Here is a 280,318-nt window from a genome sequence, read left to right on the forward strand (position 1 = left end):
AAGTTTTTTAACCCAACCCGACCCAAACCACAAACAATCCGACCCCGACCGTTCTTGTAAATATTTAAGAATACAAAGAGGAAGAACACGAACACGAGCAATTAAAAAATGTGAACTAAAAAAAAGTCCACAAAAAATGATGATGACGACTCCAAAACCTGTGTAGTCTCTCCCTTTATATTGGACAACTCCCAACACTATCATCAACCCTTGTCTGCCTCTTTTCCTCCACCATTCTCCCCATTTTCCTCTCTCTCTCTTCTCTAAAAGGAAGATTCTCTCTCCATTTCTTCTCCACTAAATAAAGCTATCATTTTTCATCTCTTTCTCTCTCTACTTTTCTCTCTCATCGCCATGACAGGCCTGCAAAGAACCAGAAGCTGCAGCGCCGCCATTAAAACCACTACCAAAATCATCCCATCTTCCATCTCCGCCCACCACCTCAGATCCTCCTCCGATGCTGACAACTTTTCCGGCAAATTCCTCCTCCAGAAGAACTCTAGCCACCGCTGTCACCGCCAACACCTGGCGGCTTCCACCACCGGGAAATTCTCCTCCCTCCTTCACTCTCTTCTCAAGCTACTCTCAATTCCCACCTGCAAATGGCTCCCCATCCCCACCCACCTCTCCGTCAGCCCCTCTCTCGGCCGAAGAGTCACTGGAACTCTCTTCGGCCGCCGCCGTGGCCATGTCACCTTCGCCATCCAACTCGACCCCCGGTCCCAGCCAGTTTTGTTGCTCGAATTCGCCACGTCAACCTCGTCCCTCATCAAGGAAATGTCCTCCGGTCTCGTTCGCATCGCCCTCGAGTCCGATTCTCCGACCACCTACGACGGTATTACCACAATTCTAAAGATTTTAATACGTTTAACAATTGAAAACACTCGTGGTCTTTATTAAGATTAATTCGCATTTTTTTATAATTAAAATACATAAATAATTTTTTAAAAAATAAATATAATTATTAGATTTAACTTTACGATTAAATTAGTGATGATATTTCACCATTAATAGGTAATCGTCCCATTAGAAAGTTGTTGGAGGAGCCAAGGTGGACGATGTACTACAACGGGAGGAAGTGTGGACAGGCTATATCGCGCACGTGTGGAGAGTTTGAGTGGTACGTGCTGAATACTGTACAGAGCGTGTCAGTCGGCGCCGGAGTGATTCCGATGGTGGACGACGGTCGTAAAGGGAGCGGGTCGGAGGGCGAGTTGCTATACATGAGAGCAAAGTTTGAGCGAGTTGTAGGTAGCCGTGACTCGGAAGCTTTTTACATGATGAATCCAGATGGTAATGGAGGACCTGAACTCAGTATCTTTCTACTCCGAATATAAAAATTTCAATAAAATTTTTATTTTATTTATGACGACTCTTATTAATTATATAATTACTTTTTAATTTTTTTATTTATTAGTTCAATTTCCAAATTAAAGCTCCTTGAGAACCAAAATTTTCTTTGAATGATAGAAATTGAATTTGTAATTTTATTTTATTAAAATATATTTTGTTGTTATGTGATAATTTGTTGTGAATGAATTTTTGTTTTTACTTGACATTAATTAAAAAATAATGAGATTATATTAAAACTTAGCTGTCAATTTCAGCTATAATTGATTATTTATTTCAAATTGATAGGTTGAATAAAAATATTTCAATTACGTCCACTCAATACCAACTGAATATATATATATATATATATATATATATATATATATATATATATATATTTTATGTTACATAAATAATCTCATTAAATTTTCCATGGAATAAAATATAAATACATTTGACATAAAATTACTAAAAATAAAATAAATAAATAATTAATTAATTTTAAAATGTGGAAATTATTTTCGTTTAAGAATTTATGAGAACCTGACCAATCTGAACTACACAATTCAGACTCTAAATGTTGATTTTTTTCGATGAGGTTGAGTTGATTTTTTTTAAAACTAAAAATAGAGCTACATAGTTTGATTATTATGAAAATTAAGAATATTTGACATTTGTAATTGAAGTTAGTGTTGCTTGTGAATGTTTTTCTAAAAAATAATTCGACAACCTAACCCAACCCAACCCAATTTCGAGTTGCTTGAGTCACAATCAAGAAAAATTTGGGTTGAATTGCAGCTCTAGACCCGACCAACCCAATTGGGTTAGTCCTAAAGATTTTTGCAACTCAATCCATTTTAATGAATTATGTATTATGAACGTTTTGACCTTTGACCAATTTTTTTTTTTTTTTAATGATTTATGAGCACAAAATAATCAAGTGGAAATAAATAATTCATATGAAAAATAATTAGCTTAAAAAATAAAACTATGATTAAAAAAAAAAAAAGTTGGAGTAAGTTATTTGAAACTCTACCGACCAAAATAGAGAGGCTAAGAGTTTATATTTTATTTTAAAGAATATAATGTTAAATAATAGTTTTGTTGTTTAATGATTTTGATGTATCTATTTAGTTTTATATTTATATTTTTTTTAAAAAAATAAGTTTCTCAAATTTTAATTTTATATCTAACTAATTTATACTAAATTTTCGATTTTATACTTAAATTTTTTATAACATGGGTGACGAGTAATCTATTAAACAAAAAATTGAAAATTTAAGAACTTATTTTTTTTTAATTCAAAGACGTATAATATATACGATACAAAATTAAAAATTGAAGTACCTATTAGATATATTTTTAAAGTTTACGAATGTAATAAATATGAACGTGAAAGTTTGTAAGTAGCTAAAATGTCTCATATAATATTGAAGCTTAGATTTGGGTCGGTTTGCAGGTGGCAATTTTTTGGTTGGGTCAACTCGACCAACCCAAAAATAGGGTTAAAATTTAACCTAACCCTATGTAAGAGCTCACCGCTAGCTAATATTGTCTGTTTTAGCCCGTTATATATCGGTGTCAGCCTCACGATTTTGTTTTCACATCCTTATAAGGAATGTTTTGTTCCCCTCTAGCTAAAGTGGGATCTCACATTCGTCGCTTATTGGAAGCCTCACGTCCTCGCGGACACACTGGTCTGGTGTCTAGTCCTGATACCATTTGTAAAAGTTCAAGTCTAAGCCCACCCTAGCAAATATTGTCCACTTTGACCTGTTACGTATCGTCGTCAACCTCATGGTTTTAAAATGCCCACCCAAGCTCAGCGTCTTCACTGACATACTGCCTGGTATTTGGCTCTAGTACCATTTGTAACAATCCAAGCCCACCCCTATCAAATATTGTCTGCTTTGGCCCGTTACGTATCGCCATCAGTCTCACGATTTTAAAACACGTATGCTAGGGAGAGGTTTCCATACCCTTATAAGAAATGATTTGTTCCCCCTCCAAACGATGTTGGATCTTACACCCTACCCTATCCTACTTTTAAGATTATTATGAAAATTTAAGAATATTTGATTTTTGTAACCGATGTTAGTGATGCATTATGACTTATGATATTTAATATTTGAACTTGGTGTACTATGCATTGTAGATAAGTACTCGACATAATTCGACAAGGTCTATAGAAAACTCCAGACGTAGCCAAGCTGTGGATTTAGGGGCTAGACTCCCGGTGGAGCAAAGGAGACGGTTAGGATAACGAACTTGAAACGCGGAGACTTGGGGAGCAAGCAAGGACCTCAATTCTCATTAGGAGGTCGAACTAAGGACCTATGGAAGTCGGGGCTACCCCCTCCCCATGGCCAACGCAACAGTGTCCTAAGAAAGGAGTTTAGAGGCCTTATAGTAGCACAGACTTAAGAAAGAAAATCATAAGATTTAAGAGACTAAACTCAATCACCTATTTACCCCATAAAATCGGGGACAGGAAAGGAATTAGCAGCTTGGAAAGATTCAATAGAAACATTAATGAAAGTGAACTCCGGAACCTTTAGAAAAGAGAGATTCATGAGACTTAACTCCGGAACCAATCCTAATAGTCTTTACCGTGAAAGAAGAAAGCCGAAAGCAAGATGAACGAACTGAACTCCGGCTCCTTTTCTCCTTTATCTTTGATTCACTATCAATTGTAGATTTTGGATATGTATGGTGCTTTCTAAATTGAGTTTAATACTCGAGTCACTTAATAAAAATATCATCAAACCCAATACCCGTGAAAAGTGAATGTTCNTTTTTATCTCCTTGTCTACGAGCACCTATTAAACAATGTTAGCAGTACAAGATTTGTAATGCTCCATGTTCGGGATTCAAAATTCGAATTCAACATCTGATGACCAAGCATTCATGTCACATTACTTATTTCTTACTTTTAGGGTGTGGAAACCTCTTCCTTACCGACACGTTTTAAAACTGGGGCTGATGACGAAACGTGACGAACCAAAATAGACAATATTTGCTAGCGGTGGACTTGAACTGTTACAAATGATATCAAAGTCAGACACTGGACGTGTGTCAGCGAGAACACTTGACTCCCAGAAATGGTAAATAGTGAAATCTCACATCGATTGGGGAGGGAAACGATTAAAAACGAAGAACATTAGAATAAAATGAATGGTTGGAGAGCTACTTTTTGAACAACATTTCACCTAAAAGACCAACAAAGAAAAAAAGTGAATGGAATTAAATAAGATTAAGAGAGTAGCAAACAACAAAGCAGAAAATCTTCAACACATGCCCTACTTTGTCTCACAAGAATCATAAGTTTTGTTTAAAATATTGAGCTAATGGGAGTGGCAAAGTGGCTAAGTTTAGACAACCTAAAGCAAAACCCAAGATTTGCTTAAAGCTAACGGATATTTTTACGATTAGGAGTGTATATAGGTAGGGTCCGAGAAATCTTTGAGACTAACCTAAAATTTCGAGTTATTTTTTTTATTAAAAAAATCTTACTTATCTACGTAAAATATGTTACGTTAATAATTAAAATTTCATAAAATTTATATACCAAACATTCACAAGTCACAATACATCACTGACCTCTGTTATATACGTCAAACATTCTTGTAGAGCATGAAGCAAATCTATGAGAGCTTTTCCTTAAAGTGGATAATATCATACCATGTGATTTCTAACATGGTATCAAGGTCATGTCCTTAACTTAATCATGCCAATAGAATCCTTAAATGTCGAACAAAGAAGTTGTGGGCCTCGAAGGTGTTGTCAAAAGTGACTCAAGTGGGATTAAATGGTTGGGAGAAAGTGTAGTCAAAAGTGACTCAAGTGTCGAAAAAGGGGTGTACTTTGTTCGAGGGGAGGACGGTTGGGAGAAGGTGCAGTCAAAAGTGACTCAAGTGTCGAACAAAGAGTGTACAGATAGGTTCTATAGTCTATTTTGTTCGAGGGGAGGATTGTTGAGAATTGTTGGGAGAGAGTCCCACGTTGGTTAATTTAGGAAATGATCATGAGTTTATAAAGACATAATACTTGTCCATTGATTTGAGGCAGGTTGGGGAATGGGAAAGCAACTTAATTTCTAAGGATCCAAAATTGATACCTAAATTAACCATCAGGATGTTTAAATAGTGGTACTGTTACGGCAAAATGTAAAAATTAAGTATATTTTTATTAATTTAGTCCTACCCTTTATACTTTATTATTTTAGCCTTTCTTTAAAAATAAAAAATATAGATCATTCGAAAGGAAAAAGCCCAAAGTATAAATATTATCCAATATTATACAAGCCCAAAACCAAAGCGATCTCGGCCACGTAAAAAATGGCCCAAAATAGTCTAGAAGCCCACATTTTCATTTTCGGAAGCCCAGTTTCTCGTATGGGCCGAAACAAAAAGGCTCATGTTATAACTATTGCCCAAGCATAAAAGCGAAGCGCTTTGGGCCACGTAAAATGGCCCAAAATGGTCTAGAAGCCCACAATTTAATTTTCGGGAGCCCAGTTTCTCTAATGGGCCGAAACGAAAAAGCCCAATATAGAATATAACCCAAGCCCAAAACCGTAGGGCTGTGGGCAACGTAAAAATGGCCCAACATGATTTAGAAGCCCACATTTAATTTTCGGGAGCCCAGTTTCTCTAATGGGCCGAAACGAAAAAGCCCAATGTATAAATATTGCCCAAGCCCAAAACCGATGCGCTCTGGGCCACGTAAAATGGCTCAAAATGGTCTTGAAGCCCACAGTTTAATTTTCGGGAGCCCAGTTTCTATAATGGGCCGAAACGAAAAAGCCCAATATATAAATATTGCCCATGCCCAAAATAGATGCGCTCTGGGCCACGTAAAAATGGCTCAAAAGGGTCTAGAAGCCCACAGTTTAATTTTCGGGAGCCCAGTTTCTGTAATGGGCCGAAATGAAAAAGCCCAATATATAAATATTGCCCAAGCCCAAAATAGATGCGCGCTGGGCCACGTAAAATGGCCCAAAATGGTAGAGAAGCCCACTAGTTTAATTTTCGGGAGCCCAGTTTCTTTAATGGGCCGAAACGAAAAAGCCCAATATATAAATACTTCCCAAGCCCAAAACCGAAACGCTCTGGCCCACGTAAAAAATGGCCCAATTTGTCTAGAAGTCCACATTTTCATTTTCGGGAGCTCAGTTTCTCTAATGGGCCGAAACGAAAAGCCCAATGTGTAAATAATGCCCGAAACGAAAAGCCCAATGTGTAAATATTGCCCAAGCCCAAAACCGAATCGCCCTGGGCCACGTAAAAAATGGCCGAATTGTCTATAAGCCCATATTTTCATTTTTGGGAGCCTAGTTTTTCTAATGGGCCAAAAGAAAAAAGCCCAATGTATAAATATTGTCCAGGCCCGAAACCGTAGTGCTCTCGGCCGAGTAAAAAATGGCCACCTTAAACCCTAAACCTCCGTCTTCGTTGTTGGAGAGAGAGAGAGAATGAAAGGGATCACTGGAGTGGTGAAGAAGGCTTTAGGAGAGATGGAATTCACTTCGGCCGGTGGAGCCATCAATTGGTTCCCCGGCCACATGGCCGCAGCTACGCGTGCCATTCGCGACAGAGTCAAGCTCGCGGATATGGTGATCGAGGTCAGAGACTCCCGAATTCCCCTGTCCTCGGCCAACCAAGACCTTCAGTCTCATCTCTCTTCTAAACGCCGCATCATTGCCCTCAACAAGAAGGATTTGGCTAACCCTAATATCATGCATGTATGACACCATTTCATGATTCTCATTTTTATCTGTTAAATTTGGAAGTATTAACTCTGAGTTCATAAATGGATTGACAACGGACAATGATTTTCATATTTGTATGGTGCCTTTTCATTTATCTTTTATCTCGTTGTTGGTCTACAATAGAACTGTTTTCTTCACTACTAAGATCAATTTCAAACGCTATTTGTTCTATAAAATGAGCTCACTGTATCTCTGTTGGTCCTTTCTTAGAATTTACGGTTTAAATGTTCGTGTGTATCAAATTTCTAAGAGTTAGTTATTTGTCATGTTCTTTTTAGTCATTCATCGATCATTTTTCGTCCATAGTTTTCACATGTTCGTGTTGTTTTCATTACGATTTTAATTGTGCAGAAATGGACGCACTTTTTTGAGTCATGCAATCAAGATTGCATTCCAATTAACGCTCACAGCAAGAGCTCTGTTCGGAAGGTATTTTTATTTTCTACAGTATTGCGTTATTATTAATTTTCAGCTTGCAATTAATCTTGTGGTTCCAGCTACTGATTTCCTGTGGTATAGTGATTTGCTGAAACTATGGTCATTTGCTGAAATTATTGGTGGTATATTGATTTTCGTTGATATTAATTTCCTGTGGTATATTGAGTTTGACGAGGTTCTAGTGGGTGGTGTTGAAGACTGTTCATGTACCATTTGTTTATACTAAATTCAGATTTTTTTCTTCATTTGTTATGTTCTAATTCAAATTCAAAACTGAATGCTGATGTAACTTTTGACATATACTGGCAAGTAACTTTATTTTTATTTGTTTTAGTGCATTTCAATAGCTAATTTGTTTGATTTAGTGTATTTCGATTGCTTATTTATTTGGTTTTTCTGATAAAAAGATGTCTGTACTTTTGTTAATTGATGAAAAAGCTTCTCGAGCTTGTGGAATTTAAACTAAAGGAAGCGATTTCAAGGGAACCTACTCTTCTTGTGATGGTCATTGGTGTTCCAAATGTTGGGAAGTCGGCTTTAATTAATTCAATCCATCAAATAGCTTCTGAACGCTTTCCTGGTAAGGCTGTTTCTTGGAACATTATGCCAATTTCTCTTTATTCAGAAGGGTACAAATATGGATGCGTTTGGTTTAGAGGCCTTGTTTTTTGGACTTCTGTGGTTTCAATACTTTTTCATAGTGCAGGAGAAAATGAAGCGAGCTAATGTTGGTCCCTTGCCTGGGGTTACTCAAGATATTGCTGGCTTCAAGGTAGTTTTGATCAACCACATGTCTTCATATAATGATGAGTTCTTAACCATTTGCGCTTCTTCGATATGCAGATTGCTCATCAACCTAGCATATATGTTCTAGATACTCCAGGTGTTTTAGTTCCAAGTATTAAAGATGTGGAGACGGGGCTGAAACTGGCACTTGCAGGTTGTATTTCAGTTTGTAAGAACTGTTTTTGATTTGTCAGAAGCTTTTTGTACAGCTATAGTGCACTGGGATATAATATACTAGAATGATGCAAGGATGTAGAATATTGATTGTGCAATTGAGCCTTCTTAATTACTGTAAATTTGAGTCTAGCCTTCTTAATTACTGTAAATTTGAGTCTAGAGAATTTGATGAACATGGAGTTCCCATCCCCTACCAACTGAGCCCATCTCGCAAGTATAGCGGATCACACCCCCAATTGAGTTTAATTCATTAGAAATTATATGACTTAGTGTAACAGCCCAAGCTGCTAGCAGATATTGTCCTATTTGGGCTTTCCCTTCGGAATGCTTCGTTCCCCTCTCCAACCTATGTTTGGATCTCACACTTAGTTTCCTCTTCATTTTAATATTTCGCGATGACATAGACACTGACAGTATTGCTGCATCCACTTGTAAAGCTAACGCTGTAATTTTTTCACTTGGAAGCAGGATCTGTGAAGGATTCCGTGGTGGGTGAGGAGCGTATTGCTCAATATCTACTGGCAGTGTTGAATACTCGGGGGACTCCCTTCCATTGGAAACAATTGAATAACAGAAGAATGGAGGGTATTCAATATGAATCAGAGGAAATGCACAGATTTAGTCTTAATGACCTCCGACCAAAAAGGAGGCCTCCTCTTCCAAATAAATCTGATGTGGTATACGTCGAGGTAAGGAAAGGATTTCTTATTTGACTCTTATTTGACTCTTAAGAGTGTTTATGGCTTTCTATGTTCATTCTTCTCCATGAAAGCGGTGTATAAATCTAGAAGGATAACTGTGTTCTTTTTTTTCTCTGATTCATTTGACCAGGATCTTGTTACACAAGTTCAACGTGCACTCTATGCAACGTTGTCTGGATTTGATGGCAATGTAGAAGATGAGAATGACTTAGAAAGTCTCATCGAACTGCAGTTTGAAGCATTGCAGAAAGCAATGAAGATAGCTCACAAGGCAGCGGAAGGTCGTCTGAAAGTGTCAAAGAAACTACTTACTCTATTCAGGGCGGGTAAGCTTGGTCCATTCATCCTTGACGATGTCCCTCTCATAACTAATCATCATTAAGTTTTTTCTTACGAAAATAATGTTCCTCGTCTTCAGTTGAAGTGGCTTTATCGTAGTGATATGATATTATTTTTAGGGTAAAATGTAAATTTCATTTTCAAATTTTGTAACGTAGGTTGTGTAAATTAAAACCATGATCTGCGCAGGGTTTTATATTTTCTCATTTTGACGATGGAAATTAGTGATACGAATTACTCTGCATAATTTACATTTTCCCCCTTCTTTCATTGGTTCAACCAAAGGATCTTCCTTTGAGTTAACAACAAGCTGGGATTCCATTAGTTTAATAAACAGCGTGCATTAAGAAAAAGATGTGTTTTATTTTCAGTTCTCACAGTAATCATCAATAGACTTAAAACAAGAATGAATTGGCTGATGTATTATTGAAGGAATCGAACCTTATTCATCCAGAAACTACAACCAAGGAATTTGACGACGAACAATAGGAACCAACTTTTTTTTTTTTTTTTTTTTTTCCTTTTTCTCAGCTCTGTATCTAAAATATACAGTATAAATATAAATATGAATGTTACAGAACATGAAAAAAATTTAAGCATTTTTCCACTTGGCTATATCTTATTAGAACAAATGAAACAAAATTGAAGGCAGAAGATCAAGGGCAATAGCTTCAACACCTCATTTGTTTGACTCGATAAATTCTCTATACTCGCTCTTCATTTTGACTCCAGATATATTCCTACATAAGAATCAATAAATAGAATATTGGTGAGAAATACATCTGAAAATTATCCATGCTGTTATTGAAAGAATAAAGAACCCTGTTTTCAAATAATTTAAGGCTTGTTTGATAATGATTTTTTTTTATAAATTACACATGCCTCTTCATAATTTTTGTAGGTTGCATTTGGGTCCTAAATTTTCAAGCTCAACAAATATACCATTGAATTTTGCATTTCTTGGTCCTTCAATCCAATTTCCGGCTAGGTGACATGACATTAGGAAAAAAAAAATTAAAAAAAAAAAAAAAAAAAAAAATTTTTAAACACTTCCAAGTTGAAAGGTAATTCCAAACCAGTCCTAAAATCTTGAAGGGACAACAAATATGATTTGATGTGAGAGTCAGAAACGATGATGAGAAAGGAAATGTAAATCCACATGTAAAGATCATATCATTCAGTGGGTTTATTCATGCATCAAATATGATCTAAAATAAGATGCAAAACATACCTGACCATCTCCTTATTCTTGAAGAACTGCACGCATGGAGTACCCATAATCCCAGCTGCTTCTGCTATTTCTTGGTCTTCCTCAATATCAATTTCGACAAAATGGACACTTTCATCAAATTCATCAATCACCTGGAAGATAACATTAATGAAGGCTAATAAGCATCAATGATTGGTCAACATCATCAGAAAAATAAAAAAGATAACATGGAGTTTATCATCAAGCATGTCAAAGCAGATAATTCATGCGGACTGGATGGATTGACCCTACACTCAATCCAACGAATAACTTCACATTTTCTACCTTGCTAAGAAGTGGCTTCAGAGTCCTACATGGACCACACGTTGGAGCCGTATATAGTACACATATAAGCCTGGGGCTTTCATGGTATAGTTTCCGAAGCGCATACTGTAGAAACAGAAATGTAAAAGATAGTAAAATCTGAGTGAATAACAAAAAATATTTTGAAAGCCACAACCGTAGAAGAATAAAAAATTATGTAAAACATTGTAACATAATTACCGAAACAGACGAGAAAAATACATACCTGGCCTTTATGCTTTGTAAGGGAGATATCAAAACCCTCCTGAACATCCCTGTCTATTGGTTCCTTCTTAACCTCTTCAGTTTGGGGCTGGAAAAGCAAATACAAGAATGATCATGTTAGCATCAATGAACTACTTGTGATAAGGCTGCTCCACAAAACAACTTCCCCAATATGCATACGCGACTTTGTCACTTGTTACTCAAAGCTATGGTTGAAAATTGTGAAAACATCTGACGTTGGACTTTAATCAATCAAAAACAAATAAAAGTGCAGAAGTCTCTATTAACACAATTCAGTAATTCTTGCACCCAAAAAAAATCAGTAATTGGAATCTGTGACATATGCCAACTGTCTGAGAAGAAACCAGTCAACCAACCAACTTCAACAGGGTTTTGATACCTGGTGGAACTCAATAAGTAGATTCTTGCTCGCAAGATAGCGCTCAACCGATAAAGCAGCAATGCATCCAGATCCAGCAGCTGTGATAGCTTGCCTCCATTCATGATCCTTAGAAATTAAGAAGAAACAAAACCAAAAGATGATATAGGTCATATCAATCTCATGGTTTTCCAAGAAAAAAGATGGATGGAAATTGTATAATAAATTTGACTAGGGAACCGTCACAGATTCACACCTTGTGGACATGCTCAAGTTGACAACATAGTTCTTCAAAAAAATGTTAATCCTATTTAGTTGATTTTCAAACATCAAAGGCCGACGCTCACCACAATACATTAAGATGAAAAGATCCTGAAACTAATATGTTCCAAGAGCACGCAGTCTACTACCTGGATAAGTTATGGGTTGCCCTGGAAACATTAGAAAAGTGGCCACGATCATTTTTTACCAAAATTCCATGTCATTATTAGTCATATCGATTTAATTGCATAAATGATCATTAAAAAAAAAAAAAAATCAATAGTTAATGAAAGCAAAAGTTATAAGTGGATCTCAAAACTGAAAAGAATAAATTCTATTTAATTAAAGGTTAAATCAATTATTAAACTTGTATAGTTTCTTTTAATTTATCAATGAATAGTTTCATTTCTAGATCAAACAAAAATTAAACTTTTACTTTGAAGACAATTCTGATGCAAACAAGAGTCAAACGAACCAGCTCTTGTAAGCTATAGCAATAATCAACAATGCACTTTCAGGAGGAAAATACCTGCACATCTCCAGCTGCAAATACACCTTCCAGAGAAGTTTTTGCAGTACCATCCTCCACCAACACATACCCAGAGCTATCAAGCTCAACCTGGCCTTTCAATAAATGGCTGTTTGGTGAATGACCTATTCCATAAAATAAACCCTTTGCCTCCAGCACAGACTCTTCCCCAGTATCATCCTTTCGAACTAAAATGCCAGTCATTTGCCCTTTTGTATTGCTAACAATGTCCACAGCCTCCGTGTTAAAGTGCAAGGTAACATTTGGGCAGTTGAACACTCTGAAACATTCGCGATAATCAACCTGTTAAACAAACATTCAAGGGGTTGAAAACTCACATACAAATTGTTTATTTGTAAACCTAGAGATAGCTGGGAGTCAACATAAAAGGCTGTATATACCAAGTGTAAGGCAAGACTGCTATAAGGTCAATATATAAGGAAAGATGGGCCTGAAAAACCATGAAATTATTGTTAACAACTGTGAAGAGCAATGAAAAGTTACGTTCCAAAGACACTCAAAAAGTCACCCAGCCCACGAGTTTTCAAGTCTTCCATTATCCTCCAAAGGCTCTACACTATTGCTATATTGAAGTTTTGATTTTCTTCTTGCTTATCCAATTCACTTGATAAGCCGTAGGACTTCCCATAACAACAAGTCACCTATTCTAAGGTACATGATATATTGTTTCCATACGCCCTTGATAATTTAAAATGTAAAATTGATCAAACCGAATTTATCAAAAAAATGAACATAAAGAAGTAATAAAAGACCCAGTCAATACAAACCAGTTGAGCAAATAACAAGACACATCATTGTCCTCCGAATAAGTTATCACGTTTCTTAATTTTTAAAGCAACCACAAATATTTATTATAAGGATATAACATTATACCGGATACATAAGCCTGTTAGGATAATTCAAATTTCAACGTAAGCAGCCAATACAATCTACAAGCATAAAGTAGAAATAAGGGGGCCCAGGTTCCCTGATAGCTTCCACATGAAAATTTTGGTTTTTCTTTCCCAGAATCACATTATTGCATTTCTAAACATATAAAATAAAAAACGAGCGAGCAAAGGTTGAAAGATAAGAATTCCTTACCCTAAAAGTACATAGTATTTATAAGATATCAAACCAACTACTATAAAATAAAAGTGACTCTTTGCAAAATATTGAACTGACTAACATACCTATCCTGCATTGCTTTAGAAGCCCTAAGTTGATCCTTACGTACAAGTAAATGAACATGACGAGCATATTTAGTCAGGTATAAGGCTTCCTCTGTTGCTGTATCACCTCCTCCTACAACAGCAAGAACTTGACCCTTAAACAAGGGTGATGCGCCATCACAAATTGCGCAAGCACTAATTCCCCTACTCCAAAATTCATCTTCACGAGGTAACCTAAGTCGCTTTGCTGTTGCTCCTGTCGCATATATTACGCTATGGCACTTGACCTGAAATTTATAAGGAGAAAAGGCCAAAGAAAATTAGAAAGAAAAGAAGCGCCATGTACTTTTTAAACACCAAGACGGATGAATTGAATACCTTATAGGCATAAATACAAAATAATTAACGAAATGAATTGAAACAAGGAAAAATCTAAAGTCCAAATTATTCTTCAATTCTTAGATAAGTGATAACAAAAATAAAATATTAGGGAAAAGTAGTAGTACACAGATTTTTTTTTTTTTTTTTTTTTTTTTTNTGATACTAGATGAACATAAAGGTTCTTAAAGAGGAAGTCAAGAATTCATAGTTTCTCCATACATTTTGATAGAAAATAATTCATCACCTTGCGTTCACTACTTTGCACAGTAAAAGGTCTATTGTTTAAATCAATAGACTCCACGTCTTCTTGAAATAATTCAGCTCCCCACCGTTCCGCCTGCTTCCGCATCCTATCCAATTATAATATGAAGATTACAACCGAAACAATCTGCCCATCGATCCCTAACCAATGTCTCTTCCGTTGTGATAGAAAGCAAGAAAAACCAAAGAATTTCCCATACTTTATATTACTTTACCTATCCATCAGATCTGGACCAGTAATTCCATCAGGAAACCCAGGAAAATTTTCCACTTCTGTGGTAGTCATTAACTGTCCTCCCGGAACACCACCTGCTTGAAAACCCTCGAACACTACAGGCTTTAAATTTGCCCGAGCCGCATATATGGCTGCAGTAAATCCAGCAGGACCAGAACCTATAATTACTAGATTCTCGACTCCTGTTATAAAGAACACATGATCACTCTCATGATCTTATGCCAAGTACACCTCAAAATTCCAACTTCATACACACACATACAACAAACTTCATATCTAACATTTCCAATTAGAAACCGATTCTTTTCTATCTATTGAAGTAATAATCTCATGTAAAATGAATGAAGAAAAACCTTGCAACCAATACAATTTCAACCCAAAAAGTATATATAATTGCAATATCATATGATGGTTATTAAGTTTATATGCCAACAAAACAAATTATAACCACGATGTCTACGCTACAACTACGGCGAGGAAAGCTAAACCAAATGTTGGGATGAATAAAATAATATTGATATCAGTGAGTGTCAGAACCAGTTCGTGAGCACCTCTACTACAGACGCTAGGATGAATAAAATAATGGGCACTACTATGTCTGAAACAATTACTTGTTTCGGCTGGAAAGAACTTATCCAACTACTCAACAACAAAGTTACATACATCAGCCTACATATTTTCCTACAAACATGAGGATATATTGATCACTGAGGTGCAAAGGGAGAAATGTCTATTATCAGTTTGAAACCATGTCAAGAAAGACCAATGAGTCCACTTAAACAAAAAAAAAACATGCGCACTGATTATATATTCAAACATCAGGAAACTAGGAAATGTAAGTGTAGTAGAGTCACGTGGAAAATCGAAAAGTTATACATCAAAATTCGAGTAATAAAAGAACCTCTAACTTTAACTAATTTCTCTTCAAAATGATAGAAAATTTAGACAGATATTACAAGAATACAGTACTCGCAGAACATCCAAAAGATGAAATCACGCACTTACAAACACAGCCACGAGCAGAAATAAATAAATTGAGTGCCAGATGTTTCACAGGAAAGACCAATTATTAGGCTAATAAAAATATGCGCATTGATTATATATCCAAACATCAGGAAAGTAGAAAATCAAGTCACGCAGAAAAAGGAAACCACGGATTCCACATTGAAACACACAAAATCAAACTCAATAAATTAAATGCTTCCTATATCAATTCTCCTAAAAAAGGCGAAAAATCCAGATAAGCGTCACAGAGCTTTCCCGCGCCAAACGCATCCAATCCAAAGGACGAAAACACGCACTTACAAACACAGAACAAAAAATAACAAAATACATTAGCGGAGAAAAACAAAAATGGAAGTAACCTGGAGAAGGAGAGATGTCGTCATCGGAGGAGGCGCGAAGGCGAAGAAGAAGACGGCGAGGAGGAGTGCGAGAGGAGCGGAAAGCGAGGGAGCAGCGGCGGGAGGGGGAAGGAGAGAGGAGGAGGAGGAGGCGATGAGGCGGAAGGGCATTGGAGAGGGCGGGCATGGCGGAGAAATGGTGGGAGGAAACGGAGGAGCCGATTCCTATCTTGAGAGAGGCAGCCATTTGAGTTTGAGACCATACAAACCAGACACTCAAGAGTTAAAAGCGATACGGCCTACGGGAAAGCCGAAGAGAGCTTTCTCTTCAGCCTCCTATGTTTTTTTTCGTTGGAGAGTGTGACACACGCGCCCTACGTTTTATCCGAAACTTCCTCCCATAATTTACAATAAATTAGTATCAAAATTTAGGCTAAATTATTTATTAAAAAAAAACAATATTAAAATTTTATTAATCCCCTTATTAACTCTATTTAAAAAATACTCATAAAATTTTAAAAGTAGCATTAATAAAAAATCTATTTAAAAAATACTCATAAAAACAATATTATGTGTATATCAAGGATTGTCTGTCTATTGATATCTCATAGAATATCTATCTACTTTTTAATATTAATTTTATTGACATCAATAGATAATTAATAAAAATAATTAAATAGATAATAACAATAATTTTAATCTAAACTAACGTCACTAATTGTTTGATCTCTAATATAATAGGGTCAATTATACAAATTAATTTAAATTAACAACATTTATTCAATTAAATAAAAAAATAAGATGTGAAAAGAGGAAGGCATGAAAAAACCCGAATTTATTCCCTTTCTTCGCGAGTATACACAAAAGCATGGGAATGACTCGTTCTCATCCTCGAATTTTCAAACGAGAAATTATGAATAATTAAATATTTTCTCACACCTTTGTTTCTGTCTTCATGCACTCAACTAAATCCAAACAATCCTTGATATACACATAATCTTCTGCTTATCTAGCCAATATGGAACTTCAATGACATTTCCATCAAGTTTTCTCTCAAATAAAGTATGTCATCGAGCTCCCTCTCTATAGTCTTCTTCTTTGGAACATATCTATAGAGGAAAGGAAAGTCATTAATTGTGACTACCTTCTACCGGCTTTCATGGCTAGAGTTTGTTGTCAAAATCTATATGAGCATTTGTGAGATCCCACGTTGGTTGGAGAAGGAAACAAATCATTTCTTACAATGGTATGAAAATATTTCTCTAATAGACATGTTTTAAAACCGTGAGGCTAACAACGATACGTAGCGGGCTAAAGTTGTCAAAATTCATGTTCGACATCATTATCGAGTATTCAGTCAGTCCATGGGTTAAAATGTAGGTGTAAATACTTTTCAATATGTGAGCTGAATTTGGAGATTTCAAGCTACACGAGCAAAATAGGAGTATTCGAGGGCTTATATGATGATTTTGAAGATTAAAGAAACATATTTTGAAGGCTAACCATTGAAACGTACCTAAAGTGTTTAAATGCGAATGCTGCATCTAGAGATGTTCATTAACTTGGTCGGCCTAGTCTCGAATAGGGAGGAGATTCTCCGTTTAGATAAAGAATTGAAAACATTTTTTTTCTATTAGATAAATGGGATTGGAGACGAGATTGTTAGATTATATATCTCATATGCTGTGGTAATTAATTCGTGTAATTCGACAATTAGCCACCAAACACATTAGGTAATTATGTTGTGTTAATTATGTCGTCTCCGTCATTGTCCACCTCCTGCTGTTTCTTAGTTGGCGGCGAATCCAGTGGTGAGTAAAGTTTCTCCGGTTTCTTTTCCGGCAGCGAGTCCAGTAGTCAGTGTAGTTTCTCCGGGTTCTTCCCGGCCGTCTCCGCCGCCTTTCCGATGCTTCTCCGGTGGTTACTCTTATCGGGGCTACACCAGAACAATTCCGGCAAACCTTATCGTAGAAGGGACTCCGGTGGAGACACTGTCGATATTTCCATCGAGTAGTAGCCCACCGACGATGACTCCGGCAAGTGTAGCCGGCGGAGCGGCAGGGAAGTACAAGATCGGGCCGGAGGTTATTTTGAATGGGCTCTTGCCCGCCTGGGCCTTTTGAAATTGGTCCAAATGTTAGCTAAAATGATTGAAAATTCGACCCAAAAAATTTCAAATCAATCACGACCCAAAAAAGTATGGTTTTCTTTTTATTCAATATCATAAATATAATGGTTTGGGATATTGGAGGAGTGAGTCCACGTTCGCTAATTTAGAGAATGATTTTTATAAGTAAGGAATACTATCTCCATTGGTATAAGGCCTTTTGAGAGGCCCAAAATAAAGTCACTAGAACTTATGCTCAAAGTGGTCAATATCATACTATTATGCTTGAGGTATATAAAATTATATTATAGCAGGTCATTTAACGGGTCGATTTGTTTTATTGATTTTTGATATAGAAAGAGAGATATACTTTTACTAATAATAATTAACATATACTTTTTACTTTTATAATGATAATATTTCTTGGGGAACTAAGAGGATGCAAACAAGAAGACCTACCAATTCAATCAATCATGTGTCATTTGGTAGTAAAGGAAAAGATAATGAATCTCTTCATGGAACCATTGAATCATCATAAAAAACCAATTGAATCAAACATTGTGGTAAGTTAGAATCCGTTCAATGTTCAAATGATTTGAAAATTCGATAATTTAGATTATCCAATTCAATCCTGTCTTTAAGACTATTATGATGATTGAAAATAGATCCTTATAATAGATATTAGTGATGAATCAGTCAGAGGCTTGAGAGGCGGTGGTTTACCCTATGACAGATGTCAGCAGTTCGAGTCCGCTTATCTATAACTCGTGAACTTAGTCGATACAAAGCTATATGATAACACTCCATTTTTCTGATTAGGTAGTTCGATCTTGATGAGATCCTTTCATTTAGCAGCATCTTAGGCGTTGTTACTTGTAAATGTTTGATATTTAAATTTTATGAAATTTTAATTATTAATATAATAAGTAGATAAATATTATTTTTTTTAAATCATCGGCTACATTTTAATTACGAACCGAGTTGATTTAGAGTTTAAACAAAAAGTAACTTAAAGTTATTAAAAATGTGGACTAAATTAATAAAGTAACCTACTCTTTTAATTTTAATGACACGTTAAGCATTAAAGAACTAAGACTAAATTTATAAAAAAAAAAATTAGCAACCAAATTCATTAAAAAAAAAACAGAATCTAAAATTAGCTAAATTTTAAAAGCATTAATTAATTATATTATAAATGGTTAAATCAGTAAAAATGCTTTTAAATTTTATGTTTTATTTTAAAAATATAATTAAAATGTAAAAAATTTGAATGGTATTTGAAAAATTTTAAGGTGGTTTTGGAATAAAATATAAAATTTATATAAAGTAGCATAAGAATAAAGAAAATTAATAGGAAATAAATACAATTATTTATTAATAAAAAAATAGAAACTTCCGTGGGGAATCAAAACTCAAAGCTGAAGTTATTTACTCTCTCTCCTCCACGTTTTATAATCAAATTTGTTTTTATTATTTTAAAAAGTTAAATAATCAAAAAAAGAAAAAGGAAAAATAATTTAAAAATAATAATTAAAAAAAAATTGAAAGCGACAATAAATGGAAAAATGGAGCAGCATTCCACGAGAGACAGTCACTCTCTTGTGGAATAAATTAATAATTAAATCCTTACATTAAAAATCCCCAAAATTCCGATTCCAAATCCGCCATTGAAATGGGCCTCTTGCTCACCGGAAAATCCAAATCCACCGCCGTCGAGAATTGGGGAATGGGCCTTTTTCTCGTCTTCTTCTCTGAAGATTCCCCCTCCGCCATTGCCGACCACAATAAGCTCTTTCCATCTTCTTCTTCTTCTTCTTCTTCTTCAGGTCGTCGGAGTAATTACAATCTTCTCTCTAAAGCTCAGTCCACCATTTCCGTCTGTGCTCTGCTCGTCTTTGTTTCTCTTCTTCTCTTCACTCTCTCCACTTTCGAACCCGCCATTAAAATGAACCTCACACCTCCACGAAGGCTCCTCTCCCGGAAATCCACGCCGATTGAAATCCGTACGCCGTCGGTGAATTGCTGGAATTGGTTTCGCAAAATGTGGAAGCAGAAACCGGCCGTGGTGAATACGATGACCGGTTCTATGGCGGCGCTGCAACGTATGGGGACTCTGTATTTGCGAGGTACTCGCGCCATGGCGGACCTCACGGTTGTTCATGTACCGGAAGACGTCAGAGAAGACGACTTCCGCCTCTTTCTCCGACTGTTCCATCGGTCCGGTGTTACCGCTAAATCCGACTCCGTCTTCATCTTCGCCTCACTGGCGTTCTCGGAGAAATTCGGTCCGATTATTCGAGAGGAAAACGAATCGTTTCTGAAACTCCTTCACCGATCCAGGAATTCGAATATCACGGCGAGCCGGAGCGCGGTGGCGGGATTTGATGTGAATCAGTTTGTTAAGATCAAAGAGAAGAAAGAACCGGAGGAGCCGATTTGGGGAAAGAAAAGGAAACGGTTCACTAACGATTCTGGCGGCGGCGAGGACGAGTTGAAGCGGTTGAGTTACGGCTCGGTGGTGAGTTTCGACGCGGCGGAGATTGATCCAGAGAATTCGCTTTCCGGCTTCTCAGATCGCATTACAATGAGTCTACGGCGGTGGGCGTGTTATCCGATGCTACTTGGACGAGTCCGCCGGAATTTCAAGCATGTAATGCTCGTCGACGCCAAAAGCTCGGTTCTAATCGGCGATCCACTCGGCCGAATAAGGAACAAAGGAACCGAGTCGGTGATTCTTTTCACAAACAAACACACAAAAAAGAACTCAGAAAAATCGCACAATCTGGTGAATCCGGCCGTCGTGATCGGTGGAGCACGGGGAGTCCGGCGGCTGTCAAACGCTATGGTTGTGGAAATCGCCAGAGCTCTGATGCAGCACAAGAAAAACTCGGTGTCCGACTCGGCAGTACTGAGTCACCTCGTTAACAGTGAATTTTTGTTGAAGAATGTGAAGGTGATCATGGCGACTGAGTCGATTCCCGATGCGAGTTCGCTCGCCGGAGTTGACTCAGGCTCCGTCGGTTCGTTGTCGGTGCCGGAGAAGACGACAATTTTACAGAGGAGTAATCATGGTAATTTACGTGAAATTAATTCTGTTATTTTGAAGAAAATATGTTCGTCGGAAATTGATTCGTCTGTGTATAGCGATTGCTAGCAAATCAAATTCGAAAGCAAAAAAAAAAAAGAAAAAAAAAAAAAAAAAAAAAAAAAGAAAGTACAATTTAAAATGAGTGAGCTATAAAATTTTCTTTTTTTTCTTTTTATATATAAATTTTGTTCTTCTTGTAAATACTTTACATATTAGAATAAATATTATATTTTTTTCATTCTATATCATATCTAAAATTTAATTATTAAACATTAATTTCAATATTTTAAAATTTTATACCTATCTTATAACTTTAAATTATACAAAATTAATTAATTAATTTTTATTTATTAACTTCTCTTCTAGAACAAATTGTGACCATAGCTATAATTATTACCAATAAATACTCGTTTACAAATGGTTCATATTTACAATTATGTTAAAATTTTATTTTTATCTTGTAATTATATTTTTTTAAGTGTAATTGATTCTTTAATAAATAATTTATTTATGATTCAACGATAAATAATTTATTTATGATTCAACGATAAATAATTTATTTATGATTTAACCTAAATTAAGTGAATCCTAGTAGGAGGGTAGAACCTTTCCCGACTTTATAAATTCTATGATGAACTCTTACACCTTTCTATGATGAACTCTTACACCTCGGACTTTGTGATTCAATAAAATAATAGAAATGGTTAATAATTATTTGAATTAAATAATTAGTTAGGATAATTTAGGTCATAAATTCATATAAAAATTTACCATATTTGATAATTAGTGGTTAACTTTCTTACTAAATATGGTAACAATAATGAAAATTACCATGGTTGGCATATCGTGATTAACTTTCCTATTAAATTAAATGTTGTAATAATATTGAAATTTACCATGTTATGACAAATACCAATAACCATATAAAAATATAGCTTTTTAAATTTAAAATAAGGTTATTTTAATTTTAAAATGAGGCCAGAGTTAAAAGATTTCATATCATTTTGAGAACCCATTAATCTCGACTATCAAATCGGCCTAACCAACCTAAAATTTTGGATTGGTTAAATTTTTTTTTAATGAGAGTAGAATAATATTTTATTAGGTGGCATCTTTAATTATTTAAAAAATTAAGAAAAAAAAGAAAAGAAGAAAAGAAAAAGTGATTTGTTTTGAAGAGGGAATGTGAGGAAACCCATGTGGTTGCTTCCTCCTCTCCCATCTTCTCTTCTTTTTTAGTCAACCTTTTGTCTTAAATTATATATATATATATATACACGACGGATTAAGGTGGTCTATTTTCTCTGTACACCGGAAGTTAACTTACTTTAAATTTGTTTTGGCACCACCATTTCACAATATACATTGTCCGAGAAACCTAATATTCTAATTACCGTTTTATCTTATTGAAATGAACATTATGAAAGTTGAAGCTATTTTAACAGTTTTGTTAAAGTCTCCTTGCTCGACCTTACTTAATATCTCTAACTTGGACGTTACTCGAATATTTTATTTTCTATATTGTTCCAAAATTTGGAGTAGATATTAGAAAAAATAACACATAAACAATTACATTACGTTAAAAAAGGAATAACTTACTTCGTTTATCGTGTATCTTTGGAGAGCTCACATAAACAAATGAATAGAAAAAATAGCTTTTTTCACATCACATGTGATTTTAATGGTAGATTGAAGCTCAAGTAAACATTAAAATTTTAAAATTAAATTAATAAAAATATTCATAAATTTTGTATTTTATTTATAAAAGAATCTCGATTTTGATTAATACTTTTAAATTTATTTAAAAATTTAAATTGTCTTTCATTAAATCATTTTTTTTAAAATTTATTTTTACTAAAGAATTGAGACAAAAATAAATAAATTAAAACATAATTAACTCATAAACTATTAACACAAATCTAAGTCTGGTAATCTCATTCCTTTTACTTTTCACACAAAAAAAAAAAAATAATAATAAATAATTATTACAATTAAAAAAGGGTGAAAAAAGGAAAATAGTGAGTGAATTTAAAAAAGTAAAAAGTAAAAAAGGAGGGGGTTAAATGATGAATTAAAAATGAAATTCACTTCTTTTTACAGCGGAAAAGAAGAAAGGCCTTGCCAGCTATGTTTTTACTCTGCCCAACCAAATAAATTATAAAAAACTAAAAAAAAAAGTAATTAAAAAATTAAAAGAAATAAAAAAAAAAGTCATAAATTATAATAAATAACCATCGACTCGTAGTACAAAAACCGTGTCTGAATGCATCAGAATGGCTTAATGAAAGCTTTTATTTACTTTCAGCCATTCAAGGCTTCCTGCTTTCGCTTATTAATAACCCATTAATTTCTTTTAATCAAAAAGTACCATATTCCATTTACTTTTTATAAATTATATAAAATAAATTAATTAATTTAGTTTATTAGAGAAATCTATATCACCCGATAATTCGACTCACTCGAACTATCTAACCCAACTGAATTGGGTTAGAATTTTTCGATTTGGGTTTAATTGAATTTTAGAAAAATCGAAAATTCAATTCCATTTGTAAGTTTGACATTTTTTTTCATCCAATCGACCAAACTGAGAATAAGGTTACAATTCATCCTTACTCTTTAAAACATTAAGAATATTTAACGTTGTTTGGTCGGGTCAAAGATATATATTTAAAAAAATATATTTCTTTTAAATAATTTTTTAATTTTTCAAATTTCATAAGAAAAAATATAATATAATATTTAACTTAATCAACTTAAAAAAAAAATCAATATTTTAATTATAAGGGTAAAAGATTAAATTTGAATTAAATAAAAAATTTATTAAAGTATTAAAATAAATGAGTAAAAAAAAAGTGTATGTAGATGGGACAAGTGGTTAGGTGAATGCAATGAAGTCAAATAAATGACCATGTCATGATGTCACGTACATGAATTTGTACCATGTTTTAAATATGAAATAATATAGTTGGCAACAACTTTACCTATGATAAAATTTTATTTTATTTTCTATATATTTAATGATCACCAACACGAGCTTAGTTTCACAACTATATTAAGAAGAGAGTAGGTTGTGACTCTCACATAGAAAGACAAAGCAACAGTCCTTACGTGACACCCATTCATCCACGTGAGGGCCAAACAAGCAAGTGTCATGAGTGATCGAGGAGGATGGTGAATAATTCAATGTAAAATGTGCATTGAGGCCAAGATTAATGAATATGTTGCATTATTGGAGATATTACGCTTTTCATTATGGTTTACCATATGTATCATATTTGACCATTGATCATAGGCTAATATCGTGTATTCATTTATTACTCTCCCCATTTCGTTTGTAATCCATTTGATTATGTAAATAATTTTAGACAGAGAACTTTCACCATCGTTTATGTGTAGTTGTTTTAGCAAATATTCTCATCCTATAAGAGCCGATTCGATTTAGCAACCTCGATCATTTCTTCTCCATGGCTTCCAGATCCTCTTCTCATCTTCTTTCTTTCAAGACTCTAATTCATATGATCACCATTAAGCTTTCTTCTTCCAATTATCTTCTTTGGAAAAGTCAACTTCTCCCTCTCCTCGAGAGTCAAGACATGTTGGGTTACGTGGATGGAACTTTGGTCTCACCACCTTATTTTGAACCAGCAAGCTCCTCAACACTCACACCAAATATTTGGTGTGGAAAACAGTCGATCAACAACTTCTCTATCTTCAACTCTCCTCAACAAAGATGAGACATAACATTATCATGATACCGCACAGTTGAAAATATACGACCGTGACTTAGCTCAACTAGTTATAGTTTGCCATCAACCAATAAATTATAGGTCAAATCCCCTCAGAAATTATTCGAAGAACCCACCACAATGGGATAGAAAAATTTGCACGTTTGGATGTATGAGAGCGAAATTATGAAAGTACCTCACTTTTTATATCTGGATTATTAAGAACAGGTAAATCTTAATATCTATATCTAACCATTTTAAAGAGATAATCATATCAGTACGGTTTTATTAAATGATTTATGATACTGTATGTAACGAAACTAAAAAATTAACCATCTCTTGTCGGGTATGAAAAGTGCCTAAAAAAATGAAAGGCGCAGAGTTATTGATGGAGAAAACGAAAGAAGGCACCGACATCGAAAAATAATAGAGAAAATAAGAGAAATAAAAGAGAATATGAGATTTAGAGACAGAAAAGAAAGGGTCTCCCCCACAAATATTAGTTGGTTGAAAGAAGGCTTTCATAGCTGACTCTTTGCTGCAACTTGCATTCACATAAATATAAACCATCTCTCTCAAATTCTCTTTTCTAGTGGACCATATTACTTAGCTTCTTATATGCCATTACTAAATATTAATTCCGACTCATTTGTTACTATCTCTCTCGACCGTAAACAAAATCAACTGTATTTCCATTTTTTTTTGGTAGTCGGCCATTGTTTAAAGTTCGTTGACTTCGTAAATCAGGTGAAGGAGAAAGAACCAAACAAACACCGACATCTTCTGTTCTTGTATAAAATGCTGATTTTCAAGTTTAATTAGGTTTAGGTTTATGGCTGAGGGTTTCTCTTTATTACCTCGTAATAGTATAGAGATATGTTCATTTAACTCGTGGAATCGAAACTATATAGATACTCGTTTTGAGTATGGTGAAGAATCTACGTCTGAACAGAGCATGAGAAAACGAGCTGAGAGAAAAATTTTCCATTAACTAAATAAATACTAGGACGAGGACGGAGATTACTCTTTAATATCAAATATTTGTTGGGGGAGGTTAATCAAATGGTGATAATCGAGGCTGGCAAAGCTATTTTAACTCTAACACTTCGAACAATAACAATCACACAACAAAAAACGAGGCCGACCAGCTCCTCTATCTATTCGTGGATTAAGTTATTTTAGCTGCAAGATAGCTCAAATAAAAAGAAGTGAAAAATAGAATAATGAAAAACGAGACCAATAAGTTCATCGACCCAGTTGAGGAACTTGAGACTGATTAAAGAGTTTAACCAGAAGTGATGGATTCCATCTCGTTCACAGCTAAAGAGTGTTAAATTTGTCGAACGTTGAATTTTTTTAAAATTCACGATTAAAATTTAAACCATTGAAATTGAAATTGAATTTTTAAGTATTTTAAATAAATTAGCCATTTATTATAAAAATAATATTATAAGTTTGGTGACGATAAGCCTAAATGACACCTTTAAATAACTTAACTTACGACATTAAAAAAATAAAACTTTAGGGAAAAAATTAATATTAAAATATGAAAAGTAGAGCTATGGTTAATTAAATATAATACTTTGGTTTTTTTTTTAAGAGTATAATAATGAAATTACTATGTCACGCCTAAGGGAATAATGTCTTTAATTCACGCATGCAAAGGCACCTCTATTACTTTCTTATACCTAATTTCAACCATTTTAATAAATTTAAAATACTAATTTTATTTAAATTATGAGTTTGAATGACCCGTCTATTTATCTTAATTTTTATTTTTCGATAAATTAATAAAAATTTGATTTAATAGACATTGAGCCAGAGAACATAAACATGACTTGCTTAAGTGATTAGGTAACGTGTGGCTACGATCAAATTTCATATTTTTATTTATTTTATATTTGTGATAATTTTTACAATTATCGAGAACTAGTGGTCTTTCAAAAGTACGTTTATGTAGCTATTGAAACGGTCGGTCATATTTTGTAATGGTGAAAAATCTCACCTATTTGAAGTATTATTGCATTCAAACTATTATGTTTGTATACGTTCCTAACTGACACCTATGATATTTGTTAGACGTACACATATATCTAAATTTTGTTGATTGTGAGTTCTTCTCGTGTTTCTAATTAAATAATTTAAATTATTTGATTTAACTTTTGAGGAGTAATTTGTGCTATGTTTTAATGATTTGAAGTTTATTTTTCTTTTCGTTTTATATGACACAAGCATGTATATGATAACACGCTCGGTTGGATATTTGAAAATTTAGGGTCAAAATTGATGAAATTAAAAGCTTATAGTAAAACTGATACAATTTCCCGATTAGAAAGACAATTTTTTTTTTATATAGCAAATAATTTTGATTTTTTTTTTGTCAAAAAAAAAAAAAAAAAAAAAAAAATCTAAGAATATAGTGAATAAAATAGGATATTCATTTCTCTGTAATTGCATTTTGCCCCCTCAACTCTTAAATAATTTGCAAATGTTTAGGTAGACTTTTTGTTTGATTATCTTGGATTAGGTTCCAACAATCTTACAATAATTCATGATTAGATGAGGTTAAGTCATGGTCGGCTTTTGTTAAATATTTAAGAATAACTACACATATATATATATATATATATATATATATATATATATATATATATATATATATATATATATATATACACACACACGTATTTAGGAACATACGTGGATTGAATTTGTGAAATTTTTTGGTTTGAACACAAAATTTCAGATTAATTGAGTTGGTGACTTAAGCAACCGGAATAAAGTTCACAATCTAATCCACTCAGAAGTTTTTTTTTATAATTATTATTTAAAAATTACACATCTCCATAATTATTATAATATATATTTCATCGATAACTAAATCTCATAAAATTCAATATAAAACATTCCTAGGCCACAACACATCACTAACATCGAATACAAACATCAAATATTCGTAATTTTTATAATAATCTTAAAAACATGATAGGTTGGGTCGGATTGTATTCCTATTTTCGAGTTAGTCGAGTTGACCCGATAACAACAATGTCAACCACCGAATTAACCCAAATTTTTTAATTTTCCAACCATTTAATCTAATCCAGAAAAAAATCTAATCCAACTCAACTTTTTTATCTCGTAAATTTTAATATTGCTATTAAATAATTTTAGAATTTTAATATTGCTATTAAATAATTTTAGGAGAGAAGCATTTTAAATTTAGAGAGTAAGTCACTAATAAATATGGTTAATTTAATTTAACTAATAAAATATGATTTAAAAATAATCAAGGAACCAAGTTCATAATCAATGATTATAAATAAAATAATAATAACAATAGAAAAGAGACAAAAATTATAAATCATATCTTTAGTGGTTAAGTGTTCGGATAATTGTTTGTGGCTGACAGCCCCACTGATGACGACTAAATGAAAGCGACTGTAGTACTCTCTTCGGTCTAATTACAAAAATACCCTTTTATTTTTTTTCTAATAAAATAAAATAAGGTCACAAAATTTATCAATTAAAACATAATATTACAAAAAAAAAAGTTATTAATTCAAGATTGATGAAGTAGGGTGATTATAAAATAGGAAAATTAAGAAAATAATAATTTAAATATAATTGAAGAAAAAAAAAACAATTAATTATTGATGGATAGACATTGAGAGCATAGCAATGAAGCTTAGTCTACAAGAGGCAAGGGGCCTAAGAAAGGTACTCTTTTCTAAAAAAAGAATCATAAGCAAAAGGCTAATGGAGTAAAATTAGGTATTCTTATAAGTCAATTATGGCTAGCATTTCCCTACAATATGGTCACGTTACTTCTCGTTCCTAAAAATGAAAGACATCTCCACATACCCTTTTTCAGGAGGTCACTCAACATAAAATTGCATCAAAATACATTAGAAGATCACCCAACATAAAATTGCATCAAAATACATTGAAGTATTGAAAAGGAAGGTGCACCTTATTAATATAAATAGTAACTTTGAATTTTTTTTAAGCCTTTCTTAGTCATTCTATCCTTAAGATTGCTCTCATCCAAACGTGGTCTCGACTAATTCATGTACTCATCCCCATACCATCTGTAATGACCCACACCCCAGATTCAGAATCTCGGGCATGAGTCGTAGCAGTAAACATAGTGACCACCAAAATTTTCCATTTCAGTGTTCGAGATCCTTGTTCAAACCAAAATTATAGAGCCAACCAAATAGTCCACAGACCATTCTAAACTACCAACTTCTAGTAAACACACAAGATTAGCAGGCAAGTAACTTTTCTTCCAAATATTTTGAGTAAATCCATATACATTTGCATATACACCATTTCATTTCTTCTGCCAAACAAAAGATCTGAAAGCCCAAACAAACTCAAAAACAATACATAATTAATACGTACCAACAATAAAAGAATTGAACTGCCAGGCTTGTCTCAAAGGCAAGACACCACGCACTTGCAGGGAGGGAAACTATAACAATGGAGTAGTTCTTCAACGAACAAAAACAGAAAGGAAAACAAAAAAACACTCATCATCAGGCTGCATCACAATCAATACCAAAAATGCAAACCAGCCATGAAACCCAAACGAGCAACTGGAAGACACCACAAGCAGCAAACATTACTTGCCCAATAAATTAGCTTTCTAAAACAGATCAGCCTTCTTCTTCGCAATGTCTTGCTTCCATTTAGGCAGTTTATAGAACGCTTGCTTCGGCATGCCAAATATCGTCTCGAACTCTTCCTCGGAAAGATAGGCCTGAGAACATTGAATGAACCATTAACACCCATAATATATCAGGAAAGGTTTAGAGGGAAATCTCCATCACACCGACCTCTCTTCGTTTGAAGTCGATTCCCGTCACCGGATTCTCAGACTTAGATTTTAATTGATCATAACTGAATGTACTATGAACAGCAGTTTCAGCATAATCATCCTGAGAGGTTGAATCCCCCCCATTGTTTTCAAATGAAGGGGAAGAGTTCCCTGTGTCCTTGTCTTCGAAATTTTCATCGCCTCCTTTCCCTGCCAATAAAAGTCGAGGCAATGTACAGGTATGTTTCACAGCATCAAATACTAGAAGTACTATGATTTACAATGATATATGAATATTAGGAACTTTCCAGAATTACTTAACCACCTATCATATAAATTTGAACTAGAATTCAGATCAACTCAGCTATGAGTGTATAAATTTAAATGCAAAGAATTTAAACCTTCAATTAAAACACTGATATTTAGAAACTCCAGCGTGGCTCTCTTACCCGAGAATTGATCTTCTGATTGTGGACTGCGACCATGTGCAGTAGGAGAATCACCTGGCTTCTTTTCTGCAGTAAGAACAGAAGAAAGTGCAGCTACAGCAGCTGCCCTTTGCGACCCTCCTCCTTGACCTCTGCTGGACGGTCTTGTAGAAACATTTTTCGGGCCAGAGGATGAAGTAAATGCGGAGTTTAAAGCAGCTAAAGCTTCACTTCTTTGCCTTGGTCCATCGCCTGATGCGTTAGCTTTATCCTGCAACAGCAATATATACATCGATATCAAATGGAAAACGAGTGGCAAAACCATAATTGCCCAAAATAAAACAAAATTCACAGACAAAGTTGGGCGTTTACCTCTGCAGCATTGCCAATTCCAAACAACAGAGAAATCTTCTTCTGGAACGAGTTACCCTGAGCCTACATTTGGTGAAGATAATTTAAAGTTGGACTAAAATTCTCCAAACAATGCAAAGAAAAAGAAAAAAAAACCATAGATAATGAGATAAATTATCAATGTAAAGCACTAAAGTTGAAGCAAGTTATAGAATAGGGATCTTAAACATGGATAAGAAATGGCTCTTTCCCTTGTTAATCTTTAGAACCAAAAAGGTCATAATGAAAGTACAAAAATCTGTAGAGAACAACAAAAAAGCTCTCCTATCCTAAACAAAAGAGGAGAATATCGTCAGCAAACTGAAGGTGAGCCAAGTGAACCAAGTCCTTACCCACCTCAAGCCTTCAGTGACACTCTTATCCACTCCTGACGACACCAACCTATTGAGGACATCCATGACTAAGAGAAAAGGGAAAGACAGTAACGGAACACCTCGGCCTAATTAACACCGTAGCAAAAATCTTGCCTCTACGTATCCCGTTGACAAAAATAGAGAGATTTGCAAATTTGATAGAGTTCCACATCCAAGTTCTTCACTCGACCCTAAAACCCTTCTTCCCCAAAACTCTATCCATGAAGTTCAGATCCATATTATCATAGATTTTCTCAAAGTCAAATTTTCCTTTCTAGAATATACTTATTCACATTTCAATTTTCACTTCACAATATCAAGCCAGAGAATTTTTTTCCCCATGAAAAGTGTAGATGAAGAAAATAAAGTGGCAAGAGAACTGTAACCATGTTTGCAATCAAAGAAATTTTTTAACGAAATATAAGATGAATGGAGAAAAAGTATAATGACATAAAGAAAGGAAAATGCCACAAACTAGCACTTACTAAAGCTTTAGAATTATCCCACGATGAAAAGTATGTGGTGAAGAAGCTTGGTTCGTTCCCCTCAGTGACTTTGTATAGTGGTACTTTTGGAGACAAACCCTCCAGAGATGCAGCCAATTCTATGTAACTCTGCAAAAGCCGTTTATCAAATAACAATAGTAAAAGAGAATTTTGAGATATCCTAAAATAAAGAGTACCTGCCCAATTTCAAAGGCAGCTTGCTTTTCTTTGGTGTCAACCAACTGACCAACCCATACAAACACTTCGGCATGTGTATCAAGAATCAAGATATCCTCTGTCAAGAGATCATCTTGAGAAAAGTTGAAAATCTCCTCTACCTGAATAATATAAGGAATAATAATAACTATACAGGTTTAATAAAAGCATCCAAAATAATGAACAGAGAAGGTCCAAAACTCACCTGAAGTCTTCCTGAAATATCCAAGTAAGAGGATGGTCACAACGATTAGTCAAAGAAAATAGGTATCAATATTAAGAATAATTAGATAAGGTAGAGAAAAATATATTGCCATCAAGAGAGAAATTATTGATTCAGAATAAATGTACAGAGATGCCACCTTTATTTGATGAAATTGTGTATAGGTGAGGGTCTCTGACAACATCTGGAGCTGCTTTTTTGCTGGTATAATTTTGCTTTCCCCCAAGAGCAGACCAGAAAATATTACTTTCTGTTCCTTCTTTAGCATGTTTCAAAGGACCTCCCGGCTATATCATAAATAGGAAGGATATACTGCTGTTAGTAAATAGCCATGTGTACAGAACACATGTCTACAAGAATGCCTGTAAAGCATGGTTGTAAAAAAGAAACCTGTGAAATTCGTAGATAATCCCATTATATTTTAAATGTTAGTTTCAAAAAAGAAGTCATTCCATATTAGTCTGCATCTTTCACAAGTAAATATCCTTTAAAAACAAGCCTAACGAACCCTATAAACGTTACTCTCCATGCTCCTCACTTGACATGAAGTTAGTGTTGTGGTATATGTTCAACAAAAATCAGATATATTTGATACTAAGAAAGGTAAACGGCAATACTGTGGTGCAACCTTTAAGAATTCAGCAACTTTTGCAGCTGATTGCTGCAGTTCAAAGGCACATTGATTTCCATGCCAAGTAAACACAGAAGATCCAGTTTGCAGGAGAAAAGAATGGCTAGAGTCCAATGATGTTGCCACCTGATCAAGAACAAAGCTTATGAAATTGTTCCTGAAGTAACATGAAGGATGAGTTATAACTATAGAAGTAGAATCATTTATACCAATTAAGAATTGCATCCGATTCCAAATATATAAAAAATGGTTATGAAATTTCTACAATGACTAGATTTGTTCAAGTCAACACAGCTATACAAAGCAGAGTGGATAAAAAAGATTAGCGATCAATCTTCAAGATTTAGAGCTTATTTATTCAACCTAAAAGCCAAAGTACTGAGTGAAAGAGATGCAGAAGTTATTGATCTCAAATAAGGGCTTGATCACAAATAAGCCTAATGATTATAGGGATACTAAACTTCCAGAACGTTCAATGTAACAAAAATTCTAAGCCCAAAGAAACCGTCAGCGAGGTGTAAGCATGGTTGTGAATTCTTCTAAACGCCCCCATAAGGGTATGTGCTCCCGCATATCACTCCATGCATAAAGCTCCGGGAAAATAATGTTTAAGCATTTCTTAGAACAAGGAAATAACTTTGTGCGGATAAAATTTTCTAGAACCAAACAATAATTTATTGTCTGGTTCAATAAAAGAGTCCAATCTAAAAGGAGACGAGGTTGCACCCTTTTTTATGGCCAGAAACATTTTCCATATCTGAAAGTTGCTATAAGATACTTCCCATTTCCTCTTTCTCTACTGTGGTTGAATGGTATACATAGAAAGAAAATATGCATCAATCCAACTTATATAAGATAAAGGCATTCTACAAAAGATAATATCCATAAAATGTAGACAGCCACAAACAAACAGAAATGAAAGAGGTGTATTCTGCACATACAGCATCGACTTGCACTGCCATATTGTTGTGAATAGAAGTTCCAGAAATCTTGATGAGAGCAACACTTTCTGCACTATATGTTCCATCCACCAATTTTTTGTCTGCTATAAATTTCTTGTAACCAGCACTCAGACCACCCTATAGAAAGAGTACTCAGTTAAAAAGGAGAAGCGCCAGTTTTCATGCTAGAAACCATAACTCGCAAAGCATGATTTTGTTAATAAATATTTGCACAAGCTACAATACCTTAAGCACCACCATAGGCTGGAAAAGTGCAACAAACTGTGGTGGTTCTTTACCCTGAAAAATGCGAACCTGCACACATACCAATATAACGTGTCAAAGAATAATGATGATGACATAATCTTGATCTACTAATATAGAGTATAATACCCAAACTGGTTTCCCCTTAAGCGAGTTTGACATTGAACTTGCAAGCCGAGCAGCTGCCGCCTGGTCCTCCTGACATTGGACAATGTATGAGATAATGACAAGTATACAGCCCAACATATTTTTTGGTGGGGGCAAAGGAAACAAAAGCGTGACCAGAGTCTTATTCTTGTGGTAATGACCAACATAGTCTTATAGATTGGAGCCCATTTCTATATCTAAGGTTTGGACTCCTTTTGTGGGGCTGATTTTATATGCCCTGTATTTTCTTTCACTTTGCTCAATGAAAGCTCGGTTTTTTTGTTTTTGTTTTTGTTTTTTTTCTAACCACAAACTTGTTTGATTGCACTCCATCCAGAAATAATTATCTCAAATATTGTCATATTTTAAAGTGACTCCTAGGTAATCATTTTAGAATCACTGGTCAGAGAATCATCACACATTATTTCTTTTTATTTAAAAAAAAAAAAAAAAAAAAAAAAAAAAAAAAAAAAAAAAANTTATTACCAAAAGTTGCAAATTGAAGTTTTAAAAAAGACACTCATAGTCATCTTAAATCACTTAGGATGTTGAGCCAAACACACTCTAAATCAAATCCTTTAAGACCCTTCTTAAGAAATTATGATATCTATAAGAAAATAAAAACCACTTCATTTTTGTTCTAATGCCAATTATTATGAACTGCTATTCGAGTCGTGCCTAGCTCTGGCAACAGCAAAATATAATGAATTAGTCAACAGTCGTATAAGACATCCCTGAAAATGTATTGATCTATTTCTTGTCGTTTCAAATGTACAACTCCTAGTTGTGGAATTCCATTAAACACCCGAAGCAAGATGTTTTTAACTTACCTCGACGCTATCCTTTCCATACCAAGTACACAAAAGGTAATCTTCCTTCCTCTCTCCAGAATGGTAAGTGTAAAGAATAATATAACAGTCTCCACTATAAAATTTGCCAACGCCCTCTGAGGGCATTGGAGTCTTCGTGTTCTCATTGATGCACCATACCTGCAAAACGAACAATGTCCAATATCTTAGCACAAAACAAATATGTAGGTATCAAATTCATAAAGTTATCTTCAAAATTAACATAAAAAAATAATTTTTTGACTAAACCTCCATTTTTCCATCTCCCTCCAGCAACGGAGGTACTTCCTCATTTACTTGTGTACTTTTTGACATCCCCTTAATACCAACACCTTGTTGCTTCAATAAAGCTGGCAGAAATTTGAATATCAAAATGAATAAATTGAGCAGAAAGTACTTTAAGTCTACTTTTAAGTCACAGATGACACCTACCTGCTACCTTTCCTCTTCCTTCCTCAGCTCCGGAAGCAGCAGATCCTGCTGGCCAGGAACCAAAGTTGGATTTGAAAGAATGCGTTTCATAACCTTGAATAAGCCGCGTTATTTGTGTTGATTTTGGCCTATTTTGTTTAGCAAGGAATTCCTAGAAAAGTACAGGTAGGGACGAACAGATACATTTAGATCCAAATTTAGTGGAACATACTATCTTGGGTCCTACATTGCCACTCTATTACCTCAGCGACTTGAATGGCCGTTTTTCTTTCCTCCACTTGGGTTATCCGTCCAACCCAAACAAATACCTGAGAACCACAGTCCAGTAGATAGCATTTGTTGTTTTCTAACAATGATTTGGATAGTTCACCGTCAATGATCCCCACTTCGCCACCAGCTATGCTGCATGCATACAAAAAAAAAAAAAAAAAAAAAAAAAAAAAAAAAAAAAAANGTGTTTCTGAAGAAGGGAAAAAATAATCCTGTAGCATTGTGTGTCAAGCATCAAGGTTTCCAACATCATACCAATGAAAAAGCGAGTAAGACATCCTTAAATTAAATTGAACATTAATCTAGAAAAGCATATGAGATTCTCACAAAAACTGTTATAATTCAATATTGTTTTGTCTGGAAGAAAAATAGCAATATATTTAACAAGCTGGTCCTGTTAACTTAAGAAAAGCAAGACCACTTATTGTCAATATGAGTTTAACTCAGCAGTTATGGCTTCTTTACCTCCTCTAAGAATTTGTAGATTTGAATACCTATTTAAATTTCTCATTCGCATTTGGTGAGGGTGATAAATAGACAGATACCTATAAAGTTTAGCAGGCGTGGCTTCTGCAATCACGTCATCATCAGTGCTAACCTTCTTCCCAATAGGTGCAAAACCACCAAAGAGGACCCAGAACTCCCCTGAGTCTGACTCTGTATCTAACTTCCCATCATCTGAAGCAGCAAACAAAATTACACGATTAAGAAACTAGGAGTAACTAACAGCAACAAGTGAGGAACTTAAGGAAATTGATAGATTAATTAGCCATGTGAAGTACTAAATTCCTTTCTGCCAACTATTACTCCTTCGATTTTTTTTTTTTTTTTCTTAATTTCTCTGGTCACTCCTTTACTTTCAAAGAAGTTGTGTTTCTTATTAAGGGGGGAAAGGTAGGGGGACAGGTAGCAGAGTGAAAGACTAGAAGCATTTCTGCATACCCACTACCGCAACATCACAGACTCCATTGTGATACTTTTCCTTCAAAAATTGAACCACCTCCAAAGCCTTGGCTCTTTCTTGAATATTGGAATTAGCACCATTGAATTGATATATCTTTTTTTCAGTGTCTAGGATGAAGACATCATCATGATTGAGAGTAGACCGAGCAAAAGGAACCTGCATTATCAAAATGTAAATTTTGATCCTAGAAAAATCAAATTAAATGAATTCCATATATATGGGAGTTCACATGAAAAGAATCACGTGCCTGTTTCATTCTAACAACTCGTTTTCCTTTGCAGGTATATAACCGTGTTTCAAATTCTTCTTCCTCGACTTTTTTAAATCCAGATGCAACACCTCCTTCAAGTGGAAGGATACAAGGTTTGAAGTATGATAAAAATTTGTCAGATTCATGGCCTTGAAGCTCTCTATGCTGCACTGCACGTCCTCCAAGAGCTGCATCTAACTCTACGGACTTTATTGCAGCAGTCCCAGATTCGTCCTAGGTCAAAAGGTCCAGAAATTTAGGAATTAATCCTTTAAAAGAAAAAAAGAAATGAAAATGAAAAGCAAGGTCTCGCGGGGATTCAATTGTGGTCCCCTGAAAACACATTAACAAAGATTGAGTTATTTTATTTTTCAATGATAATAAAAACTTCATTCAAAGGGGGTCAAGGCACCCGCTGAGACCAAATGAGCATAAAAGTGGCGTCCAATACGGTATTCATGGAAAAAAGTTCATAACCATAGATCTTGAGCATTGCAACTGTCATTCTTTAAATTCTCACAAAATAAAAGAAAAATATCTTTTAATTTCTTTTAGATCCAGGCACTCGCAGAGGCCAAGTGAGCAGAAAAAGGGTGCCCAATTGGCATTCATGGAAAAATCATAATTACTAACTTTGAGTATTGCAACAGTGATTTCTAAAACTCTCAAAAAATTAAAGAAAATTTTGTATACAATTTTTAGATCCAAGCTCTAATGTTGTGGATGTTCCAATTTCCAACAAATATTGGTGAGTGACTCTCAAGGTTTCACCAGGGATTGTTAAAAAATTAATGTTAGTAAACAGTCTTTGATAGCCTAATTGAGCATGTAACATCTGCAGTACAGTAGCCATGATCTGAGAAAATTTCTATAAATCGAGGAGAGTCACTGAGGTTCGAAAGAGCAGGGTACAAGATAAGAAAGAACACCTGACTTGTATCCCTTCCAATCCAGAAATGTATGTCGAACAAGAAAGAGCCACTTTTGCTTTGTGTTGTCTGCAATAGGAAATATTTATCAAAATACAGTACATGAAAGAGACCATTTTCACAAAGTGATTGCACAAGCATTTTCTTCAAAGCCACCTCCCATTTATACAGTTTATCTGTTAGCTCTTGGCATGAGCGACTAATTCTTTCTCAAAGAAGAAAAAAGAATAAGACAACCAAAGAAGAAAAATAATCTAAGAACTTGGACTTCTATCTAGCAGCTTCAAACATCCCACAAAGCTTACATCAATTAAAACTTCAAAATGGGAAGCACTGCCACGGTTTATATAACCATAGTTATCTTTTTACTCATATGATAACGAAAAATAATCTAAGACGTTTCAAATAGACACTAGAGTAGTACTAATAATAGAAAGTTGAAAGCAACCTGCAAAACTATGTAGCTATCCCCCATATAGAATTTTCCAATATCTGACTTCGGCAATGGAACAGGCTGAAAATTCTCAATTCGCCAAATTTCAGTGCCACTAAAAGATGTTAAGCTCAACAAGTAAAATTAGAAACAGCATGTTCAATATTGACAAAAAAAAAAAANTATAAATAAAATAAAAATGAAAATGAACAACACGATTTTAATTTGTTAGATATACAGTGAATGTAAATTCTCTTATCCAAAAAAGGAAAAAAAGAAGAAAGGAGAAATAATGCTCAATGCTAGTAGAACAAAGGATACGCTCTCTGCCCTACTCCTTGAAAAGCAGGATCAAAAACTTTTGCTGGAACAGACATGTTTAGTTCCTTTCGTATAACTGGGTATCGTAAGGAAGTTTTAATGATAGGCTCTTAAAGGCCTTTATCTATCACCCAAGAATGCTACAAAACCCTGCATGAGAGAAAGTAGTCAGGGACTAGGGATAAATTTATAGCAAAAACTAAGAATTAGAACTTAATCAATGAATTGTAATTGAAATGACTGTAAAACCTGCATCATTTTACTTCCATCTTGGCAAATTATAAATTCTTTCATTCATTACTTGGATAATCTATAAATCAGATTTCACAACAGGGTACCTTTGGTCGTAACTAGGGAACAATAAAATAGAGAACGGGAAGTTACAAAAATCCAAATACAATTGCAATCTTTTAAGCATTCAAAACTTCAGAAAAGATAAAAATAAATAAATAAAACAGTTGATACATGGATGCCTCCCACAATTTGGCTGTGGAACACGGCAAAATACCATATTTCTGACTAGACAAAAAATAACTAAACAGAGCAAAGTTGCCCGTCAAACAAACGGAGAAAAAGTGCCATTTTCCTCTGCTAATATATTACACAGTAAAAAGATCCCTTGGATTTGAATAATCTTTTCCACAGTGCAGCGTGCAAATTTTTCTCCTTAGAATGCATGTATATAAGGCAACTGTACTGTACTGGACTGCAGCTGAATTATACTAATGTCATAGAGTCCACAGAAACATTCAAGTTACTCTGTGCCGCTGTTCACGAAACTTTTTTTCCATAAGAAAGATAATTGTTCGTTAAAGAAGTGAAAAGTTACAAAGAACTCGCTTCAGGAGTTGAATAATAACCCCAAAAATAAGACATAAGACCAATATTCTTTAAAAATATCATAAGCGAACAATACCTAATAAGCTAAGAAGCACATACACTTTAGTTTGACTAATGTGTCCAGATCCGACACTTGAACACTCCGACACTTGTTGGAATGTATCGGACACTTTCTGGCACAATAGACATATGTCAGATCCAAATTGTACAAAGTCGATATGGATCCCAACAATTTTTAGACACATATCAAACACTTGCGAAATAAATACATGATAGTATAGGTCAAAACTAATAAAATTTGAAGGTGAAATACAAAAAATTCTATTGTAACGCATTTTCGTGTGTGTCCTAGATTTTAAAAAAAGGTCGTGTCAACTTGTCTATGTCTTGTATCTAAATCCGTGCTTCTAAGCTAATAAGCTAAAATGGATGTCTACAAAAGCAACTAAAAGGATGCAGCGTATGCATGCTACACATCTATGGTCTCGTTAATTGACCACTACCCCATCTAATAAACTAATGCATCACTCTTCATCAGTGAAAATTGCAGTAGTTTAAAAAAAGTTGTGCAAGTGAAATTGGTGTCCTTTTCTCTATGTCACAGGCTAGAAAACTCAATTCAATCTCTCCAGGGTTAGGAATGCAACCAATGACCCACGTTGGCTAATCAAAGGGAATATCGTGGGAATATAAGTGAGGGACAAGATCTACATTTATGTAAGGGCTTTTAGGTGAATACAAAAGTAAGGCATGGCGGCTTAGCTTAAAGTGGATAATATCATACCATTTTGAAATGCGAAGAGGTCTAGTATCGGAAGTCCTATTAAATTATATCAAGTCACGCCCGAAACTTAATCGTATTTGTAGAATCCTCGAGCGTCAAAGGAAGAGGTGGTGAGGTCAATAACATAGTCAAGTGGAGATCTATGCAGTATGCTCTGGAAAAAAAAATGATCTCAATAAGAGATAGACGGGTCAATGACTATTCGAGGCTCGATGAAAACGCACCAGTCTCAAATGGGCAAGACATAGGGAATGGAATATCACGAGTAAATAAGTAGGGCGACAACATCTCCACTAGATGAAGTATTTTCAGCGAAACTAAAATCAAATTCATCTACTCATATGGACAATAACATACCGTAGTGAAAACATGTAACGGTCCTTTGTCCTAGCAACTGGCACCAGTCAACCCGAGACACGTCCCAAACTTAGTGGTGTCAATAAATCCTCCGGATTCAAATAGAATAATACGCCTCAAGAACACATTGCATGTGCTCTAAGAAGAATCAATATGTGCTCTGTGAAATCCCCACGTGAAGATCCATGGTTGATAGAGGAAGGTAAAAAAAAGCTTTCAAGTAGCCTCAAGAGCACAGTTCATGAATTTTCATTTATTTCAAAATTATAGATACCTTTACACAACCAACGACTCAAAATTGTATTACGTTCCATAAAAAGTAATAGATGCCTTCAAAAGGAGACAAACAGCGATATCCCAAACTGAAGAGGCCATCAAAACGCACACACACACAAACACACCAAATAGAAAGGGTGAAGGAAATAGAACTTTCAGATGTATTCCAAAAGCGCTCCAAACAAACATAAAGACCTCATCACAAGAACACATAAAACCAAAGCTCCAATCCGTTTCCAATTCGAAATGATTTCCAAAACAAGAAGAAACAATAATAATCATCATCAAAAACAAAGAAAAAAACAACAAGAAGAACAGTAAATCAACAGAAGAAGAGTACTAAATTAGGAAGAGATCCAAAACCGAATTGAAAATAATGGAGAAAAGGAAGGGGGAAATAAATTCATTCCAATACCTGAGATCTCTGAACTGTTTCAACTCCGGCGATGATGAGATAGAAGGGAAAGCCAAAAAGACAACAATAAAGGAAGAAAGTGAGTCAATTATTGCTAAATTGGTGCAAAGGAGTATCTCTCACCAGCTTTGTTCGAATCAGAGTTCAAATGAAATGAAAATTTAGAGAGGTGGTGAAGTACAGGGCGGGGAGGGGTATGAAGGAATTATGAAGAACAAGAAGAGGAAGGAGATGGATGACGATGATGAGAGAGAGAGAGAGAGTGGTAAGAGAGAGAAAGTGCAGAAAAAAATGGAAGAGACAATGGCTATTTAAGGCGAAGAAAGTGGTGACGATGTCACCTGCTGTGTTGCCTCTCTCTGCATCTTCTATGGAACGGAAAACTCGTAAAGATTAGTTTTTTTTTTTTTTTTTTTTCCCCCCACAAGTTTTTTTGTTTTTTTTATTGGTAGGGTTGACTTTTTTATTAGTACTTATTTAGTGAATTATGTTCCAATATATCAATAATAATTTTTTTTAATAAATACTTTTGATTTCTAATGGTCTTGAAAATAATAATTTAGTGTTTTAATTTTGATTTGTAGCTATTTAATTTTTTATTTTGGTCATTTTAACTTTTGTGAATAATGATTTAATCTTTACATTTTAATTTTATAATAATTTAAATTTTGTCATTGAACCTGAAAATTCGAACCGACTGAACCCGAATTATAAGGGTTTGATTAGATAAAATTTTAGGTTGAGAGAATTAGGCCCTTGCTCGGGTGACCTCTTAGAAATTTTCCTAAGATGCATGTGAGTGATGAAAAAGCAAGCTAAAAGGACCAACCCAAATTATAAGGGTTGGGTTAGATAAAATTTTAGGTTGAGAGAATTAGGCTCTTGCTCGGGTGACCTCTTAGAAATTTTTCTAAGATGCGAGTGAAGAAAAAGCAAGCTGAAAGGACTCGGACTAGTCTGTGGGGATGGCTTTCACTCCTAAGAAGCGAGGTGAGGATTCTCTAACTATTTACATTTGATTGGTTGTAACGCCTCATACTCAAGATTCAGAATCTCACTTTCAATTCTGTTAAGTCTTTCTTAATCATTCTATCGGACCTCTGATGGCTCCGACATACTCCTAATCCTTGCGACATGGTCAGGTTACCTACTCCTCGTTTCTTAAAAGTGAAAACTATCCCTACAAACTAACAGAGTTATTTCAGCATAATTTATCTTCACTCACATGCATCTAAGAAAACTTTTCAAGAGGTCACTCAACTTAAAATTGCTCCAAGCAAAACTCGCTTAGCCATGAAGTTCATACGAATGAACCACCACCAAAGAATGTGCAACTTGTTTATTTAGATAACGTCGTATCTTTAGTATCACTCTCATTTAGATGTGGTCTCTATTCATTCATGTACTCTTTCTTTATTCAAGTGTCACAAATTCGATTGAAACGTTAGATGTTTGAATTTTTTCGCTCGTTAAAACTATATTAAAAAAAAAAACTTAATTAATAAAAAATAAATGTCAATTAGATCATTTATGGTTAATTAATAATTTAGTGAATAAGTTGTTTCCAAAATAAAACTTGCATCAATAAGTTTATAATATTTACATTATTATAGGAGTTAAATTTCTTCCTATTATGATGCATTATTATAGAGTAATGTTTTGTTATAAGATGCATAATTATAGTGTGAGTTAATTTTAATAATAAACTATTATTATTACTATTATTACTATTATTGTTATTATGTTCATTAGTGTGAGTTCTTGTTGATGTGTCATTATCAAATGATTATTTATTCAATTGTTTATAGTTTTTAGATTGAAAATAACCAAAGAAATTATTGTAAATATATTGGAAGGAAAATAAAATAAGTTAAATTTTGGATTTTAATCTTCATTTATTAATAGAAAATTAAAATATATATAAAAACACGAGCTATAAAATTCATTAAAAACTTGTCGAAACATGTCTTACAATTTTGACCGTATAATTTAACGGTAGATTTAAAAATTTAGAAGAGTCAATCACATTAAATAATTTTCTATTCACTCAGTCGATTGAATTTTATAACACGTCATGCTGAGGATTCGGTCTCAAGAAGTATGTGAGTTAGGACATGTACTCATGTTTGCATGTGAAGTAATCGTCACTCTTAGAAGCATTTTATGAGATCTTGCATCGGTTTGAGATGGGAACGAAACATTTCTTATAAGGATGTGGAAACTTTTTTATAATAGAAGTGTTTTAAAACCGTGAGGCTAGCGACGATACGTAACGGGCTAAAGCGGACAATATCTGCTAGCGGTGAGTTTGAGCTGTTACAAAATGATATCAGAATCAGACACCCAATGGTATGCCAGGACACTGGCTCCGAACGGGATAGGTTGTGAGATCCCACATCGGATGGAGAGGGGAACGAAACATTTCTTATAAGAGTATGGAAACTTCTCCAAATGATGAGATCTCACATCAATTGAAAAGGAGAACCGTGAGACCGAAGCTGATTATTCAAATTCATAGCCCCACGTCTTCTAATATAAAATATCATTTAACTTTAAATAAATCAAATGAGCATAACTTTACTTTATCAAATAAAATATTGGCACCTTGATTTCCAAATTTGACTTATGATTATTTTATCTTATCAATCTAAATGTTATCAAAACTAGCCTATATTATAATAATCTACTTAAAATAAATAATTTTCGGTTAGTCCTTCGATGTTTAATAGGTCCCTATACGATAAAAGCGTCTAATCAATTTCTGATTTTTCAATTTTCTATAGGGATATTCATATGATTCGATAATCTAACGAATCTAGATTACTTAACCTAGTTATAAAGGTTAGGTTAGGTTGGGTTAGATTTTTTCGGGTTGGATTGAATTTTTGGAAAAACCGAAAAAAAAAATTCTGTTTGGTTGGCTGGTTGACATTTTTTTTTTTTTTCGAGACCCAAAAATAGGATTACAACGTGACCCAACCCTACCTTACATTAAAAAGATTATGAGTTTTAACGTTTGTACGGATGCCAGTGATGCCTTGTGATTTGTAAAGGTTTGATAACCGAATATGATCTGAATTGTTAGACATAAAATAAAAAGCCCATGGATATACTAAATATTTTAGAACTTTTGAAATCTATTAGACAACGACATTCCACTGCATCCCCTACGACATAGCCAGATTACTAAGAGTGAAGACCATCTTCGCATACCAACACGAGTCATTCTAGGATGATTTGTCTTCACTCATGCATTCTCGGATAATTTTCAGGAGGTCACCTAGCATAGAATTACTCCCCGTAAAACATACTAAATTCAATATTTTTTTTTTAACTAATTAAGAGTATTAAGCTCATTATCTCTAATATTTATGGTCATATTAGACCGTAAATATTCATATCATAATCAAAACCGATACTCTATTTGGCACTCGAACTGTTCGAGGAATATTTTTGTTTTCGATTTTACTCGAATCGTGTGTCGAATAAAGGAAAAAGGTTGAAGGGTAGGGTTGAGTGTTGATTGTTATATGTCAAAGCAAGGGTTGTTTTCTTCCTCATGGAGTTGGCCCCCATATGCTATCCAAGATTGACCACACCATTTTGTATGGGTTGGAAATCTTGTGTGTTTGGAAGCCTCAAGCAATTGCCCTTGTCCACTTCACAATTCTTAAATATCAACTTTTCTTAATGGTGGGACATATATCCCCTAAAGATAAGGTCATTCCAAAGATGTTTCGTTCAAAGATCAAATAGGTGTCGGATTCAGTTCATGTTACACGAATGTTGAGATTAAATAGGTGTCGGATTCGGTTCACTTATCGTTTTTTTTTATTTTATAATTTCTTCTTTTTTAAAAACAACATTTTTTAGATTCGTTTGCCATGAGATTCTTAGAATCAAGGCTGATTTAGGGTGTTTTGATAGAAAATTACATGAAATATGTCGGTTTGAGTAGGAATGGAGCTGTATTAACTAGTAAGACACTCTCCAAACCTAAGAAAATGAAGAACGGGAACGAGACGAAATATCACTCGCTTAGCGAGGTTTAATAGCTACTCAGCTCAAGTACGATCTCGCTAGCAGATATTGTCCTCTTTGGGCTTTCCCTTTCGGGCTTCCCCTCAAAGATTTAAAACGCATATGCTAGGGGAAAGTTTCCACACTCTTATAAAGGGTGGTTTGTTCTCCTCCCCAACCAATGGGGGACATCACAATCCACCCCCCTTTCGGGGCCCAGCGTCCTCGTTTGCACTCTTTCCTTCCTCCAATCAATGTGGGACCACCCCCAAATCCACCCTCCTTTCGGGCCAACGTTCTTACTGGCACACCGCCTCGTGTCTGATAGTGTTACTATAACACATGCGGAAGCAATTTTGGTTTTGGCATTTTTTTATGCTTCCATTTGATACAATTATTGTAATAAGCCTAAGGTATATGAGCTTTAATAAATGAATAAAAAATTGTTATTGAATAAAGTGAAGTGAACTTTATTGAAAATAGAATATATCTTTGTTTACAAACTATGAGTTTTAGGACATAAAACCCAACAGTGTCTACCCCCTCTTCGGGGAAGGGCATATATTGTTCTCTTTGAGCTTTCCCTCAAGGCTTTAAAATGTGTCTGCTAGGGGAAGGTTTCCACACCCTTATAAATGGTGGTTTGTTCTCCTCCCCAACCAATGTGGGACATCACACGTGCTCTACCTTGGGCCATCAACATCATACACTCTCCTGAGCTATACCTCGAAGAGTGATCTCTTGTGACGGAAAGGCTGGGAACTAGCCAGGAGTTATGTTTAGAAAAAAATAGAGTGTCTTTCTCCTTTACAATTCTAGAATAAAAGTCAAGACGAGATAAACGGTTTATGCCGGAAAGGTACGAAGTTGGACTTCTGAGACTCATCAAAACTCGAGACATGCCTAAAGTTGCTATGATGTTATGCATGCCTAAAATTGACCTTTTGAAACTAAGACCTTTTGTATGCATGTTAATCTGAGACGTAAATTGTCTGATATAGATGAGCTACGAGGTGACCGAGTCTTTACCATGAGAAGGATAGTAGTTTATGGCATTTGAGAGTGAAGACTATTCTCACAGACCAACACTAGTCCTTTTAGCATGTTTTATTCTCCTTCGAATACTTCCCAAGAAAATTTTCCTAGGAGGTCACCCAACATAAAATTGTTTCAAGTAAACTACGCTTAACGTTCCTATGATTGAGCTATCGAAAAGGAAGGAGCACATTATTGGAATTGACAGTGACTTTAATTCTTTTAAGTCTTTCTTAGTCATACTATCCTCATGATCGCTCTCATTCGACTGTGATCTCGGTTTATTCATGTATCCCTCATTTACTCGAGTACCACGTAAAGTATTGTTTTAATCAAACTACGCTTAACGTTTGTCACGTAAAGTATTGTTTTAATCACCCAATATAGAATTGTTTCAAGTAAACTACGCTTAACGTTCTTATGATTTAGCTACCAAAAAGAAAGGTGCACATTGTTGGAATAGACAGGGATTTTAATTCTTTTAAGTATTTCTTAATCATCCTATCCTCATAATCGCTGTTATTGTGATCTCTGTTTATTTATGTATCTCTCCTTTACTTAGTGTCAGGTAAAGTATTGTTTTAATCAAATCCTCACGGTATACAATTTTTACAATAAAACTCAAATTTTTTATTTTTGAAAATTGAAATGCCAGCTCAACATCATCTAGAAATTAAAATAATAATAATAATAATAATATTGAGTTAAATAAATATTATAATCACTTTATAATATGAAAGTTTGAGAGTAAAATTATAATGACTATTATAGTTGCATTTGTTTTTGTAATTTATCCTAAAAAGTATGGTGTTTCCCAATTCTTCGTATAATTAATTAATTTTTTTCTAACACATAATAAATAAAAAATAATAATAATCAATTATTTCTTTTTTTTTTTTCAAACTTTTCAAAAGAAAAAAAATATATATAAAATGAACCAGACAAATGAAAGAGAGTAAAAATTTGAAATAATTGAGAATCACCCGCCACAAAGTCGTTACTGATAGAATCAATGGCAGAGTTCCCTTGCTCTCTAGAACGCACAGTCGCTTCTGCTCTGCTCCTCCTCTCCACTTCGCCGCCTCCTCCGCCGTCTCCGCCTGTGTAAGATTTCGGATCTTATTCCATTTTCTGTTTTCTCTGTTAATTTGCTCTGTTCTGTTCTATTTGATCGTCCGTTTCTTTCACTTTTATCATTCTCTGTTTCTGTGTTTTGTTGACTCTCTGTAGATCGGTTTGTCAAGACGAGTGGTTGTCTGAGGAGGACACTATCGGAGAAAGTTTCTTGAGAGAGATAACGGTGCTTTATGACTATTCGAAGTCTTGCTCTTCGGTACTCACTAGATCAGATGAATCGTCCGAAACTCGAGCTGAGGAGCCGTTGTTGTTATCTACTCCGGCTTATCGCGACGATCTCAAGCTTCATGTAATTTTCTTTACTTCTCATCTGTTTTAGCTGATTTCTGCGTCTTTGAGTTTGTTCTTCTTGTATATTGTTTGATGTGGTACCTTAGGCTCTGTTTTCGTTTGCTCATTTTCTGTTGTGTGTTATCCTGTGTTTTGGTTGAAGTAAAAGAAATATTGATTTGGATTGGCGTTTATGATTTTTTTTTTTTATTATTTATTTGAATTAGTTTCTGGATGAGCTCAATACGATCGGGAAATCTTCTGCTGGTATCTGAATTTAGTTCGTGTTCGATAGTGCTTGGCTTATCGTACGCTTTATTATCGATGCTTGGCTATCCAATCATTGTTGTTGTTTCTTCTTCGATATCAACGTCAATTTGATCCGAATGTTAGAATTTCACTTCCTCCAGACTACTTACCTATCTGTCAAATGAATTTCAACCGGTTTAATTTCAATTAGATGCATTCCAAGTCTTAATACTTCGATCGAAGAAGCGTTTAATTGCTAATTAATTTGATAATTTTGAATATGAAACTCTGAAGTCTAACAACTTCCCCACAGGTCGTGAGAAAGAGTCGTTCGAAGCTAATACGGATATCCGAGAACCGGAATCTCACTTCGACAGACGACGTTACCCTGTCTTCAGGCTCCGTGTCCTCGGAGTCGTCTTGTTTGTCAAGCAGCTCAAGCGTGGTCACAAGCGCTCCAATCCATCGCCTGGTTACCAGAGCAGAGAAGAAGTTAGAAATGATTCGTCACGTATGGAGGAAAAGGCACGTCGCAACGGCTCATATGCGCCGGCGGGCCGAAGCCATTTTGAGTTACCTCTCTGGTGGCTGTTCCTCTGAGGTGAAGATACGCCAAGTGCTTGGCGACAGCCCTGACACAAGCAAGGCTCTCAGAATGTAATTCATTCTTCTCTCTCTCACATCTCACCACGTTGGCTGTAAAGTCTATGATCCCACCGTATGCTTTTAACCAGAGCTTCCAATTCACACATTCACTGTACACGGTCGGATCATCTATGCCCTCGGATTACTTTCACCTTTGATGATAATTTATAACATCACTGTTGGGAATGAACTCTATTCTTTCTTATGTGAGTTCAAATATTAGGCAACACGTAGATCCAAAATTTCAAGCTTATGGATTGATTAGGATCAATTTTATATTCATGAAATTGTTTGTTCTCTGATTCCCCTTCCTTGGCAGCCTGTTGAAACTGGAAGAGATCAAGAGATCCGGAACGGGTGGGCGCCAAGATCCCTATATTTACACGGTACTAGACACTCTCAACTCCCAGCTTCCTCTCTACTTGATGTCTTCAAAGCAAGCAAGTCCAACAAAACACATTAATTTTTACAGCTTTACTTGGGAAAATTGAACATGTCTTTTTTTGCAGATTGCTTGACAAACTCCGAGTAGATTCGTTCATTTATAGCCTGGTCCTAACTCTGCCGCAGACAGTCTCTGGGAAGTTCTGATCGAGCCAGATTTGTAAGCAAATTAAATATCATAGAGTCGTATACCAGAATTGATTAAAGCTTGATAGGAAACATAGAGCTTTGAAGTATGCATCATTGTTTCTCCATTTTGAAATCTCCTCAATATATTTTGTCCTTTAGGGGGAGAATCAACTGAATTCAGCTCTGTGACACTATAATCTTGAACAATAATAAGAATGGGAATATGCCTCTTGACCCACTTGTGATTATGGGTTATTTTCTTATTGATCGATTTTAAGATTTTAGAATATGTTCTTAAACATGTGTACAATTTAATCTTGTGACTAGTATTTACTTGCAAGCCTTTTGCTAAGAACTTTCACCATATATTTATATTATATAATCCTTTAATATCTATGATTATCAGATGAACAAATTCTCAGTTTTATATAGAAACAAATCATCCATGATATCAAAGAGGACACAATTTCTATAGAAACCCAAGCATGTTTTTCATCAATAAGAAATATGTGTTGGTACCAAGATCATCTAGGCTGGAACAACTACAACATAGTCCAAGACAAGGCCACATAAATGGCCAAAGTCATGGAAGTTTGATGTGATAATAAGCACCGTAAAATGTAACCCTTGTGCTAATTGTGCCTGCTTGGAACTTCAAACTTGCAGTTTTGGATCTTCCAAGCCCTCTAGAAATGAAGGGAACTTCGTTGTTTGATGGGCAGCGAAAGCTTGGCCATCCATGGATCCATGGCAGCCATTTCTGGCATCGTCTCCAATGGTGAAGGTGAGATTGAAAAAACTTTTTAAGAACTGAAGAAGGTTATTTTTTTAAAACTATAATGTTGACTTGAGAGAAATTATTTCTTAAATAATTTTTTAATGGTGATGGATCTCACGTTATTTTTTTTATAAAAAAAAATATATATTTCATAAAAAAATTATTTTATATTGATGATCCTACATTATTTTTAAAGGGATGCACACAACCAAATTAATGGGAATAGTAAAACAAAACGTTCTATTGGTATCCTATGGCACTGCAAGGTTTTACTCTAATCCATGATGGGCCTGGCCCAAAACTAACATAGTCTTAATCTTGGCCCAGAATAAGACGCAATTTGGGCTACGCTTTGGGCTATTTTCTTCCGAGCTTAGGCCCATGAAGGACGCAAACTCAGAAATACGTGGCTTCATTGCACCTCCATAAGGTAATTATCATTATTTTTTAAGGAAAAAAAAATCATTTTTACTCTCTTGTAAGCCTTAATTGTAGTTTTTAAATTATTTATTGAATCTCGAGCTTGAAGCTATAGTAAATTTAATACTCATCTTAAAAAAAAAATTAAAAACTAATTAATCAATTTTGAAAAATCTAAACAATAAAACACATAGAATTTAGCTACAAAAGCCCTTTTAAAAAGATATAATAAATTTCTCCATATATTCAATAAAATAAAAGGTTTCATTTTGAAATTGATTAAAAAAATCTAAACTTGCCCTTTTTAATTCTATTTTCTATTTGACAACTTTACAAATTTTTGTTTTTAAAAAAACTTTTTCATAGTGTTTAGAGAGAGAAAGAAACAGGAGGCTAGAGAGAGAAAGAAATAGGTGAGACAATCCATGATACAAGGTTCATGATACATGTCTTCTAAAGTGAGGGCTGAATCCCAATAACTTTTAATTTTTTAATTTTTTAATTTTTTGTATTTAAAAAAATGGTATATTTTTGCTTAGAATTATGAGTTCTAAAGTGGGGTTCATCCCCACACCCATCACCCCTCCACATGACATTGGTAGAAAGGTGGGAGATGAAATTGGGCACTCTTTGTCCTTTGAGGCAAGGAGAAAAAAAAGCCCTTTTTTCATCAACTTTGTTCCCTAACAAACCCATTGGCACTTTGTCTATCCATTTCCCTTTTATGTTTTAGCCTTGTTTCTTTATGTTTTAGCCGAGTCATTTTTTGAATTCTTAATCTAATAATTGTATGAGCCAACTGTCTGGATAATTTAGAAATAAATATCTAATATTTTAAGAACAAAGATATCTAGATAGTTTAGGAAAATGATTTAGATATCTTAATAATAAATTGTCATATATTTTATGAATAAATTGTCTCTACTAACATTTTCATCTCATAAAATCTCAAGAAAGTCTAAGCAGACTCAAATAGTAAAGTGCAGTAATATTATATAGAATGTCTTATAATCTCTTATCGACCAGGAAATAGTTATGTTCAACATGAATATGTTTATTTTTTAAAGTAGGTTAGATGAGATAAGAATATCATTTTTACAAATTTAAGTTAAGTTTCTATCGTTTGAGCATAGTGCTCGTTTTAAAACTTTCCGTTTAGCTTCTTACAAGTTCAAGTTCGGTTTCTATGATTTAGACATAATACTAATCACACAAATTAATTAATTAGGGGCAAGACATTGGGAATGTTTTATAATCCAGACATGATAATCACACAAATTTGTTTAGAACTTAGAGCCATGATAATCTCTCACAACATTAAAAAAATGTGCATTTATAATTTCAATAAATTAACAATTCATTTTCATTCTCGTTCAAGTCTATTCCAATTTTTTATGGAATAATTTTATTTGAGAAGCTCGTCAATATTTAATTTAATTTTTATGTATCTAGTTCAATTTAAAAATAAAAATTGTGCAATTTATCTCGAGATAAAAAAAATATTAAAGAAAAAAAAAGCTAGAAAATAATTAAAAATTGAGAATAAACATGTTGGTATGTTATTGAATATAATAAGAATAATTTAAATATTTTTGTTTAAAAAAAAAGGACATGAAATTATAAAAGAATGGGAAATTAAGAGAAATGATTGGATATGATGAGGGTGCACCAACCAGGTCCTAAGCCCTTGATTCCTGCCCCAATGTCCCTTCCCCTTTTTTCTTATTCAACTTTTTGACTAACCAAAAAGAACTTAATAAATTATTATTATTATTATTATTTTAAAAGGTTACCTTTTCTTTATTAATATATTTAATTTTACATCAATCATGATGAACTTAAAACTATTTTATACTTCTCATAATTTATATTCTTTTTAGAAAAATAAAACATTCTTTAATTCTTTCTCCTTTCTGCCTATTTTCATTTTAAAATTTGTGATTATTTAGGGTTTTGTTAAATTATTAATCTGTGTATTAATCAAATTATTTTTAAAAAATTTATAATAATTATTAATATGTGAGTAGAAATATTATATTATAAAATATTAAAATGAAGAGGAAATTTAGTTACATTGTCGAATACGTTTGTGGGAATATTTCGTTTTCATCTCCAACCGATGTGAGTTCTCCTAATTCACTCTCCTTAAGGGCTAGCGTTCTCGCTGACACACTACTTGAACATATTGTAATAATCCAAGTTCACCGCTAACAGATATTGTCCACTTTGGCCCGTTACGTATCATCGTCAACCTCACGATTTAAAAACGTATATGTTAAGGAGAGGTTTTCATACCTTTACAAGGAATGTTTCGTTCCTCTCAGATCTCACGTATATATTTCAAAAATTTTAAATTTGTATGCTTCAAAAAAAAAAATTCAATCTAGTATGACAAATAAACCAAGATCATTACTTATTCTAGATCAGGATCGTCTAACTCGATCCTAACGATACACTGAGAAACTAACCACTCAACTCATACGCTCGTGGTCAAATCAAAAAAAAATATTGATCATACGTAATGCCTAAATCCCGTTATGAGCAACACAACAAAGTAAAAGTTGAGTCCATACAATGACTCGGGTGGCTAACTACCGGATCACATAATGAGTATTTACCACAATAAAAGTCATTGTCATCATAACTATTATATCATTCATCAAATAGGTCCCATCATAGTTTTCAATCATGGTTTGCCATACATCATAATCATACAATGCACAAAGCACGCCATGTGCATACATATCTAACAAATTTGAAAAATAAAACGTTTGTCCCATAGGAAAGTCTCATTTCTCGAAGAATTTTTAGCAAGCACAACAATTCACCTTCAACCTACTCAACCTTAATCCAACCCTACGTCCACTGATTTGGAAACTTTGAAAATCAGCAAAGAGAGACGCAATAAAAAAATTTACTACGAGAAAACACTGAGAGATAGAGAGATTTAAGTCCTCGAAGTTCTCGTTCCTGAACCTGATTGAACAAGGCGTCGACCTCCATGAGAGTGGTGAGGAAGCCTAATTGGGTCATAGGAAGAGGAAGAAAAATTCACCGACAACCTACTGTTCGTTTAAAAGAGAGAAGGATTGAAGACAGACTAGAGGAGTGTCAACGACAACAACTGTAGGTGACGGGAAGCAAAACCCACCAATCGAAACGCCTAAACTATTCTAATTTGTAAATTTAATTGAAGTTATTGACATAAAGCGTGTGTTTTCAACCAATAGATCAGAGGTTCGATTTTTATAACCGAAAACTCTTTTTTGATGGAAAAACATGTTTCGGGTACTCTACTACCTATTATGTTCGTGAGATGAGTTTATATTTCAACCCGAATGCCCATCATTCGGTCCCACATCCCCATTTGATTTGATACATATATATTTTTTATATAAAAAAACTTTATGATATGAATAATTAATGTGACTTCCCTCCAATAATTTAATGAAAGGAGTTCTTGTTTGCCTTTCTTTGGTTGTGCTTCCTTGGAGTTGTTATTCATTTTATTTTGTTACATTTCAATTATATATTGCAACCCTACATCTAACTCTACCTCGAATTTGACTCATTGACTGAGGTTGAGGTCAAGGTTTAGAACGATGGGAGGAGCAAACCTAGTCTTGAACCAAGGTAGTAAAGATGCACGTTGAAAAAGTGTAATGGGAGAAAAGAAGCAACAAAAAACCTTCATCGAGGTCAAGGTCGAGACAGAGAATCTTTCCGTCATTGAAGAAACAAACCTGTAGAGGTGTCATCGAATGGAAGAAGCAACAGAGAACCCTGGCTGAGGCCAAAGCTGGAATGAAGCAAACAGTTCTTCATAGAGAACTGAATTGGAGCTGGATAGGAACAACGACTCTCCGTATTAGTATGATATTGCTCGGGTTGAGTATAAACTTTAATGAATTTGCTTTTGGTTCTCCTAAAATGTCTCGTGCGAATAGAGATAGTATCGTTTACTTATATATTCATGATGTTCCTCTTAATTAGAACCGTTTTTGAACTTTTAATTTATAACTAATAAATATGGTATTAAAAATTTAGGAATTAAATAGAAAAAAAAAATTTAATTTGGGATTTGTAATTTGATATTTAATTTACAACATAAAATATTGAAGACATAATGATTAGTACAATTAAATGACAAAGTTTCCTTTCTAATCGAAAGTGAAACTTTAGCAAATCTAAAATAACACAAATATTCTGTCACTGACTTTGACCAACCAATCAAATCTTCCCTCACCCCTGACTGTGCTGTTTTCTTACATCACAGCTCTGGCATTCTATCTTCCCTATTTTATTATATTTTTCTTTCTAATCAAAATAAATACACATGCATATATTATAAATTAAAAGGTATTATATTTTTGAGAAGTTTGACCATGGTTGGGAGAATAGTCTTTCAGCAATTCAAGGTATTTATGTAATAATAATTAATAAATAAATAAAAAATCATATATTCTCTTTTTTGGGTTTTAATTGATAGTGTTTTTTTAGAAAAATAATTGCTAAAAATAACACTAATTCCTATTAGTATTTTATTTTATGTGTATAAGGGGAAAGAAAACTATATGGTAGGGTTGTTCATGTGACTCGAGAACTCGACTAACCTAGACTATACAACTCAAACCATAAAAGTTGGATCTGGTTAGTCTTTCTTTGGAAGGGAGGGGGTTCGGTCGAATTTTTGGAAAATTGAAGATTTGGGTCGTTATGCGAGTTGACGTTTTTTAGTCAGGTCAACCCATCGAACTCGAAAGTAGAGTTACAACCCAACCTTATTTTTAATATTATTATGAAAATTAAGAATATTTGACTTATAAAATCGATGATAGTAATGTATTGTGACTTGTGAATGTTTGGTATTTGAGTTTTATGAGATTTTGGTTATTAATATAATATGTATGGTTGATAAATAATATTTTTTTAAAAAAAAAATACAGCCCGACAACTCAACCCTCTGTTTTTGGATTGTGTTGGGTTGGGTTATGAACTCTATTATGGTTGTTCGGGTCACCAACTCAACCAACCTAAAATTTTAAGTTAATCCAAAGATTTTCTCCGACACAACCTAATCTAAACCGTGTACACCTTTACTATATAGCCGTTTTGGCAATAATGGAATTTTTGGTAACTCTTACATGATTTGGAAAATAAGAAAAGGAAAAGAGAAAAAGTGACAAAAACAAGAAAAGAGAAAGAAACGAAAGGACCCATCTTTAAAGATTTGTTTGAAAATGGATTCAAAAGCAAATTTGATGTTTTCTAAATATAATAATAACGTAACGAAAAGAACAGACGAACATAAAGTTACAAGGGAATGTTGAGGATTGTTCGGAGGGAGTCTCACATTGATTAATTTAGAGAATGATCATGAGTTTATAAGTAAGAAATACATATGCATTAGTACGAGCCCTTTTGGGAAAGCCTAAAGTAAAGTCATGAGAGCTTATACTCAAAGTAGACAATATCATACCAGTCTTGATTAGGGGGAGGTTGCTCGAGGACTCCATAGGCCTTGAGAGTCCTACATTAACTAATTTAGGGAATGATCATAAATTACGCTCGAGACATGACACATTTGGAACGAAGGAAGATTTTTCAAAAGAAAAACGACATCAGAGTCATACGAAACAACTTAAAATCTTGGTTTAAAATGTATTATATTATAAAGTTTTTGAAGAGGTATTGAAAAAAAAAATCCTGATATAACACCAAACTCATCATGATGTTGGAAATGACATCAATGTCTTCTTCATATAAAATAAATTTAATTTAATTTCTTGAATTTTAACCGAGTTAAAAAAACTTACCTTTTTCGTCTTAAAAGTTAAAATTCCGTCTTCATAGATTGAAATAATAAAATATATTACTTGGGTTGAAATTTTTTTCAGTGGTCGGTGACTCGAGCAACTCGAAAAAGTTAACAACTTAATCCAACCTCTATTTTTTAGTTGTGTTGAGCTGAATTGTTGAGTTATTTTTTTAAAAAAATACCACTTATGCACGACACATATTGCATTAATAACTAAAATCTCATAAAACTCAAATATCAAGCATTCACGAGTTACATATGAATCACTAACATGCGTACATGTGTTATAAACGTCAAGTCAAAGGGTACGGTGGGATCCCGTTGTATATAACCCCACCCAAGTTCTACGTTGATGTAAACACTTGTATAAATAGATTTGAGAAAAATTGTGTAGTAAATGATGAAATGTATGCCATAATCATACATTCCCCAAAATTTTGTAAAAAAGATTTGAGAAATTTAATTGGGAAAATGTAAGAGGCAGAAACTGGAAACTGAAGAAATATATTACTAATAAAGCATGTTGTCCCATGAATGATGCATACATTACACACCACCACTCTCTGCCCCCTTCTGCAACACTTACTACTCATACTCCTTTCCCCTTTTTTCCCTTTTCCCTTTCCCTTTTCTTTTATGCTCCTAACCCAAATCAATTCGTCTTTCATTTCTCGTGATACTTTGATCCATCCCTCTCTCTCTTCTTTCTCTCTCAGACCCACAAATCCCTTTCCCACCAAAACCCTTCTAAACTCTGGAATCATAAACCCCTCTTCCTTCTAATCTCATGTTCTTCACTGTTTTTCTTCTTCTTCTTCGTCAATTTCATCTGGGAATAGTGTTTTCTCCATTGCTTCTTCAGGTTTTTCTGTGATGTTTTCTACTTTTTTCCCTTTTTTGTCTGTTGTTTCTTGTTGGTTGATTGTTTGCCCTTTTGGGTTTTAGCTTTTCTTCACTTGTTTTTTGTTGAATCTATGGTTTTGGGGTTTCTTGGCTCTCTTTTTTTATGTTTTCTTGTCTGGAAACTGGAATGTTCTTGGGATTGCTCTGTTTCTTAGATGGGTTTTTGTGGGTTTGAATTCAGTTCTTCCGACTTCCCTCTTTGATGGGTTTTCTTGGAAATTTCCTGTTTCTTGAAATGGGTAATGTGGGAAAGTGGGATTGATTTTTGCTTTGGTTTCTTTTGGTCTATTATGGGGTTTTGCCCTGAAATGTGTTTCTCTTAGAGAAAGGGAAGTTTGAGGAAGATCTGGTCTGGCAGCTTCAATTTCTAAAGGGGTTTTTGTGAATCATTTCAATCTCTTATGGCCTCTTTGTGTTGTTATCTCTTCATTTTTCTTGTTGGGTTTCTTTCAAATTCCCTGTTTCTGGGAGCTGAGCTTGATGATCAAATCATCATGTCCTCCATTAGAGAGGACCTTCAAGTTCTTGGCTGGAGCTCAAACATCTCAGATTACTGTTCTTGGAAAGGTGTTCGTTGTGGTTTGAATCATTCCATGGTTGAATCTCTTGATCTTTCTGGTCACTCTCTTAGAGGTAATCTAACTGTGATTTCTCAGCTCAAGGCTTTGAAATGGCTGGATCTTTCCTTCAATGACTTCCATGGAAAGATTCCGTCGAGTTTTGCTAACTTATTCGAGCTCGAATTCCTCGATTTGTCTTTGAACAAGTTCGATGGCTCGATCCCGCCCGAGCTTGGTGGTTTGAAGAACCTCAAGTCATTGAATCTCTCCAATAATCTTCTGGTGGGAGAGATTCCAGATGAGCTTCAAGGCTTAGAGAATTTGAGGGATTTTCAAGTTTCTAGCAACAGATTGAATGGTTCAATCCCAATGTGGGTTGGGAATTTCACTCATCTTAGAGTTTTTACAGCTTATGAGAATGCATTTGATGGTGTAATCCCTGATAATCTAGGCTTGGTTTCTGAACTTCAAGTGTTGAATCTGCATACTAATAAGCTTGAAGGCCCGATTCCTCGAAGCGTTTTCGCTTCGGGGAAGCTCGAGATTTTGGTTCTAACACAAAACAGATTGAATGGGAATCTTCCTGAAGAGATTGGGAACTGTAAAAGCCTTACTAGCGTTCGAATCGGGAACAACGACCTTGTTGGTGTCGTTCCTCCTGCCATTGGAAATGTTAGTAGCCTTGCTTACTTTGAAGTGAATAACAATCACCTATCGGGCGATATAACATCTCGGATATCGCTGTGCTCTAATCTTACTTTGCTGAATCTAGCCTCGAATGGATTCACCGGGACGATTCCTTCCGAGCTTGGAGAACTGATGAATCTGCAGGAACTTATTCTTTCTGGTAACAATCTGTATGGTGATATTCCAAGATCAATGCTCAAGTGTAAGAATCTCAACAAGCTTGATTTGAGCAACAATAGATTTAATGGTACTATTCCTTCAGATATCTGCAATGTCTCAAGATTGCAATACTTGCTTTTGGAACAGAATTCAATCAAAGGAGAGATACCTAACGAGATCGGAAAATGTACAAAGCTTCTCGACCTCCGACTCGGGAGTAACTACTTAACTGGAAGCATCCCTTCGGAGATCGGTCGGATTAAGAATTTACAGATAGCTTTGAACTTGAGTTTCAACCATCTAAATGGACCAGTGCCTCCTGAGTTGGGGAAGCTTGATAAACTGGTCTCGTTAGATTTGTCGAACAATCATCTCTCGGGCGATATCCCTTCCGAACTCAAGGGCATGTTAAGCTTGATAGAGGTGAATTTTTCGAATAATCTGCTTACTGGTTCGATTCCTTTTTTTGTTCCATTCCAGAAAAGTGCAAATTCTAGTTTTCTAGGGAACGATGGCCTTTGCGGGGCGCCATTAAGCATTTCGTGTAAAAACTCGATCGGGTCATATAATCAAGATTACCATCACAAGGTCTCTTACAAGATCATACTGGCTGTCATCGGTTCCGGGCTGGCAGTCTTCGTATCAGTAACTATAGTTGTTTTACTTTTCGTAATGAAAGAAAAGCAGGAAAAGACAGCTAAATCTTCAGGGACTGCAGATGATGCAACCGTCGACGATCAACCAATTATAATATCAGGAAACGTCTTCGACGATAATCTCCGACAGGAAATCGATCTCGATGCAGTCGTTAAAGCCACGTTGAAGGATTCAAACAAGCTCATCTTTGGCACTTTCAGCACGGTTTACAAGGCGGTTATGCCTTCGGGTATGATCATATCAGTTAAGAGACTAAAATCCATGGATAAGACAATCATTCATCATCAAAGCAAGATGATCAGAGAGCTTGAAAGGCTTGGTAAACTGAGTCATGCTAATCTTTTGCAGCTCATTGGATATGTAATATATGAAGATGTGGCTCTGTTGCTTCATCATTATCTACCCAATGGGACATTGGCTCAGCTGCTTCATGAGTCCACAAAACAACCTGAGTATCAACCCGATTGGCCTACGAGATTTTCGATAGCCATTGGAGCAGCAGAAGGGCTTGCTTTTCTTCATCATGTGGCTATAATTCATCTTGATATTTCATCATCTAATGTTCTTTTAGATGCAAACTTCAAACCTTTGGTTGGAGAGGTTGAGATCTCAAAGCTTCTTGATCCATCAAGAGGAACTGCTAGTATTAGTGCAGTGGCTGGTTCATTTGGCTACATTCCACCAGGTAACTTGCTTGAATCTTTCATTGTGAACTGAAATGCTATAACTGAAATGGAAATTCTAACGGTTTGTTGTTCGGTTTAGAATATGCGTACACGATGCAAGTTACGGCACCTGGAAACGTTTATAGCTACGGTGTTATCTTGCTTGAGATTCTCACTACCAGGCTTCCAGTCGATGAGGAGTTTGGTGAAGGAGTAGACTTGGTGAAGTGGGTGCACGGTGCTTCGTCGAGAGGCGAAACGCCTGAACAGATACTTGATTCCCAGCTGAGCACGGTGTCGTTTGGATGGAGGAAGGAGATGCTTGCAGCTCTCAAGATTGCATTGCTATGCACTGATAGCATTCCGGCCAAAAGGCCAAAAATGAAGGTGGTGGTGGAAATGCTCATGGAGATCAAGCAAAATTGAAGGGCTCCCGACTTCCCCGAACTTACGATGTCGTGCTAGATGCAAACGACGACGTTGGATATGAAGATTGAATTTGAATCCTTCAAGAAAGTAATTGTTTTCAGGTGGAACTGAGTGTCCATACATTATTGTACAGTCTGGTCGTTGTTTTCTGATCATCAACCAACCAGATTTGTATATTACATAATGGTTAACGATGTAATCTTGTTTGAGTTGAATACAGAGTTGTGAGTTGCTCTAATGAGCTTAGGGCTCTTCATGATGTTACAATACCATATAGAAAGACCACAAGATTAAATTCAAAATCTTAATCTATTACAAAAAGCCATTCTTTTTTCAAAGAACTAACAAAGTATGCGTTGAGATCCCACTCATTCCTAATGTGAGATTGCACGTCGGTTGAAAAGAACGAAAGGGTTCGAAAACTTTTCTTTAGCAAATCCATTTTAAACATCTCGAGGGAAAGCTTGAAAGGGAAACCTTAGAAAGGACAATATCTTCTAGCAGTAGATTTAGGCTATTACAAATGGTATCAATGCTAGACACTAGGCAGTGTGCCAACAAAGAGGTTGAGCCTCGAAAGGGGTGGACACAAAGTGATATGCTAGCAAGGAGGTGGACTCTGCTGGGTACAAAGTTGGGGCTGGACTCTGCTGGGCACAAGGTGGTGTGCCAACAAGGACGTCGAGCCCTAAAGGGAGTGAATTGAGGGGTCCCACATCAATTGAAGAAGGGAAAGTGTCAACGAGGACGTTGAACCCTAAATGAGGTGGGTTGTGAGATTCGAGATCAGTTGAAGAGGAGAACGAATCACATTCTTTACAAGGGTGTGAAAATCTCCTCGTAGACTTGAGTGAAAACCCAAATAATTAAAAACCTTGGAGAGAAAACTCAAGCCAGCTCATAGAGAGTTTAAACTATTAACCCAAAAATTACAGCAACAAAGAAATCATAAACAAGCAAACCAGACACCTATGAAGAACTTGGGGATCTCATAAATCAAAGTAAATAAGAAAGATGGTGATTCTTCGTTGTCTGAAGGAGGTGGGAAATTTTCCACTGCATTATTTAAGATTCAACATCATGACATCATCATCATAACAAACCAACGATGCAACTTTTAAAGAGGAAATAAGAATGACTATCAGAACAACAAGAATTGCTTCAAGTTCCCAACTCAAAACATGAAGGCTAGGCAGATTAGAACTGCTTAATGACTAGGCAGTTGTTTCAAACCAGAATGATCCATCCAATCAAAAGTGTAAAGATTCACAACTAAAGTAACATTTAAGCTTCAGGGCGGGTTTTGACGATGAAATTCTGGCGACTGATCGGGTTCATCACCACAGGTGGACCAGCAGTACGAGGCCATGCTTGGAATTTCTTGTCAGTTTCTTCCCACCACTCGCTGTTCGAAACAGTACTTGGGGTTGTTCCTGGAAACAAATTAAATCAACACAACAGAGCAATGGTAGCACATCAAAGAAACTGAAAGCCAAGCAATGGCCGCAGTCCAAAGAAACTATCATTACCTCCAAATATTTTCTTGTCAGAAACAAGGTAATCAGCAATATACGCAATTGCAAATGTTCCGACTAGAGAAGCTGTCACGTACTTCGCTGCCATCGTCTAACTGCAATGGATCGATACGTTCCCAAGTCAAATGAACCATATTATACACAGGATTACATCAAACTGCACCAAACTCCACCAGCTACATCTATCTATGTGAACTTTATTAAGTTAAGTAATGGCCCCAATAGATAACATTTTTGTTTCTAATTTCCTGTTTCTCAATCTCATTTACGAACATTTTTGTTTCTAATTTCCTGTTTCTCGATTTCATATACAAACGGCATGTGTTGTCCATGATAATTATAGAAAAAACCTCCCCATATTACAAGGGAGGTGTGACTCCAGGAAACAAAAGTATTAGACAATTTACACCAAGATATAGTGCGGTAAACAACATCGTTGAAAAGCTTTATACACCTCCGAGAATACTCTTTGATTTCTTTCTTTTCTTAGATTTCAAAAGAAAGTCATAATGAAGTTTTTCATAGCATGACCGTAACCATTTATGTTTAGAAAAAAAGAAACAGAAACATAAACAATATCTGGATGAAAAATAGTATGACTGAAGCTTAATAGTTCCTATGATGATGACAACTTTTACTAATATTTTCAGAAGTTGAGTTCCAAAGTGAATTCCAAAGGGACACCAAATAAGGTAAAAGCACCAAGAAACAGAGAAGCAATACAAACTCCACAGAGGAAACCCACAACACAAACTTGACAAGGAAATGAACTCCCTAATTGCAGAGACTTGTGAGTTTCTGCTTCCATCTACTCTCTCCTCTCTCATCCAAAATTATCAAATCCCAATAAAAACCCTAAAGCCACTCAAAGATTTTTATTCTAAGACATCATTCCAAACCCAACTACCTTCTTAATTCAAATGACATGATACACATACCCAACCAATACTCTTTTTCTTCTCTCTTTTGTGAAAGATTAATATCAGTCTCAACCATCTGTTTTCAATTTAGAAGCACTAAAAAATCTGTGGTTCACCTTCATATCTCTCCTCCCTAATAATCAAAAGGGAAAATCCAGAAAAGATCACAAACAGGAAGAAAGAAGGAACAAAGAATCTGAATAAAAGTTTGCCAATGTAGAAAAATAGCAAACAATACCCGGAAGATTGAGTTGAATCAGAATAAATCCCAACAGCTAAGAATCAAATACATATAGCCTGAGATTGGGGATTACTAAGAACCTCTTAGTAACTTCTCTTTATCTTTAGAATGAAATTGAAGACGGTTGTTTCAGAATCGTGATCAAAGATAGGTGAAAAAAAATCATACAAATAATTTGAAAATAGAACAAGAAAACGTGAATAGATCCACAAAAAGGGGTCTCTTTTCTTCACCTTGCCATACAGAAAATCTAAAGCTCATAACAGAACAAAAATGGATCGAAGAAAATAAAAAACAAACAAACACAAAAAAGAAAATTAGAAGATATAATAAATAAGGAGGAGAAAAGAAAAATCAGATCCGAAAATTCCTCCCGGACTATTCTTCATCAGTACCTGATTTAATGTCGCCTGAAAAGGGACCGACGTCGATGGGAGAAGGGCTGCGGGCGGCGGTGAGGAAGGCGGGAGAGAGAGAGAGGCAAATTGGAAGAGCAGAGAGAAACTTCGCGTGTTAAGAAAGACGCGTGTGAGACTTCGGGATACCCACTCCTGAATTGGTTAGGTTAAAATCGAACCGAACCGGTTCGGTTCGGTCGGTCTGTACATCCATAAATTGTTTTTATTTTATTTTACAAAGTGGGCTGACTTTTGTTTTTCTTAAAGAAAAAAAAAATAACCTTTCAAAAATAAAATATTAAATAAGAAAAAAAACTTTGATAAATTAAATTTAAAATTTAAAATTAAAATAAAATAAATTTAAAATTGAATATATAATTTTATATTTTTAATTTGCACTTTACTTTTAGCTTTAACATAATTCATTGTAAATTTTGTAACTATTTTTCTTAATTTTTAAAATTATGTCATGTTGAATTTTTAAATTACCAAATTTATTGTACCCCCCAAAATTCTTCACGCTCAAAACAAAAAATAATCCCTTTAGGCAGAAAATAGAGATAGAATAATTAAATCATTTGACTTTTCAAATAAATTATCTCATCCAGTTCAAACATTCTACCTTAAAATCTAAGGTTTGAGACAACATGCCAGTAACCAAAAACCAGATTTCTGAAAACATGCGAAAATTGATAGCAAACATCATTCGAGTTGTATTATGATGAGAGGGAAAATCATCGGTAACTGTAACACGAGAACCGGGAACATGGCATCATCAACGCAACCTCCTGGCTTCTCTCTCAGACTCTAGTAGAGTAAGAATGTCACCTTCCCTCACAGGTCCCTTGACATTCCTCATGATGTATCGATTCTGATCGTCGAGAAACTTAACTCTCACTTGTGTCACTTGCCCTCTTGATCCAGTTCTACCCATTACTTTGACCACCAAAGCGTGTTTGATTTGGGATTCCATTTCTTAAATGAATAGAGGTGATGAGATTGGAGAGGAACCTGGAAATTACAGGCATTTCAACGATCAACAAGGAGATATGATGTTTTCAGTTTATAACTTATGTAGCAACTGCCATGGATGAGGTTGAAAAAAAAAAAAAGAATGTGAAGAAAACCCAACAAAAACAGCAAGCCACATATAACTTTCTTAAAAGCTACACCGGAAGGAAACAACAAAGTGTGCATTTGTCCAAACGCATGCCAGAAGGATGGTTCTCAAATGCTTAAATCATAAAATTCAAATCAATTTCAAGAAGTACATTGCCATATAATCAGAGAACAAAATTCATATGCTCTGAGATTGAACTTCAATGGAAAATCATAGATGAAAAATAAGCATCATCGCCCAGTAGTGCCTTAAAATTAATCAGAGATATTCTAGGAGGTGCCCATGACGACTCCTATGAGGGCCATCTTGGGGCACAAATTTCTGAAAGGAGTCAAATTCTCCATATGAATGAGGAACGATGTTCTTGGAAAGTGAAATAGACCTCAATATCCCTTTACCCAACTGGTGTACATTTTGTATAGATAAATGGTTAAATGAAATCAAAGTGTTGAGAGAAACCTTCTCAAATTCTTAGTTCTAAAGGTACGTAACTTTTATTCGAAGAGAAACAAAGATTTAATGGCAGAATGTAGAATGCCTAAAAGGCAATTCTGAACGATATTTATTATCGCTTTCTATAAATTTCATTTAGAGTCATTTAAGAAGATCCTATTATCTCTAGGGCTTCATGACATCCCCTCTCAATCATAATTCTCATGATTTCAATGAATAATATTGTTTTTTCATATATTATATCAAAGTTCATCAAATTTCTAGTCTACAATATTGAAACTTGAGATTTCTTCTTCATTCTATTAACAGTCTAACAATGTCTTAAAATCAACCTGATGCATGCAAAAACCTAATCTAGTAACTTTCCAAACTCTTTCCTGAGATTTCTAAGGAAGTTTCACCGAGACCTTGGCTTCGCTTCGCTCTTTTCTTCAATAATTTCATACAAATTTAACCCCAAACTGCACATATTCACGTTGACATGCACGATAAAAGCCTAATATAGTCATGCCCCAATGTCTCTCTCGCTCATAACCAGCAACAACATACAATCTACAAGTTCATGAATGATTCAATACTAAGAATCTCCGAGTCAAATTCTAACATAGGATAACGACAACGATCTTTCAGTACCAAAGAAAGAACGAATCCAACATCCAGAAAACGAGAATCAACAGTCAACATTTAAAACAACAACAAACTAAGCAACCATACATTAAATGGAAACTCATAATGATAACGAATCACAAAAGGAGAAGGAAAAACATAAAAAGCCAAGTTCTTCTCCTTCTTCTTCTTCTTTTACCCCATATAATTGAAAAACAGAACAGATTGAAACGAAAAGACAGAGATATTAAGAAAACAAACCGGCGGCGAAGGATTTTGCAGAGTTCGGATTCGAAATCTCACGGGCAGAGTTTATGAAGCGGCGGACAAATCTGTGGTTTTTCGCTTATTTGAGGTTTTTCTGTTTATACAAAGGATTCGGATTTCAGTAGTGAGGCCCAAATTTCGGCCCATTTCACATGGCCCAACTTATGACATGGGTTAGGGCTTCGATGAATACAACCGTAATCTTTTGCCTAATTTAAATAAAATATTATAAAAATCGTTCCATTTTTGTAAAAAATTTAATACATATCTAAATTTTTATTTATTTTTTTATTTAATAGTTATTTAACTTAAAAATTGTATAATAAATCATTAATTTATTTCAATTTTTAAATTTTTGGATGATAAATTTTTGTCAATCACAAATTTTCATATCATATTATTAATTTTTGGACGAACTACGATTAAGAAAAATAAGATTTAAATCGAAAAACTTCAAGATTCTTATAGGATCATAAGATTTTATGACGCCCTTAAAGATGAAAGATTACTACAAACCAAAAATATTTTGAGAATAGAAGGCTCCATGAAGACATGAAAACTTCGAAGACCGAAATTTCGTTGAAAGATTTTTAAAAATACTACGTAAATAACTTGAAGACATTTGGAGCGTACAAAGTTCAAGACTTTGATAGTTTTTCAAGAAGATTAACAAATCAAGAACCGATCTAAGAAGACCAACAAGCTTAACATGATAATGGAAGTGGGCTTACCATTGGAACGTGCAAGTTGGATGAAATTGTTGTGTTGTATGATCATTACGTCTTATTCGGCTGGATGATAATGTAGGTTAACCTCGTAGAAAATGTATGACAAGATAACTTGTTATGCATTATCATATGAAATCAGGTTTTTTTTTTATGGGAAACCTCATGCATGTTGTATGTACATTGACCGATTATTTTTCCTCATATGTTTGTATTGACGCATATCTATAACAATGATTTTAGGTCCTATTTGTTTTTGTGGTTAGACTAATCGAGAGTACGTAAGCCTATATATAGGTCTTCGATCTACAAAAACAAGATATTCACATAGTCGGTCTACATGTATGTTCACGAGTCATATGTAGAAAAGTACTATGAATCCAAGCCCACCCGAAAATAAAAATTTAAACTGACATGATTTTAGGTCTCATAAAATACGAAACCATAGTTATGTGTTTGCATTTTCGACTCCAACCTGGGTTCACTTACTAAGGATTTTTAAATACTCATCCTTTTTATTATTAACTATTTTCCAAGTAAAAGCAAAAGATCCAAGTACGAATAGAGATGTCTAGCTTTGCAAGGACCTACCCCAAACAGGATATGGTTTCTCCGTTTAGACGAGGAATAGGAGAGGGGGGTTGAAGAACGTTCCCCGTTAGATAAATGGAGTCAAGGATGAGATTATATTCTCCCGTCTCCGTCCACATACATGCATAGATACACACATAGAGAAACCCAGAAAAATGAGGAACTGAAACTTAAAGAGTTCAGAGAAATTCAGTCAAAACTCCATTGATACAGCAGGAAAATACAACATGATTTGTACAAATCAACCAAATGATTGCATAAATGGAGACTCCAAAACACTTGCAAAACGAAACAAAGAAGATAACTAATGACCAAAGAAGATAAATGGGTAGTCTTCCAGCAGGAAACAGGCAATGAATTCAATAACTCAAGTATTCTACAAATGGGAACTTCTCAGATTTCTTCATCCCAAAATAAATCAAGTTTACAGAGGGCAGACACAATGATCTATTCGTTCACGAGATGGTTTGTTTAAACAATTAAACTCGAGAGTGAACGGGCGTTCGTACCTCGTGATGTGTAGCTGACTCAACTGGCAAGATTTCCTGCATTCATATGTATGCTGCTCAAGCTCTTGAAGTACCACCATGCTCCCTCTCGATATGCTCCACGAGCGCAACAGGATCAACAAATCCTCTACTACACTTCGGACAAGCATCGATTACTACCTTCTTCGCCCCAGGTCGATTGCCACCCTTTTCGTGGACTTTTTCGACATGGTCTATTAACGATGAAACTGACGAAAACTTAGCACCACATTGTGGACATTGCTCGACTTGTCCATTTGCACTTCCGTTGCTGCTGCTGCTGCTGCTTTTTGTTTTCCAAGCGTGATTGATTTCATTCGACAACTTCGTCATGCTCGCCTCGGCTGAGGCTTTAACAGATGAGGCTGCATTAAAGAGGGATGTAGTCCAACTAGAGGAAGATGTTGTGGGGGGCAATGCTTTCTTAGGGCCTTTCTCTTCTTTTCTACCTCGACTTAGAAGACCAACAAATGGAAAACCAGCTGGTTCTGGTTTTTTCGGTCCCGAACACTTATGGTCGGGTCCAAAACGGTGCTTCAAACAATGGTCTACCAAGCAATCCCGGCACTTGATCGTGTTTGAAAACGTTAACAACTCCCTGCAGCCAGGTACTGGGCACTTTTTCTTCTTTGTGACTTTATCATAATTTGAAGGATCACATTCAGTGTTTACGTGAATCTCCCACGTAATGTTCGGGTCTTGATCGGGAATGAGACGAACTCCTTTGGCACAGAGCGGACAAATGACAACAGTAACATCACGCCTATCAGTTTTTGGACAACTATGCCTATTGTAGCTACGATGCTCCAAACAGAAGACCTGTAAAAAGGCTTTATGATCAATAACTAACACAAACCAGACCATAAGTGTTCAGTTCTCTCACAGAGGGTTTCTTTTGTTACGAACACATGGAATTCAGGGTTCATTTTGTTGAGCATTGTTGGGAGGGAGTCCACGTTAGCTAATTTAGGGAACGATCATAGGTTTATAAGTAAGGAATACATCTTTGTTGGTATGAGGCCCCTTGGGAAGCTCAAAGTAAAGTTACGAGAGATTATGCTCAAAGTGGACAATGTCACACCATTGCGAAGATCCGTGATTCCTAACATGGTATTAGAGTCCTGCCCTTAACTTAGATATGTCAATAGAATCCTCAAATGTCAAACAAAGAAGTTGTGAGCTACACTCAAACGTGACTGAAGTGTGGAACAAAGGATGTACTTTGTTCGAGGGCTCCAGAGAAAGGAGTCAAGCCTCGATTAAGGGGATGGAGGTTGTTCGAGGACTCCATAGGCCATAGGGAAGGCGGGAGGATTGTTGGGAGGGAGTTCCACATTAGCCTAATTTAGGGATTGATGAATACATCTCTACTCGTTGGGAAGCCTAAAGTAAAGCCATGAGAGCTTATGCTCAAAGTAAAGCCATGAGAGCTTATGCTCAAAGTGGATAATATCATACCATTGTGGAGATCCGTGATTCTATCACATTTGCAACAATCAAACCATATCATTAGAAACTAAGATTAGGCTTGAAAATGAAACCCGAGGAGAACCAGAGAAACATAAAAACTGTGAAGAATGAAACCCTAGGAGAACCAGAGAAGCATAAAAACTTCCATTCTTCACACAGCTAAAATTTTGTATATCATAGAGCCGACCATTTGTTCATCAAACCAAGTCAAAGCAAACATAAATTTCCAATAACAAGAGAAACCAGCCTAAGATCCAATTCAAACAAATCACTAACACAGAATCAAAATTACACAGTGATCGAACATAGATTCAAATCAAATATCTAGAAAGAGACAGAAAGATGGAGAACCTGGTGACAACAATCGCAAGTAAAGGGCAAGAAATCGATCTGCTTACAATCTTCAAAGCTGCAATGCTTTCCAAGATTAGGGAATTCCGGAGTTCCCATACCCAAACCAAAACCGAAGCAGATTTTGGATACGAGATTGTGAAATTAGAGGCTGAAAAACAAGATTATAAACAGAAGAAGGAGAAGAAGATGCCTGAAACTGGGAATCGGAAATGAAATTGAAATGGGTCTGAAGGCGAAAACGAAAAGCTTCAGAGGAATAGTCTTAGAAAAGTCCACTGGGGATTAATTTGACCCTTTCCCCCAATTTCGGGTTCGGATTTCAGAAATTGAGTGTATAATCAGGAGGAGCCCCACTTTTTTCTTATTGGGTGAACAAAAATCTCCCCCAACTTTTATCCAACACTTTCCCTTCAATTCAGAGTTACTTTATTTACTTAATTGGATGGATTTGGATATTATTCTTTAAAACTTCCCTCCTTCCCTCCATCAGAGTTCATTCTCGAGTTGGGTTAGGAGTGATCTTTAGCTAATTATCAACTTGTTTAGTTGACTTGTTTATCAACATGTTTTTTTCTCTATAACATAATCCCTTTCCATTGCTTTTCCATTGCTTTCTCAGATTTTGAATTCCTCTCCGACCACGTAATGAGTTTACTGCACGAGGTCTCCACCGAGGAAAAACATGATACTAGCAAAAAGAAGATGCCCAACTTTCCAATTTTTTTTTTTTTTAGTATACATTAAACTATTGGACATTCAGCAATGGCTTCTTAAGTTACGAACTGATTAGGTGAATGATGTCATAAATAATGTTAGTACCTCTTTCAATCTATATGCATCAATTTCCATCCAATCTAATAAATTTGAAGAATAGAAGAATTACGCCTCAACCCCATGGTCCTCAACTAGAGAGAATATTCCTCATATTTAAAACATATATATTTTATTTAAATCATATTTAAATGAAAATATTACATTATTTAATGAATATGAACCATATCAAATCTAATAATATATATTTTCTTCTCACGTATTAATTTAAGAATGAATGTTGAAAAGAAAATTTATATTTCTCATAGGAGAATCATATACTTTAGCATAAGCTTGGGTAGCAAAAGCATGGATGGGATATTATTCTTTTGAGTAATCTCATAATGAGATATCACCCTCCACTCCAGGGATGTTAAAAAAATGAATATGTTCAGATCTTCATATTTAAGAAGAAATTTTACATCATCATCCTTAAATACATACATAGGAATTCATGCTTCAACACTATAGTATGAAAGATTGAAACGAAACATTAAGGGTATTAAAACATTTTGATGATAAGATTATTTCACTTCATATTAGCTTGCTTGGAGCATATATGAATAGAATATATAAAATAAAATAAAACTCATTTTGGTGTTATGTTCTTGTAAGAAAAATTAGTGCATTAATCAAAATCAAGCTTTATGCCATAGGATTCAGAAACAAAAACAAAAACAAAGTCAAGTAGCATTAGGAAATAAATAACACACTATCCTTGAAAGTAAATGAACTCAACTGAAGAGCATATACTATAAGAGTTCCTAACAAAAACATTCTTCTTTTCTCGAAACCATACCAAATCTATGCGCCCCCCTTAAGCATTAACCCTCTCGGCATCATCCAACAACAATGCCTTCACAGTAGGTTTAGCCAACAGATCCGTGTGCTCTTGGAATGGAGATTTTGTGAAGCGAGTCTCCTTCCAGAACTCGGGTGTCAGGAAACCATAGGTTTTCAATAGGCAATCAAAGGTAGCCTGCCAAAATGGAAGCATTAGTATAGAAAGAAGAAATGAACTCAAAAACTTACAACAAACATCAGAAAATGGCCATACAATTAAAGAATTTGTTCAATTAACTAAAACCCAGTTTAGAACAGAAATCTTCCACCTTCACGCACAGTATATATGCACAAATTCACGAGAAATTCAATCCAAGTAATCTAATCACAAGAAATATTTGAAGTTTTCTAGCATGACAAACAAAGAAGAGATTAAAAAGTTGGAAAATTAAGCCCGCACATGAATCCAAACCAATTACTCGATATTACTCGGGCGTTTAAAAATATCACTCCACACTGTAATTTTATCAAGTCAATCCAGAATTCGGATAATCTATACTTTCAACAATCATATAAGTGGCATATTTAAAACCAAAACATAGTTAATTCCACTTCATTATCATAAATGTTATGCAAACGATTGGAGAACAACCCAGATCACTAATATATCCATAATCAACCAGAATAAACTACTTAATAGATGTATAATTTCACGAAGCAGCAGAATGAAGACATACAAGCTACTATAATGGACACCTTAAATTCCAGCCATATAGACATAACAGAACGGATGATATAGACATTGCATCAAAGATAATATACCTTCACAAAGTTTCCAAGTGTCTTAGTTGATCCCCTGGAAGAAGTGAAAACATCATCAATTCCAGCGAATTGAAGCACCTTCTTGGGAACCCTAGCCGCGACGATACCAGCACCACGAGGAGCAGGAACCATACGGACTGTAACAGAGCCACACTTTCCAGTAACCTTGCAAGGCACAGTATGAGGCTTACCGATCTTGTTACCCCAGTAACCCCTCCTCACAGGGATCACCGACAACTTGGCCAATATAATCGAACCACGAATAGCAGTAGCAACCTCCTTGCTGCACTTCACTCCCAATCCAACATGACCATTGCCGTCACCGACGACAACGAAGGCCTTAAAACGGGTCCTCTGTCCAGCCCGGGTCTGTTTCTGCACCGGCATGATCTTCATAACCTCATCCTTGAGGCTAGGTCCAATGAGAGTATCAACGATTTGGTGCTCCTTGATTGGGAGAGAGTGGAGGTAAATCTGTTCAAGTGACTGAATCTTACCTTCCTTAACGAGCCGGCCAAGCTTGGTGACTGGAACCCACTTCTCCTCTTCGTCACGGCGGCCAGCACGACGACGGCCACGGCCACGGTCGCCACCACGACCTCTGCCGCCAAATCCTCTGCCGAAGCCGCCGCGGTCTCCTCCTCTTTCAGCCATGATTAAGATTCAAAAATGCGGCTCGAGAGAACTAAGGAAAGATTGAAGCTTGAAAGAGAGTGGGAGAAACAACCCTAAAGAAGGAATTTATATATGGAGTTATTGGGAGCTAGGGTTTTGATGGGTCTGCATTTGGGGGTGTTTGGATACAGGTTTAGAATGAACTGGACCAAATCTATCTCAGGCCCAGCTTGATAATCCGATCCAGTTGGATTAGGCCCAACTAAATTGTGTGTTTTTCTTTAAAATATATATATATATATATATTTTACCTATAAAAATTAAGAAAATTATTAGATATTTTAAAATTTTTATTGGATACCAAATTTTAAGTTAAAAAGATATATCAAATATAAAAATTAAGATATTAAACTTGAAAGTATATTACTTCAATTAAAATCACCATCAATTCAAATTAATTGGGTTGGTTCATTGGTAATATATGCTTAACCTAATCATTTTCAATTTACTCGATATATTTTAAAACACAAGTTTATATGAACTAAAACACATCGTCTACCGTTTAAACAAAACCTATTGTGTAATAATTTGAATTCAGGCAATCATAACCAACTATGTTCAGTAACGTTTTTTCACTATATAATGCTGGTTTTAGAATAATTAGATAGTTGTTACTCTATAGATGAATTCTAAGATCGATTTCTCGTATACTTCAAATGTCATAGGTGGAATTAAACTCCGTTAAGTTTGACTTAAGTTTTGGTTAACTCATGGAAGTAGAGAAAAGTCGGATCAAGATTTTAAAGGTAAGTTAACTTCTTATATATGTTATACAAGACACCATGAACTACATATGTTTATAAAGCATTGAAGCATGGTGAAAAACCCATGATTATGAACACAACTCTTGTAAAAAGGTAAAGCCATGATTATGAATGTGGGACCTCGTGCATATTGTATGTTCATGTGATCATGGTTTATTTCTCTAGTTATGTATTGTATGGACGCACCAAGGAGGCACGTTATAACGAGCTTGTTTAATGGGTCCATGTGCATGTGCATGTGCATGAATCATGTGTAGATAAGTATTATGCATCAAACCTTACACGAATATGAAGTAGATCTCAAGAATAGTTATGACTTTAGATCCCACGTTCATAATATAAGTTGTATGTGATTGTCTTACCCGACCTAAGTGATTAAGCAACCAAATTCAAACTCTCTCGACTTGAACTTTCGAGCTTTTTCTTACACTTTCTTTAACATTTCTTTCGAAATCAAGATTGCAAAAATGGATATGAAGTGAAGAAGCCTTAAATAAAGAACCAACATCATAGTTTATACTCAATACATGAGAAGAAAAAATAATAAGCATCATGTGTCTATCAGTTTTTATTTGTACATACAAGAAGGAACACTGAGTGGGAGGGGGGAAAAAATTTGAAGATCATCATCAACTTCTGCAATGAATCTCTTCCATAACTTCAAACTCAGAAACACAGCACCAAATAAATTAATTTAAATTCTGTTGTGGATAGATAAAAGCTAGATTTGTACCTTTATGAGCCTTGAGATTCCAGTTCAGGGGATGAAAACAGAAGAGAAGCCGCATGATCTGGATCAAGTTTTTGTTTGAGACTACTGTTGTTCTATCTTCATTCATATGTATAAATGTATTCCCTTTAGCAGTTGATTCCACACTGTTCGACGTCGGGGCCAGTTACTCGGGTTGTGAAGGGATCAATCCGAACCCATAAAAGGGAGAAGATTGAGGCAAGGAGGATGGACCATACAACCACGATCGTTGGAGTTCGGTTCTGGCGACCCATCAGACCCTTGAGGAAGGGATACAGATGGATAATCACCCAGAAAGCGAAGAACAGCTTGCCGAAAAGGGGACCCCAAGATTGATAGCCACTGTTAATGGCGTAAGAAATTCCAGCAACAACTCCAACTATGTTGATAATGAGGAGAGTAGTTGGGGGAATGAGAAGAGTGGTCCATTTGAACATGTAGAGCTCAGCAAAATCTCCATCTTCGTCGGATGCTTTCGAAGTAACCGTGAAGTTCGTATCAATTCCAGCAAGAACTTTAAGCAGACCTTGGAACACGGCAAACAAATGGGCCGACACACCTCCGATAACCCAAAACTGCTCGTTTCTCCACCATTCATCGATTCCGACGCCACTCCATCTCATTTCCAGAATACCAGTGGCAAAGATAGAAAGAAAGAGAGAAATGAACCAAATACTGGCAAGATTACTAATCTGTAATGAAACAACACGAACAATATATGATTCAGTGATACCCGAGCGAAAGAAATCAAGACGATAATATGTTTGTAGCATGATTTTGTTAAACTAAATGTAATCATTTTTACCTGAGGAATGATGAACTTTCCGGTGAGCAGACATATTGCAGGCAAGGTACAATAGGCAAGGAGAGGAATGGATGTAATTGGGTAAATGGTGGTGTTAACATAAGCAAATCTCTCGAGCCATTTCAGGCGTCCACTATAACCGTACCACATCGGGCAATGCCGACTGAAAAGAATTTCAACCGAACCTAACGCCCATCGAAGCACTTGGTTTAGACGATCGGAAAGATTAATAGGAGCAGAACCTTTAAATGCAGGACGGTCAGGTATGCAATAGATCGATCTCCAACCACGGGCGTGCATCTTGAACCCTGTCAAAATATCTTCTGTGACAGAACCATAGATCCATCCAATCTGCATCATGAAATGTTAAACATCTCTTAGTAACTGAAAATTCTTATGCTTAAGTTTGCCTTAGAGAGAGATAGATTCATACTTCACTTCCCCAGTCTGTTTTATCCTCGTATCCGCAACTGATGACGTGAATTGCTTCCTTAAGAAGAGATTCCGGGGTGGCAGACTGCGGCACGCCACCGTTCTCCATCAGTGTGGAAGCAACAAATACAGCTGATTGACCAAACCTCTTCTCCAGGCTCATTTGTGACATTAGTAGCGACTTCTCATCGTCAAATCCAGCACCTGCATCGAATGACGTATGAAAATTAACACCCCATTTCAAGATACTGCTAAAGCATATAAATGAACAACATATAGATGAAAACTTTACCTTCGACACCTTCCTCGATATCCTCGAGGTTGAATATTGGCACAGTCGGATCAACGTTTTTATTTGATTGCTTTTTATCAGAATCCTTCCTTTTTGATTTAGAACTTTTCTTTTTTGATTTCCCAAAGCAACTGGAGAAGACCCCGGGTTTTTTGTGCTTAGGCTTGAGGGGGGGTTCATAGCCGTACAATGCAGTTCGATTGAAGACACATCCCGTTCCCACATAAACCGGACCTTGGATGCCATCCAAGCCTCGAAGATTGATCTATAAACCATATAATTTTCGGAAAATTAAAAAGAGGAGACCAGAAAGGACACAAGGAAATGAAAGCTTACAATGCCACTGAACTTACATCAAAGAAAACAGTGTTACGATTGGCGTATCGATCGTTTCTATCAATCCCATCAAACCTCTGAGGAAACTGAACGTAGCACACTGATTTTCCAAGATTAGGATCCATCATAAAGCACATAGCTTCCCGTAACGCTTTACTGTTGTTTATGTAGTGATCACAATCAAGATTTAACAAGAAAGGCCCATTGGTAAGAACAGCAGAAACACGAACCTGCATAGAGGCGTTCAATCGTTCAAAGAAATATAAAAAAGTCTAAAGAACTTGAGAAATTTTCTAAGACCATCTACTCACAAGTGCATTCATAGCACCAGCCTTTTTGTGATGTTGGAAACCAGGACGCTTCTCACGAGAAACATAAACTAAACGAGGAAGCTCATTACCCTCAGTATCAAGTCCTCCACTGTGCCCTAAGAAAACCTGCAAATTTATAAAGAAAGCAAAATGAGGCAACAAAATCGAGCACGACAATGAAGAACAACGAGCATTGAGACAAGCAGTTTTATTTCAAAATCCTGATGTACAGACCTGAATCATTCCTGGATGATCTCTAGTGTTGTTTCCAGGCCATGGTGTACCATCTTGCATGACCCACCCTTCATCAGGAACTTTCTGTGCCTTAGCAACAAGTCCATTGACACGAATTTTAAACTCCTCATATTCTCTCTGCAATACAAAAGCACAGTCAAATATGGAGATGATAAAGGAATTATAAAGAAAACGACGAGTAATAATGCGGAGCTATCACCTTCATTGCTCGCCGCTCCTTCACAAACGATGGGTGAACCTTGTCCTTTAAGTAATCGATCTTCTGAGCAAAATACCACTCTGGTGCTCGTGGCTCAATGCTGTATTTCTTGCAGAAAGGAACCCATTTTCTTGCAAACTCTGACGTTTCAGACAATGCTTCAAATGTTAACATAGCAGCTCCATCATCTGATACATAGCAAGAAACTTTATCGACTGGATAGTCCACAGCGAGAATTGATAGGACCGTATTAGCTGTGACAAGGGGAGGCTCTTTCAGAGGGTCGACAGTACTGACAAATATGTCAACAGCAGCCAACTGGGATGGCTCTCCTTCACGATCATATCTGCAAACCGTAAATATTCGAAATTAAAAATTTTACGGTAAGACAAACTTCTAAGATGAAAATTGCTCATAATGAAAGCTAAAACGCTACCGTAGAGCAAGTCGATCAAGATATGTCTCGCGATTGACTGGAAGCCATTTGGGGAACTGATCCAAAATCCAAGATACAGCAAACCATATTTCACAAATCACTGATATTAACCACAGAGCAAAGGCATTCGGAACTGGATTTGTAATCCGGTAGTGCAAGAAGATGCAAAGAATTACAAGTCGCAGAACTATGACCATCCTATAAGGGTTAATCCTAGAGGACGGAATAGAAACCTTCCTCGAAAGAGGCTGACGGGCTTCATCGTTTCTGCAATGCCAACAAATGAGAAAAGCGGTTAGAAAGAAAGACGACCGTATCATTTAAAGGTTGATTAGGTGAATTCCAATGACTTTGGCTAGAGGCTACTGATCAAGAAATTTTCACTTTGTGTAATATAAAATTTAGACAAGTAGCAAAAGGCATGTCTTCTGTTTATTTAGAAAATCACTCAAATTAACAGAGATTACTGCTACCTTAGTCGAAAACAGAACGTCCATTCGCTATGTTGAAACTTTGAGATACATAGAACGTAAACAGGAACTTTCATGAAAGCAATATGACAGTTTAAAACATGGTTTTTCTGGTTTAGTTCACAAAATCATTTTGTTCTACAAAGTTCTTGACAATAGATAAGTTATGAAATGGCTAAAATATATTCAACACGAGACTAAGTGAAGCACTTACAGTAAAGAATCATCGATCATGACATCAGTGCTGGCATCGAAATCTGCACCACCCCGACCTTCAGAAGGTGCATGACTAACACTCATTGGCGGCACACTCTTGTCCTGCTTCACCTTCCAACTATCAATTCTCTCTTTCCAAGCCACATTGCCAAACCTAGCCGATCCCGAATCTCTCGATTGATCCATGATTCTATAGTTAGCTGCCAAATATCATAAAAACATTTCAACATAAAATCGCTTAACCCCTTAATTCTATCACACGAGACACTGAATGTATGAACTTACCCCTGCTCCCACTTTCAGGAGACGCCATGGAGAGCCGCTCGGGAGATGCAGCTGATAGTTCTCCAGAAACCTTATTAAACACCATTAAAACCGCCCAATTCAGCTCCAAGTTCATAAAAAACAAACAAAATTGAATCAAACAAAATAAGCTTCTAGATCCACTTACAGATCGTCCAGTGGTAAGCAAAGGAATATGATTAAAGGATCCCTCCTTATCATAGTTGGTATCCCAGCTAAGAGTGCGCTCAGGTAACTTATGGTGCCTTTCTTGAGCCCCTGTCACTCCAGTACCATCCCCATCTTCCACTGCTTCTCCATTAACCGGAGGACTTCCTAAACGCCAAGATTAAACCGATCTCATTACCATCGATGTATATTGTTCAAGAACTACACAAATCTAACTAAAAATAGTTAATAGAATCGAATCAAAACCTTTATGCCACTTGTATTTGGTCTTGCACTGAGGGCAAGACTGATTCCCATCTTTTCTCTCGTACTCGTAACAAGGACGGCAAACCGGAAATGCACAAACATCACACGCAACAAACGGCTCGCCATCGGCCGTGGTGCCGACGGAATCGCTACAGATCTGACAAACCTGACCACTCCCAATCTGTTTCGACGATTTCTAAAGACCGAAACGAAAACCAAATCACAAACACCGCTGGAAACAGAACGGATTTAACAAATCTACAAGATGAGAAAACAATGTAATTACCCCTGAATTAGCGTCGACCTCCATGGCAGCTGGTCCACTCGAAGATCCTGCTCGATCTTAAGTAAAACAAGCAGAAGTGAAAGGAACAACTCTCGTTTACTCCATGGAAACTAAGATCTTGAGTTGTGAGAGAGCAAAGTGAAATGGTGAGATGTGTGAAGAAGAAAGCGATGGAAGAAGAAGATGGAAGGGAATTTAAGGGGCAGAGATTTCAGGAAAAGCCACCGACAACACGGATCCAATCCATGCTTCGTCTTCTTGGTGAATTTTTCTTTCCTTCTTTTACTTTTTTCCACTGAAATTTTCTCTCCATCTGAATCTCTGATTTCGATTGGAGCTTTTACACTTTTACACTCTTCGCTCCAAGATGAACTTCAAAATTAATTATTATTTTTTATTTTTTTGGATAAATTATACTAAAATTTAAATGTTTTTTTTTTTTTTGAAGTATATTTGGATTTTTTTCGTAGATTTTTATAAAATATATATATAATTTTTTTTTCTCTATTTTTTTAAATATTTTTTAATTTTTTTTTAAGTTTTTCTTAATTATCATATCTTCGCCATTATTAATATTTGGATAGTTTGAATCACCAACTAAACCTAATTGAAAAGAGTTGTGAAACATGTTCGGGTTGTTCGGGTCACCAATGGGTAGAGATAATTTTTTTTAACGGTGCTGCCACGTGGCATGAAATTTTTTTTGACAATGTAAACGATGACGTGGAAGAACATGAATGGTTGCTTTGTAGCAGAGTTCAGAAAAATGGACAAGAACCTATAAAGAGCTGTGACCGACACGACATGAACATCAAAAATCAACAACGCGGTTGCGAAGATTAAATTAGGTACTCGCGTTTCTGAACGCCCGATCGTTCGTTTTGTCAAAATTACGTAAATGCCACTGGCATTGTAATCGTGAGGCGGCGCGCGTGGGAACCACTTCGTGAGTTGGGATGTGGAGATTGATTGGTGGTTTTTGGTCACCAACTGGAGAGAGAAATTTGGAAAAAGAAAGGGAAATCTTAAAAAAATATAAAAATAAAAAGACAAAATAGCATGTGAATAATTTGATATTTGTCAGTTAGTGTCGGTCATGAGTTGGAAATAGCTATTACAAATATATATATTTATATATCATTATTCAAATTCAAAATTTATTTAGTTGTTGGTAATTGCTCAATTATTATTGAATTATATACTTTTTTATGGAATTAGATATTTTCAATTTTACTATTTATAACCTTCCAATATTTATGACATTCATTTTAATTACTATTAGTAATTTAATATATATATATATATATATATATATATATATATATATATAATTCGTTAATTGAAATGCGACCATCGGTTTTCTCCTTTTAATTCATTATGGCAAAATTATCAATTGTAGAAGTCGAACAATTTGATTGAAGTGATAATAAATTTTACGGCTAAAACATTGAAGGTGAGAATATTATCTCGACGACTCGCAGTTTCTACTAAAATATTTTCCTCTTATGTCTCCTTTTCCTCGAGATAAAGAAAAGTTTTCTAACTTACCTTTCATAATTTGCACCATTTCTATTATCATAGTTTCTTGCACCTCCATGTCCATCAGGTCCTTCACGAAAGCCACCAATTAGTTAGTCTAGTTGACCAACTTTACCTTTCATAAAAACTACTATAAACGTTTCTAAGATCAGATTTTCTGCGATACTAGTTGACCAACTATATCGTCGATTTCAATTTAGCTGGAANTTTTATAAAATATATATATAATTTTTTTTTCTCTATTTTTTTAAATATTTTTTAATTTTTTTTTAAGTTTTTCTTAATTATCATATCTTCGCCATTATTAATATTTGGATAGTTTGAATCACCAACTAAACCTAATTGAAAAGAGTTGTGAAACATGTTCGGGTTGTTCGGGTCACCAATGGGTAGAGATAATTTTTTTTAACGGTGCTGCCACGTGGCATGAAATTTTTTTTGACAATGTAAACGATGACGTGGAAGAACATGAATGGTTGCTTTGTAGCAGAGTTCAGAAAAATGGACAAGAACCTATAAAGAGCTGTGACCGACACGACATGAACATCAAAAATCAACAACGCGGTTGCGAAGATTAAATTAGGTACTCGCGTTTCTGAACGCCCGATCGTTCGTTTTGTCAAAATTACGTAAATGCCACTGGCATTGTAATCGTGAGGCGGCGCGCGTGGGAACCACTTCGTGAGTTGGGATGTGGAGATTGATTGGTGGTTTTTGGTCACCAACTGGAGAGAGAAATTTGGAAAAAGAAAGGGAAATCTTAAAAAAATATAAAAATAAAAAGACAAAATAGCATGTGAATAATTTGATATTTGTCAGTTAGTGTCGGTCATGAGTTGGAAATAGCTATTACAAATATATATATTTATATATCATTATTCAAATTCAAAATTTATTTAGTTGTTGGTAATTGCTCAATTATTATTGAATTATATACTTTTTTATGGAATTAGATATTTTCAATTTTACTATTTATAACCTTCCAATATTTATGACATTCATTTTAATTACTATTAGTAATTTAATATATATATATATATATATATATATATATATATATATATAATTCGTTAATTGAAATGCGACCATCGGTTTTCTCCTTTTAATTCATTATGGCAAAATTATCAATTGTAGAAGTCGAACAATTTGATTGAAGTGATAATAAATTTTACGGCTAAAACATTGAAGGTGAGAATATTATCTCGACGACTCGCAGTTTCTACTAAAATATTTTCCTCTTATGTCTCCTTTTCCTCGAGATAAAGAAAAGTTTTCTAACTTACCTTTCATAATTTGCACCATTTCTATTATCATAGTTTCTTGCACCTCCATGTCCATCAGGTCCTTCACGAAAGCCACCAATTAGTTAGTCTAGTTGACCAACTTTACCTTTCATAAAAACTACTATAAACGTTTCTAAGATCAGATTTTCTGCGATACTAGTTGACCAACTATATCGTCGATTTCAATTTAGCTGGAACCATAACATAAAAGGCGAACGAGCAATAATTATTATTATTACAATAATGAAAATACACTCGACACATTACACCCTTCAATCATTACATCATATATAATATATGATGATAATATATCACTACATTGACATACACTCAGCCCAATTTCCTCCTCTCTCTACTCTCTCTTTCTCTCTATGCCATTAAATGATATGGCAACATGTAATCTATGCAAATTAAGCATACAACGTTCATGCTTAAACCTGAATTTCAATGCTCCATCTATACATCTCTACTGTCGGGATAGGGAGCGCAAATGTGACTAACCCTGTTGCCTCATCGTAGGCAAAGTCAGTATTGGCCTTGTCTACACTACATTTCAAAGGTCGTTGAGATGAGTATATGCCGAACCTTCCACATCCTCGGGCTTTTAGAGTAATTGTAGCTGTCGGGCGTCGATCGTTGGGGAGAGAACCTGTCAGCTCGAAGGCAACTTTACCATTGAACTCGGGCGTTGGTTCGACCAATTGGACATCGACTTGCTCAATAGCACCACCAGTGTTGAACATGTCGAGCAGGCCAATGGGCGCGAAAGAGATGTTCGAGGTGATGTCCTGAAAAATCAAGATCACTTTGATGAATCACAAATGAGTTGAAAAATAAAGAAGCAGAGGGGAAAAGAGTTGCGCACCTTTAGAGGGGAAATATGGAAAAGATCATATTCCAATACTTTGAGTGTAACTGGAACTGAGGCGCCTTTTGGCAATCGAATTACCTCCCCTGATCGATAGGCGTAAACGATAGTATCTCCCTTCCAATCGGCACCAGCAATTTGCAAAATAGCATCGACATCGGCTGCACGGACAGAGGCGGTGAGGGTACCAGGAGACTCGTCGTGAACGCGAGTCTTCTTTGTGATCCTGCACCAGCCAGCTCCTTGGCAATTGAATACTCCAACAACACCGGAGCACTTGTTCATATTCCAAATTTTGAGCAGACTGCAAAAGGGAGGTAAACACAACTGATTATCAATAGTTGTCTCTAATGAGAGGTTGATAGACAGTAGGAAGAAAGTGAAAAAGCAGCAAACCTGGTTCCATCTCGAGCTGGATCGTTGAACAGAGAATCACTTGTTGGTCGTCCAGGTAACTGGGCACGAAGAACTGATCCGTCGGGAAGAACTAGCTTCCTCAACAGCTCAAAGTTGTGGTTGCCTGGCTTGTCACTGTGATAAGTTGCACAAGATTAGACCATCTCTTACTATAATACTTGAAATTCAAAGCTAACAAATATGCCATGGACATAAGTTACCTGACATAGATTGCACCTCCACCAATCGCACGAGCAGCTCCGTGATACTCAGCTGTAGGATGTAAACTCTGAAAAACAAAGCAGAGATGTACACATCAGTGTAACTATTACAGGTTAAAGGCGTCGTGATGACTGATACGGGTGCAGAACGTTTCTTACATGGAACATATCCCAGTCAGGCTGCATGAATTCTCCAAGGAAAAGAGAATTGTAAGCCACAGAGGAAATATGAATGGTGTGGGAGGCAGGATCGTGAGGGTAATAGTCATCAGAAGCTCTCACAACCGCAGTCTGTTTGGCACTGTAGAGACCATCAGTGTTGTGGCACATACAGGAAATACATCCATTGTCGGTAAAGTTTCGAGCAATAGAAGCTTCGAGGGCCTGATGGTAGCTACGAGTGAGTTGAACCCTGCCACCATAGCCAGCACCGAGGGTCTCGATAATGTTTTGCACATCAACCTTGACACCATCCACTCCACATGAAGCCAAGTAGGAATGAAGCTCATTATAGAAATTAAAGACTTTTTTTGGATGCACAAGGCCAATGCCGTGAACAGCCAGACTGTCTACAACTATGTCTGGTTGGTTGCCCAACATACCCGGTGACTGGACCGGGTATGCCAAAGCAGACTCGTAGTGCTCCATGCCTGGACCTGCTGGTTTCACTCCACCCCAATAACCAGCTAAAGCATGCCAAGCATACACAAATCTGCATTAGAGATGACATGAATCAGAAACTAACGTTCGTGGCGCAACGTAAAAAGCTATGGCATGGGGAAAAAAATGAGATATCACAGCATCGAACACTTACTTCACATTGTGTTGTTGCTTGGCATCATCAACAACCACCTTCAGGCCAGGGACCTGTACATTGTTTTTCCCATTTTTCTGAAACTTTTGGTTCTCTTTTATTCCAGACAGCCTACTCGCAAACCTATAATAAGATCGTACGATTTGAACTTCAGTTCTTAAGTAAGCAGATCGAAAGCTATTGAGATGATTAAAGCAAGAAGCTCTCAAAATAACTTCTGTATAATAACAGTTCTCATCCTGCATTCAAATTGTAGTACTTCTGTGACGGACACTATCAGTCGATTGACCTAGTGGTTTTAGTTTTGATTCCATAAAAAGGGTTCCAAATAATAAGCTCGAAAGCTGCTAAGGCGATAGCAATAATAAGCAGCTTTCTAACAGCAGATGAGCATATCCACAAAAGTCTAATATAAAAGGAGATGAGACAGAGAGTTAAAAAGAGGCAAATGTCTTACTGTGCTCCTTCTTGTACAACACAATCAGTAGCATCCTTTGGTTTGCTCTCTATCTGTTGCCAACCATCATCTATGATTAAGAATTTTGGAGGTGCCCCTCCGCCTGATAGGCTGCAACACACCACAATTTAACAATTTAATTTTATGAAACATTACAAGACGCAACAACCAGATTTCCACTTCTCAACAACAATTTCTATTACCTTCTGAGACCCTCGTCAACACCCTCAGCAGTGACATCGGTGTAAAAGGCATCCCAAGTACACCAACCAAACCAGTCGAGGAAGGAAGGTAACTGCGAAAAGACAATACAACAGAGTTGAGACTCTTAAAACAGAGAAGAAGCTTAGTTAAAATTATATATGCCAAAACGCCAAAACGAAGATTTCTCGACCTTCTTCTTCTCTCTGTGTAGAAATGTTTGCATATGATTTTCAACAGCCCTGTAATCGTTATGAAGTTTGGTTAGCATTATATGTGTATGAAAAAAAGGAAAAAAACGTGAAACTTCATTTGGAAACTTACTTCACTGCTTGATTGATAACTTCAAAGGGATTTGTCCCAGCATGCATATAGACCAGAGAGAGTCCTTGGTTGGTCTCAACAGTATTATCTCCTGCAAAACCAATTCAAACACCAACAAAAACAAGTCGTTTCGTTTCTTTGGAACTTGATCCTTCCTATATTCTCCTCCAAGAGCTATAAAACTCCATTAATTCGATTCATTCATTGATGATAATTAAATGATTTCTCCAGCAAGGTTGGCTCTCATTAATCACAGCTCCACCCAACAGAATGTTATATCTTCTTCACTACCGACCACCAGGATGGAACTAAATAAATAGGACAGCAGGGTGTGTGTGTCTCCTACAGCAGATTAATTGTCTGGTGATCATGATCTACTCACCACTCTCGAGGCAAATCTCCATCTCGTTCTTGTCATTGCCCTGCAGCGCAGCACGGAACTGGCCTTCAAGGAGAGGAAGGAAGACAGTGTAGATGGTTGAAGAATTATCAGGATCCTCCCCATCAACACCCTTGCTCTCCATGAGCAGGAACTGGGTCTCAAAAGGGATGTCTTTCCCAGACGTTCCCATTCTCTGAGTCATCCACCATAACTTGAAACGGAAACAACACAGGAAGCGCTGACCCCTGTTATGAGGTTGAAATAAATCAGAACGATTCATATTTCGTACCATTACTATTTTCTTGTTCTTCCAAATCCAATACTCAAATCATATTAGCTAAAATCTACCCAGCTAAGGAATCAAAGAGAATCCAATCACTAAACATTCACTAGCTTCTATACAGTACAGTAAACTGAAATTATAGCCATTGATTGTTGAGTCTAAGTTCATCTGTAAACTTGGAAGAACCATTAAGGGGTTTGTGTACTTACTCTAAGACACCGATGGGGAAAACGTGCAGACTTTTACTGTGTGAGGCAGTGGCACCAATGAATGCACCAGCAACAAGTCCAGGGCCTGATCCTGGGGTCAGCACAATGTTGTCAGGCACTCCAGTCAGTATGGTCTTTCCGTGAACCACCAAGTTGCCATCGTTAACGGAAATCTTCGGGGTGATCGTCATTGTTGAGCACCCAACAGATTCTGCACGAGATTACAATAGAAAAACCATCACCAGCCAATCAGAAATCATGAAAATAAAATAGAACCAAGTTGAAATCAGCGACCTAGAAACACAAAAATACCCAAAATAAATTAAGAACTATCAGAAACAAAATCGGAAGAGAAGAACACGATGCAATCTTCCTTGGACATCGCTAACACCAACCTAAGGGTTTGAAATTTAGAAGAAAACCAAAGTTTCTACGATTACGGCGAAATCCTATGATTGTCGGACGAAGAGAGGCATAAGACTCCCATGGGGGAGCAGAAATCCACCTCAATTGCAATAACGAAGCTGCCCTTAGCATCTCCGAGACGAGGACCTAGCCGGAGGCGAGGGAAATTAAGAAGACTACAGATTGCAGGAAACAAAGACATCGGATTCAGTTCAAGACTGACTGAGAGTTTTGGGTTTAATTTAGCATCTTCTCCCTTCTGTCGAATCAAGCTGGATTCCCACTTGGTTATATCAACGGCGGAGGATAAATAATCCTTAATTAGTTGAAAGATTAAAGAATATAAGGGTATATTATATTTGACATAAGATGGTCTAAGGAGGCAAAAAGAATATAAATGAAAGGAATCCATGAGAGAAAAAAGGTCAAAAAGAAGAAGAAGAAAAACGGACGACAAATAAGACACGGTTTTCATGTTTTCTCTTCACCGCCGTGTAAAGGGAAACCGACTAAAGGCTTGCTTTCTCAAGTTCCCCGGGCGGGAAGAAAAGAAAAACAAAAAAAGAAAAAACGAGATATTCGTTCAAACAAGCAATTGATTGTGGAGAAAAACAATAAAATTCACCTTTGGCAGGAAGTGACGCGAAAGAGAATCAAAGAAGATTGAACCTCATAGGAGATTGAATCTCTCCAACTCATCGATTTCAGACCAAATTATAACTGAGTTCTTCTTTTGAATTATTTTTATGCTAGATTTGAAATTAATATCACCGCCATTAAAACCTCAAATTCCTTCCTGTTCAATTCTAACTTGTTCGGTTCAGTCCATGAATAATCAGATTAAAGTCCAAAACTCGTCGCGACCGCAAGGAATTAGGGGAAAACGCTCAAGAGTCACAAAGAGAGGTAAGATCTGAGACAAGATCCAATAACAGAATCATCGCGTAGAGTTCAAACTCATAACTCCGGCCGCCTGAAGCTCGATTCGGATGTACATGAACTCAGAACAGAAACGTTACTTCACAGAAACAAAATCTCCAAAAAAATCACGTCCAGAAATTATCAAATCCCTCAAAACCTCAACAGAGTGTAAACTACGAAATTCTTCACAAAAACGCCAACTAAGTTCCGAGTATTGTCCCCAATCAACGCCACAGAGACGCACAAACTCGAAAAAGAGGAAAAAAAAAAAACAAAAAGTCACAACCAAAACCTCCAGCAGAAAAACTCAATAACTCACCGATTAGCCCTTAGGAAGCTGCGTCAAGTCTCCTCGCCGGAAACAGAAGAAGAACAAGAACAAGAAAAGAGCGTTCCTCTGAAAGGAATGCTTGTAAGAGAGGAAGAAGAAACAATGGAAAATGGAAAAAAAAAAATCCAAAACAAACGAACAAGAAGCACGTAACGCGCTCTTGTAAATGAAGTTGTTCTCACACAGAAAACACGATCGAGTGAGTTGGGGAAGAAGAAGAAGTCGGTATTTATAGGGTGAGAGGTCGAGCAAGTTCCTCTGCCAGACGCACCAGATCACGACACGTGGAAATTTGCGTTTCCTTTATTAGTTGAGGGCCTTAAACCACTTCTGATCGTTGATACCCTTCCATTTTTTAGTTTTGTCCCTAGAAGATTGATACCAAGTGTATGATATTGTCGGGAAAAAATCTTACGTGCTCGCAATCTCGAGCTACTTCAGCTTCTTGTGTCGGGTCGAAGAATGTGTGGATTCAGTAGGGAGAACTTTGGTTGCGCGACTTTCTCTTATCTTATAGGTTCAGTGCCAAATTCATAAAGAAACATGTGCGGACTCGATAAGGAAAACTCTAGTCGTGCGACTTTCTCTTATCTTATAGGTCCATAATCAGATGTCCAACTCACTTCGAAATGTGCAATATCCCACATCAGTTGGAGAAGAGAATGAACCACGAATTATAAGAATATGGAAACCTAAGTTCTTCAAACTTTAAGAGGAAGCCCGAAAGCCGAAAGAGGGTACATGAGTTAAGTTGAGTTGAGTAAATATTAATATATATCGATACGAGTAAATATTAAATGATTGGAAAATGTTTTTTATAAAAAAAATTAAAAGGGAGGGTATGAGATGCGGCACATGGGAAATCGAAGAGTCAAGGGCCACTTTGAAGTGTCTTTTATAACTGTTTGGAGATAAATATATTTTTATAGGATAATCCTTTATTTCTCTTTGGGAAAAAAATTAAAAATTACTTTTTTTTTTTTATTATTTTTCGATAATTAGTTTATTTCGTAAAAATTACTTTTATATTTATTGCGATTTATAAATATTTGATATTCGAATTTTACAAAAATTTAGTTATTAATATAATATGTATGGTAGATAAATATTTTTTAAAAAATAATTAAAAAATAATATGTCAACTCAACTCAACCTGTGTAGGCTCGTATCTAACTATAGTTTAGTTATTTAAATTCCCACTTTAATATTTAAATAATATTCTAAAAACATATCTTAAAAGTTATTATTTGCTTTTGTTACAACTCACACTATGTGTTTAGCTACTTTAGCTTTTTATTTATTTATTTAATTTAATAATAATCTTATTATTAATCAAATATTAATAACTTTTCATTAATTGACCATTGCACTAATCATGAATTTTTTTGAATGGAATTAATTCTAATTATTAAAAAATGTAAAATACTTTTATCACTATGTCTACTACACATTTAAAATTATACATGAACTTCACAATTATACCAAAAAAAAAAAAAAATTAAAATTAAAATTCCAAATATCAATATCGTCAACTATGGCGGTTCAAATCTGACGTCATCTAATTTTAAGTAATAAAATAAAAATAAAAAAAAAAAAAACCTCAGACCAATAGTATGATATTCTTTACTCTAACCATAATACCTCACACTAATAAAAAGAGTATTCATTGATTATAAACTCATGATCATTATCTAAATTAGTCGATGTGGGACTTTCATCTAACATTAAGAAACAGGAAAGCGAAAGGAAGAAGTTTTAAATTTTTTTTTTTTTTTTTTTTTTGTATAATAATAATTCTTGTTTAACATTCAAAACATTATCTGCAATAAATAAGCGGGAAAGCTGAAGCAAGAAGTCTTTAAGAACTTTTGTAGAGTAATAGGTCTCGTCCTACATTCAAAACATAGTATATCTGTAAGGGATACTCTTGTTCGACGAAATTAGCGATTTTAGTTTTGATTACGTAAAAGGGTTCGTGCCATTAAAGATAGTCATCGGTTACCCGTATCGACCCGAACCAAATTCCAAGGGGAGGTTGACCTATCAAGTTCATCAATTAAGAAAAAAGGGTTAATTTTTAGAAAAGAGTGGAAAGAAACAAAACGTGGCACAAAACTCGAAGAGCTGGCAAGATATTTCTTAGGCGGTGGTAGAACAATTATTTAATTCAATAATGATTTAATTATTTAATACTAATTAAATCATATAATATAATATTATATTATATTATCGTATTTAATTAATATTCTACGGCTGTTGTGTGCTATGATGTTATTTATTAAACTAAAATCTTTGTCGTTTAATCATTTCCTTGCCGACTAAAAAATCCAATTTAATTTCTTTTTTACAATTTAATTTCTCGAGATGGTATATATATATATATATATATATATATATATATATATATATATATATATACTTTTTAAATTTGGTTAGAATTTATGTAGTATTTTAAAAAAATAAAAAACCATTATCGAACATTAATTTTGTATCAAGATGAGATATAATATTTGCAGAATATATTTAGTTATGAAATATATTTTAGATATTATATTTTAATATTTTTTCTTTTATGATTTTATTTATAGTATATTTTATTTTATTTTTAATATTTAATTAATTTATATTTTTTTTATTGGTAAGTATTTATTGGTAGCTTGTATCTAAAGTTTATGAATATAAATGAAAACATACTTTCGATCTGAATTCTATTTCTATTTTTCATTCTTAACATACAATAGTATTAAATTAATATAATAATAATAATAATAATAATAATAATAAACCAAACATAAAGTTTTAATTTCCAAATTCTCACTAACAAATATAATCTAATTTTGGAATTAACTTCACAAAAAAAGAAAAAAAGAAAAACAAACCACATGAGGGTTCACTGTAGGGTAAGCCACAGACGATCCCTTCCCTTTTTTATTTATTTATTTAGGGCCGTTAAGTTGAAGCCACGTGGCAGAGAGAAAGATAAATATATACCACGTCATCACTTTCCTTGTCAGCTCTGACACACAATAAATCATAGTGTTTTCACTCAAGTGGCCATTGGATTGTGCATCATTTGCCAGTTGGCGATATAATTTGTTTGTTCCCTCTAATAAAAAACAGGTATTCCACGTGGCATGTTCTTGGTTTAGCCACGTGGAATCTGCCACTTTTTGCAAAATTTAACGTTTTCAAACTTATCTCAAATCTCTTAGAAAATTAGTGGATGTAATGAAAATTGTAGTCCAAATCAGCCTTTTCGCTTTCAAAGTCAAATAATTTTAAATTGTTTTAACTTATTAACAATTAATTAAGATATTGCTAAATAATGATAATAAATAATAGGAGTTTACACGAGTTGGATCGGAGAAATATTTTGGACCAACTCAAAATTTCGAGTTGGTTAGACGGATGACCCGAACAATCCGAATAGAGTTTACAACTCAACTAAACTCAATCCAATTTTTGGATTAGGTTGGGTTGTCGAGTATTTTTTTTTTTAATTATTAAAAAAGTCATATTTATCTACAATCCATGTTACATTAATCAGTCAAATTTCATAAATCTCAAATATTAAATGTTCACCCGTCACAACGCATCACTAACATCGATTATACACTTCAAATATTCTTAATTTTCATAATAATCTTAGAAGTAGGGCAAGATTGACTGCAACCATTTTTCAGTTGGAAGAGTTGACCTGACCAAAATAATGTCAACTTGCGAACTAACCTAAATTTTCGGTTTTTCAAAAATTCAACTGAACCTAAATCCAAAAAAATCTAACTCAATATACCGTAAATGATTTTGATTGAAAATCTGAATCTGAATCTGAATTAATGAATTTTTGTAATGAGAAAGAGAGATGCTGAGGATAAAATAGTGAAGAAAGACATAAAAGAATGGAAAGTCATTAACTATACTAACAAAGTGGACCTTCATTTTCAATGGCTCAATCATAGAAGCCATATACTCAATCGTACTTTACTTGGAGCAATTTCATGTCGGTAACCTCCTATAAATTTTCGTAGGATGCTTGTAAGTGAGGACAAAGTATTATAGAAGGTCTCGTGTTGGTCATTGGAGATAATCTTCACTCTTAAGAAGCGAGTAGTAGGTAACGTAACCATGTCACAAGGGAATGCCAAGGCGATTAGGTGCCGAATCCGGATTCCGAATCCTGGGCATGGGTCGTTACAAAAGAATTGATAGTAACTACCTATACCAATAAGATGCATCTTAATTCCGGATGACTCAATCATAAAAACCTTAAAATCGAGTAGGTAATACAGTCATATCATAGAGAATATAGGGTAATGCCAGACCCATGCCATATCCAAATTTCAAATTCTGACTCGAATCTTAAACCTGAGGCATTACAGACACATCTTAAATTTGATACCTTAAACGATCAAACAAGATAAAAAGGTATATCAAACGATCAAACAACATGAACGATCGAGTATCCTCTGACATTTCTTTATTTTTAAATTTATTTAAAAAAAAAATTACGTGCAATTACACAATTAGCCTTCAATAATTCCCTCCTCCTTACAATCTTTCCCACCAACTTGGAGAGTCTATTTTACAAATCATCCAACCATGAATTATTGACATATGTTCTTTGTTGTTCTTTGTTTTTGTTATAAAAAAATTGGTTTAAAATTATAAGTTATAAATGAATGCGATGCAATGAAGAATGCGTGAAAAAAAAGACAAACACTAATGTAACAAAAATGAACGGCTGGCGTTGAACAAAGGTGCGATGAAGATGAGAGTAGTACGATGAAGATGATCAACGGTGCAATAAAGATGAAAGACAATACAATAAGGACAAATCATGGAAAGAGAATGATAGACAACGATGGATAATGACAATCAACGAGAGATGAAAAGAAGACGAATGGTTGGTTAAGAATGAACCAATGAGTACCCTAATAGGGTCGAAAAATGAGGAACTTTAAAATTATAGGACCAAAACCCTAAGTTGAGCTTGGAAGACTCCGATTAAACCTAGATAATAGCCTCGGAGAGCCTATGAGTTAGAAATGAGACATCCAAGTATGAAATAAGACCCACGAACAATTCAACGAACGCAAATGACATCAGACTCATGAACGAATAAAGAACCTACAAGTAAGCTAATTAAACCCTGTTACTAGTTAGTCTAGAAATCTTTTCAGTGGTCTTAGAAATTTTCTTAAGATGCATGTGAACGAGAACAAAACATGTTGAAAAGACTCGTATTGATCTGTATGAATGAATAGTCTTCATTCTTAGAAGCGAGAAGTACGGAACGTGACCGTATCGTGGGATGCTATAAATAAATTTCACATATTTACAATGAGAATTGTAAGTCCTATCCACACCTTCCACCTTCAAAAAGGATGGGAAAAAAATGGAAAGAAACAAAGAATAATGGAGTAAACCAAAGATTTGTTGACCAACTTGTCTGTTTGTAAAGAAATCATCATTGTGCTACTCGCAATGACCCATCTTTCATCAAGTTCACACTCAAGTTATTGAACCGCTCTCGAGAGTACTGTCTCGATGCTTTCCTCCAATCCGTACCTGCCTTCATCATCAACGCAAACTCATCATAGCTTATTCGCTCGTCCTGCACGATCATGACATTTATTGTTGATTGTTTCGGTCACGTTCAAGTGTTAACAAATGACGAAATCTAGCTATATAAAAGATCAAATTATTCGTAGGTTGTCATCGAAGTCAAACTAGAATTCCTAACGTTTTCCTTCTTGTTTGAAAAGCCAGGCCGGGACCGAGACCGGGGTAGTTATCTGTGTCCACATCATTCTACTGACCAAAAAAACGAAATATTGAATGAGGAGATGTTACTGACCTTATCTGTATCAACATCGTTAATAATGGCATTAATGACTTCTTCACAATTTCCTTCGATCTCATCGGCTAAGGTCACTCGAAGTTCCTCGATTTCTATGAAACCACTTTGGTTTAGATCAAAGAAATCGAACGCTTTCTTTAGATGCACTTCGTCATCGCCCATTTTCTTAAGGTGAACGGAAATGGCTACAAATTCTCCACAATCTAGATATCCATCCTTGTTTATATCACCCTGAATTAAAGAATGTAATCTCAAAATTACTTCAATGTATTCAAATAGAGATAAAGGAAAGAGAGAGTTTTGGTATGAACTTACAGCTTCCATCAGAATTTGAAGATCCGTATCCGGGATCTGATGGCCTAATTTATGTAAACCTACTCGTAACTCGTCTATGTTAATTTTTCCTTTATTGCTAGTATCCATCTTATCGAACCCCTCCTTTATACCAGCAACTTCCTCGACCGACAAGTGCTCAGCAATTACCTGTTGAAAGTAACCCGAAGAATACGTCTTAATATGGCAAGAAACAATAATGACGATGTTGATCACAGCTAGCAGATATTGTCCTCTTGGGATTTTCCCTTCTGGGCTTCCCTTCAAGGATTTAAAACGCATCCGTTAGGGAGAAGTTTCCACACCCTTATAAGGAATGCTTCGTTCCCTTCTCCAACCCCTTTTGAGGGTCCCGTGCTTTTGCTGGCACACCGCCCAGTGTTTGGCTCTGATACTATTTGTAACAGCCAAAACACACCGCTAGCAGATATTGTCCTCTTCGGATTTTCCCTTATGGGCTTCCCTTCAAGGATTTAAAACGCGTCCGTTAAGGAGAAGTTTCAACACCCTTATAAGGAATGCTTCGTTCCCCTCTCCAACCTCCTTGTGGACTCAGTGTCCTTGCTGGCACACCGACCCGTGTCTGGCTCTGATACCATTTGTAACCGCCCAAATCCACTGTTAGCAGATATTGTCCTCTTTGGGTTTTTCCCGAGCTTTCCCTCAAGGTTTTAAAACGCTCCGTTAGTATAAGGAATGGTTCGTTCTCCTCTCCAACCGATGTGGGATCTCACATGATATCAGATTTGCCATCGTAAATTATTTGAACATAAAACAAATTTACCCTTAGAGCTCTTTTCTTCAGCTTGTTCATCACAGAGAACTGCTTAAGTCTTGCCTTCACCGTTTCTCCTAAGGACACATTAGGAGCTTTCTTCACATTCTGTAACCATGGATGATCTACATTGTACAAACAACAAACACAACACTCAACCTAATGCAGCTTTATTTTGACAGAAACTGAATTTCTTTTAAGGCTAAGTCGATACCGAGCACTTCTTGTGCAGTCAGTCGCCGTTTCGGGTCAGGATCAAGCATCTTTCTCACGAGGTCTTTCGCATTATCCGAAACTTTAGGCCAAGGGTCTCTCCTGAAATCGAGAACTGATCGTATAATTGCTTGCGCAACTCCTTGTTCGGTTTCTGCATCGAGACGACCAAAAGTTAAGCAGAACATATACAACAAAACATTTGTATATGTTAGATCAATACTTACCAGCCCAAAATGGTGGCACACCACAAAGCAAAATGTAAAGTACAACACCAGCACTCCAGACGTCTACTTCGGGGCCATAGTTTCGTTTTAGAACCTCGGGAGCCATGTAATACGGACTTCCAACAATCTCATTGAATTTTTCACCTGAAAGAGTCGGTCACGATCACGATCACGTTCACGATCAAGAGAAAACATACGCTACAAATGAAGAGCAAAATACACCAAAACATGCAAAGGGGCCATTGGAAAGCATACCAGGTTTAAAGAACACTGACAATCCAAAATCAATTGCCTTCAACGGTGCGTTTTCCTTCTTGTTTCCGAACAAAAAGTTCTCGGGTTTCAAGTCTCGATGCATAACACCCTGCTTGTGACACATCTGAACCACAAGAGAAGTAATAAGTAACACACCAACCAACCAACGGATCATTCCTTATAAGGGTGTGGAAACCTCTCCCTAGCAGACACGTTTTAAAAACTTTGAAGGGAATCCCGAAAGGGAAAGCCCAAAGAGGACAATATTTGGTAGCGGTGGGTTTGGGCTGTTACAAATGGTATCAAAGCCAAGTTATCGGACGGTGTGAGACACTAGTCAAAAACCTTGAGGGGAAACCTGAAAGGAAAATCCAAAAGAGAACATATCTGCAATGGGCTTGGCCAGTTACAAATGGTATCAGAGCCAAGTTACCAAACGGTGCGAGACACTAGTCGGAGTAGGACTAGACTCTCTCCATCGTAGACGCGTTATAAAAACCTTCCGGGGAAACCCAAAAAGGGAAAGCCCAATAGGACAATATCTATTAGCGGTGAGCTTGGGCTGTTACAAATGTTACGGATGGTGCAAGACACTGATCGGAGTAGGGCTAGACCCTCTCCACAGTACACGGGTTTTAAACCCGTGAAGTTGCGGCTATACATAACGGGCCAAAACAGACAATATCCTCTAGCTTCTCTAGCGTTTCTAAATTAAGATAATCAATTCTGATCCTTAAATCATATTTTGCAGATCAAAACACTCTTCAAAAACCAATTACATACAAAGAAACAAAATATCACAACCAGAATGATCCAAAAAGAATCCAAACCATTTGTTTAATTCATTACCTGAACAACTTCAACAATGGTCTTTGTAACAACAGCAGCAGCGCGTTCTGTGTAGTGCCCTCGAGCCACAATCCGATCAAACAACTCACCGCCTTCACAAAGCTCCATAACCAAATGAACAGCGTTATCATCTTCATACGTATCCTTCAAACTCACAATGTTCTGATGCTTCGGAAAATGCCTCATAATCTGAACCTCCCGCCGAACATCTTCAACATCCACAGCGGTTCTAAGCTTCTTCTTCGAAATCGATTTACAAGCAAAGTTCTCTCCGGTGACCTTATCGGTGCATAGGTGCGTAATCCCAAACTCCCCTCGGCCAAGCTCCCGACCCAGTTCGTATTGAAGCCCAATTTCACGACCGGTGGGGTTGGTCAAGACGGTGAGCTTATGGGTGCCGCCGTTACCGCAGGCGAAGTGGTTAACGCCATAATCAATTGAAAAGGGATTCGGCTTCTTCTTCTTCTTCCCTTTGAGATGATCCTCAGTGTCCCGAGGTGGTGCAGCGCAACAGTTCCCCATGAATCAACGACGATCTTGAAATTGGGCGAAGTTTATGAACAAATTGGAGAAAAATACGAAATGGGTATTGGGGAAATGAAGATCAGGAGTCGAATTAAAGCGGAAATGGTTGAATCGAGATGGGTATGGGGGGAAAAAGAAGAAGAAGAAGAAGAAGAAGGAGCAGAGGATTCTCTGTTCTAGCTTTTTGAGGAGATCAAATGGAAGAAGGGGAAGGAAGGCTGTTTATAAGGGCAGGCGTGAAATAAACACACGATAAAGGGAACACAAACCTGCCGCTTGTAATCAAAGCCACAGCTATGGATGGAATTTGAAAGGAAAGTGGCCTATTCCTCCTCCCTAACCATTCAAATAACCTAAAAAAATTATCTATATATATATATATAAACATCACCAAAATTACACTTTTATTTAAAATAAATTAAAATATTAGCGTACAAAAGTTGTTAGAATGTTAAACCAAAAGTGGACCATCACTGCATAGGCCTTTCGCCCTACCGCACCTTCTACCGGTATGTTGTTCGTTTAATATTTAAGATCCGGAATATCACTATCAACAAGTATAGTTTTTTGAGAAATTTTATGTCTTTTGAGTGTACGTTGTTTAAAAGCTTCGTGAAGTTTTTTCTTTTGTTTTTGTGAGATCCCATGTGGGTTGGAGAGGGGAACAAGCAACTGTTGTCGTCGTGTGAGTCATGTTGGGCCCCTAAATGAGGTGGATTGTGAGATCTCACATTGATTGGAAGGGAAACGAAACATTTCTTATAAGAGTGTGGAAATCTCTCCGTAGTAGATGAGTTTTAAAACGGTGAGGATCAGTTGGAGAGGACAACGAATCATTTTTTATAAGAATGTGAAAGCCTCTCCCTAGTAGACACATTTTAAAACTGCCAGGATCAGTTGGAGAGGGAAACAAAACATTGCTTATAAAAGTATGGAAACCCCTCTTTAGCAAACGTGTTTTAAAACTGTGAGACTAACGACAATACGTAACAGGCTAAAGTAGACAATATCTGTTAGCGGTTGGAGAGGGAAACAAAACATTCCTTATAAGAGTATGAAAATCTCTCTCTAGAAGACGTGTTTTAAAACCGTGAGACTAACGACAATACATAATGGGCTAAAGCAAACAATATCTACTAGCGATGAGCTCGAGCTGTTATAGTTTTTCATCAAATTAGTAACCGTTTAGGTAATGCTTCACTTAGGTATGTGTTGATATTGAATTATTAGTCAAATATGCTTTAATTATCAATCATTTTGGTCACAATTTCCACATGGGCAAAAATTTCTAAAGCATCATCATAAAACTAAGGAAATGATCTCATGCTCTCTTTATAATCCATTTAAAATTGTCTATAATGATCGTTTTCATCGAACGTTTAAGCATTTGGTCGAAGATATAATATTAGCAATAGACAATAATTTTTCTGTTGACTTCGAGAAATCTATTTCATATTAGCTTCGAAAGACACTTTTGAAGCTTTTACATGTAAGATCTATGGCGGATGCAATTTGGGATCCTAATTTTAATCAACCGACCATTGAAATTTTTACTCGATGAACTGTTATTGACCTAGTGATATTGCTGATTTTAGTGTTTATTAGTAGTGGGATATCCCAACGAGGACGTTTTAATCAGTTGAGTTGAGCTTAGTTCAATATAGTTTACGAGTTTCAGGCAAATCATTAACCGTGTACGAGAAAATTGTAACTTCTAAATAAAAAGTCAAATGACTGATACAAGTGTTTTACAAATATAAATTATGTCAAATCTAGATACGTTCATACTTATAATTATAATATAATTAAGTTTAATAATAATAGTCAACCGATGAGAGTGGAAACGAGATTATATTCTCTAGCTTGACTTAATTTCATCATTACCCGATTTTTATATATAAATATATTTTGAGTAAATGAATAAATGTATATATGTTTTTTAAGAGTTGAAAATTATTAAATTTAAATTTTTAGAAATAAACATCATACATTATATTATTATTATTATTTTTTTCTAAAATAGATTTATTAGAATGTTTTATAGGTTTTTAATAGAATTTATATTAAAAAAGGAAAATTGTCCATTAATTTTTTTAAAATAAATATATATAAAAAGAAAAATAAATAAACCGAAATAATAATTTTATTATTACATAAAAGTATTTTTAGAAAATTAATTTTAAAAAATGGTGGACGAAAATGTAATTAAATAAAAGATATTCGGTACAAGAAGAGCGGACTTTGTCTTGGTCAACGATAATGTCGACAAGTCGTCTTGGGATGGCGGGAAGCCGGAAAGCCGGCTGGTGAATGTATTACGTGGCGTGATTTGGTTGGTTTAGACGTTAAGATTGACCTTCTAGAAGGTCTTAATGTTAATTTTTTTTAAATAAAAATAATAATAAATAAAATTTGTCTTGTATTGCCCAAACATGCAGAGAATCTAGCAATTGTGTATGTTTTCTTGTTTGTTTTACAAGACAAGGTCCAAGAATCTCTTGAGGGTACTTTCGTAATTTTCATTTCTCCAATTTCTCCGATTCATCTCTTTTGGGCCCATCGTCTTTGCTGGCAAGTTGCCTCGTATCCACCTCCTTTGAGACTCAGCCTCCTCGCCAGCACATCGCTCATTGTCTAACTCTGATACCATTGGTAATTGTTCAAGCCTACCGCCAATAGATATCGTTCTCAGTCTTTTCTTTTCGGCTTCCCCTCAACATTTGTAAAATGCGTCTGCTAAGGAGAGATTTTCATACCTTTGTAAAGAATGTTTCATTTTCCTCCTTAACCGCTGTGGGATCTCACAATGCATCGCCTTTCGGGACATAGCGTCCTACATAACACATGTTAAGTCTCGTACAAAACATGAAATATATTAGACTGTTTACAACTAAGTTATAGGAAATATTTCTCGTATCATCAATATCTTAAGGTGTCGTGGAACAAACCCTACCATCAAATTTTTGGGTTGAGTTGGTTCGAGTTGTTTGAGTCATTTATTCAAATTTTTGTTTTTAGTAAAAATAAAATGTTAGTTCTCGAAACATCTATTTACTTATTTTCAAACGTTTAATTAAAATTTGCAACTCAATTTCAATATATATTTTGAAGAGTTGTCGGAGAACAAAATAATTTAAAGAATTATTAAATTAAATAAATAAAAATATATAATTACATCAGTAAATAAATATGTATATTTTAAAATTAACAATAAATTGGTGATAAGTTCAACGTGATCTAATTTGAGCAGAAAACATGAACTAACTTAATCTATGAAAATCGATCAAATAAAAGCTTAACGATATCTAAAACGCGTCAGACCCGTTATGTCTCGTCATCAGCCTCACGGCTTCAAAACGCGTCTGGTAGGGAGAGGTTTCTACACACTTAAAAGGAATGCTTTCCTCCCCTCTCCAACCGATGTGAGATCTTATCCACCCCCTTGAAGGCCCAACTTCCTCATTGGCACATAGTTCGATGTCTGACTCTGACACCATTTTGTAACAACCCAACTCCACCGCTAGCAGATATTGTTCGCTGTTACCCGTTACGTATTGTAGTTAGTCTCACAACTTTAAAACACGTCCTTATAAGAAATTCGCTCGTTTATAAATAACATTTTGAACCGAAGCATAGAGATTTGAATTCATATTTTGAATAATCGAGGTATGTGTAGACTAAATCGGTTGAAGTAGCCATTAATGATTCAGTAAAGTTAAAGATTTTAATTTACTTTCGACAAAAACATTGCATAATTTATATTTCAATCCCATCGTACATAAATATGGTGTTGACTAATGTGACGCATTAAATTTTTTATAAACTCAATTACGTATGTTCACAAATTTCCGAAGAAATTTCTCGCTTCTTATCTTGTTAAGTTATATTGCAGTTTAGTCCTTGAATTTTTATATTTTTGTTCGATAGATTTATAAATTTAAAAATTGTTTATATAAATCTCAATTCTGTTTATGAGTTGACATTTTTTCTTTGAGTCAATTTAACCAACTCGAAAATATGGTTACAAACCAACCCAATCCTATCCTATTTTTTTTTTTTTTAAATTAAGAATATTTAACGTTTATAACCGATATTAATAATGTAATGTGACTTATAAATGTTTGATATTTGAACCGTACAGATTTATTAATATAATGGTAATGGGCCTAAACAAGCCCAATAAAAATTCGTACTTTAAAAAAAACTACACAAGGCTCCCTACCACTTTGGATAACCTTAAATGGTAGAGAGCGTTGTGTCGTGTGTTCTAAATGTACGTCTTAAATGGACAAACTTGCAGTGTTTGAATATTTGAACGCTTTGAACGTTTTAACGACGAATTAGTCTTTAAACCTTTCAGATCGTTAAAGTCTTCGAATATTTGAACCAAGGTCTTTTCTTAGTAATACAAAGTTCTTCGGGTAAGGAGAACCACGTAAGTTCATTGAAAGGGATATAATTGAATGAGACAGAAAGTGACAAAAAGAAAGAGAGATATCAAGTTAGACGAGGTTTCCTTTTCAGGACAATGCGCGTTGAATGTCTATTGTCGTTATTATTATTGTCGGTTGTGCTATTCTAAAACATACGATGATTAAATTAATAAAAAAATACTCTTAATATTTCAAAAGTTTCAATAATATTTTTAAAATTTTAAAAAATGTTACACAATTGTTAATATTTTGTTTCATTTCAAAAATACCCTTGAAACTACATCTTATTAAGAGAGGTACTCGAGTGTCACAGACGTGATCTCAGTTCATTTATGTATCCGTTACTCGAGTGTCACATGTCCACTGGCTTCCGCTTTAGTTCGTCTCCAAACCACATCTTATTAAAAGAGGTACTATTTTGGTACCGTTTGTAACGTCCCATGCATTAGATGCTGAATCTGAATTTCAAATCTCAAGCATGAGGTTTAATCTTTTATTCTTACGGATTTATGTAGTGATTAGTTTCCGTTGCTTAATTAATTGAATATTTTATAGAGAGTTTGAAAAGGAACTCGTTTATATCTCAATCATACTCTTTTCCTCGAAATCCAAGAAATCTTATCGTCTTTGATTCTTAACGTCGATTAGGGATTGAATATGAAATAGGGATCTCATGATATGGTGATAAAATTTTCAAAATATTTCAGACTAACGCATACTACGATATCACGTTGTGCACTAAAATCTTCTTCAAATAGGTCAACTTTACTCCCTGAAGTCAACATCGAAAGAATTGTCGATTTCAGAAAAGAAGTTACAAGAAACTCGAGTAAAACCCTTACTCAAATTGTGGAGTTTCGTAATAGTCGGGTAAAGTCAAATATTTCATGATTTCACGACTAAGTACATCGAAAATAGGTCAATATCTTTAACAAAGATTAAGTGTCGGAGTCAGTGAAAGATCAAACTCTTCTACTCAAACCGACATAGATACTAGACTTATCCTCGTCGAATTATGAGATGGAAAGGATGTCTTTAGAGATAAGACTCGATATCTTTATGCTTAATAATGGATCGAACCTTGAAATTTGAACTAAATTTTAATTATTATCCGTTTAAATGTTGACTCTATCAATTTAAATTTAAAATATTGTATCCAAACTACTCTTTTTCACCATCTCTAATTTAAAATTTGAGTTTTTGGATAATCCCTATTATTTTAAAAAAAGGAGATTTTTTTTTCAAAAAAAAAATAATAATAATAATAGAGGTGTTCGTATGACCTGATAATCCGACCAACCTGAACGATCCAACCCAAATTGTAAATACTAGTTTGAGTTGAGCTGAATTTTTAAAAAATTGAAAGTTCGGTTCTGTTTGTTGGTTGACATTTTTTTGGTCCAGGTATGTTATGATACCAGGTTTATGTTATGTCCTATGAGACATTGGATCATGTATGATAAATATGAATAATATGTCATGCATGCATACATATGTATGATGGTAACTATAATACCGTGTTTCAAAAACATTAGGATCACGTTTAAAAAAATACCCATTAAATTTTAAATATATCATTAATACCCTTTAACCCTGAGTAAAAAAATTAAAAAAAAAATTCTTACCATCAATATATGGATAAACATTGAATTTGTTAGGGGTCGGGTCATTGTCGAGTTGGATGCGCATGTTGGAGTAGGATTTTGGATCTCTTGTGGGCTAGAGTGCTAGCTATCGAGCGGTTGATGGGTATGATTGGATTTTCAGATCTGATTCGAGTTCAAATTCAGATACTTACGGGTTCTTTCTTCTTCACCTGATTTCCTACCATTTCTCTCTCTTTCTCTCTCCGTTTATGTCCCTGCTTTGTTCCTTCTGTGACTCCTTTCAAACGGTGGTGTCGTACCACTTGTTCCATTGCGTTCCATTGCACCTTCTCTTGTGGATCCCAACGTGAGTGCTGACGTTGTCAATCATTTGTGTTGTTGTGCAACCATACGTTGAAGAGCTTACTAATTGCGATCTTAGAAACCTCATCTTCTTCTCTAGATAACGTTCTGTCTCTCTTGGGTAGTATTCTCCCTCTCTTGCAACTAACCTCGAATTTAAATGGGGGAATGGTTGCTTTCGAGTAGGGGAGCACAAATTAGAGAGGAAATTATTGGCCGACAACTCGACATACTTTTTATTCTATTTGTACCTGTTTGTTACAACGTGACTCGACTAATTTACTTTAAAATTAGACAATATTAAAACTATTCATCGTTCATTTTTAGCCAAAAATTTCAATGGGTTGTCATCAAATTATTTCCATACTCCTATTGTTATTATCTTTTAGTACCAAAAAAAAAAAAAAAAAAAAAAATTTCTAANCATCCATGTCATGATTTGGATAAGGATTCCATATCGTCCCTGCTGGCTTCCAAAAGTAAAGACTATCTCCACAAACCAATACGAATCTTTCTAGGATGCTTTGTCCTCATTGGTGTAACGGCTCAAGCTCACCACTAACAAATACTGTCCTATTTGGGTTTTCTCTCGAACTTCCCTTGAGGTTTTAAAACGCGTCTATTAGGGAGAAGTTTTCACACCCTTATAACGAATGTCTCGTCCCCTTTTCCAACTAACACATAATCTCATAATATTTAAAAATTTGAACAATTTCTCGATTTGTGTGTGTCATCCTTGTGCAGGGGCCATGATAATCTTGGAAATCTCTCACTAATAGAATCGTTTTAAAAATCTCAAAGGGTAAGAACAGACAGAAAAGATAATATCTAATTGTTGTAGGCTTGAGCTGTGACAAGTATCATGTTTTTATGAAAATTTTCAAAAAAACAACTGATATAAAATTGTTACAATGATTGAGGGATCAAAAGATGTATAAATGGAATAGGTGGAATAGGTCCCGATTTATTCATGAACGGTGTGGAAAGGGTTAGAAGGGAATTGGATTAGCGATTGGCATAAGCATCCCGCGAGAAAAAGAAAGTCGGTGTTCTTGTTCCGTGAATGGAATGCGACCAAAACCCCGCATCCCTATTTCTCTCTATTTCTTTTTATTTTTCTGAATCGCTTTGTTTCCCTACAAATACGAGAATGCTCCTCAAACTTCCCTACGCCACTTCTCTCTTCTGTAGCGCTTCTAATTTCTTCTATTCTGGGGTTCTTGTGATTTTGTAGAAACCAGGAGCGAAGTTTTTTCTGGGTTTCACACAACACATTCAATTACTCTTGCGATTTCGCGAGCTTAGCGGCCCCTTAGCTCGGAATTCGCAACAGGTAACATTGTCTGATGCCTTTCGATTTTGTTTTTTGGCTTTGATTTTGATGATTCTGGCTCTGGTTTTGCCTCGTTCTTACATTTGTTATATGTTTCTGAATGTGGCGCTTGGATTCTTAGAGATCGTGGATTTGTGTTTGTTTTCTGGCGCTTGGATTCTTTGTTTTTTTTTCATAGATTTTATGTGTTTTGGAACTCTCCATTTACATTATTGATAGTGCTTCTGGGAATTGGATTTTTGGAGTTTATTATGCTTTTGGAGGGCTTGAGTTGGGAATCTGTGATATCCGAGAACGAAACATTCTTGTTTTAAAAACCTTAAGGGAAAGGCTAGAGAGGACAATATTTGCTAGTGGTAGGTTTGGGCCGTTACAAATGGTATCAGAGGCCGACACTAGGCGATGTGCTAGTGGAAGGCTGAGCCCTGAAGGAGGGTGGACACGAGGTGGTGTGACAACGAGGTCTTTGGGCCCTGAAGAAGGGTGGATTGTGAGATCCCACATTAGTTGGGGAGGAAAATGAAACATTATTTATAAGGGTGTGGAAACTTCTCCCTAGGAGACGTTTTAAAAACCTTGAGGGGAAGCTTGAAAGGGAAAGCCCAAAGAACACAATATTTGCTAACGGTGGACTTGGGCCGTTACATATGGTATCAGAGTAGACACTGAGCGATGTGCTAGTGGAAGGTTGAGCTCCGAAGGATGGTGGACATGAGGCGGTGTGCCAACGAGGACGCTGGGCCCCGAAGGAGGGTGGATTGTGAGATCCCACCTCGGTTGAAACATTATTTATACGGGTGTCGAAAACTCTCCCTAGCAAACATGCTTTAAAAACCTTGAGGGGAATCCCGAAAGAGAGCCTAAAGAGGACAATATCTACTAGCGCTGAGCTTGGGCCGTTACGAAATCCTTGTTCGTTCTTTCTTTCTTGCTGGTTTATGTGTTGTAATTTCATTATTTCGTGCAATTTCTTGTGTGTTTATGATTGAATGTTTTGAGTTTCTTCTTGAATCCTCAAGTATTTTGATTTGAATCTCATCTCTCATTCCATCTGTCTTGATCAGGGTAATCTAGAACTTGGAGGATTAAATTTCTCCATGGTGAGCTTTTAATTCTTCTTCAAAAAACCTTTCCTGTTCTGGCAAAAATATGCTTAAACTTTGATTAATTATGTGGACTACGTAAAAGAGCCAATTGTGTTGGCTTTTGTGCTCATTAGGGAGAAGCCGCAGCTTTCTTGGTTCATGATTTGAAGGAGGGATTCCCGAACGGGTTCGGTTTAAAATCGAAAGGTTGTGAAACAGCCACCGTCATCGGCAATAAAACAGTACGCTGACTTACTTTGTATTGTTTGTTCTATAGTTATTGTGATGCATCAAGAACTCATCTCTGAAAGTCTTAGCTTTTTGATATGCTTTGGTAGTATGTCGTTGACGGAGGCTGTGATGACTCGATATTGTCCTTTCGAGTTCAAGTATTCGATCATTCGACAGGAACACGGTGAGCTTCTCCCGTGGTTATGCAATTTATTCTTTTAGTTCTAGTCTTCTAAGTTTCGGTGGATTTTCAGGATCGATCCTGTCGTTTTGGGAACGATACCGAATCCATGTAAAGGGCATTCGGCAATAGCTTTAAACGAAGATCGTATATTGTTTATTAAGGGTGGATCGCCCTTACATGATTCCTTTTGGTTTCTCGAGGTATGTGTTCATGAGGATTCAACAACACAAGATCACTCAGTGTTACACCTGATTCTTATGATATGTATCAATTTTTATACGAGTAGGTGAATACTCCATATGTCCAAGAACGAACACGATCTTTGGGTTGTGAAGTTGTTGCTTGGAGTAAAGGGGTGAGGGGAACTGTTGAGAAGCCGATCGTTGTTAGCGGTCCGTCTGGGGTGGGTAAGGGTACTCTTATATCCATGCTCATGAAAGAATTCCCGTCTTTGTTTGGATTCTCTGTTAGCCACACGACCCGTGCTCCGAGAAACATGGAGAAAGATGGGCTTCATTACCATTTTACGGAACGAAACGCAATGGAAAAGGACATAAAAGAGGGGAAATTTCTCGAGTTTGCTTCAGTTCACGGAAACCTCTATGGAACAAGTGTCGAAGCTGTTGAAGTGGTCGCCGATGCCGGGAAAGTATGAAAATTCAGTTTGCTTCCATTTGAGAATCGTTTTTCGGTTTTATCGAATCTGTATGATATATTCATCATATCTTCTGGATCTTCCATGTAGAGATGCATTCTCGACATTGATGTTCAAGGTGCAAGGTCCGTGAAGGCTAGCTCCCTCGACGCTATATTCATCTTCATCTGTCCACCTTCAATGGCTGAACTCGAGAAACGTCTTCGTGCAAGGTGAGTTAAACGATACCATCGTCCATTCACGTTACGAGTCTGAATATATGCATTGTTACATCCTCAGGGGAACCGAAACCGAAGAACAAATCCTCAAACGACTACAAAACGCCAAGGCCGAGATCGTGCAAGGAGAATCATCTGGAATATTTGATCATTTCTTGTACAATGATAACCTTGAAGAGTGCTACAAGAATCTCAAGGTAATTCCTCATGAAATGGAATGAAACTATGTGTTCAATCATCTTTTTGATGATTCAAATCATTTCAGAAACTCTTGGGGCTTGATGGGAGTGTCAATACTTGCACTAAATCAATCCCAGAAGATTTCGACCTTCCTCCGATCGTTCATTCGGTGTCGAGGATCGATAACAAAATAATAATAACCAACCGAGCTTCAAATCTCAAGAACGAATCCCGAAAGACGTAAGTACTCGAGTCACGATTTCTATCGATATGATTTGAAAGTTAGGGTGTTCAATGTGTTTATTTACAACTTTTTCGGAAGCAGGATCGTGCTGGATTTAACCTCGCTCAAAGGTGGTGCACCTGGCCGGACTAGAGGGCTGGATGTGTATCCGATCGATTCGGTTTCTAACGGCTCGAATATGATCAATCAGCTTAGCTAACAGCTCTACCAATGATTTATGCTACTAACCTGTTACTACCCTTTCACAGATGACGTCGAACTTCGACGGTGCATTCCCAATTGAATTATATTGATTCGAGACGACGTTACAAGTTTGATTTTTCTCGCTCGCGTTTTAAGTTAGGAAGAGAAACGACTCGATTGAAAAGGTCGAACGATCATTATTGTTTCTTAGGTAGGCTGGTAGAACGTGATCATTGATTTTTCTTTGCCAAATTGGGTCTGATCATTTATCCAACACTAATTTGTTATTGCTTTCTTCTTAGAAATTGAAAGTCCTATTTTTTCAGATTTCTTTTTTATGTTGAATGGGTTTCTCTGGGTTCTTGCTTTTGATTGTTGAGATAAAAATGTCGTTATCCATCAGGTATCGATGTCGGGTGAGAAACTGAATTATCCACTATCGAGTGCTCGGTGACCCAAACAATCCGAATAATTAAAATTGACAATGTATCACTAACTTCGCATAAATAATTTCAATTTTAGAAGTATATCCAAGAAGGACAATGACCTATTTAATTAAAACCGTTCAAATTATTATTTAATATATTAAATATATTACATATAAACCGCGTAAATAGCGAAAATATATTTAACTTGGAGTGTTTGAATTAGTATTTAATATATTATATATGTTAAACATAAAAAAGAATATATATATTTTCTCTACCTTTTTACCCTGAAAAAGTAGAGGCACTTTGCTTCAACCAATAACCATCTTTCAGCTAACTTAGCCTCTTCGTCCCTTGGGACCAACCAATAAGGGGTAATACAAGAATATTTACCTATTGTCCATCGACTACCCTTTTCGACGTGATCTTAGGCCTTGAGTCATCCTCCGTGGACAAACCTTGAGAACATGCTCGATTATCCTTTCTACTCCAAACACTACATGCCACATACCGTATGAAATACTCATAAAACTAAACGGATTAAACTACGTCTTAATAATAATTATCAGAGGTGCACACAGGTTGCGTTGGGTTGGAAAAATCTTTTGAACAAACTCTAAATTTCGGGTTCGTTTGGGTTGGTGACTCTCTACTTTTAGTTCGGGTTGGGTTGAGTTATTTTTTTTTAAAAAAAATATATTTTAAAAAGTATGACACGTTCAATATTAATAACTAAAATCTCATAAATTTTAAATATGGAATATTTACAAGTCACACGTATCATTAACATCAGTTATAAACATTAAATATTATGGATCTTTTTAAAAAAATAGAGATAGGTTGTAACCTTATTTTCGAGTTGGTCGGGTTGACCCGATCGTAAACTCGCAAACCGAATAAACGGTTTTCCAAAAATTCAACTTAACCTAACCTAAACCGGAAAAAAAAAAAAAAAAAAAAAACCTACCTAACATTTATGATTTGAATCACGTAGTTCGAGTTAAATCATATAAACACCCCTGTAAACCACGTCCATTCATTCCAAATTTTTTATACAATTTTGACGACGTTCGTAACAAAAAAAAATAATAATAAAAAAAAAATGAAAACGCATGTGTTCTAAAAAAAAATACTAAAAAAGAAAGCAAAACATGGTGATCCAATCCTAGGACAACTCGAAAAGATTTTTGTATAATATTTGTGACTACCTCATGGTTATCTTTGAGCAACGCCTCATATTGTAAATGACACCGAATTTCCTAATTACATTTTGCATTTGAAGCCTAATTTTACACGGTGAAGCCCACAAAACCGTTGGTGAGACCCCACAATGGCCGTTTCTCCATTTCTACTTCTCGCTCGCATTTCATTCTCCTTTTCTCCTCTTCCGTCCTCCTCTTCAATACCCTTTTCACACCTTTCCAAAACCCAGCTTCGATTCCATTTCTCCTTTTGGGTTGAATTTCAGGCAGTGCAGTGGTTGATTGATTGATTGATTGATTCATTGATTGATTGATTCTTCAGCTTCGTGTTTGATTTAGGGGTTTCCCAGTTGTTATGATCGGGAAATGGGAAATTTCTTTGAGTTCTAGGGCTTCTATGTGTCTAATCTGCGTGTTCTAGAGGTGGGTTTGTGGGGAATTTTGAAGAGAAAATTAGAATGTCGAATCTATATGGGGATTATAATCAGAAGATTGATTATGTTTTCAAAGTTGTTTTGATCGGAGATTCGGCCGTCGGCAAAACCCAACTCCTTTCGCGATTTTCAAGGAATGAATTTAGCGTTGATTCCAAAGCTACTATTGGAGTCGAGTTTCAGACTAAAACTCTCGTTATTGATCAGAAAACAGTGAAAGCCCAGATATGGGATACTGCTGGACAGGAGAGGTATGTTGGTTTAATTCTTCTTGTTTTGTTTCTCGTCGAGTACTTCATTGTGTTCATGCTTTTGGATCTGTGATAGCTTTTAGAGATGAAAATTGGAATGTGCTCTTCAACTTTGTTGTAACTTATAGCTTGAGTAGATGAATGATTGTACGATAGAACATAGAATTTGTAACAGCTCAAGCCGACCGCTAGGGGAATGAAGCATTCCTTATAAGGGTGTGAGAACCTCTCCCTAGTAGACGCCTTTTAAAGCCTTGAGTTGTTACAAATGGTATTAGAGGCAGTCACTGGACGCTGGGCCCCGAAGGGGGTAGATTGTTAGACCCTACATCGGTTGGAGAGAGAAACGAAGTATTACTTATAAGAGTGTGGAAACCTCTCCCTAGCAAACAGATGCAGTTTAAAACCTCGAGGGGAAGCCCAAAGAGGAATATCTGTTAGCGGTGGGTTTGGGGATTCCACACCCTTATGAAGAATGTTTTGTTCTCCTCTCCAACCAATGTGGGATCTTACAATAAGAGGATAGTTTCTAGATGAGTACTCATTTCATTGCACAGCTCTGAAAGATGTGTTTTAAAACCTTGAGGGGAAGCCTAAAGAGGACAATATTTGCTAGCGTGAGTTTGGGCTGTTACAAATAGTATCAAAGCCAGACACTGAGCGGTATGCTAGCGAGGACGCTGGGCCCCTAAGGGGGTGGATTGTGAGACCCCACGTCGGTTGGAGAGGGGAACGATGTTAGGAATCACGGATCTCCACAATGGTATGATATTGTTCACTTTGAGCATAAGCTCTCATGGCTTTGCTTTGGGCTTCCCTAAAAGGCCTCATACCAATGGAGATAGTATTCCTTGCTTATAAACCCATGATCATTCCCTAAATTAGCCAATGTGGGACTCACACCCAACAATCCTCTCCTCGAACAAAGAACACTATAAGCCTCCCTTTAATCGAGGCTCGACTCCTTTCTCTGGAGCCCTCGAACAAAGTACCCTCTTTGTTCGACACTTAGTTACTTTTAACTACACCTTCGAGGCTCACAATTCGGTGTTCGATATTTGAGGATTCTATTGTCATGACTAAGTTTAGGGCATGAATCTGATACCATACGGATCTCCACAATGGTATGATATTGTCCCCTTTGAGCATAAGCTCTCATGGCTTTGCTTTGGGCTTCCCCAAAAGGCCTCATACCAATGGAGATAGTATTCCTTGCTTATAAACTCATGATCATTCCCTAAATTAGCCAAGGTAGGACTCACACCCAACAATCCTTAACAAACGAAGCATTCCTTATAAGGGTGTGGAGACCTCTCACTAGTAGACGCGTTTTAAAGCCTTGAGAAGAAACCCAAAAGGGAAAGCCCAAAGTGGACAATATCGGCTAGAATCAGAGAGCAAAAGTTTAGAACCCTTGAATAGAATTGAAACTTGTTTTGTTGTTGTTTTCTCTGTACTCTCAAATCCAGAGAGATTGCAGAGATCCATTTATGTTTGAATGAGCTTGTGGTGATTGGAATTGTGTTCAAGTTCCATTTTATCAGCTTTTGTGTATTAGCATGGTCTACTTTCTATTATTTTTTCCTGTGTTTCTTATATATAGCTGCAGCGCATTCTTGTCCTGTTTCAGATTTATTGAAATTGTTGTGATAAGATCGATAAGTCATAGGTTTGTTTTATGTATGCTTGGAAATGACACAATGAAAGAATTTGTTGGGAGAAAAATGAGAAGGGTTTGATCTATGTGGGACTCGAGTAGTTCAACACGGTGAGGCCCGACTTTCGTGATTCTCTTATTGTAGGATCGGAATGCAAACACAAGAGGACTCGGTTCTGCATAAATTTGAGAGGAAGGTAGGGGAAAAGGTGAGTGAAGTCGGGGGGGAGTCGGAGACCTTTCTCGAGTTTGCTAACTTTTGTTCTTTTGCTAAGAGGATTGATACAAAAGTGTATTTCAAGTCAGGGAAGTTCTATCAAATTGCTATTAGAAAATTTTCTTAGGCTTGCCTTGGAGTCACTCGAGTTGCACTTAGGATTAGTTGTGCGGAAGCTTGATGTAACAGCCTAAGTCCACCGCTAGCAGATACTGTTCTCTTTGGGCTTTCCCTTTCGAGCTTCCCCTCAAGGTTTCTAAAACGCGTTTGCTAGGGAGAGGTTTCCATACCCTTATAAAGAATGCTTCATTCCCCTCTCCAATCGATATGGGTTCTTTCAATCCACCCCTCTTCGGGGTTCGTCCAACATCCTCGCTAGCACACCGTCTGGTGTCCACCCCCCTTTAGAGTTCAGCCTCCTCGCTAGCACATCACCTGGTGTCTGGCTCTGATATAATTTGTAACAGCTTAAGCCTACTGCTAGCAGATATTGTCCTCTTTGGGTTTTCCCTTTCAGGCTTCCTCTCAAGGTTTTTAAAACGCATCTGCTAGGGAGAGATTTCCATACCCTTATAAAGAATGTTTCGTTCTTCTCTCCAATCGATGTGGGATCTCATAACCCATCCCNTTAGGCCCAACGTCTTCGCTGGCACTCGTTCCCCTCTCCAATCGATGTGGAACCCCCCCAATCCACCCCATTCAGGACTTAACGTCCTGGTTGGCACACCGCTTGGTGTCGATCCCCCTTCAGAATTCAGCCTCATCGCTGGCACATCATCCGACGTCTGACTCTGGTATCATCTGTAACAGCCCAAGCCCACCGCTAGCAAGTATTGTCCCCTTTGGGCTTTTCCTTTCGAGTTTTACCTCAAGGTTTTTAAAACGCGTCTGCTAGGGAGAGGTTTCCACACCCTTATAAAAAATGTTTCGTTTCCCTCTCTAATCGATGTTGGATCTTCACACCTGAAGTGGCAAGTAACAGAAAGGAAATTATCATTTGGATTAACCAATGAATAAGTTGCTGAAGCAAAGGGAGGAGGAATGAATTGTGACGAGGGACAAGACAGTTGAATTAAGGAGAGGGAGAGGCTAGTGAGATAATGAGGAGGAAGTCAGGCATAAATGAACTAACCGCAAGAAGGCTAGAGCTGCCTCAATTGAATGGAGTCAATCCGGATGGATGGACGAGTCGTCAATCTCTTTGTACTCGGTGAAGTTCAAGCTGGCGAAGATAGCTTGATTTCCTACGACATCGCACGAAGGAACGCCATATGAGCTTTTTTTAGCTCTACAACAGGAGAGTAGTGTGTACTAACTCAATGGATTGGCAGAGCAATGGTGGACGCCCCATCGGAAAGGTGGAAGTTCGGATAGGGTCTTGATGAATAAACGAGCCACGAGTTCGGTTTATGTATTCGAGGAAGAAAACGAGAGAATTGGGTTAACTTGAATGCTAACCAGAAGGGTGTGAGTTATGCAGGACTTGAATTAGTTAGGAGTAGTGAGGTGTGTCATTTATAACTCCGATATCATCAGTGAGAGATGTTGAAGGAGAACGTTATGGAGAAGTTGAGGAGAGTTCGATACGTATATCTGACGAAATAAGATTCCGAAAATCGATGTTATGAACTTAAATTGTGTAGATTACCATGAAGTTGTTCATAGTTTCTTATGATATCTTGTCATCTCCATTGTCAGATACCGAGCAGTGACAAGTGCATACTACAGAGGTGCAGTAGGAGCCATGCTAGTTTACGATATGACGAAGCGTCAATCGTTCGACCACATGGCACGGTGGCTGGAGGAGCTAAGAGGACATGCTGATAAGAACATCGTCATAATGCTCATCGGAAACAAATGCGACTTAGGAAGCCTCCGAGCAGTGCCAACAGAAGATGCACAAGAATTTGCTGAAAGAGAGAACCTGTTCTTCATGGAGACGTCGGCTCTGGAGTCGACGAACGTCGAAACTGCGTTCTTCAGAATTCTAACAGAGATTTATAGGATAATCAGCAAGAAGAGTCTTGCAGCTGGGGAATCGATAGATATTGGCGTGAATCCAGCGCTGTTTAAAGGGACAAACATAGTTGTTCCTGGACAGGACCAGGCTGGTGGGAGAAAAGGGTGTTGCTTTGCCTCATGAGTTTCCATATAATTCCATCATCATTTCAGTTGGGACATTGTTTTTCTATTCCACTTTTGATTTATACTTCATGTATTTGTATTTTGTAGAGGAACTGGCTTTATACCATGGATGAAGGATTAGTGAAGCTTATCATCTCTTTTATCTCTCTCCCTCTCTTTGAACCATTTTTTTTTTAAAATTCAAACGCCCCAACGTTTCAGTATTCTCCTGTATACCCTACGACATAATCATGTTATCTACTTGTCTAGGATTTGAATCAGGAGTTGGAATCTAGATTCGACATTTGATGTCTCTTACATATCCTGCGACATGGTTGTGTTACCTACTTGTCTATCGTTCGAGTCAGGATTTGGAATCTGAATTCGACATTTGATGTCTCTTGCATACCCTACAACATGGTCACGTTACCTACTTGTCAAGCAAAACAAGTAGTATAGGTATAACTTTACTATCCTAATAGTCACTTTTATTCAGATATGATCTTGGTTCATTTATGTATCAGGTGTTATGTATGAACCAAAACTGAAGAACCTTACTAGATATACTCAAACACACCAGACTTAGCTTTTCCACAAAATTCATGTTTCATCACCCAAAGATGATTGTGAAGGTAATTATGAAATAACCAACTGTAATTACCGTCAAATAGTTATCATCATTTAAAGGTGACCGTGTTTTAACCAATGTGCAATCATCACATACGAACAACCCAGTCATGAATTAAACACGACCCAAAAAAAAATTATAAATCATGTTTCATAACACATCATAATTTGAATTTCTAAGTCGTGTGTAGAAAAGTACTAAGCATCCAGACCTACCTAAAAATGAAATTTGAACTTAAAACTATAGACATGATTTTAGATCTCATTGAAACACGAACACTAGATCATGTCGCCATGTAGATGCAAAAGAGGATAACCAGAGAATGAGACGGGGTTAAAAGAACTCGTGATGCTTCAATAATTTTAGGTTTAGAGTTTAGGGTCTAGTAGGGTTGACCCCTGCCATGTCTGCCATTATGTAAGAGACTTTTTATGTAATATTACAGACTATCGAGTCGAATCGCTTCAAATTATTCTCGTCATTGATTAAAAATTTTATTTTTAATAAAAACACTGTTTATAGGTAAAATAGTTTATTTATATTTTTAATTTTTTTTTATATTTTTTTTTTTAAAAAGTGAAGTTTTTGAAAAATACAAAATTAATAATAAGGGTATTTTTGAACTTTTGAAAAAAGGTTAAGGGTACTTTTGACATTTTAGACAAAATATTAAGGGCAGATATATTTTTGTTAATGTAGTGTTTTGCACACGTGTAAGCACAACAGAACGGGATTTAAAACACAAGGACTATATAGTCATTTCACATGGAGCTAAAAAAGAATTGGGTTTCAAAAATGAAGATCCCGCTCTTGCAACAAATTTGAAATTCAAATAACAAAATTGAAAAATGGGTTTAAGTAGCGCCCAAATTTTCACATTTGAAAATCGCCCAAAATTTCGCCTTTCTCTCAAACAACCTCCATCTTCTTCCCTCTCATTTTTCAACTGCGCGTTTCAGAGAGCGCCTCCCACCAATCCACCGCCATTCTTTTTTGTTTCTTGGATTTTGGTCAAACCACATAAACTCCATTGAAGCCCACTGGAATCTCACGGTATGATTCATCTCCTTCTTCCTTTTTCTCATCTCTTTGTTCAGATTTTAGAAATGAAATGTAGGTTTTAACTCGAAGAATCTGGTTCTTGTTACTGTAAGAATCTTCTGTTTTTTCTTTTGAAATGATTGTTTTCTTGTTTCTTCTTAAGTTCCATAATGTCGGAATCAAGGGATAGATTGGAGAGGCAAGTGGACTATGCCGAGGTCTTTGCTCGTCGGAGATCAGAAGGCGGTATATTGGACGAGCAAGAAATGAGTACTACTTTGATCGGGACTCCGATCGCACGCGCCACAACGACGACTACAGCTCAACAAAGACCTACGAATCTCGGGCCTGGAGGTGGTGGTGGTGGTGGTGGTGCGATTCCGAGACGCAGTTTTGGTTCTCCCATTTCTGGTGGAATTGGGCGTAATAGACTTCTTTACAGATCTCCAGTTTTGAGCCGCGAGAATACGGCGGCTGGGAGTTCCAGACGGAGTAGATCCCGGGTGAGGCACAGTGTTTTGCCGATTTGGTATCCAAGAACTCCACTCCGTGACATTACTGCAGTTGTGAGGGTAAATGACTAACACTCCTTTTATTTTAATTCTGCTCTGCTAGATCTTTCAAGTGTTCGTTGTGTTCTGCTTTCAATTTGTGGAGTATCTGCACATAGCATCTATTGAAATTTCTCTACTCATTGCATTTCGACTGGTGAATTTGATTCATATGAGCTCTGTTAAATTCACTCATTGTCATTGCATCTCTCTCTCTCTGGTATTCATATACACCAATATCTTGAGATATCTGTTCTCTAATACTGTATGCTTGTTTGTTTAGATTCATTCTAATTTGAAGTTGCTTGAACTTTCGGAAACCCTCTATTGATTTTTTTTTTTTTTTTTTTTTTTTTTTTTTTTTTTTTTTTNGATTTGAGTTGAGCTGACTTTTAATCGGAAATGTTAATTTCATATGTCCAATCCATTTTTGTGAATCCTGAGATCGGATTACTTTCCTTGCCCTTTAAGTTAATTAATTAATATATTTCCAGTTCTTAAGCAAATTGACTACCGACTTGTTTGTCTAAAAAGAAGATTCTCTTTGTTTTGTAACGTCCATGCTCAATGATTCCATATGTAACATCAACAGTCTTGATGATGATATCCTGTCAACCATTTACTTGTTAGTTTGTCACGTAATTCTTCTCCTTGTTAGTTTGTTTCTTTATTATTTTATTTTTATTCAAATTGTTTTCTAGGCTTTGTTTTAACCTATTATTTGAACTACTTTTTGGTGGGCTCACCATGCTTCGGCTGATTGCAGTGCATATTAGCACAAGATGAATACATTACTTTGTGGGACATGTTTTCAGCGCTTTTAACGCGTTTGAATTAATAGACACTTGTACTAACGTTTTCGATGTGTTCATATATTTATGTTGTTATTTGAACAAAATAATTAATTAATTTTGATTGTGACAAATATTTTATATTTTCAAGCCTCTAGGTACATGTACATTATTGACTTATCTATGTCACGTGATTGTGTCTATGCATCATTCATCTCAGATCTTTGCTACTTTTCAAGTTGGTTCCCTGATATTTTTGCTGTCGATTTGAGAAATTTCCCCATTTGTCACGTTTCCAAGGATTTTATTTGATGAGAACTTCTATTCTAAGTCTTTATTGAGCTATGTCCTTGTGAATTCTCTTTAAAGAATTGCATATGGACTCAAGTTTTTGGGCTAATTCTTCACATTCCTATTTCATGTGTGAAACTTATTTTGTTTTTTTCTGGGTATTTAGTTACTGGTCCATGTCATCCAATAGCATCTGTGTTCTTCCTAGATATCTCCTTTCCTAGTTTTCCATTTGATGCGAGGTGAACTGGGGTTGTGCCTTTTATAAGCATCTTCCAATAGTGTTCTTAACTTGTGGAGAATCATATTCTTAAATCAGGCAATTGAAAGAACACGAGCTCGGTTGAGAGAAAACGAAGGCCAAGGAAGTGATAATAGTCCAGCTCCCTCGGACGAAAGAGCTTTAGAGTTTAGCGCATCTGTGTCAGGTGGTCATCAAGAGCCAGACGTTTCTCTGGTCACCCCCAAACCAACCGTAGGCAAAGTTAACAAGATTCTTCGTGGAATTGCAAATGAGAACGTGGAAGAATCCGAGATGCTAACCCCACAGAAGAAACTCTTGAACTCCATTGACAAAGTGGAGAAAGTAGTGAGGGAGGAGTTGCAGAAATTGAGAAAGACACCGAGTGCAAAGAGAGCCGAGAGGGAAAAAAGAGTCCGCACTTTGATGTCATTTCGTTGATTCAGTTCAACACAGTCAGTCACTCCCAGAATTGGGGAGAACCAGATCACCATCATGTTGATCAGATTCATTCAGAACTCAGATCAATCATCTGCTGGTGATTACTCGGTAAAGAGCGCTGGATGATATGATACTAGAGGGACAAGGGAGAAGGAGAGATCCTCATCTTCTGATGAGATCTCAAGAGGATTATTATCTTACTTTCCTGTTAAATGAATCCTTTTCATTTGCTAGAACCATAATAGGTTGTTTTGTTGTTGTAGGGTCGTCTGCCCTTAAGTCTGTTTACTGCAAATATAGATAGTGAAAGTAGGCCATCTGTTTTGGGCGGTGGAAATGATGTATAGAAGAATTATTCACCAACTCTGGACTTGAATTTTTGCCTTCCAAAAATGCACATTTTTTATCAACTGCTGTGAATTGGGTAGAGTTTGGTTCATTACATCAATTAACTTTAAAAAGGGTTATTTTAGACGTCTTTTGGGATTTGTTTTCTTTTGGAAGGTAAAAATAACCAAATGATGATGCTCATCATGGACAGGTTTTGAGGAGCATTTGCAGCAGGTTCAAAGGTTCAAATGGTGAAAGAGAAACCATATGATTAGAGATGTTGATTTTATTGATAGGGTTAAGGACTTTGTAGGAACGTGCCCCGAGTAGGAAAGGGATTGTTGAGGATTGTTGGTGGGAGCTTCACATTGACTAATTAAGTGGTTGATCATGAGTTTATAAATAAGAAATACATACATCTCTATTTGTAGGACGTCTTTTGGAGAAATCAAAAGAAAAACAATGAGATTTTATACTTAAGGTGGACAATATCATATCATTGTGAAGATTTATAATTCATAAAAGGAATTCCTCTTTTAGTATTTTCTTGCGTTTGATAAACAAACGGGGCCGAGGACGGACAATAGATCAAAGTACATAAATATTAAATACATCCTTCATCTTGTGCAGCTACTAAGTGGCGCCCCACACAAACACTTATTATGAAAATAGGAACTCAAATCAAAGCTCTGCAAGCGGCCGCCCACCGGAATCTCGCCGCACAGCCTATTATAACTGACATTCAATTGAAAAGTCAGTCCCGTCATCGCCACCGGAATACTCCCAAAGATCTTATTATGGTTAAGATCCAGCGTAGTCAAGCTCCGGGGAAACACAACCTCCGACAAGTTAAACTCAAACAGATTCCTCGACAAATCAACGATCTGGGTCGTCTTGTTTGCACCAAATAACATCCACGCGCCGCCTTCAAGCCTGTTTCTCGACAAAGAAATGACATTGAAATCCATTTTAGACAAGGAAGCTGGAAGTTTGCCGGAAAGTTCGTTGTGGGAAAGATAAAGGTAAGGAATCTCTCCCTCGAAGTACCCAAAAGAGTCCGGGATTTGTCCTGTTAACTTGTTTCTGTCCAAATGGAGAGAGCCGAGATTCGGGAGCTGGGAGAGAGAACTTGGGATTGTTCCGGTGAGATTATTGAAGGAAAGGTTGAGGAGGGTGAGATTTTTGAGGGAGCCGAGGAAGCTTGGGAGAGAGCCAGAGAGATTGTTCCAGCTGAGGTCGAGGGATTTGAGGTGGCGGAGATTGGCTATGGTGGGTTGGATGGGTCCAGTGAGATTTGGCAGCTTGTGGAGCATGAGGGTTTGTAAGAACGGAAGGTCACCGACTTCCGGTGGGATTTGGCCGGAGATTTTGTCGTCGGCGAGGATGATGAGGGAGATGACACGGTGGGTGGTCGGGTGGCAGTCGACAGAGTACCAGGTACAACAGTCCTGTTTGGGATCCCAAGAGGAGAGGAGGTAGGGGTTGTTGAAGGCTTTTTTGATGGTGAGGAGGACTTTTTTGTCAGCTGGGTTGCAGAGCTGTGCAACAGAAATGGCGATGGAGATGAAGAAAATGAGAAGGAAGAGGAGGCATGAGAGTTTGAGATTTGGAGCCATGGAGGAAATGGGGGACAGGTATGGTCGGGAGGATAATAGATGGATGAACTTGAAAGGGATATAGTCCAAATCGAAGTCAAATAATGAAGGTGGTGTTTGGAGCATTATAGCTTTTATTGACTAGAGTCTCCATTCATCAAATGATTCTTGATGAATCTATGTAAGTGGTGAGTGCATTATAAACTTAGGTGCACCACGTCTTCTCTTCATTCAAGCTTGGCGTGCTGTTCGGCTTGGCTCGGCTCAACTCGACTCCCTAGACTAATCTTTCTTCCTCCCATTTTCTGATTGTCCCTCACTTGATTTTTCTCATCATCTCATGCTTGGATCTTCGTGTTGAGAATTGTTGAGAGGGAGTCTCATATTAACTTAGGCAAGGAATACATCTACATTGGTACAAGGCCTTGGAATTCCAAAACAAAGCCACGAGAACTTATGCTCAAAGTGGACAATACCATACCATTGTGAAGATTCGTGATTCCTAACAATCCCTTCCTCCTTACTTTTTGTCCAATTCTGTCGCGACTAGAGTGTGAGTCGTTGGAGCAAAAGTTGTCTCTTCTTCGATTTGGCGAAGTGTTTCCGTCCATGTTTTGGGTGTCTGCTTCTTTCTCCCCTTTGTGTGATAGGTTATACAAAGTATTCCAACGTTCATGTTTCTCCTTTACACAACCAACAACATGTTGGTGATGTTCTTCGTTACTAGTTTGATCCCATTGTATGATATGTATACCCAGCGTTTGGGTATTTGATTAATGCACTACAAGATTTTGTTCTCTTTTAAGGTAAAAAATCTTTGGGTCGTTATCGATTAAGCCTTTCTCAGATAAAAGTATGTAAACATGATTTTGGTGAACGGTCGTACACTCACACACCATGAAATACTAAAAACCTGTCTAAGATAAAAGTATGAAGAGGGATTTGGAAGCATGTGGTCATGGACAACACGTCCTGGACAAGCATGACCGAAACATCCAACATGCAACCGTAAACAACACGCCTTAGACAAGCATGACCGTAAAAACTAACTACCCTCTTAGTTAGGACCGGAAGAGCTTCCAATTTTGATTTATGCTAATTTATTTTTTAGACATGATAGTTATTTGATTATTCTTCCAAATTGAATGTCTAATTATTTATATTAAACTTTGGCAGGCCTTGGCCATCATCAATATATATAAACACAATCATAAAAGATCTAATCACAATGAACAATACTTCTCGCCGGCTGATGTAAACAGCATCAAAGTCGTCTCCTTCCATATAAAAACTATATTGAACTGATCAACCTTCATTTGAGTCATCAATGGAGGATTTCCAAAGCTACACAATTCTCTTCCTCATATGGCTACTTTCCACCATCACAATCCGCTTCATTTTTGCCAAAACCAAGCCAAACCCTCGCCTTCCTCCAACCCCTTTAGCCCTTCCCATCATCGGCCATCTCCACCTCCTAGGACCCCTACCCCACAAAGCTTTCCACAAGCTCTCAACCCGCCATGGCCCTCTAATGCACCTCCGTTTAGGCTCCGTCCCTTGCATCGTAGTTTCATCCGCCGAAACGGCGAAACAAGTCCTAAAAACACACGAATCGTCCTTCTCAAACCGACCCCATTTGGCTGCAGTTGACTATCTAACCTACGGCTCGGCGGACTTCTCCTTTGCTCCCTATGGACGCTATTGGAAGTTCATGAAGAAGCTTTGTATGTCGGAGCTCCTTGGTAGCCGAACGCTCGACAGCCTTGCTCCGATAAGACAAGACGAGACACGGCGGTTTCTACGGTCGTTACAAACGAAGGCGGTCGAGGGGAAAGATGTTGATGTTGGAAGAGAGTTGATGAGGGCGAGCAACAATGTGATATCGAGAATGACGTTGGGGAAACGAAGCGCGGAGGAGGAAGAAGAAGCGGAGGGGATAAGGATGTTGGTTAAGGATGTAGCTGAGCTTACTGGGACTTTTAATGTTGCGGATTACATTTGGTTTTGTAAGGGTTTGGACTTGCAAGGGCTTGGGAAGAGGTTGAGGGAAGTTCGTGAGAGGTTTGATGAGATGATGGAGAGGTTGATAATGGAGCATGAAGAGAGCTTGAAGATGATGGAGATGGAGGGAAATGGTGATGAGAAAGTGATGGATTTGCTTCATATTTTGCTTCTTAAGTTTAGAGATGAAAACTCGGAAGTGAAATTGACTCGAGAGAATATCAAGGCTTTTATTCTGGTAAGTTCGATTTGAAGTTATGGCTTAGTTCTCGATGTTAGAATCACGGACCTCCATAATGGTATGATATTGTTCACTTACTTATAGACCCATGATCATTCCCTTCGTTAGCCGATGTGAGACTCCTACCAACAATCCTCCCTTCGACTAAAGTATATCATAGAGCCTCCCCTGAGGCCTTGGAGCCCTCGAGTAGTCTCTGCTTAATTAAGATTCGACTCCTTTCCCCTGAGGCCTATGGAGCCCTCGAATAGCCTCTGCTTAATTGAGGCTTGACTCCTTTGTCCTGAGGCCTATGGAGCTCTCGAACAACCTCCCCATAATTGAGGCTCGACTCCTTTCTCCTGAAGCCTATGGAGTCCTCGAACAAAGTACACTCAAACAACCTCCCCTTAATTGAGGCTTGACTCCTTTCTCTGGAGCCATCGAACAAAGTACACCTGAACAACCTCTCCTTAATTGAGGCTCGACTCCTTTTCCCTGAAACCTGTGGAGTCCTCAAACAAAGTACACCCTTTGTTCGACACTTTAGTCACTTTTTGACTATACCTTCGAGCCTCACAACTTCTTTGTTTGACATTTGAGAATTTTATTGACATAGGTAAGTTAAGGATACGACTCTGATACCATGTTAAAATCATGGACCTCCATAATGGTATGATATTGTCCACTTTGAGCATAAGCTCATGTGGTTTTGCTTTTGGTTTCTCCAAAAGGCCTCGTACCAATAGAGATGTATTCCTTACTTATAACCTCATGATCATCCCCTTAATTAGCCGACGTAGGACTCCTACGGACAATCCCAACTAAGTCCCAATGAATTTTGCAGGATATATTTGCAGCAGGGACAGACGCATCAGCAGTAACAACAGAATGGGCATTGGCAGAGCTAATCAACCATCCAAACATAATGGAGAAAGCCAGACAAGAACTCCACACAGTTGTAGGAAAGAGCAGACTGGTTGAGGAATCAGATATCACCAACCTTCCTTATCTCCAAGCAATAGTGAAGGAGACATTAAGGCTTCATTCAAGCCCATTGATTGTGAGGGAGTCAACTGAGAGCTGCACAATAAATGGCTACGAAATTCCAGCAAAAACCCAATTGTATGTGAACATTTGGGCCATTGGGAGAGACCCAAATCAGTGGGAAAGGCCTCTTGAGTTTGAGCCAGACAGGTTTATGGGCAAAGAAGGGAGTGTGAGTGGTGATTTGAGAGGGCAGAATTTTAATCTGCTGCCATTTGGGAGTGGTAGAAGAAGCTGTCCTGGAACAACGCTTGCTTTGCTCATAGTTCAAACTACTTTGGCTTGCTTGGTTCAGTGCTTTGATTGGAAGGTCACTGGAGGAGATGGCAAAGTTGATATGGAAGAAGGGCCTGGCCTTACACTTCCTAGGGCTCACCCCTTGATTTGTGTACCCATCGCTTGTCTTAGTCCATTTCCATCGTTAGCAGATATTGTACCGTAATATCTCCCACTACCATGCTATCTCGATGCGTTCTAGATTTGTTTGTATGTCCATCTACTTAGTGATCAAGGATGAAGCGTTGGATGATTTCTTACTCAAGGCGCTAGCCATCACAGTTTCTTTACTCGAATGATATAATATTTCTACGTCATGGTTCTCTAGCCATCAACTCGTCTCATATTGAGTTTTTTTTTGCGTGAAGAGATACTTCAGATTTGGAATTTCTCTCTCGATAGGCAATGCCTCCAAATCTTCAGGACAAAAATTATTGTCACTAGCTCTAAATCATACATCGAGTAATTGTACTCTTTCAATTGGTAGGATGTGTAAGTCACAAACTTGTCTTGTTGCATCAAAACACAACACATCCTTTCTTTGAGACATCGCTATATACTACGAATCCTTCTGTCTTTGTTGGCACTGAAAGCACTAGAGCTAAAACTAGACTTACATAAGGTAGTGAAAAAATTATCTCGGTCTTTGTTTTAAGGGTAAGAACTCCCATTCTTAGTCAACTTGGTGAGAGGGGTAGTGTAACGGCCCAAGCTCACCGGTAGCAGATATTGTCCTATTTGGACTTTCCCTTTTGGGTTTCCCCTCAAGGTTTTGAAGACGTGTCTCTTAGAGAGAGAAACTCCTCTAGATACTGTCCTCTTTGGGCTTTCCCTTCCAAGTTTCCCCTTATAGGCTTCCCCTTTACGTGCCTGTTAGGGAAAGGTTTCCACACCCTTATAAAGGGTGTTTCGTTCTCCTCTCCAACTAATGTGGATAGCTCAAAGAGTGTTTCGCCTCGAGCCCATTCCTTTCGGGTCCCAGCGTCCTTGCTGATACACCGCCTCGTTTCCACCCCTCTTAGGGGCTCAGGGTCCCAACGTCCTTGCTGATACACCCCCTCGTGTCCACCCCCCTTAGTGGCTCATCCTCCTCGCTGGCACATCGCCCAGTGTCTAGCTATGATACCATTTGTAACGGCTCAAGCCCACCGCTAGCAGATATTTTCCTCTTTGGGCTTTTCCTTTCGAGCTCTCCCTCAAGGTTATTAAAACGCGTCTACGTCGGCTAAGGAGAGGTTTCCACACATTTATAAAGAACATTTCGTTCTCCTCTTCAACAGATGTGGAATCTCACACTTGTAAATCTTTCTTATACATCATATCTATAAGATCGCTCTCATTCGAACGTAGTCATAGTTCATTTATGTACCTCTCTTTTACATGGGTATCACAAGTCCACCCACGAGCAAAACACGCTTCAAGTTTAAATGGTTATACAATCGATTCGTGTTGAAAAAGAAAAGCCAAATCCAAACCAACCTCTTCAGTTCTTGTTGACTTCATAAAGCCTTCTTTACTCCATCATCCACATGAGCTGAGCTACTACGCGTCTTTAGCTGTCAGTCCACAGTCCACAGTCCACAGTCCAAAGCCTTCACCAGATGCATCCTTGAATCCCAAATCATATATATCTCAGCTACTCATCATCTCCACCTTCCTCACTCAAATCCATGGCTTCCAATCTCAACCTCCCATGCCTCTTCCTCTTCTCCATCTTCATCGCCATTTCTGTTGCAGAACTCTGCCACCAAGACGACAAGAAAGCTCTCCTCAACATCAAAAAGGCCTTCAACAACCCCTACATCCTCACCTCCTGGGACCCTCAAACCGACTGCTGCCACTGGTACTGCGTCAAATGCAACCGAACCACCCACCGCATCACCTCCCTCACCATCTTCGCCGACGACCGCCTCTCCGGCCAAATCCCACCCTACGTCGGCGACCTTCCATTTTTAGAAACCCTCATGCTCCACAAACTCCCAAATCTCACCGGACCCATCCACCCCAACATAGCCAAACTCCATAACCTTAAATTCCTCGACCTCAGCTGGAACAGCCTCTCCGGTCCCATCCCTGATTTCCTCAGCACCCTCTCCAACCTCTTCGTTCTCAGCCTTTCCTTCAACAATTTCAACGGAACCATTCCAATTTCTCTCTCAAAACTCCCAAATCTCGGCGGTTTAGAATTGGACAGAAACAATTTGACCGGAGAAATCCCAGATTCGTTCGGTTACTTCACCGGAGAACAAGCCCCGTCTCTGTATCTTTCACACAATCAACTTTCTGGGAAAATCCCATCTTCCTTGTCGAGATTGAACTTCACTTCCATTGATTTGTCCCGCAACAAGCTTAAAGGCGACGCCTTTATGATATTTGGGTCAAATAAGACCGTTCAGATCGTTGACTTGTCGAGGAATCAGCTGGAGTTTAACTTGTCGGAGGCTGTGTTTCCTCAGAGCTTGACTTCGTTGGATGTTAACCATAATAAGGTGTTTGGGGGTTTGCCTCCGGAGATGACAAAGCTGAATTTTCAGTATTTGAATGTGAGTTATAATCGGTTGTGCGGTGAGATTCCTGTTGGTGGAGAGTTGCAGAAGTTTGATGTTTATGAGTATTTTCATAATAAGTGTTTGTGTGGCGCACCGCTCGGTAGCTGCAAATGATGGAACTTTGCACGCAGCTTTGAGGATAATGAATAAAGTAAGAGGATTTCAATGTGTTCCTTTATTGCAACTTATTAAAAGTCAACTCTAATCATTGGGGTTGACTCGATCTAACACGAAGATCCAAGTTTGATTCGAATTAAGTTTAGTGAGTCTATGACACTGTATGAGTTAGATCGTGTAACTGCACAAGTTCATCGCTAGCAAATATTGTTTTCTTTGGACTTTTCTTTTTAGGTTTTCCTTCGAACGCGTCTGATAGAGAGAGAGGTTTCCACACTCATAAAGTGTTTCGTTCCGTTTTCCAACTGATGTGAGATCTCACAATTCACTCCCCCTTTGGAGCTTACCGTCCTCGGTGACACTCGTTCCTCTCTCCAATCGATGTGAGATCTCACAATCCACTCCCTTCGGGGCCCAACGTCCTCAATGACACGCTGCCTAGTGTCCACCCCCCTTTGGGGCTTTAGTGTCTTGGCTAGCACATGGCTCGGTGTCTGGCTCTGATACCATTTGTTATAGCCCAAGCCCACTACTAGCAGATATTGTCCTATTTGGGCTTTCCCTTTCGAACTTTCCTCAAGGTTTTTAAAATGTGTCTGCTAGGGAGCACACCCATAAAGAATGTTTCGTTCCCCTAGCAGAAGCGTTTTAAAAACCTTGAGGGAAGCTCGAAAGGGCAAGCCCAAATATCTGCTAGTGGTGGACTTGAACTGTTACAAATGGTATCAGAGCCAGGTTACTAAGTGATGTGCCAGTAATCCCCAAAGGAGTGGACACGAGGCGGTGTGCCAACAAGGACGTTAGGCCCCAAAGAGGAGTGGATTGGAGGGTCCCACATCGATTGAAGAAGGGAACAAGTGCCAGCGAGGACACCGGGCCCCAAAGGGGGTGGATTGTGAGATCCCATATTGGTTGGGGAGGAAAACGAAGCATTCTTTATAAGAACCACCACAACTTGGGTCATAATACTTACCCCGAATCAACCTCTATAACATACCTATTTCTACTTCACCTAAAGGGCAATCTTCCCATTAGGGACGCACAATGAGAACCCGTACTGGCCCAACCTGAATTATAAGGATTATGTTAGGTTAGATAGAATTTTTGGATATATTAAGTTGATTTTTTATGACCCTATCCAGTTCAGGTTGGATATGGGTTCGGGGTGTAAAAGACCAAGTTAAGAACAGACTCAACCCACCTTCTTCTTCCTTGGACCGTAGCCCAACACAGTGCGTATATTATTTACGGGCCCAACCCGATTACTTTCTTAGCCTAATAGAGTAAGTATACTACACAATACCTACTTCCTCACACAACCTAGTGAGTTAGTGAGGCAGCCAGTCGATTGTCCACATCAAACTAAGTACTTATTTCCAATCTGCATCGGCAAGACATTTCCTACTTCCTTCTCAAGTACGTGCCCTCGCCATTCGTCTCGCATTGCCACTCTATTGCACAATTATCATCTTTCCCTACTCGGTCACTTCGTCAAATTAGAGCATCTTTTAAAAGAAATACGAGTTAGATAACTACCATTTAAATTTTTGATGCTCTTCAAACTTTTCACGAAATTCCTGTTTAGAATTCTTGGATCTCACGTTGGTTAATGAAAAGAAAAAACTCATTGGGATGAAGTATTCTGAGAAAACCATAAGAATTTATATCTTCAAAGTGGACAATATCATATCGTCTAGATAATACTAGACAGATAGATACGACTATTTAAAAGAATGTTTAATGGTATGCTTTGTTCAAGTGGAGGATCGTTGTTCTTATCAATTCCTATCTATGCTAAAAATTGTTAAAACACTATTTCTTCGATGTGATTTACCTGTCATTTAAAAAGACGTATAATTATTTGATTTCAAAATTAAAAAGTATTTATTATAAAGGAATAAGAAAAAAGGACAATAAGAAACAAAAGTTAATGGGAGAATAAAGGAGAGGAATAATGTGGAAAAATTAAAATGTTCCTTTTTTGCTTTTCTTCAACTCCTACCATTCTTTATCATTTGTGTCTTCCAAAAATTTCCTTTATAGCTGTTCTTGTTTTCATCTCAGCTGATTTGGCCATGGAATTTCAAACAAAGGTGAAAAGGAAGGTTTGAAGATCATGGAGATCGTGATATTCGTAATCACTTTTCGTGTTAGATTGAAGCAAATGACTTATGTCGGTGGCACATATAGTCATACCTACATCCACACAAGCCATTTGCTTTGGCTAAAATATGGCTATGCCGACGCAAATTGGTGGGTCGAAACAAATACGCCCATTACTTCGCTTAGTCAATCAATCAAGTTGGGGTAGCTCACGACATGCATAAATGATTGAATAGAGCCATCTTGAATTCATATTGTCTGCGTGCAAAACCCCATCAGATCGATAATACACAATCATTGAATCGTTAAACAAAACTATCAATGACTAATTCGATTTTAACTAGTTAAATTAGAAGATGAAAAGTTATGTCGAACCCTGATGCTAAATCTAACTGTGCAGTGATTCGAGGATCGGACCGGTTCGAAACAAACTATAATAATTGTTGAGCTTTTGTATTTGAAAAGATTGTAGCTTTCTACCTCTTTAAGCATATAGTAAAGCATACGAAGAATCCCATATATTCCTACTTTGAAAACGCAACAAAAAAAAGCTTATCTTTGTCCCTTCAAAGTGGGGTATTGATTCCCTTTTGGACAACTATATCTTCCACTCCACTTTGGCACCTTATTACATGATTCTCTACTCTTTTAACGCCTCTAAACCTCTCAATCTAAACCAACCCTTAACAAGATTTTGAACATAGTACCGAATGAGCTCACCCGACAAGGAGGACTACAAGCTGAAGGACACGAAACCGCAGCTCGGCGAGCGATGGCCGCACGGCGGTATACGCGGTGGAGGCGGGTGGATCACAAGCGAGAGAGCGACGAGCACGTACGATCTTGTGGAGCAAATGTTTTACCTTTACGTTCGTGTGGTGAAGGCAAAGGACCTACCGCCGGACCCGGTGACAGGGAGCTGTGATCCATATGTGGAAGTGAAGCTGGGGAATTACAAGGGAAGGACTCAGCATTTTGAGAAGAAAACAAACCCTGAATGGAACAACCAAGTGTTTGCTTTCTCTAAAGAGAAGATTCAATCCACTGTTCTTGAGGTTTTTGTTAGGGATAAAGAGATGGTGCCGAGAGATCAATATGTTGGGAAGGTGGTGTTTGATCTGAATGAAGTGCCCACCAGAGTCCCACCGGATAGCCCTTTGGCGCCGCAGTGGTACAAGTTGGAAGACAGACAAGGCGTCACCAAGGTGATGTTAAATTACTACTCAAACATGAAAATTTTGTCTTTTGAGAAAAGTTCTAGTTTTTTTTTTCTTTTGTTACTAATAAATTTTGTATGATTTATTGGAAGAAGTTTCAAATTTAGTTTTTCTCGTACAAAATTAGGTTTCTACATCCTTATAAGAAATGTTTTGTTTCTGTTTTCAACTGATGTGGGATCTTACAATCCACCCTCCTTGGGAGGCCAGCGTTCTTGCTGGCACACTACTTGGTGTCTAGCTCTGATATCATTTGTAACGACTCAAGCCCACCACTAGTAGATTTTGTCTTATTTGGGCTTTCCCTTTTGGATTTTTCCTCAAGGTTTTAGAACGCATCTTCTAGGGAGAAGTTTCCACTCTTATAAACAATGTTTCGTTCTCCTCTCCAACCGATGTGGGATCTCACAATCCACTCCCTTTGGGGCTTAGCGAGTCGAGCCTCAATTAAGGGGAGGCTCTTCGACGGATCCATAGGCCATAAAGGAGGCTCTATGGTGTACTTTGTTCGAGGAGAGGATTGTTGAGATTTTGGGAGAGGAATCTCACCTCGGCTAAGTAAGGGGTTGATCATGGGTTTATAGGTAAGGAATATATCTCCATTGGTACGAGACATTTTGGGGAAACCAAAAGTAAAGCCACGAGAGCTTATGTTCAAAGTGGACAATATCACAATGGTCTGTGATTCCTAGCATTTATTTGGTCAATATGCTTTATTTTGAGATAAAATGCAAAGGTCAAAGATATTTTTATTAATTTAGCCGTAAATTTGATCTCACAGGTGAAAGGGGAGATCATGCTCGCGGTCTGGATGGGAACACAGGCCGACGAAGCCTTCCCAGACGCATGGCACTCCGACGCGGCATTCGTTCATGGAGAGGGCATCTATAGTATAAGGTCAAAAGTCTATGTTTCTCCAAAGCTATGGTACTTAAGAGTGAACGTAATAGAAGCACAAGACGTCGAGCCACAAGATAGGAGCCAACCACCACAAGCCTTCGTAAAAATTCACGTAGGAAATCAAGTGCTCAAAACAAAGCTATGTCCAACAAAAACCACAAACCCACTTTGGAATGAAGATCTAATCTTCGTAGTAGCTGAGCCATTCGAAGAACAACTTGTTTTAACTGTGGAAAACAAAGTGTCATCAGCAAAAGATGAAGTCATGGGACGACTCATAACACAACTCAATGGCTTTGAGAGACGTTTGGATCATAGAATTGTTCATTCACGATGGTTCAATCTTGAAAAGTTTGGATTTGGTGCACTAGAGGGTGACAAAAGGCATGAATTGAAGTTTTCTAGTAGGATTCATTTGAGGGTTTGTCTTGAAGGAGCTTATCATGTCATGGATGAATCTACAATGTATATTAGTGATGTGAGGCCAACGGCTAGGCAGCTATGGAAGCAGCCAATTGGGATCCTTGAAGTTGGGATTTTGAGTGCTCAAGGGCTTCAACCAATGAAGAAAAATGATGGCAAAGGGAGCACTGATGCTTATTGTGTGGCCAAATATGGTCAGAAATGGGTTAGAACAAGAACTATAACCGAGAGCTTCAATCCCAAATGGAATGAACAATACACTTGGGAGGTTTATGATCCTTGCACGGTTATTACCATTGGGGTTTTCGACAATTGCCATTTGGGTGGTAACGATAAGAACGACTCGAGAATTGGAAAGGTACGTAATCGCTAATATAACAAAAAGCTTATCGATTTCGATATTATCTCTGTGAGTCATTATAAAAAATAGTTATTGACTTTGAATAAGTTTAGGAAAATTGTTAGTGGTCTTTAACTTTGAGGAGAAAGTTTAGAACACTGGTCGTATTTTCTCTACTATAAATACTCCTGAGATGTATGCTCTTAACAACAACAAAGAGAATTGAAAAATTGAGCGTTTAATTTTTTTTTTTTTATTTTTTTTTTTTTTTAATAAGAAGATCTCTCCCCTTAAGTTGTTCTTTTGGTTTTTTTTATTTGTTTCGACATATTTCGATCCTGGGTTATATCCAACAATTTTTAAATTGTTTGTTCGTATTGTTTAACAGGTACGTATAAGACTTTCAACACTCGAAATGGATCGAATCTACACCAACTCATACCCGCTTCTTGTGTTACAACCATCCGGGTTGAAGAAGATGGGAGAGCTCCAACTAGCTGTGAGATTTACATGTCTTTCCCTAGCGCACATAATCTATCTCTATGGCCATCCCCTCTTACCTAAAATGCACTATCTCCACCCCTTCACCGTCAACCAAGTCGATAGCTTACGATTCCAAGCGATGATCATAGTAGCGGCGAGACTCGGTCGAGCCGAACCATCTCTAAGAAAAGAAGTCGTAGAATACATGCTAGATGTTGATTCCCACATGTGGAGCATGAGAAGAAGCAAAGCAAACTTCTTTCGAATTGTTTCGCTCTTCTCAGGCGTCATTACCATGAACAAATGGCTCGGAGAAGTTTGCCAATGGAAGAATCCGATAACATCGATTCTCGTTCACATCCTCTACTTCATCCTTATATGTTTCCCCGAACTCATCCTCCCGACAACTTTCCTCTACATGTTCCTCATCGGCGTTTGGAACTTTCGGTATCGACCGAGGCATCCACCGCACATGGATATCAAGCTCTCTTGGGCCGAGGCAGTTCATGCAGACGAGCTCGACGAGGAGTTCGATACTTTTCCAACGTCGAAAACGCAAGATGTGGCGCGAATGAGGTACGATAGGCTAAGAAGTGTTGCGGGACGGATTCAAACAGTTATAGGAGACATTGCGACTCAAGGGGAAAGGTTTATGGCGCTGCTTAGTTGGAGGGATCCAAGAGCTACGAGCCTTTATGTTTTGTTTTGCCTTGTTGCGGCCATTGCATTGTATATTACGCCGTTTAAGATTGTGGGTTTGGTTGCGGGGATTTATTGGCTTAGACATCCTAAGTTTAGGAGTAAGATGCCATCGGTGCCTAGCAACTTCTTTAGAAGGCTTCCTTCTCGAGCTGATAGCATGCTTTGATGCCATCGTTCTTCGATTTCTTATGATTTCTCTCGATTTTCTCTCACTAACCTCGTGTCCTGTGCATAAAATTTTGATATAATAAATCACCCATGTCCGATAGTTTCTTAGCGTACTTGAAATTTTCTTAGAAAAATGCACTCATTTATGATAATCTACTGATAGACTTAAGATTAGATAGAATGATACACCCGTGTCAAATTTGAGCCTACTTTGTAGTCTTCATGATCTTCTGCAATTGCACGACTTCCTACATATGATTAGAAAATAGTTTCTTTGGGAGTTTGGACATATCATCTGTCTTATGAACATATCCTTGTATTATTCTGGGTAGAGAACGATTACCTAGCCAAATTTACTAACTATGAACTTTCTTTGCTTTCTTCGAAGTACTGGGTTATAATTCAAAGCAATTTCGTGGATGTTCTCATATTCAAACTTTGGTTCAACCAAAGCTTCTAAAGTGACATATTATGTCTGAAAGTAACGGTTCTTGAACAAACCTTAAATGAGGAACAACATAATTGTAGGTCGAAGAACGTGCAACCAATAGTGTAACAGTGGATGACTCCTAGATTTGAATACCAACTTACCTCTTTTGGGGAATAAGTTCTTTATGGGTATGAAATCATCACCAAGAGAAGAGGAGAATATTGCTCAACCGTTATTGGAATAGACGTAACAACCTATAATTTAAAAAGTAAAACAACATACAGTGGCTCGAAGTTCGAGATTTCTTACAAATCGTCAGAAATCTCACAAATTGAACTAGTTCACCCACTTTTACTAACTTTAACACCCTATTCTTAACACGTCTTATCTCGGTGTTATAAACAATAAAATAACCCAATTATATTCTTCATCTTGAAATAAATCAAACCTATGCCTAAGCATTCATTTGATTTGAAGAGTTTGAAACAAATTCACAAGCAAGAAAAAAGTGACCCATAAAACTTCTCCTTCAAAACTATTTCTCTCATCTCCCAAAAGAAAAGAAAGGACAACAAAAATGGTAAGTAGGTCCGCATAGAAAGGAAAAAAAGACAAATAAACAAGCTAATAAGTGTCAGAAAAACATGCTCTTACTTGGGAGGGCAAGATGGTAATTTCATACTATCATCATATCAATTGTGTATCGTATGTTTGTGAATTAGGTTGCTATGACATTTTTTAGAGCTAACCCAGTCGGTTGAGTTATAAAATTTTTCAACTCAAACAACCTTTATTAAATAATGAATTGACTTAACCTAACCTATAACATTTTCGTACGATTTCAAGTCATTTTGTAACAGTCCAAACCCACTACAAACGTATATTGTCCGCTTCAGCCCATTACATATTGCCATCAGCCTCATGGTTTTAAAATGCGTCTCCTATAAACACAATTTAGCCCTACTCTGACCAACGCCTCGTACCGTCCAGTGGCTGGCTTTGATACCATTTCTAACGGCCCAAGCCCACCGCTAACAAATATTGTCCGCTTTGACCCATTACATATCACTGTCAGCCAGACACATTTTAAAATCGTGAGGCTGACGACGATACACAACGGACCAAAGCAGACACTATCTATTAACGATGAGTTTAGGTTATTACAAATAATATTAGAGCCAGACAGCGAGCGGTGTGCTAGCGAGGACGCTAAGCCCCCAAGGGGATAGATTGTGAGATCACAGGTTGTTTGGAGAACGGAACAAAACATTCCTAATGATGGTGGAGAAACCTCTCCCTAGCATACACATTTGAAAACTAAAAAGCTGACGGCAATAATGTAGGCAATAATGTAATGAGCCAAAACAATCCAGCTATTATAAATCCACAACTATCCCACTTCCTAATTCATTCCTACCATCAACAATGGTTCGTCTAAGCCTCAAATCTCCACTTTCATCCACCATCTCTCTCCTCCTCATCTTCATCTTCTTCACCATTTCATTTGCAGAACTCTGCAACTCAAACGACAAGAAAGCTCTCCTAAACATCAAGAAAGCATTCAACAACGCATACTACTTCGCCTCATGGAAGCCCGAAGAAGATTGCTGTACTTGGTACAGCGTCCAATGTGATGAGATCTCCCACCGCATCATCTCCCTCACTATCTCCGTCGACAAACAAATCTCCGGCCAAATCCCGCCGCACGTCGGCGACCTCCCATACCTCCAATACCTCACCTTCCACAAGCTCCCAAATCTCGTCGGCCCCATCCAACCCGCCATCGCCAAACTCCACAACCTCAAACACCTGGACATAAGCTGGACCAAAATCTCCGGCACCATCCCGGACTTCCTCAGCTCCCTCTCCAACCTCTCCTACATTAGCCTCTCCTTCAGCAATCTCTCCGGCGCCATCCCGAGCTCACTCTCCAAGCTCCCAAATCTCTCCTATCTCCAATTGGACCGGAGCAAACTGACAGGACAAATCCCAGATTCTTTCGGGGACTTTAAGGCTGAAAATTTCAACCTTTATCTTTCCCACAACAAACTTACCGGCAAAATCCCACCTTCCTTCTCCAAAGTGGACTTCAGCGCCATTGATTTGTCAAGGAACAAGCTTGAAGGCGACGCCTACATGATATTTGGAGCACACAAGAAGGCTTGGAATGTTGATTTGTCGAGGAATTTGTTGGCGTTTGACATGTCCAAGGTTGTCTTCTCAACGAACTTATTTATGTTGGATGTTAACCATAATAAGATCTTTGGGGGTTTGCCGCCGCAGATGTCGAAACTTAGTCTCACTTCTTTGAATGTGAGTTACAATAGGCTTTGTGGTCAGATTCCGAAGGGTAAAAAGTTGAAGAGATTTGGTGTTGATTCGTATTTTCATAATAAGTGTTTGTGTGGTAAACCACTTGAGAGCTGTAAGTGATGATCCATTTCTCATTGTCGTGTGGGATTTCAAGTTTCTATTAATAAAAGTGTTGTGTAAGCTTTCTATTAAGTGTTTCATGCTCTAACTTCAAATGGGTCATTTTCGTTAATCGTTTCATGAGTCGGTGTTTACCTAGACGAGCTCTTATAGTATCTCATGATTAGGTTAATCGGGTCTCCTTTGGTAGTGATATCTCATCGTTGACTCATCTGATAACACTAGTCACTCGGGTTTCTGTACAAGTCCTAGTGAACTCTATAAACTCTGATGTGATGGCTAACTCCAGGATTCGACATCCAAATTTGGCAACTCAAGACCCTAGCAATCCTTTGCATCTCCTACGAAAAATCTACATTACCGGGGTCATAATCTATTTGTTAGCCATTAACACTGCTACTACTGAGGTAGATCTTGTAACCATGATATCTCGAGGCTCTACCTCTTTGTGCATGCTTCACAAATAATCCATAGATAATTGTGCGTATGTAACTTCATCTCATCAATACTTAAATCGAGCAACCCCTACAAAAATAGGTTTCTATATTCATATAATGTCTGGGTCCAACCTTTCCTCTATTAGTGCTAAAGTAGGCCATAACTTGACCCTATTGTTGTAGTCCTTTTCTCAATGTTCATTGGCCTACCGTAAAAGTTTCATAGATGTAACTTTGTGAACATGTTTGTCCAATCTTGATGACAGCCCAGAGCGTAGTCAATATTCCTAATAATCACATGTGTGCTACTGAGTTTGGATCTATCCTTCGAGGTCCATAGTAAATCTGTCATCTCTTGGACAATCTTTCACCAAAAATTTTCTTTTACACGTGACTCATAAGTGGCATAATGCATTTATTGCGCACCTAGAAGTCCATAAACTTGAACTTAATCTTTGATCTGTAAAGCTCGTCGCTCAATGCCACTATGATAAAACTCTTCAAGGATAATGACATGTTCGTAGAGTGTGACCTCATATTTGTTGTATGAACAAAATCTTCCAAATAGACATGTATAACACATGCTACTCTAATTTAAACTTGCTACATTGGGATGAAAGTGATGGAACATTTAGCAAAAAAATGAACTAACTGATAAAGCAGACAATGATTTTGACTGCTCTTGCAGCTTTGTGAGACAGCCGTACATCATCCAGCCTTGCATTATTTTTATGCCAAAAGTTAAAAAGAATAAAAAAAAAACAAGAAATAATTCAAGAAGTCATATTCAACGCATTTAAATTATCAAATTTCTCTTACAAAACTAGATTGATTTAAACATATATTTTAGACCAAAAGACTACATGTTTGATCTATCATCTTTGCACGTATTGAACCAGATATAAATAGACACACGATTAAAAATAGTACATTCATGTTCCGTTTGAAAATGAATATTAATTGGTGTTTGATATACCATTGATATACTAAATACTACTAATGTAACGTCCCATGTCGAAGATTAGAATCGAGATTTGTAATTCGGATTCGACACCTAATGGCCTCGATATTCCCTTGCATCCCCTGCGACATGGTCACTTTACTGACTTCTCGCTTCTATGAGTGAAGACTATCCCCACAGACCAATACGAGTCTTTTGAGCATATTTTGTTCTCATTCACATGTATGCCAAGAAAATTCTTAGGAGATCACCCAAAGTAAAATTGCTCCATGTAAGGCATAATTAACCATGAAGTTCCTATGATTGAGTTAGAGAAAAGAAAGGTGCATCTAGTTTCATTTCCTTTATGTCTGTCTTAGTCATCCTGTCATCCTGTCATCCTATCATCAAGATGCTCTCAAACGAATGTGGTCTTGGTTTGTTCATGTACTGTATTAGTAACTTTCCCTAACTTTCCCTGTGTGACCCAAGTTAGGGCATTAATGTGATGGTTCAAGAGTCATTCTTGCTCAATAAGTGGGGGGGGGGGATGAATTCATTGCTGCTAAAGAGGAGGGCATGGCTTGAGCTAGCTTCACATGGCAAAGAAAACCCTGAACTTGAAGGATAACCGATAGTTGCCTCTTGGATCCAATAGGGACTAGTGGGAACCATCATTTTTTTTATGACACCCAAGTAAAGGAGAGGTACATAAATGACCTAAGGCTACATTCGAATAAGATGGATCATGAGGATAGGATAGCTAAGAAATGTTTACAATAATTGATAGTCACTACCTATACTAGCAAGGTGCACCTTTTAGGAATTTTCCTGAAACGCATGTGAGTGAGTCAGATGATGTAGAAGAATGTCAAGTCCTCAAGTTCCAAATTTGGATTTCAAATCTTGATGTGAATCCTGCGCATGGAACGTTACAAATGGTAGCATAGTAGTAGCTCTCCTAGTAAGATATAGTTAGAAGACAAACTAAGGCGGAAGCTTGTAAGCATGTGACATCTAAGTAAAGGTAGGGTACATGAATGAACCGAGACCACATTCGAATGAAAAGCGGTTCTGAGGATAGGATGACTAAGAAATGCTCAAACGAAATGAAAGTTACTACCTTTACTACCTATACCAACAAGGTGCACCTTCTTTTTTTGGTGGTTCAATCATAATGTGATATCCCACATTAGTTGGGGACGAGAACGAAACACCCATTATAAGAGTGTGGAGACCTTTCCCTAGCAAACACGTTTTAAAAACCTTGAGAGGAACCCCGAAAGGGAAAGCCCAAAGATGACAATATCTGCTAGCAGTGGGCCTGAGTCATTACACATGGTATCAGAGTCAGACATCGGACGATGTGCCAACAAGGAGGCTGTTTCTCGAAGGGAGGTAGACACGAGGCGGTGTGCCAGTAAAAACGCTTGAACCCGCAGAGGGGTGGATTTGGTGGGAGTCCCACATCGATTGGAGAAAGGAACGAGTGCCAGCGAGGACGCTGGGGCCTAAAGGAGGGTGGAGAGAGGAGAACGAAACACCCTTTATAAGGGTGTGGAAACCTTTCCCTAGTAGACGCATTTGAAAAACCTTGAAGGGAAGCCCAAAGAGGACAATATCTACTAGCGGTGGACCTGAGCCGTTACACATAAGAACTCCATAGTTAAGCATAGTTTATATTAATGACTTCAAGGATGTACAATAAGGAATAAAGAATGTAGAAAGTACATTTTCAACGCACTGAGTAGTGGAGTATATATATGGTTCATCATCTACCATATATAACTTTACAAGATATGATTTTTTACTATACATTGACCATTTATTTTATATGTCAACTTAACTTACGTTGCTTTACCATTTACAACCATTGAATAAGCTATAAATAAGTAGCATGCTCCATAACCTAACAATTAAGGTTTTGCACAACCTCAATTTTCTAACCGAGAATTTCATTCTCAAATGACCATCAACATCTTCATTTGATTTTCAAGCCGATATGATTTTCAAGTTCAGCTTTCCACTTCTTGAAGGTGGCAAACACATCTGATTTATGTTTCAGGAGATAAATTCACACATTCCTACTGAAATCATCGATGAAGGTGACGTAGAACTTTGATCCACCAAGTGATGGAACTAGAGATGGTCCCCAAATGTCTGTATGAACCATTTCCAACCGCACTTTCTTCAGTTCTCTAGCAGCCTTTGTGAAGCCAACTCATTTCTGTTTGTCCATAACATAGTTCGCATAAGAACCCATATCAACAAATTTCAGACCTTCTAAAAATTCTTCCACTTCATTCCTTTGATGCTCATATATCCAAGTATGTTATGCCATAAACTTGAATTTGAAACACTCTCAACAACAACAATCATCTTTATACACCAAGCAGTGGTGTATAAGGTTCCATATTTTGTGCCACGTACTACCACCATAGTGTCACAACCATACTATGAAGAGAGTAGGTTGTGACCTTCACGCCATGACAAGCAAAGTGGCGTCCCTCAAGAGACGCCCATCCGGCCATATGCGGGCCAATATAGAAGAGTGCCATGATGTGATCGAGGAGGACGATGCATCATCCAACACACCACCACGCAAAGTGGGCATTGAAGACATGTTGAGACATAAGCAAGACAGAGACATCAGAATAGACATGAAGGGCAAAGATAGGTTGTTGAAGGGTCGGGTAGGGCCCAGGGCCTTAACCTCAAAAGTCGGGGTTTTGGAAGGAATTTGGGCATGCGGTTCGGGAGTTAAGTCCGTCCATATGAAATATGAATGCTCGCCAAGTTTGGTGTCAATCGAACATCGGACGGACAATGCACGACACTGTATGACACCTCACCAAAATCATGTCTACACTTGGTAGAATGAAAATGGCTCAAAATGTACTATAGGGGTACCATGGTGTGAGCTCTCCACCACCCCTGGGCCCTGTGGCCTAAGTGAGCTACCCTGTGGCACATACGTGTCACAGTGTGGGCGAGCATGCTGAGACGAGTGTCTCGAGCGACTTCGTTTGAAATGGATTTTTGAAGGACAGTACCGGACGGCACGGGTGTGCCGGTATTGCGCTCTAGCCCGCGTGTTGGAGGTTGCTACATACACCCGCTATCCGGTACGGTATCCGTAAATGACTCGGCATGGGCACGGGAGGGCCTATGCCTCGATGGATGGATGTTCGGGAAGTCCCGATGAGATGAACGACACGCGGGCCCATTCTCGATGGCATGACCGAATGAGTTATGATGGCCGACGACATCCCAAGACTCGGGATGGCGTCAAGACATGGACCCTGTCGATGGGGCTCGAGATGGCAAGACGAGATGCGACGTTGTATTGAGAGACCTTAGCCCGAGCAGAGGCAAGGTCAAGCCGAACGAGTTGGCCTAGTGTAGAGGCAAGTCGGATGTGTCGCAGACAATTGAACATGCACGCGCAGGCGGCGTGCGTGGTCGAACAAGCTTGGATTCCGCACAAGCGATGTTCAATGGGCGAAGATAAACCTCGCCTAAGGTCCGACGAAGCCGCAAAGCCGGGGCGAAAAATATATATGGGGCTTCACTCCCCTCAAGGCTAGTCGTAAGCGTGTCAAGATCACGACGCCGCACGGCAAAAAATGTAGGACCGTGACACATAGCACCCCCTAACAACTTTGACAGTGAATCTTATATCAACTATCTAGATCGTTATAGCACCCTAGAGGCCCATGATCTGTTTTTCTTTTCATATAGGTATTTCAAAATCCTCTCATTATGACCATCTCGACTAATTTAGCTTCTTGTCCCGAGTAATTTAGCTTCTTGCCCTAGTTCGGATCAATCTTACTAGAGAAATCTCTCAAATGGCTTTATCTCCCCCTTTTCTTTTCCTTTCCATTTTTGCTCCACTCTTAACTCCTCCATATTCCTTCCTTCTTTTCCATTTCTTGTATTTGTATTCCCATGTGAGCCACCTCTCAAGTCTTTTTCTCAACCCTTTCTTTCCTTTCTTCCATACACACCTCACCGACCTTTAATTTCCCTCCACCACTTCCCAATTCATGATACATCCCCAACTTCTCTTTTCATCATTATTTACAATTTATTTTGGAGGGCAAAAAGGTAATTTTTCAAATACCATTATATCAAAGAAGTTGGAAGGCTAGGTTTCTAAAAAAGAAAAGAAAATAAGCATAAATAAAACGTGCTCTTACTTTGGAGGGGCAAAATGGTAACTTCCATACACCCATTTCATAATTGATATCCATTGTCGGTCAAACTTAGTTATATAAATCCATAACTCCCCTACTTCATAATTCAACAATTACATCTAAGCCCTTGTCATCAACCATGCTTGTTCTCACCCTCAAATCTCCTCTTCCTCTCCTCTTCTTCTTCCTCTTCTTCACCATTTCATTTGCAGAACTCTGCAATCCAAACGACAAGAAAGCTCTCCTAAACATCAAGAAAGCATTCAACAACGCTTACTACTTCGCCTCATGGAAGCCCGAAGAAGATTGCTGTACTTGGTATAGCGTCGATTGTGATGAGAATTCCCACCGGATTATCTCCCTCGACATCTCTACCGACAATGAAATCTCCGGCCAAATCCCGCCGTACATCGGTGACCTCCCATTCCTCCAATCCCTCATGTTACACAAGCTCCCAAATCTCGTTGGCCCCATCCAACCCACCATCGCCAAGCTCCACAACCTCAAACACCTCGATATCAGCTGGACTAATATCTCCGGCACCATCCCGGACTTCCTCAGCTCCCTCTCCAAGCTCACATACATTCGCCTCTCCTTCAGCAATCTCTCCGGAGCCATCCCAAGCTCCCTCTCCAAGCTCCCAAGTCTCGAATTTCTTCAATTGGACCGTAGCAAACTAACAGGACAAATCCCATATTCTTTCGGGGACTTTAAGGCTAAAGGTTTCTACCTTTATCTTTCCCACAACAAACTTTCCGGCAAAATCCCACCTTCCCTCTCTAGAGTGGACTTCGAATCCGTCGATTTGTCAAGAAACAAGCTTGAAGGCGACGCCTCCATGATATTTGGCGAGCACAGGTAAGAATATATGCTAAAACCACCCCACCTAGATGGTGGAGAAATTCTATATTTATAATCATCAAATAAATGGACACTTTAACTATAATAAACAGAAATATCATATCGAGATATTTGCCTATAATTAAATGTCAAATATAATATATATATGATAAACTATAATTCATGACTAAATATCTTTAACAACAGGCACACCTGGAAAGTTGATTTGTCGAGGAATTTGTTGGAGTTTGACATGTCGAAGGTTGTGTTTTCAACTAGCCTGTTTATGTTGGATCTTAACCATAATAAGATCTATGGGGGTTTGCCGCCGCAGATGACGAAGCTCGGTAATCTTAACTCGTTCAATGTGAGTTACAATAGGCTTTGTGGTCAGATTCCAAAGGGTGGAGAGTTGCAGAGATTTGATGTTTATTCGTATTTTCATAATAAGTGTTTGTGTGGTGCACCACTTGAGAGCTGCAAGTGATGATACACTTCTCATTGTCCTGTTGAAATTTCAAGTTTCTATTAATAAGAGTGTTGCGTAAGGTTTGTATTAAGTTTTTAATGTACCGATTGGTATACAAATTCTAGCTCTTCCTAAAGTTGGAGAATATTAAAGATGTTTCATTATGGTCAAAACGTGTGAGTGCAATATGCATTATTGTGATGATTGGTGGCTTCGATGAGGACAAAGAATAGACCATAATTGAAAGTTGCAACACATATTACAAATGCACAATTTGATAAGGCAATTGAAATCCAGGTTGGGAGATGAGACCCGGTTAATCATGGGTTTATAGTAGGAATACATTTCCATTGGTATGAGGCCTTTTGGGAAAACCAAAAGCAAAGCCACGAGAGCTTATGCTCAAAGTGGACAATATCATACCATTGTGGAGATTCGTGATTCTTAACATGGTATCTGTGTCAATAGAATCTTGAAATGTCGAGCAAAGAATTGTGGGCCTCGAAGGTGTAGTCTAAAGTAACTCAAGTGTCAAACAAATGGTGTACTTTGTTCGAGGGCTCTAAAGAAGAAATTGAGCATCGATTAAGGGGAGACTACTTGAGGGCTCCATAGGCCTCAAGGGAAGCTGTCTCGAAGGTGTAGTCAAAGGTGACTCAGGTGTCAAACAAAGAGTATAATTTTGTTGGAGGGCTCCAAGTAAGGAGTCGAGTCTTGATTAAGGGAGGTTATTTGAGAGCTCTAAAGAAGAAGACCTCAAGGGAGGCTCTATGGTATACTTTGTTCGAGGGAAGATTGTAGGTAAAGGCCTCAAGGAAGTTCGTGATTCCTAACATGTTTAACATGCTCTGGACTATACCCAAGATTCAGACTAGCATATTATTGTAACATCTGATGCCCAAACTCTGATATAACCACGTTATCTACTTTTCTTGAAATACTTCTAAAAGTGAAAACATCCGTACAGACTTACGACGGATTCCTTTAGCCTACTTTGTCCTCACTCACAACGTTTTTTAGGAAGTAACCCAATATAAAACTATTTCCAGCTAAAAATCCTTAACGTTGGAGTCTTATGATTAAGCATTAGTTGACAATCATATCCTCAGAATTACTCTCATTCAGATGAGTTTCGATTCATTCATATATCTCTCCATGATTCTCACTCATTTTTGGCTCAACGTCTTCGTCTCAAATAGACGTACGAAGAAGTTGCAAGTCATGGAAGTCTATATTGAGAGCTAGGAGCGAGGGAAATAGTCGGTCTAGTCCAATCGAACCAGTTTGATCTGCTTTACTTGGATGTTCAATCTAATTTTGATGGTACTCATAGAACCTATTTGAGGAGTTTTAGAAGAACTCAAACCAATCAGTGCAAACAATCATACAAAATTTCTGTAGCAACAAGGAAAACATGAAACCTAGCTTTGAATGGTTCTAGTAATAAAACCATTTATTTGACTTCTAATCCAAACAAAGGAATCATTAACTCCTAGAACAAATATTTTCCCCAACCTACGATTACCCATAGGGTTTCTAACTCAAGCTTGCCTTTGGATCTTATAAGCTATGAATAATCTGAAACGAGACCGATAAAATTGAAGATCCCATTCGAAACACAACAACATTACGAATTCTAGTTTGAAAACGAACTAACCTCACACTGGAATGTCCTTTGGGATCATGGGTGTCGGCGTTGCGCGGGTGGCTATATAGGCATCGATCAGCGGTAGTCGGTGGCTACATATGAACGACAGAGAGAGATGTAAAGGAGATGCCGGATGGGCATCACTTGGTCAGTGAGTCTCGGCATCAGTGTCGGCGGTGGCATCGTCTTGGGTTGTCTCCAAGGAAGTGTAGAAATTGGAGGGCTTTCACGAAGGGGTATGCACAAGATTCAAAAAATTATACAACCTAATTCATTTGGATTTAAATAACCCATAATTTTATGGATTAGATTCGTTCGTACTTCCAATACTTTTAACGTTTTTTAAGATTACAAGAACCCGTCGATATTATCCTCTCTAGACGGTCTGTCATATCTCTATAATTTGGATTAGGTGAGCTGCATCAGTGAACCGTCAACCGCCAACCATCGCACTATAAAAATAGGATAAGTTTTATCGATAGTCATTTGTTCCTCCTAAAAAGAACGACTAAATTCATCGAGTTGTTCCAAAGAATCAAAATAACCCATTATTAATAGAATTCCTTGTCGACTCTCGGTAAGATACTCATTTGGACGAGAGTTTCTAAAAAGGACTTCCCTTTAACGTTTGAAAACTTCTGTTGGTAAGAAGTTTTCATACCGTTACAAGAAATGTTTTGTTCTCCCTGCAATGTGCGTGGAATTTCAAAAAGATCATGAACAGTTAAAGAAGAGGAACTTTCATTAGGAAATGGCACAACTCTTTGACTGTTCTAGTGAAAGAGCAATTGAAATAATTTCACAGCTACGCCTCTGAAATCAACTTAACAACACCCAGATCTCTTCATTGAGATTTGATTCGATCGAGACTCTCTAAAACCGATCGCATTCGAGGACGAAGCTCGGGATCAAGCTCTGTGCAATTCAGCGCAATGTGAAATGTCGAAACCACTTGTTTCTTGGCATAAATCTCCGGCACGAGTGCCGGGTCTATAATCTCGGTCAAGGGGCGCTCTTCTTGAAACGCCTTCCTCACAAAACATTCCAACCCCTTCCCCCCATCGGTCTCCGAGCCTGCATTAGGTGATCGACCGCTCAAAAGCTCAAGGAGGACAATACCAAATGAATAGACGTCGCATTTCTGAGTGTACTTCCCTCCAAACTCACGAACCTCTGGCGCTAAGTACATTGCTGAGGGAGTTGTCATGCTTGGCCCCATGATTGAGGTGGTGATCATATTCTGGCTTGAGCTCAACTTTTTGGATGCTCCTTGGCTGAGACGAGCGAGTCCGAAACCTGAAACGTAAGGCTCGAGATCGTCATCGAGAAGAATCTTCGTCGATTTTATGTTTCCGTGTACGTACTTCCGAGCACCGAATTCATGAATATATGCCAAACCCCTTGCAGCTCCTTGGGCAATTTTTAACCTTGCAGACCATGGCAGAGGTGACAAAGAACTGGAGGGGCCTCCTGCAAATCCATAAAACGAATAAAATAAGCTATGCCAACATATTTACAGTAGATTAACTCGTTGATTCTTAGTAACCCAGATGCCCAAAACAGTATCACAACAAATGAAAACAGAGCATAAAGATGGTATCCTATGAGATCTCACGTCAGCCACGTCGCCATATAAAGGTGTGGAAACTTCTCTCTAACAAATGCGTTTTAAAATCATGAGGCTGATGGCAATACGTAACAGGCCAAAACGAACAATATGTACTAGAGGTAGGCTTGGGCTGTTACAAATGGTACCAAAGGTAGACACCGGGCGATGTGTAGGTGGATTGTGAGATCCCACCGTTGGAGAGGGGAACTAACATTCTTTATAAAGGTGTGGAAACCTCTCCCTAGCGGACGCATTTTAAATCCGTGAGGCTAACGGCAATATATAACGGACCAAAACAGACACTATCTCCTAGTGGTGGGCTTGTATTGTTACAAATGGTATTAGAGTCAGACACTAGACTATGTGCCAACGAGGATGCTGGCCCCCAAAGGGTGGATTGTGAGATCCCACATCGGTTGGAGATAGGAACAAAGCATTCTTTATAAGGGTGTGGAAACCTCTCCCTAACAAACACATTTTAAAACCGTGAAGTTGAGGGCGATACGTAACGAGTGAAAGTGGACAATATCTTCCCGTGATGGGTTTGAACGGTATGATACCCAACATATGGCCTATGTATTAATTTAGGAGTGCTATAAATGAGATTTGGCAGAGAGAAAGAAAGAAAGAGGACCATAGAAAATTAAGGGCAGCTGCAGTGCATGCCTCAGAGTAGTGTGGAGATAACAATTCCAAGAAAAGACAGAGATTGATGAGGCCTTAAATATTGGGAATGGTGCCAGTGTGTGTGGGGGAGCAAAGATGCCCCAACTTTCAATTTCTAACTTAATTCACAACCAACCAAACTAAATAATTGAAGATGCCAAAACATCTCCCAAAAATCAAACTATTGAACATGTTTTGTCTCCGAAAAGGAATGTAACGGCCATAGCTCACCGCTAGTAGATATTGTCTGTTTTAGGCCGTTACGTATCGCTGTCAGTCATCCGCTTCGGCCCGTAACGTATTACCATCAGCCTCACGATTTTAAAACACGTCTACTAGGGAGAGATTTCCATACCCATATAAGGAATGCTTTGTTCCCTTCTCCCACTCACGTGAGAACTCACAATCCCAAAAACATCCCAAAAATTAAACGACCTCCGTAACCCGACATTCCCCTATATTCCCTACAACATGGTCATATTACTTACTCTTAGCTTTTTAAGAGTAAAAACTATCCCCATCGGCCAACACGAATCCTTCCAGCATATCTTATCATTACTCACATGTATCTTAGAAAAATTCCCAAGAGACTGCCTAGCATAGAATTCTTCCAAGCAAAACACGTTTAACTAGAAGGTGCACCTTACCGGTATAGGTAGTGACTTTCCATTCTTTTAAGTTTTTCTTAGTCATCCTATCCTTAGGATCACTCTCATCCAGATGTGATCTTGGTTCGTTCATGTACTCCTCCTTTACTCGGGTTAGACTATTGTCATCAAAGCTATCCATCATAAACTATAAATAACTTAAGGAATAAGTTCAAGCTACGACGGTTACCTACCTAAATCTTAATATCTTTTCGATTTTCAATTAAATGTAGTTAAGTGGGTTAGTTGTGTCGTGAAATTAGTTGAGATATGTGCAAATGGGTCGGGGTACTCACAATTTACTCCATCTAGAAGTAAAAAAAAAAGGGGTTAAAATTTAGAATTAGTTACCATGTAAGGCAGAGTGCAAGCTTCCATTGTTGATGAAATCAGTGACCACCAATTTCTCATCACTTGCATAGTAATGAGCTCTCAACCGTAGGATGTTGGGATGGTGGACCCTACTGATGGACTCCATCTCATACTCAAAATCCTTGAACGTCAACGTGGCATCACCATCGTTAAGTCTCCTTACAGCTACAATACTCGCGGCCGCACCTGATCCCCGCCCAGCCACTACCTTATACACTATCCCACTCCTACTCTTCCCCACCACGTACGCTGATGCCCTCAACAAATCCTCTAATTCCAGATTCATCCCTTCATCGATCACTACGAATTTACCATCTTGCCCTTCCAAATCCCCCTCACTGTTCTCCTCCGGACTCCCCTTTCCCGATTTGCCCTCATCCCGCTTCCCCACTTCCGCCTTCCTCCGGAACCACCACACCGTCAGCGACACAACCCCCATCACCGCGAATATTGACGACACCACCGCCACCGTCGCAGCGGCGCCACTCCCCCTTGTAGCTCTCCCTCCGCCGTATCCTTGAAAATTACCGTTCAACGACTTGGGATTCTGCGGATTCTCAGGGATAACGTTCGGGTTCTGAGCTTCCGGACATAGCGTCTGTAATGGAAACCCACAAAGACTTGGGTTGCCGGAGAAAGCCGTCGGGCCTTGATTCAACAACGAACCCACCTGCGGAATCTTTCCGGTGAGGTTATTGTGACGAACATCGAGATTCACAATCAGCGGGAGGTTCCCAAACGACGGCGGAACCTCGCCGGAGAATTGATTGTAGGACAAATTGAGAGTCCCGACAAGTTCGGTCAACTCCGTCAGCCGCTTCGGGAGAGACCCATTGAGGGAATTAGAGGATAAATCCAGATGCCGGAGATTCCTGAGTTCGCCGATTTGATCCGAAACCGGACCGGAGAGGGAGTTGTGAGAGAGGTCGAGGAAGACGAGATTGGTGGCGTTGTAGAGATGAACCGGAATCGGTTTAGAGAAATTGTTGAAAGCGAGGCTGAGGCGCTGGAGGGAATCGAGGAGGCCGAGCTCGGAAGGGATGTAGCCGGTGAGGCCTTTGTTGGTAAGCGAGAGGTGGGTGACTCGGTCGCGGGTGCAGAGGATTCCAGGCCAGTGGCATGGGGTGGAGTCGGAGTCGGACCATGAGGCGAGGAGGTGAGATGGGTCGGTTTCAATGGCGGCCTTGAGGGCGAGAAGGGACAGACCATCGGAGTTGAGAGAGGAAGAGAGGGAAATGAGGAAGGAGAAGAAGGTGAGGAAGGAGGGAAATGGGGAGGAGGAGGAGGAGGAGGAGGAGGGCATTTTGGGGATTTTGGGGATTTTGGATTGGTGGTTAAATTAGGGGTTTGGAATCCGCCATTGTTGAGGAGGTTGGAGTTGCAGAGAGTTAGTGAGAGGAGTGAGAATGAAGGGAGATTTTGAAATTTTGATGTCTTCTGCTGTAGAACCCACTAATCCCAATAAAGTGGGAAGGGAAGGGATGAGTTTTTATTTTTATTATTATTATTTACTATTTATTTATTTATTTATTTATTTATTTATTTATTTATTTCTTATTATTATTATTAAAATATCTATTCATAGCGTAAAATGATGGGACGACTTTGAGTATCATTGAGAGTGAGTCCCACATTCGTTAATTTAGTAGAAGATTTGAGGAATACTATCTTGAGTACGAGACTTTCAGGAACCCTAAAGCAAAGTCATGGTCCAATTAGGTTCTGGTTTAATAAAAATTATTTGAATCGAAAAATTTTACAATATATTAGTACTTTTTTCTATTCTAATTTTTATTTGTTTTAATATTTCATTACTAGTTTTAGTTTTTCTATTTTTGAAAAAAAAAGTACATTTTTTTCATTTTGAATTATGACCTTTGGTTTTTCTTCATTATTATTATTAATTTGGCTTTTTTGGTTTTTTTTTTTTTTAATATTAAAATTGATGTGACACCTAGTTTCTTAGAATTTCCATGAGTTTTAATTGTTTTTTGTCCATTACAATAATTTGTTTTTTTAATAAAATTTTCTAGTTTCATAATAATTTAATTTTTAAATTTTAAATTTTAAGAATACATTTAAATTTTTAGACTATTTCTTTTTTAAAAAAATTCTAAGTTTTTAAAATTTGGTTCGATTTTACTAATATTTTATTATTATTTTTCTACAAATTTCTCATCCTTTTTGATCATTTTTCCCTTTTTTTTTTGAATCTTGANTTGTGAGATCTTACATCAGGTAGAGAGAACAAAATATTTTTGTAAGGATGTGAAAACCTCTCCATAACAGACGTATTTTAAAATCGTGAGGTTGACGGTAATATGTAACGGGTTAAAATGAACAATATATATTAGTGGTGACATCATGTAACGGGTTAAAATGAGTTAAATCGTGAGGTTGACGGCAACATGTTGATAATGGTTGGAGTCTCGCATCAACTAATTAAGAAGAAGATCATGGTTATATAAGTAAGAGACATTATCTCCATTAATATAAGCAAGGGACATCATCCCCATTCATTATCGTTTTCACTTCAGTTCATGCACTAGTTGTCGATCTAACTCTAGTTCATATATATTTTAAGTCAGTTCAAGGTCATTCTTCTAGTTTAGATCGATTAAGAATATTTTAGACGAAATTGATTATGTATATGTTTACGAGATAATATAAACTAAAAATATTTATAAAGAGTAGTCAAGTCCGAGCAATCATGAGGTATAAAAAGTAAATTATGGCCCATGCAGGTCTCAGGGACCTGCGCGTTATTAGCACGACGCTCTAACCAACTGAGCTAATAGGCCAATTGGTAGGCGGATATGTCATATATTTTCACATTTAATTTCGTTTTTTTTATAGATTTTGAAAAAGAACAAGCATATTATGGCCCACGTAGGTCTCATAAGACCTTCGTGTTGTTAGCATGACGCTCTAATTAATTGATATAATAGGCAAAATGTTTGTTTATGATGAAGTATAATGATTTGTACCAAAAATTAAACGAGTTAGGTTCAATCTAGTTTTAAAATGGTACGTTCGTGTGGCTTGTTGAACATTATATGAAAAACTTGCTATGTTCGGATGTTAATACTAAACAACGAAATTAGAGATGCAGACATTTGATTTGCAATATTTTATAAATATAGTGCCTCGTCATTCTTCTATGACATGGTCATGTTACTTATTTCTTGCTTCAAAGAGTAAAGACTATCCTCACATACCAACACGAGCATGTTTTGTCTTCCCTCACGTGTTTCTTAGGAAAATTCCTAGTAAGTCACCTATAACAACTTAAGTTCCCTGCTAGTAGATATTGTCCGCTTTGGCCCGTTATATATCGTTTTTAGCCTCACAGTTTTAAACCGTGTCTGCTATGGAGAAGTTTCCACATCCTTATAAGGAATGTTTTGTTCTCCTCTCCAATTGATGTGGGATCTCACAATACGTAACGAGCTGAAGCGGACAATATCTACTAGGGTGGACTTGTGCTGTTACAAATGGTATTAGAGCCAGTCATCGGACTATGCGAGACACTGGTCGGTGTAGAGCTAGACCCTCTCCATAGTATATGATTTTTAAAACCATGAAGCTAATGATGATACGTAATGCGGCAAAGCAGACAATACCTACTAGCAGTAGGCTTGGGCTGTTATATCACTTAACATAGGAAGATGCACATTGTTGTTATAGATAGTAACTTTCATCATATTCTCAGGATCGCTCTCTTTTGAAGGTGATCTCGGTTCATTCATATATCTGTCATTGACAGAGTTAAGCGTTTGACAGAAAAAGTGAGAGTATGGAGTTGAAAGAAACGACGAGGAGTGATGAGAGCTATTAACGAGACTTTGGTATTTCTTGGGGTAAGGGATGGAAGAAGTGAAGGTTTTAGGGTTAAAATTCAAAAGGTGTATTCTTTTGATGAAGGTGTTGGGTAGTAGAGGCAAAGAAAGAGGTTGAAGTTGATGTGTGCCAAAAGGGAAGCTGACCAAAGTTCTTATGAAAAAGCAATTTTGAGCACTTTTCTGTCTTCTTCTTTTCTTTTACTTTTCCCCTTTTGTCAGATTCGCCACATGCTTCGCTAAACAAACAACCCAAGTCCCATGCGAAACCGAAACGGGTTTGAACTTTTGGTCTTCACTGATTGCATTTGATCTTTACCAACCAGTGTGCCACGAGGAGGCTGAGCCCCGAAGGGGGTGGACACGAGGCGGTGTGCCAATAAGGATACTGGTCCCGAAGTGAGAATAGATTGGGGGGTCCCACATCAATTGGAGAAGGGAACGTGTGATGCTAGCAAGGACACTGGGCCCGAAGGGGGTGAATTGTGAGATCCCATATCGATTGGGGAAGAGAACGAAACATTCTTTATAAAGGTGTGAAAACCTCTCCCCAGCCGACCATGTTTCAAAAACCTTGAGAGAAACCCCAAAGATATAATATCTACTAGCAGTGGGCTTGAACCGTTACAATTATATTGCAATATACTACTATCTTGTGTTTTCTGGGTTTGGGTACCTACCACTAGGCTACGAGTACAAGGGAGAGTTCGTTTTTGAGGATGCTATATTAGCGTTCGGGTTTGCGCGGGTTTGCAGAAAACTCCACACAGCAAAAAGACCGTTCAAAGAGTGTATGCACGTTACATTCTATACAGACATACAAGAAATATAACACATGGATCAAACTAATAAGCACATGAAAAGAGGACAGGAACAAATCTCACCTTCAATGCCAAGAAGATCACAAAAATGCTTATCCATTGGCATGAACAACAATATAAGTTACTTAAGGAATCAATATTTATATACACCCCAAGGAAATTAGTCCAAACCTTATCTAGCCGTTACGCCTGAATTATTTTCTACATAGGGTTTTCGAGAGTACTGATTTCTTATAAGACATGACCAAAATCCTTCCTGCCGCTCAAACGTCTGATGGATTTCCTTCATTTTTCTTTCGCATCTTCAAGGTACTACAAACTTTGCAACACCTCAAGCCAAGCCCACTACCAACCGATATTATCTTCTTTGAACTTTCCCTTTTAGGGAGAGGTTTCCACACCTTATAAAGAATGTTTCGTCCTCCTTTCCAACTAACGTGGGATCTCACAATCCACCCGCCCTAGGGCCAACGTTCTCGCTGACACACCGCCCAGTGTCTAGCTCTGATACCATTTGTAACAACTCAAGCCCACCGATAGCAAATATTGTCCTCTTTATGCTTTCCCTTCTGGACTTTCCCTCAAGGTTTTAAAACATGTATGCTAGGGGAGGTTTCCACACACTTATAAGGAGTGTTTCGTTCTCCGTTCTCCTCTCCAACCGATGTGGAATCTCACACCCAATAACTCATACTCACACTTCCCAACAACAACCATTGCCTACTAACCGTATGTCCTATGAGTCGGACACATCAAACCGCAAGAGTTAGAACTTCTCCTTGAAAAGGGTGGTGGGGAAGCAAGTAAAGAGGAGGCTGGTGAGTGATCGCCTATGTAAAAGGCAACAGAACAAAGATACGACAGATAGATTCAACTTCACTAAAAAGTGGGCATGATTTAGGATATAGTATTTATTGAGGACAGGCACCAGTTAGGACTCAGTCGTTACTCCTCCATGAGCACGAGTTCAGATGAAGATCAATACTTATTTAGTATTTTCCCTTCCAAATTACCCTGAAAAAGAAGAGCTTCTCCACGGTTTTGCGGTTATAGCGAACGGATTTAGCAGAGGAAACTCCAGTTAGAATAAGAATTCAAACTCTTTGGACACAAAAGGTTGCAACTAAAACCCAGGTTCCAATCTCCAAGTACATTTGAGTAGCATCTAAAGTTAGAACACCAGCAAACACAAAAAGCCCAGGAAACGAACACAAGAGCTCCTCACCAACCCATAAGTCCTCTCGAAATCTAACCAAGTCCATGGAACCTAGCAGGAACTCAGTAGTTAAATAAATATAACGCTTGGACATGGAAAACCAAGGGCTATAAGGCAAACATTAGAAGCATGTACTTTTACCAGTCATGAAGATCAGTGCTGTATTTACTCGAAATCATCTAGTATCAGTGCTGTATCTACAGAACCCCCAAACATCTTGAAGCTCTCAGTTATTCTAGAAAGACTGGATGGAGACCTAGGGTCCAAGATTTTCAAAAGTAAACCTAGTTACCAGATCCATTTGTTCGGTATACAAGGATCACTAATTGAGCCTTCGAAAAAGAAAGGAAGAGCACACATACAAAAGTTTAAATAATACTATATATCAACAAAATGTAGATTCAAACTATAAAATCAATGGAAGGGTGTCTGAAGATGCTTCGCTCGTTATCCATACCACACTCCAAATAAACATACCCTCTACTAAGGAAGGTCGTTAAGTGACAAATGCGACATATATCGAAAGAATGAATCTACACCCGTAATTACTACACAAAAGTCTCCAGAGTGACCATTCAGTTACCATGTAAACAATATGCTCATCACTATACGAACTATCCCCACTTTTAGAGGGGCCAACATTCAATTCAGATGGCACAAGTATCAAATGATTAGAAACAAGCAATTTCATAGGGAACTTGCAAATAGTAAATGATAAAAGAAATATTGCACAAAACACTAACTCATTAGGCATTAAATGGATGAAATTGAAAGGGATATAAGCACAGCGATTCGAAAGAACTATAAAAGTAAAAGAAAGATAACATAAGCAACGAGATAAACTATAAGAGAACACAACATCTAATAACATCAGTTGTATTTGAACAACCTATTATCGATCGCAGGACATTGAGAGTACGTAGTTATTGAACAAATTCAAGATGGATAAACAAAAAGGAATTAAACAGAGATTGCCACGATAATCATGGCCATAAGATATCCAACAGAACTAAATTATTAGGAAATTCGTATACATAGCTCAACATTGGCAACTGAATTGAAACATATCGAAGGGTTAAAATTCAAGTGCTTGACATATACCACGCCAAATATGTCCAAAACTAACAATTAAAATAGAACTGTTATCGAAGGTCCAAAAGAGCCAATGGCACATTTAGGAAAAAACTTATTGAACTACAAAATATCGACAGCATCTCATAAATCCCACCATAGAACCGAAACCCCTTTTCAACGGTGGAATCAAAATCAAACAACCCAGTTTCCAGAAAGCACATAAGAACCACGAAATTCAATCAGATTCAGATGATCCAGAAGCAGACATAGCCAGATTCTCCATCTCAAGACGCTCTAGGGCCTTCTGGTGAGCCCAAGTCTCAATTGTGAGATCAGGCTTGGCGTTGAGGCCAACGCCAAGAATCACAATAGTAAGAAAACTAGTAACATAACAAGGAAGCTCCCAATCCTCCCATTTACGGGACTGACCTGGCGGAGGCGGCGTCCGATTGAAAAGATAGCCCTTTGGCCGCTCCTCGTGGCCGGGACTGGTCCACCGGCTCTGGCCGGTGGCGGCGCCACCGCGGGTCCTGAGAGAAGGGAGAAGGCGGTGCCGGAGCATATTTGAGGCGGTTGCAAAGGGCGTTGGCGACGGCATTTTGAGTTGGTTTCGATCTCAGCGACTCTGTGAGCGATCCAGCGAGCGCGAAAGAGAAGAGCGAGAGAGAGAGGGAGACAATGTTAAGCCCTGTGTTTGATCTTGTAGTCTATTGACAAACTAAAGCGTCGTCGTTTTGAGAAGCTCAGTTTCATATGGAAGCTTTCTAGGTTTAATCTTGTTTATAAAACATTTTTTACCGACAATTTTAATAATTTGATCTTTGATATTTAGTTTCGAGATATAGTTTCATTCCGTTGTAATCTCAGTTCATTCATATATTCTAAAACTTAAGTGTAACTTGTGAATAATTAATGTTCTCTCAATGCGCTTAATTAAGCGTAAATGGAAGCATGATATGTGTTAGAATGCATTGTTTACATTGAAAAACTTCATAAATTGTATAATTATTGTGTCGTTCCTAATCAGTAATTGCATTAGATGAGCATGTTGAAGGTTTGATGACTTGAAGAAAATATTATCTTAAAGTATTATCCAAGAAGAGAAGTGCATAACCTATTGGAGAAACAAGTTGGTTGGAGAAACAAGTTAGGGCAACAAATATGTACCAACAAGAAATCATATCACTAGATCGTGAGAAACCTGATATGAACCACGCAATAGATCTAGTCAATAGAGTAGGTGACGCCAAATAAATTTAGTATTAGGAATTAAGGTCACGAGTAGTCCCCACATTAGCTAATTAGGGAGAAGATCATGAATTTATAAGTAAGGAACATCATCTCCATTGGTACATGGTCTTTTGGGAAATCCAAAAGTAAAGCCCTTATGTTCGAAGTGGACAATATCATACTATTGTGAGATCTGTGGTTCCTAACAAAACCATCAAAGAAAGAGCAGTTTAAAGCTTCAAGTTCTTCTTAATGTATAATTTTCGAACACAATGTCTCTACTTCTCTACGCTCAAAATTCTCTCATTCTTCCAAGAGGATTTGCTGGCATCTTACACGAAAATTCGAGATATTCATAGATGACATTCACATTGACATTTAAAAAAATAAAAAATAAAAAGAATCTTATGAAAATACTAAAAATTGGCTAACTCAAGCTGATATTTCAAAAACATGCAAAGAAATGGGACTCTAATCTTGGAGATCCCTGAAAATTACCAGTAAGTTGTCAAGGTACCAAACAAATCACATGTCAACTAATTGAACAATATGCTTACAATGCTAAAACTTATTCTACAATCACATCATTTTAAACTGGAGAATCTATGAACTTCAATCCTCTCTACATACAAGCATTCCTTGGGTCAAAGTCTACGAGAATGCTACAGGAGCCAACCAAAGCAAAGAATGGGAATATGGGAGGAAAAACCTGTATGAACGTGTTTGAAGTTGCCTTGTTCAAATTTGTTTCCTTGCGTGTAAATTCCCAAGCAAATACCAACCACAGACATGCTATAGAACCCGTAATACAAACTTCGAGTAAGAGAATCGCAATCAAAATAAATGTAGGACGTCGTCTTCATCAGATAATGCGTTGAAAGCAGACAAGGTAAGCCTGCATTGCATATTAATTCAATACATGTAAGAATGCCAGTAAGAGAGGCGAAAATTATGTGTATGTACCAGGATCTCACTCAAGAAGCATAGGAGTCGACCATAAAACTAAACAAAGCTACATTTTTTAACATAAAAAATGTATTGGACATTCTAAGTTAATTTATAGAAAATATTGGGACCAGAAAAGGTTAGAAAGAGGCAACATTTGGATCAAACAGAGCAAAATCCAAAAACTTGCAATTATGCATTACTAACAAGATACTAAAAGGCGTCAAGAGAACAAAGAGTAATGGTATATAGCTTCCAAAACCAACAAAACAATCCCAAGTCAGTGTAACATCATTATCTTTAAGAACTTTGCAATCAATAAATAAGTTGACTATTTTTCATGTAATCATATACGTAATTCAAAACAAAGGACGGATTCGACTTTAAGCTAGTTGGTTAAATAAATACTCTAGAATTCGAGAACAGTGGAGCGAATGTCTATATCCTCAGGTGCAGAGTCAAAAACAGATTTCATTCCTGCTACCATTACTATTCTATACAGAAAACAGCAAGGAAAACCTCAATCAGAAATATCCAACCTTCCAAATAGTTAAGAAGAAAAGCAGAATGACACAAGGAAAAATGCAGACTAACCTGAAGATTACTACGAGGAACAGAAGCAAGTAGAAGATAAGCTTGGCAAAACGAAAATACTTCTCTCGTTTTAGAGTTTTAAACACCTCAGTAACATCAATAAGATGCTCCCTCTTCAAGAACCTGGGGCATTGTAACAGGATAATTCATCATAAACACAAAACATGGAGAAATACTTGAAAGAAACTCTCAGTCCAAGTAGTGGAACATAATTCATTTTCTTTTTTCCTTGTTTTTTCTTTATCCTGTTAACCATCCTACATTACTAAGTTTTAGTTTTACTCTTAAAAATGACCGGTAGTAGATGGCCATCGATCACCAAAAATTTATTAAAGACTTATGTGGGATAAAAGTTTCAAACAATAAGTTGGCATACTTCAGCTGATGGAGGACCTGTGTAATGGAATTAAATTTGAGATTGTACTGGGATAGCTACATGGAATAAGAATGTTCAGAAAAAATGACGAAAGCAATAATTGGCACCAGGTTAATTGGTTTACCATTAACATCGTCCAAGAAGTTTTCACTATATACATTCAGAGTGAGAATATCGATGTTTCTAACCGTACCAAGAAGTTTTCACTATATACATTCATCTAAAAGAATGGTGTTTGATAATAGAACAAAGCATATTAAGAAAGTAAAAAGAATGCATAATGCTTTTTTCCATAACAAAAGAATAAAGTATATATAATATGAGTGCAAACTAGATTCATTTTACAAGGGACATCATAAGCCTCATACATAACACTTCCAGACAGTAGAAGGGGAAAATCAACAAAGAACGCCACCAATAGGTCTCATCCATAGCACACAGTAAAAGAAAATATATACCAGGCCTTATTTCAGAGTCAAGAAACACTTACAGATTTATGTGATAACAGCTAACAGGCACGGTTATAAGAAACATGAACCAGTGGCCTGTGAAGAGGAAAAGAGAGCAAAACAGTCCTTGCACCAAAAACTCTGGAACGACAAGTTTGTTAATGCGTGATGATGAATCATAGATGTTCAAATAATCAGCCTCCAAATCCGTTAATACCAAGAGCTACAAAACAACAAAAAAAAAAACAAATCAACCACAACCATTAGATGCTTCCAACTTAAAAGCACAGATGTAACTAGACAATAAACATTACTCTTTGCAATGGCTAGTGATGTTCATCTACAAGTGTAAAATCTAAACATTCATCAAGTCTATAAGAATACAAGCAATAGAGAGGACAAATCATCGTGGTTCAAAAGAAAATACGAGCAATTACTTCTCTCCTCCTGCCACTGTACATCATATTAAACGAAATGGGAGTAAAGCCAACAATCTATTGATGTCCCAGAAATAAACCGCAGGAATTGGGATCACTTGTACTTCCATCCGCATCAAGAACCAGAAATTAGAGTATAATCAACTATAATAATTGAAGCCAGTTTCATGGTTGAAATACATCTACAATCTTCTATCCCAACAAGTTACATATACAGCCACTTCTCTGGAGACTACAAAACAAGGTAAGAGTACATCGTTGACTCAGATGCAAAAGGAAATGATCAATCCATTCCATGGAAGTGGCCGGTTATTTCACAGGTAGATATGTCATTTTGTGTATACGTTCACTTCGGCTAACAGTGCACGATTGATCAAGATATCAAACTCATCACCGTAAAATTAATCATTCAACGCTTGGTTAGAAACTAAGAGAGCGGTGGAATAGTAAGTAGGTATTGAATCTATTTCAAAAGTAGGCGCAACGACAGTATAAAGGTTCCATCAATCAAAATCTAGGTCACATATAAACGTAAATAAAATTGAAGTCGAAATTCTCTCTTCAAGAAAACCGAATCCGAATCTAAGATATGCATCAAACCTCCACTGCTTATTGAATAAGCAACAACAAGATTACAACAAGACAAACACAACAACAACAACAACAACAACATTAGGGCTACGTTTCAGCAGACGCATTCAAGCTTTCTCGCAAAAGAATCTGTAACTTGATCGCGAAAACTAGGGTTTATGAGAGATTAGAAAGGGTGTACCTGGTAAAAGTTGAGGACGAGAAGTGCTATGTTGAAACAGAAAGAGACGAACCAAAAAATCAGACTCCAGGCCATTTCTACAACCGCGCAGCGTCAGTTCAGAAATTCCAGAACTCAAAGCTTGATTGTTGATGGTAAGGCGATCTCGCAAGTTCAGTGTTCTTGAGAATTTGAACTGTAGAGGCTAAAGCTACATACTGCAATGAAGCTTCAGTAGTTCCATCATGATTGCTTCCAGTTTCAACCACATTTCCAAGTTTAATCAATTTCACTCACAATTTCCTCTTTAGATTACAAATTTCCCAATATAAAATCTTTTTATCTTCTTTAACGAAAATTCTTATATTTACAATTAAGGTTTTGATTTTTTTTTTTTCTTTTTTTAATTAAAATTAAGGCATATAATAAATCCTCATTCTTATTATCTGGTTTGAAAACAAAAGAAAATAAATNGTTCGTCTTTGTTCTGTATGTTTTTTCATCGTCATATAAAACTGAAATGGCACATGTTTTAAAGATTATCAAAGTAATTAGCTTTCTTAACCAAATCACTAGCATGACTATGCTAATTGTTTGAGACGAATATGAATAATTGCTCCGGAAATTTTCTTTATTAATTAAGCATTTGATCATGTTGACCTTATAAATGTGAGGACTCATGGCATTAAAAAATAACAATAATAAAAACCGATTTTTCAAAAATGGTTGAACAAGTTCGATTGCTTTGCTTTGAAACAAAGCTACCGAAGCCACACGTGATAAAAATAAAAAATGATGAAATAGTAATTTTAAAAAAAAGTTGTGAGCAAAGGTAATGTAAAACCAGATAAAAAGTTACTTTCCATCATATTTCTTACCAATCCTATTGTTGATTGAGCAGGTTATCGCGAGAAAATTAGGTTCATATCCATGACGCTACCAAAGAATCATCAAATCCACAATAAGTACCCTCTACCCCGATCCTGAATTGACTTTAGACTACCTTTACATATGAAATACCACTCGGAGAGTTTAAGAGAAGAACTCAGAACCCAATTTACGTAAGCATAGATACTGAGAGCAAAACTCAAAATCGATCATTGTTGATCTCTTTATATCAAACAAAGTTTGAACCAAGCTAGAGTGACCGTCCTCGTACTCAACCCACGCAACATTACTTAACCAATGATTTTCCGCTAAATTTAAATAGAGAAATGTAGAAAAGAACAACATAAGCATGGATGATCCAAAGCCAAAGCCAAACTTGGATTTAGCCTATTAATAACATATCCTTGATCTTGGAAATAAGATTCTTCTATACGAAATATTAACTTACATGGTTGTTATGGGAATGTAAGTTTGTTCAAGATTTCTATATAAGAGCAAATACTTGAATTCAATTTACAAGAAAATTTGGCTCACATGACCTGAAATTCTATTTTCTATTTGCATTTTGTATTTTGTATTTTTCTTATTCAAATTCAAAGTAACAATCTATATGTGTTGTAAATAAAATACATACATCACTCATTTGTTGGGAATTCATCATTAAGACCATACTTCTTGAAGGAGTTTGTACCTCATGTTGCTGGATATAAACATCGTATCCTCTTCATGTTGGTCATTTCCATGACCATTGTACGTTGGAGATGAGGTCGATTTATCGACAATGAACGAGAGAGGAGAATCCAGCTCCTCTAGTTCTCCGTCGCTCGTATATCCTTTCCTCTGAATTGCAGAGATGTTCCTTTCCAAGTGAGATTTTCCTCCTCCAGCCTCTGCAACTTTTTCTGCCACATCAGATGTCGAAGGAGAAATATAGACAACCGGAGCAGCTATGTACGGGAATATCCTCCCCGAGTAACCCGACAATCTTCGTTCGACTATATTCTGTTCAGGTGAAAATACAATGACGAGTTCATAATAATGATAAAAAAACATCAAAACTCAACAGCTCAAAGCTATCTAGAGATATCCTAGCATGAAGTTTTGGAACAAGAAAAGTTCATCTTACCTCAGCATTAAGTAACTCCAAGACAGTTCCGGGAACGGGATCGGGGCAGAACTCGTCTGGAGTGAAATTACAGAGTATCCGTGTAATCAGCGGAAGACTAATCGATGGGCATACCTAGAGAACTCAAAAAATGGTTAAATAAGTGATTAACAATGTCGAACAAACTTGCAGAGTGCATGCACTTAAGAAAAGGTAGACGCATGGGGTTGAGAAAGACCTCTTCTCTGATTGAACGATCTGAAAGCATGTCTTTTGGAAGCATCAAGAGATCACTCAATGAATTAAGTAGAGGAAATGATTGGGGCCTTCCATCTATATCCGGTCTAATGTCGTCGTCACTGCCATGTTGATCTACTGAAGAGTCATCAGCATCGATACCGACCATGTCAGTTAGCCATCTCGACCAATTTCCAACCTGCATCACGAGCAGCCCACATCAATTTGGCATCTGCTAGTTACCAACATTTCATGAAGTTCGAAATTATAAAGCGTGAGATGAGAATGGTACATACAGAATTTTTTAGTTGTGCACCGGATCCAAAGCTCAGGTCTCCAGCCGGTATGGGAAGAACCTTGGCATCAACAATAGGATCCGAGACAGGATCCGTAGGAATCTCATGGGCAGACTCACGGAGAATAGCATTAAACATGGCCACGTCTAGCCTGGAAACACACTGTTCCATAACCTGATCCAAGATTGGATATGAATTATTCTCCAAAGTTTAGTGGTTGAAATTGGAATAATTTTGAAATGGCAGCTTTAAGTAATTTTATTCTACTCTTCTCTATTGAATAAAACTTACCATTCTTGAAAGAACAGGAAGACAACCACACTCATGACCGCTTGCTCGAACAGGACAGAGGCGTTGAAAAGCATCCTGGAAAGTACTTCTCCACAGGTTAACTGAAAAGTTCCCTTGCTTCTGATCACCCAGGGGAGGTCCCATTATCCGCTCCCTGCTTTTGTTTTTGGATGCGTCTCGAGGTTGCATATTTGGTGTTAAAGACTGAAAATATATTATGCGGAACAAAGAGATATAGGCATAACGATATTGATGAAAAGGCATCAAATCAGACTGTGACAAGGAAAGTAAATTAAAGTATTCACTAGTCTAATATTACCAAGATTACAATATATAAAATAACATAATGGTCTACTATACCTGCCACCAAACAGACTCGACAATCCGAGAAAAGATCCAGGATTCAACTTTTTCTAATGCAGCCATAAAAGTTCCTGTCTCTTGCCAATCCTCTACACACTGCATATATTTATTTACTTGTTTACTGCCATAACTATTCATCCATTGAACAGCTATTGGCTTCCCACCATTTCTCCGGCTACTGTTGTTGGAATCAACAAAACATTTCACTGGATTTGAGCTATGGATGCTGCTAAATGTTTGACATATTATCTTCCTCATCACAATAGTATTTGATAGCCAGAAGGTTAACCTGAAAGAGCCAAGGAATTTGTTAATTTCCTCTGTTAATTTTCACCACTCAACAGCAGCTCATAATAATTAACTGTGATAATATAATAGCAAATATACCTTGGAACATCACTCCCACATGATTTAGCAATTAAAATTAGCCCTGATACAATATTCTTTGCAACTGTGGCTCGCTTGTCTTGAGACCAGTGTTTGCAGGCATAAATGTAAATTCTAGACAGGCGTCGAGCAGGCGTATGCACTTTATGTGCGGAGCTCCCATGCTCTGGTACCACAGAATAAAGCGACATTTCAAGAGCAGCAACAACTCTCAACTCCTCTTCAAGTTTATCAATTCTTTTTTCCATTTCTTCAATTTTTTGTTCACAAGCAATTTGATCATCGTGGTCACCATTGGTATCAGGACCATTTCTAATGCTCTGTACACCATTTATAGCCTCATCCAAGACCTCAATATCCTTTACCACATCAACAATCTGGTAATCAGTTCCTTCAGAAGATTCTGATGAAGATTTAGGCACAATTTTTGCACCCCTAGCATTTCCTTTAGAAGACTTTTTGTTTTTAATTCCGGGAAGATCTCTATCAGAATTTGTTGTTTTCTTTGAAGTAAAAGATAATTCCTTGGACTGTGATTGATTAATACCACGGTCTAATTGTTCACTTGAGTTGTGAAGAGAGCAATCTGAACTGTTATCTTCTAGAACATCTTCAGGAAAATTTGACTCTCTTTCTACTCTCTCCTCCTTTGTTGTTATTGAATCACTTTTTGATGAAACCGAATACACCTTCGTCTCTGAATCAGAAACTTCTTCCTCCCTGTGATTCTGATCTTTCTCCAACGCAGTACATTTATCTTCTACAACATCATTCACATTCTCTCTAACAGCAATCACATTGGCTTTAGAATCTTGATTTATCCCCTCAAACTTATTGGCATCAGAAACATGATCTGCATCTGAGCTTTGATGAGCCTCTAATGGTTTCGTGCCGGCGTTTGACTCACTTACTAAATTGTTTGACTTCGTAGCCAATGCCTTGTGTGTGGTTTCTTTAGCATTCACAGTTTTGCTAATATTCTCTTGATGTGGTCTGCGTTCTTTCCGCTCTGTTCTAACAGCTCGTTTACTCTGGTTCTTAATAGGAGTTTTTCTCTTGTCAATCTCTTTCATTTTTAACAGATCCAAACTTCCAACAAAGAATAAATGCAGCAGCGACAAAGAGGAGGATTATCAACTAGGCTCACTCTGGACTGTATCAAAAGATCAAAAGTATTGTAGATGCGAGAATATGTGGCTCCAAAAATCTTCACAATTAGCAGGGCTGTAACTTATAGCACCACTGTGATTCTCATATATCATACTAACTTAAAAACCTGCAATTGAAAATATTAATGAGCAACAATAATGAAGTAGCCTAAATAGCCGAATTCAAAGCAAAGTCATAGTAGCGACACTATGCAACCATCTAGATTGAATGAACTAGTATTCCCCATACAAGTCAAAATAAATAAATACATAAATAAAATAAAATAAAACCCTCTTATGAAACTTCAGAAAAACACCTCTATGTTAATGGATGACAAACAAAAGAAATGACCAGTCCTTTCTCTACGAGAAGCCAAACGATAGCGAAGGTTGCTTTTAGATTTATCCTTTATGACTCTCTGAAAATGCGTGAAGGCAAAATGGAAATGGGAAAGATCAAAGTGAATCACAATTCTAATCTCTGCCTAGACAGGGTTATGTACAAAATCAAAATTAATAGATGAGCAGTCGTTCATCGTAATGTACTTAAACCATAGTAATCTTAGAGTCAGAAATGGTAGCATCGAATTCAATTCACGATTATAGCAATCAAACAGTCAATCTCCATCGTGTTTCTAGAAATCAACTTCAATTTAAATCTACAAGGTGCCAGAGAATCAGAGTTACAGCAATTATAGAACGAATTCGATACTCTGTAATCCCGAAACTCCTAGGCAACTTAATTACAACGATCTAACTCGCAATCCAGGTCTCTGACCATACCAACAAGAACTAAACAACAAAACAGCCTTAATAGAGAGAGAGAGAGAGAGAGAGAGAGAGAGAGATTTCCAATTATTCAAACAAAAAGCATCCAACATTGCATAGCAGAAACGCTCGATTCATCACACGGAACCAAAAAAAGAAAAATGTTAAAGAACACAAACCATCCACACTCCAAACGCGAACTCGAAACTCTTTCAAAACAAAATGCGAATTGCTGAACCACATCTAGAGCAGTGCAAGATATACACAGGAAAAGAAAAACAAGAATAAAGCTGCAAAAGAAAAAGAGAAGAGATCTAGCACGTTCAATACATTAACCTCCAGAAAAAGAAAATCCGAACCGCTGCCGTCAGTAGAGTTCACGAAAGAAGCAGCACCGCATCTCAGTTTCCTTGCAACCTCCTAAGTCAAAAAGCAAACAGAGAAAAGTGAAAAAAAAAAAAAAAAAACTACCAGGTGCAGAGGAATGCCAGTAGCAAACCAAAAACACAGGAAGAGAAATCAACAGAAAACAAAAAAAAAAGGAACACGACTCGACTCGACTGAACTCAACTCACCAGTAAATCACCTCCAGAAAGCAGCGCAGATTCAGAGATCGAATAAACGAAGAATCAACGGAACATTCATCTCGTGATTGTACACAGAAAAGCAACACAGTCGAAGTCGAAACGCTCAGGCGGTTCTTCAAAGCATGAGGAAGCGAGTGATGATGATGAGAGAAGCAATGGAAGGTTTAAAAAATGGCTGTCACTGAAGTTTCTCTAATGAGAGTTTTTGTTTGTTTTGAGTTTGTCGGTGATCGGGAAGTCACCGGAATTAGCCGGTTGCTCTACGCGTTGTTGGAAGTATTACCAATATACCACTAACAACCGCCATTGTTTCTCGTTTTATTTACGAAACTATCATTTTCGCTAATTAATGACCCAATTTTTATTTGTATCTCGAAATAAATAAATTTCCACCATTTTTTAATTTTCTTTCTAAATTAAAAAAAATATGATTTTTGGCAATTTTAGGTATATTTTGTAAGAATATTAAAAAAAAAAAAAAAAAAATTCGAAGATCCGAAAATTCAATCAACCTCAATTCGAGTTTAAATTGGATTCAAATAAGTGAAAATTTTAGAGATTACATTAATTTATGTGTTACTCTTAATTGAACCGGAAATATACATTAAAATTAAATTATAAATCTTAATTAAATATTTCAAAATAAATAAATAGATGTCGTGCAACTAATATTTTATTTTTATTAAAGATAAAAATTTGAATAAATTTTACTTTTATGGTTCGTTTCCGTTGAGTTCAGTGTGTAACATTAACAACGGGACAAAAGAATGTTTACAATAAGACTCAACTCAACTTACGAGCACTCCTGTTAAATTGGATTACTAAATATAAACTATTTTTAGAAGATCCATTAAAATATATATATATATATAATATTTCAAATTCATATTATTATATTTTTTTTAATTTTAAATTAGATTAAATTAATAATATATTTTTTTTGTTAGGTAGTTAATAATATTTTAATAGTCTATTTTCCTTAAATATTTCTTTAATTAAAAAAAAAAAAAATTGGATTGTCACATGGGGAACGTGATGAATCATGTCCAATAGTAATATCAAGAGAAAATAGTAATATATTTGAAATTAATAAATATTTTCTTGTCCAATAAATTTATTTGTTTAAAAGGTAACATAAATAGTATATTCATTTTATAATTCTCTTTCTTTTTTAATTTTTATATATACATTTACTTATTTAATTATTTTGTTGAAATTTAATGCTAATAGGGAAATTTGGTTTAAGAAAATAGTTTCTCTTTTATTTTATTTTTCAAAAATTAAATTTATAAATACTATTATCCAACAACTAGTTAAAATACTTTTTTATTTAGAATATAAATTTTTAAAAATATATATAGAAATAAATCTTAATTAAATATATAGAAATAAATCAAATTGTTTCTCAAATGAATCTGGGTGGATTGCGGCCAAGACTCGAACCAAAAACTTCTTGACCAACAACTAACCCCCCGTGGGATCGACCATACTACCTTTGGCAAGCCTCAATAGGAGTCGACCTCAACGGTTGTGGTCAACCCCCTATGTTGGTCTTGGGGTTGACCTCGAGGGTCTCAACCTTGACTAGTGCTCATGGTGGTCGACGACTCAACTTGGTCTTTAGACTTGTATACTTAGCCAGCAAATTTTATTTAAATTCTTAAATTATCTAAAACTTATACATAATTTTAAATTAAAAGCATATTGCAATTTGTTTTAATTAAAAAGAATTAAGAATTACATTTTTTTTACTTTCGATTTTACGTTATTGCTTGCTTAAGCAATCTTTTTGCAAGACTTATTGCAATAATTTGAAAAATAAATAAATAAATAAATAAAGGGTTTGGAGGAAACGTAATTAAATAAGCTTTTATCTAATTTGGAGTATTTATTGTAACTTAAAGAAACATTTCTTACCTAAAAATTTATTGTCATAAATGGGATTTTATTTATTTATTTATTCGTATTCATTCAAGTCTTTCTTAGTCATCTTATTCTCAAGATAGGTTTCATTCATGTATCCATATGTACTCAGGTGTAACGGATTTAAAAAAAAAAAAATTACGGAATGGTCAACTCTCGTCGGAAATCTCGTGATTTCTAGCGAGGGCCATGAACTACTCGCACAACTCAGTCATTCACTTTTCCTTTAAAACCACCATCAACCTCACTCTGCCACTAACTGCTTTCGTGTTGTTTGAGAACGTGAGATACTGAGAGAAAGCAACGACGGATGAACGAATCTTCATTGGATTGAACTACCGACGAGACTGGAAAATTCAGGTTTAGTACATTACGGGAACGAGACACACTGAGTGGTAACCAGTCAATGGCTCCAAGCCTACCCACGGTAAGATACTCGCGTTCACGTCATCCATTTTATTTTTCTTCGTCGTCGGCAAGCTTACCATTTTTGTAAACTGAGATATAAAGACAATCGCATTGTGTAGGTACATACAAGACACCACAGCGTCATGGGAGGGTAAGGCAAGCCAATAGGGACTCATAGTAGTTGAGATTTGAATGAAGGAGCGACGGGAAAATGGAGTTGAAAGGTCTCGGGAAGAGAGATAAACGGAAGAAAAATCTGATATATTACATGACATGCAATGAAATGTTTTGACACGATGCACAACCCTCGAAACATGTTTTTGAAGGCTACGGGAGAAAAAGGAGGGTATGTCACATGCATCGGGATAATTTTCCTTATGATGAGTACAGACATGTACGTTATGAAAAGGAAAATGATTGTCCTGCTTATCATGATGCTACAACGATTCACGACTCTCCACAATAGTATGATATTGTCCATTTTGAACATAAGTTCTTGTAGCTTTATCAATGGAGATAGTATTCCTGATTATAAACTCATCATCATTTCCTAAATTAGCCGATGTGGGATTTTTATCATCGAACAATTATTATTATTATTTTATTATTATGATGGAAGAGTTGAATGCAGGCTGTCACACTTGGAATTTGGTGGACAGAATGGAGACTGACAGACTGTAGGTGAAAATAACAGCATCCTATGCAAATTGTAGACTTTAAAATAAATACATATTAATTCAACTATTTTTAATTCTAAGCCTTATAAATATTATTTATTTATTTATTTCCATGTTTTAAAAGTTAATTTATTTAAAATATATATATGTTGGAGTATCATTATGAGATCGTTTTGTTTTTTTTCTAATTTAGTAATTAAAATTTTTCAAACTTGTCGGTGTGGTTTAAACTTTATATGATTTGTGATCATATCATTTTTGTTTTTATCTGTAAAAAGTTTTTTATTATTATTATCTATTTATTTAAATAAATAAATAGAGAGAACGAAAATAGATTTCTCCGTATTAGTTGGGAATAAAGATTATATTCCTAATTTTCGATTCGGTTTAGTTTTTTATATATATTTATTTATAAAGATAATAATATTAATGTTCATACATGAATCATACCCATATGCCAGATGAACCAAATGAATCAAATAGGTGCATGAATTAAAGTGGAAAATATACCAAAATTATTCATGACTGAATCAGTTTAAGCTCATCACTAGCAAATATTGTCTGTTTATGTCCATTACATATCGTTGTTACGATCTTAAAACATGTCTACTTGAGAAAGGTTATAAATATTATTACTATTATTATATATATATATATATATATATATATATATTTATTTATTTATTTGTAAAAGGGTGTGATTTTGATTTAAATATATAATAAAGATAAAAATGAATTGAGCAATGCACGTGATATTCACGTGACTACATCTAATCTTGTATCCGAAAGTGAGGCAAGTGGCACGTGAGAGACCCAAATTTCTATTATTCACTTTGTTTTTTCTTTCCCAACAAAATTGGATAATTTTAAGACCTTTTCTATTATCTTTTAAGATAATGTATTTCAAAATTACATTTATTTAAGGCATTTTTTCTTGATAAAAAAGATATTTAAAATTAAATTCTTATATGCATTTTTATATACTAATTTGCTTTAAATTCAATATACTTTTACTTACGTCAAATTATCATAAAAGACGGCTATTAAATACTAACAATTAAAGGGGTCACTGAAAATGATTGTCCATTGTTGGAGATGATTATGGATCGCTTGTTTAAATAAATTGAAAATCTATACTAAATTAGCAATAAATATATATATAATATTCACCATTTAAAGGAAGATTATTCACTTTCTTCGCTTCATTTGTGGAGGGCCCACACGCCCCTCTGACATGCATGGTAAATGGACATCCCTAGATATCTCATTTGATTAAGTTTCGTTAAATTATAAAATTTAGGCTTTAATTCACGTTAAATTGTGAATCCTCGCATATATATATATATATATATATATATATATATATATTCGTACTAATTTAACCCAAACTTTATAACATAATTAAATCCAAATCATCTCGACTAAATTGAAATTAAACTCAACTAATATAGACTAATTTAAAACGTTTAAAAACATCGAAATCAAATTGAAGTTGGTAAGTAATTGGTTGAAAATTAAATGGTAAGTCTAACCTATTTTCAAAAGCTAACTTAAAAATAATTAATCTAAATTTTGATGGTGAAAAAAGAAAAAGAAAAAAAAGTCATGAAGTAGGGGTAGAATGGGAATTTTTCCACCGCAAATACGTTAGATTTGAGAACGAGCTCGAGGTAGGCCACCGACAATGAAGCCCGAAGGATGATTGATATCGATATTTGAAATCGACATGTTGTTTTGATTTTTCAAATGCTATTTGCTAGGTCCCTAAAAAGGATATATTTTTTTTCTTTAAAAATAATAATTAGAGGATTAATTGTTTGATTTTTCTGCTTCACCTCCTTTTTGAAAATTTGTATTTCTTTTCACAATTATATTACAATAATTATAATATTTTAAAGAAATAATTAAACTTTTAGTTAAATAAAAAAAAAAAACTAATAATTTAAGTTTTAAAATATTGATAAAAAGAAAATAACAAATTAAATATTTTTATAAGAAGTAGAATTTATAAATTCAATTTTTAAAATAAAAAAAATGAAAAAGAATATTTCCAACAAAAAGAATTAGTGTTATTATTGTTAATGATGCTACAAGTAGCAGTGGGGGCATACACGTGTAAGCAGAGTAATTGCAAATGAGACCCTCAAAAAATGAGTAATTAAAATGAGACCCACAAGAAATGAGTAATTGCAAATGAGCCCCTCAAAAAATGAGTAATTAAAATGAGACCCACAAGAAATGAAGAATTTCACAATGGGGCTCTGCACAAGGGGCATGAACTGTTATGGTGTAGCCAGTTGAAGATGCATGACTCATGATACACATGCCCGCATTGCATCCTTATCACCTCCTCCCTCTTCTTCCCTTCGCCATTCCCATTTCCATTCCCATTCCCATTCAGTTCTTCCAAACAGATACTGCAATCCCCCATCTCTTCCCCATTCTCTTCCACTTTCTCCGTCACCGGCCGAGCTTCTTCCAGAATCGCCGTCTCCTCCCCCAGTGCATTGTCATTGCTCCATCCCTGGTACAATCCGTGGTTTTCTTCCGTCCAGGTGATCAGTCGGATGTAATCGAGCTCCAAGACCGTGTGGAAACTCGTCTCTCTGTTTCCGCCGGCTATTAGGATGGTGTACGACACGATGCGCTCAGCAATGACTTCGCGTACGGGGGAGCGGACGTTGAGTAAGGACAGCAACTGTGCGACGTAGACCTGGAGGAACACCGGATTATGGAGTTCCTGCAGACGGAGCGGGAACAGAAGATTCCTCAGTAGAATCGGTGCAGTTTCTTGAAGGTACGTAACTCCGGAGAGCGGAGAAACAGAGATCTCACGGCGGAAATAGCGCAGTTGGAGTTGCAGAACTTGATAGGGTTGCTCGCCGGAAGCGGCGGATGTGTAGCCGTAAATACGATACTGGATCGGTCTAGAGGTAACAAAAGACATTCTGAGGATCGAGTTTGGTACTGATTGGTAAGTGAGTTTTTGATTGTTGATTGTTGATTGTTNTAACCCAAACTTTATAACATAATTAAATCCAAATCATCTCGACTAAATTGAAATTAAACTCAACTAATATAGACTAATTTAAAACGTTTAAAAACATCGAAATCAAATTGAAGTTGGTAAGTAATTGGTTGAAAATTAAATGGTAAGTCTAACCTATTTTCAAAAGCTAACTTAAAAATAATTAATCTAAATTTTGATGGTGAAAAAAGAAAAAGAAAAAAAAGTCATGAAGTAGGGGTAGAATGGGAATTTTTCCACCGCAAATACGTTAGATTTGAGAACGAGCTCGAGGTAGGCCACCGACAATGAAGCCCGAAGGATGATTGATATCGATATTTGAAATCGACATGTTGTTTTGATTTTTCAAATGCTATTTGCTAGGTCCCTAAAAAGGATATATTTTTTTTCTTTAAAAATAATAATTAGAGGATTAATTGTTTGATTTTTCTGCTTCACCTCCTTTTTGAAAATTTGTATTTCTTTTCACAATTATATTACAATAATTATAATATTTTAAAGAAATAATTAAACTTTTAGTTAAATAAAAAAAAAAAACTAATAATTTAAGTTTTAAAATATTGATAAAAAGAAAATAACAAATTAAATATTTTTATAAGAAGTAGAATTTATAAATTCAATTTTTAAAATAAAAAAAATGAAAAAGAATATTTCCAACAAAAAGAATTAGTGTTATTATTGTTAATGATGCTACAAGTAGCAGTGGGGGCATACACGTGTAAGCAGAGTAATTGCAAATGAGACCCTCAAAAAATGAGTAATTAAAATGAGACCCACAAGAAATGAGTAATTGCAAATGAGCCCCTCAAAAAATGAGTAATTAAAATGAGACCCACAAGAAATGAAGAATTTCACAATGGGGCTCTGCACAAGGGGCATGAACTGTTATGGTGTAGCCAGTTGAAGATGCATGACTCATGATACACATGCCCGCATTGCATCCTTATCACCTCCTCCCTCTTCTTCCCTTCGCCATTCCCATTTCCATTCCCATTCCCATTCAGTTCTTCCAAACAGATACTGCAATCCCCCATCTCTTCCCCATTCTCTTCCACTTTCTCCGTCACCGGCCGAGCTTCTTCCAGAATCGCCGTCTCCTCCCCCAGTGCATTGTCATTGCTCCATCCCTGGTACAATCCGTGGTTTTCTTCCGTCCAGGTGATCAGTCGGATGTAATCGAGCTCCAAGACCGTGTGGAAACTCGTCTCTCTGTTTCCGCCGGCTATTAGGATGGTGTACGACACGATGCGCTCAGCAATGACTTCGCGTACGGGGGAGCGGACGTTGAGTAAGGACAGCAACTGTGCGACGTAGACCTGGAGGAACACCGGATTATGGAGTTCCTGCAGACGGAGCGGGAACAGAAGATTCCTCAGTAGAATCGGTGCAGTTTCTTGAAGGTACGTAACTCCGGAGAGCGGAGAAACAGAGATCTCACGGCGGAAATAGCGCAGTTGGAGTTGCAGAACTTGATAGGGTTGCTCGCCGGAAGCGGCGGATGTGTAGCCGTAAATACGATACTGGATCGGTCTAGAGGTAACAAAAGACATTCTGAGGATCGAGTTTGGTACTGATTGGTAAGTGAGTTTTTGATTGTTGATTGTTGATTGTTGATTGTTGATTGTTGATTTATAAGCTAAGAGGAAGTGTGTTTGATTATGGAAAATTTTAAGAATCGGCCGTCAGAATTACCGATTAGGAAAATTTTCTGCTTCTACTAATTTCCACGAGGTTCAAATTGTGGTTCCAACCTGTCGTCGTTTTTGGAAAGTTTTTTTCTATTTAGATTTCGATTTTAATTTTGATTTATAAGCCAAGGGGAAGTGTGTTTGATTATGGAAAATTTTCAGAATCGGCCGTTAGAATTACCGAATAATAAATTCTTCTTCTTCTTCTAATTTCCACGAGGTTCAAACCTGTCGTTGTTTATGGAAAGTTTTTGATTAACTATGAATATAACAAATTCACTGATTGCTTAATTGGTTACTGATTTCTTTAATTTAGTTAGGAGACCAACGGCACCAATTTGTTCTTCTGCTAGTTCATTGTTTTTTTTTTTTTTTTTTTTTTTTTTTTTTTTTTTTTTTTTTTTNTTTTGATGTTGAACTTATTTGTTACAACTTGACAAAATGATAAAAATAAATTAACAAAATTACAATGCATTTTCACTTCCTCTAAATTTCAACTACGGTTCATCATTTAGTTAATCATGGAAATTAAATTCAGTCAAGGGAGCAAAGTTCATGATTAAAATGGAATGGTATATGATCATCTTGCAAAAGGTTAATTTTCTCAATTAATAGATTTATAAGAAAAATTATAGAGTATTCGTATCAATTGTGTTATAAAAATAGACCATCTAGATTATTACTTGAATATGAATTGTGTTATAAGAACAAATTATTTAAGTTATTACTTGAATATGATCTTCACATATATCAACTATATACGATTCAAGTTTGATATAATAATTCATGTTTGATATAATAGTTTTGAATACTATTTAGGTCAAGTTTGATACGACAGTTTTGAATACTATTTAGGTTATTACAATATTTAGGTTAATTTGAATATGAATTGTGTTATAAGAATATTTTATGAATCGTGTTATAAGAAGAAACTATTTAGAATACATTTAGAATACTTCATGAATCGTGTTATAAGTAGAAACTATTTAAGTTATTACTTGAATATGATCTTCATGTATATCAACTATATACCGTTCAAGTTTGATATAATAGTTTTGAATTTTACACAATGAGTGAGTGGACCTTAATCTTGATTATTGTTCGATTTGGCCTTGGTCACTAGTCAACAATAAGGAGGGGGAGAACGTGGCATGCAAAACAAAAAAGAAATCATCTCGGATATTTAAGTTGGCACAGAGGATTTAGTTGTATTAAAATGCATGAACCGGGGGCATGCAGGACATGTGCTCCTCATGAGCCCGAGCATAGAGTCAGACATGACCTGAGGTTGAGGCTGATCGATCCAAACTCACCAACTCACCTCTTCTCCATATTCGGTAGTCCAGCCCTAGCCCTAGCCGTATTTATGACCGTAGACGAAAAGGTCAAAAGTTCAAATTTCTAACCAATAAATAATTATTTTTTATGTTGGAACAAATCATAGGATGATAGTAACTAACATCATTCAAACTCCAATATTGGGCTGTTTTACATTCCCTCCTGCCCAGAAAATAATAAAGAGTTGCCATTTTTATCATATAAGTCAATGACTGTAAATTGGATAGTTCCTTCGTCTTCCACGACTTTGCACGGTCACGATCCCGAGCTCTTTGTTGATCTTCTCTCCTTCCAGTTTTCGAAATCCTAGTCAAGTTCATTCCGCTTACACATTAAACCTTTGTCAAAGCTTCTGGTTTCCTGTGTGATATTGGTAATGCCTGCTGCTATTTGCTTGGTTGCAGCTTTCAAAATTTTAGCCTTCAGGTTTCTGGAGAATGTAAGTTGATTTCAGAGAATGCCCCGGGTTGGAACTTCTTGCTCAAGGCTTCTGTAGCTAATTGATTTCTTTCTTCATTCTGAAACCAAACTACCAAAATGTTACGATTTCGTTTGATTTTGTTTGAACGTTTAAGAGATGAGGAGACTACTAGTTAGTACCTTCCCTTGGAAACTTATAATAATCGGCCCGGATCTCGATTCTCGATAACATCCTTGACAGAACAAAGGAAATGGTTAGAATGAGATTGCAGAAGATATTTGGTTTAAACTAGTTGAAAGACTCACCAATGTGTATATCTGGGAATTCAAGACATAGTTTAGCCAGAGATGGAGCAATTTCTACCTGAATTATAAAAGAAAATATGGAGAGTTGGACACTAATGGAACCAGTAAATTGGTTGCAAAGAAAAAATGCATGAAATCTCTGTTTGATCAAATGGAATGAAACCGGGACTCGACGGTTATATACGAAATCGATATTATTCTATGTTTCAACATTTTTTTAATAGAAAAACATGTTTGGATGGAATGATGATAACAGTGTGAACATCATCTATGCCATATGCCATGTCCTAGTTATTCCAAACATCCTATGAAGAAACAGGATCTGTACTTCATGTCTAATGCCTGCAGTCTACCGAGGTGTCTTGAGTGGGTTCTATCAAACGGGTCCAAAATCTTACCAACTAAAACCAATTACCATCTTTTTCCATACTACAGATACGAGACATTAATTGTGAGATCTCACATTGGTTGGAGAGGAGAACAAAGCATATAAGGATGTGGAAACCTCTCCCTAGCAGACACGTTTTAAAACCTTGAGGGGGAGCCCAAAAAGGAAAGCCCATAGAGAACAATATCTGCTAGCGGTGGGCTTGGGCTGTTACAAATGGTATCAGAGTTAGTCACCGAGCGGTGTGCAAGCGAGGACACTAGCCCCCAAGGGGATGGATTGTGAGATCCCACATTGGTTGGAGAGGAGAACAAAGTATTCCTTATAAGGGTGTGGAAACCTCTCCCAAGCAAACACGTTTTAAAACCTTGAGGGGAAGCCCACAAGGGAAAGTCTAAAGAGGACAATATCTACTAGCGGTGGGACACATTCTAAAACTTTGAGGAGAAGCCCAGAAGGAAAAGTCCAAAGAGGACAATATCTACTAGTGGTGGGCTTGACGGCAATGTAGCTAATGACGCAAGAAATATTGATGTTATAGAAAGATTTGAGGCAACAATAACTCATAATAGAATATGGCCAAAGAAACAGTTGCGTGGAAAGAAAAGGAAAATTTGATACATACATCTGAAAGTTTTGTGGTCAAGTGCTTGGATTTATATGGTTCCATTAAGGGGAAGAGGTCACCAGTTCTCGTCAATTCAATCAAACAATCCCACTGCAAGTCCAGTTCCATTATGTTTGCTGCAGTAAGAACTATGACGTTGTGACACTTGATCTACAAGAGAGAGAATAGTTAACTACTGATATGAAGAAACAACACTGCAGAAATTATATCAGATAGATTCACATTTAAGGTAATTCAACACAACCGAAGACAAATTGTCTCTTGTACAATTAATGAGAGAAAAAAAAAACCCACACACATTCATCCAACCATACCAACGGGACCGACAACTTTTCGTGATGCAATAATTCGGTGATCCCTTCAGGCAATTGAGCCATCTGAAACGAAAACACCAGTTTATCACAAGAGAACTAAACCTAGACATCTATGTTCGGATCGAAATTACCTCATTTCGATCACCAGTACATTGCTCCCCTATAAGATGTCTGAGGTATTCTTCAAACTCTTCATCAGGAGCCTATTAAAGTTTCAGGACAAGCATATGTTGATTACCAATTGTCTAATTTAATTTCTATTCAACTATCCCAATTCAAAATTGTTAAAGAAATAAAACAACGCACCAGTCGAACGCCAAATGCCTTCGCAATACCTCCTAAAGTTGCATCCGAAAACAATGGACCTACTCCTCCATATATGAACACCTGCACTAATCAGCAATTAAAAGCACAGTCTAGATGCATCTAATAAGTCCATGACAATACTTCATAAACCCAAACCAAGATGAGGGGTTTACCATCTCATTGGATGACCTTCGTAACTCCACTTCTTCAGCAACGGAATCTATCTGATACGAGCAAAGGATGAAAGATTAACAAATGTCGATCCTCTTTTCTATTTGAGAAATTACAAATACGTTCGAGAGTTCATGATATCCATCTTTTTCTAAAACAGAAAATTTGTGTTGCCTACACATACATAGCAATTTACATTTAGTACCATTAGAAACGTACAGCCAATAATAATTTTATGATGTCTTCAATATTACGAAGTACGTCATTACATACAACGAATAATAGTTCAAGCAGGCGAGCTGATTAACGAAGAGTTAAAACTTTGTTGTTGTAGAAACTTACATCATTCCGAACTATAGAAGTATGTGATATAGACCAACCAATAGAATGCACCTTTCTACGCAGTGAGAGTCCCAATTGATCCTTAACAGTGCCGAAGCTGAGCTATGGGGCGGATAAAGAACAAGGAAAGGCTTCAACAAAAATAGTCAATAATATTCAAAACGAAACTGCACTTGGTTTTATATTTCTAAGAATGAAACATATGATAGATCACATAAAAATGAGGAACATAAATCACAAAACACGACGTACGAATATCCCAAGTCGAAAAAACACAAAAGTAATCCGTTTGAGAACAAGATTTCAAAACGGTGGGATGAAAAAAAACGAGTCAAAGGTTATATGGTTGGTTGAGTTTCATTATAACAGTTACAAAGGTTTACTTCCAAATATATTTACAAACAAAAATAAACATACTCAGAAAACAATTATAACAGTTACAAAGGTTTACTTCCAAATATATTTACAAACAAAAATAAAAATACTCAGAAAACAAATACATAATATTATAACGCAGTACAAACGAGACTTACAGGATTTCATCTCCAACAGCTATGACCGAAGCAGTGAGCATGCTTTGTTTCTGTAAATCCATATTGCTCGTACCATTACTTTTCGGATTTAGCACGGAAGGTGAAAACCTTTTTGCTCGCCCAGCTCGTTCAGATCTTCCATCTGAAAGCAAGTATGCAGGTCTAAATTTTTCCTTGCTTCCAGACGAATTACTAATGCACAACAACGCATTTGGAAGTGTATCATGTATACTCCCAATCGAAGTATATCTATAAAAAGAAAACGAAATAAATAACTTTTAATATCAAGGGAAAGATACGAAAAGAGTAATGGCATCACAAACAAACAAAACCCTTCAGCTACAACAGCAAGCACAATAACTATCATTCTGTATTTGCTTGGTATCATTACCCTTGATCATAAAGACTGCAGTACTGGACCTTGCAAGTTAATATGAATGCCCATACATCTCTGAGAAGAAGAAGAGGAGGAGAATGAGGAGAAAAATAACCAATAGTCATAGTAGAAAAGCAACTATTACGTTGAAAAGTGTACGTTCTGCACATCGCCATTATCCTCATAGATTGAGGAGTCAACTACAGAAAAGTTAGGCTGGGAACAATACTAAAAAATATATAAATAAGTAAAGGAGCATATAGTAACAACCACACCTATACGACCAATCCAAAATGGGATTCACTCTCATAAATGGTGGCCATCCAGGTGAACTAGGGGAAAACTGTTCTTGGCCAACCTGTTTATTTTGTGGGGCAAAAGAATATGAAAGACAAATTGGCCTTATTAGAACTTGAAATAAATGGTACAAAATTAAATAGCCACTATGAAATGCATAGCTTAACGAGAAAGAGCACGAACAATACCGCAGTAGGATCCCCAATGCGAACACCCAGGAAAATAGCTCTGATCGGTCTATTTTTTAATAGAGCCTCCAAGCCAGATTTGAAATCTGTCTGGATGATATCCATTACCAAGCCATAACTGTTATGTAAGAAAGAGTTGATTAGCAGTTAGCTAAAAGTGACCTATACATTCAATTCCCTAAAGTGAAATTAAAGGTGTTTCTCTTACTTAGTTGCCGTATCATAAGTAAACGAGTTAATTTCAGGAAAAGCAGAAGGACTTTCAAAATATATTATTCGAATAGGAAATTTCTCGAGTCCATCAACAGAACATCCTTCTTCCTCTTTGTGCAGGAAAAAGGCAGCTCGAAGAATGTGCAGTAAAACCTGCATATTCAATTTGCCATTGTAACCAATGAAGGAAAAAGGAACAAGTTAGATAAATAGAGAATTGGACATCAAAGCTTACAGTCGAATCTTTTCCACCATTGAAACTGAAGGCGACCTCTTCAGTACTGCTGATAATGCAAGTTCCAATATGTTACAACATGCAAGAAAAAAAAAAAAAAAAAAAAAAAAAAAAAAAAAAAAAAAAAAAAAAANAAAAAAAAAAAAAGAAACTTAGAAACAAAGGCCAATGTATGTTTCAAGAACGAACGAACGCTCCACCTGTCCATTTCCTATGTGATGAATCCCTTCAAGTAAATCATTTTCCCAAGTTCAACAAACAACTTTCACACTAAAACTACCAACAGTTACATAGGTGGAAGTGTAGTAATTCAAATAATTAGAAGGGTTTCATAAATTATGAGTTAAAGTCAAACATAAAGCTTACAATTTCACTTTTTAGAATCGAAAGGTTCAACGGAACCAACGACAACAAATAAAAATAAGAACATCCCACCAAACAACCATCAGAAATCCACAAAGAAGTACTTACGAATACAAAGCCAAAGCTCTCTTGACAACATAGATTGCATTATTGTACTTGGTCTTAAGCCTTCGATCGTTACAATTTCTGATTGCTTTGTCGATCTCCATGCCCTCTGTTACATTAAACTCATTTTACGTTACTTTCAATTGAGTGAAACTAAACACAAACGAGTCTAAAACAGTTTTTTCCACCTCTGGAAATCCCACAAGATGGCCAAAAATGGAGCGTTCGCTCGTTTCCAAACATATGCAACTTCTCTTAAATGAATTAAGCAAATGGACATTCATCAATTGAACTACAGAAACAATTAAGCAAATCTCCTAACTTCTGTATTTCGTGCAAAAAGGATGGGGAATCACACAATCATCTCTTTTTCTGGTGCAAACAGGCCAGAATCTTTTGGGGCTTTATTCTAGAATCGTTAAGGTGGCAGATTGCATCGATTCAACTCCAACCAAATCGATTTGGAAAAACAGAAGAAACACAGATGAAATTGAAATAGCATTATTCAAATGGAAGAAATCAATGAGAAAAACGGAGATTATACTGTTAATCAAAATAACTACTACAAGCAAGGAACTGAAAGCGAATTGGATAATCCTACTTCGACTGATTCTCTAATAAATAACGAAGAACGGATATGGAGAAAATTCCATGGCAGCAGAAATGAAATTTTCAGCCGAGATCAAAGAGGTATACAAATGCCGGTACATCCACGTTCGAATCGAACAGCCAAACATAAACAACGTCACAATTTTCCACAGCCTTTTTTCTTTTTGGTTACAATTCGGCCATTGTTACTAAATTCATAAAAACAACTGCTCCATTCTCTCATTAGACAAGTCCTAGTTTATGTTTTTCAAGTAAGAAGAAAGTTGAAGAATACCAGTAACAACAAGAGTAGAAAATCAGTGCAGAACCGAGCGGCAGCGACAGGAGAGTAGCGGCGGTGGCAGCAACAGAAGAGAGACGACGGCGGCGGCGACAAACTGCTGAAACGGAGGAGGAGACGGCGTGAAGAAGAAGAAGACGAAAGAGGACAGAGGTAGGTTTATCCCTTCGTTCATTTATTTTTATTTAATTTTAAAAACTGTGGCTGACTTTTTTTTTTTTATCATTAAAAATAATATTTATTTATTTTTATTTGTGCATCCCACGTAATTCTAGCAAATATAATAAAAATAATAATAATAGATAATGCTTTATTTATGTCATAATTCATGCTTTTTTTTTTTAGAGTAAATTTAAGTAAAAATAAGTTTCACATATAAAAGTATGTAATTATGTGGAAAAAAAAAAAGGTTGAATTTGTAGGGTTTTGTTTGATTTTGCGTAGAAGCTCGGAAGGGTATAAGTATCGATTTTAAACCTTTATTCAATTCTTCGATAGTTCGAGATGGGTGAAGTGAGACGTGTAACGTCAATAACTCATTAAATATCTGATGCTTTGATGAGACATCCGTAAAGAAAGATAATCTGTGAGATCTCACATCGATTAGAGAAGAGAACGAGTACCAGCGACAACGCTGGGTTCCAAAGGGAGTGAATTGTGAGATCTCATATCGATAAGAAGAATTTCATAATCCGTGAAAATTGGAACAAGAAGAAGAACAATTTCCTAATCGGTAATTCCAACGGCCGATTCTGAAAATTTTGCATAATCAAACACCATTTCCCTTGGCTTATAAATCAAAATTGAAAGAAAAAAATTACTTACGAATCAGTAACCAATCAGTGAATTTGTTATATTCATTATTAATCAAAAACTTTCCATAAACGATCACAGGTTGGAACCACAATTTGAACCTCGTCGAATTTAGTAGAAGAAGAAAATTTTCCTAATCGGTAATTCTAACGGCCGATTCTTAAAATTTTCCATAATCAAACACACTTCCTCTCAGCTTATAAATCAAAATCGAAATCGAAATCGAAATCAAAATCAAAATCAACAATCAACAATCAACAATCAAAAACTCACTTACCAATCAGTGCCAAACTCGATCCTCAGAATGTCTTTCATTACCTCTAGACCGATCCAGTATCGTATTTACGGCTACACATCCGCCGCTTCCGGCGAGCAACCCTACCAAGTTCTGCAACTCCAACTGCACTATATCCGCCGTGATATCTCTGTTTCTCCGCTCTCTGGAGTTACGTACCTTCAAGAAACTGCACCGATTCTACTAAGGAATCTTCTGTTCCCGCTCCCTCTGCAAGAACTCCATGATCCGGTGATTCTCCAGGTCTACGTCGCACAGTTGCTGTCCTTACTCAACGTCCGCTCCCCCGCATGCGAAGCCATTGCTGAGCGCATCGTGTCGTACACCATCCTAATGGCAGGCGGAAACAGAGAGACGAGTTTCCACACAGTCGTGGATCTCGATTTCATCCGACTGATCACCTGGATGGAAGAAAACCACGGATTGTTCCAGGGATGGAGCAATGGCAGTGCAGAGGGGGAGGAGACGGTGATTCTGGAAGAAGCTCGGCCGGTGACGGAGAAAGTGGAAGAGAATGGGGAAGAGATGGGGGATTGCAGTATCTGTTTGGAAGAACTGAATGGGAATGGGAATGGCGAAGGGAAGAAGAGGGAGGAGGTGATAAGGATGCAATGCGGGCATGTGTATCATGAGTCATGCATCTTCAACTGGCTACACCATAACAGTTCATGCCCCTTGTGCAGAGCCCCATTGTGAAATTCTTCATTTCTTGTGGGTCTCATTTTAATTACTCATTTTTTGAGGGGCTCATTTGCAATTACTCATTTCTTGTGGGTCCCATTTTAATTACTCATTTTTTGAGGGGCTCATTTGCAATTACTCGGCTTACATGTATATGCCCCCACTGCTACTTGTAGCATCATTAACACTAATAACACTAATTCTTTTTTTCTTTTGAAATCCCTTCCCATATTTGTTTTATTTGATTGTGTATAAAACTCAAAATATTTGTTTGAACACCTAGAGAGAGAAACCCGTCAGAGAGAAACTGAGATAGCTCGAGACTATGCCTTAAAATCATGTAGGTCACAATATTTCGTTAGTAATTATAGAGTTGACGTGAAGCTTTCGATATTATAGACCAAATATAAAGGTGAAAAAGTAAGCGGTTAACCTCTTAATCAGTTGAGCTATGTTCATGTTAGCATGTCCCTAGAATACACGATATCAAGTCGAATAATCATATGAATAGAACTGCATAAGAAAGAGCTAGGAAAGAAAGAAACTGACCCAGTGGATGTTAATATGGACTTGTTCTTTGCTAAAGCCAAGGCTGCTTCTGAAAATGAGAGACATTTCAAATGGTGTCAAAGTTTTATCTTTCAGCTTCATCTGAATCATTTCTTACTGCATTTGAACCGCTCTTCCTTTCTTCCGTTGCCTTAGAAGCATCGTTCGGTTATTCCGTTGTCTTGGAAGCATCCTCCGTTTCTTCCGAGGCCTTAGAAGCATCGTTCGGTTCTTCAGTTGTTACACTAGACATAGCATGTCTTTCCTGAATTATAATAGATGCGTCGTCCTTCGTTTCTTCTGTTGCATTAGGCACGCCCTTCTTTTCGTCCGTTACATTAGACTTGTCCTTCTCTTCATCCGTTTCACTAGACGCATCGTCCTTCACTTCTTCAGTGTCCTCCTTCGTGCCGATGGCTACTAATGGTCCTAGCTTAGAATCCAGTTCTTTGATTTTCGAGGTTAATAATCTCAGATTTTGGAGCCCTCTAAGGTAGTCAAGTGATGATGCCTGGGGAAGAATCATTAGAACTGTAATTAGAATAGACAAGAAGATACAAGTAATTGATGATAATGCAGCTTAATCTATTCTCAACTTAACAGGCTTATTACCAAAGATCGAACAATTTGAAGTTTCTATCAAAGGTTGAATCCCCCTTCCTCTCAACTCGTTAACCTTTGTCCAGAAAACAAAGACATGGGGAGAAAGCTCACTAGCTATATATTTTCCCTTTATACCTTATCCAAAGATCATTGGATTTCATAATTCAGGATGTTCTAAGTGTGAGATCCTACGCATTAGTTGGAGAGGAGACAAAACATTCCTTATAAGGGTGTAGAAACCTCTCCCTAGTGGACGCGTTTTAAAACCTTGAGGAGAAGTTCAGAAAGAAAAGTCTAAATAGGACAATATCTACTAGCAGTGGGCTTGAGCTGTTACACTAAGCATGTATGATTCATAAGCATGTATGATTCATCTAACATCTTATGCAAATTGAAAATAGTATGTGGAAAATTACAGAGAAAGCCACACCAGAATAATGAATCACATCGATTAACAAATAGTTTCATAGCATAATACCCATTCAGTTATCTCGAAGTTTTCCATATAGATAGGAAATGCTTGCATCATTCATAGTATTTCTGAGGTTATACCAAGATTTGGGCAGCCAAAGAAAATCAGCAATTAACAAATCAAGCTTACACATTCGAGTAGCAAAAGAATATCATTTCATATATTCGATATGGTATGACAGAAGTCGTTAAATAATAGATTGTAACATCTCAAGTCCACCGCTAACAGATATTGTTCTCTTTGAGCTTTCCCTTTCAAGTTTCCTCTCAAGGTTTTTAAAACGCGTCTACTAGGGAAAGGTTTTCACACCCTTATAAATAGTATTTCATTCTCCTCTCCAACCGATGTGGGATCTCATGATCCACCCCCCTTTGGGGCCAACGTCCTCGCTGGCACTCGTTCCCTTCTCCAATCGATGTGGGACCTCCAATCCACCCCCTTCGAGGCTCAGACTCCTCGCTGGCACACCACCTCGTGATCACCCCCTTCAGGGCTCAGCCTCACTGGTACATCGCCCAGTGTCTGGCTCTGATACCATTTGTAACATCCCAAGCCCACCGATAACAGATATTGTCCTCTTTGGGCTTTCTCTTTCGGACTTCCCCTCAACATTTTTAAAACGTGTCTGCTAGGGAGAGGTTTCCACACCCTTATAAATGGTGTTTCTTATAAATGGTGTTTCTTATAAATGGTGTTTCGTTCTCCTCCCCAACCGATGTGGGATCTCAAATAGATAATGAACACATTTCATATCAACTCACACTTTGATATATGCACACTTTGGTGTCCATTGATTCAGCAAAAATAGAAGCCCATTTAAGAATTATAAATGAATTCAAACAAAGCTGTAACACCTCACCTCTTCAAGCTGTTGCCGTCTATGTTTAAGAGTCTCTTCATTTGCTTCCTTGTGTACAGAGTGAAGAACAAGCAGCAAATGAGAATCAAAACTCTCTGAACAATGCTGCGATATCAAACTGTAAGGAACAGGGGATTGACAACCCAAATTATGGAAGGGGCAGTTCACAAGCTTCATAGGACAAACAGTTATGCAATGGCGATCCATTTCGCGTCTCATAATGAAGGCAGAACACATCTGTTCACATAGAATTATCTTGAAGGGGCAAATTGAATCATGCTGTTCTGCGTTGTTTGCACAAAATGTAGCACAGCAGCCTTCATTTGTGCAGATTAGAGACCTAAATCCACAGTTTACAACATGTTCAGCTAACTCTTCTACAGAGTGAAATTTCTGGTCACAATGAAACTCGTTCTTAAAATCTACATTCTTAAGCAGAACTTGAGCAATTGCTTCCCTCCTATCAAGCGGCCAAAAACCATTAACATCCATTTCTTGAACAAAATCATCTATCTTATCCTCTCTTTTCTCACTTAGAACCCATCCCGAAACTCTACTAAACAAATTTCTCTTCGTAGCAGCAAAATCCTCAACAAAATCAGAGATAATATCGTAGGGATGATCAGATACCTCAGCATCCGGAGCATTATCCAAAATTATGGATTCCGCAACACAAATTTCGCTCCTCATAGTAATATAATCCACCATTTCTTTCCTCATTTCAGCAGCCACGGAACCAGGGGTTCGAAAGATATCGCCACTCGTGTTATCGACGCACGCGGTTGACAATCCAGGAAGGAGAACCTGAGCGAGTTTATGAACAAGTTCCGCATCGCAAAGCTCGCAGTGAATCAAAGGCTCGTTGATCTCTTCATCTTCAATCTTCTCCAGTACGACTTCTTTGTCCGTCATCGGAAGATCCACATTTGGAGTTTCCTGCAACACAAACATAATTCTTCACTGTTCAAACCGTGAAATTCGGGGAAGAAATTCAACCTTATGCATCTCCAGAAGAATACCAAATTCATTTCCTCGAGGCAAAGAAAACAACAAAAACCCTTCTTCTTCTTCTACTACTTCTTGATTTTGACTGTGAATCCGTTTGGAGAAGAGAGAAAGGGAAAAAATTCTTGAATTTCAGATTTCAATGGCGGGTTAGATTGGGTCAAGAGAACGTAGCGTTTTTTGAAAGGTTCTCAGATAAAAAAAAAATTTATAAAATAATAAATAAATAAATAACATAAAATCTTTTTTTATTATTATTATTTAAGTATAAATTTGCAATTTTTATTTATGATGAATTATTGGGCTGCTAAAAATTAAAAAAAAAATAATAATAATTAAAAAAAACTCCCATTTGCACTAATTTGACTTGAATTATGAAAAAAAGAAATTTGTGACTATATAAACAATTTATAATTTATGGAATTTTTTAAAGAGATTAAAAATGGACCAATTCAAATATGTACCCATTGATCGTGACTAATATTTTTGTTTATAACAAGATCGTGTACGCAATATTGATTTATTATTTGAATTTAGTAGAAGTGTTCGTGAGTCCGATTGAGTTAAATTGAGATATTTTTAAATCTAATCTAACCTAGCTGTTCGGGTTATAAATTTTTTTAACTCAAACAATACTTATAAATAATAAATCCAACCCAATCCAATCCACTCTAAATTTTTTGGGTTGGATTGGTTCGAATTTTTATATATATAACTCAACTCTTCGAGTCCTTCATTATATATATATATTATAAAATGTCAATTAATAAAGAAAAAGGAGTGGTTGGTTGGAAAATATATAATAAAAAAATAAATATATATAATTGTATCGTTATATATATATATATATATATATTTAAATTAACAGTTGAACTCAACTCACGAACAAATCCAATTATAAATTTTTCATTTAAATCCAACCCAACCTAATTATGTTAATAATCCAATCCAAACTATACGAATTTGGTTGAGTTGTCCGAGTTTTCTGAGTCATCTAGTGTTTTGAACCGTCCTAGAATCTAGTTCATCGTATAAAATATATATATAAATAAAAAAAATCTTGAAAGATGCTTCTTCTTAAACTCCCAATCAATTACATTACACCAAAATTTAAGCATCTATCTGAAAATAAAACTTAGAACAAAATCTTGTATTTACTACCATACCACATGTCCCAAACATTGCAATCTCTCAACCAAAAACTCTCCTACAAACATGGGTGTCTTCAGCTCGAAACTGATTCATCCTCCGCAGCCGAGGGGGCTACGTCGTGGAGGTTTGTCGTCGAGTCGATCAGTTGAAGAGCCTTGGAGACTTCCAGCATCGATGGTCGTTTTTCGGGCATCATGGAAGTGCATTGAAGGGCAATGTCCAGAGCTTCCAGCATCTGTCGTTGGGATTGCTCCGACACGCTCGGGTCCAGGACTTGGGAAGCTCCATTGGCTATGTTCACCTTCCTTCTAACCCACTGGACGACATCGAGGGAGTCGGTCGATTCCGATCGCTCGGCTTGTCTCCCGGTCACCAGTTCTAGCAACACGACACCAAAGCTGTACACATCCATTTGCTCTGTCGCTTTTTTGTTGTACTTATACTCTGCATCCAAATGATGGAATGAAATAAGCCATACTAACAACATATTCAATAAACTCGAGTAAGTTCGGTTGAGCGCGAAAGAAACTTGATTGATTCTTCAGATTATCGAGTATTTCGAACTCCATAGTTCCCGATCATAAAGTTTTGCGTACCTGGTGCAATATAGCAGGAATGAGCAGATTCCGAAGCCACAGTCGAGTGAAATGCCGATTCTCCAACGATCTGGTGAAGAGCGAAATCCGTGAGCTTCGGGACAAAGTCAGCATCCAATAGAATGTTCGACGATTTGACGTTTCGATGAAGCAAATGTGGGACACAGTCCTTGTGAAGGTAAGCTAGTCCTTGAGCAACCTCAATGGCGATTCTCAGTCTCACATTCCAACTCAGACAAGAATCATTTCTGCAAATCAAGTCAGCCAAGCTTTTTTTGTGTAAGAATTCATAGATCAAAAAAATGGCATCATCAGAGTAGCAAAACCCCAGAATTTTGATGATGTTCTTGTGCCTGATCTTGGCCAACGTCTCGACCTCGGCTTTCAACGATTTCCACGAACGACTCCCAAAGTTAACCAGCTTCTTAACGACAATCAGTTCACGGCTCGGCAAGCTTAAAACGAACACTCGGCCAAAAGCTCCTCCATGTCCTTGTGCAGTTTTCTCATTCATACCCATGATCAACTCATGTTCACTGATTCTAAGAGGGTAAAAGTAGACCGAGTGCCAGTTATCGACACGGGATTTCGACTTGAACGACCGGTAATACAGAAAGAAACCAGCAGCTAAGCTCATAACTCCTAGAACACAAGCTATAGAGATGAGAGCACATGTCATTTTCTTAAGTCCAGACACATGGTTTGTTGAATGGCTTTGAGAACAAGGAGTTTGCAAACCAGGGCCACAAAGATCAGGATTTCCTTGCAGAAACGAAGCAGGTAGCCCCGAAATCAAAGAGAACGGAACAGCACCCGATAGTTGATTGAACGAAACATTAAACAGCGCGAGCTTTAAGTTTTCGAGTCCTCGAGGGATCGAACCAGTGAGATTGTTATCAGAAAGATCAAGATAAGTTAATACAGGTAGATCAGCAAGGGAAGTAGGTATTACTCCAGTAAAACTATTGCCTGCTAAGGACAAAGAGACAAGTTTCTTGCAGTTCTTCAGCTCGGGAATCCGTCCCGAAAGAGAATTACGGGACAGATTAATGATACTCATCAAAGGCGAATCACAGAAGTTCAATGGCAATTCACCATAAAAAAGGTTGAGCGACGCGGAGAATCGGTATAAGCTTCGAATCGACCCGAGTCCTCGAGGTATCTTACTCGAAAAACTATTGTTATCAAGCTGAACTTGCTCAAGATGAGCAGCCATTGATATAGACTCAGGAATTTCACCAGAGAAACCATTGTTTTCAGCTCTAATGAGCTTAATCTTAGGCAATGACCACAATGATTTAGGAAAATCCCCTGAAAACCCATTGTTCTGAACTTCAAACCTCTCAAGATTCAAGCATTTATTCAAGGAATCAGGCAAGGTTCCAGTGAAAAAATTGGTATGAACACTAAGACTCACAAGAGATTTTCCACTACAAAAACCATTTGGGAAAGATCCCATGAGCTTATTCAAAGAAACATCAAAGAACACCAAATTATTCAGAGAAGAACCCATCATTTCAGGGAGTTTTCCAGTGAGATTGTTCTGAGAAAGATCCAAAACAGATAAACTACTCAAATCCAACAAAGAAGAAGGGATTTCGCCATGGAAACCAGAGCTTTGAAGCCATAGCTCTTGAAGCTTCACAAGCTTCCCAATCTCATTAGGAATATCACTCATCAGATAAGAATTTTCAGACAAATCAAGAACGGTAAGTTCAGTAAGATTATGAAAGATAACAGAAGGAACTCTACCAGAAATCAAGTTGCTTCTTAGATTCAGAACTTGAAGATTCTTCAAAGCCCCAATGCCCTCAGGGATTTTCCCCTCGATATGATTCTTCGCAAAATCAAGAACAATCAAAGAACGAAACAGAGAAATCTGATCGGGGATCGTCCCCCAAATGAGATTGTTACTCAGATTCAAAGTCTCCAACGAACTGCACTGCGAGAGATGAAGAGGAATCGGCTGATTGAACTGATTATCCGCAAGATTAAGATGAACCAAACGAGGGAGCTCACAAATGGAAGATGAAATTTCGCCGGAGAGATTCAAACCCTGAAGATTAATGGCGGAAACCGAAAGCGAAGAAGGCGATGACGAACTCACACAAGAAATCCCAGTCCAGTTACAGAAATGGATCGGCCAAGAAGAAGAAGAAGAAGAAGAAGAAGAAGAAACCCAGTTCGAGAGAGAGTTCGTCAAATCATCAATGGAAGATTTGAAGGCCAAAAGGGTCGATTCCTCAGACGAAAAAGAACCCAAAACGAAGAAAGCAAAGGCTAAGGATATCAACAATGGCGGTCTGAAAGGGGACGCCATGGGAGGGAGTGACAGTGAGCTCGGATTTTCAGTACTCCATTTTTATATGAATGGAGAGATGAACTTTTTGGAAAAAGGCTCAAATCTTTAAATTCGGGGCAAATTCTTTATCGAGAAAAGGATCATCGGGGAGAGAATTTGAGTTTGGATTAAGAATTAGAAAAACAAAAAGTGAGGAACAGATTCATATAATAAAATGGATGATTTGAATCACGGGAGAGAGTTTTGGCCAATAAATGACAAAAAAAACTTGCACCGTTCTCCTTCTTTCTTCCTGCATGGCGTTCTATATTAACAAGGTGCACATTCTTTTTCGACCACTCAATCATAAGAACTATAATACATGTCTAAACGACCCGTGTTGATCTGTAGGTCTGTGAGAATAGTTTTCGTAGTTATGTAGTAAGAAAAAACTCAAAATGAATAGGTAATGTAGCCATGTAGCACGAGACGTAGGAAGAATGTCTAGACCATAAAGTATCAAATTCAGATCGAACAACTCAACTCAACCCTTATGAACTCTACAGGGGTTGCTCGAGTCACCAATCCAACTAACCTAAAAATTGTTTATAAAAATAGTAAAAAAGTTGAATAATGAAGAAAGGGTGTTTGAATTTTGTTTTTTACTTTCAAATTATGTTACGATGAGCTAAGCAAAAAGAATCCCAAGTGAAATTATTAACAAAAGGAAAATAATTGAGACCACGACCTTTTACCCACTCATACTTTTAACTCATTTACGATTCAAAAATAAAAGTAAATATATGAATCGATAATTTGATTATTTTCGACTATTCATCCTAAATTATCGGGTTAAATTTTTTTTCGATTCAAGTTGTCCGGTTTATGAGTTAACATTTTTTTTATGAGGTCAACTCCACTAACTCGAGAAGAGAGTTGCAACTCAATCCAACCCTACCTTTCTTCTGTTTATAACCTATGTATGGCAGTCTGTAACTCCTTGTAAATATTTTATAATTGAACTTATTTTAATTGTTTATATACCATATATTTGGATAATTATGAATTAAAAAAAAAATAATGATTCAACCATCATAATCGAAAATACCAGGTTGGATTGTAAACTCTTTTTGGGCAGCTCGAGTGACCAACCTAACGCCCTGAAATTTCGAGTTGAAAGATTTTGTTCGAACTCATTTATTTATAAATATTTTTTTTTTTATTGAAAAATCATAACAAAATTTCTAAACTTTTCTTTTTTAAAAATGAATAAATTTTATAACAAAAAAAAAATAATAATAATAATAATAAAACAAAATCAAATGAATCGAAATTCGAATGATAATTTTTAGTCAAATTATATGATAATGACATTTCGAAATCTAGATTCGACACCTAACGGCCGGATATTTCTATTCAACGTAATCACGTTACTTACTTTCCACTTCTAAGAATGCACAGTCTTTTCAATATGTTTTGTCTTCACTTACGTGCATCTCTAGAAAATTCTCATAAGGTCACCGAACATAGGATTGCTTCAAACAAAGTATGAAGTTCTTATGATCGAGCCACCGAGAAGGTTTATAGTCTTAGGTTCAAATTTCATTCTCGAATGGGTTTCGACATGTGATACTTCACTTCACATCGGCCATACATGCACATGGACCCATTAGGCAAATACCTTGTTTTCGTAAACCTTAAGGCTGCATATATGCCTACACACTCTCGCTCAACTAAACCCCAGGTAGAAATAAGATCTAAAATCATTCTTATAAGTACACATATGTATAAACGTAGAACGAGAAGTAATCAATGCCAATGCATACACAACATGCATGTCTCTCATAAAAATCATAACATACATTTTCTACGAGACTCAAACTCTGAAGGTAAACCAATGTCACAATCTTAATAATAGATTTAAAAAAAAGTTGTTTTTTTTAAGATAAGTTTTTTTTTTTACGCCAGGTTCAAACTTCTGGCTTCTTGATTTATAATATATACTTTCGCCAATTAAATGATATATTTACTAATGAAAGTTTGATTATAATTTAAAGATATTTGATACATTTTTAACCGTTAACAGGATGGTTAAATTTATTTATATGGATTAAATATATATATTTTGTAACAATAATAAAAAAAAATAGTAAATATAAAATGAATAAATAATTAGAAAAAGAAAAGGAGAGAGAAAGAGGTATGAGACTGGCAGGGAATGTGAAAAAAGGTTAAGCACAGTAAATAAAAGTGACGAAACAGTAAAAAGGAAAAGAAACGGCCGGCAGTTCAGCTTTTGGGAACGTTGACCTTTTTAACTGCTGCAGTGATTGTAATTTTACTGCTACCATTGAGGTTAAAAGTAAAAACCTGCAGTTACCGGCGAAGATCTTGGTAAAAAGCTGTCTGCGTCGAGATTCCTTCCCTATCTCCCCACGTTAATTTAATCCATTTATTGCTCACTTTCAATTATTTAAATTTTAAATTTTGTATTTAATAATTATTTGCATTGATTTTTTCCCTATAATTTAATATTTCGTAATTAACCGCCGTAATTAAGTTTGCTATATATGTACGTAGCATGAACACATGGAACACATCATGAACTTCGGAGTTAAAACATATTTGAACAACTTCGTATAATATATTTATTAACGATAACAAATTTATAAAAATTATTTTCATCTGCTTACGTCCTCCAATGACTAACTATTTAATAGCAATACCATCTCATCTAATAAATAACGAGGAGTTAGCAGATGACATAGCATAACCCGAGGTATGAAACTGTGAGATGAATCTTTATGTGAAACTCGAGGAAGGCAATATCTACACAAAAATTACTTCAATGTATTCAGATTGATACCATTTATAATGGGTTGAAGAGAATATCAATTAATAGCTCTCAATGGATAGACGTGAGAAGTTTTATCATCTTTAAGTATCGAGATAGCTTCGATGTCAAGCATGTTGAAAATTATATCAGTAGGAAATATGAATCGGAATGCTGCAGTAGTAAATCATGTCATAGTCTTGTCTGGACAATCCCGTTTTTTATCACACTATATNTTCGTAAACCTTAAGGCTGCATATATGCCTACACACTCTCGCTCAACTAAACCCCAGGTAGAAATAAGATCTAAAATCATTCTTATAAGTACACATATGTATAAACGTAGAACGAGAAGTAATCAATGCCAATGCATACACAACATGCATGTCTCTCATAAAAATCATAACATACATTTTCTACGAGACTCAAACTCTGAAGGTAAACCAATGTCACAATCTTAATAATAGATTTAAAAAAAAGTTGTTTTTTTTAAGATAAGTTTTTTTTTTTACGCCAGGTTCAAACTTCTGGCTTCTTGATTTATAATATATACTTTCGCCAATTAAATGATATATTTACTAATGAAAGTTTGATTATAATTTAAAGATATTTGATACATTTTTAACCGTTAACAGGATGGTTAAATTTATTTATATGGATTAAATATATATATTTTGTAACAATAATAAAAAAAAATAGTAAATATAAAATGAATAAATAATTAGAAAAAGAAAAGGAGAGAGAAAGAGGTATGAGACTGGCAGGGAATGTGAAAAAAGGTTAAGCACAGTAAATAAAAGTGACGAAACAGTAAAAAGGAAAAGAAACGGCCGGCAGTTCAGCTTTTGGGAACGTTGACCTTTTTAACTGCTGCAGTGATTGTAATTTTACTGCTACCATTGAGGTTAAAAGTAAAAACCTGCAGTTACCGGCGAAGATCTTGGTAAAAAGCTGTCTGCGTCGAGATTCCTTCCCTATCTCCCCACGTTAATTTAATCCATTTATTGCTCACTTTCAATTATTTAAATTTTAAATTTTGTATTTAATAATTATTTGCATTGATTTTTTCCCTATAATTTAATATTTCGTAATTAACCGCCGTAATTAAGTTTGCTATATATGTACGTAGCATGAACACATGGAACACATCATGAACTTCGGAGTTAAAACATATTTGAACAACTTCGTATAATATATTTATTAACGATAACAAATTTATAAAAATTATTTTCATCTGCTTACGTCCTCCAATGACTAACTATTTAATAGCAATACCATCTCATCTAATAAATAACGAGGAGTTAGCAGATGACATAGCATAACCCGAGGTATGAAACTGTGAGATGAATCTTTATGTGAAACTCGAGGAAGGCAATATCTACACAAAAATTACTTCAATGTATTCAGATTGATACCATTTATAATGGGTTGAAGAGAATATCAATTAATAGCTCTCAATGGATAGACGTGAGAAGTTTTATCATCTTTAAGTATCGAGATAGCTTCGATGTCAAGCATGTTGAAAATTATATCAGTAGGAAATATGAATCGGAATGCTGCAGTAGTAAATCATGTCATAGTCTTGTCTGGACAATCCCGTTTTTTATCACACTATATTAAAAAATGGTTTTATTAATTATAAATATAGGTTTTTATTATATATTTAGAAGATTCTCAATTTTAAAATAATTTTTGGATTATATCTCAAGTTTTTCATTAAAAAAATAGTTTGTAAATTAATCTAATTATTAAGTTTTTTTTTTTTTTTTTNAATTAATTTTATTAAAAAAGCATTTTTTTTTTTTTTCTAAAATTATTCAGATTTATGCATTCCCTTTCTGCGCCTAATTTTTGTTTGGACGTGCCGCACTCTAACTTCCATTTACCAAACTGGGCCCGATTGTGGGCCCGATCATGGGCCATAATAGTCTTTTCAGTCACCCAAATCTCGGCCCATATCTTCAATGGGCCCTTACAACTTCTTTTTCTCTTTTTCTTTTGAATTATCTATGAAAATTTGGAAAATGACAATAAATCTAATTTTTTTTATTACGAAAATTTATTTATTTATTTTTAATTAAAATAAATATCGAATAAGTGACCTCACTGCGAGAATTCGAAAATGCAAGCACGTGCAATTATGTTGGAGGTTGAGATCTTTCTTTTGATGGACGTATCACCAAATGTGATCATACCGTCACAAATGCATAAGGGGCCATATCGCCACTCTGCCTCCTGACCATATTGTCAAGTTTTCAAAAGTCTAGTCATGGTCATATCGCCACTCTCCCTCGGTTGGAGAGAGAAACAAAACATTTCTTATAAGAGTGTGGATGCCTCTCCCTAATAGACGTGCTCTAAAACCGTGAGGCTGATGATAATACGTAACTGGCCAAAACAGACAATATCTACTAGCAATGAGCTTAGGTTGTTACAAATAGTATCAGAGTCAGACACTGAACGGTGTGCGATCGAGGACACTAGCCCTTAAAGGAGTAGATTGTGATATCCCACATCGGTTGGAGAGAGAAACGAAACATTTCTTGTAAGAGTGTGGATGTCTCTCCCTAGTAGACATGCTTTAAAATTATGAAACTGAGAGCGATACGTAACGAGTCATAGCGGATCTGTTAATGGTGGGCTTGAGTTGTTACAACTTAGAAAAGGCCAAATCCCAAAAAATAAGATCAATTACCTCAACACGGTCCACACAAATTTTAAGATTTATAGAAAGTACCCGATTTCTTTTTTAAATATTTGAAACTACACATCTTGGCATTGGCTATGTACCCCGATAATATCAACGAATCACGAGTTGCGACATCCCAACAGAGATGTCGGTGTCTATTAGCAACCGTCACTGTTTTAATAAGTGACGCTAGTAACCTACGAACAACGAACAACGAACAACATCCACCCTACAATCGACACAAAAACTAAAGAATTTGTTTGTATTTATAAGGAAATAAGAACCAAAATTATGCCGACAATTTAAATATTTAAAAAAGGGAGAAACTTTCTTATTTCTCCTTTATTTAGACAGAAAAACAAGACCAAAATAAAAGCAAAATTTCATTTATTTATTTATTATTATTATTATTTTTTTTTTTTTGCATATAGGCCCCACCATTTCTCTATATTTAAAATTTTGCCGACAATTTTATACTAATTGCTCGCACGAATGAAAGGCAAGACCTTAATTTAATTATTTTTAGGAATCTCTTTATTTATTTATTTGTTTATTTATTATTTTTGTTAATGAAAGCAACAATAAGTTGGCCCTTTCTCTTCTACCCTATCAACCATGGGGTTGGGTTTTTTAATGCAAAAATCATACCACTTTTAATTATTTAAACAAATTAATTTCACTTTATACAAATTTAATAATTTGTTTGGTAGATATTAGAAGCGTTCGTATGATCTGGAACGTTGAATTTTGAAAAATCGAAGATCCGGTTGGTTCACGGGCTGATGATTTTTTTGGTTTGGTTAACCCGACTAACTAGAAAATAGGATTACAACCCAACCCTACTTTTAAGATTATTATAAAAATTAAGAATATTTGACATTTGTAACTAATGTTAGTGATGTGTCGTGACTAGTGAATGTTTGATATTTGAATTTTATAAGATTTTAATTATTAATGTAACGTGTATGGTGGATAAGTAATTTTTTTTAAATAATTAAAAAAATAGAGGATTGAGAATTTTATTCGAGATGTTCGGGTCACCAACCTAACCAATATGAAGTTAGGGTCTAGGGTTTCAGGTTTCGAGTTGTTTCAAAAGTTTTTCTGACCTAACTCAGTTTGTATACACTCCTGTAAATTAGGGGAAAGTTCAGAAACATTTTTGCATTATTATTTAATTTTAAAATGTAAAATTAAATTAAAAAAAAAACCAACTCTAATAAATATTATATTTCATCTTATAATTTTTTTATTAAATGGATATAATATATTATAAATATGATTTAAATTTAACTTAATATTTAATTTTTCAATTACAATTAATCTTATAATTATAAATATATCATAAAAACACATTTTTAAATGTTAGTGTCCAATTTTCAAATTAATTAACGAACACACATTTAACTGTATTTTCATAAGAACGTTCGATTTTTTCAGATCGTCAACCAATTATATATATATATATATATATATTAACGAATAGGAATATTTTAATATATATATATCTTTTTAGTTTTGGACAAAAACACTTGAAAATGAAAGAAGTTGAAGAACACTTTTTAAAAAAAATAAAAAAAACCCAAAACCAATCTAAAGGAATGATTCAATAAAAAACTGAAAGGAAGTCTTAAATAAACAAATATTTAAATAAACCAATTAACAGCCCAGAAAAGCCTTCATCTGTGCAATAATTACAATAAAAAACTGCAAAGTTCATTCTTTTTCCTAATAAATTCATCAATTTTGATAGATATGGACTAAGAGAGAGAGAGAGAGAGAGACACCAAAACCAAATTTATTTATTATTTGAGAATGCCTTAACGTTTTAAACAAAGAGGAGAGAGAAAAACGGCTTCTTCTTCCCAAAACCTTGCTGCTGCTGAGAAGGGCAAAAACAAAGGGTTCATAATAGTTGAACGAGGCGTTCTTGAAGTGGGAATTTTGCGCCATCGCCAATTTCTTCCAATTTCTTCCAAAATCTTCCAAAAGGGTGAGGTTTTTGGGGTTTTTTTTGTTGTTCTTTCAAGTGGGGTTGTTGATATCTCAACTTCTTCGTTGTAAAACGTTTTATTCTCTGAATTTGATGCTCTTATGAATCTGTAAATGGAAGCAAAGCTCTTGGGTTTGCCTTTCTTTTTCATCTTCCTAACTCTTTTTTTTCTCTTTATTAAGAAGCTTTTGTTTCTGTAGATTCTGGAACTTCTGTTCATAGTTATAAAAGGGTTTATAGTTTTTGGGGAAATTTTTGTTACCATGTGAGAGTTTTCGCAAATGGTTTCAATTTCAGTTGATTTCTGGGCTTACAGTGTTGTTCTTGGTGTTTGAAGGTTGAAATGGAGAGTGATAATGGAGATATGAAGACCAAGATGGAAGATTATGAAGTAATTGAGCAGATTGGGAGGGGAGCGTTTGGATCGGCCTTTCTTGTTTACCACAAGATTGAGAAGAAGAAGTAAGAATTGTTTACTAATTTTGGTTCTTGAAGCAACTGTTTCTGAGTTCTGCAAATGAAATCGTTGATGTTCATACTTCCATTGATGCTTAGTTGCCTATGAAATGTGAGATCAGGGCTAGTTTGTGTTGTTCTCTCTCATTAATGGGAATTACTCTCTCTAAATTAGGTATGTGCTCAAGAAAATTCGCTTGGCGAAGCAAACGGAGAAGTTCAAGCGCACCGCCCACCAAGAGGTTAGTTTAACTCTCTACAATGGTATGATATTGTCCACTCTCATGGCACTGCTTTTGGTTTTCCCGAAAGGCCTCATACCAATGAAGATGTATTCCTTATAAACCCATGATGAATCCCTTAATTAGCCGATGTGGGAATCCTTTCCCAACAATCCTCCTCTCGAAGAAAGTACATCATAGAGCCCCCTTAAGCCTATGGAGCCCTCGAACAGCCTCCCCTTAATCAAGGCTCGACTCCTTCTTTGGAGCCCTCGAACATAGTACACCCTCTGTTCGACACTTGATTCACTCGTGACTACACTTTCAAGGCTCACAACTACTTTGTTGGACATTTGAGGATTAAGGCATGGCTCTGAATACCATGTTAGAAACCACGACTCTCCACAATGGTATGATATTGTCCACTTTGAGCATAAGCTCTCGTGACTTTGTTTTTGGTTTCCCCAAAAGGCCTCATACCAATGGAGATGTATTCCTTGCTTATAAACCCATGATCAACCCCTTAATTAGCCGATGTGGGACTCCTTTCCCAACAATCCTATGTTCGTAAGTGCTTACAATGGCTGATAAAAGTGATACTCTCTTCCTTCATTATTCACCAACTTCAAGTGAATAGTTAATAAGTAGAGGGCTGTTAACAGCCTGCGTCGCACTCAAGGGCAGTGGTTGGTGTTGGCACGACAGATCGTGTAGAGGTTGGAGTAAAGAAAAAGGATATTTAAGTCGAGAAATGAGCGTACGATGTGTTATGAGAGGAAGAACTTGTAGGACTCCTTGTGTTCATTATAAATTGAGTCATGGTGAGCTTTTAGCTGGTTCGAACACTCAAAAAAACAAAACAAAAGAAAAACAATGGTGTCTTGTTATATCCTCGGCATGAGCTTGAATGTTTTCTTGCCTGATTTAAACACACAATAGTCGATGTGCGTAAATATTCCTGTTAGTTACAGTTACTGATGTTCCTATATCGATTTCAGATGAACTTGATTGCAAAACTAAATAATCCATACATTGTGGAGTACAAAGATTCATGGGTGGATAAGGTAAATTGTTGTTCTTTTACCATTCTTCTTCTTTTTCCTCTTCCTTTTTATTTACTTTTATCTTGTTTGGGAGAGGATCTTTGTTCATAGAAAATGAATAATGTTTTTGTGGTTTGATCACGATTTGGTAACAAACTTGCTATTAGAATTTGGAGATAGGGGTGGGTGGGTTTTGGTTTCCTCAGTTCCTGTGAGATCCCACATCGGTTGGAGAGGGAAACGAAACATTCCTTACAAGGGTGTAGAAACCTCTCCCTAGTAGACGTGTTCTAAAACCATGAAGTTGACGGCGATACGTAACGGGCCGAAATGGACTATCTGCCAGCGGAGGTTTGAGTTGTTACAAATGGTATCAAAGCTAGACACTGGGTGATGTGGCAGCGAGGATGTTGGGCCCCAAGGGGGGTGGATTGTGAGATCCTACATCAGTTGGGGAGGGAAACAAAGCATTCCTTATAAGGGTGTGGAAACCTCTCCCTAGTAGATGCGTTTTAAAACCGTCAAGTTGACGACGATACGTAACGGACCAAAGTGGATAATATTTGCAAATGGTATCAAAGCCAGACATTGGACGATGTGTCAGTGGGGGCGCTGGGCCGTAAGGGGGTGGATTGTGAGATACCACATCGGTTGGAGAGGGAAACGAAACATTCCTTATAAGTGTGTGGAAATCTCTCCTTAGTAGATGTGTTTTATAACCGTGAGGCTGACGGTGATACGTTATGGGCCAAAGCGAACAATATCTACTAGCGGTAGGCTTGACTGTTAGAATGATGTTTATGAATACCGTCTTTCTTTAGAAGGAAATGAATTGTTAGTTTCTGAGTGATTAGTTGAGGAAAGTGGATTCTGAATTTGGAAGGGTGTTCATATTTAGCCTTAAACATAGGGTTATACCTCTGGTGACTTCTTTGCCTTCTGGTTTTCCACTTGCTCTAAGTTTCATGTTTTGGGCATTCTATTTTGTAGGGTGATTGTATATGCATTGTAACGGGCTACTGTGAAGGCGGAGACATGTAAGTGACGTTTATTTAAATTTTACAACCTTTCGGAGTTCGCTTCATTTACAACCTTCAATGCGGTTGTTTATTTTTTTAGATCGAACAAAAAATATGCAACCTTTATAACAATGCCTATCAATTTCCCCTCTTAAGAAACATAACTAAGTGAAGAACAAAAGTTATCTTGAATCAATTAAAGAACAAACATTTTGTGGAAGGTCGACATGGATCGAATCGATAAACGAGTTTTCCTAATGTAGTGAAAGGGAGAACGAGAAGAAAACTTGAGCCTAATCCGATGCCCTGTTTTCTTTTGTTGAGCAGGTCCGATTTGATTAAAAAGGCTAGAGGAACATACTTTCCTGAGGACGTAAGTTATAATCGTGCTGATTATTTTTTCCTTCCGAATCTACGTCTGATTGTCAATTTTTTTTGTTTGTCTCAGAAACTTTGCAAATGGTTGGCACAGTTGTTGCTTGCGGTAGATTATCTGCACTCAAATCGAGTGCTACATAGAGATCTTAAGGTATCTATTGAGTATTAACCTACACAATCGTGTGATTATAAATCTCATTAATGGTTCTGATTTTTTTGTTTTTTCAAATTTTCTTCAATTCCAGTGTTCGAATATTTTTCTTACGAAGAGCAATGATGTCCGGCTCGGTACGATGGCTTACCGTTCTATTAGGATGGGATTTTCTTTACTAGTTATTTCTTCTTGTAAGTGCTAATATCTTGAATTCCTGCCCAGGGGACTTTGGGCTTGCAAAACTACTGAATACAGAAGACCTTGCTTCATCTGTAAGAACGCAATCATTGTCTTGTCATAATTTTGCAGTAGAAAGCTTTTAAACGAACCGACTAACTTTTTTGCTGTTGAAACCTGGCCTAACCGAGAACCGAGAATGTTTCGCTTCCACTGCCCAAACTATGTAGCGCTGAATTCATTCCAGTCACTTCAACTAGTCTCTTTGTTCCCTAAAACGTGTTTATTGCTCTTGAGAAAACCAGGTGGTGGTTCCCTTCCCTCACTTCCTCCCTTTGCACATGGTCTTATGCCTTTGCGGAGACTCAGTGTTTTTGGTAAACAGTCACTCGGGTCTAGTCATTGTCCTACTTCTGTACAGATTGATCCCATCAGGCCCAGATCTGTTTTGCATACGCTTGGAAGAAGCTTTAACACCGTCCCCCCAACCCTCTCCCACAAAAAATGGTGCCTCTGTGATGTGAGCTTTAGATGTATGGAGATGTCTTCTAAGGTCTTGGATCAAGCTCCTAAATTGAAAACTTATTCGTTTGAAACCCTCGTCTCCCAAAGCTCGGCATTGGTAGGAGTGGGCTATGGAATGGCATCCCTATAACATAACATGGTTACCTTAAGCAGCCCTCGTAGTATCTGTCTTACTCTAGCTGTAACAGCCCAAGCCTGCCGCTAACATATACTATCCTCTTTGGGCTTTCCCTTTCGGGCTTCCCCTTAAGGTTTTTAAAATGTGTATGCTATGGAGAGATTTCCACCCCCTTATAAAGAATGTTTTGTTCCCCTCTCTAACCGACAATCCACCCCCCTTTGAGGCCCAGCGTCCTCGCTAACACACGTTCCTCTCTCCAACCGATGTTTTCCACACCCTTAAAGAATGTTTTGTTCCCCTTTCCAACCGAGGTGAGATCTCACAATCCACCCCCTATCAGGGCCCAGTGTCCCTGCTGACATTCGTTCCTCTCTCTAATTGATGTGAGATCTCCGACTAACAATCCAACTAACTAGTAACTAATAAACCCTATCCCAATAGTCTATCACAAGATCATAGAGTTATAATTTAATAGTTACTGTTCAAAGTAGCCTAGGGTGGACGCTAATATATGTTCTGTAGGTTGTTGGCACTCCGAATTATATGTGTCCCGAGCTCCTTGCAGATATACCGTATGGCTACAAGTCTGATATATGGTCACTTGGTAAGAGTTTGTGGAGGCACGGTCCTATTTTCGTGGTCGTTGTTCATGTTCTTGGATGGTAACAAAACTTACCTTTTCCAGGTTGCTGTATGTTCGAAATTTCTGCTCATCAACCGGCATTTCGGGCTCCGGTAAGTTCAAGTTTCACCTCTTGAATTTCATTGTTTTTTCTCGATGTCGGATTGATTTACGCGTAATTCAACAGGACATGGCTGGTCTTATCAATAAAATTAACAGATCCTGCATTTCTCCTCTCCCAATTGTCTATTCCTCTACATTGTAAGCCTTTCTTCCTATTCGTATCGCCATTTTGGTCGATTTTTCATCTAAAATCAGCTGTTCTTAGACTTGAGACTGTTCGGTTTCCACTTGCAGGAAACAAATCATCAAGAGCATGCTAAGGAAGAATCCCGAACACAGACCAACGGTGAGTGATGCAATCGGTACTATTTCAATACCAAGTTCGGATAGATCCCTTCTAATTTGTAGCTTGGATTAACTATTAGGCTGCTGAACTGTTGAGGCATCCGCATTTGCAACCATATGTCCTTCAGTGCCGCAACGCTTCGGCTAATATACTACCGATATATCCCTTACCTATAAACCCCAAGGATAGAACACCAAGGAAATCGCCTTCTAGCAAATTGAATAGTGGACATGAGAGCCGAGCCAAACTGAGCGTAGCTTTCAACCTGCTGGAAAATATCGATATGGTGGGAGTAAGTTGTGACGTACAAACTAGCAACTCGTCGACCACCGATGAAAATATGTTATTGACAGCTATTTCAGAAGACATACTCGAGACGAAGATGGTGGATCCTACGTCCTTTCCTGATGAAATATCGACATCTGATCGTGTTGATAGTCAGGCTGATGGGCTAATGACGTCTGCATCGGCGACATCCATTTGCAATGGCGATAAACAGAATGGAGGGGAAGAATCTTCCATCAATACCTCGGAAAATAGTGTGAATTCTCTGGAGACAGAACCTCGTTCGGAAAACTTTCGACAATTATCTGAGCTGGACGTCAAGACCGTAAACCTGGATGACCTGAAAACAAGTTGCAGCGGACAGGCTTCGAGTGGAAATGGAATGAAGAATGGATCTAGTGAAGGGAAGTTCATGGAATTATCGATGTCCTCTTGTGCTGAAAAATCTGGATCATCTGATGATCAATGCTTACTGAACTCTGTCGATCCACTGGATGTCGAACCAAGAAGCTTCATAAACCAGGAAAGCGTTGAAGGACATACAGAAGTTGCTCGTAGTGCTCGTATTGACTGTTTGACATCCGAGAAAGAACCTCCCGAAACAGAACACATATCATCTGAGAAAGAAAGTGCACAAACCGATGGCGTGCCATCAGAGAAAGGAACAGACGACATTAGTTGTTCACCACAGGACATCGCAAACGAAGACATTCATCTGCACAATAGTACCGAATCAGATTATCCAAGCCAACGAAGAGCCGATGCGCTCGAGTCCCTACTCGAGCTATGTGCACGGTTACTCAAACAAGACAAACTCGAAGAACTTGCTGGTGTGCTGAGTCCCTTTGGAGAAGACGCCGTATCATCAAGAGAAACAGCGATCTGGTTGACAAAGAGTCTGGTATCGTCGCAGAAATCTAACGGGGGATCATAGTATCCTTAACATTTCCGAAAATCTGTTCATAATTTACACAATAAATCTGTTCGTTCATTCTGGGTGGTTTTGTATTATTTGAGGATATATGAGTATATCAACATTGTTTGATCTTTGAACATATCATTTTCATTTCATTCAAACTGGAAAGGGATCAAATTTATTACAACAATGAATCAAAAAAACAAAACAAAAGCTAAAGAACATAATAAAGAATCATCACCCCACATTGGTTTATTTATATGCCCCTTCCTCATACTGATAATCTCAGTTTACTGAAGGCAGTATGCAATGAGAGAGGCAGCAGATGCACCTAGCAAAGTCCCGACGACGGGGAAGGTAGCAGAAGCGGCGCTGGACGGGCCGGGGGCCGGGGATGTTGCTGCTTCAGTAGTAGCCAAAACCATGTTGAGGGAGGCAGCAACGGCGACGAAGGTGGCAACGGCGAACGTCTTCATTTCCATGGCGGAAGGGGAGAGGGGCAAAGGAGAGTTTAGAGAAAGACCTGCTTGAGGATGGGGAAAATCTTCCCTTATTTGATTTTTTTTGGGGTTTTTTTTGTTTTTTTTTTTGTTGTTTTTTGTGTTGAAAAGTAGAGATGAATGCAGGTCTGAGGAAGATGAGGGGTGAAGGGAGAGATTTATAGGTTGAAATTTTGTCTATTTTTGGAAATAAAATAGTTAATAATAGCCTATTATTTAAATGAGTGGTTGAGCATGGTTTTAGGAATTTAAATAATTTCAATTTATTTAGAAAGAAATTTGTGGCTGAATTTTTTTTTAATTTTTTAATTTTTTGGAAAAAAAAAAAAAAACAATAATGTTTGTTAATTTTGTATTTTGTATTTTGTATTTTAATCGAACGATCAATGATTTTTTTTTTCAAAAAAATATATAGGTAGTTAAAAATATTTGATTTGAGAGAAGAATTAATTTTGTGGTTATAGGTATATTCTCAACTAGAGATGTTCGAGAGTTTTTTCATTCATTTATTTTTGTGGGAATTTGGATGGGGTTTCTATGAGGATCTGCCAATCGCTCGCTATAATAGCTTGCTTCTCCGGTGGTTTGCATCTTGGATGGTGCAGCTGAGTCATAGTGGGCTCAATAGTCGACCTATGTTTCTGGGTGTACGCGTAAAGGCATGATTAGTTCCACAAATCTCCTGCACTGATCATAGTAAACTCCTTGAGGATCAGGTTTCACAAGGAGATTTTTTTTTTTCGTTATTATTATTATTTTTTTAAATGATTCTTTGAGAGAAACATTTTTTGATTGTGTATTAACATAGTAATACAATATATATATATATATATATATATATTTTATGAAAAAAAGTAATACAATGTTTACAAACAAAAATAAAAATTAACATAGTAATGTAAATATTAAAATCAAATGTTGTAATACATAAGTAATAATATTTGTAATATATAATAGAAAATATCAATAATTATTTTTATATTAAAAAAAGCAGGGGAAGAGAAAGAAATTCACGTCCTTAATTAAGGAAAAATCTCTCTCCACTCCTTCTCCTTCCATTTCTAGTAAAGTATTTCTCTAAATTCTTTTTAAATAAAATTTTGAAATCTCAATATTTGGAAAATATTTTGATTCTTAAAACAAAGTATTAAAATATTTTATTTTTTTTTAAAAGATAGAATGGTATTTTTAAAATTTTTAATTTAAAAATATTAATTAAAATTAGAATTTTTTTATTAATTGAATCTAAATTATAAAATCTAAAATCTAAAATAATATTACACCTAGACAATATTATTGTTTTTAAGAGAGGACTAATTTAGAAAATAAATACATTTAAGGAGGGTAAAATAGACAAAATCATAAACATTAAGAACGAAAATAAGAAAGAAAAAAAAAAAAAGTAAAAATATTTTTTAAAATATGAGAAAAAAAAAGATTTTGGGCACGTTGTCCGTTTCCATAATTCCGGCGTACCGACAGACAAATCTGGATCGGTTGAACCAACGGAAAATGTGAACGCCGTCATCAACGTGACAAAATCTCCTACGCGCCGTCCGCACCCTGTTTCCCTACCACCGCCTTTCCATGTTCTACCTCTTTTCTTTATTTTATTTTTTAAACAAATTAAATTATTTTCAATAATAATAATAATAATAATAATAATAATTCTTTACCATTTTTTAATATATTATAAAATATCTCTATTTTGCCTCTATTTTAAAAATAAATAAATATTGTTTATTTAATTTAAGGACCTGCCTCGAAAGAAACGAGAGTTTTCCGTTTAAGCGGAAAATGAGAAAGAGAGTGGAAAGAGATTTCACCCCGTTAGATAAATAAGATCGAGATCGCCTGCCCAATTTCCCGACAAACCCAACTTGATATAAATATATTTTAAAAAAAGGATAGTTTCCAAATTCTTTGTTTATATATTAAATTTATATTTATTTATTATTATAGGAAAAATAATTTGATTAACAAATAATAATTAAAAAAATTGATTCCACTCTAATTTCTAATTTATAATAATATGAATAAATTAACAATAATTAATAGTTTATATTAAAAAAAAGTATATTTTAATCTTTGTTAGAATGACATAATTTTTTTTTATATAAAAATAATAAACAGGAAAAAGAAAAATCTTACCGTTATTATTATTCTTTTTTTAATAATGTTGAAAAACCACATTTAGCTGTAACGTAGCCGTTTCACCTTTTTGACTCGCTGTCGCCCCTTTTCTGTGGGGTCCACGCGCCGCTCCCTTCTCCTATATAACCCCCTTTCTCAGCCCCTCTCTCCGCCACTCCTTCATCTCCGATCAATCTCTCTCTCAATATCTCTCTGTCTTTTCTCTCAATTTTCTAATCCGTTCTCTTCAATGGCCAGAGTTTTCATCTCCAACGCCTTCCTCGTCACCGTTTTGATCCTCGCGGTCTTCTCCGCCGGCAGCCTGGTTTCTGGGCTCGGAGAAGACTTCGCTCCGGCGCCTGCTCCGTCGCGTGAGGCCGGATCTGGATTCTCTCTTCCCATCTCTGGCTCCGTCGTTGGTTTCTCTCTGCTCCTTTCTCTTCTTCACCTTCTCAGGCATTGATGAAGTTTCCGGCATCCGGCGGCCGGTCACCGGAATGTGGTTCTTGCGGCGATCTGTTGTATTTTGGGTTATTTTATAAAAATTGATATACTTATATAATGTGATGTAATTCTTGAGTGATTATTTGGGAGATTTTTTTTTTCTTATGAAATGTTATGTGATGTGGCATTTTTTATATACCATCAAATAAAGATTTCCATCTTATTATATTTATTAAATTTCTTTTTTCCAACTAATAAAGTTAATACATATATTATATATATTTTTGGATTAAAAAGTTTTTTTGAAATAATAAGAAATTGAAAGATTAGTGATCACAACGGATAGGTGGATGGGCTCGAGTGACATTTCAACCCTAACCACGACACATTTGCTGGTTCTTTAATGTCAATTAGTTCAGACCCCAGCCTAATTTCATCTAGGTCGTGGATTGATCACATAGGTTCTGATTCACTTTTGCTATGGGTGTTTGAGGGTTGAATTGAGTCGAGTTGTGAATTTTTTCAACTCGAGTGGCATTTCAGGCCCAAGCCCACCTAACATATATTGTTCTTTTTGGGATTTCTCTTCTCGACTTCCTCTCAAGATTTTTAAAACACTTCAACCGAAAAGTTTTTATACCTTTATAAAAAACAATTTGATTCCCTCCTCAACCGATGTATGATCTCACAATCCATTCTCTTCGAAGCCCAACGTCTTCGATGGCACACCGCCCGATGTCCACCCCCATTCAGGGCTCAGCGTCCTCGCTGGCACACTGTCCAGTGTTTGGCTTTGATACCATTTGTAATAGCTCAAACCCACCACTAGCACATATTGTCCTCTTTAGCCTTTCCCTTTCGGGATTCCTCTCAATACTTTTAAAATGCATTTGCTAGGGAGAGTTCTTTCCCACCATTATAAAGAATGCTTCGTTCCCCTCTCCAACCGATTTGAGATCTCACACTTAAATACAATGAACGAAACATTTTCAAAAGGAGTCATGAAAAACACATTATTCATCTCACAATGTTTGAATAATGAGGAAGGACATGTCGACTACACCCACGAATCGACAAGCGTATTGACCTAATATTTATAATCCGAGTAAATCCCAACGAACCTCGATCAAACGGTCGAGTTTCTATCGTTCATCTATATACATATATGCCTTTCTAGTTTCCATCCATATTTACATTCAAATTCTAGTTATAAAAGTGAAACGATTCCTATCATTTCAGGAGGCAGTCCCTTTAGATTGTTGGATATCCAATTCATGCTCAGCTATCATGATACAAGAATCAGCTTCAAGGGGTGTGCGTGAGCTCCTGTCTTTACCTATAACTTCTCTTGGTGAGTTGAGCACATCTGCTGTACATTGGATATCTGGTACGATGCCAACTTGATCGATCTCGTGACGTGCCGGGGATAAGTACTTTGCAACCGTGATGAATAAAGCTGAGCCATCATGAAGCTCTGTCACACTCTGCAACAAACAAGAGCATAGCTTTTGGTGTTATGTATTGTACAGAATAGGACATCGTTTAGATGCATGATATATGTTTGGGTATGGCGCAATGTTTGGGTCGTAATTTGCTTGATCAAACTCCACTATGAAGTGATCCTGTGAGATCCCACATCGGTTGAGGAAGAGAACAAAACATTCTTTGTAAGAGTGTGGAAACTTCTTCCTAGTAGACGCGTTTTAAAAACCTTGAGGGGAAGCCCGAAAGGGAAAGCCTAGAGAGAACAATATCTACTAGCGGTGGACTTGGGCTGTCATAAATGGTATCAGAGCCAGACACTAGGCGATGTGCCAGCAATGAGGCTGAGCCTTGAAGAGGGGTGGATACGAGGCGGTGTGCCAACAAGGACGCTGGGTTTCGAGGGTGGATTTGGGGGTCCCACATCGATTGGAGAAGGGAACGAGTGCCAGCGAGGACGCTGAACCTCGAAGGGGGTAGATTGTAAGATCCTACATCGGTTGGGGAGGAGACAAAACATTCTGAGGGTGTGGAAATCTATCCCTAGCAGACGCATTTTAAAAACCTTGAGGGGAAGCCCGAAAGGAAAAGCACAAAGAGAACAATATTTGCTAGCTATGGGCTTAGGTTGTTACAAATGGTATTAGAGCCAGACACTGGGCGATGTGTTAGCGAGGAGGCTGAGCCCCGAAGGGGGGTGGACACGAGGTGGTGTGCAGTAAGGACGCTGGGCCCTGAAGGGGGGTGGATTGGGGGGTTCCAATAGATTGGAGAAGGGAACGAGTGTCAAAGAGGACGCCGGGCCCTGAAACGGGGTGGATTGTGAGATCCCACATCGGTTGGGGAGGAAATCGCATTCTTTATAAGGGTGTGGAAAACTCTCCCTAGCAGACGCATTTCAAAAACCTTGAGGGGAAGTCCGAAAGGGAAAGCTAAAAAAGGACAATATTTGCTAACGGTGGGTTTGGGCCATTACAAAAAATCATCTAAGACTTGGAGAGAGAACACCAATAGGAAGCACAAAATGCTTTGTTGAAAGAACATATTGTTCTCTACTAGATAACAACACCTGAATTTTTCCTTTCCCGAACGTCTTGTGCCCGACGAGAGTAGCTCGACCGTTGTCGTGGAGTGCTCCCGCTAAAATCTCGCTCGCACTAGCACTACCCTCATTGACCTGTACTAAGAATATGCACAAAAGATTAAATATACATAACCCATAATAAGAACATAAAATCAGATTCTATGAGTTAAGTGAATACACACACAAAAGATCAGCCAAATACTAAGAAACAACATGAGTTGATCATCATCAATAAGAAAACAATAATAGATAGGACATCATGGAACAAACTTATCTTTGAAGTAATTTTAAATCTGCTAAAGCATCGGTAACCTCAGTCCCTGTGAGATCCCACATCAGTTGAAGGGAACAAAGCATTCCTTTGAAGGGTGTGGAAACCTTTCCCTAGTAGACGCATTTTAAAACTGTGAGACTGATGACGATATGTAACGGGAAAAAAGGGGACAATATCTATTAACAATGGGCTTGGGTTGTTAGAAACAGTATCAGAGTCAAACACCGGACGGTGCGCAAGCGAGGATGCTGAGCCCCCAAGGGGGGTGGATTGCGAGATTCCACATTGGTGGGAGAGAGGAACGAAGCATTCATTATAACAGTGTGGAAACTTTCCCTAGTAGACATGTTTTAAAACCGTGATGTGACGGCGATACGTAACGGGCCAAAGCGAACAATATCTACTAGAGGTAGGCTTAGGCTGTTAGAAATGGTATCAAAGCTAGACACCAGACGGTGTGTTAGCGAGAACGTGGGCTCCCAAGGGGGGTGGATTGTGAGATCCCACATCGGTTGGAGAGGGGAACGAAACATTCCCTATAAGGGTGTGTAAACTTTTTTCTAGTAGACGTGTTTTAAAACCGTGAGGCTGACAGCGATACGTAACAGGCTAAAGCGGACAATATCTACTAGCAGTGGGCTTAGGCTGTTAAAAATGGTATTAGAGCTAGACACCGGGCGGTGTGCCAACGAGGACGTTGGACTCCCCAGAGGGGTGGATTGTGAGATCCCACATCGGCTGGAGAGGGGAACAAAACATTCCTTATAAGGGTGTGGAAACTTTTCCCTAGTAGACGCATTTTAAAACCGTGAGACTAACGGCGATACGTAACAGGTCAAAGCAGACAATATCTACTAGCGGTGGGTTTGGGCTGCTCCAGTCCCCTTTTGTCTAGTTACCGATCCATCAAGTAACGAAGTCAATGAAATTGTCCCTCGTACACCCAGATGCAACAAAAGAAGTTTATCCTCATTTCTTGGTCCTCAATGATATCCCCATATGATGTAATAGGATTAGCGACTAATTAGATATCCCCATAAGCCTCCTCCAATTGCACTTCACTAGCATATGATGTAATAGGATTAGCGACTAATTAGATATCTTGGTCAATTCTTTGGTTAATTGGGCTTAGGATTAGCTTGTTTGGTTATTTAAGATTAGGACTAATTTGTTTTCCACTTCTCTATTTGGTCTCGGTTTGAGTTTAGAGAAACGAACCGAGCTGTTTCCGAGTCAAATAGAACCTTGATTGATTCCCTTTTGATTGATTCCCTTTTGATTGATTCCCTTTTGATTGATTCTTGAAAACAATTCTCCAGTATCTTTCACTTCTGATTTACATCCCATCTTTCATTCCAATTCAAGTATTTTTCTTCAAAGAATCTTTGGTTCCTTTGAAACCAAATGCGGCATTTAGCTTTATTCTTACTTTATTTTGGGATGCCCCCAACACTTTCCACTAAACAAACAGTGAAAGAATAAATGAGATTAGACTTCTCCTATTTAGAAACGAAGAACATAGACTACAACAGACGAAGAACACAGATTGGAAGAAACAAACCCATTGCAAAACTCAAAATATATTTGTGAGTATCTAAGCTAGTTCCGACTCTGCTAGCAAGGAAACACGAAGGATATTAGATTCTAAGTAGGTAGTTACTATGACTCAAACTCATTCCCTCTATGCCCTTTACCTTGGTTGGAGAGGGGAACGAAACATTTCTCATAAGGGTATGGAAAACTTTCCCTAGTAGATATGTTTTAAGATCGTGAGGCTGACAACGATACGTAATGGGCTAAAGCGGACAATATCTACTAGCAGTGAGTTTGGGCTGTTACAAATGGTATAAGAGCCAGACACTAGGCGGTGTGCTAATGAGGACGCTGCGCCACCAAGGAGGGTGGATTGTGAGATCCCACATCGGTTGGAGAGGGGAACGAAACATTCCTTATAAGGGTGAGAAAAACTTTCCCTAGTTGACACGTTTTAAGACCGTGAGGCTGACGGTAATATGTGACGGACCAAAGCAAACAATATCTTCTAGTGGTGAGTTTGGGGTGTTATAAATGGTATTAGAGCCAGACACCAGGCAGTGTGCCAGCGAGAACGATGGTGGATTGTGAGATCCCACGTCGGTTGAAGAAGGGAACAAAACATTCCTTATAAGGGCGTGGAGAAGTCTCCCTATGGTAACAGCCCAAGCTCACCGCTATCAGATATTGTTCTCTTTGGGCTTTTCCTTTTGAGCTTCCCTCAAGATTTTAAAACGCGTCTACTAGGGAGAGGTTTTCACACCCTTATAAGGAATGTTTCGTTCCCCTCTCCAACTGATGTAGGATCTCACACCTAGCTTGTCGGCCCCAAAAGTACATGCACACAACACTCCCCTTACTACAATATAGCTAACCAAACAAATAGGAGGACTTTCATTGCAATCAGACTATGGATATCATTAGAGCCAGACTACCTCTAACCCATTCAGAAGATTGCACCTAGCACATTCTTTCTTATTCTCCTTGCATAAGTCATTTATCCCAGACTACTCAGACTTCTACCTAAAGAAACAGTGTAAAAACAAGAACTTACAAGCACAACGAGCGGATCGTGCGTTATAGCGTGGCCATCAATCATATTAATAGGCAACATATTCCCGTCTCGATCGATTGTATTCACTAGAGTTTCATCCCCATCTAGCCATATTTGGGCAACTTCAAGTCCTGCTTTTACAAGCCCTCCCTGAAACGAGTAGCAATAACCAATTAGTGAACCCCACGTTGAGCTTTTACTTGAAAGAAAACAATCACTTTCAGCAAACTAGAGAATTACTGGGTTGTTCCGTAAGTCAAGAATGTAAGACTGCACACCCTGGCTTTCCATTTGATGAATTGTGCTTTCCATGTCAGAAGCTGCAGTCTGACAATATAAGACAAAAACAAAGCATGTCTTCAATAGTCATGATCCTAAGATACTATGACCAGACAAAAGCAACACACTTGAAAGATGTTGGTCAGCATTTACCTGGGAGAATGCTAACAACTTAACATAGCCAGTCTTGGACAATTGGCCATCTTGTGTTCTATGAGGAATAATTGCACTGGATACCGGAGAGAGTTTAATGTATTCCCTTGGTATTTTGACCTGCAAGAAATGTGAAGTTGTCAAGGAAGTAGAATTTTTATAAACGAAGAAGAGGGTAGGCTTTTGCCATTGAGTGGTTTAGTACCTCTCTTATGCTTGAGTTGCTCATATCTTTAACCTGAAAAGTAAAATGCTCAATGAATATGTAACTATTTATGCTCAAAGTGGACAATATCATACTATTGTGGAGGTCTGTGTTCCTAACATGGTATCAAAGTCATGCCCTTAACGTAGCCATGTTAATAGAATCCTCAAATGTCGAATAAATAAGTTGCGAGGCTCGAATGTGTAGTCAAAAGTGACTCAAGTGTCGAACAAGGGTATACTTTGTTTGAGGGCTACAGAGAAGGAGTCGAGGCTCAATTAAGGGGAGGCTATTCGAGGGTTCCATAGGCCTCAGGGGAAGCTCTATAGTGTATTTTGTTCGAGGAGGATTGTTGAGGATTGTTGGGAGGGAGTCCCACGTTGGCTAATTAAGGAGATGATCATGGGTTTATAAGTAATGAATACTATTTCCATTGGTACGAGGCCTTTTGGAGAAGCCAAAAGCAAAGCCATGAGAGCTTATGCTCAAAGTGGACATTTAACAACAATTTAGTACTTACATCATGAACTTTCACGGTCACAATTGTTCCAACACGACCTCGGAGTTTTTGGGCTGCTGTTTCACTATCAACTCCATCAAGTCTTTCTCCTAAAGTCACAAAAATGGTAAGTTAGGTTGAACCATACACAATGAGATGGGAAAGAAAAATTTCCGCAGAAAAGAGGTGAGATCAAGATGAATTATGATAGTAGAAAAATGCAGACATTATCATCTGAAGTTAAATACTTCATGAATGCTGAAACAGATAGGCTTGTATCTTGTCTTTAAACCTTCTTTTGCAAACCATTGAACCACAGACGAGTTTTTCATTGAAAGTAATATGGAAGTCAGTGAAGTTGAATAGCTATCACGAAGCCTGAATAATGATTTTAGTAACAGGGGTTAACAAAAATACGTCTGAATTCATGGATACCATGGATACCCGTGCGTCTTGCACGCTAACCGTAAGATCCCACATCGATTGAAGAGAGGAACGAGTGCCAGCGTCTCGTTGGCCACGAAGGGGGTGAATTGTGAGATCCCACATCGGTTGGAGAGGGAACAAAACATTCTTTATAAGGGTGTGAAAACCTCTCCCTATCAGACAAGTTTTAAAAACTTTGAGGGAAAGCCCGAAAGGGATAGCCCAAAAAAGACAATATGTACTAGTGGTGGGCTTGGACCCGAAAGTTAGAACTTCATCTTTATATCTAAAAAGATACGATTAGATTCACAGACTATGAAGAATAAACTGATGGAAAAAGAATTTACCATTAATTTCAACCAGCTCATCTCCTTCATGTATGCCAGCTCGTGCAGCAGGGCTACCATCTATCATGGATAAAACAATCTGCAATGTCAATGAATACAGGCAGGACCAAGAGGGAAAACGTTTAGTAAATTGGTGATTGGATAACAAATGCTGTCTTTTTCCTTGTTATATCCACTGAATATCCAACAAAAATTTCTTTTACCATAGAACTAATATGCTTTTTGTTGTGCTAAAAATGTGGAGTGCTTCTCACACCACCATCGGTGAGATCTCACATTGGTTGGTTTTGGTTGGTTGGGGAGGAGAATGAAGCATTCCTTATAAATATGTGGAAACCTCTCCCTACCAGACACGTTTTAAAACCTTGAGGNCCTAGCTTGTCGGCCCCAAAAGTACATGCACACAACACTCCCCTTACTACAATATAGCTAACCAAACAAATAGGAGGACTTTCATTGCAATCAGACTATGGATATCATTAGAGCCAGACTACCTCTAACCCATTCAGAAGATTGCACCTAGCACATTCTTTCTTATTCTCCTTGCATAAGTCATTTATCCCAGACTACTCAGACTTCTACCTAAAGAAACAGTGTAAAAACAAGAACTTACAAGCACAACGAGCGGATCGTGCGTTATAGCGTGGCCATCAATCATATTAATAGGCAACATATTCCCGTCTCGATCGATTGTATTCACTAGAGTTTCATCCCCATCTAGCCATATTTGGGCAACTTCAAGTCCTGCTTTTACAAGCCCTCCCTGAAACGAGTAGCAATAACCAATTAGTGAACCCCACGTTGAGCTTTTACTTGAAAGAAAACAATCACTTTCAGCAAACTAGAGAATTACTGGGTTGTTCCGTAAGTCAAGAATGTAAGACTGCACACCCTGGCTTTCCATTTGATGAATTGTGCTTTCCATGTCAGAAGCTGCAGTCTGACAATATAAGACAAAAACAAAGCATGTCTTCAATAGTCATGATCCTAAGATACTATGACCAGACAAAAGCAACACACTTGAAAGATGTTGGTCAGCATTTACCTGGGAGAATGCTAACAACTTAACATAGCCAGTCTTGGACAATTGGCCATCTTGTGTTCTATGAGGAATAATTGCACTGGATACCGGAGAGAGTTTAATGTATTCCCTTGGTATTTTGACCTGCAAGAAATGTGAAGTTGTCAAGGAAGTAGAATTTTTATAAACGAAGAAGAGGGTAGGCTTTTGCCATTGAGTGGTTTAGTACCTCTCTTATGCTTGAGTTGCTCATATCTTTAACCTGAAAAGTAAAATGCTCAATGAATATGTAACTATTTATGCTCAAAGTGGACAATATCATACTATTGTGGAGGTCTGTGTTCCTAACATGGTATCAAAGTCATGCCCTTAACGTAGCCATGTTAATAGAATCCTCAAATGTCGAATAAATAAGTTGCGAGGCTCGAATGTGTAGTCAAAAGTGACTCAAGTGTCGAACAAGGGTATACTTTGTTTGAGGGCTACAGAGAAGGAGTCGAGGCTCAATTAAGGGGAGGCTATTCGAGGGTTCCATAGGCCTCAGGGGAAGCTCTATAGTGTATTTTGTTCGAGGAGGATTGTTGAGGATTGTTGGGAGGGAGTCCCACGTTGGCTAATTAAGGAGATGATCATGGGTTTATAAGTAATGAATACTATTTCCATTGGTACGAGGCCTTTTGGAGAAGCCAAAAGCAAAGCCATGAGAGCTTATGCTCAAAGTGGACATTTAACAACAATTTAGTACTTACATCATGAACTTTCACGGTCACAATTGTTCCAACACGACCTCGGAGTTTTTGGGCTGCTGTTTCACTATCAACTCCATCAAGTCTTTCTCCTAAAGTCACAAAAATGGTAAGTTAGGTTGAACCATACACAATGAGATGGGAAAGAAAAATTTCCGCAGAAAAGAGGTGAGATCAAGATGAATTATGATAGTAGAAAAATGCAGACATTATCATCTGAAGTTAAATACTTCATGAATGCTGAAACAGATAGGCTTGTATCTTGTCTTTAAACCTTCTTTTGCAAACCATTGAACCACAGACGAGTTTTTCATTGAAAGTAATATGGAAGTCAGTGAAGTTGAATAGCTATCACGAAGCCTGAATAATGATTTTAGTAACAGGGGTTAACAAAAATACGTCTGAATTCATGGATACCATGGATACCCGTGCGTCTTGCACGCTAACCGTAAGATCCCACATCGATTGAAGAGAGGAACGAGTGCCAGCGTCTCGTTGGCCACGAAGGGGGTGAATTGTGAGATCCCACATCGGTTGGAGAGGGAACAAAACATTCTTTATAAGGGTGTGAAAACCTCTCCCTATCAGACAAGTTTTAAAAACTTTGAGGGAAAGCCCGAAAGGGATAGCCCAAAAAAGACAATATGTACTAGTGGTGGGCTTGGACCCGAAAGTTAGAACTTCATCTTTATATCTAAAAAGATACGATTAGATTCACAGACTATGAAGAATAAACTGATGGAAAAAGAATTTACCATTAATTTCAACCAGCTCATCTCCTTCATGTATGCCAGCTCGTGCAGCAGGGCTACCATCTATCATGGATAAAACAATCTGCAATGTCAATGAATACAGGCAGGACCAAGAGGGAAAACGTTTAGTAAATTGGTGATTGGATAACAAATGCTGTCTTTTTCCTTGTTATATCCACTGAATATCCAACAAAAATTTCTTTTACCATAGAACTAATATGCTTTTTGTTGTGCTAAAAATGTGGAGTGCTTCTCACACCACCATCGGTGAGATCTCACATTGGTTGGTTTTGGTTGGTTGGGGAGGAGAATGAAGCATTCCTTATAAATATGTGGAAACCTCTCCCTACCAGACACGTTTTAAAACCTTGAGGGGAAGCTCGAAAGGGAAAGTCCAAAGAAGACAATATCTCATTGCTATTGGCTGTTACAAAATGGTAACAGAGCCAGACATCGAGCAGAGTGCCAGCGAGAATGCTGGGCCCCCAAGGGGATGGATTGTGAAATCCCACCTTGGTTGGAGAGGTGAACAAAGCATTCCTTATAAGGATGTGGAAACCTCTCCCTAGCAGAAGCATTGTAAAACTTTGAGGGAAAGCTCGGAAGGAAAAGCTTAAAGAGGACAATATCTGCTAGCGATAGATGAAATTTGAAGAAAGCAAGAAACGTTTGGAATCATAATAAGAGATTAGATTACAAAGAATGTTTCGTACCAAATGGCCGGTTGTCGGTTCGATGTTTATGAACAGACCTACTCCCTGCAAGTTGCCATCGCTGCCTATTCGAAAACTTTGATACTCCTGACATACAAACCATCAGATAAATGAGTATCTTCTTTTGAAGATAAAGCCAAACAAGAATGTTTTCCAACCCAAAATAGCATACAAACACCTTTGGGTTTATTATACGAGTAAATGGATCTCCAAGTGTTGACAGCATTGCACTGACTTTCTTATATGCTGCATCCCCTGATTTCAAAGGAAACATTTCCACCATGGTTTGCTGTAATTTTAGGTCCCAATCTGCAAAAGTGGAACAATTATGTGTTAGATTTAAGATAATTTAACCACACTAGAACCACCATATGAACAAATCTATCTTATGGACCTTTTCATGGCTCATTTCACAAACATTTAATATGGTTAAGAATCACAATCCTTTGTCCACTTTGAGCATAAGCTCTCGTGGCTTTACTTTTGATTTTTCCAAAAAGCTTCATACCAATGGAGATGTATTCCTTACTTATAAANGGTTTATAAGTAATGAATACTATTTCCATTGGTACGAGGCCTTTTGGAGAAGCCAAAAGCAAAGCCATGAGAGCTTATGCTCAAAGTGGACATTTAACAACAATTTAGTACTTACATCATGAACTTTCACGGTCACAATTGTTCCAACACGACCTCGGAGTTTTTGGGCTGCTGTTTCACTATCAACTCCATCAAGTCTTTCTCCTAAAGTCACAAAAATGGTAAGTTAGGTTGAACCATACACAATGAGATGGGAAAGAAAAATTTCCGCAGAAAAGAGGTGAGATCAAGATGAATTATGATAGTAGAAAAATGCAGACATTATCATCTGAAGTTAAATACTTCATGAATGCTGAAACAGATAGGCTTGTATCTTGTCTTTAAACCTTCTTTTGCAAACCATTGAACCACAGACGAGTTTTTCATTGAAAGTAATATGGAAGTCAGTGAAGTTGAATAGCTATCACGAAGCCTGAATAATGATTTTAGTAACAGGGGTTAACAAAAATACGTCTGAATTCATGGATACCATGGATACCCGTGCGTCTTGCACGCTAACCGTAAGATCCCACATCGATTGAAGAGAGGAACGAGTGCCAGCGTCTCGTTGGCCACGAAGGGGGTGAATTGTGAGATCCCACATCGGTTGGAGAGGGAACAAAACATTCTTTATAAGGGTGTGAAAACCTCTCCCTATCAGACAAGTTTTAAAAACTTTGAGGGAAAGCCCGAAAGGGATAGCCCAAAAAAGACAATATGTACTAGTGGTGGGCTTGGACCCGAAAGTTAGAACTTCATCTTTATATCTAAAAAGATACGATTAGATTCACAGACTATGAAGAATAAACTGATGGAAAAAGAATTTACCATTAATTTCAACCAGCTCATCTCCTTCATGTATGCCAGCTCGTGCAGCAGGGCTACCATCTATCATGGATAAAACAATCTGCAATGTCAATGAATACAGGCAGGACCAAGAGGGAAAACGTTTAGTAAATTGGTGATTGGATAACAAATGCTGTCTTTTTCCTTGTTATATCCACTGAATATCCAACAAAAATTTCTTTTACCATAGAACTAATATGCTTTTTGTTGTGCTAAAAATGTGGAGTGCTTCTCACACCACCATCGGTGAGATCTCACATTGGTTGGTTTTGGTTGGTTGGGGAGGAGAATGAAGCATTCCTTATAAATATGTGGAAACCTCTCCCTACCAGACACGTTTTAAAACCTTGAGGGGAAGCTCGAAAGGGAAAGTCCAAAGAAGACAATATCTCATTGCTATTGGCTGTTACAAAATGGTAACAGAGCCAGACATCGAGCAGAGTGCCAGCGAGAATGCTGGGCCCCCAAGGGGATGGATTGTGAAATCCCACCTTGGTTGGAGAGGTGAACAAAGCATTCCTTATAAGGATGTGGAAACCTCTCCCTAGCAGAAGCATTGTAAAACTTTGAGGGAAAGCTCGGAAGGAAAAGCTTAAAGAGGACAATATCTGCTAGCGATAGATGAAATTTGAAGAAAGCAAGAAACGTTTGGAATCATAATAAGAGATTAGATTACAAAGAATGTTTCGTACCAAATGGCCGGTTGTCGGTTCGATGTTTATGAACAGACCTACTCCCTGCAAGTTGCCATCGCTGCCTATTCGAAAACTTTGATACTCCTGACATACAAACCATCAGATAAATGAGTATCTTCTTTTGAAGATAAAGCCAAACAAGAATGTTTTCCAACCCAAAATAGCATACAAACACCTTTGGGTTTATTATACGAGTAAATGGATCTCCAAGTGTTGACAGCATTGCACTGACTTTCTTATATGCTGCATCCCCTGATTTCAAAGGAAACATTTCCACCATGGTTTGCTGTAATTTTAGGTCCCAATCTGCAAAAGTGGAACAATTATGTGTTAGATTTAAGATAATTTAACCACACTAGAACCACCATATGAACAAATCTATCTTATGGACCTTTTCATGGCTCATTTCACAAACATTTAATATGGTTAAGAATCACAATCCTTTGTCCACTTTGAGCATAAGCTCTCGTGGCTTTACTTTTGATTTTTCCAAAAAGCTTCATACCAATGGAGATGTATTCCTTACTTATAAACCCACGATCGTCTCCTTAATTAGCCGATGTGCGACTCCCCACCAATAATACTCCCCTCGAACAAAGTATACCATAGAGCCTCCCCTGAGACCTATAGAGCCCTCGAACAGCCTCCCCTTAATCGAGGCTCGACTCCTTCTTTGGTGGCCTCGAACAAAGTACACCATTTGTTCGATACTTTAGTCACTTTTGACTAACATTTTCGAGGCTCACGACTTCTTTGTTCAACATTTGAGAATTCTATTAACATGGCTAAGTTAAGAGCATGACTCTGATATCATGTTAGGAATCACAAACCTCCACAATAGTATGATATTGTCCACTTTGAGCATAAGCTCTCATGGCTTTGCTTTTGGTTTTCCCAAAAGGCCTTATACCAATAGAGATGTATTCCTTACTTATAAACCCATGATCGTCTCCTTAATTAGCTGATGTCAGACTCCTCACCAACAATTCTCCCCTCAAACAAAGTATATCATAGAGCCTCCTCTAAGAGCTATAGAGCCCTCAAACAGCCTCCCCTTAATCGAGACTCGACTCCTTCTCTAGAGACCTCGAACAAAGTACACCCTTTGTTCGATACTTGAGTCACTTTTGACTAACATCTTCAAGACTCACAACTTCTTTGTTCGACATTTGGGGATTCTATTGACGTGGCTAAGTTAAGAGCACGACTCTAATACCAAGTTAGGAATCACGAACCTTGATGATTAAAAGTTGGGTCTACAAAGGTTTCTCTAATCAATCCCCACGCCTCAATCAGAGTTCTTTGAACTGTATTCACCTAACAAAGATAACCAATTTGCAAAATCCATTCGATCACAAATGGGAAAAGCCAAAAGAAAGTTTCAAAACAATGAAAATTAGAAGAAAATCAATTCATTGCTCTGATCATAACTACATATGGAGTAAATTAACGCAACAATCAAAGAAGAAACGTGAAGAAATGTCACCTCAGGAGTGCGCGAAACTGGAAAAGCAACAGTAAGAGATTCAGCAAAAGCAGGGGAATCAAAGCAAACAGAGCTCAAAGCAGTGGCAGCAGCAGCAAAGCCGACAACCGATTTCCCAACAGACCCAACAAGTCTCTGCCGAGCAGATTCACTTCCAAACTCGCTCGCGGCGGAAACCACTCTCCATTTCCGGCTTCCACGACGGCCGGAGCTCGAGAACCGGCAGAAACCGATCTGAGACGAAATGGGTCTGGAGGGATCGAGTGAAAATGGAGAAATATGGGGTGGTTTCAGGTCGAGGCTCCGGATCAGAGCCTCCATGATTGGTGGGTGGGGTGTGAAGGTGAAGAAGGAAGGTTTGAAGAAGGAGCCCTGATACCAATTGTGGCTGAGGGTGCGGCCCCATTGGAATCTTCGTGCTAATTCTTGTGGCTCTGAGGCTCGCTACGTTGCGTGAGACAGCAAGCAGCTTCTTGGCTTGATCTCGTGGCGCCATTCATTTGCCTGAAAGAGATTGATTTTTTTTTCTTTGCATTGCGTGATCGAAGACCGTTGCCGTCTGAAATTTGCCTCCCACTTATTTGGAAACGTTTTTTTTTTTCTTTTTTAAATTTTTATCCATAGTTTATATATTTATTTGAAGAGGTTGCGGTATGATTGTTGAAGTCGAGAAATGCAATCACATGCACATACTTAAACGAGCATGCAATGTTTAATTCAATATTGAAGAAGTTGGAAAATAAACGATTTTCGTAAAAGGGATATAGGACTTCGTTGTTGACCTTAGACATCGATCTAAGGTAGTTGATATCGAGGTTGAATAGGCAATGAATCCGATTCATATTGTGCATCACTTTCATATATCGATGTAAATCGTTTTCATATATACTGATTCCAGATACATCACTTTTAAATGTTTAAAGCCCATGGACATGCATCTTCATACATAACAACATCATCATTAGCTACTTATTTCCGTTCTCATCATATAGCATCCATGACTTAATATTGTACAACAATCTCGTAAACATTCCGAATAACAAAAAACACCAAGTCTAGCTCATCGTGTTCCAACAATAATAAGCCACTTACCTTAGCTCAGAAAATAATTTGTAGCTACTGTTTAGAAGATTTTTAGTTGCCTTTAGACCTTAATTAGTAAGACCCTATTTTCCAAAATCGTAGACTGTCCCACACTCTTTAACAGATGCACGCTTACGACATTTAAGGCGAAAAAATATGAAACATCGTCTTAAGAAATGTTAAATATTTATGAATTTTGATCCATCTTTTAAGAAGAAAAAAGCATGTCCCAAATTTTTTCTCCCGAGCATTTTTTCCGTAATTTTTAAATGGGTACCATTGGTTAGTTTTCGTCGTTTCTCAAAGAGGCCCCATTGACAAGTTCAAAAAAGTTCTTTTCGCATTCTAATTTCCTAGTTTACTTCATCGAGACTGAACTAGACCTATAATTCTAACCCTTTAAAATCTTTAGCCCTAAATATAAGACCTTAACGTCCACAAACTAGTAAGAAACACTTAAAACACGTAATAGAATTATAGGCACGGGCTAATGCTTCCTTATGTTCACATTAGTAAGCTAGTGTAACAGAGGACTTCCTCGAGAGTAGTTTTATAATCGGGGGTGACACAACTGGTTTGCCTTTCTTCTTTCTTTTCTGTACGTTAGAGTTGTTCGGGCGGAAAACCGAAATGTGAAACTTAGTCCTTCAGACCTTTCTTCTTTCTTTTCGGCACGTTAGGGTTATTATAATATATATAATTAATTAATATACTATAATTTCAATATTCATAGCTTTATGAACTAAAAAATAAATTTATAATGGGCTTAAATTTGAGTAATTAGGGTTGAGGGCATATATTATTTGAAAATAATTTTAAAAATTAAAATAAAATATTTTAATGCTTTTATTTTTTTTTTCTTTATATATTTTATTGCAAATATGATTAGTTGGGTCAAAATAAGGAATATAGTCAGAAAATAAGGAATATAGTCAAGGATACAATGAAACTCTCATCATTAGGATAAAAAGGCCAATAACTGTATTTTTTTTTAACCCTATGTTACATAGCCCATACAAAAAGTTACTCCATGCATATCTATCTTATATTACTAAAGGGTGTCTACAAATTTAACTCGGTTCACGGGTTGACATTTTTTTTTGGTCGGGTCAACTTTACCAACTCGAAAATAGAGTTGAAACCTATCTCTACTATACCATATATATTTTTTTAGATTATTATGAAAATTAAAAATATTTGACATTTCTAACTGATGTTAGTGATACGTTGTGACTTGTGAACGTTTGATATTTGAATTTTATGAAATTTTAGTTATTAATGTAACATGTACTGTGAATACACAAGATTTTTTTTAAAGAATTAAACTACAACCCAATAACCTAACTCAACCCAACTCGAAAATAGAGGATCAGATTATTTAGATCACTAATCCAACCAATCTGAATTATCGAGTTACTTCAAAAGATTTCTCCAATACAATTCGAAAATAGAGTGTTGGATTGGGTTGGGTTGTGAACCCTGTTCGGTTTGTTTGGGTCCACCAACCCAACCAGCCCGAAAATATCGAGTTATTGAGATTATAATTTTATATTCTTTTTTTTTTTTGGGGATGATTCTTGAATTATGATACCATTTATAAAGAATATTAAATGGTAAGATTAGACCATTGCCCTATGAAAATAAGTAGAGTTGCAAGTAAGTTAGCTTATTTTTTTTTATTAAAAAAACATAAAATTAAAAAAAAAAACATAAAAACAAAAGCTAACCCAATTAGTACTCCCTTTTGGTGTGTTGTATGTATGTTTATGTGTATGGTTCATTCTCTCTCCTCCAAAACTTCAACCAACCATTTTCTCTCTCTTCAATTCCCATTTCCATGGCTGACCCATACTCCAATTCATTAGCTAGTCTTCTNGTTGTCATGAAATTATCTCCTCTACTTTCTAGTTTTTTGGACACAAAGTGGGGTTTTTTCATTGAAAATTCATCCCAAAAATGGAAAATTTTAAAGATTTGCACTTTGTTGTGTAATTTTTGGTAGTGTGTTCATAAAAATTAGTAATTTTTAGTAGCTAATAAATTTGATTTGTTCCTGATTTAGTTTTTGCACGATTTATAGAGCATTTTTTAAAAGAAAAATTGTTACTGTTTATTTAGAAAAGTACCTTGATGCATAAAAACCCTTCTCTCAAGTTATCGTGTTGTTTATTTTGTATCTTTCTGCTTCGATTTGGTACTGTGTTTATAAGAATAGTATAAAAATTAGTAATTTCTCGTAGCTATTAAGCTTGATTTGTTCGTGATTCGATTTATAGATCATTTTTAGGAGAAGATTCAGAAAAAACCCTTTTCTCAAGTTATCTGGTTGTTTATTTTCTTCTGCTTCAATTATTCGGTTGGGTGTGGTTTGATCGATCGAGAGTCAAAACCAATAATTTCATATCATTTTCCAAACATAAAAAGAAACCCAAAGAAGAAATCATGATCGAATAGGTTTTCGTACGTTCATTGGTTTCGAGAGGAAAAAAATTAGATTTTGAAACCAAGAACATTACCCAAATGAAAAATTACATCTTTTTTTGTTTGTATAAAGTTTAAGCTGTTTTTGTTGAATAATCTCACACTAATTTGTTGTTTTTATGTGCATTTTGCAGATGCACATGTGGGGGCACGGCTCNACCTAACTCAACCCAACTCGAAAATAGAGGATCAGATTATTTAGATCACTAATCCAACCAATCTGAATTATCGAGTTACTTCAAAAGATTTCTCCAATACAATTCGAAAATAGAGTGTTGGATTGGGTTGGGTTGTGAACCCTGTTCGGTTTGTTTGGGTCCACCAACCCAACCAGCCCGAAAATATCGAGTTATTGAGATTATAATTTTATATTCTTTTTTTTTTTTGGGGATGATTCTTGAATTATGATACCATTTATAAAGAATATTAAATGGTAAGATTAGACCATTGCCCTATGAAAATAAGTAGAGTTGCAAGTAAGTTAGCTTATTTTTTTTTATTAAAAAAACATAAAATTAAAAAAAAAAACATAAAAACAAAAGCTAACCCAATTAGTACTCCCTTTTGGTGTGTTGTATGTATGTTTATGTGTATGGTTCATTCTCTCTCCTCCAAAACTTCAACCAACCATTTTCTCTCTCTTCAATTCCCATTTCCATGGCTGACCCATACTCCAATTCATTAGCTAGTCTTCTAAAATTCAGCTCCCTCCATCACCATTTCCCACAATCACAACCTTCCCCATCTCCCTCACACCTCAATATGTCCCTCAATTGCCTTCCATATCCCTACCTGGGTTCGGGTTCGGGTTCGGGTTCAGGTTCAGGGTCAGGGTCAGGTTCGCCTCCGCCTTCGTCGCCACCGCTCCGCGAGGCTCTACCGCTTCTCGGGTTGATATCTCCCCCCGAGCAACGGCAGGAGCAAGAGGAAGAAGACTATGGCGGGGACGACGAGGGCAACGATGAGTCGGTGACCGTGGCACTCCACATAGGGCTACCTAGCCCTAGCACAGTGGAGATGGGTTCATCTGAGATTGATCATAGTAATAATAATGATAATCTTGATGATTTTGGGCAGTCCACCAAAACCCTAATAAAGGGGCAGTACTGGATCCCTACTCCTACTCAAATCCTCATTGGTCCTACACAATTCTCTTGCCCTGTTTGCTTCAAAACCTTCAATAGATACAACAATATGCAGGTAAATTCAGTTCATAAGTTCATAAGTTCATCAGTTCATCGAAAAATCATGTAAAGATTGAATTTTTCTTGATGGGTTTTTAGATTCTTAAGAAAATTTTCGATTTTGAACATGAATTTGATCTGATCTTGTGAGAATTTAGGTGTTATTTAGTGTTTATTAAGTTAAAAAAAAATGTGTTCTATTCTTTCAAGGTGATGACTTTGTTGCCTGATATGAATCTTCACTTTAGATATCCTTTTGTAATATTATAATACAAATTTGATAGCAATTTCATTGCATGGTCATATGATTTTGAATGTTTCTCTCTCTCTCTCTCTACATTTCTCTCTCCATCACTGTCTTTTTTTGTTTCTGATACAAACTGAGTGAAATGAATATCANTTGTTCGTGATTCGATTTATAGATCATTTTTAGGAGAAGATTCAGAAAAAACCCTTTTCTCAAGTTATCTGGTTGTTTATTTTCTTCTGCTTCAATTATTCGGTTGGGTGTGGTTTGATCGATCGAGAGTCAAAACCAATAATTTCATATCATTTTCCAAACATAAAAAGAAACCCAAAGAAGAAATCATGATCGAATAGGTTTTCGTACGTTCATTGGTTTCGAGAGGAAAAAAATTAGATTTTGAAACCAAGAACATTACCCAAATGAAAAATTACATCTTTTTTTGTTTGTATAAAGTTTAAGCTGTTTTTGTTGAATAATCTCACACTAATTTGTTGTTTTTATGTGCATTTTGCAGATGCACATGTGGGGGCACGGCTCTCAGTACAGAAAAGGCCCAGAATCCCTGCGAGGCACGCAGCCAACGGGCATGCTAAGGCTGCCTTGCTACTGCTGCGCGCCAGGGTGCCGCAACAACATCGACCACCCTCGAGCCAAGCCACTCAAAGACTTTAGAACTCTTCAAACACACTACAAGCGCAAGCACGGGCTCAAGCCATTCACGTGCCGCAAGTGCGGTAAGGCGTTTGCCGTGCGAGGGGACTGGCGAACTCATGAGAAGAATTGTGGAAAGCTTTGGTATTGCATTTGTGGCTCGGATTTCAAGCACAAGCGCTCGCTCAAGGACCATGTCAAGGCCTTCGGTAACGACCACGCCGCCTATGGTGTTGGCGGGGTCGACGGGTTCGGAGACGAGGAGGAGGACGACCCCGCTTCGGAAGTCGAGCAGGATAACAACGAGTGAAAGGATCGACACCGAGATGTTATAGTTATATATAATGAAACTTACTTACTTACTTACAAATGTTATTACATTATATGTGTAATTAATTAGGGAAGCTTTGTTGTTGGTTGGTTCTGATGTTATAAATCATGTTTGTTTTGATCCCAAATGGATCAAAATATTGAAATGAAAAAAGAAAATTTGAAGTATATAAATTAAAATATTTTCATTTTCAGCTGATTCAAACATGGATTCACTGTTGTGATCTTTAGGATATTTTAAGGTTTATGTCTGTTTGTGTGTTTTTTTTACAGGAATTGTGTAATTACTTCACTAACTAGTTGCAGTAATTTATAGTTAATAACCAAATCAAGGTTAATTTTCTGAATATTTTACTTTAAACAAATAAATATTAGTATTAAAAAATAATATATACTATTTTTCCAAAAATTGATTTTTTTTTTTTAATTTTCAAAATTTTACTTGAATTTTAAAAATTATATATTAAAACAAATATGGTTTAAAGTAATGTTTATAAGTTTAATTTTTTAAAAAAATCGAGTTTTTTTTTTTTTTTTTTTTTTTTTTTTTTTTTTTTTTTTTTTTTTTTTTNATAGTTTTAGAAATTAAAAATAGAAACCCTAAAAGAGATCAAAATAATACTCGAACTAGGAGTAAATTTAACATGATAGTATTAACGAAGAAAAGACGTTTTAATTGCTTTTTCTTAAGCGATAACTCAAAGAGGCAAAGCTCAAAAGTGATGATTTCGATGATAAGTCTCCCTTTTTCATTACTATCGGTAAAGATTGAGGACTCAGATTACGTTACTTTAAAAACATATAATATAAAATAAATCTAAAAATCTAAAAGTCGGATCAATCCAATTCATCCGAGTTAGAAGGGTTAAAATATATATTCAAATTGAGTGTAAATATGTAACAACTCAAACCCACTGTTAGCCTTACGGTTTTAACACATGTCTACTAGGAAGAGGTTTCTACACTTCTATAAGGAATGCTTCGTTCTCTTCTCCAACCGATGTGGGATCTCACAATCCACCCCTTGGTGGCTAGTGTCCTCGCTCGCACACAGCTCAGAGTCTGACTTTGATACCATTTGTAACCGCCCAAACCCACCACTAGCAGATTGTCCGTTTGGCCTGTTACGTATCGTTGTTAACCTCACAGTTTTAAAACACGTTTACCAGAGAGAGATTTGTATATTCTTGTACAACAAACAAATAAGCATTCTACTTACTAACAATTTGCTTTTAAATAAAAATTTGAACAAACCGTCTCAACAATCCGAACCAAATTTAGGTTGGGTTGAGCTGGATTCATTATTTAATAAGTATAGTTGGAGTTGAGAAAATTTATGACCAAAACAATTAGGTTAAGTCTAAAACACGTTCCAATCTGACTAAACTCAACCCAGAACCCGAACAATTAGCTTGAGTCTAAAACACGTTCCAATATAACTAAACTCAACTCAGAACCTGAACAATTAGCTTGAGTCTAAAACACGTTCCAATCTGTCTAAACTCAACCCAGAGCCCAAACAATTAGGTTGAGTCTAAAACACGTTTCAATCTAACTAAACTCAACCCAGAACCCGAATAATTAGGTTGAATCTAAAACACGTTCCAATCTGACTAAACTCAACCCAGAACCCGAACAATTAGGTTGAGTCTAAAACACGTTACAATCTGACTAAACTCAACCCAGAACCCGAACAATTAGGTTGAGTCTAAAACACGTTCCAATCTGACTAAACTCAACCCAGAACCCGAACAATTAGGTTGAGTCTAAAACACGTTCCAATCTGACTAAACTCAACCCAGAACTCGAACAATTAGGTTGAGTCTAAAACACGTTCCAATCTGACTAAACTCAACCCAGAACTCGAACAATTAGCTTGAGTCTAAAACACGTTCCAATCTGACTAAACTCAACCCAGAACTCGAACAATTAGCTTGAGTCTAAAACACGTTCCAATCTGACTAAACTCAACCCAGAACTCGAACAATTAGCTTGAGTCTAAAACACGTTCCAATCTGACTAAACTCAACCCAGAACTCGAACAATTAGCTTGAGTCTAAAACACGTTCCAATCTGACTAAACTCAACCCAGAACTCGAACAATTAGCATGAGTCTAAAAAACGCTCTAATCTAACTAAATTCAATCTACGAACACTCCTAATAAAACCACGAGATTTTCTTTTTGAAGAGAGAGAGGGGTATGATTATTGTAAATTATAATTTGTTGTGTTGGTTTAATGATGATGATTAGTGCATGCATAAGAAAACAATATTGTATTCAAATCAAACTGTTTTGTACACTCTACGAGGTGTATAAAAGGAGAGAGATTTGCTGTGTGGGAATGGACTTTAAAGCTTTGTTTTTTTTGTTTAAAAAGAGAGATAGAAATGGGGAATGGGGGAAATTATGTCAGTTTCAGTCTTTCAAAAACCACACTTAGTGTCTGTGTGGAACCCATCTGCCACTGCCCTCTCCCCCAAGTTGCTGTCTTTGTTGCCTTAAATTGTGGCATTTTAATTAACTCTATACCCCTCAATTATCGCTACTTCACCCTCTATTCTCGATATATCTTTTCCATTCTTTTTAGGGTTTTTTCTCTCTCCTCTATGCAAAGTATTCGATGGATGGACGATAGAATTTAAAAGTCGGGTTTTGAAGATGTACGTTAGATATTGAACCTGAGTTGAATAGTTATTAGAAGTAGCTGCGTTAACGTATTTTCATTAAGTGTATACTCGTTAATTCTCACTACTTTACTCTCTATTATCGATACATCTTTTCCTTTCTTTTTAGGGTTTCTTCTCTCTCCTCTATGCAAATTATTCGAGGGATGGACGATAAAATTTAAAAGTCGGGTTTTGAAGATGTACGTTAGATATTGAACTTGGGTTGAATAGTTATTAGAGGTAGCTGCGTTAATGCATTTCATTAAGTGTGTACTGGTTAATTCTCACTACTTTACCCTTCATCATCAATGTATCTTTTCCATTCTTTTTAGGGTTTCTTCTCTCTCCTCTATGCAAATTATTCGATGGATGGACGAGAGAATTTAAAAGTCGGGTTTTGAAGATGTACAATTAGAAGACGGATAGGTTTTGAACCGGGATTGAATAGTTATTAGAGGTAGTCGCTTTAACGCATTTCCGTTAAGTGTATACTCGTTAATTCTCACTACTTCACCATCTATCATCGATACATCTTTTCCGTTCTTTTTAGAGTTTCTTCTCTTTCCTTTATGCAAATTATTTGATGGATGGACGAGAGAATTTAAACGTCGGGTTTTGAAGATGTACGGTTAGAAGACAGATAGGTTTTAAACATGGGTCGAATAATTATTAGAGGTAGCTCCGTTAATGCATTTTCATTAAGTGTATACGAGTTAATNCTTGAGTCTAAAACACGTTCCAATATAACTAAACTCAACTCAGAACCTGAACAATTAGCTTGAGTCTAAAACACGTTCCAATCTGTCTAAACTCAACCCAGAGCCCAAACAATTAGGTTGAGTCTAAAACACGTTTCAATCTAACTAAACTCAACCCAGAACCCGAATAATTAGGTTGAATCTAAAACACGTTCCAATCTGACTAAACTCAACCCAGAACCCGAACAATTAGGTTGAGTCTAAAACACGTTACAATCTGACTAAACTCAACCCAGAACTCGAACAATTAGCATGAGTCTAAAAAACGCTCTAATCTAACTAAATTCAATCTACGAACACTCCTAATAAAACCACGAGATTTTCTTTTTGAAGAGAGAGAGGGGTATGATTATTGTAAATTATAATTTGTTGTGTTGGTTTAATGATGATGATTAGTGCATGCATAAGAAAACAATATTGTATTCAAATCAAACTGTTTTGTACACTCTACGAGGTGTATAAAAGGAGAGAGATTTGCTGTGTGGGAATGGACTTTAAAGCTTTGTTTTTTTTGTTTAAAAAGAGAGATAGAAATGGGGAATGGGGGAAATTATGTCAGTTTCAGTCTTTCAAAAACCACACTTAGTGTCTGTGTGGAACCCATCTGCCACTGCCCTCTCCCCCAAGTTGCTGTCTTTGTTGCCTTAAATTGTGGCATTTTAATTAACTCTATACCCCTCAATTATCGCTACTTCACCCTCTATTCTCGATATATCTTTTCCATTCTTTTTAGGGTTTTTTCTCTCTCCTCTATGCAAAGTATTCGATGGATGGACGATAGAATTTAAAAGTCGGGTTTTGAAGATGTACGTTAGATATTGAACCTGAGTTGAATAGTTATTAGAAGTAGCTGCGTTAACGTATTTTCATTAAGTGTATACTCGTTAATTCTCACTACTTTACTCTCTATTATCGATACATCTTTTCCTTTCTTTTTAGGGTTTCTTCTCTCTCCTCTATGCAAATTATTCGAGGGATGGACGATAAAATTTAAAAGTCGGGTTTTGAAGATGTACGTTAGATATTGAACTTGGGTTGAATAGTTATTAGAGGTAGCTGCGTTAATGCATTTCATTAAGTGTGTACTGGTTAATTCTCACTACTTTACCCTTCATCATCAATGTATCTTTTCCATTCTTTTTAGGGTTTCTTCTCTCTCCTCTATGCAAATTATTCGATGGATGGACGAGAGAATTTAAAAGTCGGGTTTTGAAGATGTACAATTAGAAGACGGATAGGTTTTGAACCGGGATTGAATAGTTATTAGAGGTAGTCGCTTTAACGCATTTCCGTTAAGTGTATACTCGTTAATTCTCACTACTTCACCATCTATCATCGATACATCTTTTCCGTTCTTTTTAGAGTTTCTTCTCTTTCCTTTATGCAAATTATTTGATGGATGGACGAGAGAATTTAAACGTCGGGTTTTGAAGATGTACGGTTAGAAGACAGATAGGTTTTAAACATGGGTCGAATAATTATTAGAGGTAGCTCCGTTAATGCATTTTCATTAAGTGTATACGAGTTAATTTCTCACTACTTTACCCTCCATCATCGATGCATCTTTTCCATTCTTTTTAGGGTTTCTTCTCTCTCCTCTATGCAAATTATTCAATGGATGGGCGAGGGAATTTAAAAGTCGGGTTTTGAACCTAGGTTGAATAGTTATTAGAGGTAGCTGCGTTAACACATTTTTATTAAGGGTAAGCTCGTCAAATCTCACTACTTCACCCTTTTTCTATCGACACGTCCTTTCAATTCTTTTTTTCTCTGTTTCCTCCTTTCTATTTGCATGTGAGGATTTATCTTCTCACCTTTAGAAAAGTTATTTAAGACATGAAAGAAATAAGTATCGTTGGGTGATTTTAAGTGGTTCGATATATGAGAGAATTGAAAAGTTGTACGATAAAGAGATATTATTTTGGACATGAATTGAACGATTATTAGGAGTATCGAGACATTTTAACTAACTCTATATAGCCATCAGTTCTCGCTTCTTTACCTTCTAAACCATTGATACATCAGTTCGATTCTTCTCTCTCTTTCCACTCCCACTTTTGATTCGCTTGTGAGAATCTATCATCTCTCCTCTCGAGAACTTATTCGAGGGATGAAACAATACACAACTAGCGATTTTCGACCGTTAGATGAGTGAGAAGTACGTTTAAAAGAGTTGTATTTCAATAATAATAATAAAAAGAAAAAAGACATGCTTGATTCATGGTGTAACATCTCACGTCCAGAATTCAATCAAAATTTAAAATTTGGGTTCAATACCTGATGTTCTCGACATTTCCTTACATCCCGCGACATGACCACGTTGCCTACTTGTCACTTCTAAGAGTGAAACTTATCCCCACGAACGAAAATTATGGATCGTTTCAGTATGTTTTGTCCTCCCTTACATAATTTCTAAAAAAAATTCTTAAAAGATTACCTAACATATAGTTGTTCGAAGCTAAACACGCTTAATTTTGGAGTATTGGATCACTGAAAATGAAAGTATATTTTATTGGTATAGATAGTGATTTTCAATTCTTGTAAGTCTTTCTTAACCATCATATCCTTAGGATCACTCTCGTTCGAATGTGGTCTCGATTCATTCATGTACCTCTTATTTACTCGGGAGTGACATATGAAACCTAAAACTTGACTAAATAGAACAAATACTCTGATCATCTAGTATGTAAGTCCGTGATTTGCTACGAGTAGCTTTTTTTTAATCATATCTATTCTATTTCTTCGAATTTTTCTTACAAGTCTCATTCTTTATGTTATGAATTTCTACCCAATGTTGCCAACGTCAAGATCACCATGCCCAACAATAGATGCAATTGAATATGATTCCAATAGTGTCAACCAAGAACATGACAAACCCAAAGAAATATTAGATCGCACCTAGAAGTTCAAGCCCATGACCATCCACTAAGGTCCATAAGTATGGCAAACGTGCGGGTGACTTGATCCAAATCGTTTATGTAGATATATATTAGTGGGTGTATCGTATAGAATGAGTTTGTATAAAACTAAGCTACTAAATACTTGATCTCTCATTATAATCTGTTAATCGAAAAAATTAATATTTCACATGAAGATCATATGTCGAGTCAATCTTAATATTAAGTGAGTTATGAACTTTTGCTTATAAAGACTTGTCCTTTGACTTGTATCGGTGAAAATGACTTTCATTTGTAAGATGGAATTCACTCATACTCATATAAAGAAAGTCGATGAATAGTTCTCTCTAGTGTTGATTTCAAGACTTGAACAATGGTGTCTTACCCTCTCATTGGCTCGAGATAGACTTAGTTTATGGTTGAATCATAAACAAAATGTTCGTTAGGTAATCAACTATCCTTAAGGTGAAAGATCTAATTGTAGGGTAAACGAATTATTAACCCAACTATAGTTTCGAACAATTCTTTGTCATGGTTGACTTGTCTGTAATGATTACATTTATGGATGCAACTGGATTAATTGACTGTACAAATATCTAGAGATCGTCAAGTAATTCAATGATGGAGGTACTAGAGGTCGTCAACTAATCTATTGTAATGAGGAGTCTATTATGATTAGCTCATTTACGTATCTTAATTGGTTCAAGTACGGGATTGCTCTCCCATGTTTATTATTGTATATATGCTTTTTCATGTTATCAGATTATTAAGTTATAGCTATTCGATGGTTGCCAACTAACCTCAAATAGCAAGAAGTCGGATATCTTAGTTGGTTCAAACATAGAGTCACTCTCCTCATGTTTATGATGTTATGAGATTACTAGAATAGGGATACTGGAGGGTCACCCGCTCATCTCTAGAGACGAGGATAGACAAGTCTTTATTCCACACGTTTTAGTAACGATTTTTGATAGCCATGTATAAAAGATGGGTTTTTACAAACCTACCGCAAAATCAAGAGCCATCTATCCCATAATGTTTCGATGATTTGTTTATGAGACGAAGTTCTCTAATAGAATATACTGAATCATTTATACATAACAGATTAAAAAAATTCTAAAATTTCATTAGACCTAAAAAATATAGGTATTTTTAAACTAAAAAAAAAACATAAATTTAAATTTGAAAACGAACCGAAATTTGGAATTCCAAGACAACAACTAGTTTGAATGGTTACTTGTTACCAAAATAGACATATCAAACAAAATAAAGTTGTCTTTTTTAAAAAAAAAAAACATTAAAAATTGTTCTTAGCAAATTACTAAAACTAAAAAGAAAACATCATATTCAGAACCGAAAGTAACAAAACATTAAAATGGTGGAAAAAGCTTCAAAGTTGTCGGGAAATTATTTAATGAATAAAATAAATAAATATATATATATATATACATATAATCGGGTCCTCAAACATATATGTGTTCCTCTATCCTCATAAAAGTGAGGTACTATTTCGTAGTTGTTTTGTCTCTTGATTTTAAATTTACGATCATAAATATAGGAGACTAATCGTCTGATATAATTGATATCATTTAGTGTAGGATCGTAATAAGATCTTGTATCACATGCATACAAGGAGTGACCTTGCATGCAAACTCGTATCGTTTGAAAACCACCTTAATAGATTCACATCATATATAAGTAAGGAGTGACCTTGTAACAATGCACCGTGACCCTATAATAATCAGATTATAGGCTTACAAGGAGTGACCTGACAACAATTAAAGCACGTCCCTATAATAGTCTATTTATATTTTTTAATTACCCGATGTTACAAGAGAGTTCAACAATACGGGAGATAGGAGACTTGAATTTTTGACTCCTTTATCGAATAATATATATCTTAATAATATATATATTAAATTATTTACCTCTGGTTTTAATTTGATCGAACAATCTTCTCTCTTTAATTTTTTTTTAGTATAAAGATTTAAAAAGTCAGTATAAACCAAACAAAAGATCAATTTTATTTAGTTAAATTATTAATAAGCACAATAGTACTTTAGAGTCAAAGGTGAGGCCTATTCCACGGGTTCGAATTGGGAAAAAGCAAGCTTCTGTCCCTTCTTTCACTCGTTCTCGAATCTTTAATTTGTTTCTATATTTCTCTACGGCAAAGGCTGATGCATCTTCACCTTCAAACACGAGGTAAATTGGTTCATTCAGTAACTCTTTTATTGATTAAAGAGGAAAACAAAACATATCTTATAAAGGTGTGGAAACCTCACGAGTTAAAGCAGATAACATATGCTATCAATGGGCTTGAGCCATGCTAGCGAGAACGTTAGGCTCCAAGGGACCGTGAGGCTGATGGAGATAGTAACGGATAAAAACAGACAATATTTACTAGCGATGAGCTTAAACTGTTACGATTTGTCTCATTTAAAAAAAAAATCAATTTTTTTCGTCCTTGTTTTCACAAATCTAAACTAAGGTTTGTTTATTCAAAGAACCCATCAAAATTCAAACTTTTCACAACAATTATTTATAAGAAGAAAAAAAAAAAGAAATATAGAAAGAGATGAATTGTTGTGATGTCTACTTTAGGATTCAAATGCAAAGGAGAGATGGCCTTTGTTTTGTAGGGTCCCAACCCCAAAAGTAAAGGGAATAATATTGACCAGAATCACTTTTAATTTGAAAGGAAAGAAAAAGAAAATAATTAAAGGAACAAAAGGAAACAAAATCCTTCTTTTTGGATATATACCCTATAGAGTGGAGGGCTATGGGGTTTGTAATAATTATGAATAAACATATCCATCCACTATGCTAAAGCCATTTTGCTTTATTAATGCTCTCCCTACCCTAGCTACACCATGCTTCCTACCCTCGGTGTCTCGATTCGAATCTATTATATTAGGGTTTCGAGTTTATAAACAGATCTTCCCTGTTTTTCTATGAAAACGTATGAGTTTGCGACGTACATGTATATGATAATGAATTCGAGTCAGTTTAGGGTTTTAGAACGTGACACACGAGTAAAGGAAGGATACATGAATGAATTGAGGCTACATTCGAATGAGAACTTAAAAGAATTGAAAGTTATTACTTATATCAATAAGGTGCACTTTTCTTTTCGGTGGCTCTGGTTTTGGAGCAATTCTATGTTAGGTGACTTCTGGGAATTTTTCTAGGATGCGTGTGAGTGAGGACAGAGCATACACGAGAGATTCGTGTTGATTCTGTGGAGATAGTTTTCATTTTTAGAAGCGAGAAGTAAGTCACGTGATCAGTGACATCAAGTGCTAATACGAGTCCATCTAGCATTCTAGAATTGCTTCGAGCAAAATACGCTTAACAATAGAGGTCATCAGGTACCGAATCCAAATTGTAAATCTAAAGTTTGAATTATAATCAGAACATCGACGTAGATCGTTACATAGAAAGCCGAGTCGTTACGATAATTATTGTACGTATAATCCCTAAAAATTCCTTTCTACACTTTCTCTTAGGTCAAGGGCAAAACCCATCAAGAGCCTAGATTCCGACATTCTCTACATTATTCCCACTACATTCTCTTCAATGAAAATGCTTTTTTCTTTTGTTTCTTTTCCTTTTTTTTTTTTTTTTTAAATAAAAAACTTGTATCTTCTCAATGAAAATTCTTAGGAATTAGGGTTCAATTAATCTATCGAGCTCCAAGCAACACGGGGATTTGTTCTCAATTGCATTACGCAAGTCGTCTAGATATATGATTCTTTTGCTGTTTCAAAATTTACGCATCGGTCCCTATAGAAATGTTCGTGATTTAAACTTTATCAAAATGTTAATGAAATAACGATGAAATGATGATGTCAACCAACGAAACACAGCTCTTGGAACCACTCGGTTTTTGGCTCTTTGTTTCTACCTTTTAGGGTTTGGAGATCGACCCATTTAGTTTGATTGAAACTACTTGGTTCGTCTTGATTAACCCCTCCTTCCTTCTCTCTCGGACCCACTTTACCCTAATTCGATTGATCTTATGGAATACCCATTTGATCGAGAATATTTGGTTGTCGATGTAATTATAAGATTTAAGTATATTAAAAATGACATATTTGTCTTGGTCTATAATGTTCCGAGTACTTTAAATATAGTTTATATGATTTAGACATGCATCTCTAGATGCTCAAAATCACCGATTCTTCTCGAGCTAAAATTATAGATATAGTGATTAAATCAGAAGTTTAAATACTAAATTATTACTTTAGGAACTAAAAATATTTTTTAACCTAATACGTATGTCATAGTTAGTACTATCGTTTTCAAATATTAGGTTGAAAAATATTAAATTATGTGCTACTTAACCGTCTCAGGGGTGTTTGTGGATTTTGTTGGGTCGAGTTAGGACATTTTTAAACTCAACCCAGTCATTTAAGTCGTAAATTTTTCAACCTAAACAATTTTTATTAAATAGTGAATCCAATCCAATCGAACCATAAAATTTGTAGTTGGGTTGGTTCGAATTGTTGAGATCGTTTATTTAAATTTTTTTGTTTTTAATAAAATCAAAATGTTAATTGTAAAACATTAATTTATTTATTTTTAAATAGTTAGAAAAATTAAGTTCTAAATAGTTAGAAATTATTTTTAAGAGCTATATAGTAAAATAAAAAATTACGGAATTAAATAAAAAAAAATAGATTATATATATAATTGTATCATAAATAAAAATATATATTTTAAAATTAACAACAAATTCGAGTTAGTTCAGCTCACTCGATCTAGTTTTAAGAGAACGGATGAACTAACCCCTAAATAAGATCTAACCTTAAATTCATCAATCAAATGAAATACTAAGGGTCTAACTAAACATAATGTAAGATCCCATATTAGTTAGAGAATGGAACGAATCATCTCTCATAAGGGTGCGAAAATCTCTCTCTAATAGACGCGTTTTAAAACCGTGAGTCTAATGGTGATACATAACGGACCAAAGCAAACAACATCTACTAACGATGGGCGCAGACTGTTATGAATGGTATCAGAACCAAGCACTGGGCGGTGTTCTATCGAAAACAGTGAGCCCCAAAGAGGGGCGGATTGTGAGATCCCACATTGGTTGGAGAGGGGAATGGATCATCTCTCATAAGGGTGCAAAAATCTCTCCATAGTAGACGCGTTTTAAAACCGTGAGTCTAATGGTGATACATAACGGACCAAAGCAAACAATATCTACTAACGGTGGGCGCAGGCTGTTATAAATGGTATCAGAACCAAGCATTGGGCAGTGTTCTATCGAAAACAGTGAGCCCCAAAGAGGAGTGGATTGTGAGATCCCACATTGGTTGGAGAGGGGAACGGATCATCTCTCATAAGGGTGTGAAGACCCCTCCCTAGTAGACGCGTTTTAAAACCGTGAGTCTAATGGTGGTACATAACGGATCAAAGCAAACAAGATCTACTAACGATGGGCGCAGACTGTTATGAATGGTATCAGAACCAAGCACTGGGCGGTGTTCTACCGAGGACAGTGAGCCCCAAAGAGGAGTGGATTGTGAGATGCCACATTGGTTGGAGAGGGGAACGGATCATCTCTCATAAGGGTGTGAAGACCCCTCCCTAGTAGACGCGTTTTAAAACCGTGAGTCTAATGGTGGTACATAACGGATCAAAGCAAACAAGATCTACTAACGATGGGCGCAGACTGTTATGAATGGTATCAGAATCAAGCACTGGGCGGTGTTCTACCGAGGACAGTGAGCCCCAAAGAGGAGTGGATTGTGAGATGCCACAGGTTGGAGAGGGGAACAGATCATCTCTCATAAGGGTGCGAAAACCTCTCCCTAGTAGACGCATTTTAAAACCGTGAGTCTAATGGTGGTACATAATAGATCAAAGCAAACAAGATCTACTAACGATGGGCGCAGACTGTTATGAATGGTATCAGAACCAAGCACTGGGCGGTGTTCTACCGAGGACAGTGAGCCCCAAAGAGGAGTGGATTGTGAGATCCCACATTGGTTGGAGAGGGAACAGATCATCTCTCATAAGGGTGTGAAAACCTATCCCTAGTAGACGCGTTTTAAAATCGTGAGTCTAATGGTGGTACATAACGGACCAAAGCAAACAAGATCTACTAACGATGGGCGCAGACTGTTATGAATGGTATCAGAACCAAGCACTGGGCGGTGTTCTACCGAGGACAGTGAGCCCCAAAGAGGAGTGGATTGTGAGATGCCACATTGGTTGGAGAGGGGAACGGATCATCTCTCATAAGGGTGTGGAAACCTCTCCCGAGTAGATGCGTTTTAAAACCGTGAGACTGACGGCAATACGTAACGAATCAACGCGAACAATAACAAATTTCATATTACAAGGGCACTCTCTTTATTTTTTTTCTCTTATTCCAAAGTATTGGTGTCCCCAACTTCCCAAAATGGGTCATAATATTCCTTAAAAATTTATATGAGAGAATTTCAAAAGGGAGAAAAAGAGAAAGGAAATCTAAGTCCTACCTATCATTTTATAATGTAAAAGACAAGTAACCTAAAGCAATATTTAATCATTGTGTCAAACCAAGCATGGAAAAGATGTTTCAAATGCATTATACACCATGAAAAAGTGTTCCTCTTCCCGTTTTTCGACTTCAAAATTTTCTATTTTGATGTGATATTCGTTTAGGGTTTGCTACTTATCTTACGAACATAGTTTTGTTTGGTCCATGATTCTACGACAAAGAGTGTAATCAAGTCAAAATCATACCTTTTTTTAATTTTTTGTGTTCATATTGCATTGGGTTGATGAATTTGAGGATCACATTAAAATTTTGAAATTTGAAATTTGGAAACAATAATGAAAGTAGAATGAATATTATTTACACGTAAATGGGCTATGTTGTTTTAATCATCTATAACCTTTCGAGTCAAAAAGGTTCGATTTTTCATTCCCATATTTGTATTTTGCAGTCATGAAGTATGTAATCGTTTTGTATAGTCCTTTTTCTTTTTAATTCTACACTTTGTTATGGGTTGAACTGGTCCTAACAAATACTCCCGGATTAGGAAAAAGTCGAAATGAAAAGAGCTCAATGTGAAATGGCTCGAGCCATACCGGCCCAAGAAGACCATCTGGGCCCCGTGTAACCTTTTTCGGTCCAATTCTAAATTGGATAAAAAAGAGAAATGACTAATTTCTAGATGGCACAACTCGAAGAAAATAGATAAATGTATTAGGTTTCGTAAATATGGCTAAAAGTATTTTTTTTAGTAGAATTTTCAATTTGCTCGAGGACGAGCACGAGCACACTTTGGTTAAGATTTACATTTTAATCCATTTAAACGAACGATTAAAAAAGGGAGCGTATTAAGAAAGAGATATACGTGGTGGTGAAAAAAAAAATAACCTTAACCAGCAAGAATAAAAGGTAACTTGAAAACCGTTTATGAAATCAATAATGGTGATGATTAGAGATGAACACCTGATGAGCACGACACGCTATAAAGCTTTTAATATGCATTATAATCATAATAGATTTAAGTATGAGCATATATAGATTATATGTCAACTTGATTAGCTTATCCGTGATTTTGAAAGTTCCCAAGTTTTTTTTATCCGTTGAGTTTCCTAGTTTTGACAATATCGAGATTGTATTAATCCACCTAGTCTGTGGCCCATAGTTTTGTATTGGTCTGGCAAAATCGGGACCCATATTGTGTCATGCTACTTCATAACACTGTTCATTAGAGCTCGTCTACCCATATGAGTTTTGTGTGGGCCTCGGAGCTCTAATCTTTTCCGGATTTTTGTGGTGCTCACATAGGTCTGTTCTTTTAGTTTCTCGTGGTTGGCCCAACCGGGACATCCTCTGATCGTGATATATCATCACTCAACTCATTTAAGCACATCAATCCATCAAATTCAGCATAGAATCCTAGGGTAATTTGGAACCATTCGTTATTATTGTCTATATAATCAGCACACGTGTCATGGTCAGGCGCGACCTCATTCAAGTTCCAACACTAAGACCGTTATTGAGTTGATCAAATTTTTTGAAATAAATATTTTTAAATTTTGTAACCAAAATGAATATTTTAAAAAGTTATATAATAAAAGTTAAAAAAAATTAGAAAATAATTAAATAGTCTAAATTAAACCATACATAATTTAAATAATAATTAAGGTTATATCAAATTTATAATTAAATCAATAATTAATTATAAGTATTAAATAAATAAATAAATAAATGTGTGTCGTAATTGAAGTACGCTCCCCAATGGCATAAAAGGTCAAATTTTTTTTGGTGTCATTTCAAATGGATTCAATCATTAATGTACTTTTAAAATATTATATATATATATATATATATATATATATATATATTTAAAATTTATTATCAATTATTACTTTCAAATACTTTTCCCCTTTTTTCTTTTCTTTTTATATATAATCACTATTTAATTTTAAAATAAAAGCTGCAAAACTTTATTTTTATTTTTATTTTTTAATTTTCTTTCTCAAATTTAAATAAAAACTAATTGAAATATTTAAACTAAAAGAAAAAAAATAAAAAAGTGAGTAAATAACATCCATTTAATAATTATTTTATTTATTTCTCGTCATTTAAGCTCGCAATAATAATTAGATGTGGATTCAAGGATTTGCATGTTTGTAATAACAATTAGATACAAATTTAACGGGGTAGAATAGTATGTCACATTAGAGGTGTTCGTGGGTTGGGTTTGGTCGGATTGAGATATTTTTTTAGACTCAACCCAATTATTTGAATTGTAAATTTTTCAACTCGAGAGGCCTATGGAGCCCTCGAACAACCTCCCCTTAATCTGAGACTCGACTCCTTTCTTTGGAGCCTTCGAACAAAGTACACCATTTGTTCGACACGAGTCACTTTTGACTACATCTTCGAGACTTGTGACTTCCTTGTTCGACATTTGAGGATTCTATTGACATTCTATTGATACCATGTTAGAAATCACAAATCTTCACAATGTTATGATATTGTCCACTTTGAGTATAAGCTCTCGTGGGTTTGCTTTTAGTTTCCCCAAAATGCCTCGTACCCAACTTCCTTAAATTAGCGAACGTGGGACTCTCCTCCCAACAATCACAAACCTACGTACTTGTACAGCTCAAACCCACCACTAACAGACATTGTTCGCTTTGACCCGTTACATATCGATGTCACCCTCACACCCTTATAAGTAATATTTTGATCATCTCTCTAACCAATGTGGGATCTCGTAACACTAGATATAATCTTGATTTTAATCTCGGGCTATACGAACTTAGCTGCTAAACGTTTATAACATATCGATACGAAAGGACACAATGGAAGGATAAGAAAGGAAACCACTTGGTTTTTGTTGATGACTTGAAGTGAAGAATGAGAAAAGAAGTGCTTTTTTTGGGTACTTTATGGTAACATAAACATAGCTTTCCCAAACCCTTTTTTCAACACTTTGTATGTATAACTCTTGGTGGTTACAGCCTTTCACAAACAATGCTGATGATAGTAACGAACTCGGGTCTCACTCGACTTAGTGCCTCATAATATTAAATGACAGACCTATTTTTTCTCTTAGGAATAAGACCGCTACTACATGCATTGTGTCACAACCTAACTATGAAGAGAGTAGGTTGTGTCGCAGACGATTGAACATGCAAGTACAGGTAGCGTGTGTGGTTGAACAAACTTGGATTCTGCACAAGCGATATTCGATTGGTAAAGACAAAGCTCGCCTAAGGTCCGACGAAGCCACAAAGTCGGGGCGAAAAATATATATGGGGCTTAATTCCCCTTAAGGCGGGTCGTGAACGTGTCAAGATCACGACGCCGCGAGATAAAAAATGTAGGACCGTGACACATTGCATGATGTTTTTATGCAAAAAAAAAAAAAAAAAAAAAAAAAAAAAAAAAAAAAAAAAAAAAAAAAAAAAAAAAAAAAAANTAACATTTAAGAAGAAACTATCTATCGTGACTTCATTTCATAATCTCCTGAAATAACACCGTCATCCATGCATAGGACCCTTACCTTTGCCCGAAGAAAAAGAAAATACCAAACATAGAATGTACGGGAGGAATCTACTTTCATGACTCTATCTTAGCCTCTATTTTCTTTCTCAAATAGGGTTGAGTGCATAGTTGCAACGACTCAACCTCTCGTGGAGAGAAATATTATTACTTGTAAAAATAAATGAAAAAGAAATAAAGTTTTAAAAAAGACAAACATTTTTAAAGATCGTTAAAACTGTTGAAACATACTAAAACACAACGAAAACTCTAACAAGTTCCATAGTCAACTAGTCAGCTCCCTCGCACCATCGTCGTCTGCCAATGCTTAGGTCTCATCCACAAGAAAGGAAAAGTAGCACTAAATAGCTAACTTGACACAGCGTATTGTGGTAGCACTAATAAGTACCCACACGATCGTGGTAGCACTAGTATCACTAGTATTGTGGTAGCACTAGTATCGTGACACGACGTATTGTGGTAGCACCATTGACGTAGCACTAGTAAGTATATTGTGCAAGAAGTGGGTCTTACTATGAAACCTTGTGAAGAATATTGTGCAAGAAGTGGCAAGTGATGTTATAAGTTCATAATCCACAGGTTCCTTGGGCAATCAATTCAAATGTTCAAACACCTTCCAATCATGTCGGTTTAAGAATTACTACGAGATCCCCATATTGATTGAGGAGGAGAATGACGCATTCTTACAAGGATGTAAAAACCTCTCCCTAACCAAAGCGTTTTAAAAATCTTTAGGAAAAGTCGAAAATAAAAGCTAAAAAAGGACAATATCTGCTAGCGTGAACTTGGGCCGTTACAAATGGTATCAAAACTAGATACCGGGTGAAATGTCAGCAAGACGGCTGAACCCTGAAGGGATGGACACAAGGCGGTGTGCCAACAAGGATGCCGGACCCGGAACAGGTGGATTGGATTGGATTCAGCCTCCAATTTCACCAAAAGCTGTCAGCATCTACTTCAAAGTAAGAAGATTTATCCCCTTGTCGGTTGCAGCTTGGGCCAACCTTAAAGCCCAAACAAAATGAGGGTTTGTGCGATGATACTGACTTATAAAAGTTAGCATGCACCCGAAAAAGTAAGTTTCGTTTCAGTCCGTTACGTATCACCGTTAACTTCACGATTTTAAAACGCGTCTACTAGAGAGAGGTTTCTACATCTTTATAAAGAATGTATCGTTCCCCTCTCCACCCGATATAGAATCTCAGCTTCAGCTTGGAGTCCTTTAGTTTCCGATAGTTTTACGAACACAAACATGATGTTATAACTCTTCTAACGTTGGCTTATTCCTTTGATTATGGTGTTAGATGGTGTGTCTTTATCTAGCTACCCATTAGGCTTACAACTCATACATGAACGTACAATCTTTTCCAAAAATAATTTAAGAGTGGTTGTGACATGATTGCATCTCGTAATCTGAATATTGGGATCACTTACCGTATGTTTTGATACTCATCATTTTTCATCAGAAAAAAAAAAACGAGTAAAGGTGAGGGCATCCTAAGCAGCTGACGGTTTAATGTTAATTATATCCAAATTCACGTGGAAGCCTATTTTAATGTTAATTATATTCAAATTGATTAAATTTAGAACGGTTATTCACATAGGGTAGCGATCTCAATCTAGTAATAGATATTGTCCTTTTTCGGCTTTTCCTTTCAAATTTCCCCTCAAGGTTTTTAAAACACGTCTGCTAGTGAGATGTTTTCACACCTTTATAAATGGTGTGGTTCTCCTCCCCAATCGATGTGAAATCTCACAATTCACTCCTCTTTGGGGCCCGACGTTCTTGCTGGCACTCGTTTTTTTTTTTTTTCCAATTGATGTGGGACCGCCACCAAATCTACCCCCATTCGGGACCTAACGTCCTTACTGGTACATCTCACTATATAGCATATAAAAAACACACGTGTCTATTTTAATTATTTTAATTTTTGTGAATGCAACGTTTAAAAGCGGTCGGGGCAATAAATGAAGTTTTTTAGTTTATTAATGGTAGATTTAAAATAGAGAATTGGGTCGTTGGGGGTACAGTTAAGTTGCTCGAGTCACCAACCTAAACTAACCAATCTAACACGTGTAAGCTCGTGGACTAAGTCGAATTCATTGGAGAGTAAATGAGAAGATATTTTTGTGAAGATATTTTTAGAAGGGTCATTAGGGGACATGTCATACCCTAAGTGATAAAGATGGGGATAATCCTTATCATTTTAAGGGTTTGTCTCCAAATATGAATGTCACACTAACATAACATGTGGTTGCTTTTTTTTTCTTATTTTATTTCTCAAATATGTTCTTTTTTATATCTAAACTTATAATCTCAAAAATAATAACAAACTATTATTTTATATTTTAGTTTAAATCCTATTTTGTTTAATCTAATTCTCAAAAATAATAATTTTGTTTAAACTATAAATTTGAAAATTCAAATATTCATATTCTTACTCTAAAAGAAAATAATATAATTAACCAAAATAGCTCTTTTAAACGCATACAAACTAATTCCGCCATGGATTAAATAATAATAATAATAATAATAATAAATAAATAAATAAATAACTATATATATATATAAGTTTGAAACAAAAAGATATTTTCAAAATTTAGAAATAAAAATGTAATAAATCATGAAGTTCAAAGTCATTGAAATTAAAAAAAAAATATATATATATATAAACATGTATATTTTTTATTAATAAATAAATAATTAATTAAGGACCTATTTAAATATGCATAAGAAAAATGGTTTGACCTTTGTCTGTGTGTGCGTTTGTTTTAAAGAAAAAATTATAAAAAAAAAAAAAAAAAAAAAAAAAAAAAAAAAAAAAAAAAAAAAAAAAAAANCCATTTCATTAATCTGCTCAAGAAATCGCATTCCAATCACATACTTACACGAGAACAGAGAGGAAACAGAGAATTTGAAAATTCCAAAGCTCGAAACAGATCGGAAACAGAATCAGAGAAGAACTAAACGAAACGAAAATCCATCATCGCGAATGATTTCTAAACAAAAATCCTAATCCAAATCAAACAGCACGAATCAATCGAATGTCCAAAATCAAACACCACCAACACCAGCAATCGGCGAAACAAAAAGCCTCAAGTAAGTCGCTGAGATTAAAGAAGAACCGAATCGAATGGAAACGAATCTACCTGGAATTAGAAACGCGGAATATAGAGGCGAAGAGGCGAGAGAAGGCTTGGCGAAAGCGAGGATAAAGTGTGAGCGTATGAGCGGCGGAGTCACGGAGAAGTTCCTCTAGGGTTTCGACGAACAAATTGAGGCTCCGAATTGGCGACACATAGAGCGTCAATGGCACTGCGGAGAAAGCGACGGCGAAGAACAGCTGAAGCATTGGAAGTTGGTTGGATCCGAAATCCAAAAAAACCGAGAAGAATTTGAGAGAATCAAGTGAGGATCGAGAAGATGAAGGATTCGATTAAATACAAGGATTGCGCAAAGAAGAAGGGGTAAGAGAGGAGAGAAGTGTTTATCCAAATTGAAGAGGAGAATTGGAAGGAGAATTTGGTGGAACGAAGCTTATCATTTCAATTATTTAAAAAATTTATTATCATTTCTTTATCTCCAAGAAAACATTTTTGTGACTCAAAGGTTTGACTCAATATGTCCCATTTATTGCTATGGAACTTTCAATGAAGAGAGTATTCCTTGATTATAAACTCATGATTGTTCTCTAAATTAGCCTATATGGGACTTTCATCATCCAACAAAGGGCACCTCTGTCTTTCAAATTTATTGCTATTGTTCACGTTGGGTCGTTGTGTATCGTCATCAATCTCTTTTTGTACCTGTTCAAGTCCATTGCTAGCAGACATTCTCTGCATTTAATCGTTATATATTGTCATCAATTTCACTGTTTTAAAACACATTTATTAAGGAGAAGTTTCTACACCCTTATAAAGAATGATTTGTTCCCCCTTCAACTGATGTGAGATCTCATAATTCACCCTCTTTGAGGAACCAAGGTCCTCGTTGGCATACCACGTGCGATGTGGGAGCTCATAATCCACCCCTTTTGGGGGTCTAGCGTCCTCACTAGCACACCACTCGGTGTTGGGTTCTTATACCATTTATAACAGCTCAACCCTACTGTTAGCAGATATTATCCGCTTTGGCCCATTACATATGACTATAAGCCTCACAATTTTAAAACGCATCTACAACACCCTAATAAAAAATACTTCATTCTTCTCACAATTTTATTTCATTCTGGATACTTCCAATGTTCTCTAGTCAAGAGTAGCAGTAATTATCATACTTTTGAGAAGATCTTTATCTTCAATGTTCTTGATATCTTCGATTCTCCTTTCTCTAATATCAAGAACATCTGGCAACTCTATATATTGATAACAAACTAGATCGTTAATGAACAATTTGCTCAACCCTCTTATCGATGACATCTAGCTCCTCGTTGAGGCAAACAAATGACACGAACATTCCCACTTCCATTCTAGCGTTGCCAACAATATTGATCGACTTTACGTTTCGACCGATGATTACAAGCCCAAGTGGAAAGAGTTCATAAATGACGAGCACTGGTTCAAATGTCGCTGAAAGATTGTGGTAACTTTCCCCCCCGAGATCAGCAATCTTTTCAGTGGCTTTATTTGCAAACTTTGAAGACTGAAGTGTCTTTTTAAGACTCTAGGTACCAAATATGAATCCCTCGTTGTTCAAGTTTTAATCTAACGAGTCTCTCTTAATATGTCATTAGGATCCTTTAAAACGAGGTTAAGCTCTTGAGTTTTTCTTTATTAAGGGACGAACCCTAACTTTCACACATCCATGTCTGGAGCCCTTATTCACAACACTTTTATTCACAAGTGACTCTAACTGATCATCGTAAAGGTAACTTACAATTAAATTCTATCTTAAACCACTCGTTATCAAGCAAAAATTCAAACAAACCAACAAATAATTTGTGATCGAGACGTTTTAAAAGCTTACCGACATACTCAACACAAAATTTTATTTAGATAATTATTATTATTTTTTTTTTGTACAAATGTATTATTTTTCAGTATCAAATAAATTATTCCAACAGAATTCGTTAGTATTAAATATATATATATATATATATATATATATATATATATATATATAAAATAGTATATTTTAATATTGACCGTTGGTCCAATAAAAACTAATAAAATAAATTAAAAGTGAAAACCAATAATTTAAAATTTTGAAAAATAACAGCAGCAGTATCCGTACGTGCATACGCCGGCTCAAACCCCAAAATCACTTTCCACACGTGCAAACACCAACACCGTTAATCGCACGTGCCAATGAGTCCAATTCCCACCTCAAAAAACCACTTCCAACGCTCGCTCCTCATGCCTTCTCCTTAATTCTATCATGTGAAAAAGAGTATCTCAATAAAATAAAATAAATAAATAATTAAAATAAATAAATAAATATTTTTTTTTTATAATTTTTGAGATAGGTTGAAAAAATAAAATTTCGAGTTGATTAGGTCGGTGACATGAGCGAGTTCAAGAAACAACCCAACATGAGCGAGTTCAAGAAACAACCCAACCAACCCGGTCAGTCAAATTGTTTTTTTTTTAAATTATTTTAAAAAATATTATTCTTCTATCATATATGTTACATTAATAACTAAATCTCATAATTTTATAAAACTCAGATATCAAACATTCACAAGTCACAACACATCATTAATATTGGTTACCTAAATATTCTTAGTCTTCGAGGATAGGATAGGGTTGAGTTGTAACATTATTTTCAAGTTGGTCGGGTAAAAAAATGTCAACCCATTGATCTGAATTTTCAAATTTTAAAAAATTCAACCCAAGTCAAACCGAAAATATCTAACTGGGTAATTCAAGTTAGTCAGAGTATTATTAGGTCATATGAACACCCATGAGTAGAAATATTATTATATTAATTTTCTTGAACGAGTGTCATTCATTGGACGTCATTAAAAAACGTTATAGTTTTATTCATAAAATGCTTATTTTTTATTTAAGATATAAAATTTTCCTATGATTTAATTATTCAATTGGATGACTATATTAATTATTTATTAAAATAATTATTAATATTAATCACTCAATAACTTAAAAATCTAAATTCTAAGAATAAAAATAAAAAATTTAATTAATTATAATTATTTTAATAATTTTGACAATAATTAATTATATAAACACAAATATTATTTATTTATATTAATTTGATATTATATTATTTATTTTTAAATATTTTAAACAAAAGCTTAGATCAAAAGGTGGATTAGATCTAAAAAAAGATAAATAAATAAATAATAATAATAATAATTAACAAATAATAAATAAAGAAAAAGAAATAGACAGTTCACTTCACTTTGTATATACTCGTCTTCACTCATCAGATTCTTTCACACCCAAAAACCCCACTCCCTAAAAACCGCTTTTCTCTCTCTCTTCAAACCCACCTGCGTTTGGCTCTTCTGCAATGGGGTTTCGTTTTTGGTCCTCTCTTGAAGAATGCCATTGAAAGGGGTTTGGAAGGTTCATTTCCTGGTGTTTGTAGAGATGGTTTTCATGTTTGATCTCTGTTTTTCTTGTTTTTGATCTGTTTGGTTCCCTGGAAAATGAAGGAAAATGAAGGGAAATTTGTTCTGTTGTTCTTGTTGTGACGTTTTTCTCAGCCGCCAAACAACATTGCTCTGTTTTTGTGTGTTTTTGTTCTGTTTTCTTTGGATCTGTGGGCGTTCATGAACTGACTTTCTTTGCATTTTCATTTTCTCTTCAGGGTGTGAGAACGTTTTAGATCTGAAGCTTTTGAAGGTTTTTTGCTTTCTCAGGTGAACTTTCAGACCCCTTTTAACCTTTGGACACTTTGGGATTCTCTTTCTTAAGTTTTTAGTCATTTATAGATAACACAAGTGTTCTGCCTATGAGGTGTTTGTTTAAATTCCAACGTTGTTTTTGGGTTCTGCAAACGGTAACATTCGGAGATTTTTGTTTTTGGGTGATTTTCTGTTGCCTATTTTTGTGGTAACGACTGGACTATGGCTCTGTTTTCCTATGTATGAGTTTTTTTAGGGCGAGATTTTGAATTTTTGTTAAGTGAAGTTCATTAAAATGGGGTTTGTTTTTGGGGTTTTTTTTAGGTGTGTTTGTGAAATCGTTTGAACTGTGAAGATGATGCAAAAGCCTCCACCAGAAGATTTCTTGCTGAAAGAGACCAATCCCCACCTTGGTGGGGGGAAGGTCACTGGTGACAAACTAGCAAGCACCTATGACCTCGTTGAGCAAATGTATTACCTCTATGTTCGGGTTGTCAAGGCGAAAGACTTGCCTGCGAAAGATGTCACCGGTAGCTGCGACCCGTACGTGGAGGTTAAGCTTGGAAATTACAAGGGTACGACTCGGCATTTTGAGAAGAAGTCGAATCCTGAATGGAGCCAAGTGTTTGCGTTTTCGAAGGATCGGATTCAGGCTTCGGTGCTTGAGGTGACTGTGAAGGATAAGGATTCTCTTAAGGATGATTTCATTGGGAGAGTTCTTTTTGACTTGAATGAGGTTCCGAGAAGGGTACCACCGGATAGTCCTTTGGCACCACAATGGTATCGGTTGGATGATAAGAAGGGAGAGAGGGCGAAAGGAGAGCTGATGTTGGCTGTTTGGATGGGAACACAAGCGGATGAAGCGTTTCCTGAGGCTTGGAATTCAGATGCTGCAACTGTGAGTGGAGCTGATGGGCTTGCAAATATGCGGTCTAAGGTCTATCTTTCTCCTAAGCTTTGGTATTTGAGGGTGAATATCATTGAAGCTCAGGATCTGCAGCCGAGTGATAAGGGTCGGTATCCAGAGGTTTTCGTTAAGGCTATACTTGGAAATCAGGCTTTGAGGACTAGAATTTCCCAGTCTAGAACTATCAATCCAATGTGGAATGAGGACTTGATGTTTGTTGCAGCTGAACCATTTGAGGAGCCTTTGATTCTAAGTGTGGAAGATCGGGTTGCACCAAACAAGGACGAGGTTCTAGGACGGTGTGCGATTCCGCTGCAGTATATAGACAGGAGATTGGACCATAGACCTGTGAACACAAGATGGTTCAACCTCGAGAAACACGTTGTTGTCGTTGAAGGGGAGAAGAAGAAGGAAATCAAGTTTTCGAGTAGGATTCACATGAGGATATGTTTGGAAGGTGGCTATCATGTTTTGGATGAATCAACACATTACAGTAGCGATCTTCGGCCGACGGCTAAACAGCTCTGGAAGAACAACATTGGGGTTTTAGAATTGGGTATTCTGAATGCTCAGGGGTTAATGCCGATGAAGACGAAAGATGGGCGTGGAACGACCGATGCATACTGTGTTGCTAAGTATGGGCAGAAGTGGATTCGAACGAGGACGATCATCGACAGTTTCATACCCAGGTGGAATGAGCAGTACACTTGGGAGGTTTTCGATCCCTGTACTGTCATTACAATTGGGGTTTTTGACAACTGCCATTTGCACGGTGGGGATAAGGCTGGAGGATCAAAAGATGCACGGATAGGGAAGGTAAGAATTCGCCTTTCCACGCTCGAAACTGATCGAGTTTATACTCATTCATATCCTCTGCTGGTTCTGCACCCAAATGGGGTGAAGAAGATGGGTGAGATTCATTTGGCTGTGAGATTTACATGTTCTTCCTTGCTAAACATGTTACACATGTACTCACATCCCCTCCTCCCCAAAATGCACTATATTCACCCGTTAACAGTGAGCCAGCTCGATAGCCTTCGGCACCAAGCGACTCAGATTGTGTCGATGAGGCTGACCCGTGCTGAACCACCATTGAGAAAAGAGGTTGTCGAGTATATGCTCGATGTAGGCTCCCACATGTGGAGCATGAGAAGAAGCAAGGCTAATTTCTTCAGAATCATGGGAGTTTTCAGTGGCTTGATTGCAGTTGGAAAATGGTTTGATCAGATTTGCCATTGGAGAAACCCCATTACAACTGTTCTTATACACATTTTGTTCATCATCCTTGTGATGTACCCTGAGCTCATTCTTCCTACAATCTTCCTCTATCTGTTCCTTATTGGAGTTTGGCATTATAGATGGAGGCCAAGGCACCCGCCTCACATGGACACCCGCCTCTCCCATGCGGACTCCGCTCACCCCGACGAACTGAACGAGGAATTCGACACCTTCCCAACTTCCTCCCCTCCTGACGTCGTGAGGATGAGATACGATCGGCTGAGGAGCATTGCTGGGAGGATCCAGACAGTAGTCGGGGACTTAGCTACACAGGGCGAGAGGCTGCAATCTCTACTCAGTTGGCGCGACCCGAGAGCTTCAGCATTGTTTGTGCTCTTCTGCCTGGTTTCTGCTATAGTTCTGTACGTTACACCATTCCAAGTCGTGGCATTCCTTTCGGGGATTTACGTGCTAAGACATCCAAGGTTTCGGTACAAGCTCCCGTCCGTTCCACTCAACTTCTTCCGGAGGCTGCCAGCCAGAACAGACTGCATGCTATGATGAATGAACTTTTCTCTCTTGCTCTATTGGTAAAATGAAGGGGAAAGCATCATGAAAGAAAAGCCTTTGTTTGCTGTGTTATATTCTTGTTTAGGGGCATTTTTCGGGCATTCCCCAGAAGTTGTTGATGGTAGATTTTATTTATGGATTTGTGTTATGTTCAGTATCATTTCAATAGAATTTCTTGGCATTAAGTGTTCGTGAGCTGTTCTTCTTCACGTTAGATCATGATTAGAACTCCATTTTGCTTTTGAATCAATCTATTATGTACATAATGGATCTTTGTATCATATGAATGACTAGACCTTATTATGTGTACTAATAGCATATCATCGAAATGGAAATGGAGATTGTCAATTTGAGTATTAATTGTCGATTTGAATATCGTTTACTACCATCCATAAAAGTTGCCAATTTGTATATTAACTGTCGATTTGGGTATTGTTTAATCCATAAAGGTTGTCAATTTGAGTATTAATTGTTGATTTGGGTATCGTTTATCGTCCATAAGGGTTGTCAAGTTGAATATTAACGGTTGATTTGGGTATTGTTTACTATCCTGTATTGCCAATTTGAGTACTAACTGTCAATTTGTGTATAAGTATTGCCAATTTGAGTACTAACTGTCAATTTGTGTATAAGTATTGCCAATTTGAGTACTAACTGTCAATTTGAGTATCGTTTACTATCCATAAGAGTTGCCAATTTGAGTATTAACCGTCGATTTGGGTATCTTTTAACCATCCACAAGCGTTGTCAATTTGAGTATTAGGCGTCGATTTGGGTTTAATTTGAATATCGTTTAACTATCTACGAAGGTTACCAATTTGAGTATTAATCGTCAATTTGGATGTCGTTTAACTATCCATAAAAGTTGCCAGCCAATTTGAGTATTAATCATCGACTTGGGTATCGTTTAACTATTTAAGACGTTACATTCTCATCTGATCGTAGGTACAAATTTTCACTGTATGTATGTGTTTGAGCGGGTTAAATATAACAAATTTTTAAGTATATAAAATAGGAAGGAATATTTGGTATATTTGTCAAAAAAAAAAAGGGAAAAGAAATGGAAAGAAGAGTCCAATTTGCATTAAAAGANAAAAGTAGAACAATAATATTTTATTTTTCCAACACACCGACCAAATTCTGTGCTGTCAATTACTAAAAAACAAGGCGACCGACTCTGTTACTTCAGTAAAAAGGACCGACCTTCCATTCTCTTTTAACCTATGCATTTTTTACCCTTGCACTAATAAAAAACCGTTTTCACCCCTAGAACTTATATGGTAAATGACCTGGCATCTTTGTCCTAATAATAATAATAATAATAATAATAATAATAATAATAATAATAATAATAATAATAATGTATGTCCATTTAATCGACCCGATTAGACTCCACAAAAATAGGGACAAAGTGGAGAGAAATTTCATGGAGCGAGTACAGAGAATATTAACCTACGGAGCTAAGCTCCACGAAAATAAGGAGGGAGTAGAGAGAAATTTAACCTACGAAGCTAAGCTCCACGAAAATGGGGAGGGATTGGAGAGAAATTTAACCAACAAGTCTAGGATCTACGAGAACTGAGAGGAAGTAGAGAGAAATTTAACGTGCGAGGCTAAGCTGCACGAGAATTGGGAGGGAGTGGAGAGAAATTTAACATGCGAGGCTAAGCTACACGAGAATTGGGAGAGAGTGGAGAGAAAGTTAACCTACGAGCCTAAAGTCTACGAGAATGGAGAGAAAGTGAAGAGAAACTTACACCCGCTAGTTAAATTGAGTCGAGAAAGGAATTATATTTCTGGTCTCTCCCCAAATATCTGGCTGTCTCATTTATATATATATATATATATATATATATATGAATTTATTAAAATTTGATTTTTAGAAATTTCATCAAAGAAAAAATTATATATTAAAAATTAATAAAATGAATATATATATTTTTATATATAAATGAAAATGCGAGACATATTTGTCGTTCATATACTTTAATTTATTTATTTATTTTTATTTTAACACAAATTTGATCTCTTTGATATAAAATTATGACTATATTGTCAAAAAAATAAAAAAATAAATAATACTTAGTCCCATCCTTTTGCATTAAATAATAATTTTTTTTAACGTCGTGAATTATAAAATAGTGGATTTTTAATAATTGAAGTATTAAAAAGACAAAAATTGGTTCAATTAACTCAAATAATGAATGATTGTTCCCATTGAAAGGAATAATTATGGGTCCACTCTTTCACTTTATAAATATTGGAATTTTGTAGTTTTAATTTATTGCAAGTATTTTAAATAATGGAAATCCAATCTCGTTCGGCCACACAGTGTCTGTGCATGCATGTTCAATTATCTACGACTCAGTTCGACTTGCTTTCACATTAGACCAAGTTATTCGACTCGATCTTGTCTGTACTCAGAGCTAAGGTCTCTCACATGCAATGTCGCATCTCATCATGTCATCTCGGTTCTCAATCAACATGACCCACATATCTTGATGTCATCCTAAGTATTGGGATGCCCATCGCAAACGGGCTCATGTGTCGTTCATAACATCAGAACATCCCAAATATCTATCAATTTGGGTTCTATCAAGGCATTGGACCTTTTGTTTTCATGCCATATCATTTACGGACTTCGTACAGATAACGAGTACATATAAGAACCTCCGACACATGGGTTGGGGTGTAATGCTAGCGCACCTGTGGTGTCTGACACTATCCTTAAAAGACCCATTTTAAAGGAAGTCACTCGGGACACTTGTCTCGCAATACTTGCCCTTATTGTGACACATGCATGTGCCACAGTGTAGCTCGCTTAGGCCATAGGGTCCAGGGTGATGAAGAGTTGACATCATGCGTTCCCTTTAAGGTGCCTTTGAACAAATACGAAAATTGTGCACTAGTTATGAGCTATCCCATTGACTGACCTTCCCTCGGTCTCCGAGACTCATAATATAAACACAACAAAATAATGTCCAATGGTTGCGGGCTATCTTATTTGGGGCCTCCTCCGTCCTTCTCTTAGACTCGACCTGACACTCACCAGACAAACCATGACAAACTAACTAGCTTCGGCATATCCTCGCCTAAGCTAGGGAGAGTGCGCCCCAAGATGGCTACCTTGGCCTCAACACTCGTATTCTCTGAGTTGCACACAACAGTGCACCCCTTGGGGCGACGCTCGTAAGCCAACCAAGACATTTGCTCATTATGGTAGACATTTGCTCATTGTGGTACCAACCCATACGGTAAAAAAGTCTGAAAGCTTGTAACATAGCCCCATGTTGACGCTGCACTTCAACTAACTTCTCAACTGGCCACCTTCGTGCGACAATCACTGTCTTGACACTTTTTTGGTCTTACTGCAAACTTCACTTTCTATGCCCACGTTTAGTGTGATGCTCTCTTTTCGAGCAGATGCTAGTCTTGACAACTCTTGTGAAACCATCCACCTTAGGCATGAGGCAATGACTAAAAAAATACACAGGTGCTCGCTTCTTGGAGCACTCCCACGGGGTGAGCAACCCATTCGTTTGGGCCCTCCCCCATTGAACTCAGTTGCCTCTCTGCAGCAATGTCGTCCCCCCATAAGGATTTCCTCGTGCTCCATTTGGCCCTTGGTTGATGCTTATATCACTGTTTCGGCTTCTATTCTTACAACCATTGACATTATTCATCTCATGCGCATAACTCTTAGGAAGACATTGACCTACTGTGCCATCTGATTCATCTGTTGCCCACATTGGAACCCGAAGCCCTTAGCAAATGAGTTTGGTTCTTACTTTTGATAGGTAGAACTCCCCTTGTTGATGTGTCACATCCAACATTCTTGAGCTTGGGAGAGTCTTGGCTTCAATCCACAACTGTCTCTGATCTTGAAAAACAACTGTCTTGTCGATATTGATATTCTTGACGCATTTGTGATGTCTTCTTTCAACCCTAAAGTTCATTTCTTTGACTATCTTGTCTGACTAGATACACAAAGTGTGACTCTGATACCAACGGTCATGATTGTATATTTTCAATTGTGCAGTGTCATGATTTTGACACGCTCTTGACAAACCTTAAGGAAAACTCAAGCCTCATATACATTTTCATCCATTTTTGTGGTTTTGTCTTCACCAATCGAACATAACTTATTCGGAATCCAAGCTTGTTTGGCCACACACACCTCCTGTGCATATTTGTTCAATCATTTACGGCTCAATCCGACTTGCCTCTACACTAGGCCAAGTCATCTGACTTGACCTTGCCTCTACTTGGTGCCAAGGTCTCTCACATGCGATGTCATATCTCATCATGTCATCTCAATTTCTAATCAACATGGCTCACATGTCTTGAAACCATCCCAAGTCCTGAGATGTCATCAGTCATCACAGCTCCCTCGTTCATGCCCATCGGAATATCTTGAACATCCATTGATCTGGGTTCTATCGAGGCAACTGAACCTCCGGTGTCCATGCCATATCATTTACAGACTCCGTACCAGATAGTGGATGCATATACAAATCTCTGATACATGAGTTGGGGCGCAATGCCGGAACACCCGTGCTGTCAGACACTTTCCTTAAAAGACCTATTTCAAAGGAATTCATCTGAGACACTCATTACGCAAAACTCCCCCTCACTGTGACACACACATGTGTCACATGGTAGCTCATTTGGGCCACAAGGCCTAGAGATGGTGGAGAGTTCGACACTATGTCTTCCTGAGTACATTTTGAGGTATTTCCAATCTGGCAGGTGTAGACATGATTTTGGTTAACGATTATACGGTATCATGGAGCGTCCGTTCATTGTCCGTTTGACACCAAATTTGGCGAGCTTTCATATTTTATATGGACGAACTTGACTCCAGAGCTGCATGCCTAAATTTCCTCCAGAACTCTGATTTTCGAGTTTAAGGCTCGAGGCCCTACTTGGCCTTTTATCAAGTCTATCTTTGTCCCTCGCGTCGATATTTGCCTCTTTGATTATGCCTCAGTTTGGCTTTAATGTACATCTCTTTGGTGTGTTAGATGATGTACTTTCCTCCTCGGTGACATCAAGGCACTCATCTACCTTGCCCGTTGTGTGATCGGATGGGCACCACTTGAGGGTCACAACCTACTTTCTTCCTAATATGGTTGTTGTTGGGTTTTATGTCCTAAAACTCATAGTTTGTAAACAAAGATATATTGTATTTTCAATAAAGTTATTATTGATGTTTATTCAGTAAAAAATTGTTATTGAATAAAGTGAACTTTACGATCATTAATCTAAATCCAATAAACTAAGAACACTCTGGCTATAGTATGATTACTTGAACTATATGTAGAGACATAAGAGTGGATCAAGTTCAAGTATATAGTCAAAATGATCTATAGTATAAGGATAAGGCTGAGTACCTTATTCTGGGGACACTATGGATGCGGCCCACTTTTGTATATGATATAAACAATGCGATCACTAAATTGTGCATGTGGAGACATGTGAGTGGGGGCGTCCTATGCAATGAGTATTGCATAAGATCGGACCATGAAGAAAACCACTCTCACTTTATAAAGTCGTTTACTGTTGAGACTGATTTTCTTTTCATTCGATAACCTAGGTAACTCGGTTTTAATCCTGAGCTAACCATGAACTCCTGTTTATTCGGAATTATCCTTAGATTTGCATGGGTGAGAGTGGCTCTAGTTCGCCGACTCAACAGGCCTCCCATTTCAGGGGTAAGACTGGGTGAATGGCTGGGGACGTGGGGTGCAAGACGGAATTCACTCCTACCCACTTTTAGGGATAGAAGAAAGGTAGTTCCCTTAAGCACTGACTCCAGGTCTTGAACAAGGGGCCCCACCCTCTCATTGGCCTGAGAGGGATTCGGTTTACTGGTTGGACCACAAACCAATTGTTTATTAGAGGATCAGTGAGACATAAGGAACAAGAAGTAACTTCAGGGGTAAAACGGTAAATTGACCCAGCTCTAGTTACGAACAACCTGTGAAGGATCGACTTACTAATCATGGTTATATCAGATGGACAGAAATATATCTATAGTGAGGGGAGTGCAACTACTAGGCTATAGTGGAGTGTCCTAGTAGTTAACGAATGTTGGTTAACCAGGTTAATGAGTTTAATCGGTTAATCTTGAATCGTTGGAGCCCATGATCTATAGGTCCATTAGGTCCCTCTGCTAGCTCATATCGGACTAAACCATAGAACAGTGTGACGAGTGAGTTCGAAGTGTTCGAATTCAAATTAGGGAATATGCGTTACATATATACGATATATTTAACCGCAATTTTATTTTATTTACGAATTAAACGAAAAGAGAGAATCTGAGATATTTAAATAAGATTTAAATATCTTAATCAATTATGTGTCGGAATTGACTGGGATTGGCATTTGAATTAATATTAAATATTAATTAAATAGTTTAATTAATTATTTAATGTTACTTTAATTTGAAATTCATTATTCAAATTAATTGTTGAATTAAAATGAAGAAAGTCAAAATGTTGACTTTCATCTAATTAAAATGAAGAAAGTCAAAATGTTGACTTTCATCTAATGGAAAAATCATGTTAGTGGAATTTTGAGGTGTCAAAATTTGGTTTAACCAAACTTGCATGTTTGCCAAATAAACCCCACAAGTTTGAGTGGAATTTTGAGTGTCAAAATTTGGTTAACTCAAACATGCATGCTTGCCACATAATCTCAAACATTTGAGTGGAATTTTAAGTGTCAAGATTTGGTGATCTCAAGTTTGCATGAACATGCAAACTTGACTCTTTAAATAGAGTGATCATGATACTTGGAAGGGATTCTTCATCTTGATGAAAAACCTCTCACAAGCACTCTCTTTCACGTATACAAAATCCCTCCCAAGTTTAGTCACTCACCGGATTCCACAATCCCGTTCTAAGGCCGGAGAATAGTGGAGAAGACACTAGTGGTGGTTCGAAATCGGTTCGTGAGGCAAAAGGAGTTTGAACTACAAAAGGTTAGTATTTAAACTCATTAAGTTTTAATACTTATGAACATGCTAGTTATTTACAATAATTGATGTTCTAAAAGTGCTTAAGATCCAAATTGCTTCCGCATGTGTTATATTAACACCAACAGTTGTGACATTCTCCTCCACTTAAACTAGTCATCATCCCCCATAACTTTCTCAAGGACAAAATCGCTCCGTGGATTGTGACACTAGGGACCAGACTAACCAAGTATTATGAACAAAGACCGATGACTTAGGACCAAGGTCCTTAAAACAGAAACCGTGTAAAGCCTTTGGTCAGGTTATAGAGTATAATACCTTAGCATCCACCATGGACACAATTAAGAGCAAAGTAGGTTACGTACTAAGTTTCATACTCACTTTAGTTCTTACACGTTTTTCAAGTGATAACTAGAAGCTTATCGATGAGGAAAGTAGATTTAGAACAAATGCAACGGAAGTCTAGTTTTTGTGTCGATTTTGTTAGTTGTTTTGAATTTCGTTTCTTGTTGTATTTAAACGAAAAATAAATAAGTTAAGAGAATTTAAAACATAAAGCAAAGTATGCACAACAACTCGGGTAGAGCATCTATGCTTCAATGCAAGCCATTTCCTTCATTGTGCATGAACTTTTCTCAAACACATATGATTCATAGTGTGCAGACGTTCTATGTCGATGGGCTCTCGTTCTATCGAAGGTTCTTACAATTTCAGGATCGTATAAATGATCAAAGGCGCAATAAAATTAAGCATGTTTGGCTCAATATCTGTCTATTTTACTTAATTTTATGATTCGAGATATATATACTAGTTTCTGTTGGAAAAAAGGATATAGGAATAGACAGGAATAGATGAGAATAGATAGAAGCTGCAGTGCTCTATTAACGTCTATTGACTTGATGCTTAGAGGGTTACATAATTCCAGTATTTATAGCTAATACACTGGACTAGAAATAGTAAATCATGCAAATCTAGATAAATTCAAATCTACTGATAATCTCCTAAAATCTCTTAAAATCTTGGTAGTTTGAATATTTGAATCATATCTCAACTACTTCAAATCATATCTTCATTCTGAATACTTTGAATCATATCTCAACACTGCCTCATGATTCAAAATTGCAGATGTAAGTACAGAGCTTTTCTTCTGACAAGGCCTTCGTAAGTATGTCTGCTTTAACCCGTACAATGTCTGTCTCAACTTGTATACCTTTGTTTCTTTGTCTTCCTTTATGAATCTCTCTGGCGGTGTTACATAAACCTCTTCTTTTAAATCTCCATAAAACTTTTCGTTTGATAGGTCAACCATATCCCATGTTTCATCTTTCTTAACGGACTGCATCTCTACTGCCATGGCTTTCTTCCCGTCTTCTTTTTCAGTTGCTTCTTCATAAGTCATAGGGTCTGAAATAGTAAGAGCAAACTGACATGATGCATATATGTCAGCTAAAGATTTATACTTCCTTGGAGATGTCTCATCCGAAAGTTCTTCAAGAGAAGAATTGCTATTAAGTGATGCTGAAGATGATGAATTTGACACACTTTGTGTTGCAGTGGATCCACTGGGAGATGCATTGGAGTTGACTCTTGTCTCTTCATCGGTAGAAACTTCAACTGTAATCTCTTTTATATCACTATCAAAGAGTTTTATCTTACCATGACTGGTTTTGACGTTCACCGTGTCTTTTTCCTCAACTTGCATCTCTTTTTTATTTCCAAGTTGCACCTTGATTCTTTGCGTCTCATCAAGCTCTCGGAATAAAGATTTGATGTCTGTCAAATGGTTCGAGCATCTGCTATCAACAAACCATAAATTACCTTCTTTTGGATTCGTATCCATGCATGCCATAAACAACTTTTCTTTTTCTCCATTCTCTGCTGCAAAATTCATTAGTTGATTTTTATACCAAGAATCAGATTTTGTGTGCCCATACCTTCTGCAATGGTAACATTGTATGACATTTTGTTCATTGAATTGTCTCTGTCCATCACTTCTCCATCTACCCCTGTTATCACGATCGCCATGGAAGCTGCGAAATCCTCCTCTTCCAAAACTTCTACTTGCTAAACAAACATTTTCTTTTTCGTTGCCTTCGTTGTAGGTTTTCTCCACTTGTAGTGCCTTTTCTATATTCCTTTTTGATGATTTATTGATTCTTGACTCATGAGCCTGAAGCAAACCCGTCAGTTCATCAACGGAGAGTATTGATAGATCCTTAGTAGCTTCTTCTATGGTAGTCACCACATGGTCAAACTTTGAAGTCAAGCTTCTCAACACCTTTGCAACAATTGTTTCGTCTGAAATTTTCTCTCCATAGGTACGCATCTGACTGACTATTGCCATTGTTCTGGACAAAAAATCAGCAATTGTTTCGCTATTCATCATGAGCAGAGTTTCAAAATCACGTCTTAAAGATTGAAATTTCACTGTTATGACTTTTGAATCTCCCTGAAACTCCTTCTGTAGAATTGACCATGCTTACTTTGATGTGGTTGCTACTGTAATTCGTGAAAAGATAGTCTCATGAACTGCTTGCTGAATAATGAATAGAGCGTTGACATCATTTTTCTTGGTTTCGCTTAGTGTCTCCTTTTCTTCAATTGTGGGTTCTGATATATCAACGAACCCGTACTCCACCAAGTCCCATAGCTCCTGCGATCTGAGCAAGGTCTTCATCTTGATGCTCCACCACTCATACTTCTCACCATTAAAGATTGGCAACAACGGTGTAAAGAAAGAAAAACCAACTACTGCCATTTTTGTTTTGGAAAAGAAAATAATCACTCGCCTCATGTTGAACGAACTTGGCTCTGATACCACATTGGTTGGAAAAAAGGGATATAGGAATAGACAGGAATAGATGAGAATAGATAGAAGCTGCAATGCTCTATTAACGTCTACTGACTTGATGCTTAGAGGGTTACACAATTACAGTATTTATAGCTAATACACTATACTAGAAATAGTAAATCATGCAAATCTAAACGTCTACTGACTTGATGCTTAGAGGGTTACACAATTACAGTATTTATAGCTAATACACTATACTAGAAATAGTAAATCATGCAAATCTAAATAAATTCAAATCTACTAACGATCTCCTAAAATCTTGGTAGTTTGAATATTTGAATCATATCTCAACTACTTCAAATCATATCTTCATTTTGAATACTTTGAATCATATCTCAACAGTTTCTTTTCAAATAAACTTAGGTTCTCACTTATTCTAAATCCGTGGATAAAATGCTATAAGACGATTTCAGCATTTTGTGCTATGAAACTCGTGGTATATGAAAACTAGAAAGGTTTTGAGTCGATTTTCGTTATATTGTTAAGGGTGTACGTCGAACTAAAAAACTCGAAAAAACTCAATCAACCCAACTTGAATAATAAGGGTTGAGTTTCATTGGGTTAATTTTCTAGAACCAAACTAGTTAAGTTCAAGTTAGAAGTTCATTAGCCAAAGGTTTTGGTCAATTTTCCGACCTGGTCCAAAATATATATATTTAAAACAAAGCACGCCCACACACACATGCATGCAACTCCTCGCCCTCATAAACCAGACACAGCTCATCACCTCGCCTTTGCCCATGCTGTCAGCCACACTCCTCGCCCTCGCCATCGCCGCCATATGCAAATAAGATACCCCTCATAGACGCAACTCCTTACGATCACTACTAGACGCAAACACACTTTGCAAATGCATCTCCTCGCCTCACCCACAACCATAAACCTAACCTAACCCAAAAATAGAGGGTTGGGTTGGGTTGGGCCGCCCTAGGTTGTGAAACAAATTTGGAGTTATTTGGGTTTCCAACGCAACCGATCTAAAAATTCTAGACTCAACTAAATCATATACTCCCTACATATTGATTAAAAAATTCTCAACTCGACCTAACTCAATTAGTATATGCTCCTGCCATATATACGGGCTATATTAACCTATAACAATCCACGTCAACTTTAAATTTACTCGAACAACTTATTAAAAATAAAGTTGAATTAAAATTTTTTAAAGGTTAATAAATTAAATATATAATTTTTGTAAAGTTAAGTTAAATTTAACAATATATATATATATAATTCGGCTAATTAGTGATATAACAGTTTCTTTCTTATTTCTACGCAGGCCTCATTTTTTTTTTTTTTTTTTTTTTTTTTTTTTTNCTGCAATATAATCGTAGCACCCAAATCCATCGTCATCAACCAGAAACCCCTACATCCGTTTTCTCTTCTTGAATCTTGATGTCCCTTCAATTCCGTTTATATTATGCTATTTCATTCCAGTCCAATCGAATCCAATCCTATTCGATATAATCAATCCTCTCCTACTCTTCACCAGATTTGCTTCAGGAGGACGGCGTTATTTCGATCCGCCGACGATCTGTTAGTATTTGTTTTTTTCTTCTAATTACCTGTTGCGATTGTAATTCTTAGCTGCTATTCCATCTTGGCTTGCTTTTTGCCTCCCGATCAGATTGGGTTGATTTCGGGTTGTGAGACAATGGAAGAATTGAGAAATGTAACTATGAGAGTTTGAAAGATGCCTGGGTTAACGCAAAAAAATGACCATTTAAATGGTGGGTCATCGGCTGTATACTCGCTCTCCGCCAATGGCTTTTGGTCCCAGCATCGCGACGATGTTAGCTACGTTCAGCTCCAGAAGGTATTCATTTCTTTCGTTGCCAGACGATTTAATTCCAGTTTTCGTTTCATCATTTTTTTTATAGGAATAATTGGCACTAGATTAGATCACTTTCCTGCTCTGTATTTTTTCCCGAATTATACTTCATAGAACTCTGGATTTACTACTGCTGCCGATGTAATCTAGGGAAGGAGTGTCTAGCATTTTAGATGTGCGAGTTCAACACTTTAGACCTTTCATCTTTTACTCAAAATACAGTTACCGAATTTTCGTATTTTTCCTCTACATGTTGCTCCCTGTGACCAGCAAATCTGCTTTGTAGGGAACTAAAGTATCACATTGTTTAATTATGACATTTGAGTCGTTAGTTGGAATAAGTATGATCTAATTCCCGCATTTCTTAGAACTTATGTCATGAACTGACCATTGACTGATAAAGATGTGTTTACTCTCAATGTAGTTTTGGAGTGAACTGCTGCCCCAAGCTAGGCAGAAACTCCTGAGAATTGACAAGCAAACTCTCTTTGAGCAAGCTCGTAAGAATATGTACTGCTCTCGATGTAATGGTTTGCTGCTTGAAGGATTTTTGCAGATTGTCATGTATGGGAAGTCTTTACAACAAGGAAACACATGTGTGAATCACACTTGCAACAGATTAGGGGGTTCAAAAAGTCAAACTTGCGATGGGTCATTGGCAGTTAATGGGTTTCATGATGAAATTCAAGACCCATCTGTCCATCCTTGGGGTGGTTTGACCACAACGCGCGAGGGGTTGCTGACACTTTTGGGCTGCTATTTGTATTCAAAGTCTTTCCTGGGTCTCCAAAATGTAAGTGCTTATTTTTAGTTTTCTTAGCTGTTAAGCACAACATATTAAGTCATATTTAATGGTTAAGGTTTTCTTTGGAACAGGTATTTGACAGTGCACGAGCTAGGGAGCGAGAGCGTGAATTGCTTTATCCTGATGCTTGTGGTGGGGGAGGTCGAGGCTGGATAAGTCAAGGAACAGCGGGCTATGGCAGGGGACATGGTACAAGGGAAACATGCGCCCTGCACACTGCTAGGCTTTCTTGTGATACATTGGTGGATTTCTGGTCAGCATTAGGAGAAGAAACTCGACAATCTCTTCTAAGGATGAAAGAAGAAGATTTTATTGAGAGACTAATGTACAGGTCTCTAGCAAATGCTCATCCCTTGTTTCATGCATTGCATTTAAATAAATGGAAGGAAAATATGATAGTTGAGGCTTGATGGAGATTTGAGAAGATAATGTGACCTTTAGAGATATGAAGTATCATGAACACATTTTGGAGTAAACTAACATAAACAAATAAAAGGTTGATTTCTTGGTAAGGATGAATCTGATTTTTGTTTGCATCTTTTTTAGTAATCTTTTATCTGCATTTTGAAGATTCAAGCTAGTCTAGAATTCTGCTGTCTAGATTTGTTGAATAGATATAATTTTCAGTTAGAGAACCTATAGCTCAAGTAAATTATATGGTTTACAAGCCAAGCAACATCCAGGTTGTGTATTTTGCTCTCATTGGTTAAAAACTCCTTGCTCCCTAAGATATTAAAAATCTTAAGTTTTCTAACTATCAAGAATTGTAGATTTTATGCCAACCTAAACATAGTTCAACTGGTTAAGACATTAATACATTTTTCCTAAAGGTCACATGCTTGAATCTCCACCCCTTGATGATCTCAAAAGAAAATTGTCGAGTTAGATGCCAAGAGGGTAGATTTGGGAGATTCTTGGACATAAAAGAATAACATAGCTTCTAATATTCTCCTCGATGGACAGAAGAAAGGTCTTTATTTGAGCAAGGATATTGCTTGAGAGAATTAAAAGGTACGAATCCACAATAAGTTTGGATTTGCACTAAAAGCAATTGGAGTTTTTTTTGCAAGTATTGAACGTCATAATTTGGAGGTTCGCAACCTAGAAAGAATTGTACAAATTTGAGTACTTCTAACTTATAGCTGACTGTTTGTATTTTGACTTACCCATGGTTATGGAACCAAATCCATTAATATAGAACATTTACATTTCACTGTGAAAAAGTGCTTTATTGTAGTGGAATAAGATGCTTTTGTACATTGATGTATATATTTAATTTATTTGGAGCTATTTGAGCGGGATCCACTTTTTGGAGAATTTGGATCAATCAATAACTTATTACTTATTGACCCTTCTTTGAATACTAAGGCCAATCTAATTTGGGTCAATGTGGCGAAAGCTATTTTTTTGGGAATCATGGATGGAAAGAATCAAAGAATTTTTCGTGGCAAGAATCTTTCTTGGTTCGAAAGATTGATTACGCTCATCTCGAAACCTGTTGGAATTCTTTATCAAAGATTTTTGTTGGTTTTTCACTTAGGATATTTGCCTCGATTGGAATGCCTTTGTATATCCATTTTAGGTTATTTTGCTTACTTGTTTGTTTCCTTTTATTCCCTTTCTTTTATTGTTTTCTTATTTTCACTCCTTAGCCTAGTGGAGTTTGTATCTTTGAGCATTAGTCTCTTTTCATTCCCTTAATGATTAGTTTTGTTTCTTGTTAAGAAAAACAATAATAAAAATATTTCTTGTGGAACATCTTTCACAATCCCTAGAGAGATAGTTCATTAGTAATAATCGTTGTACGGTTCACTGAGCACCATGTCTTAAACTAGTTATTTCTTCAAGTGAGGAGGATAAGAATCTCGTAGGGCTTTTGTGTAGGAAGGGGAGAACATTCCTAACTCATTTGCAGTTTGTTGATAATACATTTTTTTTAGGTGAGGATGATTGAAGTGTGATTGACAATCTCTTTAAAAGTGGTTAAGACTTTTGAGATGGCATTAGGATTGAAGGTGAATCTAGAATAAACAACCATGGGTTATGTAATTAATAAACTACTTGTTTGTGTTTAGAATTCCTATTTTTGATCATAAAAGCTAAGTGAAGTTGTTGAATGATTTCTTGTTGGAGGGGGATGAGGAGGGTGGAAGTCTCGATTTGATTGGTTGGGAGGTAATGCCAAGGCCGGTTGACCTTGGAGTGCTGGGCATAGGCAATATGGGATTTTGTAATGAGAGGCTTTTTGACTAAATGGTTGTGATGTTTATCTTTGGAGTTGAACGCTTTATGTTATAAGGTCATAGCTAGTTAGTGTAGTCCTCATCTTTTTGAATGGAACTCAGTTGGGGATTTTAAAGACGTTCAAAAACCCCTAGAAAGTTCTCTCTTTAGATGGTCCCTTCTGTAAATTTGTTAAAATGCTTTGTGGGGAACAACTTAAGAACTTATTTCTAGGAAAGCTCAATGGTTTGATAGTCCCATAAGTATTTTTCATCTTGTTTGTACTACCTCTACCTCTCCTCTTTGAGGATTTGTCTTGTGGCATCAATCATTTCGTACTTCGAAAATTCTTATGCGTTTAATTAAAGTTTTTGCTGCTGTCATTAGATAGGGAGGTGTGGGATGTGTTTGCATTCCTCTCTCTGTTGGGAAACTTAGTCTTACCTTGGGTAGTAGTGATATTGGTGTTTGGCTTCCCAATCCCTTTAAAGAGTTTCTTGTCGTTCATTTCTTACCCTTCTAGAAACCACTATGCACAATTTTTTTCCTTTTTATTTTCCTCGGTGTGGAAGCTAATCATTTCCAAAAAGGTTAAACTTTTTGCATCGCAGGTCTTACATGGGAGAATCAACACTATGGATCGTATTCAGTGGTTCTTCTTTTTTCCTTCATTAGGGTCACAGTGGTAGACTCTATGTAGCAAGGCATATGAAGATTTATGCCATATCCTTTAAAGATGCATGTTTCTCTCATGGTTTAGGACTCCTTTTGGAGACATTTGGTATGTGCATGGCTTGAAACAAGGATTGTTGTCTTGTCTTATGATGGAGGACGTTTTGTTCCACCTAACCTTTTGAGTTAAGGGCCATACTCTTTGGCACGCTGGTTTTTTTTTTTTTTTTTTTTTTTTTCNCTTTGCTAATTTATGGACCATTTTGGTTAGTGAGGAGTGAGAAATTTTTTGAGAGTTAGAGAGGTTGTGGGAAGAGGTGTGAGCTTTTGCCAAGTTTAATGTTTCTCTTTGTGCACTGGTGTTTCTATAAGCTAAAGATTTTTGGAACTACCTTCTTGGTCTTATTGCGTTTGATCAGGTTGGCTGGGTCTTCCTTGATGTGATCCCTAGAGAGAAAGGATCTGGTGCACAGTGGAGAAAATGGATTTGAGGTTGTATATCAAGTGCTAATTACTCAATCATCATCAAGGGGAGACCCAATGGTAAAATAATTCCCACGAGGTTCAAGGCATGGAGATCCGCTCTCACCTTTCCTCTTTCATCATTGTGGCTGGTTTTCTAAGTAGGCTTTTATGCCATGGGGCAGCAATGGGTCTGATCTAGGTGAATGGAATAGGTCAATTCTATCTTCTCATGAATCACCTCCAATTTCTACACACTACTTTTCTTCTCTATGGATCCCGTTGCAATTGTTTGATATTGTCACTATCCCTGAACGGGCAACTTGTCTAAACATTGATTATAGAAAAAACTGAAGTTTTGTGGGTCAATGTTGAAGATGCGGTTTTGGATGAATTAACCATCACTTTTGGTTGCAAAAAGGGGTTGTGGCCTGCTTCATACTTGGATCTTCCTTTGGGAGTAATCCTAGAATTTCTCTTCTGGGAGCCCACATTAGAGAGAATTCGACAGAAGCTAAACAATTGGCTGCATTCATATATATCTAGAGGATGGATACTCTCATTGAAGCAACTCTATCTAATATGATGCCTATTTATTATCTATCTTATTTGATGCCATAAAAATTGGTTCAAATCATGGAAAATATTTTAAGAGATTTTCTTTGGGAAGGATCTCAACTTAATGGAGGAATGCACAACATCAATTTGAGGAAAACTGTAAAATCCTTCGCATTAGGAAGTTTGGGAGTTGATAATATATCACAAAGGAATTCAGCTCTTCTTGCGAAATGGATAGGCATCATATTAAATTTTAGTCTTGTAATTCTTGAAATCCACCTTTTAGAAATCCACCAAACAGACAAAAACAATTTAACTTGATCCCCAAAACCATCAAGAATAGTAGAGTCACTTGCCTACAAAGTCCTTTTGTTTCTTTCATACCACAATCTTCACAAAAGTGCTACCACCTAATTCTACTACAAAATACTAGAATTTTCCCAAAAAAGGGCTTATGAAACACCCAGCTGATGTTAAGAGTTCTGAAAAGGTTGGATGGACCTGTGAGAGGAAGCAAACGGGGCAAAGAAATGTGGAAGAATTTCAATCCTTGAAAGGGAGGATGCCTGACTTTGGATGATGCTGGTGCTTTCTAAACTCCCAACGTTATAGATCTACATTTTTTATCCAAAGAAAGTAGTAACCTGAAATAATTTTGATGGACTTCATTTGGATGGAGGAAAAGAAATTACGAGACTTTGCCTGATAAATTGCACTGGAGATTTCCTTTGGAGAAAGGGGAACTGTAGAAGGATATAGTTTGTAGCATCTATGTAATGAACGGTTGTGGTTTCAATCTCTTTTGGAGGTTTTTTTTTTCTTCTTCTAGTATTAAAAGTCGCTTTGGTAAAGAATTCAAAATAGATGGTCTACTATAATAATTCTGCCAAGTTGTTCATTTATATAAATGTGAAATGGAGGATATAACAAATTAATATTATTTTACTAATCATTTTAGTCTTTCTGCCTGCTTGGTGCAACTCATGGAACCATAAGCCTTTTCTTTACAGGACATAGCCTCCTCTAATCCAATGATGCATAAGAATCGAACCTAAAAATATGAGCCTAATTTTGAAGTGTGCCTCAAGGTGAAACCTCAAAAGTCTTGTAAAAATCGTTCTACTTACTACGTTTTTCACTTAGTTGAACAAATTTAAATATTATTTCAGATTATCATAGTAATTGAGGAATATTGGAAACATGCCTGATTTATTCTAATAAGGCAAGCAATACTTTGTGTATCTATCCTTATGTTAAGTTCTCTTGTCTGCATTTTTCTTGCCTTGTAATTATTAGTTTTTTGCTTCTTACATTATATTGATTCTTTCAGGTTTGACAGCAAGAGGTTTTGTAGAGATTGCAGAAGAAATGTGATCCGTGAGTTCAAGGAGCTGAAGGAACTGAAGCGCATGAGGAGAGAGCCTTGCTGCACTAGTTGGTTTTGTGTTGCAGATATGGCTTTTCATTACGAGGTGCATCCTTGCACTTATCTTCAACTTTAAGCGCTCTTCTACCATCATGGATTATAATTTTAACTTTTGGATGAATATGAATCGAGACATGATGACTATGTAGACCCTGTGAGGTTTTTCAAGAACGCGTGCTTGTTGCAATTGGCATGAACGAAATTATATTTGCTATTGTCTCAGGTCTCAGATGATACAATCCAGGCCGATTGGCATCAAACCTTTGCTGACTCCGTGGAGACATATCATTATTTTGAGTGGGCTGTTGGATCAGGAGAAGGAAAATCTGACATTCTGGAATTTGAAAATGTTGGCATGAACGGAAGTGTCAAAATGAATGGCCTAGATCTTGGTGGTTTGAATTCATGCTTTATCACCCTCAGAGCTTGGAAATTAGATGGACGCTGCACAGAGCTATCAGTGAAAGCTCATGCATTAAAAGGTCAACAATGTGTTCATCGAAGACTTATAGTTGGTGATGGATTTGTTACAATCACTAGAGGGGAAAATATTAGGAGGTTTTTTGAGCATGCTGAAGAGGCTGAAGAGGAGGAGGTTGTTCTCTTTCTTGTAATTGTCTCTCTAGGATTTTATGCCTGCTTAGAATTTTGCCCGATATTCGTATGCAATATTATATTTCACGAACTTAAAATTCTTTGTGAGGTGACAAATATTTCCTTTTCTGTTGTAAAAAAAGAAAAAGTTTCCTCTTCTAAATCTTGGCAACTCTAATTGGTTCTCTGAATTTTTTGGCTTTTAGGAGGATGATTCGATGGATAAGGACGCAAATGATTTGGATGGAGATTGCTCTCGTCCTCAAAAGCATGCGAAGAGTCCAGAACTTGCTCGGGAGTTTCTTTTGGATGCTGCAACTGTTATCTTTAAAGAACAGGTATGTTGTTTGCAACCTTTTCGGCCTGTGCTTCTAGCTAATTTGCATTTGAGATATTGTTCTTTCTATAGTACAGATCTCATGTTCTTGTTGTAAGAAATTTCATTAAGCACCAGGGATATAATTACCAGATAGGCACATTGGTACAAGGAAAAACCAGCTAAAAGTTAAATGTCTGCATCTATAGAATCAGATGAAACGTTTTCCATTATTTTTAAATGAGATTCTTTATACGTGTGTGTGTGTGTGTGTGATTGTATTTTTTCTTTTGTTTTTGTTTTTGGTTTTCCAAATCTTTTCGATTTTATTTAATGAGATGTAGAAAAGATGTCTAATTTGCAGTTAATTTCTTCCAAGACTTTCAGAAAATAGTGAAGATTATGTTAGTCAGTTCAAATAGTTTGTTTTACCCGAGATAGAGTGGATTCAAGAAATGAGTCAGTGCAAGACACGGAGAATTGGAGAGGATTAGGGAGAAGAAAGATAGGAGAAATTCTCAAAACATTTAAACTAACTTCAACGTTGAACTTTGCTGTGGTATACTAGTAAGTCAATTAGTTTGTTGGGATTCTAAAAAATCCAACATCTTTGGATATTTAGCATCCAGAATGAAATATAAATGTTCAGCATCATTATGTAGCTGTTTTTGAATTACACTTAACATTTTTTATGTTTAGAGATATTTGGTTGTTGTATTCATTTGTAATACATGGAAATGAGCATTCAACACTCTAGAGTTTAAATTTTGTATTTAACTACATTAAAGTTTAAAGTATACTGATCTATTTATTTAGAAATTTAATTATATATCTATGTAATTTGGGATATTATACAGTTTAATAAAAAAAAATATTTTGTTATGAAGTAATATATAAATATCTATTACTTGAAGGCCATCAAGCAATCAATTGCGGGTGTAGAACAATGGATAAGTGCAGTGGAGAGTTATTCTGTTGTTTCCTAAATGATTGATACATCTCTTATTTGAAAGAAATTTCTCTTGATCCCTCGGGTTCTTTTTCGACCGAATTTCTCTTGATCCCTTGGGCTGTTTTTCAACCAAATCCCTCTTCTTTAGATTGAGAACCGAAGACCGGCCTTAATGTGGCTCTTTGTCGAAGTTAATTTGGGATTTCTCCCCAAGAAGGTGAAGATCTTCCTTCTGTCGTTGGCACATAGAAGTCTGAGTATGCACGAAAGTCTCTAAAGGAGGAGTTTTTCTCTTGTTCTTGGGTTTTTGGTTTGTACCCTGTCCTGGTGCAGTGAGGAATTTGCAGACCGTCTTTTTCTGCTTTGCCCTTTTGCTAGACGTGGTTGACTTAAGCTGCTGGATTTTTTTTCTTCGTACCTTCTCTTCCCAATAAGGTGGATGGTTGGTTGTGGGAATCATTGGGTGGTTGGAAGCTGAAAGACAAAGCTGGGATCCTTTCGGGGTTTGCTTCTAGAGCTCTTTTGTGGAGTTTATGGCTGGAGAGTAATAGAAGGCCTTTTGAAGATAAGTCTTCGTCTTTTTGAGTTTTTTTGGGATTGTGTACAGTTAAATACCTCTTGGTGGTGTCATAGCTATAAAAAATTCTTTTATCATCTACCTCTATCCATGATTATTTCGGACTGGCTAGGTAATTGTAAGTAGTTCCTTGGGTGGGGGCTCCCTCATCCCCCAAGCCTTTAAGTTGTTGTCTCTGCCCTTTCGGTTGTGCGTTACTCGATGTTCTTATAAGAAAAAAGAAAAAAAAAAAAAAGGACCTTTTGAATTTTTGCTTGTTGGATTTGCCCATCTGCTTATTAAAATCTGATTGAAAGCTCAAAGTTCTTTTGTTTTGTCTTCTCCTCACAGTCCAAGGAACTTCCCCAATGATAGTTTATTTAGATTGCATTGCAAAATTTGATACCAGAACTGATCCAAGTTTTCCCTAGGGAATTGTGGATTGTTTTTATTCTTATACTTTGTGGTCTTTGTCAGGTTGAAAAAGCATTCAGAGAAGGAACAGCTCGCCAAAATGCTCATAGCATTTTTGTTTGTCTTGCACTAAAATTATTGGAAGAACGAGTTCACATAGCATGCAAAGAAATCATTACTCTAGAAAAGCAGGTTTCAAGCGAGGCTATGTCATTACTCACAAATCCATTTACAAGAATCGAGATTTCTCTTTACTTCTAACCTATGTGAATTTTGCTTCAGATGAAACTTCTTGAAGAAGAAGAGAAGGAAAAGCGTGAAGAAAAGGAACGCAAAGAGCGGAAAAGGACAAAAGAACGAGAGAAGAAGCTCCGAAGAAAAGAAAGATTAAAAGGGAAGGAAAAGGATAAAGATAAGATAAGTTCTGAATCAGCTGAAGTATGTTCTCATTCTGATATCTTAGAGGACTTATCCCCATGTGTTTTGGAGCAAAATTCCATCTCTGTCGATGAAACATGTGATGCCAGCATTCCTGAATCCTCTGATACTCTGGACGAGCAATTTTTAAATGAATCCATTGTTTCAGAAGTGCAAAGTTCATATGATGATGGCCTTGCCGGGAAACCTACTGATGGGAATGATGGAAATGAACCTTTCATGGTTGATTCATCAAAGTTTTCTCGCTGGAGATTAAAATTTCCAAAGGAAGTTCAAGATCATTCTTCCAAGTGGTCTGAGAGGCGACGATTTTCAGTTTCCGAAAATGGGGCAGGGGCTAGCAGATCTGAGCAAAGATATTATGGTGATAGTTTGGAGACTCCTTCGAGGACCATGAATGGATCAAACAGGAAACTAAGAACAAATTCATTAAAGGCATATGGTCGACACATCTCTAAGTTCAATGAAAAGTCGCACTCTTCCAACAACCGGGTATCTTACGACTACCGTTCCTGCATCTGTAACCAAAATAATGAATTAAACAAAAAGGCGGAGGCGTTTGTTTCTTCAGTTAGAGTTAATCGAGATGTCAAATCTGCGAGCACATCAGAATCGTCATTTGATATGTCCAAGCAGTGTTCTCATTCTAGCAGGTACAGCTATGGAGATCATTCTCGTGATGGTGGAAGACTGAAAAACAAAAACAATTCTCCTGGTAAAGATTACGTTTATTCAAAGAAAGTTTGGGAGCCCATGGAATCACAGAAGAAATATCCTAGAAGTAACTCAGATTCAAATGTAGCAATGAAGTCTTCAACTTGTAAGTTTAATGTTGAACCCGATTTTGACCTTGTGAAGTCGGGGCATGATGCCTGTAGGGGTGAAGTTGCTGTTACTTCGAGTACAGTTGATCAAGAAGAGAGTAATTCGACTGAGTCGACCTCTGGTGTTGAATCAGATGAAGTCTCCCAAAATGGACTCGAATGGAAGGATCATAAAAACATAGAAGAAGATGCATGCGAGGTAACAAAGCGTTCGGTAAATTCAACAGACACGACATTGACATCGAGTGGGACTAATAACCGAGTAGGAACTAGGTCTTTAAATTCTGATAGCTGCTCATCATGCCCGAGTGAAGGAGACAGTAATAATATCTGCTTGAACCATGGAAATCTGGAATCGTTGTCCACATCGGACTCCGAAGATGCTAGTCATCACTCAGAAGGAAAAGAATCTTCAGCATCCATTCAGAATGGCTTCTCTGAACATCGTGAGACAAGGATGGATAAAGTAGTTGAAGTTGATGCCTTGGGGATCAGGAACCATTCCGGTCTTTCGCAAGAGATCGAGGGATGTAAAGTTCAAGGAAATGCACCGAACCGAGTTCCCCGGGACTTCGAAGCAGGATTCTCTGCTGTTAGTTTGGACTCCTCCCCATGTCAAGTGACACTTCCTCCAACTCAGAATCAAACTCAAAATATTCACTTTCCAGTGTTTCAGGTTTCTCCAGCGATGGGTTATTACCATCAAAACTCAGTTTCATGGCCTGCAGCAGCAGCTCATGCTACTAATGGGATAATACCTTTCTCCTATTCAAATCCCTGTCTGTATGCCAATCCTCTTGGGTATGGTTTAAGTGATAACCCACGCTTCTGTATGCAGTATGGCCATTTGCATCATCTAGCTGCTCCCGTCTTCAACCCGAGCCCGGTTCCTATTTATCAGCCAGCTTCCAAAGCCAACAATGGTGTATATACTGAAGAACGAAGTCAGGTCCCCATATCAGAAAGCTCAGATGTTGTAGCTAATCCCGACATCATCGGTACCACTGGACTCCCATACGCAATCAGTTCACCACCAGGCAGAGATCGCAAGCAAAACGACACTTCCATATTCCCAAAGGATAGCTCAAGCTTTTCATTGTTCCATTTTGGAGGGCCTGTTGCATTTTCAACAGGAGGTAACTTAAACCCCATGCCTTCCAAGGAAGACGATATTGTCGGGGATTTTTCGAGAAATAACGAAGCAGCGGATGTTGTTGACGATGTCCATGCTTTCAATAAGAAGGAAACTGCCATTGAAGAATACAACTTGTTTGCAGCAAGCAATGGCATGAGGTTCTCGTTCTTCTGAATGGGAGCAAGATGATATATGAGGGGACTGTTTTCGAGTTTCTAGTCCCTATCTTCATATTAATTTTTTTTTTTTTTAATGGAATTTTACAGTACTTCTTACATAATAAATTTTCTTTTCTTTTATTTTTTTTTTATTTTTTTTATTATTATTTTTTTTTTTTTAATGTAGTTGATTGCTCCCAAAATTTGTCTCATTATTTTCGAGATGTAGAGAACACACAAGAAAAAAAGAAAAAAAGAAAAAAAAAAGCAAAATTGGATGAAGGAGTGGTATGATGTTTGAAAGTTTTCTAAATGAGATGAGTCTTCTTATAGATGAAGAATGTGTTTATATGAACATTTTGTTGCCCATATTTGCTTGGAATGGTACATGATTGTGACATATTTTTGCACTTAATTGGTTCACATTCCTATCATCTTGACTTTGAACGGACTCAAAATCGTGGATTGCGACTGATTTCTAGTTTCTTGATGTGTTTTTTATCGATCTTAGTATTAGGGATTCTTTTTCGATTAACAAAAATTTGTCTCATTATTTTCGAGATGTAGAGAACACACAAGAAAAAAAGAAAAAAAGAAAAAAAAAAGCAAAATTGGATGAAGGAGTGGTATGATGTTTGAAAGTTTTCTAAATGAGATGAGTCTTCTTATAGATGAAGAATGTGTTTATATGAACATTTTGTTGCCCATATTTGCTTGGAATGGTACATGATTGTGACATATTTTTGCACTTAATTGGTTCACATTCCTATCATCTTGACTTTGAACGGACTCAAAATCGTGGATTGCGACTGATTTCTAGTTTCTTGATGTGTTTTTTATCGATCTTAGTATTAGGGATTCTTTTTCGATTAACAGTGAACTCTTATACAACTCCCTTTGATTTACTGATTCAATGTGTCTCCTCAACCAGGATCTCTTCCACATCATTCTCAATAGGATTCTTCATCGTGGCAGGTGGTCATGTCACCTCATTGCATCCGATGTCTTCTTGATTGGGATTGTAGGGTTTCGGGGTAAGTATTCATTCATAGAAGAAATACATGAGGTCTTTCGAACTATCTGAATGACTTTGATTGGTTCTTCATAATCTACACTGGTTATTGATTCTTGTTACTTTGAAACCGAAAGTATTATGGTTTTAGCCCGACCAAAACTTTGTTTTAGCTTGATCAAAACTTTATTTTTGGTTTGAAATTCTTGTGGCTTACATTTCTGACCAGCCCATTTCTTCATCTCCTTGGTAAGTATGAGTTATTTTAGAGGTCTCGGCTCGTTAACATATCCATCTAAGCTTGAAGAAGTAACATATCCATACACGGTGGTGGACATGTCTACACATAACGTGTTGAAGAAGTAATCTATGATTATATGATATACAACATGCATGAGGTCCATAAGACAATGCACATAATACTTTTATACTTATCATGACCAAGTTTCTTACCAGATGTACATACATATACATATTTGTGGTATTTCATTCACGCTCATCTATACTGGTATATTATGGTGTATCGCAAGGCATAAACATGGTCATATCAACATAGCACAAAACTTCAAACGTACAAGAAAGTGCATGCATCACATGATTGATTGAGATATCATGACATAAACAATAACACAAATAGAGTCGTAGGATACGTGTTATTCATGCATCAAATAATTTCATCTAACCTAGCTCGTAACAGTTCCACCAATAAGTTCGCTTACAATTTTCAAGCTCAACTTGCTGCTCCTAAGTTTGCTGTGGGCGGACATTCCTATGTTTAGCTTTACGTGATCTAATTTACTAACGATATTTCATCTATTTAGAAAATTGAGCTTAGAATCTACCCGAAGAGCCAACATCTCCTAATTATCGTAAAATCAGTCAAAAACAGTGTCAAATATTTTTAATTGCCTAAAACACCAATCATACTAACATTTTCTGACATTAATTACATCAGAAAATGGTCTCGACTTTGGATGAATAAGTTCTTATTCAAAGCTTCGACAATCAAGATAAGTTTTTACTTCTTCATTCTCAGTAATTCTCTATGCCTATTATGTATTGTTACGTGTGTTTAGTACATCGTTTGGTGTTAAGAACTTTTTTAGTATCTTTACGTTTATTCCGACATGGTCTTACACTTATTCTAAAATAATTCCTAAACACGTTAATAATTCAAAATCATCTTTGATTATATGAAAAATTTTAATAAATTAATTAATATTTTTAAAATTACAACCGAACATCTAAAAAATTAAAAGAGAAAAAAAAAAGTCTAACCTCCAATTCACTAAATATTATACCATATAAGTTTATGTTATTAATGGTGAAAAATTAAATTTAAGAAAAAAAAAACAAATTATTTTCATTTTTTCCAAATATACCATATATTTAGCCAAATATTCCATTTATTTTTACATTGTTGGTAATAAATTGAAGTTTTTAATAGCTTAATACATATTAATTATCATTTAATATTGTACTAATAATAATAACAATAATAAATTAAAATGATTTGTTATATTAAGAAAAAAATAATAAAAAGACAAGAATTTATTATCTTTTATTCAGCTCATCATAGTCGGTGCCAGCTGACATGGGAGAAGACATGTCCGACTCCTTTCCTTCCCATTTATTTATTTATATAATATATATATATATAGACATACATACATATATATTAGTTTACTACTATAAACTTGTCTGAGTGTATTTTCCAACTGAAATGAAATATTACTGTCGGAATTGAATTGTACATCCAAAATAATCTTAACAAGATATGATCTCAAATGAATACTTGACATGTGAGATTCTACGTCGATTTGAGAGGGGAACGAGTGTCAGTGAGAACGCTAGGCCTCGAAGAGAGATGGATTGTAAGATCCCTCATCGGTTGGAGAAGGAAACGAAGCATTCATTATAAGCATGTGGAAACCTCTCCCTAGTAGACACGTTTTAAAAAATTTGAGGGAAAGCCCGGATGGGAAAGGCCAAAGAGGACAATATCTGTTAGCGGTGGGCTTGAGTTGTTTCAAATGCCACATCGATTGGAGAGAGAAACGAAACATTCTTTATAAATGTGTGAAAACCTTTTCCTATCAGACGCGTTTTAAAAGTCTTGGGAAAAGTCTAGAGAGGATAATATCGGGCTTTTACATGACATGTACCCCTTTTCCTAACCTATCAGTACAAGAGAAACGAAAATCAAAATTTACTTGTCGGGTACCGAGTGCATGCTACGAGAAAATAGAATATCCTTCAGAAGTATCAAAATCGTTACGTGAATCGTAATTCATAAATACTTTTTTTTTTTTTGTCTTAAAAAAAATGGATAAATATTTTATGATTAAAAAATAGAATTATTTTATTTTATTTTCATTTACCAAATAGTATTATTTTTTTTTATTCATTTTATGATTTGACAACATAGAAAAATCTTGGATTTAGATTCTTGTTTGTATTTTTTTTTTTTAACAAAAAAAAAAATTCAATCTTTAGACTAAAGCTACAATAATTGTCGATTTTATATCATTTTATTTTTGGATCGAAAAGAATAAACTCAAAATAAAATGATAAATTTTTAATCGATCGAGCCCAACAACAAAGAACCAGACCCTACAAAAGAAAGATCCGTTTTTATTCGATTCTCAGTCGAGCCCAACAAAGAAACCAATCAAAAATTTATCTCTCGTATAGATCTATTTCTTCGATCTATAGAGAGTAAATAGAAAGGTTAGTTTAATCAGATATTTTTCATTACATAATTTTGAAACAAAATATTAATTATTTCCGTCCGTCCAAAATTAATGATAAGAGTATGTTTTTTTTTATAATATTTTTTTAGAACCAAAAAAATTGTTTAAAAGAATTTATAATAATTTAGCCTTAAAAAATTTACCAAACATGTTTTTTTATTATAAATAAATTCAAACAAAAATAAAATAAATAAAAAAACATCATCACTTGACAAATAGATACAAAAACATTTTAAAATATATAATATGTAGTTTATTGTTCGAGTTCATGGCCCAAACATAAAAACATGCTTAAAATAAGGGTTCGAGATGGTGGAACATGAAAGCTCGCCTAAATTATAAGAAATCGTTGTAGTTTAAAAAAATATGTTCGATATTTCGTAAACGTTTCAAAACTATCATTAGTGTATAAATCTATTTTTTCATACCATGCAGCAGCTGCACGAGCTTTCCTATATGTCATAAACGACCTACGAATATTTGTTCGACATAGAATTGATATCACGATAACTTAAAATGACATGACGATAACTAGAATAGTTACTTAAATTGAGTGCAATGCAAGAACGACATTCAAATGTGTCAGATCTTTTATTCAACGTTCTAATGACTTTTCAGCTCTGATAATAGTTTTGAAACATTTTTAAGGATTAAATACAATATTACAACTTTTAAAATAATAAGAATATTTTTTTAAACCGATGATAAAGTTAGAATTATGGATACTTAAATCAATAACAAACACGGTTCAAATTGTACCATCGAGTTATAGGTTCCAATCTGGCTCGACTCATAATACGTATATTATCGTGGTTTTTGACAACAGAACCCACACATCGTTATGTCATCCCAAGTCATGAAATACCGTAGGTCTTCACTGCTTGTTTGGGCACGGTTATCGAGAATCGACCCATGAGTTGACTTTATTATCGGGAGATCTTGGACATCCATCTATACGTATATTATCAAAGCATGAAGCGTCTCGGGTCGAGGTCGAGTCATTTAGGGATATAATTAATTAATTAATTAATTAAGTAATTTATTTATTAAAAAAAGCTATCTCCTCCCTCCCTCGTTTTGGGCAGCGGAGTTTTTTCTCCATCCCCACAAAAAAGAAAGGCAAAAAGCCGAAGAGAATGAGAGAGAGAGAGAGAGAGAGAGAGAGGGAGAGAGAAACCATTATAATGGCGGACCCGCAGCGGTGGTGAGAACAATTCCAACGATTCATCCATAAACAATCATTAATTGCATAGCTTTTTGTTCAAATTCCAAATCCGAGAAGATACAGGCACAGCCAAGTTCCGGTTCTCGTGGGATGGAGGTTTGTTTTTTCTTTAATCCCTTTTTGAATTCCATTTCTGTTTTTTGTTTTTAATTTGCGTATCGATTTTTTCACTTTCGAGCCACTCCAGAATTTATTATTTGAATTGATCGTCTGTTTCTGCAATTGCGCTTGGAATTGTCAACTGGGGATATGTGTGTTTTTGTTTTATTTTCTAGATTTTCTTCTGTTGTTGTTGTTGGTTTTCGTGGTATTCTGTTTTTCTTTCTGGAGACTTGTAAATGGAGGTCTTGTTTTATTTCGTTCCTCAGGTTTCGTGCAATTCTTGTTTCGTTCTTGGATATTGATTTTCTAATAGGGAAATGGTTTATCAATTTGTAATTTGTTAAAGGGGAGGAACAGGTACTTGGATTTGCTCTGCCTGGCCTAATTTCTTTTCGATTTCAAGACTCTTTTGAGGACTTCTCGGTTGGTAAGTTAGTTTTAATCACATCACTTTGGAATTTGAGAGAAATTTGATCTGATTGGCGTATGATTCTCTAAATTGATGTTTGTTTGTTTTACTATGTTGGTCTGGATGGATTCAAATGAGCCAATGATTTCATTAGGTGATTTTATCACTCTAATTTTCCGAGCATTTGATGTGAACTGCAATTTGTTGTATGTTTATGTTATTT

General features: G+C 36.7%; 38 protein-coding genes and 1 pseudogene across 51 annotated transcripts in view; 18 read left to right on the top strand and 21 right to left on the bottom strand.

Moving 5' to 3' along the window:
* The first annotated feature begins 222 nt into the window (after window positions 1–222).
* Window positions 223–1,360, top strand: LOC111782086 (protein MIZU-KUSSEI 1-like). Its single transcript, XM_023662870.1, has 2 exons — window positions 223–835; window positions 1,015–1,360. The coding sequence occupies exons 1-2, from the start codon at window positions 355–357 to the stop codon at window positions 1,335–1,337; spliced, it is 804 nt and encodes a 267-aa protein (XP_023518638.1). The 5' UTR covers window positions 223–354; the 3' UTR covers window positions 1,338–1,360.
* A 5,415-nt stretch (window positions 1,361–6,775) lies between these two features.
* On the top strand, window positions 6,776–9,799 carry LOC111781766 (short integuments 2, mitochondrial). Its single transcript, XM_023662460.1, has 7 exons — window positions 6,776–7,075; window positions 7,454–7,531; window positions 7,979–8,120; window positions 8,242–8,312; window positions 8,384–8,480; window positions 8,972–9,192; window positions 9,335–9,799. Exons 1-7 carry the CDS (start codon window positions 6,806–6,808, stop codon window positions 9,584–9,586), a joined length of 1,131 nt encoding a protein of 376 aa, XP_023518228.1. The 5' UTR covers window positions 6,776–6,805; the 3' UTR covers window positions 9,587–9,799.
* Window positions 9,800–9,938: 139 nt separating this feature from the next.
* On the bottom strand, window positions 9,939–16,176 carry LOC111781767 (NADPH-dependent thioredoxin reductase 3-like). The gene is made up of 10 exons (XM_023662461.1): window positions 15,903–16,176; window positions 14,519–14,720; window positions 14,287–14,392; window positions 13,683–13,948; window positions 12,490–12,769; window positions 11,721–11,828; window positions 11,322–11,408; window positions 11,078–11,182; window positions 10,775–10,905; window positions 9,939–10,283 (listed from the first exon to the last, which is right to left on the bottom strand). The coding sequence occupies exons 1-10, from the start codon at window positions 16,126–16,128 to the stop codon at window positions 10,223–10,225; spliced, it is 1,572 nt and encodes a 523-aa protein (XP_023518229.1). The 5' UTR covers window positions 16,129–16,176; the 3' UTR covers window positions 9,939–10,222.
* Window positions 16,177–19,569: 3,393 nt separating this feature from the next.
* Window positions 19,570–21,172, top strand: LOC111781061. The gene has a single exon (XM_023661467.1). It carries the CDS (start codon window positions 19,661–19,663, stop codon window positions 21,140–21,142), a length of 1,482 nt encoding a protein of 493 aa, XP_023517235.1. The 5' UTR covers window positions 19,570–19,660; the 3' UTR covers window positions 21,143–21,172.
* A 7,894-nt stretch (window positions 21,173–29,066) lies between these two features.
* On the bottom strand, window positions 29,067–41,195 carry LOC111781340 (villin-3-like). Of its 3 annotated transcripts, XM_023661878.1 has the most exons (24): window positions 40,839–41,194; window positions 40,148–40,307; window positions 38,167–38,316; window positions 37,861–37,960; window positions 37,413–37,481; window positions 36,481–36,717; window positions 36,212–36,389; window positions 35,815–35,947; window positions 35,242–35,401; window positions 35,000–35,150; window positions 34,817–34,917; window positions 34,550–34,708; window positions 33,702–33,770; window positions 33,555–33,623; window positions 33,309–33,446; window positions 32,365–32,493; window positions 31,876–32,023; window positions 31,719–31,729; window positions 31,495–31,635; window positions 31,298–31,426; window positions 30,421–30,483; window positions 30,070–30,319; window positions 29,640–29,830; window positions 29,067–29,563 (listed from the first exon to the last, which is right to left on the bottom strand). In XM_023661878.1, exons 3-24 carry the CDS (start codon window positions 38,220–38,222, stop codon window positions 29,450–29,452), a joined length of 2,796 nt encoding a protein of 931 aa, XP_023517646.1. In that variant the 5' UTR covers window positions 38,223–38,316; window positions 40,148–40,307; window positions 40,839–41,194; the 3' UTR covers window positions 29,067–29,449. The 3 variants fall into 3 exon arrangements, with proteins under 3 accessions (XP_023517646.1, XP_023517647.1, XP_023517645.1); XM_023661879.1 differs by lacking the exon at window positions 40,148–40,307 and having other exon boundaries at window positions 31,495–31,640; window positions 31,724–31,729; window positions 40,839–41,195; XM_023661877.1 differs by lacking the exon at window positions 40,148–40,307.
* A 5,710-nt stretch (window positions 41,196–46,905) lies between these two features.
* LOC111781591 lies at window positions 46,906–48,712 on the top strand. Its single transcript, XM_023662276.1, has 5 exons — window positions 46,906–46,997; window positions 47,124–47,319; window positions 47,863–48,206; window positions 48,514–48,580; window positions 48,704–48,712. The coding sequence occupies exons 1-5, from the start codon at window positions 46,906–46,908 to the stop codon at window positions 48,710–48,712; spliced, it is 708 nt and encodes a 235-aa protein (XP_023518044.1).
* Window positions 48,713–56,338: 7,626 nt separating this feature from the next.
* LOC111781631 (leucine-rich repeat receptor-like tyrosine-protein kinase PXC3) lies at window positions 56,339–60,094 on the top strand. Its single transcript, XM_023662319.1, has 2 exons — window positions 56,339–59,434; window positions 59,515–60,094. Exons 1-2 carry the CDS (start codon window positions 57,088–57,090, stop codon window positions 59,838–59,840), a joined length of 2,673 nt encoding a protein of 890 aa, XP_023518087.1. The 5' UTR covers window positions 56,339–57,087; the 3' UTR covers window positions 59,841–60,094.
* Window positions 60,095–60,830: 736 nt separating this feature from the next.
* On the bottom strand, window positions 60,831–63,087 carry LOC111781016. The gene is made up of 3 exons (XM_023661411.1): window positions 62,935–63,087; window positions 61,373–61,473; window positions 60,831–61,276 (listed from the first exon to the last, which is right to left on the bottom strand). Exons 2-3 carry the CDS (start codon window positions 61,464–61,466, stop codon window positions 61,128–61,130), a joined length of 243 nt encoding a protein of 80 aa, XP_023517179.1. The 5' UTR covers window positions 61,467–61,473; window positions 62,935–63,087; the 3' UTR covers window positions 60,831–61,127.
* Window positions 63,088–63,494: 407 nt separating this feature from the next.
* LOC111781135 (40S ribosomal protein S28-1-like) lies at window positions 63,495–63,948 on the bottom strand. Its single transcript, XM_023661582.1, has one exon. It carries the CDS (start codon window positions 63,908–63,910, stop codon window positions 63,713–63,715), a length of 198 nt encoding a protein of 65 aa, XP_023517350.1. The 5' UTR covers window positions 63,911–63,948; the 3' UTR covers window positions 63,495–63,712.
* A 2,929-nt stretch (window positions 63,949–66,877) lies between these two features.
* Window positions 66,878–69,388, bottom strand: LOC111781050 (zinc finger AN1 and C2H2 domain-containing stress-associated protein 11-like). The gene is made up of 2 exons (XM_023661452.1): window positions 69,048–69,388; window positions 66,878–68,045 (listed from the first exon to the last, which is right to left on the bottom strand). The coding sequence occupies exons 1-2, from the start codon at window positions 69,144–69,146 to the stop codon at window positions 67,266–67,268; spliced, it is 879 nt and encodes a 292-aa protein (XP_023517220.1). The 5' UTR covers window positions 69,147–69,388; the 3' UTR covers window positions 66,878–67,265.
* Window positions 69,389–70,472: 1,084 nt separating this feature from the next.
* LOC111781894 (40S ribosomal protein S2-4-like) lies at window positions 70,473–72,193 on the bottom strand. Its single transcript, XM_023662626.1, has 2 exons — window positions 71,466–72,193; window positions 70,473–70,839 (listed from the first exon to the last, which is right to left on the bottom strand). The coding sequence occupies exons 1-2, from the start codon at window positions 72,117–72,119 to the stop codon at window positions 70,678–70,680; spliced, it is 816 nt and encodes a 271-aa protein (XP_023518394.1). The 5' UTR covers window positions 72,120–72,193; the 3' UTR covers window positions 70,473–70,677.
* A 1,185-nt stretch (window positions 72,194–73,378) lies between these two features.
* On the bottom strand, window positions 73,379–78,781 carry LOC111781168 (cellulose synthase A catalytic subunit 3 [UDP-forming]-like). The gene is made up of 14 exons (XM_023661622.1): window positions 78,411–78,781; window positions 78,125–78,320; window positions 77,859–78,025; window positions 77,693–77,762; window positions 77,406–77,607; window positions 76,722–76,988; window positions 76,286–76,631; window positions 76,066–76,203; window positions 75,832–75,957; window positions 75,538–75,750; window positions 75,185–75,449; window positions 74,894–75,096; window positions 74,461–74,811; window positions 73,379–74,347 (listed from the first exon to the last, which is right to left on the bottom strand). The coding sequence occupies exons 1-14, from the start codon at window positions 78,432–78,434 to the stop codon at window positions 73,763–73,765; spliced, it is 3,153 nt and encodes a 1,050-aa protein (XP_023517390.1). The 5' UTR covers window positions 78,435–78,781; the 3' UTR covers window positions 73,379–73,762.
* Window positions 78,782–81,432: 2,651 nt separating this feature from the next.
* On the bottom strand, window positions 81,433–87,256 carry LOC111781297 (probable galactinol--sucrose galactosyltransferase 2). Its single transcript, XM_023661809.1, has 13 exons — window positions 87,033–87,256; window positions 85,388–85,598; window positions 84,896–85,140; window positions 84,514–84,604; window positions 84,383–84,431; window positions 84,192–84,283; window positions 83,989–84,099; window positions 83,532–83,654; window positions 82,877–83,429; window positions 82,718–82,785; window positions 82,497–82,631; window positions 82,098–82,404; window positions 81,433–82,020 (listed from the first exon to the last, which is right to left on the bottom strand). Exons 2-13 carry the CDS (start codon window positions 85,576–85,578, stop codon window positions 81,664–81,666), a joined length of 2,322 nt encoding a protein of 773 aa, XP_023517577.1. The 5' UTR covers window positions 85,579–85,598; window positions 87,033–87,256; the 3' UTR covers window positions 81,433–81,663.
* A 5,037-nt stretch (window positions 87,257–92,293) lies between these two features.
* Window positions 92,294–96,407, bottom strand: LOC111780951 (calcium-dependent protein kinase 32-like). The gene is made up of 8 exons (XM_023661319.1): window positions 95,557–96,407; window positions 94,708–94,831; window positions 94,453–94,596; window positions 94,227–94,379; window positions 94,022–94,137; window positions 93,220–93,387; window positions 92,902–93,135; window positions 92,294–92,658 (listed from the first exon to the last, which is right to left on the bottom strand). Exons 1-8 carry the CDS (start codon window positions 96,076–96,078, stop codon window positions 92,512–92,514), a joined length of 1,608 nt encoding a protein of 535 aa, XP_023517087.1. The 5' UTR covers window positions 96,079–96,407; the 3' UTR covers window positions 92,294–92,511.
* Window positions 96,408–103,161: 6,754 nt separating this feature from the next.
* On the bottom strand, window positions 103,162–103,224 carry LOC111782339 (annotated as a pseudogene).
* A 211-nt stretch (window positions 103,225–103,435) lies between these two features.
* On the top strand, window positions 103,436–107,106 carry LOC111782066 (guanylate kinase 2-like). Its single transcript, XM_023662842.1, has 10 exons — window positions 103,436–103,796; window positions 104,861–104,896; window positions 105,016–105,123; window positions 105,220–105,296; window positions 105,367–105,496; window positions 105,583–105,945; window positions 106,042–106,163; window positions 106,231–106,366; window positions 106,435–106,589; window positions 106,675–107,106. The coding sequence occupies exons 2-10, from the start codon at window positions 104,894–104,896 to the stop codon at window positions 106,790–106,792; spliced, it is 1,212 nt and encodes a 403-aa protein (XP_023518610.1). The 5' UTR covers window positions 103,436–103,796; window positions 104,861–104,893; the 3' UTR covers window positions 106,793–107,106.
* A 1,436-nt stretch (window positions 107,107–108,542) lies between these two features.
* Window positions 108,543–113,236, top strand: LOC111782067 (ras-related protein RABA4d). The gene is made up of 2 exons (XM_023662843.1): window positions 108,543–109,091; window positions 112,664–113,236. Exons 1-2 carry the CDS (start codon window positions 108,865–108,867, stop codon window positions 113,106–113,108), a joined length of 672 nt encoding a protein of 223 aa, XP_023518611.1. The 5' UTR covers window positions 108,543–108,864; the 3' UTR covers window positions 113,109–113,236.
* A 1,348-nt stretch (window positions 113,237–114,584) lies between these two features.
* On the top strand, window positions 114,585–117,483 carry LOC111782175 (protein POLYCHOME-like). The gene is made up of 3 exons (XM_023662992.1): window positions 114,585–114,770; window positions 114,922–115,330; window positions 116,711–117,483. The coding sequence occupies exons 2-3, from the start codon at window positions 114,929–114,931 to the stop codon at window positions 117,071–117,073; spliced, it is 765 nt and encodes a 254-aa protein (XP_023518760.1). The 5' UTR covers window positions 114,585–114,770; window positions 114,922–114,928; the 3' UTR covers window positions 117,074–117,483.
* Window positions 117,484–117,851: 368 nt separating this feature from the next.
* On the bottom strand, window positions 117,852–119,822 carry LOC111782174 (polygalacturonase inhibitor-like). The gene has a single exon (XM_023662990.1). It carries the CDS (start codon window positions 119,122–119,124, stop codon window positions 118,021–118,023), a length of 1,104 nt encoding a protein of 367 aa, XP_023518758.1. The 5' UTR covers window positions 119,125–119,822; the 3' UTR covers window positions 117,852–118,020.
* Window positions 119,823–120,276: 454 nt separating this feature from the next.
* LOC111782194 (cytochrome P450 93A2) lies at window positions 120,277–122,853 on the top strand. The gene is made up of 2 exons (XM_023663014.1): window positions 120,277–121,237; window positions 122,067–122,853. Exons 1-2 carry the CDS (start codon window positions 120,326–120,328, stop codon window positions 122,706–122,708), a joined length of 1,554 nt encoding a protein of 517 aa, XP_023518782.1. The 5' UTR covers window positions 120,277–120,325; the 3' UTR covers window positions 122,709–122,853.
* Window positions 122,854–123,962: 1,109 nt separating this feature from the next.
* On the top strand, window positions 123,963–125,429 carry LOC111781136 (polygalacturonase inhibitor-like). The gene has a single exon (XM_023661583.1). The coding sequence runs from the start codon at window positions 124,213–124,215 to the stop codon at window positions 125,203–125,205; it is 993 nt and encodes a 330-aa protein (XP_023517351.1). The 5' UTR covers window positions 123,963–124,212; the 3' UTR covers window positions 125,206–125,429.
* Window positions 125,430–127,806: 2,377 nt separating this feature from the next.
* Window positions 127,807–134,829, top strand: LOC111781281 (FT-interacting protein 1). Of its 2 annotated transcripts, XM_023661786.1 has the most exons (4): window positions 127,807–128,516; window positions 129,310–130,209; window positions 130,580–131,549; window positions 134,819–134,829. In XM_023661786.1, the coding sequence occupies exons 1-3, from the start codon at window positions 128,022–128,024 to the stop codon at window positions 131,540–131,542; spliced, it is 2,358 nt and encodes a 785-aa protein (XP_023517554.1). In that variant the 5' UTR covers window positions 127,807–128,021; the 3' UTR covers window positions 131,543–131,549; window positions 134,819–134,829. The 2 variants fall into 2 exon arrangements, with proteins under 2 accessions (XP_023517554.1, XP_023517553.1); XM_023661785.1 differs by lacking the exon at window positions 134,819–134,829 and having other exon boundaries at window positions 130,580–131,644.
* Window positions 133,321–141,428, top strand: LOC111781283 (polygalacturonase inhibitor-like). Its single transcript, XM_023661788.1, has 3 exons — window positions 133,321–133,442; window positions 140,154–140,841; window positions 141,031–141,428. The coding sequence occupies exons 1-3, from the start codon at window positions 133,400–133,402 to the stop codon at window positions 141,308–141,310; spliced, it is 1,011 nt and encodes a 336-aa protein (XP_023517556.1). The 5' UTR covers window positions 133,321–133,399; the 3' UTR covers window positions 141,311–141,428.
* A 2,231-nt stretch (window positions 141,429–143,659) lies between these two features.
* LOC111781282 (receptor protein kinase-like protein ZAR1) lies at window positions 143,660–147,701 on the bottom strand. The gene is made up of 2 exons (XM_023661787.1): window positions 146,214–147,701; window positions 143,660–144,410 (listed from the first exon to the last, which is right to left on the bottom strand). The coding sequence occupies exons 1-2, from the start codon at window positions 147,535–147,537 to the stop codon at window positions 143,785–143,787; spliced, it is 1,950 nt and encodes a 649-aa protein (XP_023517555.1). The 5' UTR covers window positions 147,538–147,701; the 3' UTR covers window positions 143,660–143,784.
* A 5,369-nt stretch (window positions 147,702–153,070) lies between these two features.
* LOC111780983 lies at window positions 153,071–153,869 on the bottom strand. Its single transcript, XM_023661366.1, has one exon. The coding sequence runs from the start codon at window positions 153,780–153,782 to the stop codon at window positions 153,420–153,422; it is 363 nt and encodes a 120-aa protein (XP_023517134.1). The 5' UTR covers window positions 153,783–153,869; the 3' UTR covers window positions 153,071–153,419.
* A 959-nt stretch (window positions 153,870–154,828) lies between these two features.
* LOC111782332 (protein cornichon homolog 1-like) lies at window positions 154,829–158,315 on the bottom strand. 2 transcript variants are annotated; one of them, XM_023663196.1, is made up of 5 exons: window positions 157,988–158,315; window positions 156,820–157,001; window positions 155,954–156,076; window positions 155,768–155,853; window positions 154,829–155,309 (listed from the first exon to the last, which is right to left on the bottom strand). In XM_023663196.1, exons 1-4 carry the CDS (start codon window positions 158,060–158,062, stop codon window positions 155,769–155,771), a joined length of 465 nt encoding a protein of 154 aa, XP_023518964.1. In that variant the 5' UTR covers window positions 158,063–158,315; the 3' UTR covers window positions 154,829–155,309; window position 155,768. The 2 variants fall into 2 exon arrangements, with proteins under 2 accessions (XP_023518964.1, XP_023518963.1); XM_023663195.1 differs by lacking the exon at window positions 155,768–155,853.
* Window positions 158,316–159,258: 943 nt separating this feature from the next.
* On the bottom strand, window positions 159,259–164,233 carry LOC111781480. 4 transcript variants are annotated; one of them, XM_023662097.1, is made up of 9 exons: window positions 164,025–164,233; window positions 163,809–163,869; window positions 161,534–162,809; window positions 161,144–161,435; window positions 160,784–160,987; window positions 160,493–160,666; window positions 160,198–160,395; window positions 159,981–160,094; window positions 159,259–159,856 (listed from the first exon to the last, which is right to left on the bottom strand). In XM_023662097.1, the coding sequence occupies exons 3-9, from the start codon at window positions 162,604–162,606 to the stop codon at window positions 159,515–159,517; spliced, it is 2,397 nt and encodes a 798-aa protein (XP_023517865.1). In that variant the 5' UTR covers window positions 162,607–162,809; window positions 163,809–163,869; window positions 164,025–164,233; the 3' UTR covers window positions 159,259–159,514. The 4 variants fall into 4 exon arrangements, with proteins under 4 accessions (XP_023517865.1, XP_023517863.1, XP_023517864.1 ...); XM_023662095.1 differs by having other exon boundaries at window positions 163,786–163,869; XM_023662096.1 differs by having other exon boundaries at window positions 163,780–163,869.
* A 5,059-nt stretch (window positions 164,234–169,292) lies between these two features.
* On the bottom strand, window positions 169,293–170,042 carry LOC111781592 (E3 ubiquitin-protein ligase RHA2A-like). The gene is made up of 2 exons (XM_023662277.1): window positions 169,758–170,042; window positions 169,293–169,568 (listed from the first exon to the last, which is right to left on the bottom strand). Exons 1-2 carry the CDS (start codon window positions 169,989–169,991, stop codon window positions 169,293–169,295), a joined length of 510 nt encoding a protein of 169 aa, XP_023518045.1. The 5' UTR covers window positions 169,992–170,042.
* Window positions 170,043–170,923: 881 nt separating this feature from the next.
* Window positions 170,924–171,826, bottom strand: LOC111781593 (E3 ubiquitin-protein ligase RHA2A-like). Its single transcript, XM_023662278.1, has 2 exons — window positions 171,389–171,826; window positions 170,924–171,199 (listed from the first exon to the last, which is right to left on the bottom strand). The coding sequence occupies exons 1-2, from the start codon at window positions 171,620–171,622 to the stop codon at window positions 170,924–170,926; spliced, it is 510 nt and encodes a 169-aa protein (XP_023518046.1). The 5' UTR covers window positions 171,623–171,826.
* A 1,326-nt stretch (window positions 171,827–173,152) lies between these two features.
* LOC111781243 (FAD synthase-like) lies at window positions 173,153–179,336 on the bottom strand. 3 transcript variants are annotated; one of them, XM_023661726.1, is made up of 17 exons: window positions 179,167–179,336; window positions 178,287–178,392; window positions 177,816–177,861; window positions 177,576–177,733; window positions 177,368–177,485; window positions 177,158–177,240; window positions 176,898–176,957; window positions 176,507–176,755; window positions 175,974–176,070; window positions 175,634–175,684; window positions 175,461–175,541; window positions 175,286–175,357; window positions 175,155–175,217; window positions 174,838–174,990; window positions 173,825–173,882; window positions 173,699–173,751; window positions 173,153–173,616 (listed from the first exon to the last, which is right to left on the bottom strand). In XM_023661726.1, exons 2-17 carry the CDS (start codon window positions 178,385–178,387, stop codon window positions 173,521–173,523), a joined length of 1,539 nt encoding a protein of 512 aa, XP_023517494.1. In that variant the 5' UTR covers window positions 178,388–178,392; window positions 179,167–179,336; the 3' UTR covers window positions 173,153–173,520. The 3 variants fall into 3 exon arrangements, 2 of the variants coding, with proteins under 2 accessions (XP_023517494.1, XP_023517493.1); XM_023661725.1 differs by having other exon boundaries at window positions 177,816–177,864; XR_002812961.1 differs by lacking the exons at window positions 173,153–173,616; window positions 173,699–173,751 and having other exon boundaries at window positions 173,819–173,882; window positions 175,139–175,217; window positions 177,816–177,864.
* Window positions 179,337–180,289: 953 nt separating this feature from the next.
* On the top strand, window positions 180,290–180,976 carry LOC111781594. Its single transcript, XM_023662280.1, has one exon. It carries the CDS (start codon window positions 180,290–180,292, stop codon window positions 180,974–180,976), a length of 687 nt encoding a protein of 228 aa, XP_023518048.1.
* A 358-nt stretch (window positions 180,977–181,334) lies between these two features.
* Window positions 181,335–184,626, bottom strand: LOC111781244. The gene is made up of 3 exons (XM_023661727.1): window positions 184,464–184,626; window positions 183,445–184,380; window positions 181,335–182,021 (listed from the first exon to the last, which is right to left on the bottom strand). The coding sequence occupies exons 1-3, from the start codon at window positions 184,470–184,472 to the stop codon at window positions 181,680–181,682; spliced, it is 1,287 nt and encodes a 428-aa protein (XP_023517495.1). The 5' UTR covers window positions 184,473–184,626; the 3' UTR covers window positions 181,335–181,679.
* Window positions 184,627–185,498: 872 nt separating this feature from the next.
* Window positions 185,499–188,712, bottom strand: LOC111781242 (probably inactive leucine-rich repeat receptor-like protein kinase At5g06940). Its single transcript, XM_023661724.1, has 2 exons — window positions 186,198–188,712; window positions 185,499–186,045 (listed from the first exon to the last, which is right to left on the bottom strand). The coding sequence occupies exons 1-2, from the start codon at window positions 188,515–188,517 to the stop codon at window positions 185,675–185,677; spliced, it is 2,691 nt and encodes an 896-aa protein (XP_023517492.1). The 5' UTR covers window positions 188,518–188,712; the 3' UTR covers window positions 185,499–185,674.
* Window positions 188,713–195,770: 7,058 nt separating this feature from the next.
* On the top strand, window positions 195,771–202,460 carry LOC111781588 (serine/threonine-protein kinase Nek6-like). 2 transcript variants are annotated; one of them, XM_023662272.1, is made up of 14 exons: window positions 195,771–195,993; window positions 196,331–196,455; window positions 196,625–196,691; window positions 197,669–197,734; window positions 198,704–198,750; window positions 199,060–199,105; window positions 199,181–199,261; window positions 199,356–199,398; window positions 199,487–199,536; window positions 200,610–200,691; window positions 200,773–200,822; window positions 200,897–200,970; window positions 201,067–201,118; window positions 201,198–202,460. In XM_023662272.1, the coding sequence occupies exons 2-14, from the start codon at window positions 196,337–196,339 to the stop codon at window positions 202,335–202,337; spliced, it is 1,917 nt and encodes a 638-aa protein (XP_023518040.1). In that variant the 5' UTR covers window positions 195,771–195,993; window positions 196,331–196,336; the 3' UTR covers window positions 202,338–202,460. The 2 variants fall into 2 exon arrangements, with proteins under 2 accessions (XP_023518040.1, XP_023518041.1); XM_023662273.1 differs by having other exon boundaries at window positions 199,520–199,536.
* A 3,932-nt stretch (window positions 202,461–206,392) lies between these two features.
* Window positions 206,393–219,986, bottom strand: LOC111782102 (carboxyl-terminal-processing peptidase 3, chloroplastic). Its single transcript, XM_023662897.1, has 12 exons — window positions 219,568–219,986; window positions 219,317–219,398; window positions 218,257–218,387; window positions 218,079–218,165; window positions 217,369–217,447; window positions 216,617–216,705; window positions 213,983–214,015; window positions 213,778–213,897; window positions 213,586–213,672; window positions 213,346–213,495; window positions 207,948–208,055; window positions 206,393–206,880 (listed from the first exon to the last, which is right to left on the bottom strand). The coding sequence occupies exons 1-12, from the start codon at window positions 219,886–219,888 to the stop codon at window positions 206,632–206,634; spliced, it is 1,536 nt and encodes a 511-aa protein (XP_023518665.1). The 5' UTR covers window positions 219,889–219,986; the 3' UTR covers window positions 206,393–206,631.
* Window positions 219,987–223,715: 3,729 nt separating this feature from the next.
* Window positions 223,716–225,699, top strand: LOC111781994 (zinc finger protein WIP2-like). Its single transcript, XM_023662750.1, has 2 exons — window positions 223,716–224,331; window positions 225,077–225,699. The coding sequence occupies exons 1-2, from the start codon at window positions 223,789–223,791 to the stop codon at window positions 225,521–225,523; spliced, it is 990 nt and encodes a 329-aa protein (XP_023518518.1). The 5' UTR covers window positions 223,716–223,788; the 3' UTR covers window positions 225,524–225,699.
* Window positions 225,700–248,273: 22,574 nt separating this feature from the next.
* Window positions 248,274–251,713, top strand: LOC111781337 (FT-interacting protein 1-like). 2 transcript variants are annotated; one of them, XM_023661869.1, is made up of 3 exons: window positions 248,274–248,424; window positions 248,669–248,720; window positions 249,030–251,713. In XM_023661869.1, exon 3 carries the CDS (start codon window positions 249,061–249,063, stop codon window positions 251,389–251,391), a length of 2,331 nt encoding a protein of 776 aa, XP_023517637.1. In that variant the 5' UTR covers window positions 248,274–248,424; window positions 248,669–248,720; window positions 249,030–249,060; the 3' UTR covers window positions 251,392–251,713. The 2 variants fall into 2 exon arrangements, with proteins under 2 accessions (XP_023517637.1, XP_023517639.1); XM_023661871.1 differs by having other exon boundaries at window positions 248,274–248,720.
* A 10,822-nt stretch (window positions 251,714–262,535) lies between these two features.
* Window positions 262,536–274,926, top strand: LOC111781381. Of its 2 annotated transcripts, XM_023661939.1 has the most exons (9): window positions 262,536–262,766; window positions 262,858–263,046; window positions 263,486–263,854; window positions 263,938–264,197; window positions 269,112–269,253; window positions 269,431–269,802; window positions 270,008–270,139; window positions 272,103–272,231; window positions 272,322–274,926. In XM_023661939.1, the coding sequence occupies exons 2-9, from the start codon at window positions 262,924–262,926 to the stop codon at window positions 274,608–274,610; spliced, it is 3,816 nt and encodes a 1,271-aa protein (XP_023517707.1). In that variant the 5' UTR covers window positions 262,536–262,766; window positions 262,858–262,923; the 3' UTR covers window positions 274,611–274,926. The 2 variants fall into 2 exon arrangements, with proteins under 2 accessions (XP_023517707.1, XP_023517706.1); XM_023661938.1 differs by having other exon boundaries at window positions 262,536–263,046.
* Window positions 274,927–279,453: 4,527 nt separating this feature from the next.
* Window positions 279,454–280,318, top strand: part of LOC111781893 (E3 ubiquitin-protein ligase SINAT2-like) — a 4,952-nt gene continuing 4,087 nt past the window's right edge. The window contains exons 1-2 of one of the 2 annotated variants that reach the window (XM_023662624.1): window positions 279,454–279,680; window positions 280,033–280,113. The gene's annotated coding sequence lies outside the window, so the exon portion shown is untranslated. The remainder of the gene's footprint in view (window positions 279,681–280,032; window positions 280,114–280,318) is intronic. The other variant, XM_023662625.1, reaches the window with a different exon arrangement.

This window comes from Cucurbita pepo, chromosome LG19 (assembly GCF_002806865.2).
Source record: "Cucurbita pepo subsp. pepo cultivar mu-cu-16 chromosome LG19, ASM280686v2, whole genome shotgun sequence".
In the NCBI taxonomy this organism is placed as follows: Eukaryota; Viridiplantae; Streptophyta; class Magnoliopsida; order Cucurbitales; family Cucurbitaceae; genus Cucurbita; species Cucurbita pepo.

Coding starts and splice junctions, on each gene's coding strand:
- LOC111781061 (XM_023661467.1), top strand. CDS start 19,661: ATGGGCCTCTTGCTCACCGGAAAATCCAAATCCACCGCCGTCGAGAAT.
- LOC111781591 (XM_023662276.1), top strand. CDS start 46,906: ATGGCAGAGTTCCCTTGCTCTCTAGAACGCACAGTCGCTTCTGCTCTG. Junction 47,320..47,862: donor GCGACGATCTCAAGCTTCAT/GTAATTTTCTTT, acceptor ACTTCCCCACAG/GTCGTGAGAAAGAGTCGTTC. Junction 48,207..48,513: donor ACAAGCAAGGCTCTCAGAAT/GTAATTCATTCT, acceptor CTTCCTTGGCAG/CCTGTTGAAACTGGAAGAGA.
- LOC111782067 (XM_023662843.1), top strand. CDS start 108,865: ATGTCGAATCTATATGGGGATTATAATCAGAAGATTGATTATGTTTTC. Junction 109,092..112,663: donor GATACTGCTGGACAGGAGAG/GTATGTTGGTTT, acceptor CTCCATTGTCAG/ATACCGAGCAGTGACAAGTG.
- LOC111780983 (XM_023661366.1), bottom strand. CDS start 153,782: ATGCCGTCGCCAACGCCCTTTGCAACCGCCTCAAATATGCTCCGGCAC.
- LOC111781135 (XM_023661582.1), bottom strand. CDS start 63,910: ATGGAATCCCAAATCAAACACGCTTTGGTGGTCAAAGTAATGGGTAGA.
- LOC111781168 (XM_023661622.1), bottom strand. CDS start 78,434: ATGGAGGTCGACGCTAATTCAGGG. Junction 76,989..77,405: donor ATGATCGATGATTCTTTACT/GTAAGTGCTTCA, acceptor TTGGCATTGCAG/AAACGATGAAGCCCGTCAGC. Junction 75,097..75,184: donor TATCGAGGAAGGTGTCGAAG/GTAAAGTTTTCA, acceptor CATTCGATGCAG/GTGCTGGATTTGACGATGAG.
- LOC111781894 (XM_023662626.1), bottom strand. CDS start 72,119: ATGGCTGAAAGAGGAGGAGACCGCGGCGGCTTCGGCAGAGGATTTGGC. Junction 70,840..71,465: donor CACTTGGAAACTTTGTGAAG/GTATATTATCTT, acceptor CCATTTTGGCAG/GCTACCTTTGATTGCCTATT.
- LOC111781340 (XM_023661879.1), bottom strand. CDS start 38,222: ATGTCTGTTCCAGCAAAAGTTTTTGATCCTGCTTTTCAAGGAGTAGGG. Junction 37,961..38,166: donor CAAGGAGTAGGGCAGAGAGC/GTATCCTTTGTT, acceptor AACATCTTTTAG/TGGCACTGAAATTTGGCGAA. Junction 30,320..30,420: donor GAATTGGCAATGCTGCAGAG/GTAAACGCCCAA, acceptor TTGCTGTTGCAG/GATAAAGCTAACGCATCAGG.
- LOC111781243 (XM_023661725.1), bottom strand. CDS start 178,387: ATGGAGATCGACAAAGCAATCAGAAATTGTAACGATCGAAGGCTTAAG. Junction 175,358..175,460: donor AGGCATTTGGCGTTCGACTG/GTGCGTTGTTTT, acceptor AAACTTTAATAG/GCTCCTGATGAAGAGTTTGA. Junction 173,752..173,824: donor ATTCCCAGATATACACATTG/GTGAGTCTTTCA, acceptor TGTTCTGTCAAG/GATGTTATCGAGAATCGAGA.
- LOC111782175 (XM_023662992.1), top strand. CDS start 114,929: ATGTCGGAATCAAGGGATAGATTGGAGAGGCAAGTGGACTATGCCGAG. Junction 115,331..116,710: donor ACATTACTGCAGTTGTGAGG/GTAAATGACTAA, acceptor TTCTTAAATCAG/GCAATTGAAAGAACACGAGC.
- LOC111781767 (XM_023662461.1), bottom strand. CDS start 16,128: ATGGCTGCCTCTCTCAAGATAGGAATCGGCTCCTCCGTTTCCTCCCAC. Junction 14,721..15,902: donor CGACATCTCTCCTTCTCCAG/GTTACTTCCATT, acceptor TCTTTATAACAG/GAGTCGAGAATCTAGTAATT. Junction 11,829..12,489: donor TTGCAGCTGGAGATGTGCAG/GTATTTTCCTCC, acceptor TTAATTTCTAAG/GATCATGAATGGAGGCAAGC.
- LOC111781242 (XM_023661724.1), bottom strand. CDS start 188,517: ATGGCGTCCCCTTTCAGACCGCCATTGTTGATATCCTTAGCCTTTGCT. Junction 186,046..186,197: donor TTCCTGCTATATTGCACCAG/GTACGCAAAACT, acceptor ATTTGGATGCAG/AGTATAAGTACAACAAAAAA.
- LOC111781136 (XM_023661583.1), top strand. CDS start 124,213: ATGGCTTCCAATCTCAACCTCCCATGCCTCTTCCTCTTCTCCATCTTC.
- LOC111781244 (XM_023661727.1), bottom strand. Junction 182,022..183,444: donor GACGGCAACAGCTTGAAGAG/GTGAGGTGTTAC, acceptor ATTCTTCCCCAG/GCATCATCACTTGACTACCT.
- LOC111781281 (XM_023661786.1), top strand. CDS start 128,022: ATGAGCTCACCCGACAAGGAGGACTACAAGCTGAAGGACACGAAACCG. Junction 128,517..129,309: donor ACAGACAAGGCGTCACCAAG/GTGATGTTAAAT, acceptor TTGATCTCACAG/GTGAAAGGGGAGATCATGCT. Junction 130,210..130,579: donor ACGACTCGAGAATTGGAAAG/GTACGTAATCGC, acceptor ATTGTTTAACAG/GTACGTATAAGACTTTCAAC.
- LOC111781594 (XM_023662280.1), top strand. CDS start 180,290: ATGTCTTTCATTACCTCTAGACCGATCCAGTATCGTATTTACGGCTAC.
- LOC111781050 (XM_023661452.1), bottom strand. CDS start 69,146: ATGGGAACTCCGGAATTCCCTAATCTTGGAAAGCATTGCAGCTTTGAA. Junction 68,046..69,047: donor CTTGCGATTGTTGTCACCAG/GTTCTCCATCTT, acceptor GCCTTTTTACAG/GTCTTCTGTTTGGAGCATCG.
- LOC111780951 (XM_023661319.1), bottom strand. CDS start 96,078: ATGGGGAACTGTTGCGCTGCACCACCTCGGGACACTGAGGATCATCTC. Junction 94,832..95,556: donor CCATTGTTGAAGTTGTTCAG/GTAATGAATTAA, acceptor CTTGTGGTTCAG/ATGTGTCACAAGCAGGGTGT. Junction 94,597..94,707: donor GTCAGTGTTCTTTAAACCTG/GTATGCTTTCCA, acceptor CGACTCTTTCAG/GTGAAAAATTCAATGAGATT.
- LOC111781480 (XM_023662097.1), bottom strand. CDS start 162,606: ATGAAAGAGATTGACAAGAGAAAAACTCCTATTAAGAACCAGAGTAAA. Junction 160,095..160,197: donor ATCGTTCAATCAGAGAAGAG/GTCTTTCTCAAC, acceptor TGAGTTCTCTAG/GTATGCCCATCGATTAGTCT. Junction 159,857..159,980: donor TGGAGTTACTTAATGCTGAG/GTAAGATGAACT, acceptor TCACCTGAACAG/AATATAGTCGAACGAAGATT.
- LOC111781297 (XM_023661809.1), bottom strand. CDS start 85,578: ATGACGATCACCCCGAAGATTTCCGTTAACGATGGCAACTTGGTGGTT. Junction 84,284..84,382: donor TACACAGAGAGAAGAAGAAG/GTCGAGAAATCT, acceptor GTCTTTTCGCAG/TTACCTTCCTTCCTCGACTG. Junction 83,655..83,988: donor GTTGTACAAGAAGGAGCACA/GTAAGACATTTG, acceptor ATCTTATTATAG/GTTTGCGAGTAGGCTGTCTG.
- LOC111781994 (XM_023662750.1), top strand. CDS start 223,789: ATGGCTGACCCATACTCCAATTCATTAGCTAGTCTTCTAAAATTCAGC. Junction 224,332..225,076: donor ATAGATACAACAATATGCAG/GTAAATTCAGTT, acceptor TGCATTTTGCAG/ATGCACATGTGGGGGCACGG.
- LOC111781593 (XM_023662278.1), bottom strand. CDS start 171,622: ATGTCTTTTGTTACCTCTAGACCGATCCAGTATCGTATTTACGGCTAC. Junction 171,200..171,388: donor ATAATCCGGTGTTCCTCCAG/GTCTACGTCGCA, acceptor GGATTGTACCAG/GGATGGAGCAATGACAATGC.
- LOC111781631 (XM_023662319.1), top strand. CDS start 57,088: ATGGCCTCTTTGTGTTGTTATCTCTTCATTTTTCTTGTTGGGTTTCTT. Junction 59,435..59,514: donor ATTTGGCTACATTCCACCAG/GTAACTTGCTTG, acceptor TGTTCGGTTTAG/AATATGCGTACACGATGCAA.
- LOC111781282 (XM_023661787.1), bottom strand. CDS start 147,537: ATGCCCTCCTCCTCCTCCTCCTCCTCCTCCCCATTTCCCTCCTTCCTC. Junction 144,411..146,213: donor CTTGCACTCTGCCTTACATG/GTAACTAATTCT, acceptor ATGGATTTGCAG/GAGGCCCCTCCAGTTCTTTG.
- LOC111781016 (XM_023661411.1), bottom strand. CDS start 61,466: ATGGCAGCGAAGTACGTGACAGCTTCTCTAGTCGGAACATTTGCAATT. Junction 61,277..61,372: donor TGACAAGAAAATATTTGGAG/GTAATGATAGTT, acceptor ATTTGTTTCCAG/GAACAACCCCAAGTACTGTT.
- LOC111782332 (XM_023663196.1), bottom strand. CDS start 158,062: ATGGCCTGGAGTCTGATTTTTTGGTTCGTCTCTTTCTGTTTCAACATA. Junction 157,002..157,987: donor TCGTCCTCAACTTTTACCAG/GTACACCCTTTC, acceptor GTTGTTTTGTAG/CTCTTGGTATTAACGGATTT. Junction 155,854..155,953: donor TTCCTCGTAGTAATCTTCAG/GTTAGTCTGCAT, acceptor TTTTCTGTATAG/AATAGTAATGGTAGCAGGAA.
- LOC111781766 (XM_023662460.1), top strand. CDS start 6,806: ATGAAAGGGATCACTGGAGTGGTGAAGAAGGCTTTAGGAGAGATGGAA. Junction 7,076..7,453: donor CTAACCCTAATATCATGCAT/GTATGACACCAT, acceptor TTAATTGTGCAG/AAATGGACGCACTTTTTTGA. Junction 8,121..8,241: donor AGCTTCTGAACGCTTTCCTG/GTAAGGCTGTTT, acceptor ACTTTTTCATAG/TGCAGGAGAAAATGAAGCGA.
- LOC111781592 (XM_023662277.1), bottom strand. CDS start 169,991: ATGTCTTTTGTTACCTCTAGACCGATCCAGTATCGTATTTACGGCTAC. Junction 169,569..169,757: donor ATAATCCGGTGTTCCTCCAG/GTCTACGTCGCA, acceptor GGATTGTACCAG/GGATGGAGCAATGACAATGC.
- LOC111782066 (XM_023662842.1), top strand. Junction 105,297..105,366: donor GATCATTCGACAGGAACACG/GTGAGCTTCTCC, acceptor GTGGATTTTCAG/GATCGATCCTGTCGTTTTGG. Junction 105,946..106,041: donor TGGTCGCCGATGCCGGGAAA/GTATGAAAATTC, acceptor TCTTCCATGTAG/AGATGCATTCTCGACATTGA.
- LOC111782194 (XM_023663014.1), top strand. CDS start 120,326: ATGGAGGATTTCCAAAGCTACACAATTCTCTTCCTCATATGGCTACTT. Junction 121,238..122,066: donor ATATCAAGGCTTTTATTCTG/GTAAGTTCGATT, acceptor TGAATTTTGCAG/GATATATTTGCAGCAGGGAC.
- LOC111781337 (XM_023661871.1), top strand. CDS start 249,061: ATGATGCAAAAGCCTCCACCAGAAGATTTCTTGCTGAAAGAGACCAAT.
- LOC111781283 (XM_023661788.1), top strand. CDS start 133,400: ATGGTTCGTCTAAGCCTCAAATCTCCACTTTCATCCACCATCT. Junction 133,443..140,153: donor TCCACTTTCATCCACCATCT/CTCTCCTCCTCA, acceptor AATCTCCTCTTC/CTCTCCTCTTCTTCTTCCTC. Junction 140,842..141,030: donor ATGATATTTGGCGAGCACAG/GTAAGAATATAT, acceptor CTTTAACAACAG/GCACACCTGGAAAGTTGATT.
- LOC111781381 (XM_023661938.1), top strand. CDS start 262,924: ATGCCTGGGTTAACGCAAAAAAATGACCATTTAAATGGTGGGTCATCG. Junction 263,855..263,937: donor CTTTCCTGGGTCTCCAAAAT/GTAAGTGCTTAT, acceptor TCTTTGGAACAG/GTATTTGACAGTGCACGAGC. Junction 269,254..269,430: donor ATATGGCTTTTCATTACGAG/GTGCATCCTTGC, acceptor CTATTGTCTCAG/GTCTCAGATGATACAATCCA.
- LOC111782174 (XM_023662990.1), bottom strand. CDS start 119,124: ATGCTCCAAACACCACCTTCATTATTTGACTTCGATTTGGACTATATC.
- LOC111782102 (XM_023662897.1), bottom strand. CDS start 219,888: ATGGAGGCTCTGATCCGGAGCCTCGACCTGAAACCACCCCATATTTCT. Junction 218,166..218,256: donor CTCGTATAATAAACCCAAAG/GTGTTTGTATGC, acceptor TTTGTATGTCAG/GAGTATCAAAGTTTTCGAAT. Junction 213,898..213,982: donor GCAACTCAAGCATAAGAGAG/GTACTAAACCAC, acceptor CATTTCTTGCAG/GTCAAAATACCAAGGGAATA.
- LOC111782086 (XM_023662870.1), top strand. CDS start 355: ATGACAGGCCTGCAAAGAACCAGAAGCTGCAGCGCCGCCATTAAAACC. Junction 836..1,014: donor TTCTCCGACCACCTACGACG/GTATTACCACAA, acceptor CACCATTAATAG/GTAATCGTCCCATTAGAAAG.
- LOC111781588 (XM_023662272.1), top strand. CDS start 196,337: ATGGAGAGTGATAATGGAGATATGAAGACCAAGATGGAAGATTATGAA. Junction 196,692..197,668: donor AGCGCACCGCCCACCAAGAG/GTTAGTTTAACT, acceptor TATCGATTTCAG/ATGAACTTGATTGCAAAACT. Junction 198,751..199,059: donor TACTGTGAAGGCGGAGACAT/GTAAGTGACGTT, acceptor TTTGTTGAGCAG/GTCCGATTTGATTAAAAAGG.